General features: G+C 54.4%; 8 protein-coding genes across 16 annotated transcripts in view; 6 read left to right on the forward strand and 2 right to left on the reverse strand.

The window, feature by feature from the left end:
- Nucleotides 1-26270, forward strand: part of TTLL9 (tubulin tyrosine ligase like 9) — a 28815-nt gene extending 2545 nt beyond the window's left edge. For 2 of the 5 annotated variants that reach the window (XM_075900850.2, XM_075900852.2), the window contains 12 exons: nt 1604-1696; nt 3476-3587; nt 5133-5318; nt 16358-16426; nt 17258-17348; nt 18430-18470; nt 18561-18648; nt 19557-19615; nt 20686-20882; nt 22273-22386; nt 22983-23232; nt 23717-26270. In XM_075900850.2, the coding sequence (XP_075756965.2) occupies nt 1604-1696; nt 3476-3587; nt 5133-5318; nt 16358-16426; nt 17258-17348; nt 18430-18470; nt 18561-18648; nt 19557-19615; nt 20686-20882; nt 22273-22386; nt 22983-23205 (1273 nt within the window). In that variant the 3' untranslated portion in view covers nt 23206-23232; nt 23717-26270. Of the gene's footprint in view, nt 1-1603; nt 1729-1749; nt 2767-3475; nt 3588-5132; nt 5319-16357; nt 16427-17257; nt 17349-18429; nt 18471-18560; nt 18649-19556; nt 19616-20685; nt 20883-22272; nt 22387-22982; nt 23233-23716 lie in introns of those variants that run through there. The other 3 variants (XM_075900851.2, XM_075900853.2, XM_025188152.3) reach the window with 3 other exon arrangements.
- Nucleotides 26150-31137, reverse strand: PDRG1 (p53 and DNA damage regulated 1). Its single transcript, XM_075900856.2, has 5 exons — nt 30997-31137; nt 30836-30911; nt 29357-29431; nt 27156-27236; nt 26150-26557 (listed from the first exon to the last, which is right to left on the reverse strand). The coding sequence occupies exons 1-5, from the start codon at nt 31078-31080 to the stop codon at nt 26469-26471; spliced, it is 405 nt and encodes a 134-aa protein (XP_075756971.1). The 5' UTR covers nt 31081-31137; the 3' UTR covers nt 26150-26468.
- Nucleotides 31138-56564: 25427 nt separating this feature from the next.
- XKR7 (XK related 7) lies at nt 56565-90842 on the forward strand. The gene is made up of 3 exons (XM_075900842.2): nt 56565-57067; nt 84743-84942; nt 85394-90842. The coding sequence occupies exons 1-3, from the start codon at nt 56565-56567 to the stop codon at nt 86344-86346; spliced, it is 1656 nt and encodes a 551-aa protein (XP_075756957.2). The 3' UTR covers nt 86347-90842.
- A 6359-nt stretch (nt 90843-97201) lies between these two features.
- Nucleotides 97202-111152, forward strand: CCM2L (CCM2 like scaffold protein). Of its 2 annotated transcripts, XM_075900839.2 has the most exons (10): nt 97689-97978; nt 99207-99374; nt 100739-100822; nt 101101-101284; nt 102757-103262; nt 103344-103479; nt 103812-103875; nt 105666-105813; nt 105965-106103; nt 107689-111152. In XM_075900839.2, the coding sequence occupies exons 1-10, from the start codon at nt 97949-97951 to the stop codon at nt 107967-107969; spliced, it is 1740 nt and encodes a 579-aa protein (XP_075756954.2). In that variant the 5' UTR covers nt 97689-97948; the 3' UTR covers nt 107970-111152. The 2 variants fall into 2 exon arrangements, with proteins under 2 accessions (XP_089625891.1, XP_075756954.2); XM_089769765.1 differs by having other exon boundaries at nt 97202-97978; nt 102757-103479.
- Nucleotides 111153-115920: 4768 nt separating this feature from the next.
- Nucleotides 115921-153100, forward strand: HCK (HCK proto-oncogene, Src family tyrosine kinase). Of its 2 annotated transcripts, none has more exons than XM_075900845.2 (14): nt 115921-116259; nt 126459-126515; nt 132764-132887; nt 134150-134189; nt 135424-135523; nt 135813-135908; nt 136455-136558; nt 137505-137654; nt 139110-139262; nt 141971-142153; nt 142728-142804; nt 147703-147856; nt 148180-148311; nt 151477-153100. In XM_075900845.2, the coding sequence occupies exons 3-14, from the start codon at nt 132771-132773 to the stop codon at nt 151677-151679; spliced, it is 1509 nt and encodes a 502-aa protein (XP_075756960.1). In that variant the 5' UTR covers nt 115921-116259; nt 126459-126515; nt 132764-132770; the 3' UTR covers nt 151680-153100. The 2 variants fall into 2 exon arrangements, with proteins under 2 accessions (XP_075756960.1, XP_075756959.1); XM_075900844.2 differs by lacking the exon at nt 115921-116259 and adding an exon at nt 124648-124804.
- Nucleotides 153101-153879: 779 nt separating this feature from the next.
- Nucleotides 153880-185574, forward strand: TM9SF4 (transmembrane 9 superfamily member 4). The gene is made up of 18 exons (XM_075900836.2): nt 153880-154037; nt 166423-166533; nt 169261-169360; nt 170050-170218; nt 170792-170921; nt 172007-172130; nt 174355-174473; nt 174660-174771; nt 175349-175419; nt 175891-176023; nt 177179-177260; nt 177346-177421; nt 178140-178223; nt 179950-180125; nt 180839-180902; nt 181749-181868; nt 182454-182543; nt 183487-185574. Exons 1-18 carry the CDS (start codon nt 154017-154019, stop codon nt 183634-183636), a joined length of 1932 nt encoding a protein of 643 aa, XP_075756951.1. The 5' UTR covers nt 153880-154016; the 3' UTR covers nt 183637-185574.
- A 2122-nt stretch (nt 185575-187696) lies between these two features.
- PLAGL2 (PLAG1 like zinc finger 2) lies at nt 187697-202389 on the reverse strand. 3 transcript variants are annotated; one of them, XM_075900847.2, is made up of 4 exons: nt 202251-202389; nt 197799-197880; nt 197493-197715; nt 187697-196351 (listed from the first exon to the last, which is right to left on the reverse strand). In XM_075900847.2, the coding sequence occupies exons 3-4, from the start codon at nt 197690-197692 to the stop codon at nt 195133-195135; spliced, it is 1419 nt and encodes a 472-aa protein (XP_075756962.2). In that variant the 5' UTR covers nt 197693-197715; nt 197799-197880; nt 202251-202389; the 3' UTR covers nt 187697-195132. The 3 variants fall into 3 exon arrangements, with proteins under 3 accessions (XP_075756962.2, XP_075756963.2, XP_075756961.2); XM_075900848.2 differs by lacking the exon at nt 197493-197715; XM_075900846.2 differs by having other exon boundaries at nt 197493-197880.
- POFUT1 (protein O-fucosyltransferase 1) lies at nt 202279-218796 on the forward strand. Its single transcript, XM_075900849.2, has 7 exons — nt 202279-202562; nt 203794-203915; nt 205045-205227; nt 211600-211712; nt 213022-213214; nt 214226-214468; nt 216590-218796. Exons 1-7 carry the CDS (start codon nt 202370-202372, stop codon nt 216776-216778), a joined length of 1236 nt encoding a protein of 411 aa, XP_075756964.2. The 5' UTR covers nt 202279-202369; the 3' UTR covers nt 216779-218796.
- The last annotated feature ends 1365 nt before the right edge of the window (nt 218797-220161 follow it).

The raw sequence follows: 220161 nt of genomic DNA on the forward strand, positions 1-220161 counted from the left end.
TTATGCTAAATTATTATCAGTTGAATCAGCAGGTAGGTAAAATAATTACTTGAGATGGAACTTGACCATGGCACTGAAATTAGCCCCCCTGAGTTTCATGGTGTTTTTAATGACCACACGTGGTCAGTACCAGATTTTATATCTGATCTGAAAAATAGTATCTCCAGCACCATAGCACTTCATTACACAATTCAGGGCATTTATTATTTACAGACGTAAAGGAAAGAGTTAGAACCATTTTTTGCAGCACCGCCGTGTTCCTTGGAAACTCACATCCAGTATTTCATGCACTGACCAACCTTTTATTTAATCTGTAGGGTTGGATAGGATCATAATACAAGGTAGTATGACTGAAATGTAATTTAACCAGGGGTCTGCAAGTCATTTCAGGGGACCACAAGCCCCAGTGCCCTTCAAGGCAGGAAACCCTGCAGGGCAGAAACCGTGAGCCCCAGCATTTCATGGGGCTAAAGCCAGGGAGCCCAGAGCCACAAACCTTGGGAGTCCTGCAGGGCAGAAGCCCAGGAGCCCTATGGGGCTAAAGCTGGGAGCCCCTAGTCCTGGCCCTCTATGGGGCTAAAGCATCAAGACCCCCTCTTCCCATCCTGCAGGGCAGGGCTAGGGCCAGGAGCCCCTCAGGACAATAGCTCTCAGCCCCCAAACTATGTAGGACTAAAGTCCAGCATCTCATGGGGCAGAAGCCCAAGCCTCCTGCCTCAGCCTGGCAACTCCCCACTCCCCCCAGCAGGTGAAGCTCGGAACCCCAAGCCTATCTGGAGTCCACTAAACCCTAGAATTTTGATCACATGTTGGGGGGCTTCAGAAGGAAAAGGATTGAGAACCCCTAGATTAGAGGGTAACTTGACAGTCCGAATTACTGAAGTATAAAGGGGAGTGAGATGTTCTGCACTTCAGGACTTCATGCTGGTAAAGGCGTACATGAAAATGATTTGGGTTGTCTCAGCATAGTTAATTTTAAAATTAGGGCTGTCAATTGACCTGCATTAATGCCTGCGATTAACGCAGGGCAGGATTAATGCGTTAATTGTTTTAATGTGTTAATCGCAGGTATTAATGCTGTACTGCCCCTTTGAGGTGCCGCTCCGGCACTTCAAAGAGGCAGCGCAAGCGGAACCAGGGATTAGCTGGAGTCCCCAGCTGATCCCCAGCTCTGCTGTTGCAAAGCCCCTTTGAAGCTGGGGACTCCAGCTGATACTGGGCTTCATGCAGCGCTGCTCCATTGAAACGCTGCTGCGGCGTTTCCAAGGGGAGGGGCATGCAATTAATTGCGTGATTAATCGCGATTGCATTTTTTAATCACTTGACAGCCCTATTTACAAATTTTTTATAGTCTTCTCCCTGATGCTCATCACCATAGTATTTAAAAACTTTGCCTATGTTAATGAATTTATCTTCATGCCACTGCTGTGAGATAAGGAAGTATTATTAACATTATTGTGCAGATAGGGAGCCTGCAGCACAAGAGATTAAATGAGTTTCCTAAAGTCACACCAAGAGCCTGTGGCTGAGCAAAGTACAGAATCCAGATGTGCATCTCAGGCAGACTTCACAGAGTGTACAGTATCTTTTTTCTTCCCCACAGAGAACCAAGAGCTTGTATCCGCTTCAAATGTGCGCTCACAAATACCATCTTAGATATCCTGCGCCAGAGACCAGGATGGGTTGAAGTAAAAGAGTAAGCTCCAGATCCTTTCCCTTTGCAAATGGGTTAGTTTCCCCCATTCTTTCATCAGTTCAGCTTGTCTGCACTCTAATTTTCAATGTTGGCAAACATTGAAAACATTCCTCCTTGTCACTTCATGCTGAACTTTGTTATATTGTGGCTGTGGACCAGGTCATACAATGGACAAGGCATGGTCAGTCCTTTCAAAAAGGCACGGTCAACCCTTTTTAGAGTGAAAGCTGAGTGACTGGTTTGTTGAAGCTGAACGACACTGTACACGTCATCAGAACAATTGAGCTCAACGCTGCGTCAGTCGGGGAAGGAGAAACCATGTTTGACTACTGTTGTTAAATGTGGCTGAAAATTACAGTGCAGACACAGTCTCTCTTCTTCGCCAGTCTCTCATTCTTACTCTGATTTAGGATTGCAACCATTTATCCTGACCCTAGCTTTTTCTTTCCTTCACTGATTTGTTGTGTTTGAAAACTGAACTGCTGGGTATACTTTTTCAGTTTGAGTTCAGCTGCTATTGGTCTATCATCTGTTCACTGGGATCTTATAAATACAATTAAACAATGAAGTATTGACTCAGGAGGAAGACTGTCACACAGCGAATTGGAGGGAACTGACTTCAGTGGAGTTAACCTGGCGGTAGAGGATACCATTCTAAATCCAGCTTCTGATTTTCTAACTGGATGATTTCAGTTAAACTGGTAGGCAAGAATCAACACGGTAACTGTTCTGTGCGTGTGGTCAGCAGTCAACCATGAGGTGCCCTGACTACTAACTTGCTTTGTCTATTGAAGATAATCATTTGGCTGCATGGATGTACTCCCCTCTGTGTCGCACTTGCTCTGCGCAGGTAGCCAGCATCGCAGACTTTGAGAGGGCCCCCAGAATACAGAATCAGATGAGGCATGAAGGCGCCCGGCCAGGTTTATTATAAATGACACACTGTCCTAGCTTCCCTGGATCGGGTGTCTACAATCAGGCTAACACATGTCTGCTTGTTACAGTGGACTCAGATCAAGCAGAGGGCTTTCCGACTGTCACCTAGGCTGGACAAGGACAACCCCTTTAGAGTACATTTTTATACATCGGTGCAAACAAATTACACATCACTCCCAAAGTGTCATGTTGCCACTCCTCTGACATTACTAGATACCACTGCTTAATTCGCATATGGTGGTTCGATCAAAACATTTCTATCTGTCATGCTGTCATTTTAGACCCTGCCCTGAATCTGGGTCGGTATGTCCCTGTTATCTGTGGGGAATGTGTTTGGTACCAAGATGTTTCCTAGCAAGGTTTTCTGTTACCATCCCTCTGGAATGTGTTTATGCCCTGTGTCTAGTACCAATTAAGTCTAAGTGTTTCTGCAATATCAGCCCTGTTCGTGCCAAGTTCTGTGAGCAGATCCTGTCTTTTGCTCACAGTTTAACTTTGCTTTCTATTAGCAGTTTGGACCATTGGTGCCTAGGTCTCAGGCCTCATACCAGGCCAGCGGTTCATGTTTTAGACTATCGTCTTACTTCTTCCCTAATACATTGGTAAATTCAGACTAAAACAGACTTGGTTACAATGGGGATCATTAAGAGCCTAAAATTTTAAAGAACAAACATTTTAAAAAAATAATTTAATCATGCGTACCATGGCTTTGTATTAGACTATAAAAACTGCAAGGAGAGAAGGAAGCAGTGGTGATGATGATAGCTGGTGGCTGTCAAAAAGGTTGGGTGTGGTGATGACCTACAACTCAATGCTTGCCTTATTGATTGTCTCTCCCTATAGGGATGGTGAGTGGGATTTTTACTGGTGTGATGTCAGCTGGCTTCGGGAAAATTTTGACCATACCTACATGGATGAACATGTTCGCATCTCCCACTTTCGGAACCACTATGAAGTAAGAAACCACTATGGGGCGGGGTGAAACATATGGGTCAGGATGATTTGGGGAAATAGTTTTAAACTGTTCGTAAACTTCCATGGGGAAAGCTTATTGATTAAAGTGCCTTGTAATATTCCCTCCCAGGAGACCTAATCCCCTCCTGACTGCTGGGTAACCCCTCTTCAGAATCTATCAACCTCTGCCACTCCAGGAAACAGAAGAATGACTTTGCCAGGAACACTGCCCTAGACTTAACTGTATTCCATGTCTGCTAAATCTCATGAAAACTGAGCTGGACTGTCTCAGAAATCCAGGACCAACTATACACTGTGTTGTAGCAGTTTTCCTTGGTACAGTTATAGGGTACGTCTAGACTACATCCCTCTGGCGCCAGAGGGATGTAAATTAGACATATCAACATTGCAAACGAAGCAGGGATTTAAATCTCCTGCGCTTCAATTGAATAAAAATGGCCGCCGTGTTTTGCCAAGTCAGCAGTTTGTCGGCAAAAAGCGGCTGTCAAGATGGGGATCGGGCAACAAAGAAAGCCTTTGTCGGCCAATCCCTTATGCCTCGTAAAATGAGATTTACAGGATCGGGCGACAAAGGCTTTCTTTGTTGCCCTATTCCCGTCTTGACAGCCGCTTTTTGCTGAGAAACTGCTGACTCAGCAAAATGTGGTGGCCATTTTTATTCAAATGAAGCGGGAGAGATTTAAATCCCTGCTTCATTTAAATCCCTGCCGGTGACAGAGGATGTAGTCTAGACATACCCATAGTGTAGTTCTAGAATGCAGCATGTCCAAGGCTTTAGCAGAAGCAGAAACCCAATACGGTCCCATGTGCACTACAAAATAGAACTCTGTTTAAATATATCTGAAGACAATTGCGTTGCAACCAGGTCATCTGTGAAATGGTTGTATTTCCAGTATAGACAAGCCCAAACATTTGGTGGTCACCCTGGAAATCAGCATAGCAGCTGTATCTAAGGGTGCATCTACACTGCACCCTTAGCTCGAAATAAGATATGCAATTTGCATAGCATATTTTATTTTGATTCTGTTTCAAAATAGTCTATTTTGAAATTTGGTGCATCTACTTTTCAAAATTTCAAAATAACACATCCCTTATTTCTCATGGAACAAGGTTTACAGGGATGTTGAAATAGCAGGTCCGCTATATTTTGCAATAGTGGAAGTGTTCAAAAGACGTGGGATACCCAAAATAGCCTTGCATTGTAGACATACCCTGAGAGTTTTACACCAGGAAAATGCGCTGTGGATTGCTACAGCTTCCTCTTGCTCCTCCAGAGAGAAAAGAAAAACAAACCAAAAACAAAACCCAGGCACTTGCCACTGTGAAGACTCCACTATAAAGAAGGAAAGAATCTCCAACTTTGTCCATTGTTTTTCTCAGTTAACCCGTGGCATCACTGCCAAGATCCATTACCAGATGTCACCAGAAACATTTTATCTTCTGGGCAATTTGAGTGAAAGAAGAGTGACAATTAATTTGTTTTAACATTTGCAGAGTCTGCTCTTGTATTTCTCTTTCCACTTAGCTGACTCGGAAGAACTACATAGTGAAGAACCTGAAGAGGTTTCGGAAGCAGATAGAGAGAGAGTTGGGAAAGCTGGAGGCAACAAAATGTGACTTTTTCCCCAAGACCTTTGAGATGCCCTCAGAGTACCACCTCTTTGTGGAAGAATTTCGCAAGAATCCTGGCATCACCTGGATTATGAAACCCGTAAGTATTGCCCTGTCCAAGGAAGGGGACATGGCTCACCTGGGTGTTCCGGGGGTGAGGAGTATGCACAAATCCGTAGTAGGCATTGCTCTTAGCCAGGCGAGCAAAGTAGAAACAGCACTTTTGGACCAATCTTCTGGTTGATGTTTCTTCTTTTATAACAACTTCTTTCAAAAATTGAAAAATAACCTCATTCATCTACAGTGACAAAGTAAAATGAGAAAACACAATGGCTATGTCTACACTGGCGGGTTCTTGCGCAAGAATGGCTGTCCTTTTATAGAGCATCCACACTACCCGCCCGCTCTTGTGTAAGAAGATTTACAGTAAAGTGTGATAAGAGAGGGCTTCTTGCACAAGAGCTATGCTTTTTTCTAACAAGTGTAAGCTGTCTTGCGCAAGAGAGCAGTGTGGACGTGCGGCAGGGATTTCTTGCTCAAGAAAGCCCTATGGCTAAAATGGACCAACCCGGCAGCACCCCAGCTGCTCTGCCCCAGGCGTCTGGATTCAGCCTGCTGGTGAAACTGACGCTGCTGGTCAGTTTCAGCAGCGGCTGAATCCCGACGCCTGGGGCAAAGCAGCTGGGGTGCTGCCGGGTTGGTCCCGTAGCACCGCCCCTCTGCGCTGCGGGACCAACCCGGCAGGACCCCCCAGCTGCTTCCCCAGGGGTCCACAAGTCAGCCGCTGCTGAAACAGATCAGCGGCTGATTCCAGGAAGCCCGGGGCAGAGCAGCGGGCTTCCTGGAATCAGCCGCTGATCTGTTTCAGCAGCGGCTGAATCGGGGACCCCTGGTGCAGAGCAGCTGGGGTCCTGCTGGGTTGGTCCCCCAGCGCTGTCCTTTGGCGCTGCGGGAGCAACCCGGCAGCACTCCAGCTGCTCTGCCCCAGGCGTCCCCAAGAGCAGCTGGGGTGCTGCCGGGTTGCTCCCGCAGCCCCGAGGGGCAGCGCTACGAGACCAACCCGGCAGCACCCCAGTTGCTCTGCTCCCGGCTTCCCCGATTCAGCTGCTAGTCAGTTGCAGCAGCAGCTGAATGGGGGAAGCCTGTCCGGCTGCCCCAGCACTTCCGGGTTCCTGATGGTACCGGACCATCAGGAGTCCCAGAGCATTGGATGCCGGACTAATGGAGTTTTACTGTATATATGACAAATTAAGTTGTGCTGGTGGGGGAGTGGCATTGTATACAAAAGAAAGCATAAAGGCAAATGCAGTAAAAACCTTAAATGAATCAAACGGTATCTCTATGGATAGAAATTCCATGCTTGACTAGTAAGAATATAGCATAAGAATATGCTGCTGACTACCTAACTTGACAACAATGGCTGTAACATGATCAAGTAGAATAGAGAGGCTACAAAAATAGAAAGCCTAATAATAATGGGAAATTTTAGCTCTCCCCATGTTGACTGGGAACATATCACCTCAGGCTGGGATGCAGAAATAAAGTTCCTAGATGCCATTAATGACGACTACTTGGAGCAGCTAGTCCTGGAACCCATAAGGGAGGAGACAATTCTTGATTTAGTCCTAATACCACAGTCGCATTTAACTTCAAAAAGGAGAACTCCACACAACCAAGAAGGCTAGTTAAGCAGAAATTAAAAGGAACAGTGAGAAGAGTGAAATGTCTGCAAGCTGCACGGAAACTTTGTAATGACACAATAATGGAGGCTCAAACTACATGCATCCCCCCCAAATTAAAAAAAACAAACCAAAAACCAGAGGAACAAAAACACCACTGGGGCTAGTGAACAGGAAAAGAGGTGGTTAGAGACAAAAAGACATCTTTTAAAAACTGGAAGCCAAATCCTATTGTGGAGAAAAAAGGAGCATAAACTTGGACAAGTGTAAAAAGTCTAATGAGCCAGTCCAAAAACGAATTGGAAGAGCAACTAGCAAAAGACACACAAACTAACAGCAAACTTTTGTTTAAGTACCTCAGAAGCAGGAAGCTTACCAAAATATCAGAGGAGCCTCTGGACAATCGAGATGCTAAAGGAGCACTTAGGACATCAAGGCCTGTGCAGAGAAGCTAAATTAATCCTTTGCATTGGTCTTCACTACAGCAGAGATGAGATTCCCACATTTGAGTCATGTTTTTTAGGTGGCAAATCTGTCACCTAAACTGTCCTAGGTGGACACATCAATAGAGGAGATTTTGAAATAAACTGACAAATTAAACAGCAGTAAGTCACCAGGACCGCATGGTATTCACCCAAGAGTCCTGAAGGAACTAGAGTATGTAATTGCCAAACTACTAATTGTAGTACTTAACTTACTGCTTAAATCATTCTCTATACCACTGTTTCTCAACCAGTGGTACAAGTACCCTTAGGAGTACTCGAGAGACGTCTGAGGGGTACATTAACACAACTGAAATTTGAAGAAAACTGATTTTTTGTTTGAGTTTTACAGTGCTTTATTACTTTTGTACTTTTTACACCCAAAAATGTCATCACCTGCCCAGGTACGATTAAGTTGTTTAAACAAATGTGTTGCAGTGGTAGAAAAAAATTTTGTGTGTCTGAAAACTGTAGATACGGGGGGGTGCTTATAATTTTTTTTTTAAAGGGGGCACTTTATAAAAGAAGGTTGAGAAACACTGCTCTGTACCAGACTGGTGGTTAGCTAATCATAGAATCATCGAATGCTAGAACTGGCAGGGACCTCAAGAGGTTGACTCCCATCTCCTGCACTCCCAGAAGAATCAAGAACCATTTAGATCATCCCTGATAGATGCCTATCTCATCTGCTCTTAAATATCTCCAGTGATGGAGATTCTAGTACCCTTCTAGGCAATTTATTCCAGTGCTTAACCACCCTACAGGAAGTTTTTCCTAATGTCCAACCTAAACCTCCTTGCTGCAATTTAAGCCCATTGCTTCTTGTCCTATCATCAGAGGGACAATTTTTCCCTTCCTCCTTGTAATACCTTTTAGGTACTTGAAAGCTGCTATCCCCTTCTCAGTCTTCTCTTTTCCAAACTAAACAAACCCAGCTCTTTCAGTCTACCCTCGTAGCTCATGTTTTCTAGATCTTTAATTATTTGTTGTTCTTCTCTGGACCTTCTCCAATCTCTCCACATCTTTCCTGAAATGTGGTGTCCAGAATTGGACACAATACTCAGTTGAGGCATAAATGGCACAGAGTAGAGCAGAAGAATTACTTCTTGTATCTTGCTTACATCACTCCCTTTAATGCATCCAAGAAGGATGTTTCCTTTTTTTGCAATAGTGTCACACTCTTGACTCATATTTAGCTTTGTGGTCCACTATGACCAGATCGCTGTCTGCAGTACTCCTTCCTCAAATCCTTATTTTGTATGTGTGAAACTGACTGATCCTTCGTAAGTCATGTACTTTGCATTTGTCCTTATTGAACTTCATCCTGTGTACCTCAGACCGTTTCTCCGGTTTGTCCAGATCATTTTGAATTATGACCCTATCCTCCAAAGCACTCGCAGCTCCTCTCAGCTTGGTATCAAATACTTTATAAGCGTATTTTCTATGCTATTATCTAAATCGTTGATAAGGATCTTAAACAGAACTGGTCCCAAAACAGACCCCTAAGGTTCCCCGGCTCCTAATGTTGCTGCTCTTTTGAAGCGCCGAACCGGTGCTTCAAAGGGGCAACACAGCATTAATGCCTGCGATTAATGCATTAAAAAAATTAACGTATTAATCCTGCCCTGCGTTAATCGCAGGCATTAATGCAGATCAATTGGCAGCCCTATTTTGTATACAGACAACTAAGGGTACGTCTAGACTACATGCCTCTGTCATCAGAGGCATGTAGATTAGGCTACCAGACATAGGAAAATGAAGCGGCGATTTAAATAATCGCCGCTTCATTTAAATGTACATGGCTGCCGCGCTGAGCCGACAAACAGCTGATAAGCTGTTTGTCGGCTCAGTGCTGTAGTCTGGACGCGCGGGTGTCGACATCAAAGGTATTTGTCGACCACCCAGGTAAACCTCATCTCAGGAGGCTTACCTGGGTGGTTGACAAATACCTTTGATGTCGACACCCGCGCGTCCAGACTATCGCGCTGAGCCGACAAACAGCTGATCAGCTGTTTGTCGGCTCAGCGCGGCAGCCATGTAAATTTAAATGAAGCGGCGATTATTTAAATCGCCGCTTCATTTTCCTATGTCTGGTAGCCTAATCTATATGCCTCTGGCGACAGAGGCATGTAGTCTAGACGTACCCTAAGATACTGATTTAGTTTTGCCCCTCAGTTCTGCCTTTCTCTTCTTTATCCCTGCGATTACAGCCCATGCTCTCTTCCCAATTTCTGACCCATCTCCCAGGTCTCCATGTTTCTCACTTACCTGTGGGCTTTGGTCACCTGCCCCCCTCAAACCTATTTGAAAGCCCTCTTCAGGTTAGCCAGACTGTATCCAAATACTCTCTTCCCCTTTCTAGATAGGTGCACCTCATCTCTGCTTAGCAGTCCTTCTTCCTAGAACAGCATTACAATGTCAAGGAAACCAAAGCCCGCCCAGAGACACCATCTTCACAGCCATACATTCACCTCCAAGATGCATCTGTTATGCCAGTTTTTAAAATAGCTCCAGCAGCAAACCTGGCAACTAGAGGCCAGTAAGCCTAACTTCAAGTATTAGACAAACTGATTAAAACTGTAGTAAAGAACAGTTGTCAGACACACAGATGAATATGATATATTGGAGAAGAATCAATACGACTTTTGTTAAGGAAAATTAGACCTCACTAATCTATTAAAATTATTTGAGGATGTCAAGGAACATGGCTGAGTGATACAGTTGATATAGTGTACTTGGACTTTCAGAAAGCCTTTGGCAAAGTCCCTCACCAAAGCCTCTTAAGGCAGACTCTCGTGGGATCAGAGGAGAAACTTGAAAAACAACAAATATTTCTGCAACATCTTAGAGACTAACAAAAAATGTAGATGGTATCATGAGCTTTCGTGGGCACAACTCACCTCTTCAGATAAATGGAGTATAAGGGGTCGGTCCAATTTTCAAATAAATAGCACTGAGAGGGGGATGCGGGGGTAGAGGAGGAAAAATAAGGAAAAAAAGGGAAATAAATTGTCAATTCGTGTCCATGCTAAATGAGGCAGATAAAAATACTTAGTGCCCTTTTGTTAGTTTTTTTTATGTCATTAGGATGTGGAATGTAGCAGGCCATCCAGCCAATAACTTTGTTTAGACTTCTCTTGTAGGTATCAAACTTGTAAATAAAATTAAGTTGTGTAGCTTCCCTGTGGAGCCGGCTTTTGAAATAATACGGTGACGCTTAGATCCATTACTAAGTGCCCAGGCAAGTTAAAATGTTCCCCAACAGGTTTCTGTGTGTTGCCTTTTCAGATATCTGAGTTGTGTCCATTAATTCTTTCTCATAGAGACTGTCCAGTTTGGCCAATATACATGGCAGAGTTACATTGCTGGCATTGATCACATTGGTGGATGAGTTGTATGAGCCTCTGATGTGGTGGTTTATGTGGTTAAGTCCTGTGATGAAATCACCTGTGTAGATGTGCGGACAGAGTTGGCATTGGGGTTGATTGCAGGGGTGGGTTCCTGGGTGAGTATGATGAGGGGGTGTTGTGTGGTTGCTGGAAAGAATTTGTTTGAGGTTAGGGAGTTGTCTGTAGGTGAGGATTGCCCTGTCCCCCAAGGCCTCTGAGAGAGAGGGGCATTTTCCAGGCTAGGTTGTAGAGTGTTGCTATCGCGCTGGAGGGGTTTAAGTTGGGGGCTGTAGGTGATGATCAGAGGGAAAGTCCTCTCTTAAACAGGCTGGGGGCTGCCTGTTGAGTAGCTCTGGTCTAGATAATACTTAGTTGTGCTTAGGGAAGTTAAATTGAGGTTATTTTAGCAATCAAGTAGTCGATAGAAATTTTTATTGACTACTTGATAGGGGAAGCAGCCCCACTCAGTCCCGCCTTGCACCGGGACCTAATGCCACTGTGATTCTGCAATTTAAAAGGCAGTAGGAGTTGGGTAGCCTTCTCCACACGCGCACACGCACACACGCACACGCACACACACGCACACGCGCACACACACACACACACACACACGGCTCCTACCGCATTTTAAATTGCAGAACCACAGTGAGGTTTGGTCCCTGACCCAGCGTGAGCAGGGACTAAGCTAGGTTGCCTGCCCACCTGGCTCCTAAAGTTAGTTTAAATTGCAGAGCCGCAGCGAAGTTTAGTCCCGGTACAAGCCAGGACTGAGCGGGGCTGTCTGCCTAGCCTGTAGCAGCCCCTGTCTGGAGGGGAGTCCCAGCTCCCTGCTGGGACCCCACAGGCAGGGGCTGCTTTGCAGGCAGCAGCCCTTGGCCACAGGCGATCCCAGCAGGTAGTTGGGATCCCCCTGGACAGGGGCTGCTACCGGAGCTGCCTCCCCTGCTCCCCTCTCCCTGCTGCCTCTGATAGAGGCAGTGGTGGGGGGAGAGCAGAGACAGTGCTGGGAGGAACTGGCTTTTAAGCTCCTGCTCCTCCCTCCCCCCTCCCCTCTGCCTCTGATATAGAGGAGGGGTGTGTGTGTGAATGCAAGTAGTCAACGTGACTACCCGATAAGTTTAAGCTTATCAACTAATCGACTAGTCTCTTACAACCCTAGTCTTGCCTCCGTGCAGGGGACAGAAGTAGATGACCTGTCAGGGTCCCTTCCAATGCTACATTTCTGTGATTCTATGACTGAGCAACAAAAATGGCAGCTGAAATTCAGTGTTGATTAAAACAAAGTAATGCATGCTGGAAAACATCCCAACTATACATGTAAAATGATGCCATCTAAATTAGCTGTTACCACTCAAGAAAGAGATCTTGGCACCATTGTGGCTAGTTCTCTGGGAACATTTGCTCAATGTGTCATGGCCAAAAAAGCTATAAAGTGTTAGGAACTGTTAGGAAAGGGATAAACAAGAAAATGTCAGAACGCCACAATATAAATCTATGGTACACCTATTCCTTGAGTACTGCATGCAGATCTGGTCTCCTCTTCTCCAAAAAGGTGTATTGGAATTTGGAAAAAGTACAGAGAAGGACCAAAAAATATGAGGGCTATAGCACATACAAAGAGAGATTAAAAATACTGTTCAACTTAGAAAATAGACAACTAAGGGGGTTCAGGTCTGAGAGAGGTCTGTCAAATCATGAAGAAGGGAGAGTGACTAAGGAAGTATTAGTTCCCCCTTCACATAACACCAGGATCCGGAGTCATTGAATGAAATTAATAGGCAGCAGGCTTAAAACAAACATCAAGTAGGACTAATTCACATAACATACAGTCAACCTGTGGAACTTGTTGCTAGGGGATATTGTGAAGGCCCAAATTATAACTGGGTTAAAAATAATTACATACGTTAATAGAGGATAAGTCCATAAATGGGTATTAGTTGAGATGGTCAGGAATGCAGTCCCATGATACCTCTGATTGCCAGAAGCTGGGACTGGAAGACAGGAGATGGGTCACTCAATAAATTGCCAGGTTTTGATCATTCTCTAAAGCATCTGGCACCGGCCACTGTTGGAAGACAGGGTAGTGGGTTAGGTCTGACACAGTTACCATTCTTAGGGAAAAAAAACTTCAAAAACAGACTGCAAGGGGTACTACTGAGCTGGAATTCATATGCAAATTGGAGGAATGGCTCCCACATTTCCCCTTCAGGTCCTCTCCCCTTCTCAGTACTGTTGAAGGTGAGCCACATACACCCTGGTTTAATTAGCACTAGGGTTACACTCCCCTCTCTGTATCCCTGCCTTTCTTTCACTTCAGGCATCTGAGGAAGGGACTTGTATCTCATGAAAGCTTACGCCCTAATGCCCTAATTTTGTTAGTCTTTAAGGTGTCACCAGAGTCCTTGTTGGTTTTGCTGAAACAGATTAACACAGCTACCTCTCTGAAACCTGGACGAGGTCTGGCACAGTATGGCCATTCTTTGGTTCTTGGGGCAGTCATTTTGCTCTGCAGGTCTGGCAGGAGGGGACGAGATAGGCCTGATCTGCAGCGACAAACTATGAGTAGTGAATGGGAGGCAATTATGCAAACTAACAATTTAATTACAGCCAGGAGGATAACAGCTAGTGATTATCCCAGTCTACAGATGTTAATTTGGGTTAATCAGCAACAAGAAACATTCTATTAAGCTTACATTTTGTGCCCACATCCTCAATTATCACTGGAAACAACCAGAATACAATAAATGAGAACATATTAAAAGATGGTCGTCACAAATTATACCAGCAACTGGAATGAAGTAGTTTGTGGTTGACCTCAACACTTGCAGGTAAAAATAAACTTCATGTTGCTTCTCATGTTACTCTGTGCTCCTGAAAGGCCCTAGATTTTGCAATCGCAGCCACTGCATGTGTTGTGATTGTGTTTAGAGGGATATACACAACTCTGGTCCCAGAGCTGAACTCGTGTGAGGCCAGGGACAGATCTTTCTTAGTGGACAATCCATGGGATTTCCATCCTCAGATGCTTCACCAGTGTCTGGCCACTTTTACTGTGCAAGGCAAACTTGGTGGTCTTTAAGCTCATACTGCTCTCGTGCTGCTTTTTGTAGCTCTCTAGCATCTCTCTCGACTGTTGCTTTAACCACATTCTCGTTGCTACTGTAATACAACCAGACTCCAAACAGAGCTTAAATCAGAAACGTGTTGTATTACTTTATTTCCGTAACCATGTGATTTACTTCTTGTATTTGGTCCCTTGGAACAGCCTTACCTGAATTCTGCCTACTAAGCTATCTCCACTTGGCTTACGTCTAACATCTGAGCTACTCTGATAAAAGAAAAGAGCAGGGAAGTCTCTGCCGTTTTACTTCTTTTCCCAGAAATGTACAGTAGGGAAAATGGAGCCTAAACTTAGAGGCTACAGCTACACTGCTGGTTTTGGAATCCCAGCTCTCCAGTGTGATAAAAACAAGTGTTTCTAGCTTCAAACTACCAGGACAGTAGATCATCCCTCTGGCTACGCCTACACTGCCGGTTTTGCCAGCAGTGAGTATGCAAATGAGGCACAGATTAGCATATTGCCACACCTCATTTGCATAATGTACGCAAGGCATTTTTGCGGGGGGGGGCGGGGGAAGTGGTGTGGATGTTTTCTTTTTGAGCAAAAACCCCTTTTCCCGCCAGATCAGTAAACCTCTTTTTTGGGGGGATAAGGAACTGGCAGGAAAAGGGGTTTTTGCACAAAAAGAAAACGTCCATGCTACTTTTTTCCCCTGCAAAAACGCCTTGCATAAATTATGCAAATGAGGCATGGCAATATGTGAATCTGTGCCTCATTTGCATACTCACTGCTGGCAAAACCGGCAGTGTAGGCGTAGCCAGAGGGATGATCTACTGTCCTGGTAGTTTGAAGCTAGAAACACTTGTTTTTATCACACTGGAGAGCTGGGATTCCAGAATTTCCTGGGGTAAAGCTTGTTTCTATCCTTGGCCTGTCTTCCTAACATCATGTCACCCTGAATTTACAGAAAATAGCTGAATTTTGGGAACTTTTTTTAATTGAATTTTACATTCACTCCAAGGCTGGTAGTTAGTAATTAAGGCAACGTGGCTTTGCTCACAGACGGAGGTGAAAAATAGTCCCCATAAAAACTTCTTACAAAATCTGAAAACTCATGGCACCCCACTCATGTGTAATGTCGGTGTGACGGCGCGTTGAGGGTCCCCCGTCTCCTGCACCCCCGAAATGGCACGAACAGACTCCACCAGCCAGTAGAATAGAGGTGGTTTATTGCTTCCCCAGTATACAGCACAGCACAGATGTCATCAGGTTACAGGGCAGGCCTAGGATGCCTCAGCCCCCCTTGATATGGGTCTGGGGTCTCGGCTTCTAAACCCCCCAGCCTTTGCTGAGGCTGCTTCCTCCATGCTCCCAGACAGAAAACTAACTCACTCTCCTCCAGCCCTGCCCCCCAGCCAGGGTAACATCCACCTTCCTTTGTTCCTCTCCATGGGGGATGGCTGGTCAGACAGGTTGAGACACCCTTTGCATAATGACTCATCCTGTTTTGCTGGGCTGTGGTACCAACTGCAGCCAGTGGGGGTTACCCCAGAGCCAGCAGCATAGAAACCAGCCAGGTACCCCCACTACGTCACAGTCGGCATCCCAATAAAACATTTATATCACCAACACCATCAAGTATTTGCTTTTTATGGCTCTGTGTAAATTGCATCTTCTGCCTTTTAAACAGAGTATGGAAAAGCACTGACATATTCATCTGTACTGGAACTGTGCGGGGTTTTGGCCGACTTTTGTATAATTAATATTATAGCTCCCTTCATCCCAGGAGCTCAAAGTGTTTTACAAAACATTGTCTCACAATATGCCTGCATAGATACACCGGTTCACCCACCGCTCAAACAGCAGCATAAAAGATCCTGATTCTGAGCTTCTTGACCTCTCAGGTCCAAGCAGCACAACGCAACAGTTCAGGACAGGAAGTGAAGTAGGACACAATTGCCTATGAGGAAGTGCAGGGAGAGCTTAGGGAAGCCAAATGTTGTTACCTGAGTAGGAATGTGGCAAATACTCCAGTTGACACTCTTATTCTTTCTTAAGTTTTAAATGGTGTTAAGTGTCCAGCAGCTGGTTTTGTCTCTTCCCACAGGTCAGCCCTCAGATAGGTCCATGACTCAGACTTCTAGGTGTTAAGGTATCACACGTTAGTGATAGCAAATGCTGTACCAGCATCACAGTCTGGAGCTGCTGGCCAGTGATGCCTGTTGAGTCTCCTGTTTCTAATTTTTTGTACAGCACCCAGAATGCCAAATGGGTGTTTAAGATATAAATGATGAATCGGTGCGCGCACCAGGTGGTCCATAATCATCGCTTAGAGGACTGCCAGTGCTCCTGAAAGGAATGCAAACTGCTGTCTGTGACTGTTGCCAACTGTAAAAGGGGCAGGAACCTGCATTTTCTGCCACAGTGCCCAGAAATAGATTCCTTTCCGGAGTCACTGGCTCCCAGCTGGAGGCGAGTGAGAAAACTCAAGAACAAAGCGACTAATACATCCCTTCTTTATGCCACAGGTTGCCAGGTCTCAAGGGAAGGGCATTTTTCTGTTCCGAAAACTCAAGGATGTCATTGACTGGAGGAAGGTGAGACATGTACTTTCTCTTCTCACACCACCAGAGGTTTTTTGGGAAGGTCCACTAGAGCAGAGGTCACCAAAGTGGGGGTGCAGTACTCTAAGGAGGTGTGGAGGACCATCCAGGGGGGCATGGCAGGGCCCAGCCAGCCCTTACGGGGGTGGGGAGGGAGTACAACCAGTCTCTTCCTGCCCCCAGCTCTGCTTCACTCCAGCCCCTAACCATATTTCCTCCCTCTCCCCCCCCCCCCCCCAACGTGTGCATGGCCCCAGCTTCTACTGCAGCTCAGTTCCTGGCCCAGGGCTGAAACTGGGGGCAAGAAGACCCAGAGTGGAGCTGCACCTGTTCACTGATGTGGGTGCCAGCCACCACTGCAGCCCAGCTGTGGCTCCACTCCTGCCCCCACCCCAGACCCACCTCCAGCTGTGGCCTCAGCCTTGGGCCCTTTACCCCTGTTCACAGACCTCTCCCCCCACCCCAGCCATGGTACTACTCCCAGCCCAAGCTCAAGGGAAGTGGGGGGCATGGACAGGGAGAAGGGGGCACAACCCTCAAAAGTTTGGGGGCCACTGACCTAGAGCTTTGGTCTTCCAACTGTATCGTCAAGCTTTTGGTAGTCACTGGTCCCATCTATAGCTGTTTATGTAACACTTATCACCAGACCCCAGGATTACAGCAGATTTCCTTACTGTCCAATAAACCAAAAGGTGGGATGTTTTGTCATTAATCTAAAATCTAAAACTGAGTCCGACTGACTGGAGACTCATGCGAGTGCTCGTGATTTGATTTTCTCCTTATCCAGTCTGGTCCATGGAGAAGAAATAACTTTTTATTTTGCAGGATGGGATCCGTACAGATGATCAGAGAGATGAAACTCAAGTAGAGAATTATGTAGCTCAGTGCTATATTGAAAACCCATATTTAATAGGAGGTAAGGCGCTAGTTTCAGTCTGTATCCTCCTGACATTTGGAGGGAAACACTCCACCTCTGATGTTCCTGTCACACAGGGTGGGAGTCCTAGATAGCTCTTTCTGGTGAAGGTTAAGACTTTCTCTCGTTAGTTCGTGCCTGAAATTAGCTGGATTTAAATGTGAATCTTAGAATGCTGCTCATAGTCAGCGCTGCTGATGCGGTAGGTTAGTGGTCCTACCCAAAAAGACTTTGAGAATACAGAGGTGATCAGATGAACAAAAATGAGATCTAAGACAAGCCACAGATATTAAAAGATATTGTCATATAATAGCAGGTTCCTCTCTAAGAGCTTGGTCTTCCTACAGCCAGGTACCAAAATTACTAAATGGGTTTTAGCGCAGATCTTTCGTTATTTTGATGCAAGTCTGTGTTTGGCCACTTATTTTAGATCAAGAGCATCCTAGGGTATGTTTACACTGCCACCCTAGTTCGAACTAGGGTGGCTAATGTAGGCTATCGAAGTTGCAAATGAAGCCCGGGATTTAAATATCCCGGGCTTCATTTGCATCTTGCCGGGCGCCGCCATTTTTAAATCCCCCTTAGTGCGGACTCCATGCCCGCGGCTACACGCAGCACGGAGTAGGTAGTTCGAATTAGGCTCTCTAATTCCACGAGGTGTACTGGTAGTTCGAATTAGAGAGCCTAATTCAAACTACCTACTCCGTGCCGCGTGTAGCTGCGGGCACGGAGTCCGCACTAAGGGGGATTTAAAAATGGCGGCGCCCAGCAAGATGCAAATGAAGCCCGGGATATTTAAATCCCGGGCTTCGTTTGCAACTTCGATTGCCTACATTAGCCACCCTAGTTCGAACTAGGGTGGCAGTGTAGACATACCCCCAGTGGTTTAAAGTGTCAGCAGGACACTCTTAATCTGAAATTCACGTCCACACACAGATTGGCACCAAACAACAAAAGGTGTGATTTAAGTCCTATCTCGTTATTTTGATGCACAGCTCTAACTTAGGTATTTTTAACAGTTGGTATGCAGAGCACTAACTTTGCTATGTTACGTTACTGAGTATTTCTCTTTGATTCACAGGTCGAAAGTTTGACTTGAGAGTTTATGTTCTAGTGATGTCTGTAAGTGCCAACATCCGTTGTATTTTTAGTAGTGACTGGGTTGGATTTTCTTGCTATTCACCGTCAGTTTCTCTCTCCCTTTTCTCTCAGTACATTCCCCTGAAGGCCTGGCTATACCGGGATGGCTTTGCTCGCTTTTCCAACACACGCTTCACGCTGAGTAGCATAGATGATCATTGTATCCTGCCTGTCCTTGTGTGTTACAGGGCAGCTGCAAAGGAATGGAATGTATCATTTTAGTATTTCGGGGGAAGGAGATGGAGGGGGAAAGAAGGGATCTAGAAGAACAAGAACCCTTATCTCTTGACTCCTGGATACTTACAGAATTCTCACCCTCTGCTCTAGTTTCTCACTGGCTGTTCTGCTGTTGCCTTGTTTTGCTCGCATCATCTGTCATTGGAATTCTGATATCAGTGAATCTCCAGAAACATCAGCCAGCTAGGACCAAACCTGAGTGATCAGTCCAGGTGCACTTATTGCTGCCTGCTTTTTTCATGGATTCTTGGTGTTTAAAGCCAGAAGAGTCATCTAGTCTGGCCTCCCACCGTCCATTAAGTTTCAGCCAGTTACCTCAGCCCAATAACTTGTGTTTAACAAAAACATAATTTGAATATGGCTACAGTTAAGCATATTCTTTGAGAGGCGCATCCGGTCTTGACACCGGGAGAGAGAATCCACCACTTTCCTTACTCAAATATTTAGCAACCCGCTTATTCTTGTTCAGTCTGATTAAAAGGGGGGTTGTTTTACTGAGGCAGAGCAGGTCTCCATGCCAGGCTCTTGGGCACCAGTGCTCTGCACAAAGGTTAGGCTGTATTCCCAGAAGAAGAGCCAATGAGGGCTAATACTTGCTATGGGATTTGCTACTAGTTTCTCCAGATTTCTATTTTTCGCTGTATTTATTTTCCCTGAATTTTTCACCAAGATGTCTCCCTGCAGTGTGGGTATAAGCACCCCCATTACGGAAGGGAGGAGAGATTCATTGGCAAAAGGGGCAGAGGAGGTTGGTTTGGGACCCAAATTGAATTTCTGTTGGTTTAAATGTCATTTTTTGTCTCCATGATCCTTAACTCCTCCTCCTGTCAGATGTGCATCTCACCAATGTAGCAGTGCAGAAGACTGCACCTGACTACGATCCAGAGAAGGTAAGTGAAAACTTCCTGACTACTGCAGTTGGCCCAGCCTGAGTCCAAGAGCACATACTATGCTGGGTAGTTCAGGGAATGCAGGCACGTACCTGCTCTGGCCTCATCGTTCCAGCGTCTGTCCAGTGTACATGGCAGCTTGGGAGTCTTTGAGGATGTACTCTATGGATGCTCTGCTTAGCTGTCCTCGGCTAGCCCATGAATCTGTGCATTGATGGCTGAGTCAGGAGATCCAGTGAGCCAGAGCTCTGCTCTCATTGTTCCATTACAACTGTGCTCTACTTAGTGGCATTGACTGTTCTGACTCCAAAGCAATTCATTCTGGGGTAATGCTTCTCAGAGACTCAGCCTAGTGGTCCCGAGCATTCACTGCTATACCCACAGCTGTAAAATGAGCTTAGCATCTTCAGAGGTCATCTCAGATTGCTACCCTCCCCCCTTTTCTGGGGGGCCTGCAGTTGGAACAAAGAGAAAAGCTTAAACAAAGGAGATCAGCATTAGACAGTCTTTGTGAATCTGAGAGTTTAAAAGTTCATAGAAACAAAGGTTTGCATTGAACTTTCCATTTTATATGTTTTTCATCCTCTAAATCTCTAGTCCTGTGGTGTCCAACACGCTAGCCACATGTGGCTGTTTGGCCACTTGAGTGTGGCTAGTTCGCTATAGCAGTAACTACCCTATCATGGCTACTGCTTCAGAACTGGTAGGAAACCATGGCTCTAGCCTAATATTTCAAGGTCCCTTGGAAAGGGAAATCTTAGATGTGCATCTTGAGAAACTCTGATGGAAAGAGAAAGTGGGATGGTGATCACTGTTAGAATCTCACTCCTGGTCTTGGGGGAAAGTTTTGGTTTTACTCCACTTTCCAAGCAGAGACTGCAGTTTCTCTCTAGACTATGGTTCAATTATTCCTTTCCAAGATGCACCAAGAGGAGTAATATCTGATTCTGGGTGTTTGACTTCTTATGCAGAATTATCTCTTGACTGCAGAGAACACTGAATGATTGTTTCATGTAGGGGTGGTCACCTACGTAGGAAGAGCTTGTCACAGTTATCTTTGTACGCATTAGGGCTGCAAGTGGACGCTTCAGCGGTTCCGACAGTACCTGACTGCCAAGCACGGGGCAGAAGGGGTGGAGATTCTCTTTGCAGAGATGGACAACATTTTCATCAAGAGCCTACAGAGTGTTCAGAAAGTGATCATCAGCGACAAACACTGTTTTGAACTGTATGGATACGACATCCTCATAGACCAGGATCTGAAGCCGTAAGGATGTTAGTGCGCAGACAGGTGGCATGCAGTGCATGGAAGGCTGCCGAAACAGCTGAGCAATGGCCAAGGAAGGGAGGCTCATGGGAAACCCCTGCCAACTCCAATAACACGTAGTACAGTAACACTCCCAGGAACATTGAGATTCAGCCAAGTGCCACTATTGAACTGATAGGACTAGACATTAAGTACACTTGCCATAACCTCAAAAGTAATCGTGTGAAGTGTTGGTGAATAGGCAGCCCTTGTTACAGAGTTTTAGACCTCAGGGGGGGTATTTCTGTTAAAGACTATGGGAGGAAACAGACTCCCCAGAAATCTTAGAGATTGTAACAAATCAAATTTGGTTCAACTTTGATTTTTATAAAAACCAACTTTCACAGTGGTCTTACTAGAAACAATTCAATTGTTTTTTAAATATGCATCAATTAAAATGCGCTTTTAAATATATAAGCTGCCTTCTGCAATGTTTGCAACCCAAATATTTCAGTACTGCAAACCTGAAATTAGAGCACACTTTCTCTGCAAAAGTAAGCAAAGAGCAGCAAAGGCAACAAGATTAGATTTGTACGGTTTTTGGTTTTAATTACAAATTAATTAAAACTGCTCTTTGTAACACTGATAAGGAAATGTGTATAACACATGGTTCAAACTGACAGTGCCCCTCTGAGCATCCTTATGTTTCTTCTTCCTCCCTCTAATGACGTGTGGGTAGCCAGTGTTCCAGTTACAACCCTCTATGGCTTGTCAGCATCAGTCTGATGCCTGTGCAGTGCCACTGGGGACAGCTTCATTTCAAGTGAGCTAATAAACGCTGCTCAGCTGTGGTCTTGGGTAACCCAATTTTGTACAGGCTAGTGTGCTGCAGTCATGACTTCAAACCAAGCTACTGCTTCCGTAGTGACACTCTGCTCCGAAAGAGCTTGTGTAACTTCCAGTGCTCAAGAAGCAAGTCAAGGTGAGGTGAACTGGAAGGAATCACTGATGTAACTATAATACCAGGGTTTGCTGCTGTCAACTGAGCAACTTAGTGGGAACTTCCAGAGCCACATAATCAGACTGCCTTTTTTTTTTTTTTTAAGGAAACTACTTCCAAAATCCCTCCACATTTCCACACTGCGGAAAGGGTTAAAATTAACCTGATTGAAGAGGATGGCAGGAGAGAGTGTTTCATCTAGCCTGTAGTTTTATTGGTATACTTTTTAGATGCTGGAGGGGCTCTCTCTTTATTACAGTCGAGCTGAATGATGTTTGCGATTAGATTGCCTATCACTTCACGCCCTCTCTCCAGCAGTGCAATGAGGTTTCTATAGATAGGCATTTCTGTTAGGTGGACTGATGATTTAGCTGTCCGCTTCCCTTTAATTCACTGTTCTTCTCTCTCCAGCTGGCTTCTTGAGGTTAATGCTTCCCCCTCCCTCACGGCCAGCAGTCAGGAGGACTATGAGCTCAAGTGTCGCCTGCTCAAGGACACCTTGCATATTGTGGACATGGAGGGCAGGTGGGTGAGGCAAACAAGTTTACTGCTCCCCATGTCTCTCACCAAAGTGTGTGAGATGTGTCCCAGCAAGTCCTTTGGCTTCTGTGGGCGAAAAGATCGTCGTCGGGGCTGTAGGTTTGACATGGTGGCATTTGCCTCCACCACCACTTGGTGCCTGTCACTGCCCTGCGATCCATTGGTGAGTCAGGATCCACTGCTTGGAAAACAGGTTCACACACATTTGTTTTACACGTCAGGAAATTGAGCCACCAAGAGCGCTCTCCCAGCGGCCCTTCCTCAGGGCCACAGAGGAAGGTGATGTCAAAGCTGGGTCTTGAACTGGAATTTCTGGTTCCCAGTCTGTTGCTCTGACCTCACTTCTCACCTCTCGCACCTTACGTATCCAGTCTCCTGTCCCAGGAAGCTTACACCTTGCATCACTTTATAATGGACTGTACAGTGTGGCTAACCCAAGATGTTCATAGTAAATATCAGCCCATTGCAGCTCTCATTTGGTTTTCTTCCTGATGATCTGCACCGATTTCCAGGCAGTGTGCAAACAGTGAATCTGAGAGCCGTTACTCCTGCACATTAACCCCTTGCATGTGATCTTGCAGGCTGACCGGGAAGGAAAAGCGTGTTGGGGGCTTTGACCTGATGTGGAACGACGGCCCTGTCAGTAGAGCAGATGGGAATGTGGATACACCAGTCAATGGAAGCTTCGTGGCAAACACACATTTAGGTACCTCACTCCTACGCAGCTGGCAGGCACCCCACTCGAGGTCCTTCACGGTTTGGACATCACCAAAAGTGCAAAACATTCTTTTCCCGCAAGAGTAAAGGGACTGGGGGTGAATTATCACACAGGTTAGTGCTAGCTGGGCGTAGTAACCATGTGAGGTTCCGTGGGAAGGTGTGAACATTTCTCCATTGGGGGCGTAAGTGATCAAAGTTAGCACTCCTATAAAGCTGATGTGGGGGCAGCAGTTAAGATTTTTGGAATTCCTTACCTCCTGAGCACCCACAAGTATTCTTCACCTGCCAGTTCCTTTAAAAACTATTCCCAAAGGTCCATACCACAATCGTGACAGCTGTTTATTGTGCACATTTCTACGGTGGGTTGCATGTTTGTTTGGTAGCAAATCATGAGACTCTTAACCTCCCCAGTTCAGTCTGGCAGAAAGTGGCTAGTGCAGGGTTTCACATGGCATACATTGCTCCCATTTTTTTCTCTGGCTGCAGCTTCATGCTGATTGGAGCGCAGCTTTGTCTGAAGGTAGGCGGTTATCTCTGCTCTTCACCCTTTGGAGGGACTAAGTCATCCGTCCCTCCGTTGATGCTTTCGTTTCAGGCTACAACAATGACAGGAAAAAACAGCTGAAGCAGCTCTTCAAACCTCTCCCTACGCAGCAGAAAGTTTAATGCTGATCCAGAGCACCAGGCAAGAGAAGTTGCAGAGGATCGAGCTCTTTCACTCCCTCTTCCTCATATTGCACAGCAGCAGTTCTCATTTGTCTTGGACAGTTTTGCTACCTCAGCATAGGATGACCGGCTATTTCTTGGCTCTTGTGTGGGAATCTTAAACAACAAGTGAACTCTGTTCTGAAGCCAGAGCAACACTAGGAGCGGGTTGGCTTTTAACTCTGACGTGATGCAGGCAGGTGTTTTGATTGTGTCCCGGTGTGGTTGACCAGTTCTTCAGTAAAGAATGAATTTGTTTTGTTCCACTGTGCAGGCTGTAGCAAGGCTGTCAGCGGGGGGGGGGTCCTAGCATGAAGGGAACATTATCTTGTGTCTACTGCATATGGCTCTAGATCAGCTGTACACACCATGTTGCAGCCAAAAAGCACTCCTAGCCATCACTTCGCCTCTGCATGCTGAATAAAATAGATAATGCCTTTGTGCTGTAAGAAATCCAGACGTGCAGCTTCACTGGTCCTCCATTTGAGGTTATTGACATGACTAGATTTCCTTTAAAGTGTAAACTATAACAGAGGCTATACAGACTGCTCAGTAAAATGGAAGCTTTTAAGAGAGGTGGGCATTTGAGCCTCCTGCTGCTATGATTACAGAAACCTGTCAGATCATAAAACCTGTTGCCATGATACTGTAGCAGTAACCATACCGTTATGTTTTATGAAGGCACTGAGAGTGGCTCCACTCTTCTGGTTGTGTTAAAAGGGCTCTTGTAACGAAGAGATTTAGTACCTCTGAGATAAGGAAAGTCCCTTGGCTGCCTTTGCTACAGCAGAGATGTCATTTTCTGGAAAGCTACAGGAGGGGCTATTCACTAATGGGAATTATTTTTAACTTCTGCAGCTGGAATGTAAGCTTACAGTGCACAGCTTTGCTTTCGGCCTTTGGAAGCTTAGGTGGACGTCACTCTGAACAATCTTCGACATTAGCTAGCTAAATACAGCCCCCTTCAAAACCAAAGCAGTCAAGCAAAGCTGATAGATTTATCAAACCAGCCCTGGCTTTAAGGAGAGTGGAACAGGCCTATTCTGGTGCAAACCCACTCCTCCTGAGCTCCACTTATATGTGCAAAACTGAACAAGGCAGTGGATGGTGGGGTGGAAGACCGGCTCAGGAGCAAATCATTACAGTTGTTCTGTTTAAACACCTGGTGCTCACCAGCTGTTCATCCAATCCAGCAAGAGGGGGAGTGCTAGACAAAGATAAAGGGTCAGCTACAGTTCTCTGCTGTGTCTACAGCATTTATCAAAGCAGATGCAGTTCTTTCATTGGCTTGCTAGCTATTCCTACTGCACTAAAATTCCCCACCCACAATCAATTTCCTGCAGTGCAAACACTTAAAATGAAAAAGAATGAAAATGATTCTGCTAGGCCCCTTATTCTCTTTGCTGTTTTCCGAGGAGCTCAACCTTGAGTTTGTCAAAATTAAATAGTAATAAGATATAATGCACCTATTACTGCACTATCCTCTATTGAAGCGATGAAATATGAAGGAGAGCTGCTCATGGTGGACTTGCCTTAACTCTTTTCCTGTGGTTTTTGCATTAACAATTAACTATACTTTATCTAGAAACCTTCACGTCTAGAGGGAGAACAGCAGGTTTTTCTTGCCACTGTATGTTCCTCTTCCCCAAGCCTGTGCACAACCGTAAGCAGTCACATTTGCCGTTTCATTAGAGGAGCTAGGAACAGAGGAATGAGCAGACATGGGATTTAGCTAGTCACTATACTGTTGCCAGCAGAGGCTGCTTCCAACAGCTTCTCAGAAAGGTTCAAGAAAACCTCCTTTAGGTAGTTATTGAATAATCTACCCCCCCAAGCAGTTTCCTCTGAATTCCCCAGCATGCCCACACTCCTCTTTCTCCACTCCAAATCGTTAACGTTTGTCTGAAACCCTGAAGCCTCAGGGTGTATTTTAAAAACACTATTATAGCTCTGCCAAGTCTTATTTGCCAGTGTGCAATCCTGTTTTGAATCTTGCTGTTAGCCTCCCTGTAGCTAACTGTGTAAAGAAAGTATTTCCTCCATTTTATCAGTTCTGAATTAATCACCTAGCAATTGCTTGTTCTTGTGTCGAGGCAGGATGAGACACCTCATCTCTCTTCTCTAAAAGATTCGCTGGTTTGCATACTCGTGTCCTTTCCCTAATGTAAACCATCCCACTTCTTCCAGATCTTCTTTCAAGTTTAATCACAAGATCCTAGCTCATAGGCATGCCCCTTCAGATTAACAGGCACTCTTGTATCTCTTGAACATGTATGAAAATTCCTGAATTTTTTTAAGTGCACAGTTTAATTCACAAGCAAGCTTTACAACGCAAAGTGTCTATTTATTCTTTGAAGATGCTGTGGATTCTTTCCCCTTTCCTGCCAAAAGAACACACTAGCTGGGAGATAAATTACAGGGGCTCATATATATATATATATATAAAAGAAGATGCAGTTAAGAATGCCCTGTTCTTCTGATTCTAATAATCCCAATGCCACCCCAGTGATGGCAGGCAGTCAAATAATGAAAAGGGATGGTGTTCTAACACTTGTCTCTGCAGCGTCCAATCCACAACTAACACTGAACCCTGATGACTGAGTGACAGTCGGAAGTAAAGCTGAAGTCCCCAGGATGAAGGTCTAATTTCGTCCTTCCAGTATCTGGTGGATTGCTTTCATTTCCTCGGGGGTCATGGGGTTCAAGTTAAACCCCCTCAGCTCAGGCTTACCTGAGGAAAACAAGCAGAAAACACAGATATGGTTAAAAAGCATGCGTACACTGGTCCCTGCTGAAAGAGTTTAAACTGCCAGTAGAAGTAGTCTGGAAAAACACTGCTGTATCAGCCTGTCTCCATGGCCATCACTGACTCAACTGCTGTCTATTGGAAACAACTGATAACGTGGTAGTGCTGGGCCGAGGGGTCTGCGACAGGACTCATGCCCAGGAAACTGGGCAAACATGGGGCTTTTGCTGTCAACAGAAGAGAGAGGGTTGTTAAAAAGCAGGTAATTGGATAACTGTACTGGCTCCCGCCCTGCTCCCAGGGAACTAGGTGCCGCCTCATGCTGCAGGCTCTGATATACAGCCAGCAGTGCGGGGTGACAGCTGGCTCCCTGAAAGTGGGCCCAGAGTCTGTGTGTCACCGTTCACACTAACCAATAAGCCCAGACTTATTTGGTAACCGTGTAAACGCTTAACCTGTTACATCCCTAGAAGAGAGGAGAGTTATTCTCGGACTCTGTTTCAAGGATTTTTTAATATCTTCCCTCCACCCCTCCTCTGATTTGTGCCTCCCACCAAATGTTCCCTGAACCTTTCACAAATACCTTGAGCTTCATAGAGACGGTTGACTTTTACTCTCAGCTCTTTCCGAAGTTGGTTTATTTCCTCATCCAACTGCTCCTGATCTGAGAAGACAGGGATGATGGTGATAATGAAGCATCCAGGAGTACAGTGAGTTAAGGAAACACAAACAGCAAGCTCTCGACTGCTCCTTATGTTGTATTCAGATTTTAACCACAAGTGCAGGGGAACTCTTCCCTACTGCCTATTCTTCAGATTCTCGTGCTCGTTGAAGTGGCTGCATTTTTTTGGTCATATAGAAATACAGCAATGTTCCCTCTAATGTTTTCCATCAATGGATGGAATAAGTTTTATGTGCACCAAGGCATGTGTGGATGTGCACCACAAGTAGAAACATGCTGCAGGCCGTGGGCTCTCTGCTAATCAACTAGGTGGCATTTTAATGTCTCCTGGGTGGCTGCCCAAGCGCTCAGTTTATAGGAAACACTGGGAACTTATACAGTTCTCTTTCCATAGCCTATGTTCCTGCCAGATAGTCCCGTCCAGCTGAGTACAATGAACTGAATGGTAAAAGGTACAAAGTTTGTGGAGCCCATGCAACCTATCAGAAAAGATATGCCACGTCAGTGCTTCTAGCCAAATAGGCAGTTTTTAAAATGGAACCATAAGCTGTCTGGAGCAAGCACTGTCTTTTATTGGGGGGAGAGGGATGTAAGTAACTAACCATCAGGGCCTGTGGGCACTACCACAATACAGGTAACACTTGTAAACCTGCCCACTTTCACAGATTTTAAGGACGGAAGGGCTGACCTGCATAGCACCAGCCAGAAAATGTCACCCGCTTACCCTTGTATTGAGTGCAGCTTTAAAATGTGCCTCCTTTCAATTTCATTGAATGTCCTTTGCCCTTTGCATTAGAGGCAAGTTGAATACACCTTCCCCACCTACCTTCGCCTGCCCCCCCCTTTTGTTTAATACCTTTATCACATCCCCTCATAACAGAGATTTTTTTGTCACTCATCTCCAAAGCCCCTCGAATTCTGTTGTGCCTCCTTTGATATGGGGGCCCAATGCTGCATATAGTATTAAAAAGACAGTGCCCTATTGATTTATAGACTGGTACAGCCGGTCCCTGAGTTACGACCGTTCGCATTTACGACCAAAGCTCCCATGGAGCGGTCATAAAGGCGGTCCCCGAGTTACGACCGTTCGCATTTACGACCAAAGCTCCCATGGAGCGGTCGTAAAGGCGGTCCCCGAGTTACGAACAGCGCAGTCACTATGTAACTCAATGGGGTCCGAGTTGCGAACAGATCGAGTTACGGCCAAGTGTTTGGTCCGTAACTTGTTCGTAACTCAGGGAGAGGCTGTATTCAGATATTTTCCATAGCATTCCCCAGCCTATTGTACCCTAACACAGTTTGCTTTAATGCACATCTCAGTGAAATGTATGAGGGGTTCAAATTATTCCCTCTAATATCTATTTGTCCCCACTGAATTCCATCTGCCACTTTGTTGTTCATTTACCTACCTTGCCTGGGCCCCTCCGAAATTCCTCCTCAGCTCTGCTCCCTTAATTCTTTGACCTAATTTGTCCCTGTACAGTTTATACTTAAGTGTTAAAATATGCACATAGTGTAGCTTTATGCATTTAGTCTCCTAGTTTCTTGGGAAAGAGTAAAGTCTCAGTTATGTGCACAATATGGACAGAAACCATCTTATTTCCCAGCTGAGTTAAGTGCCTCTTCCTCTGATCTGCCTCAAGAATGCTGTGCCACGCTTTGAAAAGGAAACACAGGGTACATGGTTCACAATGCAGGTTGGCACATGGGATAAAACAATAACCTGCATGTTAGGAAACTTGAGTTCTACTCCTTATTCTGCCACTGCTCTGTGTGTGGCAAGCTACTCCTCTGTGCTTCAATCTCCCTATCTGTAAAATATAAATACTCGTAATTAAGCCTTCTCTGTAAAGCACTTTGAGGCCTAGGGATGAGAAGTGCTAGGTAGGAGCCAAGCTTCTACATGGCAGCAAGAATAAAAGCCCCGCGTGCAAAAGCTCTAAGTCGGTAAAGAGAGTAACTCAGCAACTAAATTAGCACAAGTACCACACATCTGACAACTCCTGTGTCTGTGTCCACAGTATGCAAAAAAAAAACCTTGTTCAATACTGGCTGACGCTTGAGTTTTCAAACAGACTTTAGAAATCTGACATCTGTCTTACCTTTCTGAATCATTTCTTTAGTCTTTGATTTTGGAAGCTGAATAAACATGTTTCCAAAGCAAACCATTGCTGTTTCTGAAAAGAGAAAGCAAGCCTATGTAGATATTTTCACAATGCGCTTCTCTGCTTCCTACTGGGTACAAAATAAATGTAAAATCTAACCAGCAGGCTAGCCTTTGTAAATCCCCCTATAGTCTACTCTACAGAATCGTTTAGGTGTGTTTCTAAGAGAAATTAAGCAAGATGCAGTCTCGTGGATTTCAATATTTTGTACTGGCATCTGTATCCACAAAAACGAGGTACAGATACCTGCATCCATAGCCGCAGATATAAAGTGGATATCCACAAATGTGCAGGGTTCTAGATGCAAAATTTGTATCCGCATCCACAAAAATGAGATATGGATATAAAGCAGAAATCACGGAACCTATGCAAGAGTGAGTTAAGTCACCACAAACAATTCTACCCTTTCAGAGCAGAAAGACACACACTTGGTTTCCCAAAACCCTTATTTAGTTTCTGAAACTATTCAATATTTACTACAGAGATCAAGTAAATTTTTAAATGCAGCTCTGTTTTAAGAAGTGACTTTAAAGATGGCATCCCTCTATTTTTGTCTGTAACTTTCTAATTCAATCTCCTCAATTTTTAAATTATAAACGTTTCTTCCAACGACCAGCTCTTCAAAACTAACTTGGGATGTCTGTGCCCAAGCTGGGTTCTTTCACCATCCCAGTGAAGAGTCTGCCATTGGGTCTTAGTTAATAAATCTGTTGCTAAAAACGCAGAGCAGAATATCATGTTCTCATATACAGAGTGGCTGTGTCTAGACTGGCATGATTTTCTGGAAATGCTTTTAACGGAAAAGTTTTCTGTTAAAAGCATTTTCGGAAAAGAGCGTCTAGATTGGCCCGGACACTTTTCTGCAAAAGCACTTTTTGCGGAAAAGTGTCCGTGCCAATCTAGATGCGCTTTTCTGCAAAAAAGCCCCGATCGCCATTTTTGCAATTGGGGCTTTTTTGCGGAAAACGAATCTGAGCTGTCTACACTGGCCCCTTGGCGCAAAAGGGACTTTTGCCTGAACGGGAGCAGCACAGTATTTCTGCAAGAAGCCCTGATTTCAGACAGTAGGAAGTCAGTGCCTTTGCGGAAATTCAAGCGGCCAGTGTAGACAGCTGGCAAGTTTTTCCGGGAAAGTGGCTGATTTTCCGGGAAAACTGGCCAGTCTGGACGCAGCCCGATTCCAAGGGCCAGTGAGGGGTTGCAATGACACCCGCCCACACCGTAGGCAGGCAGTGGAGCTGTAGCTGCCTGGCCTGGCTGCAACACAAGGCGGGCCCGTGCAGACTGGCAGGGCGGCTCGGCCAATGGGGGAGCCGGACGCTGCAGGCGGGCCCGGGCGGACACTCGCGCGCAGCACGCGGGCCCCTCTGCAGCGGGAGGGGGGGCCGCCCGGCGCATGCGCGCTGGCTCCCTCACCGGCAGGCTCCGGGTCCGTCCGCAGCGCCCTGAGCGCCTCCCGGTTCTGGTTCCGCTTCGCGTCCAGCTCCGCGATCTGCCGGAGAGAGGGGGGGTCAGAGCCCGGGGGGAGGAACGGGCGGGGGGGGGGTCGCGGGGGTCCCCCCCCCCGCTCCCGGTACCTGCCGCCGCCCGGCCAGCGCCTCCTCCGCCAGCGCCTCCAGCTCGGCCAGGTAGCGCAGCACGAGCTCGGGCTCCCGCGCCATGGCCCGGCCTGTGCAACGCCGGCCCGCCCGCCCGGCAACCGCCGCCGCGCGCCCCGTTCCGCCCCGCCCCGCCCCGCGCCCGGCCCCTCCCCGAGTCCCCCCCCCGCTCTGGTGTTGGGTCCCCCCCCGCCTCCTCCCCGAGTCCCCCCCCCGCTCTGGTGTTGGGCCCCCCCGCCTCCTCCCCGAGTCCCCCCCCGCTCTGGTGTTGGGTCCCCCCCCGCCTCCTCCCCGAGTCCCCCCCCGCTCTGGTGTTGGGCCCCCCCCCCGCCTCCTCCCCGAGTCCCCCCCCGCTCTGGTGTTGGGCCCCCCCGCCTCCTCCCCGAGCCCCCCCCCTCCTCCCCGAGCCCCCCCCGCTCTGGTGTTGGGCCCCCCCGCCTCCTCCCCGAGTCCCCCCCCGCTCTGGTGTTGGGCCCCCCCGCCTCCTCCCCGAGCCCCCCCCGCTCTGGTGTTGGGTCCCCCCCGCCTCCTCCCCGCGCCCCCCCCCCGCCTCCTCCCCGAGCCCCCCCCGCTCTGGTGTTGGGTCCCCCCCGCCTCCTCCCCGCGCCCCCCCCGCCTCCTCCCCGAGTCCCCCCCCCGCTCTGGTGTTGGGCCCCCCCGCCTCCTCCCCGAGCCCCCCCCGCTCTGGTGTTGGGCCCCCCCGCCTCCTCCCCGAGCCCCCCCCCCCGCCTCCTCCCCGAGCCCCCCCCGCTCTGGTGTTGGGTCCCCCCCGCCTCCTCCCCGAGCCCCCCCGCTCTGGTGTTGGGTCCCCCCCGCCTCCTCCCCGAGTCCCCCCCCCGCTCTGGTGTTGGGCCCCCCCGCCTCCTCCCCGAGCCCCCCCCGCTCTGGTGTTGGGTCCCCCCCGCCTCCTCCCCGAGCCCCCCCGCTCTGGTGTTGGGTCCCCCCCGCCTCCTCCCCGCGCCCCCCCCCCCGCTCTGGTGTTGGGTCCCCCCCGCCTCCTCCCCGAGCCCCCCCCCCGCCTCCTCCCCGCGCCCCCCCCGCTCTGGTGTTGGGTCCCCCCCGCCTCCTCCCCGAGCCCCCCCCCCGCATCCTCCCCGAGCCCCCCCCGCTCTGGTGTTGGGCCCCCCCGCCTCCTCCCCGCGCCCCCCCCCGCTCTGGTGTTGGGCCCCCCCGCCTCCTCCCCGCGCCCCCCCCCGCTCTGGTGTTGGGTCCCCCCCGCCTCCTCCCCGAGCCCCCCCCCGCCTCCTCCCCGAGCCCCCCCCCGCTCTGGTGTTGGGCCCCCCCGCCTCCTCCCCGCGCCCCCCCCGCCTCCGCCCCGAGCCCCCCCCGCTCTGGTGTTGGGCCCCCCCGCCTCCTCCCCGCGCCCCCCCCGCTCTGATGTTGGGCCCCCCCCCGCCTCCTCCCCGAGTCCCCCCCCCGCTCTGGTGTTGGGCCCCCCCGCCTCCTCCCCGAGCCCCCCCCGCTCTGGTGTTGGGTCCCCCCCGCCTCCTCCCCGAGCCCCCCCCTCTGGTGTTGGGCCCCCCCGCCTCCTCCCCGAGCCCCCCCCGCTCTGGTGTTGGGTCCCCCCCGCCTCCTCCCCGAGCCCCCCCGCTCTGGTGTTGGGTCCCCCCCGCCTCCTCCCCGAGCCCCCCCGCTCTGGTGTTGGGTCCCCCCCGCCTCCTCCCCGCGCCCCCCCGCTCTGGTGTTGGGTCCCCCCCGCCTCCTCCCCGAGCCCCCCCCCCGCCTCCTCCCCGAGCCCCCCCCCCGCCTCCTCCCCGCGCCCCCCCGCTCTGGTGTTGGGTCCCCCCCGCCTCCTCCCCGAGCCCCCCCCCCGCCTCCTCCCCGCGCCCCCCCCCGCCTCCGCTCCGAGCCCCCCCCGCTCTGGTGTTGGGCCCCCCCGCCTCCTCCCCGCGCCCCCCCCGCTCTGATGTTGGGCCCCCCCCCGCCTCCTCCCCGAGTCCCCCCCCCCCGCTCTGGTGTTGGGCCCCCCCGCCTCCTCCCCGCGCCCCCCCCGCTCTGGTGTTGGGCCCCCCCGCCTCCTCCCCGCGCCCCCCCCGCCTCCTCCCCGAGTCCCCCCCCCGCTCTGGTGTTGGGCCCCCCCGCCTCCTCCCCGAGCCCCCCCCGCTCTGGTGTTGGGTCCCCCCCGCCTCCTCCCCGAGCCCCCCCCTCTGGTGTTGGGCCCCCCCGCCTCCTCCCCGAGCCCCCCCCGCTCTGGTGTTGGGTCCCCCCCGCCTCCTCCCCGAGCCCCCCCGCTCTGGTGTTGGGTCCCCCCCGCCTCCTCCCCGAGCCCCCCCGCTCTGGTGTTGGGTCCCCCCCGCCTCCTCCCCGCGCCCCCCCCGCTCTGGTGTTGGGTCCCCCCCGCCTCCTCCCCGAGCCCCCCCGCTCTGGTGTTGGGTCCCCCCCGCCTCCTCCCCGAGCCCCCCCCCCGCCTCCTCCCCGAGCCCCCCCCCCGCTCTGGTGTTGGGCCCCCCCGCCTCCTCCCCGCGCCCCCCCCCGCTCTGGTGTTGGGCCCCCCCGCCTCCTCCCCGCGCCCCCCCCCGCTCTGGTGTTGGGTCCCCCCCGCCTCCTCCCCGAGCCCCCCCCGCCTCCTCCCCGAGCCCCCCCCCCGCTCTGGTGTTGGGCCCCCCCGCCTCCTCCCCGCGCCCCCCCCGCCTCCGCCCCGAGCCCCCCCCGCTCTGGTGTTGGGCCCCCCCCGCCTCCTCCCCGCGCCCCCCCCGCTCTGATGTTGGGCCCCCTCCCGCCTCCTCCCCGAGTCCCCCCCCCCGCTCTGGTGTTGGGCCCCCCCGCCTCCTCCCCGCGCCCCCCCCCGCTCTGGTGTTGGGTCCCCCCCGCCTCCTCCCCGAGCCCCCCCCCGCCTCCTCCCCGAGCCCCCCCCCGCTCTGGTGTTGGGCCCCCCCCGCCTCCTCCCCGCGCCCCCCCCGCCTCCGCCCCGAGCCCCGAGCCCCCCCCGCTCTGGTGTTGGGCCCCCCCGCCTCCTCCCCGCGCCCCCCCCGCTCTGATGTTGGGCCCCCCCCCGCCTCCTCCCCGAGTCCCCCCCCGCTCTGGTGTTGGGCCCCCCCGCCTCCTCCCCGAGTCCCCCCCCCCCCCGCTCTGGTGTTGGGTCCCCCCCGCCTCCTCCCCGAGCCCCCCCCGCTCTGGTGTTGGGTCCCCCCCGCCTCCTCCCCGAGCCCCCCCCCCCGCTCTGGTGTTGGGTCCCCCCCGCCTCCTCCCCGAGCCCCCCCCGCTCTGGTGTTGGGTCCCCCCCGCCTCCTCCCCGAGCCCCCCCCGCTCTGGTGTTGGGTCCCCCCCGCCTCCTCCCCGAGCCCCCCCCGCTCTGGTGTTGGGTCCCCCCCGCCTCCTCCCCGAGCCCCCCCCCGCTCTGGTGTTGGGTCCCCCCCGCCTCCTCCCCGAGCCCCCCCCGCTCTGGTGTTGGGTCCCCCCCGCCTCCTCCCCGAGTCGTCCCCCCCCCGCTCTGGTGTTGGGTCCCCCCCGCCTCCTCCCCGAGTCCCCCCCCCCCCCCCGCTCTGGTGTTGGGTCCCCCCCGCCTCCTCCCCGAGCCCCCCCCGCTCTGGTGTTGGGCCCCCCCCTGCCTCCTCCCCGAGCCCCCCCCGCTCTGGTGTTGGGCCCCCCCGCCTCCTCCCCGAGCCCCCCCCGCTCTGGTGTTGGGCCCCCCCCGCCTCCTCCCTGAGTCCCCCCCCGCTCTGGTGTTGGGTCCCCCCGCCTCCTCCCTGAGTCCCCCCCGCTCTGGTGTTGGGTCCCCCCGCCTCCTCCCTGAGTGTCCCCCCCCGCTCTGGTGTTGGGCCCCCCCGCCTCCTCCCCAAGCCCCCCCCGCTCTGGTGTTGGGTCCCCCCCCCAACTCCTCCCTGAGTCTCCCCTCTCCCGCTCCCTCCCTGACTCCTCCCTGAGTCTCCCCCCCCTGCTCTGTTGTTGGGTGTCCCCCTCCGGACTCCACCTCTAGGGCTAGCCCCCACATTCCTCTCTGGGAGGCCCCCTCTGCTGCTGGCCCCTCCCCCCACTCTCCTCCCAGGGGGTTCCCTCCTCCGTGGCTGGGGCTCACCTGGTCATCCCCCCCCTCCCCTTGGTCCTCTGTTGCAGAGGACTCCTCCTCCTCCATGCCCCCCCCCCCATTGCGGGGCTCTGTTGCCAAGCCCTCCCCTCCCCATGGGTCTCTCTTGTGGGAAGTGCCCTTGGGGTCTGTCATTCCCTGTCACTCATCGCAAAGCCTGTTGCCAGCCACCTCCTGTCCCAGAAGGACCATTTCACCCTTCTCCACAGTGCATCGGCCTCCGGGCTGGGATGTAGCAATTGTTTAAAAGCCACCAGTAACACTGCATACCAGTTTAGGGCAAGGACTGGCAAAAAATTCTGTTACCTGGACCTTGCAGGGGAATCCAGGTGGGTAGAACACAGTTACCCACATTGTAATTGACCTGGGGCATTGGGGTTAACAACACAAAACTTAAACGTGGTTGGCCCTGCTGTGAGGGCAGGGGATTGGATTTGATACCCTTTCAGTTCTGGTATTCTGTGATTCTCTGCCATGGGATTGCTAATGATCACCAAGTCAGCATGGGTGACACATGTCCTGCTTCCTAAGTCCAATTCTTGAGACCAGTGACGCACCTGATCTAAACAGACACTTAGGTCTGTCGATTATGGATACTCATAGAGGTTGCTCAGTTGCATAATTCTTCCTTCGAATTCCGGCTACAGCAATATCCCAGATAACTTCAGCTTTCAGCTGAGATGTGTGAACTGGCTTTACATTTTGTCCTTCTCACAATAATTGAATGTTTCTCTGTGGAGAATGGAGATATTCCGTGTCCATTTGTAGGGGATGTTTGTGCGTATGTGTGCGAGAAAGAAGGGGGATCTTAGCTGAAGATGAAGTTGTCTTTATATGGCAAACATCATTTGAAATTAACAACATATTTTAGAGAATTCCCTGTCAGAGAGAAGAGGGCTTAGGCAAATAGCCACTCCATTTGAAGTAACTGTGAGGCAGGGCAAAGGTGCTGTTTGCGGTATAAGAGCAAAGCGTGATGTCCAGTCCTTGGTGAAGAATAAGGACAGGACTTGGCAGCATCCCCTTCCATGCCTCTTCTGTTTGATCACTGCCTGGACACCCCTTTGTTGCCAAAACGCTCTGCTGCAGAAATGACAGCTGAATATTTAGCAACTCAGGATGGGGAGATGATTCTGTGGAAGTGAGTCAGCACCATTTTTAATGAAGCAAGCAACTCTGCTGCATGAAAGAGTAAATTACATGCATGTAATTAAATGGAGGCTCTCAGAGAGGCATCTGTTTAATGCACAAAAGCAATACAGGCAAAAGATCAGAGCTTCTCCAAGGCTGGTCCCTGCCAAGTCACTGAACCGTTGTCATGACAGTATTGAAGGCTCTTCGTGGCATTAAGAACCACTTCAGCTGCAGAAGTCCTTGGAATAATGCAGCAGCGCGTAACTTTGGCATCCTGTTCTGGATTGCACGAGGGACAAGATTTGGCCAAGGAAATGCACAAGGAAACCTCACAGAATTTGTATCAATGATTGCTTTGCATAAAGGTGGGGGGGTTGCTGTGCTTAGAAATCACTTAGAATATTAAGACCCACTCTTGTAGTGCCAAGTGTCTGCAAGGATGGGAAATCAAGTGCGATGAAAAGGCACAACGCAGGCAAACAATGGTACCCATGTGTCTGCAAGCCCTTAGAACATCAAGGAGTGGGTAGGGGAATTAAAGGGGATGAAGCAGTTGGAGAGAAGGTAAATCAGCAACCTTCCTAAAGCAGATGAGAAGGAAATCCCTATTTCAGGAAATCAGAGAATGGCAGGAACAGAGCAAGACGGCTCTGAGGAAGAGATTACAGAACAGCTCAAGTAACTTGAATGCAGGCAGCTCCTGGAACCAGATGGCATTGACACGAGATCGGAAGGAACGAAAATATGAGGCTGCGGTATGGGCAGGGATCTGGGACTGGTCCCAAACCAGCTACTGAACCTGAAGAATGGAAATTCACCACTGCGGTTATCTTCTTCCACAGAGGATCCAGGGTGACAATGAGAATTATGAACATGCCTCATGGCCGCACTGGGAAAACTGACTGGCTGTGTCTAGACTGGCAAGTTTTTCCACAAAAGCAGCTGCTTTTGCGGAAAAACTTGCCAGCTGTCTACACTGGCCGCTTGAATTTCTGCAAGAACACTGACGATCTCATGTAAGAAATCAGTGCTTCTTGCGGAAATGCTATGCTGCTCCCGTTCGGGCAAAAGTCCTTTTACGCAAAAGGGCCAGTGTAGACAGCTCAGATTTGTTTTGCGCAAAAAAACCCCGATCGCGAAAATGGCGATCGGGGCTTTTTTGCGCAAAAGCACGTCTAGATTGGCACGGACGCTTTTCCACAAAAAGTGCTTTTGCAGAAAGCGTCTGTGCCAATCTAGACGCTCTTTTCCACAAATGCTTTTAATGGAAAACTTTTCCATTAAAAGCATTTGCGGAAAATCATGCCAGTCTAGACGTAGCCACTGAGTATAATCCCCAGATAATGCACCATGTAGAAAAGTGTAAATGAATACAGTCAAACTAGCACAGGTTTTGGAAGAATAAATATTGCTGCTCTGACCTCCTAGAAATTGACCAAGCCCTGGCTGGGATGATTGAGTTGGGATTGGTCCTGCTATGGGCAGGGGGCTGGACTCGATGACCTCCGAAGATCTCTTCCAGCCCTGGGATTCTAGGATTCCATGAAATCTTTGGCAGAACTATTAAAATACCAGAGGAGGGGGTATTGTGCAGATAAGCTTTTCTTGGATTTTCAAAAGCATTTACCGAGGTTTTTCCAAGATGCTATTAAAGAAAATAAATAGCCATGGAGTAAAGGGGCAACCTCCTCTAGGGATTTTAAAAGTAGCTAAGTGATAGGAATTAGTGTCATAATTAACGGCTGCTTTTCATAGAGGGAAGGTGCTTAATAGTGGGAAACCATGGTGATCAGTGTTGGAATTAGTCTTAAATGTTATGAAAAATGTGGTGGAAGGGGGGAAATGAGCGATCTTTTCTGATGACTGAAATCTATGTAGGTGATTAACACTTATCAAAGATTGTCAGAGTCGTCCGAAGGAGGAACATTGGGGTCTGAGCATCACAGGGACATGGGACATTCACTCACCTCTCCCTCCCCCTCTCGTCAATTCACACAAAGGAAGGGCTTAATTGAGGTGTATGAAATACCAAAAGGGCTATTGAAAGCCTTCTCATTTCTGGGCAGGTAACACACTGGATGTGAGGGAACAGTGGCACTACAGCTGAAAGGCAGGACATCTAAAATGATGGCATAGGTGGGGGTGCTGCAGCACCTCCGGGCTCTCAGCCTAGCACCAAGAGTCCAGGTTGCTGCCTTACGCTCCCAGGGCTCTGCTGCCAAACCTGTGCCCAGGGTCCCGGCTGCTGCCCCATGTGCACATCACTCTGCTGCTGGCCCTGCATGCCAGGGGCTCTGCAGCTGGCTCTGGGCCTAGGATTCCAGATGTTGAACCCACACCCTGGGGGCTCTGCTGCCAGCCCTGGGTCTCAGCTGCTGCCCTGCATGCTAGGGCTTTGCTCCAAGTCTCAGCTGCGGGGAAGGGGGGAGGGAGGACAGCGGTAATGGGGGGAGATGTCAGCACTCCACTTTTTAAAATGTTCCCGTGCCACTGAATGGTGGCATTTTTTTTTCTTCTAAACACATTGTGCAATCAACCTGTGGAACTCCTTGCCGCAAGAAGTTAGTTACACCTAGTGAGAAGTGGTGGAAAGAATAAACTAATTTCCCTGGAGAATGTCAATGAATCCATCACAGACTGAGTCTGACTAAAGAGAATGAATGAATGAATGAATGAATGAATGGTGTCTCACATCTGGGAGCATTTAGCAAGAGAATGGCTTTGTGCATATTTTGGAGAGTCTAGGAAGCAATTCTTGCCTGGGCTTTGAGTAACAGAGTTGAAATGACTGTGCATGAACAGATGTAGTAGCAGTCATGGGCCAGATTCTGCTGTTGGTCATGTTGGGATAAACGCGGAGTAATTCCACAGAAATCAGTAGATGTAGGCCACATCAGTACTGCTATCATAGAGCATCACCCGGCCTAAGACGAGTCTAAACAGAATGGTAGTGAGGTCAGAACTGAGTGCCAACGAAAGGAGGACATTTCATTTCAGTAGGACACATTCGGAGACTCCATTCAGATTTGGGCAAAATTGAGAAGAAAAAGCAATGGAGGAAAGGGACACACAGGAAAATGGAACGAGTTTGAAGGCAAATTACTGTATCCCCGAGAGTCTGTGCACCATAGAGCTCAATGAATACCTCAGGAGCAGAAAAAGGCCAATGGGAACGAACAGGGAAGCACAGAAAGTAATCAGGAGAGAGAGCGAATTGCCCTCAAGACCTAAACCAGTGTTTCTCAACTTTTCTTATAAAGTACTCCCTTTAAAAAAAAATAAGTTCCCCCCGTACCTACAATTTTCAGATGCACAATTTTTTTCTACCATTGCAACACATTTGTTTAAACACCTTAATCGTAGCCAGGCGGGAGATGAAATGTTTGGGTGTAAAAAGTACAAAAGTAATAAAGCGCTGTAAAACTTAAAACAAAAATTCAGTTTTCTCCAAATTTCCATTGTGTGGACGTATTCCCCAGACTTCTCTCGAGTACCCCTGAGGGTCCTCGTCCCACTGGTTGAGAAACACTGGCCTGAACCATCGAACGGAGAAGGGCAGGAGAGTCTTCAGTGCAAAGCTAAGAGTCGATCCGTGGCAGGAAAAGTGGCAGTGAGGACCAATGGGAAAGCTGCAGCATTCAGACAGAGTATTTATGGTAGAAGGTAGCGGTTACCGAAAAGGCGGAAATGACTCCGTGGTTGTCGATTTGACAAGACAGGGTGAGGAGGGAGCATTTCTGCCGTGTCTGTTTCCCATCCAGGATGCGGCGGTGCTGATACTGAAAGTAAAAGGGGATCGGAGACGTGGGGAGGGGGGGACAAGCGGCTGGTGTAAGAGCCCTGTCCTGCCTCCGCATGAGGAATCCTCCTGAGGGCAATGCCACTGCTCACATGGGAAGGTGGGTTTGCAGATTCCGACGCCTGCCTTGGAGCACAGCTACGTGGCCCTGCCAAGGCTGCCTCAGGCTTCCTAAACCCAGAGCTGGGCAAGCGAATTGAACACAACCAGAGCCAAAAGGCTCGGGCTTGCTCACATCAGAGCCAGATTTTTCTCTTTATTTTTGGGAATAAGACTTTTCCCTCCCAGCGGAGGCTACAGATCTAAAATAATTAGACAGGCAGGACGAACCGTGTAAGTAAGAGGCAGGGAGCTGGGGCAGGTGAATGCACCCTAGGAAGGGGTACGCCTGAAGTGAGAGGGAATTTCTGTGACTAGTCGATGTATGGAGATATTTACCAGGAAGAACAACTTCTGTATTTCAAACAAAACGACATGAGGGTGGGGGGGGAAGGGGCAGCTTGCTTCCTCAAGACACGAGTACATACTGAGATGGAATTTCTAGCATCCTATGCCACACGTGTGGCAGGACAATCACATCATGGAAATCCCCTGTAGTCTGGACAGAAACCTGCCCTCACCATTAACCAGGTACCTCCACTGAAGTCATGGGAGTGTGCAAATTTGATCCACGATTCTGAACCCGAGGAAGATCGCGCTAGGACCTTAGCAGGAAGATCCTGTTGCTCCAGCATTCAGATTCACGGCGCAAAAGAAAACAACCAGGACTCTTCCGGTGGCACCTTGAGGTCTATTTGGGCCTCAGCTTTCATGGGCCGGAACACGCTTTGTCAGAAGCATCAGGTGGAGTGGGCTGCAGCCCCCTGTCGTGTGGTTCGATTGATTTTAGATCCAAGGGAAACCAGAGAGACTTAACCACCTTCTTATTTACTGCAAGCTTTAAGCAGTTAATAGTTATTTAAGTTTTACAAGCCTTAAAAACAATTACTACACTATTTAAAGATTAAATACTATAAATTCTAAAGCAATAAATACAGTGCAAAGCAATTAATAGAAGATCTACTATAATACAATAATCAAGCCTAGCTCACTTACACTTCACCCATATGCTACCTGCAGTACCAGGGAGGAGGTGGTGGTCCCTTTGATTCCCACCCATCGGGATGCCAGGCACTGGGGTCGCCAGTGTGAAGGGCGGTTTCCTTCTAGTTACAACAAGCAGGACCTGAGGGTCAATCTTGCTCACTCCCTGCCATTGATTCTTCTTACTGAGCCATTTATAGCAAAGCGAGACTCGGTCGTTCTACTAATATTTACCAGTTGATGACGTATTGTGTACGATATCTAAAATGCCCAATGCCCTGTCTGGGGTCCGTCCTGATCAGGATGTTGCAAACACTCTGGCTATGTCTACACTGGTGGGTTGTTGCGCCAAAAGTATGCATATGAGGCTACGCGTGGAATATTGTTGAGCCTCATTTGCATAGCTAATGAGCCGCCATTTTGCGGAAGAGGCTCTTGCACCAGAAGGAGCTGTCTACACTGCCCTTTCTTGCGCAAGAAAAACCCTCTTGCGCAATGCTGTTATTCCTGAAAATAATCAGTGTAACGGCATTGCGCAAGAGGGTTTTTCTTGTGCAAGAAGGGGTAGTGTAGACAGCTCCTTCTGGCGCAAGAGTCTCTTCTGCAAAAATGGCGGTTCATTAGATATGCAAATGAGGCTCAGTGATATTCCACGCTTAGCCTCATTTGCATACTTCTGGCGCAACAACCCTCCAGTGTAGACATAGCCTATGTGTGTAGTTGGCAGTTTTATGGCTGCATCTGTAATTTTTGCTTATCAAAAACAGACGTACCAGTACAAGGTTGCTTGTCGTGTGTTCTTGACGTGGTCTCGCTGTACCCGTTAATCTGCATTGTTATGCAAAACATTCCTGCCTCTCCCAGCCCCCGCCAGGGCCTGGCCTGCGTGCTGACCTGCACCAGACCTGAGACAGGCCTGGGTTTTGCTTTTTAGGGATCCGAACTGTGGTCAAGGTAGACATCGCCATTCACTGTCAAGGCAGGGCTGCCTGGGCTCCCCTAACAACCACGAAAGCTGATGCCCAAATAAACGTGTCAGTCTTTAAGGTGCCACAGGACTCCTGGTTGGTTTTGCTGAAACACACTAACCCGGCTCCCCGTCAGAAATGGTGCCAACTAGGAATGTTAAACATAGGTTAATTGAATAGTCGATTAACCTCATGAATTCTTATTGGTTGCTCAACTATTGGATAGTCTCTGGGGGTGTGGCTGGCAGCCAGTGTGTGCCTCCCGAGGAGCCCCTGCCACTTCGTGCTGCTGCCTCTGTATTAGAGGCAGCAGCGTGGGATGCCAGGCAGGAGCTGGTCCACGAGGAGAACCAGTTTAAAAACCAGCTCCCTTTGTGGACTGGCTGCCTGTCACCCTTGCAGCAGTGTGGGATGGCAGAAGCCCCTGTCTGGTGGCGGGTCTGAGCGCCCAGACCCAGCGCGAGTGGGAACTGAGCCAGGCTGCCTGCCCGCCCAACTCCTAATACACTAAATGCAGAACTGCAGCAGGGGGAGCTCCCAAACCCAGCACAAGATGGGACTGAGCCAGGCTGCTGGCCTCCCTGCTAAAAATTTGCTGGGCGGGGAGAAGGAAATGCGTGTAATCTATTGCATTAACTATAAGCTTTGCTTGTCAGTAAATCGACTACACGATTACATGCCTAGTGCCAGCAAGAGTAGGAGCTTGCCTTTAACGCCCCCTTTTCTGAACTCGGGCAGGAGGACAGGCGGCTCTGTCCGGAGGTGGACCGATCTGTTGTGTTGTCACCTCTGCCATGGAACGGTTATCGGAGGCAAGGCGCTCCAGTCACTGGCTGACCCCTGAGGACGTGGCGAGGAGGGCGTGATCCAGGATCACGGTTTGCCCCTGCTTCCCCCACGGGAGGCCTTACTCCTGCTCGCACACAGAAAGGATCTTCTGAGATGAAAGCCGATGGCGTCTCCACATTGCTGCCGCTGTAAATAATTTATCCTTTGTCATAAACAATCCCCCAGCCCAGCCTCCCGAGCGGTGCTCACTGGGGTTTGCGTTTTCTCGCTGCTTTCTAACAATACGCCCGTGTCAGGCAGATGGTCTCATTAATAGCAGAGGGTTGGCAGCGGCTGCGGCTGTGTTTTTTTAACAATGCGTAATAAAGAGCATTAGGAGACACAGCCGATGAGATCACATTTCACTCCCTGCAGCTTGGCTGCTCTTTCGGCGCTCAGCTGGTTATCCGCTCCTGACAGGTCCCCGGGGGAAGGGGATCGCGCTGCGGATCGGGGCAGCACCCAGCGATTAATGGAAGACGCCGTGATCTGCACTCAGAGCTGGGCATCATTCATCGTAAAACCTGCCCGATTACCCACATCTGGTGAGGCAGCAGCAACAAATCCATCAATGGAGTTCAAAGTCAGAGGGTGGGTGCCAACCACGGCCCCTGGGGACCACACTGGCAACTTGCCAGGACTTTGAGGCTGGCCGATAGGCTGTGCATTTCAACCTTCAGACGGTTTAAAGGAGAACTACACTCCCCCTGCTCCTCTCTACTGGTGCTATTGCGAAATAGCACGTCTACACTGCAGGGAAGCCTCAAAATGAGTCAGAGGCAGGCTCCCCTAATGCAGATGGGCTATCTCAATGTAGAGCCCCAATAGGCACGGGGGAGGAATAACTTAGAATGGCCGTGGTGAGGGGTTATTTCGAACCAGCAGCAGTGGAGCGTCTACACACGCCTTATTTCGAATGACGCTCGTTATCTCGAAATAACAGTGCAATGTAGATGCACCCTGAGTGTCCAGCAGGAGGCGCTGCAGTGCTGAGTTACACACCATGCTACAAGCAACAGCAGGGGCCGTTTCTCATGACTGACTGCGAATGCCAACAACGGACCCTCCGGATTCCACGTAGGACACGTTCCTACTTGCTTCCTCCCCTGCGGCAGGGATGGGGGGCGCTCCCAAACCACAGGCGCGGGTTCGCTTGATGTAAAATGCCAACGCTGGCTGGAAAGGGTCCCATTTCTGAGTGCCCAGGATTCCAAATGTTTTCTGCCAAACCAACCTCACCGATCAACAGCAGCTGGGATGCGCCTTGCTTGATGGCTCATTTCCGGTACTCATCAGACCAAAGAGGACGGCTGATTGGCGAGTGTTTTCTTGGAATGCACCTGTTATCCTCTTGGCTTCTCCCCAATCCTCGGCAAGCTGGGGAAAGGCGGGGGGGGGGGCCGCAATGGGATGCCTGTAATCAAGAGACACTGAGCCGGAATCGCAAGGGGAGGGGTAGTGGCCGGAACGTTTTTATGACTCATACGGCGCTTTTTGAATTTTAAAATGTGCTTGAAGAATTGCACAGCAGCCAGTGAACAGAGGGGGGCTGGGAGGCTGAGGGGAGATTGGCCCAGTCTACCCTTGCCGGTGAGCTGATGATGGGTGTGTGACGTAGTGGGGGTACTTGCTGGCTGTGGTGACCTCTGCTGTCTGAAGCAAGACCCATCAGGGAAAACCTTATTATGCAAAGGTACCATACCGGTTGAACCAGCCTACCTCCCATGGGGAGAAACAAAGGGAGGTGGAATGCTGCCCTGGCTGGGGGCAGGGCTGGGAGAGGTAGAGTTAGTTCCTGTCTGGAAAACAGGGGAGAAGGAGCTGGGGAGGGGGGCTGGGAACCCCCCATCTCAAGGGGAGCACTGAGACCTCTTAGCCCCAGTTCCTGTAACCAGATTACATCTGTGCTATGCTGTATCCTGGAGGAGCAATAGACCACCCTCAATTCCACTGGCTGGTGGAGTCTGTTTGTGCCATTTTGGGGTGCAGGAGACGGGGGACCCCCAACGCGCCATCACAGGGTGTGAACAGGGTTGCTCGCCCGGAGTCTGGGACAGATAGCTACATAGCTCCAGCTATCGCTACAGTGCCTTGAGCCCCACACACCTTCCAACCCCCTAAACGTGAGTTAGAGACCTGAGCAGCTCCGGGTACATCCACTAGTCTCTCTGTCTCTAGGTAGGTGGATTTAGAGAGTTTGTGCATCAGTCTGTCCGTGAGTCCGTTTGTCTGTGAGTCTGTTTGGACAAGAACTCCGCCTAAATGGTAAGAGCTAGAAACCCCACATTCGGTAGGCAGTTCCCTCTGATCCTAACTTAAAGCAAGGTCAGGGTTTGGTTGTGCCAGGACAATGGGATGTGCCTGGAATCTGACTGTTTTCCATCGCATGGAAAGGGAGGAGGCTGATAGGAGGGACAATTATACTGCAGAGTGACCGCTGGGGCATGGGGGACCATGGCCAGCTGGAGCCAGGGCTCTCCATGTTGCTGGCTATAGGCCCTGGTAAGTGGCCTGTCTCCCCAAACCCTTCCCCCCAGCCCTTGGCTGCAGCACCAGACGGTGGAGGGAGGGAGCCCTGCTGACCAGCAGTCCCACTGCCCTGGAAGCATAGACTGGGGGTAAGCAATGGAGTCCTGGCCTCCACCAGAAAAGCTGGGGGCTCGGGCCAAGCAGCAGAGCCTCACCCCCCTGTCTCCCCATGGACAGGCAGGAGCCAGGGCTGGCCTGCAGAACCCTGCCCCCCCCCCAGACAAGCTGGAGGCCGGGGGCGAGGGGGGCAGCAGGAGGCTGGAGCCAGCCCACAGAGCCCCATCCTCTGACAGACAGGAAGCCAGGGCAGGCCTGTGGAGCCCCAACCCCACCTCCAGTGAGGAGCCGCTGCGGGGCCTAGATAACCCATCCCCCGCCCCAAGAGGAGCTGCCAGCTGGGGGTCCAGACAGCTTCACCCCCACAAGTATCTGCCTGCCAGAGGGGCCAGGCCGTGCCACTCTCGCAACCACAGGCAACCCCAGTAAGCCTCTCCCAACCTCCCAGCCCCCCCGATCTGAACCCCCCCCCGCCCAGACTTCTGCACCCCTCACACCCACAGCCCCGTGCCCTGACAGATCGAGCAAGGGCAGGTAAATCTTCTAGTTAGGTATAAAGTAAACCCAGTGGAGTGCAAGACAGGAGATGGGAAAAGGCAACCTGCTGACGGGCCCGCCAGGAAGCACCAGACTTTTGTTTGCAGATAATCTCTTCCGAAAGATTACGCAGGGCTGGGACGATTACTGATCTTAATCACATAAGGCCATTTGTTCTCGTTAACTTGAGATGTGTTTCTGGCCCACAGCAGCGCGTGCAACAGCAGGGATGTTTCCAGCGAGCACGGCGTTAATTAAATCGAGCCCTTGTCCACCGCGAGTTTGGCCACCACAGGGCTAAATTGGACGTCTGAGATTTTGTGAACACTGGCTAAAAAGGCACTGGAAGACAGAAATGAAATCTCCTTCTTAATTCCAGCCAGGAGAGACCCACTCTATAGCCACTGCTTTCTACCCCGGGTTTCCCTGGCTCTCCTCTTGTTCTCCTGGGAACTCCGGCATCAAGTGCTTCCTGGACAGACGTCCCTTCAGCTTCTTGGCCCACGGCCCACTGTGCTCAGTGCAAACTTTTGCACGAACCACCAACCACCCAGGCACACACCAGTGCCGGACCAAGTCATAGTTGCGTCCCGGGCAACTTCACGCATGGTGCCCCTTACCACTTCAATCAGGCACCCCCATAGGTTGGCGCCCCGGGTAGCTGCCCGGCTAGCCCCCCCCCCACCCCTTAATCTGGCCCTGCCACCCACCCATGATAACAACATTGGTGCAGAAGCGGGTTGAGGGTGAGGGTCTCAGCACAATGGGGGTGTGTGAGGGAGATGGGGTGTAGGGTCTGAGCATGAGGAGGTTTGGGGGGCATTTACCTTCCTTGTGCCCCCTGTTGCTCCTAGGCACCGCCCCCCACTGCTCCCATTGGCTGAGATTCCAGCCAATGGGAGCAGTGAGGAAAGCCTCCAGGCAAACACTTTCCCAGCTGGGGGTAGAGAGAGCAGCAGTGGATGGAGCTGCTTCCTGCCCCCGTGAGCTGGATCCTTCCCTCCAACAACGCAGGCTTGGGGCTCCCCCTCCAACAACGCAGGGGAGGCACAGGGCTGGAGCACCAGTGGGCTCCCCAGTGGGGGGGGTGAGCTCCGAGCCTGCAGCCCACCTGCTGGATGTTCGCAGTTCACTAGTGGCCCACGGAGCACACTTTGAGAAGCACTGCGCTAGCCCCTTCTCTCTGGCCCTGCTGACCTTGGACCCCGCCCCCCCGGACGACGTCATTCCACATACGGTCCAGCAGTGGCTCCCGACTCACCGCCCTGACACATCTCCAGGGGCGCTCTGGTCCCCCGAGTCTGCTCCACACAGGAGCGCTGGCCTGACCGTCCTTTTGGGTCATTGTCCCTTCAGTAACACGGGCAGCTGTTTATCAGAAATCACTCGGCTCCTCTTGTGCCCGGCCCTTCTCTGCTGAGCCCTCCACTTGCCACCAGCCAGCCCCGGGGGTGCGAAAAGCAGGAGCCTCGTTGGGGTGCCGGCTCCCCGGGTTGCTCTCAGTCTGTCGTGCTTCCACTCAAGTGCCCCCCATTGGCTTCAGTGTTTCCTCGTTCTGAGATGGGCGTGTTTTAGTTCCCTGTTCCAGGAACCAGTTCTCCAGCCCAGAACTTCCTCTCCAGCTTGGAAAGAAATACGAGGGAAAGGCTTCTGCTTGGTCTGAGGTGAGTGGCTGAAATCCAGACTCTGAATGGGCCTTGAGGGTTCCCCACTGGGACACTGGCTCTGACCCCATGAGCATTACTCTGGCATAACAGCGGTGCAAGCAGAGTGGAGAATCGGGCCCCAGAGCCTGTCCCATGCCACTGCACAGGGTAAGGCCTGGAAGCAGTTGCACTGTTGAAGCCTGAGATCAGGGCCCCAATGGGGCGGGCAAAGGGGGCAGTGACCCAGGGCCCGGCGCGTGCTCCATGTGGCTCTGAGGGCTGGAGGGGGGACATGCTCCGGGAGGCAGAGAGGGCTGGCTGCCCTGGCCATGCCCCTTTCACCCACAACCCCGCCCTTTGAGAACATGGAGCCAGGAGCCTGCGGAGGCTGTCGGCTCCCCTGCCATGATAAACATGACCTCAGTGCAGCTGTCATTGTGGTCCTACTTCCAGTTGATCCTGATTGCTTTGAGGGGCGCAGAAGATAGAACCCTTCACTAGAAAAATACACAGGAGGGTCAGTATCAGTCTTGGAATCTAGACGGAGCTTTGCTTCACAAGGACACCAACTGTTAACTTCATTTCCAATGACAAAAGGCCTTATGGGCAATTATCTTTTCCATCCGTGTGCGGAATACATTTTGTTATGTGTGCTGAGGCACGTGCACGTGTGTGTGGGTGGGTGGGTGCTCGGCGGGGAGGCATCTGACTGTCTCATGAGCACCCGGCTTCGAGGGACACTGCCGCTGGCAATAAAACCCGTGGATGTCCGACCCTTTCCAACACGTGAGCCGAGAGCTCGAAAGAGCCTTTTGGGAGAAGGGTTCAGCCATGGAGAGGAGGGAATCCCGCCGGCAGCTGTACTCTGGATGGCCTTGGATCCGAGAACACAGGGCCCTCCTGGCTCTCCTAGTCCCGCCTGCCTCTGCTAAGCAGGCTCCCTTTGAAGACCTCTGAGGTTGGGGGTCGGTGACTCCCCTTCTCAAACGGCCCCATGGCCTAATGGCCACAAGTCTTTCCCCCACGTCCACTTTCCCCGTCCTTTTCTCCGCTGGGAAGCCACGACCAGCCCACAAGATCCATGCTACCTCCTTCGCCTCCCTTTGTCCTCGTGTCCCAGCGCGGCCGGGGGCCCCCGACGCTGCACCCCCACCCGCAGCCAGATGTGACTCTCAGCGGGCAGGTGGAACCGAAGGTGTTATTGGTCTCCAGGGACACCGTGTAGCAGGAGATCGATGTTAGCACAGACCCCGAGAGCAGGCAGCTTTATTCTTCTGGGGGAAAGAGGGCTCCTGACCCCTCTCACCGGCCCTACCCCCCAGCCTGGGGCAGCCCCCCCTCTCCTTTGTGTCTCTTCCCGGGCAGGAGTGAATTCCTACGTTGCCCCCAGGAGTCTGGGCCCAGTGGGTCATGCTCAGCCTCACCCCCCCCCCAATACAGCAGAGCGATGTAACAGCCCCCCACTGGGTCTCACCTCGCTTCTCTGAGCAGCCCCTATTAGCCCCCCGAGCGCTGCCGTCTGGACTGGAGCTGGAAGAGTCGTGGGGGGTTCCCCTAGACACAGTCCCACTGGCGCTGAGCGTTGCCCTGCGCACAGGGGCTGCATTCCCGCCGCCCATTGGAACAGCCGCTCTCCGCCAAGCGCCTGGCGGGGCAGCCAGACCTCGGCCAGCGGGAGGGCGCTCGAGAGCCAGGCTGGGGCCTGTGCGGTGCGTCCCGGCCGGCAGGTTTGGAGCGGGGGGGGGGTTGCCCAGTTCTCCGCGCAGCCAGAGCTGGCAGCGTTCGCCCGAGGCCTGCCCGGCCTCGCCCAGGGAGCGCGCAGCCGGCGGGGGCTGGCTGCGCGCACCGCCCAGGTGCGCCTCCGCCCGTCTGGCGGGCTGCCCGGGCAGCGCGTCCCCCCACAGCGCACGGAGAGCCGCGGCCGGCGGGGCCCTTTCTCGGGAGGAGCCCGGAGCAGCGGGGGGAGGCGCTTTCCTCCGGCCCAGGAAGGGTTCCCAGCCCGAGCGAGGCCCCTCCCCCAGCGGGCCGGAGCTGTCGGGGGCGCTCGAGGTTAGGGATGGGAGTCACGTCGTCCGAGCTTCCGCCGCAGCGCGCCCAGCTCACCCGGGGCCGGGCGCCCCCAGCCGCGAGTTACCCCACAAAGGGCTTCACCGAGTTCGGGGCAGGGGCGGGGAACCGGCCCCCGGCTTGCCTGGATCCGGCCCCCGAGGCTTGCTGCTCCCCCCCCCCCGCATTAGCTCCAGCCCTGCGCCCCCTCCCCACCCAAACCGTGCACCTGCACTCCGCTCCTGCGCCCTCCCTCCCCGCAGCCCCTTCCCACCCACCGAGCTCCGCATTTTGGGCCCCACCCCAGCGTGTAGGGGGGGCCACAACATCGACTCGCTCCCGCCCCCCAGGCGCTGGTCTGCAAGTGGAAGGGGGGGGGAGGTTGCTTCTCTCTTTTGCGCGACTGATTTTTCTGTGGCTCCCTGGCCCCCTCCCCCCAAAGAAGGTGCCCGCCCCTGTGTCGGGGGCAGGAGTCCGAGCCGGGGCTCTTTCGACTGGGCTCATTCTGCGGAGCGGTGCGAGGAAGAGTTTTCAAAGTTGCCAGCAAGTTTGGCCGCCCCCAGCCCCCACCCCCCACCCGCTCGGGGCCGGCCGGCGTCTGGCCCGTGAGCGTCTCAGACAGGCCCCAGGACAAAGCTCCAAGGGAAATGGGGGCGAGGACGGTGCATGGCTGCTGCGAGGGGGTGGGGGTGGCCCGGGGAGCTCTGTGCGGCACAGATCAGCGCGGCCTAAAACCCGCGCCAGGGAGCAGCAGCTGGTTATGTAGGTGCCTGGACCATGCGCTGCCCGGTGGGATGGGGGTGATGGTGGAATTCTTCCTCTGCGCCCCTCCTCCTGCATGTGGCTTCTTCATGGGCGCAAAGCCCTGTTGCTAGGGGCTTCGTGCTACTGCCCCCCTGGTGGCTATTCCCTCACATGGATGGCACAGGCACAGCCGGGGCATTTGCACCCCTTTGGAATACACCTGCCCCTCCATTTGCACCCCTGGTCAGAGACCTAACCAACTCCCTGCACATCCAGGGGCCGCTCCATGCATGCCAGTGCTGGGCCTGGACCTCTGACTCTCCCAGCAATGTGGCACGAGACCGAGCCCTGCGTTCCGAAGGGTCCCACAGGAGCAAACGACATGCCTGGGGTCATTCTCATGCCCCGGAAATGCAGCCGCCCACAGGATGGCAGGGGGCAGCTAGTCTGCATGAGAACCACTGGGTACCAGCTCGAATGGAGGGGAGCCGGGACCGGTTCTGTGGGAGCTGGTTCACACCTGGCACGCAGCACGGGCCTGCTGTGCCGACCCCAAAATTCCCTCCGTCTGCTCGCCAGCTCCTGCCGTTGAGTCCGCGGCTTGGCACGGCGACTCCCGGGACCCAGGCCTCTCCAGCTGGTTAAGTTCTCCCGGGGTCGTGCCCTCTGGAAGAGGGCGGCTGCGGTGGCGTCTCTGCCCGAAGCTTGAAGGAGCGGCCAGCCGTGGCTAAGGCGTGACGTTGGCATGGGAAGCCATGTCACCGGTATGCAGCACGTGGGATGTGAGGGGTCTGCGTGGCCGGCGTGGAACATGTGGCCTGAGGTGTGGAGGGCTCGCATGGCTCCTGAGAGCAATGGGCACGCCGGGCGCCAGCCCTGTGCCTGCTGTCAGGCCTGGTGCCAAGCTGAGGATTTACAAAGAAACCCACCCCGGGCAAAGGCTCTGGATGGGGGACCCCCTGAGTAAGGGACAAGAGTTTGTAGCTGGGTGAGAGAAGAGGAAACGACACGGTTTATCCCCTATGGAGGAGACTCTGCTAGCCTGGTTCTCATGACCAGCACCTGCCCATCCCATATTCCTTGTAGGCTGGGGGCTTGGGAGGTCACTCAGGAGAGATTCCAGTGCCACCCAGTGGATGAGCAGGGTGCCCACAGCTGGGCTTTTTGTTTCTATGGGTGGTGCACATTGCACATGCCTTGTGCACATGAAAAAATTATTCTGCCTGTGGATGGAAAAAATCTGCCCATGGATGGTTAAGACAAGAGGGAATATTGGTCCTGCCCATAGGATGAATCAGTGGCCATCCCAGGACCTGCATTTTTGGGGGTGCCCTGTGGCAGCCGCTGCAACTGTCCTATAGACGGGAGGGATTACAGGGGCCTGGCGCAGGGCAACAGCAGGGGACCCCCCCCACCACACTAACCACTGGGCAGTGGGAGCTGGAGCCGCCTGGCAGCCTGCCCCACCCTGCCACGCTGCCCTCTCAGCCTGCTGTGCTCTGCTTCTCCTCGGCAGCTGGAAGCAGAGCGCCCCGGCTGCAGGGCACTCTGCTTCCCATCACTGTGGGGGAGAGGGCGGTGTGGCAGGGCAGAGCAGAGGCGAGACTTAGTGGAAGGGGGGGCGTATGGCGGGGGGAAGGGGTTGCCCCTGCCCCCACTCCGCTCTCAGGGTGGCCCCGTTCATGGCAGGCTGATCCCAGCTTTCTGGCCTGGAGAAGAACACGTTGGCTGAGAAATACTCTCTTAGACAGGGAAGCAACATCAATCTAGGCTCCAGGTTGCGTTTTGTGTTTTCCTTTACTCCGGGCCTGATGTTTCCGAGCTTACACTGGCTTTTCTTTGAAAATCGGTCTCCAGTTCTGCTAACTAGACTGCCAGCCGGTATTACTGGAGCCAGGTCTGGGCGCCTGGCAGCAAGGCGAGTGGGGAAGTGAGGGGGACCAGCAAACCCGATGGGTGTGCATTGCAGGGGGCCAGGGGAGAGGGGACTGGGTGTAACCAAGTGTGTGGGGAGTGTAAATTCCTAGCCTGCACTGGGAATGAGCAAGCCCTATGGAACCCAGGAAAGCATTTGTCTTGCCACCAGCCAGTAGATGGATAGGGCTCCCCCAGGGGTGAGGGGGGGGGCAGGCATGGCTGTCTTTGTAAGCCAGTGGTGGTGATTCACCCTGGACGCCTTGTGGATTGGATTCACTCTGCTTGCTTTGTTATGTTGCATGTGATTTCTACTGTCCTGTAGTAACCCCATGTGTGTGCCTCAGTTTCCCTGGGCACTGCACCAATAGCTAGATGGGGATGGGAATTCTGCAGTGAGTGTCTCCCACAGGCACACGATGGCTGATGCCTTCTGTAACCTGAGCCTGGGGGAGGGGAGGGTGACCAGAAGGCTTGAGGCCAGGTGGGCTGCTGGGGATGTGAGTGAGTCTCGCTGGCTTGGGGTACAGGGCGGGGGGCTGGGCCCTTGGCTCTGGGCCCCCTCTCCCCAGGATGGATGGTGCTGACTGTTCCTGGTTCTCCTGCTGACAAGTCTGTTCTACTGGGAACTAATAAACCTTCTGCTTTCCCTGTTGGCTGAGAGTCACCTGTAGGGTTTAGGCTGCCATGGGGCGGGGGTGGCTGAAGGGTGCAGGGGTTCAGGGGCAAGAGGGACACCATGTCCCTGGGGGCCAGGGAAGCCAAAATCCAAGTTCGCCAGGTGCCATTTGCCCTAGGGCCGGTCCCACTGATGGGTATTTCCATTAAAACCCACCAGGCCCCTCCTGCTTCCGCCTCCCCAACTTTCCCCACGAATGACCCAACGGCTCAGTTACAAACTACCGGGCACCGGGCCCCCAATGGCCCCTGTCGCCTGCTTTCCCCTGCGCCCCGCAAAGGCACCGGCTGGGCTCCAGCCAGGCCCCTTCCCCAGCGCTGGGGGGTCACACGGTCGGGGGCTGAGACTCTGCCGGGAGGGGTTCGCCGCAGGACCCGCCTTGCTTCCCAGAGCCGAGGCGCGGGCTGAGCCCGGAGCCCAGCGCAGCGCGCACCGCCCCGGCTGCGGGGAGCCGCCCAGGAGCGCGGAGCAGCCGCTGCCGGCCGGGCCCCGAGGGGCCCCTCGCAGCGCCCGGGATGGAGGGCGCGGCCCGCGATCGATCGGGGCTGGCGGGGGCGCGCCCGTGCGAATGCGGCGCCCTCGGGGGAGGCTGAAAAGCCAGGACAGCCGGGCCGGACGGCGCGTCGCAGCCGGGTGGGTGGGGGTGGGGCCTGCCCCCGAGCCCCTCTTCGCTGGGGGGCAAGCCCCCCCCCCCGGCAGCGGCCGGCGGGGGAAGGAGCGAACGGGAGGGGCTGGGGAGGGCAGGAGGAATGAAAGAGTAACCCCCCCCCCCAGCGCCTCCGCCGGCTGCCCCATCCGGGCAGGCTCCGGCTCCTGCTGCCTCCGGGGGAGGGGGGCGTTCAAAGAGGGGAGCGGGGTTTGGAGAGGGGCATCCAGCAGGGGCCCTTCTTCCTGCCCCCTCCCTCCAGCCCCTCCCGACCCCTCCTCTTCCCTTCAGCCCCTCCCCCAGCCCTCCCCTCCTGCACCCCTCGCCTCCATCCCTTTTCTCCTGCCCCCTGCCCTCCATCCCGATCTCCTCCCTTCCCCCCTCCCCTCCTGCATCCCTCTGCTCTTCCCTCCAGCCCCTCCCCAGCTGCACCCCTTCCCATCCCCCCTCCCCCTCCATCCCTCTGCCCTTCCCTCCAGCCCCTCCCCAGCTGCACCCCTTCCCATCCCCCTCCCCCTCCATCCCTCTGCCCTTCCCTCCAGCCCCTCCCCAGCTGCACCCCTTCCCATCCCCCCTCCCCCTCCATCCCTCTGCCCTTCCCTCCAGCCCTCCCCAGCTGCACCCCTTCCCATCCCCCTCCCCCTCCATCCCTCTGCCCTCTCCCTCCAGCCCCTCCCGACCCCTCCTCTTCCCTTCAGCCCCTCCCCCAGCCCTCCCCTCCTGCACCCCTCGCCTCCATCCCTTTTCTCCTGCCCCCTGCCCTCCATCCCGATCTCCTCCCTTCCCACCCTCCCCTCCTCCATCCCTCTGCTCTTCCCTCCAGCCCCTCCCCAGCTGCACCCCTTCCCATCCCCCTCCCCCTCCATCCCTCTGCCCTTCCCTCCAGCCCCTCCCCAGCTGCACCCCTTCCCATCCCCCCTCCCCCTCCATCCCTCTGCCCTTCCCTCCAGCCCCTCCCCAGCTGCACCCCTTCCCATCCCCCTCCCCCTCCATCCCTCTGCCCTTCCCTCCAGCCCCTCCCCAGCTGCACCCCTTCCCATCCCCCTCCCCCTCCATCCCTCTGCCCTTCCCTCCAGCCCCTCCCCAGCTGCACCCCTTCCCATCCCCCTCCCCCTCCATCCCTCTGCCCTTCCCTCCAGCCCCTCCCCAGCTGCACCCCTTCCCATCCCCCCTCCCCCTCCATCCCTCTGCCCTTCCCTCCAGCCCCTCCCCAGCTGCACCCCTTCCCATCCCCCCTCCCCCTCCATCCCTCTGCCCTTCCCTCCAGCCCCTTCCCAGCTGCACCCCTTCCCATCCCCCTCCCCCTCCATCCCTCTGCCCTCTCCCTCCAGCCCCTCCCGACCCCTCCTCTTCCCTTCAGCCCCTCCCCCAGCCCTCCCCACCTGCACCCCTCGCCTCCATCCCTTTTCTCCTGCCCCCTGCCCTCCATCCCGATCTCCTCCCTTCCCACCCTCCCCTCCTCCATCCCTCTGCTCTTCCCTCCAGCCCCTCCCCAGCTGCACCCCTTCCCATCCCCCCTCCCCCTCCATCCCTCTGCCCTTCCCTCCAGCCCCTCCCCAGCTGCACCCCTTCCCATCCCCCCTCCCCCTCCATCCCTCTGCCCTCTCCCTCCAGCCCCTCCCGACCCCTCCTCTTCCCTTCAGCCCCTCCCCCAGCCCTCCCCTCCTGCACCCCTCGCCTCCATCCCTTTTCTCCTGCCCCCTGCCCTCCATCCCGATCTCCTCCCTTCCCACCCTCCCCTCCTCCATCCCTCTGCCCTTCCCTCCAGCCCCTCCCCAGCTGCACCCCTTCCCATCCCCCTCCCCCTCCATCCCTCTGCCCTTCCCTCCAGCCCCTCCCCAGCTGCACCCCTTCCCATCCCCCCTCCCCCTCCATCCCTCTGCCCTTCCCTCCAGCCCCTCCCCAGCTGCACCCCTTCCCATCCCCCCTCCCCCTCCATCCCTCTGCCCTTCCCTCCAGCCCCTCCCCAGCTGCACCCCTTCCCATCCCCCTCCCCCTCCATCCCTCTGCCCTCTCCCTCCAGCCCCTCCCGACCCCTCCTCTTCCCTTCAGCCCCTCCCCCAGCCCTCCCCACCTGCACCCCTCGCCTCCATCCCTTTTCTCCTGCCCCCTGCCCTCCATCCCGATCTCCTCCCTTCCCACCCTCCCCTCCTCCATCCCTCTGCTCTTCCCTCCAGCCCCTCCCCAGCTGCACCCCTTCCCATCCCCCCTCCCCCTCCATCCCTCTGCCCTTCCCTCCAGCCCCTCCCCAGCTGCACCCCTTCCCATCCCCCTCCCCCTCCATCCCTCTGCCCTCTCCCTCCAGCCCCTCCCGACCCCTCCTCTTCCCTTCAGCCCCTCCCCCAGCCCTCCCCTCCTGCACCCCTCGCCTCCATCCCTTTTCTCCTGCCCCCTGCCCTCCATCCCGATCTCCTCCCTTCCCACCCTCCCCTCCTCCATCCCTCTGCCCTTCCCTCCAGCCCCTCCCCAGCTGCACCCCTTCCCATCCCCCTCCCCCTCCATCCCTCTGCCCTTCCCTCCAGCCCCTCCCCAGCTGCACCCCTTCCCATCCCCCCTCCCCCTCCATCCCTCTGCCCTTCCCTCCAGCCCCTCCCCAGCTGCACCCCTTCCCATCCCCCTCCCCCTCCATCCCTCTGCCCTTCCCTCCAGCCCCTCCCCAGCTGCACCCCTTCCCATCCCCCTCCCCCTCCATCCCTCTGCCCTTCCCTCCAGCCCCTTCCCATCCTCCCCTCCCCCTCCATCCCTCTGCCCTTCCCTCCAGCCCCTCCCCACCTCTTCACCCCTCCCCTCCAACATCCCTCCATCCTCCTCCCCTGCACCCCTCCCACTCCCCTTCCCCCAGCCCTCCTCTCCCGCCCCCCTCCCCGCCCCCCTCCGGAAGTCTCTCCCTCCTCTCTCCTCCTCTCCGCCAACATGGCCGCGAAGTCGGATGGAGCGGGAGCCGGGGCCGGGGCCGGGGCCGCCGTGCGCCTGGAGGGCGCGGAGGACGCGGGGGGCGGCGGGGCGCGGCGGGGCGGGGGCGCGGGGCCCGGGCCGGGCCGGCGCTACAGCCTGCGGGACGGCTGCTGGCTGCTGGGCGCGCTGCTGGTCTTCTTCTCGGACGGGGCCAGCGACCTGTGGCTGGCGGCCCATTACTACCTGCGGCGCCAGCGCTGGTGCTTCGGCCTCACGCTGCTCTTCGCGCTGCTGCCCTCGCTCGTGGTGCAGCTGCTCAGCTTCCGCTGGTTCGTCTACGACTTCGCCGCGCCGCGCCCGCCCGCCGGCACCAAGGACAGCGGCTGCAGCAAGGGCAGCGCCCGCCCCGGCCCCGGCCCCGGCCCCGGCCCCGCGCCCGCCCGCGCCCGCGGCTGCTGCCGCCTCTGCATCTGGATCCTGCAGTCCCTCATCCACCTCCTGCAGCTGGGGCAGGTCTGGAGGTAGGGCGGGCCGGGGGGCGCGGCGGGGGCAGGGCGGCGGGTGGGGCGGGCCGGGGGGCGCGGCGGGGGCAGGGCGGCGGGTGGGGCGGGCCGGGGGGGGGCGCGGCGGGGGCAGGGCGGCGGGTGGGGCGGGCCGGGGGGCGCGTAGGGAGAGGGCTGGAGGGTGGGGCGGGCCGGGGGGGCGGTAGGGAGAGGGCGGCGGGTGGGGCGGGCCGGGGGTCGCAGCGAGGGCAGGGCTGGAGGTGGTGCGGGCCGGGGGGCGCGGCAGGTGGAACGGGCCGGGGGGCGCAGCGAGGACAGGGCTGCAGGTCGGGCGAGCTGGGGGGCGCGGTAGGGGCAGGGCTGCAGGTGGGGCTAGCGGGGGGGCGCGGTAGGGGCAGGGCTGCAGGTGGGGCGAGCGGGGGGGCGCGGTAGGGGCAGGGCTGCAGGTCGGGCGAGCGGGGGGGCGCGGTAGGGGCAGGGCTGCAGGTGGGGCGAGCGGGGGGGCGCGGTAGGGGCAGGGCTGCAGGTGGGGCGAGCGGGGGGGCGCGGTAGGGGCAGGGCTGCAGGTGGGGCGAGCGGGGGGGCGCGGTAAGGGCAGGGCTGCAGGTGGGGCGAGCGGGGGGGCGCGGTAAGGGCAGGGCTGCAGGTGGGGCGAGCGGGGGGGCGCGGTAAGGGCAGGGCTGCAGGTCGGGCGAGCGGGGGGGCGCGGTAGGGGCAGGGCTGCAGGTCGGGCGAGCGGGGGGGCGCGGTAGGGGCAGGGCTGCAGGTCGGGCGAGCGGGGGGGCGCGGTAAGGGCAGGGCTGCAGGTGGGGCGAGCGGGGGGGCGCGGTAGGGGCAGGGCTGCAGGTCGGGCGAGCGGGGGGGGCGCGGTAAGGGCAGGGCTGCAGGTGGGGCGAGCGGGGGGGGGCGCGGTAGGGGCAGTGCGCGAGGTAGGGCGGGTCGGGGGGCGCAGCCGGGGCGGGGCTGGAGATGGGGCGAGTCCAGGTCCTGGACCCTGGGGACCCGGCGGGGGAGCTCAGCTGGAGCGGGTCCGGAGGTGGGGCGGTTCTGGCCCCGCTGCCTGGCCTGGCGGAGGTTGGGGGGGTGAAGGGAGGCTCAGCTTGGGCAGGGCTGGAAGCCACGTGCTGGGGATTTTCGGGGGTGCAAGGGGGGGGCAGGGCAGGAGGCCTAGGCTGGGGGGGGGGGTTGGGGTTCCTGCCCCTCTTTCAGGGGTAGCTGGGGCCGGGCCCTAGCCTCCCCTGGAGTGCGGGAGCTGTATGGCTCTGCCCCTCCCCACACCAGGCTCTTCAACCCAGGCCAGGGGCTTCTGCCAGGCTCATGCCCCCCCTGCCGCTGCCAGTGGAGGAGTTTGAGGAAGGGGGTGGGGGACAAAGGACCCTGCCCTGCCCGGAGAAGTCGGCTGCCAGGCGGGGGGTAGGGGCCCTCGAGGGGCCGGGAGCTGGTTGTAGCCGAATGCCCCTGGCGGGGGGGGGGGAGCAGGGGGCCCATCTCTGGGTTTTGCCCACGAAAGCTGATGCCAAGTGAATCTGTTGATCTGTGATGCCACCGGCCTCCTTGACCCTGAGGATGGGCCAGTGGCTCTGTCCCTGCCCCCTCCCGCCCAGCTGCTCTGTCCCCTGCCTCTGGATTCCTCCTCTGAACCGTTCCGCAGACCTCAGTGAGCAGGTGGGGCCAGGGGCTCAGCCTGCCCCCCAGGCCCAGAGGCCCATCGCCCGCTACCCCCTGGAACTTGCCACTCCAAGCCCCTCTCCCCCAGCTCTCAGGCTCCTCACTCCTAAGCCCTGTGCTCAGCTGCCCCCACCCCAGGGTGGGGGTGAGGGGGATGGACATGGCCCCAGCTGCTTGCCTGGCACAGCTGGGCGAGTGCAGGAAAGAGTCTGGCCTGTAATCAGATCCGAAGCTCAACAGCTCGTTCGGGGGGGGCCGCTCCCCTGGGGTGGGAGCATCCGGCCAGCATGGGGGGAGGACGGTGGCGGAGACCTGGGCTGCTTCTCCTTTGGCGTGTGTCTGGACATTGTGATACAAACTCCCTCCTGTGAGTCAGAAGAGCGTAGAGTCCTGGCCAAGCCAGAGTCTGGGGGATGGGGGCAGCTCTGGGTCGAGCCAGGCTTTGAGTGCTGAATGTAACTGATGTGCCATGGGGCGGCTTTACCGAAACGCCGGCAATGGGGAGGGGGAAGGGGCCCCTGGACCGGGGGCTGTTTTGAAATGAGATGTGGAGAAACTGGAGACGGGCCAGAGAAGAGCAACAAGAATGATGAAAGGTCGAGAGAACAGGAGCTGAGGGAAGACTGAAGGAATTGGGCTTGTTTAGTGTGGAAAGGAGAAGACTGAGAGGGGACCTGACAGCGGTTTTCAGGGATCTAAAAGGGTGTCACAAGGAGGAAGGAGAAAAATTGTTCTTCCTGGCCTCTGAGGACAGAGCAAAAAGCAATGGGCAGCAGGGGAGGTTTAGGTTGGACATTAGGAAAAAATTCCTACCTGTCAGGGTCTTCAAACACTGGAATAAATTGCCTGGGGAGGTTGTGGAATCCCCGTCTCTGGAGATATTCAAGAGCAGGGTAGATAAATGTCTAGCAGGGATGGTCTAGACAGTGCTGGGTCCTGCCATGAGAGCAGGGGACTGGACTCAATGACTCTCGAGGGCCCTTCCAGTCCGAGTGTTCTGTGACTCTATGACATTTGTGGAGCATTGTCCTAGCAGGCAGATGTAGGCACCAGGCAGATGACAGGATCAGCCTGCCCAGCCAATACCCCCCAGTTTATAATGCACGTGTGTGGATGCCAGCCAAGCTGCCAGCCTCTCAGGAAGGGGTGAACAGGGGCCCTGGGCCAAGGTCCTCAGCCACTCACCTGCTCAGCCTGGGTTCCCTGCAGGGCCTGATCCTGGGAGGGGCTGAGTGCATCGGCTGGGGTGCTGGATGCCTCTGGCTCAGCACAGGCTCCTATTCTGCGCTCAGCCCCATGGAAGCCAGTGGTGCCCCACAGGATGGGCAGGGGTGGGGGAGGGCCGTTGGTTCAGAGCTGGGAGCAGAGACGGTCCACGTGAGCGGGCGAGAGGGCACGGGCAGGCGCCGGGCACAGGTCCGCTCTGCAGCTGGCTCTCCGGACAGCCCAGCGGATCATTTCCTGGCGGGTGCGGTTCCCAGAGCCAGGCTACTGAGTTTCCCTTCTCCGCCACGGACAGAGTCCCCGAGCTACACCCAGCACCGGGAGAAGGAGCTCAGCTCTGCCCTGGAACTGATTGCCAGACAAATCGATGCTGAGAAAGAAAGGGGAGACTGCAGCAAATTGCTTAAAAAAAAAATACAACTAGCAAGTGAGGCTTTGAGCTCCTGTCCTGGCGCTAGTCCCTCCCTGGATTTCTGTGTTCTGGGGCCTCGCTTGGAACATCAGAGCGGCCAGACTGGGTCAGACCAACGGTCCATCCAGCCCTGTGTCCTGTCTGCCCACAGTGGCCAATACCAAGTGTCCCAGAGGGAGTGATTACAACAGGTAATCTCACATGTTCCCTCCCCTGTCACCCATTCCCAGACAAACAGGCTGCGTCTAGACTGGCATGATTTTGCGCAAAATCTTGCCGCCTGTCTACACTGGCCACGAGTATTTGTGCAAGAACACTGACTATGTAATGTACAAAATCAGTGGTTCTTGCGCAAATACTCTGATGCTCCCGCTCAGGGATAAGCCCTCTTGTGCGAGTATTCTTGCACAAGAGGGCCAGTGTCGACAGCAACGTTAATTTCTTGCGCAAGAAAGCCCGATGGCTAAAATGGCCATCAGAGCTTCCTTGCACAAGAGCGCGTCTAAACTGGCACGGATGCTTTTGCGCAAAAGCACATCTTTTGTGCAAAGGCACATGCCAGTATAGACGCTCTCTTGCGCAAATACTTTTAACGGAAAAACTTTTCCGTTAAAAGTATTTGCGCAAAATCATGCCAGTGTAGACACAGCCACAGAGGCTAGGGACACCATTCCTACCCACTCTGGCTAATAGCCATTGGTGGACCTAACCTCCAAGAATCTATCTAGCTCTTTTTTGAACTCTGTTAAAGTTCTAGCCTTCACCGCATCCTCTGGCAAGGAGTTCCGCGGGTTGGCTGTGGGCTGAGTGAAAAACTTCCTTTTGTTTGTTTTAAACCTGCTGCCTATTCATTTCATTTGGTGACCCCCTAGTTCTTTTCCTTATTTACTTTTTCCACACCAGTCATGATTTTATAGACCTCTATCCTATCCCCCCCCTCAGTCTCCTCTTTCCTAAGCTGAAAATTCCCAGTCTTTTTAATCTCTCTTCACATGGGACCCGTTTAAAAAGACTTGGACTTTGTCTTGTCTCAGCTTGTCTGTGGGGAGGCTTCGCTTCCCAAGCTCAGGTAGCAAAAGTCCCCAAACTTTGTCACGATCTAGAGTGCGTCTTACTGGTGAGATTGCCTGTCCCCTCTCCTTCACGGCTGCCTAGACCGCCACCCTGGCCCTTCCTGGTCCCATAACAGCTCTGGGGCATCTGTAGCAAATGCTCACGTGGAAAAGGTTTGGTAGGGAAATGGGTTGGGTAACACCTGTCTTTAATGTGCAGTAGCAGCTGGAAACAGTGGGGCAAGGCAGCGGGCTACAGACTGTTCCCAAGTGGTCCAGGGCCCATGGGCTTCGTGGGCCATCGATTTGAGACTAGCTCAGCCAGTTACACTGTAGTCATTTGTTCGTTTATTTCTTTGCACCGGGCTCTCTAAAGAATCTGGCCCCCTGACCTGCTACAGGGCGGTTGGGCGTTGAGCCGGTTCACGTGGTACCTCTCAGGACTGATCGCCTGGCAGGTCTGACTCAAAGCGCAGTCAAAACTCTTTCTAATCTTGGGATTGGTGGCTTGCGCCGGTGGCCAGTTACATGCAGCTTGCTCGGCTCATTGGCGAGGCTGGATTGGGTGTGGGGGGCGTGGCTGTTTCTAACCGCTGGCGTACGGCTTATAAACGATGCGTGCGAAGAGGAGACTTTTCCCCCGAGCTCCTTTTTCCGTGTGGACCTGGCCGGGTTGCACTGGGGCCTTTGGTGCATCACAGCTTATGGTCAGTCAGTGCCTTGGCTGGGTGGAATCGCCCTTCGCTTTCCGGAGCACCATTTGCCCCCGTGGAATTTGCCCCGGGCATTTTTCTTTCTGCCCCTGCAGAATGATTGGCAGCTCAAGGGTCCGCCGGATGATCGGAGCTGCGAGTATTCCACCTTGCCCTGCAGCTGAACTGAATCATAGAATCATAGAACCATAGAACTGGAAGAGACCTCAGAAGGTCAAGTTCAGCCCCCTGCTCTAGGCAGGACCAATCCCAACTAAATCAACCCGGCCAGGGCCAAGCCGAGACTTAAACACCTCTAGGGATGGAGACTCCACTACTTCCCTAGGGAACCCATCCCAGTGCTTCCCCACCCGCCTAGGGAAATCGTTTTTCCTAATATCCAACCTGGACCTCCTGGACCAACTGTAGGCACAACAGTGAAGGTGCACGTTTTGGGGGTGCAAACGGAGTCTGCTGAGGAGTCTGATGATAGGTCTTTGCTGTAGGAAGCTGGTGCGTAGCTGGGGGAAAGCGATGGCAGGAGTCCATTACAGCCTGTTGTAACCCGCCCATCCACAATAAACATGCGAAGTCAGCCTTGTGGGTGTGCCGGGGAGACATGGGGGTGAACCTGCGGAGTCTATTCAGGGTCCCCGCAGGCGAGCGTACCAGTGCTGGGAAATCCTTCGCACTGGACCCCTTCTGGGCCCCCGGAGCGTGGTGGAGGGACAGTTCCTCGCATGCAGATTTGCAGCCCTGTCTTAAATGCCCTTCCTAAGCAGTGAAGCACAGGCCTGCTCAGAGTGGGGGCAGGTGGAGACCCTCTGAACCCATTAGCAGCCCTGATCACTGGGTGTCTCATGCTGACCAGCGGTTCCCAAACTTTTCGGCATCACGCCCCCTTTTTGATTTTTGAGAAACCCTCATGCCCCCCCCCCCGCGAGCAGCAAAACTGGGTCCGAAAAACAAAAATTGCAGCAAAACTTTTTTTGGGGGGGGGATTAAAGAAGGGAGGGGCTAGGTTGTCTCATGCCCCCCCTGGAATATTTTCACGCCCCCCCAGTTTGGGAACCCATGGTTTAGAGATTCCTACCCCCTTTGTGCGAGAGGCCAACACTATCCCCGCAGCCTGGGGAAATAGCCAAGGGAAGAAAGTCCTTCTGCAGCTCTTCTCCCCTGGACGTGCATGCCTGACCCCCAGAAGTGTCAGTAGGAGCCTGTGCACCCAGCAAGGGGGCAGCCTCTCTCCCGTCTGTGCGCATCACGCAGAGTATTTGCATTTGGCCTTCATTGCTCTCGGCTCGTAATGCCTTCGCTCAGAAAAACCTCGGCGTGGGGGGGGGGGCGTCTGGTTTCCCACTCGTGTTCTGCTTCCGCCTGGCTTCACGCCTACTCTGGTCCAGGCGCGGCGCGGCCCCCTGATTTTGCAGCAGTCTCTTGCTGGCTCTGCCTGGTTGGCGTTTCTCTCTCTGCCGTCCGAGGATCTCAATGTGCTTCGCCGATTTCCTTAGGCCTCTGCGTGCGGCCGAGCCCTCCCATTTCAGCGGGGGGCTCGCCAGGAGAAACGTCCTGCCTGGGATGGTGCAGAAAAGCCAGTCTGTTTGCCAGGGCTGTAACCCAGGGGAGGTCTAGGCTGGAGATTAGGAAAAACGATTTCCCTAGGACGGTGGGGAAGCACTGGGATGGGTTCCCGAGGGAGGGGTGGAATCTCCAGCCCTAGGGGTGTTTCAGTCTCGGCTTGACACAGCCCTGGCTGGGTTGATTTAGTTGAAATTGGTCCTGCCTTGGGCAGGGGTTGGACTTGGTGACCTTCTGAGGTCTCGTCCAGCTCTCTGGTTCTATACTCTCAGGCCTGGGAGTCGTCTGGATCCAGCCCCGAGGCTCAGCCCCCCACCAGTATTGGGGAGCCCTCACTGGCACTCCAGCCCCCCATGGCCTCCCCGTGGGGCCGGAGCCCACAAAATCGACTCTCCTGGGCCCACCTAGGCTCTGGTGTGCGAGGGGAGTAGAGCGCATCTTTCTCCTTCTCTGTCATTTATTTTTTCGTTTCTTCTCACTCGTGTGCGGCCCTTGGCTGACTTTTCGGGGGGTCAGCAGCCCCTGAGCCAAAAAAGATTCCTCACCCCTGAACCTCTCAAACGAGCAGGGATTCCTTCGCGTCCCCATTTACACCGTTTTCTGGGCTCCAAACTTGGGCCATTGAAGAGTGACTTGTATTGAAAGCAGCAGTCCTGCTGTCTCGTCGGGGCACCTCCCGCATCTCCTTGCTGCGTGCTGGGCTTTTCAGAGCATGAGCTAAGAAGCGGCTGTCAGGTCTCCCCGGGGGCTTGCAGAAGTCAAGGGGGCGGGTGGGAAAGGAAGGACTTACGGCCTTTACGCCGAGCCTTGGTGTGACATCACTCATCCGGTGCCACGTGGCGCTGGTTCTAATGATTTCACTTTGCAAGAGGTATAATGGATTAAAGTGGCTGCAACTGAAAAGCAATTTTCTCCTTGTTTAAATAAAGGATTAGGGAATCATATCCCAACCGACCTGTTCGGAGAATTGGACTCTGCGTCACTCACTTTCAGATCAGTGGGTCTCTCTTGTTTTTTCAGCCCAGGACAATGATTCATGAATTCCGGTGCTGCTGGGGCTACGTGCCTCTTTGTAGTTTTTTTTATTTCGACACTTAAAAATCGGAGTCGGTAATTGGAACACGTGAAGGACCGAGCTGGCTGGCAAAGGACGGGGGGAGAGGCTGGTATTGTTTGGGGTTATTTGTGTCACACTCGACAAGGTTAATAATGAGGCTCTTTAGCAGGCCACTTGCTTGGCGGCTTGTCTCTGGGTGACCCTTGCCAGTGAGACGGTGCATTTCAACAGGTTTATTCCGGAGGCGCGAGGTTTAGCAGCACACACCAGCCACCGAAGGGCTAACGGTGCTTGTGCTAACCCTTCCGACGCTCTTCAGAGGAGAGCGGCTACTCAAACCCTTCATTTTAATTTTTACGCTCGTGTTCCTTGGATTTGGTTTTTTTTTTTTACTGTGAAGAAGGTTGTAATTAGCCCTCGTGCCCTTCTCTGTAGATTTCTGCTTGATCATCAGGGTTTTTTTTTGAAAATCAAACGTGGTTTGTTTTTTTTATTGTCATTGATTTCTTATTTCGCAAGCAGCTGCCGCTGCGTTTGCGTCGTAAAACAATCTCGCCCCGGCCTGTCAGTGCCCGCCAGACTCTTTCTCTGAGTTGAAACACAAACTGCTTGATCAAATGCATAACAAATAAGAATCAGCGTTTCATTGTGGCGAGGGGCTGGGAGATGAAGCCTTGTTTTAATGAGCTCCATGGCAGTGACGGGAAGCCGGGGGAGTCGTTGTGCCCTGCAATGAACACGCCGGGCGGGGGACAGACGGAGGGAGGCCGGGTCACTTGTTGAATCTGGGGAGCGTTGGGGACTGCATTAGCAGAGGGGCATATTTAGCGGGGCCTTAGCCCTCCCCGTTCCCTTTGTTCCCGTAATGAACTGTGCACAGCAGCTGCTGGCGGCACCGCGGGGAAGGCATCGCCATAGCCATGGGGGAGGGACAGCGGGATCATTCCAATGACAAGCCCAATTAGCGACTTTGATGATGTCAAGAGGAGAAGGTCACTGGTGTGTGGGCTCCCGGGCACAGACTGGGCGGGGAAGGGGGGGCCTCCCTGTGGATCCGGACGGCCCTGGGCACCAAGAGAGCAGAGAGCTGGGGCATGCTTCAGCTGAGCGGGCGGCGGGGTGCCGCTCCAGAGGAGGGGGCTCTGCTTTGTCCAGCCCTGCACAGCTTTGACAGCTGCCTCTCCTTCCGGCGGGGATCCTTCCACTCGAGGGCTCGGCCCCCCGTGCAAGGGGTTATCACGTGACTGTGTTGGTGCAGCGCCGAGCACAGAGGCCCGGGGCGCTGGCTAACTGGGGCTGCCGGGCACGACAGTCGTCCCGCGCCCCCTACCACCCGCTCACGTCTCTTCCCTCCGCTCCCCTCGCCTCCGGGAGTGGGCCTCCCTAGCCCTGCTCGCTCCGCGCAGGCCAGCTCAGAGGCTGTCTGTGTGTCCGTCCATCCCAACCACTCCTCGCACTCCCGAGTGTGCGGTGACTGCAGACAAATGGCTCTGCCCCTGCCCAAGGAGCTGGGTCTGTCTGGGGAGCACAGAGCGCACGTCTGTGGGGGGTGCCCTGCTAGTCCCTTTCATCGCTAGTGCCTGTCATGCTGGGAGACTGGGGCTAACTAGGCCTGCTCCATGCTCCGTGGGTCACCTTCCAGCAATGTGCTTGGGGCTGTCTCTGCAGCGTGTCTGCCGCTGACCCAAGCTTGCCAGCAGGGCCGTGCAGTAAACCCGCCTCCCTGAACCATGCAAGTGTGGACCAGGGATGTGAAAGTGTCACCGTGCACATTCACGGATACACGCAGGCTCCCGGTATGTGCAAGGAGCCGGCTTAAAAGCCAGCTCCCTGTGCACACCGGCTCCCGGGGAGCCGGCTCTGGCCTTGCGCGTAGCTGTCACCGCTGAAATTTCCCACAATTACACAGTCACTTAATTACATGCATTTTAACATCACTAGTGACACTGCTTGACTTGTGCTGGCCTAACAGTCCTTCAGCAGCTGGACCACAATGCAACAGTGGCCGCTCTGGTCACTCTTGTGAACTCCGCTGCCTGGGGGCCACAGAAACTAGACACCACTCCCCAGAGCCCTCTCAAGTATTTTTGAAATGCCTTTTCCTGATTGTCCAGCTTGGCGAACGCCCTTGGCAGCTCTCCCTGCTGCCCGCAGCTGCCCCGCTACCCAGGCCAGAAGGAGCAGCTGTGCAAGCCCAGCTATGGACCAGCTGCAAAACCGTGGACTTCTAGGAATACATTGCTCCGCCCCCAGCAGCTCAGGCCGAAGGGGTCCCACAGGGGTTAGCCACAGGGCTGCATAGAAGCCAAGGAGCCACCACAGGGCCAGGGAGGCCCACAGCCACGTGAGGCTGAGCCACGGAACAGCCACGTGTACAGCAGGCTGCATGCATGTCATACTTGGCAGGGACGTCCCCCTCCCCGGCACCTGGCAGGCCTTGGGGACACTGCCAGGGCCAGCAAGGAGCAGGAGGAGGGAGACGTGGTTGGAGGCGCTAGTAATGCCAGCAGCTGTTCCAGTCTGTCCCGGTCTCCAGCCAGCCTGAGCGCCGGGATCGATGCAGGGAAGGGCCCATGGGAAAGGGCTGGGGGCGTTTTCCCTCACAGGGGTGACGTGTAAAGATGGGGCCTGGTCCGCTCCCCAGACGACACCAGAATCAGCTTCTGGCGCTTTTACTCCTGTGAGGAGAGGCAGCAGCGCAGCCAGGAGCTGGCCTGAGCTTTCTGTTCCCCGGCTGGGCTGGGGGGCACAGGGAGCAGTTTGTTTACGCGCCCAAGGCCCTGGGAGCCTCTTGGTGATCGTCTGCAGCCGCCTCAGGAAGGTTTCGAGGGGCAGCGGCTTTATTTCTTCCTCTGCGGCGGGACACTTGGGGTCAGGGCTACGTTTGGCTGGCACGGTGGCAGGAAACAGGCCGTGGCCTAGAGAGCCGGGCAGCTCCGGACGCTAGTCGCAACTGAGGAGAGGCTGAGGGATTTGAGGTTATTTTGCCTGCAGAAGAGACGCGTGAGGGGGGAGTTGAGAGCAGCCTGCAACTCCCTGAAGGGGGTTTCCAGAGAGGCTGGCGAGAGGCTGTTCTCAGTGGGGGCAGAACAAGGAGCAATGGGCTCAAGTTGCAGTGGGGGAGGTCTAGGTTGGAGATTAGGAAAAACGATTTCCCTAGGCGGGTGGGAAGCCCTGGGCTGGGTCCCTAGGGAGGGGGTGGAATCTCCATCCCTAGAGGTGTTTAAGTCCCGGCTTGACCAGGCCCTGGCTGGGTTGATTGAGTCGGGGCTGGTCCTGCTTTGGGCAGGGGGCTGGACTTGATGCCTCCTGAAGTCTCTGCCCGCCCTGGGGCTCTCTGGGTCTTTGTGCCCCTCCAGAGTGAAATATGGGCGAAGTCCCCCCGCCTGTGGCAAACAGCGCCACGCGTCGGTACTGTGGCCTGGGCTCCTACCCGTGGGATAGGGGCTGGAGTTTTGCTCCATGCACCCCACGTTCCTTTCCTGCCCCACAGCAATAAGCCTGCAAACTCGTCTGGGTGTCGGGAGGGTTTGGGACGTCGCTTTCCCCAGCCGTCGCGACTGCAAAGCTAGTGATGCCGCCGTCGGTTTGGATCAGCCGCCGCAGGCCTACGGGGCGGCCTCGCACCCGCAGCCTGCCTGGCCCTGGGAGCAAGAAACGGGGTCAGTGAGACCCTGCAAACCAGGGCTGCCTCCGGCTGCAGAGGGTCTGGCCGGCCACCGTGGCAGACGTCCTGGGGAAGGGGCAGAGCAGAGAGGAGCGGGGCCCAGGAATCCCAGCAGACACAGGAGAGGCAGATGCACGAGGACGTGGCTGGTCTTCTCGGGCAGCAAACCCAAACGCTGAAGGCCCTGCCTGGCCTACAGGTCCAGCAGTCCTGCCTCCTCACCCTTTGCAGCCTTCGGGAACTCCTGGGTAGCAGCCCCGTCCCCCCCTCCCCCCAAGCCTCTGACTTCCCGCATGGCATCACACGGCAGCCGCATTTCAACTGGCCGGCCGCGAGGAAACCCCCGTGTCACATCCCCGGCCTGTGGGAACTGGTGGGCGTCTGCGTGAGCGCAGCCCACCACAGTGGGGCAGTGAGCCGGACCGAAACGCGTTTGCTGCCTTTCCCGGTGCAAAATGCCAGCCCCTGTCTACAGGCCAGGTTTCTAGTGCCGCCGCTGCGGGGTTGGGCCTCGGGGCCGTTGTGGGGCTTTTTTGGGTAACGGGGGTGGGACACGAGCGACGCAAACAGAAACCAGCGGAATCTGGCAACGCTGGGTGTGGGCTGCGGGAGAAAATGCCTCGGGGCCAGCCCTAGATCCCCGAGGGGCTGCCTGCGGCCCGTGGGCCGTGCCTGGTCCGCCGCGGCTCTACAAGTGTGAACGTCTGTCTCCGGTGCAGGCAACGGGGGGTTTGCCGTGGAGCGTCGCCGACTCAGGGATTCTCCCCAGGTTCATTGGCCCAAAAGCGGCAGCCGACGCCCTCGCAGCCGTCCACGGCGCAGTCACCGGGCACCACCAAGTTCAGTTCAGCCCCCAGCAGCCTGAGGCTGTCTGGCTGGTTGCCCGTGGCCAGGCCATGCGGTCGGGGTAACGTCGGAGAGCGACCTCCTTTGCTGGCCGTTTATGGGGGGACAGCAGGGCCCAGCTTGGACCCTGGAGGCCCCGTGTGCAGCAGATCTGGGGGGGAGGGGGCGCTGCTGCCCGCTGGGCTAAGAAGGAGGAGATCACCACCACCGAGCAGGGAGGGAGGACTCGCCCAGCACCATGTCAGCCGTTCCTCCAGCCCCCACCCCCATGCAAGCCCCGTGGCGCGCGGCTCCCAGTAGTGACAAATGGCAGCCACGGGAGGGGTGTGGTTGATGCATCCAGGCATGGGCAGCTGGTGAAAGTAAGGCTGGGGGAGGCAAGCCCCCAACCCCGCCCCTTCTGCCAAGGCCCCGCCCCCTTCACCGGGAGGGAGGCGGGGGCGTGGCCTGGCCTCCTGGGCTGCAGGTTGGCTGCTCTGCCCGGTGCTGGGAGGAGGGGCTTTTAAAAGGTGCATTTGGGCCCCCAGAACCTGGTTCTGGAGATCACGTCCCTGGCTCCTCCAGGCTTCCTTGCCCTGGCCTCTGTCACCAGCGCGCGGCTCAAGGCTGGATGCAGGCCCAGGCAGACGTGTGGGCACAAGGGGAGAGAATGTCGGGGAGCTGGGCCGTAGACTGGCTCTCCCGGCTGCTGCTTGGACGCTGGCGTCGCTCCCTTGCTGACAGCTAGTGCCCAGCACCCAGGCCAGGGGCAGACGGGGGAGGAGGAGTCTGCCCCGGAGGCTGGCGCTAAAGGTGCGGCACGGTGCCCAGGTGGCCTTCGCGTGGCGGTGGGCGGTGTGGATTGGAACAGGCGGGATCCTGCTCCCTGTCCTTGCCACAGCCCAGAGCCTAGGACATGCTCCCTGGCTCTGCCTGGCTTTCCTTTCACCCTCGCTTCACGCCGGAGAGCAGCGGGGCTTCCCCGGGCTGAGCCTCAAATGCTGAAGCAGCAGCTTGCACAGTAGGCGGGAGGTGCCCGCTGACCCAGGAACTCCCGGCACTGTCTCCCTCCGGGTTCGGAGCCGTGCCTCAGTTTCCCCAGGTGCAAGCCGGGGTAATGGTGCCTCGGGGGAGGGGTTGTAAAGCACGATGAAGGGGGGGAATGCGAAACGGCATTATAGTTGGCTTGATTGTTATTTTATTTGCGTTTTCTGGCTAACACCTCCCAGTTCTCCGTCAGGACAGGCAGGTCCGGGGGTTTCGGAAGCCTGCAGCCGACACACGTGGCTTGGAAGGGGCTCTGGCTTTTCCCCGGAGGGAAAGCCGCAGTTGTGGTTAGGCTGCTAACGCCCCTGTGGTGAACTCGGACTCCGGTGCTGCAGGGACTTTGCCTTGTTTGCTCCCTGGCCCGGCGTACCCCGGGCCCTGAGCGTCCCAGACTTGCTCAGCTGTTGGTGCCCAGCGGCGGGGAGCCAGGCTGGGGCCCGGCGGAGGAAGTGCGACCCGTCGGGGAGGGCGCGGCGTGGTGGGCCGCACAAAACGCTACAATGAGCTGCTCCTTCGGCGCTGCCTATTAAACCCTCCTTTCTTCCGCTAATGCAAACAAAGCAGCTGGAGCCGGGGAGCCTGGCGGCAGGGTCCCAGGCCGGCCCGCCGCAGTAATTGGCACATAATGAAACTGGAATTGAACTATTAAAATCCCATTATTTGCTGACACGAATGTTTTGTTCGGTTGCCAGCGCTCGGAAGGGCCTTGTGTGACGCGCGGCAGGAGAGACGCCGCGCTCTCTCTCCCTCCCGGGGGGCAGGGCGGGAATAAGAAAACGAGGCCATTAAAGCAGCTCCTAAGGGCTCTGTCCCGAGCGACCGCGTGAGAACGATACCGCGCCGGAAACCCGCCTTTCGTCCCCGCCGTTTGGCGAGAGGCGCCCTGGCGGCGGCGCGGCTGAGAGCTCCCCCCCAGCCCGGCGCTTGGAGCCCCCCATGCCGGCGCGCCAGCCCGCATGTTTGGTGTCTTTTCAGGGCTCGGCGTGGCCTGTCTCGCACGAGGATTCTGTGACGTGGGGGGGGCCCGGGGTTCCCCGCGCTGGGCCGTGCGATTCCCACTGACTCCCCCCACGTGTGGATTGGCCCAGACACCCAGCCTGAGCGGATAACAAGGAGCTTCCCAGGGCGAGAGACAAAGGGAGGGAGGCGGAGACGCCTGGCTGGGGGCAAGGCCTGGGAGCTGGGCAGGTTTTGGCTGGGATGACATGAAGAGAGGAGACTTAGCCAAGTGCTGGGGGCTCAGGGGGGAGATGCATCTGCCCCAAGGGTCTAGGGCTGCCAGCCCCTGACTCCTGTAGCCACATCACGTCTAGGCTGGGCTGTGTCCTGGAGAAGCGATAACCCCCCTGTTCTACTGGCGGGCGGAGTCTCAGTCTCATCGTGTGGCAGACAGGGTGCAGGATCGGGGGCCGCGGATTCACCCTTTCGCGCCGGCAGAGGCTCCGAATTGTTCCTCTCCCCGGCTGAGGCTCAAGCTTCCCCCCCCCCACCTCAGGGCCGCCTCCTGCCCGACGGGGGTGTGCTGGGGGCCGGATGACTTCCCGCAGAGCTGAGCTCCTTCGGCCCGCATGGCGACGCAGCCTTCCTGCTGCTCCTTGGCCCCTGGCCCAGGAATGTGGCTGCCCCTTTGAGGGGGGTGGCTAGCCCCGCTGGGGCCCTAATTAATTCGATGCTTCCCAGCCTGGGGGGTGGGCTAACGGGGGCTTTACTAGACCCTTGGCTCTTACCAGAAGGCTGAGGGGGGTTCAGGGTGGGTGGAGTCGGGGGAAGCGGGAGCAGGCTGGCGAGCCGAGGCCCGGGTAAACCCGCAGCGCAAGAGCTCAGTAGCAGAGCTGGGAAAAGACTGCGGGGCCGGAGGAAAAGGCAGAAGGGTTTGCTTGCTGGAGACTTGTTCCCCGGGCGGCGGTTACCTGGCTTTGCTGGAGGCCAAGCCCCGTGTCCAGCGCCGACCGGGCTGGATGGAGCTCTGCTATCTGGGCTGCCGGAGAAGGAAACTGAGTCAGGGCTGCAGAGCCCCGCCCCCGGGCAGCCAGGTGGGACATGGCTGCCCCGGTTCTCCCACACGCAGACTGGGCTGCTGGGGCTGGCCTGGGAGGCCCGGCGCTGATGAAATCGCTGCGGGATAGCGGCCTGCGCAGCTCCAGGCCGTTCAGAGCGCCCCCGAGACGAGCCCGTGACCTCGAGCTCACGTCGGCCAGCCCTGCACCTCCCTACCCACCTCCTGTACCTCAGCGGCTTCCTCCTCAGCGCTGCAGGCCCACGGCCCCCTCCCTGCTGCGGCCCTTTGTCTCTGAGCCCACCTCCCTAGCCCCCGAGCCGGGGGAGGAAGGCCCCTGTCCGGAGGTCCCGGCCACTCTCCCCGTGTCTCGTTTTTGCTGCATTTCCCCAGCTCTGGGCAAGGCTCCTGCAGGCGAAGAGCAAGGGGCCAGGGGATCTCTGCAGGTGGGAAGGCCATGGGATAACCCCCCGCCCGCTCCTCTGCTTTTGCTGCTGGCTGCAGACCCGCCTCCCCTGCAGCCCCAGGGGGACTCTGACTCCGGGGGCGCGGTCGGGGAGCTAGCGAAGAGGGTTGGCAAGGAGGCTGCCCAGCGACCAGTCTTCCCCCTGCAAGAGGCAAGTGAATCCCAGTGGAGGCGGCAGGCCGTGTGTGTCCGGCCGGGGCTGGTCAGACCTTGGGCTCCTGTGTGGCCGTGGGAGACGCCGCCTCCCTCCAGTTCCCCATCTGTGGAATGGACGCAGGGCACCTGGCTTCCTCAGGGGGTGCTGAGGCTCGATTCCTCTCTCTTGGGTGCTCAGAGAAGGGGAAGGTGCTGGCGCAGAGCTAATGGCGTGACTGGGCTGACTGCTGCTGTCCCCTGACTCACGTCCCATTGTACCCAGGTCCTTCTTCCGGCGTAGCCTCCCGACTGCCATGAGAGCTGGGCCAAGTCTCACCTCAGTGAAGGGCTCAGGCAAATGGCTGGTTCCTGCGAGCCTGGGGCTTGGCGTGGGGCCGCGGCGCTGGGATACGGGGCACGCACTCTCCTGCGTATCACCAGCAGCTCCCATTGCTTCGTAACTGGCTGGGCACGGTGTCAGAACCTATTTCTTCACGCTGCGCACTGTCAACCTGTGGAACTCCTTGCCAGAGGATGTTGTGAAGGCCAGGACTTTAACAGGCTTCAAAAAAGAACTAGGTACATTCATGGAGGTCAGGTCCATCAATACTAATTAGCCAGGATGGGCAGGGATGGTGTCGGGAAGAATCACGTGAGGATTCCCTGTTCTGTTCATTCCTTCACTGTGGGCAGACAGGACCCTGGGCGGGATGGACCTTTGGTCTGACCCAGGCTGGCCGCTCGGATGTTCTTACCTGTGCAGAGCCGAGCCGAGTTACGTGGCAGCGCCTGGGTTGCCCTGGCACAGAGCGGTCCCAGAGAGCGGGGAGGACTCCGCCCGACAGGCTCCGGCGCCTGGCTCGGGGTGTCTGTGTGTCCCTCCACAGGACCTGCAGAGGACTTGGGGAGTAAGAGCCACTGCCCGGCCTCCTGGCCCCTCCGAGTGGCTGGAAACTCGTCAGGAGCCCAGAGACTCCCCCTTGCTGCTGAGTAGCGCGAGCAGGAATCGGGATGAGCGCTCGCTGCCACAGGCCCGTGTCCTTGGCAACGCGGCCGGCCCGGGAGCTGTCAGCCGTGACAGCAGAAAGGCTGCACAGATACACCCCCAGGCCTGCCTTTCCTCTCCCCGCCGGGCCCCGCTCTGCCTCCTTCCTCCCGGGCCCTGGGGCACTGTCTGCCGCAGGCGGTTTGGCTTCCCCTCTGCTCCCGCCCCCTTTTCCTTTCGCCCCCCTCTCTCCCTGCTGTCTGCCACCCCACAGACCAGCTGTCGGGGGGCTGCGGAGGGGCCTTCCCCCCCAGCACCAGTTCTGCAGGGCTCCAGTATTGCTGGGCAGGTGTCTGTGCAGTAGGGCTGTGAGTGGGTAACTGGTTACCTGGTTACCATCATGCTCACCAGGCAATGCAACCGGGTAATGGTTAACCGGTGCCTGGGAGTAGCCCCCCCGCCCACAGCTTGCCATGGCTCCAGCCCTGCCGAGCTAGGCCTGGGTGGGAGGTGGAGCCCCTTGTGGGAGCCCTACGAGGGGCTAGGCTGGGAGCCTCCAGAGGGAGGGGGAGAGGAGATTTAAAGGTGCAAGTTTTTTTTTTTTTTTTTTTATTTGCTCAACCAATTTTTTCCTGCCATGTTCGGTATTTTTTGTGACAGTATCTGGCAACCCTACAGGCCGCAGTCAGCGGTAGTGGCCCCACCTCCATCACACTGGGATCCCCGGTGGGTCTCTGGGCAGGGAGGGGCCAGGTCTCCGTCTCTTGCAGCCTCTGGGGCTGGTTTACTCCCCGGCGTGCATGCTGCACACACAGGCCCAGGGCCCTGCGGCTGTCCAGGGCAGCCCTGTTGGTTTCAGGCCCCGTCTCTTCTCTCTGGGCCCAGCTGCCACCCAGCCTTGGGGGCACATTGTCCCTCTCTTGTGTCTCTAGGGGAGTCTCCCCTTCCTCTGCGGCTCCAGGGCCCATGCACCCCGCCACAGGGCCCCACGTTCCGCCTGCGCCTTCTCTTCTTCCCTGGACCTCTCAGGCTCCAGGAGTCCGGCAGCCCTGCAAACCTGCAAACCTGTCTCCCTGTTGTCCTGTGCTAGTGAGAGCAGCCTTCAGGCCGGACTCCCTTTCCTTGCCTTCGCCAGGCAGCGAAAATCTCCTCCACACGAGGCCGAGAGGGCCACGGCTCCGGTCCTGAGGGACAGCGCAGCCGCAAGGGCGGCCCAGAGGCTAGGCCAGGCTTGCAGCAGCCGCGCTTCTCTAAAGAGAAAGTGGTTTCTGGGGCACATGGGGCACGTTGCACGGACAAAGGGCTGTTCCCTTTTGTAAGCGGGGGAATGGTCCCGCTATTGTGGGGAACTTTCCTGGCTTCTATACACCCCGGTGAAATGGACCAGCGAAAGGATCTGAGTCCCCGCTCCCACTTCCTTTACCCCACGGCTCCCTGATCCTGAGGGCTCCCCCTCCACTCTCCTGAGTAGCAGAGCCCTCGAAACCCCAACAAGGCTGGGCCCAGGTTTCCTGGGGCTTAATCCCTGACCTTGTAGTCACTAGGGGCAGGAGTTAGGGTGTCCCTGCTCCGAGGTGCTCTCTTTACACTGCAGGCCTTCTTGGCCCAGTGATCACTTCACAAGGTTCAAAGCAAATACAATTTATTAAACATCAACTGATTAAAGAGAATAGAATAAGAAAAAATGAGAATGGTTAAATGAGAACACACAGCCCTGCTCTGTAGCACAGGGACATCAACACAGCAGTCTGCAGAGTGTAAGGACAGTTCACAGTCTCTTCCTTAGAAGCCCTGGATGTGCTGCAAGGGGCTGCAGGCTGGACACGCTTGCACTGGCAGTGACCACACAGCCTCAGTCTCTAAGTGGCCAGACCCCTCTCCCAGTCCAGAGCCGTTCCCCACACTTTGCAGGTCCCAGTAGCTCACCACATCCAGCTGCAGGCTGTGCTGCTTGGCCAGTTCCAGCTCCTTGTGTTGCTTCTCTGTTCCTTTTGGCTTTCTGTGCACTGCCAGTCTGCTGCTCAACACAGGGTCTGCACTGCTTGGCCTGTCTGTGTCTGGTTCTGTCGCTGCAGGACTTCTTCTTGTACTCCTCTTTCAGCTCTCTGTCTTTGCAGGACCTCTCCTGCACACAGCTGGCTCTGCTCTTTCAGCTCCCTGTTTGCTCAGAGAGAGCCAGAACAATCCCCACTTACAACCTGTCAGTCAGGCTGAGCTGGAGTGTTGACTGCTTTCCATTGTCTCTGGGGTCTGTCAGTCTCATGGACCCTTCCCCTTCTGAAGCTGGTAAACCAAAAAACTCCCACAGAGTTTTAGTAAGGGGTAACAGTCCCCTTACACTTTGTTTGCTGCTCCAGGCTGAGCCTCTCTAGTCCGGCGCCCTAGGACCTGGCCGGTGCCGAACCAGAGAATTGCCGGCCCACGGGAGGTAGCATTGTCTAGCAGCAGGACCGGCGTTCCCACCGCTTGCGGGGCTCCGAGAAGACATTGTGGGGTAAGTTAGAGCTAAAGAACAGCACAGAGCACAGAGCCAGGACTGGGGGCTGCAACAAACTTCATGGGGCTGCAGGAAACTTGGCCGCACCCATGAGACGTGGACACCTGATTAGCTCTCATCCTGCCGGACCACAGATGTTGCCGGGCCAGAGCGTGCCGGACTGGAGGGGCTCTGCCTGTACTGGGCTGCGAGAGAGACACAGAAAGATCCAAGTGTCCCCTGTGCCCCCATCCCACCTCCCCGCATCGTCCCACTCCCTGGGCTCCTCTCATTTTCCTGCTGCGGTATAGAAATGACGGCCCCTCCTCGAGCTCTTTCCTGTGCATAGAGCAGCCTGCTGCAGTCCCTGCTCCCAGGGCGGGATCGAATATCTTCTGCCTGCCCCAGACTTCCTGCTGCTTCCTGGGGGAGGTCTGCGAAGGAGCCGTCTTTCAGCGCCCAGTGGCCCTGCCCTGCCCCCAGACACCACCTGCTGTGTGCTCTCATCTGCTCGTCTTCCCATACTGGGTCTTGCTTGTTCCCCCAGCCCGGGGTCTCCCCCCCGGCCGTGCTGTGGGACCGGTGGGGCTCCACAGATGGCTGCATGCCTGGGGGGGTCCCAGGCCTAGCCTGCAAGGCGTTCTAGGCCAGCAGCGGGGCTCAAACTTTTTTTTCTCCTGACCCAGTTGAAGAAAATGGTCGATGCCGCGACCCGACGTCATGTGACTGGAGTGGGGGCTCCGGGGTGGGGCTGAGGATGGGGTGCAGGAAGGGGCTCCGGCTGGGTCAGGAGGGGCTTATCTCCAGCGGCTCCCGGTCAGTGGTGTGGAGGGGGCGGGGCGGGGCGAAGGCAGCTCTCCTGGCCCCGCAGACCAGGCTGCCCCCAGATGCCACCAGCAGCAGGTTTCCAGCCAATGGGCGTGCGGGGCTTGTGCTCGGGGCAGGGGCAGTGTGGGGAGCCCTGTGCGCTCCTCCCCCACCTAGGAGCTGGGCCTGCTGCCGGCTGCTTCTGGGGCGCGGCTCAGTCTGTGGGGCCAGGCCAGGCAGGGAGCTGCCTTAGCCCCCCCACTGCTCACCTGATCCCCCTGCAGCCACAAACCCCAGTGCCCGACATCCCACCCACCAGTGCTGGGGTGCAGCCCGTCATTTGAAAGCCGCTGCTCCAGGGGAGGCCCGGTCTCTTGGTCTGGGCGAGGGTGTGGAGTCCCCCCGGCTGGGGGTGCTGCTGCGATGTTCTCTGGCACAGCCCAGTGGGGAACTAAGCTGCAGCTTTGGGGGGGCGGTGACAGCTGGTGGGGTCGGAAGGCGGAGCTCTGTCCAGGCCTGAGTGTGGGGGGACCCCTGAGGGAGGCGGTGGCAGTGACGCCTTTCTCTGTGCACACTGGGAACATTGCTTCTCTGTGAGCCGGTCGCCGAGGGGCCACAGGCCACGTCCCGGGCTGGCATAATCAGGCAAATCATCACCGAGACCAGTGGTGAGGTTTGCACCAGGCCTGACTGTGGCCCAATATGAGGAGCAGTTCCCCCCAGAGTGTGCGCCCTGGTGCAGATGGGTGTGCGCCCTGGTGCAGATGGGTGTTGTCCCGGTGCGGATGGGTGTTGCCCTGGTGCGGATGGGCATGCACCCCAATGCGGTTTGGTGTTGCCCTGATGCGGATGGGTGTGCGCACACTCGTGCCTATTGCACAAGGGTGGGAGTTGCTCTCTTGATCCAGACGAGTTGTCCATCTGTCCTCCTAGCTGCAGCTTTGCGTCTTGCGCTCTCCCCTGCGTCCCCCGGGGAGCAGTGCTGTCCTGTGGGTGGTGTTTGGCCTCAGTCAGACACACTCTGGCTACCCCACACTCTGAGGTACCTGTCCCCAGCTGCCTGTCACCGCTGGCCGACTTGCAGCCTGTCTCGGATACAAGCCTAACCCTAAGGTTACTCCGAGCATGTCAGTGAGCACTCGCTGGCTCTCACTGTTAAATCCACCCTGCCTTGTTCACTCACACAGCCCCCCCTGCCCCGTTCGTAGGAGTGTAAAAAGTATCCAGAAAAGTGACTTGAGTAAAAGTACTGCAACTTTGGAATAAATGTAACCAAGTAAAAGTCAAAGTACCCTTCTGAAAAATGACTTGAGTAAAAGTACAAAAGTATCGCATCTTAATTGTACTTAAGTATCCAGAAGTAAAAAGTAGCCGTCCTATGGAAATCTATGGTTAACCACCCGAGTTTTTGTAGGGCACCATTATTTTTCACACACACAATGTGCATGTATCTATATACTTATATGTGTGCGTACGTATGTATATATATGTATGTGTGTGTATATATCACCCTCCCTACCCCTTTAGTCATTTATTTTCTAAGCTGAAAAGTCCCAGTCCTGCTAATCTCTCCCCATGAGAAAGCTGTTCCTTACCCCTCCTCCTTTCTGCCGCCATTTCTGTACCTTTTCCAAATCCAATTTATCTTTTTTTAGATGGGGTGACCAGATCTGCATACGGTATTCAAGATGTGGGCGTTCCATGACTTTATATACAGGCAATATGATATTTTCTGTCTTATCTAGTCCTTTCCTAATGCTTCCCAATATTCTGTTGGCCTTTTAGTTTTTAAACTGCACTGCACACTGAGCAGATGTTTTTGGGGAGCTATCCGCAAGGATTCCAAGATCTCTTTCTTGAGTGCTAACAGCGATTTTAGATCCCGTCATTTTTGTGTGCATAGTTGGGATTATAGTTTTCCATGCGCGATACTTTGCATTTATCAGCACTGAATTCCATCTGCTATTACGTTGCCCAATCACCCAGTTTGGTGAGATCCCTTTGCAGCTCTGTGCAGTCAGCTTTGGACTTAACTATTTTGAGTAATTTTGTATCATCTGCAAATTTTGCCATCTCTCTATTTCCCCCCCTTGTAAGAACATTTAAAAGTTTAACAGTACTAGTCCAAATGCAAATCCCAGCAGCACAACACTAATTGCTACTCTTCCCCTTCACCCCCCAGCTTTTAAGTACCTGGCAATGTTTTCATGATGATCTACGCCCGTGTTTCTCAACCTTTTTAAATAAAGGACCCTTTAAAAAAATTATAAGTACCCCCACTACCTTCAGTTTTCAGACACACAATTTTTTTTCTATCGTTGCAACACATTTGTTTAAACAACTTAATTGTAGCGGGGCAGGCGATGAAATTTTTGGGTGTAAAAAGTACAAAAACAATAAAGCGCTGTAAAACTTAAAAGAAAAACTCAGTTTTCTCCAAATTTCAGTTGTGTTGACAAACCCCCCAGATTTCTCTCAAGTACTCCTAAGTGTACTTGTCCCACAGGTTGAGAAACACTGATCTTAGGGCCCCTTAATTACTTACATCACCAGCCTTAATCACCTACCTCCTTTTTTTTATAACAAACTCCCTACCCCAAAGGCAAAGCTGCAAGGGCTCAAACTCTGTTGCATTTAAGAGCTGCCTCTGGAGCCAGGGCAGGCAGCTTTCAGCAGATCTCAAGTGTGAAATCCAGGGGTTCAAACTTGGTACCTAGCCCCCTCTAAATGTCACCCATGCGCATGTGGCAGTGTTTTAGCAGGTCAGACTGCTGGCTCGCACAAGTGTCAGTGGGGTGATAAAAGTAGCGAGTAACTGAGGGTATGTCTACACTACCCCCCTAGTTCGAACTAGGGGGGTAATGTATGCATACCGAACTTGCTAATGAAGCCCGGGATTTGAATTTCCCGGGCTTCATTAGCATAAAGCCGGCGCCGCCATTTTTAAAAGCCGGCTAGTGCGAACCCCGTGCCGCGCGGCTACACGCGGCACGGACTAGATAGTTCGGATTAGGCTTCCATGAGGCATACAGATAGTTCGGATTAGAAGCCTAATCCGAACTATCTAGTCCGTGCCGCGTGTAGCCGCGCGGCACGGGGTTCGCACTAGCCGGCTTTTAAAAATGGCGGCGCCGGCTTTATGCTAATGAAGCCCGGGAAATTCAAATCCCGGGCTTCATTAGCAAGTTCGGTATGCATACATTACCCCCCTAGTTCGAACTAGGGGGGTAGTGTAGACATACCCTAAGCGCTTCTGGAAATTGTAGTGGGGTAAAAAGTACAATAGTTAAAAAAACCTACTTAAGTAAAAGTCAAAGTATCACAAAAATACGTTACTTGAGTGAAGTACAAATACCGAAAAGATGTACCTGAGTAGTGTAATGATGTATTTCTACTTAAACTTTAAAAACAATAGTCTGGTAGCACTTTAAAGACTAACAAAACATGTAAATGGTAAATGGTATCATGAGCTTTCGTGGGCTATGCCCAGGAAAGCTCACGATTCCGTCTACATGTTTCGTTAGTCTTTAAAGTGCTACGAGACTATTTGTTGGTTTTTAAGTTTCTCCTATACAGACTAACTCGGCTACCCCCTGAAACTTTTATGTCTACTTGGTTACTTTCCACCTCTGCCCGTTAGGGGCTCTCTCTCTTCGTGCCTTCTGAGCAGACCCAGGCGAGAATTTTTTGGCACCTTTGCCGAGCAACACACGTTTCTGGACCCCGGCACTGTCCGTGAATGCTGATGCCCTTTGGCAAATGCCTCTTGCTGACAAAGCACCTGGCAACCAAGCAGTTGAAAACCTTGAAGCATTTTGCTTTGAAAAACAATCGGAACAGCCCGTTTTTGAAATGTCGGGTTTGAGGCGACATTGGGAACGTTCCATGTCGACCTCCGTGTCGTGTCTTTTGTTCCACCAACATCGCCCCCCCCCCCCCGAAAAGTCAGTTTGGGTTGAAGCAAACCAATGGGTTTTTCGGGGGGTTCTCAGGTCATCTCCAAACAGACAAGTGCTGGGTGCTCAGTTCCGGCCCTGAGGATCAGCGCAAGGCCACGGAAATGGAAACACTGATCCCCACTCGCTGACGTGCCAGCAGACTTGGGTATCTGAAAGCTGCCTTGTGGCTGGGCACAGCCAGGGACTCGGAAAGAATTTAGCAGGAAAGAAAGGCAGCACCGTGCGCCAGCTACACCCTGATTTCTGACTTGGCCAAGTTGGTCTTTGTCTAGCCCTGGTGCCCCAGCCCTTTGAGAGCCGTTGCTGGGCAGCTTGGATGGCCATGATGCAGGCAAGGAAAGGCACAGCCTTCCCAAAATTGCCTAGGTGCCCCGGCCACCTGGGAAGACTGGGGCCGCGGTGCGGCACCTCTGCTCCCTGGCTCCCAGGAAAGGCTGGGGCCATAGCATGGCAGTCCCGGCCCTCACAGTGGCCAGGAAGGATCGGGCAGGAGAATGGGCGGGGCTTGGCTCCAGGGGCGGGGCCGGGCAGAAGAGGCGGGGCTGGGGCTTGCCTTCCCCAACTGGGCCATCACCCGCTGCCCATGCCGGACAGCTCTTCACTTTTGGCCACACAGCCCCCCCAAAGTCCCAACCCGAGTAATGGGAGCGCCTAGCACAGGGCAGCCAGAAGGCGCGGGGGCCTAGTATGAGACACTGTTATGGAAAAGGACTCCAGACCCATCCGGGGCCATCCTGCCCCTGCCCCGCATTGCTGCTGCAGCAAGGTCTTCCTTCCTCCCTCTGCCCGAAGATCGGGGGGGCTTGCACCGGGTGGGAGGTGGCCCTGCTTGGGGATGCCTGCCCCTGCTGCATGACGTCCCCGGGGCCTTGCTCGGAGCCTGCATTATTCCAGGGAAATGGCACCCACAGACTCCAGCTGCATGTCCCACGGGGTTGGGGGAGACCCCCCTTCCCTTCCCCACGCCTGGAAATCTTGGGGGAGACCCGCCCCGGATGGACTGGGCCAGCGCTTCCTGCACGACGCTGGGGGGGAGGAGAGCGCTGACCCCGATGCACGCTCGGCCGGAACAGACGGCGACCACAGCGGAGGGCTCGCGGGGGCTGCGCTCGCGGGGCCTTGCGCTTCGGGAAGGACGTGTGAGGTCGCAGGGGCCAGTCGTTTGGACGCCCGCTCGAGCCAGCCCGGCCCCCGCGCGCCCTTCGATCGCCCGGCCCCCGGCCAGGAGCCCAGTCGCTGACTGCGACTAGGAACAGGAACGCTGCAGGAGCTGCTGCACTGCCGGGGCACGCCAGGCCTGGGTGTCTGCCGGCAGCCAGCGGGGGCCCAGCCCTTTGCAGGACAGTTTGACTAGGCTGGGAGGGCGCTTCGGAGTCCCGCTTCTTCCGGCTCAGCCCACCTGCTTTCCCGGCCACTTGCCTCTTGCCTTCCAACACCGACACGAGGGGCTTTGGGAGCGGGAGGCACAAGCCAGGCCCCAGCCAGGCCCTCCCGAGACACCTGTCCCCAGGGACCCAGCTCCCCGGCTGGCCCAGGGTTCGTCCAGTGCATTCAATGGCTAGTCAATAATTCAGAGGGGGTCATTGACCGTGAGCGCCAAGGCTGTTTGTGCCCAGCGGCCGGGAGAGGGCACAGAGTGAATAGCCGGTCCGGGAGGCAGGTCGGGCAGGAGCTCAGCACCAAATCCAGCTGCAGTGCAGTTCCGGCCACTTGCAGCCAATTTTCCTTCAGCACCTGTGACTGGGGTGATGAACAGCGGGGCCGAGGCTACAGGGTACTGCTACAGGGAAGCTCACATCCCTGGGCCCTTCTGGCCCAGGCCAGGCAGGGTACTGCTGTAGGACAGCTCAGATCTCTGGGCCCATCTGGCCCGGGTCAGGCAGGGCACTGCTGCAGGGAAGCTCACATCTCGGGGTCCTTGTGCCCCGGGTCAGGCAGGGCACTGCTGCAGGGAAGCTCACATCTCGGGGTCCTTGTGCCCTGGGTCAGGCAGGGCACTGCTGCAGGGAAGCTCACATCTCGGGGTCCTTGTGCCCCGGGTCAGGCAGGGCACTGCTGCAGGGAAGCTCACATCTCGGGGTCTTTGTGCCCCAGGTCAGGCAGGGCACTGCTGCAGGGAAGCTCACATCTCGGGGTCCTTGTGCCCCGGGTCAGGCAGGGCACTGCTGCAGGGAAGCTCACATCTCGGGGTCCTTGTGCCCTGGGTCAGGCAGGGCACTGCTGCAGGGAAGCTCACGCTGAGGGCAAGGCTAGAAACCCGAAGGAACTTTGAACCTTGCCCCCTTGAGGGCTCGGTCTGCCCTGCCGTGGGAGGTGTGGCCGCAGCCTGGCTCCGCTCTACCCAAGCGTAGGGATGCCTCACTGCAATAGGCACAGGCAGGGCTGCATCTTCTGGCAGGGGGGAAGGGGGTGTAGTTGGGGGCCAGCGTCGCTGTGCTGTTGAGGGCTCTGGCTAGTGGAAACCGGCATGGGTGCCAGCCACACCTCAGGTGGTCATGTAGGCAGGATTCCTGTGGCCCACGGGCTGCATTGGCGCTGCGTCTCCCTGGGCCTCCAGCAATGGCCCACCTTGACCCCGGGCAGCTGATCCGCCCTGGCTTGTTGCTGGGTGGGGGGGGGGGGTCCCTGGTTGCAAGGGAAAGATGGCCTGTAGCCCACAAACCCTTCCGCGGACCCCACGCTGGCTGCCAGATGGCAGGCACGCGCCACGGGAGGGCAGCAGCCCGAGCCAGGCAAAGCTCCGTCATCAGAACCTCCTGGTCTCAGAGCAGCTGTTCCCTCCATCCTGTCTGAGCAGCAGGGCCGGGAGGAGAGGCTGGCTTCAGCCGGGGCGGGGGAGGCAGATCTCTGTTCCGCAAGCCGGCACGCAGCCTTCTCCAGCCGAGCTCCAGGCCTGTGAACAGACGGGCCGGCCTGGGGATCTCCCAGGGGCACCCGCCTAACCCCAGCCCCTGCCCCTGCCCCTGCCCCTGCCCCTGTCCAGCAGGCCCGGTCTCGCCTTGGTCCCTGGGAAGGCGGGTTATTCTCTGGCTGATTGGCAGGCAGGCTGACCACTTTTCTTCCTGTCCCACTGCTCCCCCCCCCCCCCCCAGCCACGTAATCCACCTGGCCAGCCCAGGGTGGGGGTTCTTGTACATTTCAAAAGCAGGGAGCGCGGGGCCAGTAGGGGGCAGCGCGGGGCCAGTAGGGGGCAGCGTGGGGCCAGTAGGGGGCTACTCAAGTCCCTGCTGGCCCCATGTTCCCTGCGGCGCTTCCACCTTGGAAATGTAGCAAGAGCCAGCAAAGGCAGAGCCGCCCTTATCGACTAATCGGAATTGAACACCCTGCCCCCAGCAGGTCAGAGGGGAGCAAAGCCAGCTGGCCTGCTAGCTGGCCAGGGGGGGAAATACTCGTCTTCCCGCCCCTGGTTCCTGCGACCAGCCAGTCATGTGCACGGGGTAAATCGGAAACACTTGGAAGGGGCCTGGAGCCTCCCAAAGGGCTGGGCCAGCCCCGGCCCCCGTGTTACAGGGTTCTGCTGCCTGGGTCCGCGGGGACCAGCTGCTCCCGGCCTACCCCGGGCCTAGACCGTGTGGCTGTGCCGGGCGCTAAGGGGGGGCACGGGCTCGCTCAGGTCTCACCCGCTGTCCTCCCCGCCCTGCGCACAGGTACCTGCGAACCCTGTACCTGGGCCTGCAGAGCCGCTGGCAGACGGAGCGGCGCCAGCGCCACTTCTACTGGCGGATGATGTTCGAGAGCGCGGACATCAGCATGCTGCGGCTGCTGGAGACCTTCCTGAAGAGCGCCCCCCAGCTCGTGCTGCAGCTGAGCATCATGGTGCAGCAGAACAACATCGAGCCCTTGCAGGGTAAGGGTCGCCCCTCGCCTGCCCGGCCCCCGGCCACCTGCCTGCGTCTGTCCCATCCCGGCCCTCCTCCTGCCTTCCTCCCACCTCTCGTCCCCTCTCGCGGCTGGGGGCAAATTCAGAACGGGGGGAGGGGAAGAGTTTCTCACATAATGCAGGAAGGGCCTGTGGAACTCTCTGCCGCAGGAAGTTGTGGAGGCCAAGAATTTCATAAGAATGAAACAGGGATTGGACGCTGGTACCAGAACCATCCAGAGTTGTCAGTAGTTCATGATCACATTCTGGAAGGGATTGAAACCCTGCTTCAGGCTAGACAGGGCTGGGATCTGGTCCAGCCGTGCCATGCCCATGTTCCAGCTTCTGTCTTCCCTTCCTCCTCCTCTGGTCTCTTCCCCTCCCCCCGTTTCTCTCCTTCCTCTCCCCTCCCACTCCCGGCCTCCCTCTGTCTCCACAGGTCTCTCGGCCTCAGCCTCCCTGGTGTCCCTGGCGTGGGTGATTGCCTCCTACCAGAAGGTGCTGCGGGACTCGCGGGAGGACAAGATGCCCATGTCCTACAAGGGGGCGGTGGTGCAGATCCTCTGGCACCTCTTCACCATCGCGGCCCGCGCCATCGCCTTCGCCCTCTTCGCCTCCGTGTTCCAGCTCTACTTCGGCATCTTCATCGTCACGCACTGGTGCATCATGACCTTCTGGATCATCCAGGGCGAGACGGACTTCTGCATGTCCAAGTGGGAGGAGATCATCTACAACATGGTGGTGGGCATCATCTACATCTTCTGCTGGTTCAACGTCAAGGAGGGCCGGAGCCGCTGTCGCATGGCCATCTACTACGTCATCACGCTGGCGGAGAACGCAGCCCTCACGGGGCTCTGGTACGTCTACTACGACCGCCAGGCCACCTCCGACTTCGAGGCCTTAATCATCGTCTGCGTGGTCTCCTCCAGCTTCGCCCTGGGCATCTTCTTCATGTTCATCTACTACTGCCTCCTGCACCCCAACGGGCCGGTGTTCGGCCCCCAGGCCACAGGCTGCGCTTGCAAGAAGGCGCCGGCCACGAGCGGGGGTCCCCCGCAGGACGTCATCACCAGCCCCCCGCGCTCTCTGCCGCGGACTACAGGGGGGGAGCGGGAGGGGGTGCCGGGGGACAGGGACAGCTGCGGGCCTGTGTTTCAGGTCAGGCCGAGCGTCCCCCTGACCCCTGTGGCCCGGGCCCCCCGGACAGAAGGGCCCGTCATCCGCATAGATCTGCCCAGGAAGAAATACCCAGCCTGGGACGCCCATTTTATTGACAGGCGGCTCCGGAAGACCATCCTGGCGCTGGAGTATTCGTCGCCGGCGACCCCGCGCCTGCAGTACCGCAGCCTGGGGAGCTCGCAGGAGGTGCTGGAGTATGAGACCACGGTGTAGGCCGCCGCGGGAGCCGTGGGACGGCCGCGCGCACCCCCTCGCCGTGGGGCTGCCCCGCGGGTGCATTTCCGGAGCCCAAGGGGGGCCTCTGGTCGGAGCCACCTGGCCGCTGCCCTGGAGCGTGGCGGTCCCCTCCCAGCGTTTGCCTTTTGTGTTCATTAGCATTGATGGGGCCCCCCTCCCCGCGCTGCCCCCCATCCCCAGGGGTCGGCGGGGTCAGCTGGTGCTACCCTCCTGCTCGGCCTTGCCTGGCTCTAGGCGGGGCCCTGGCCGTTTGCCTCCCTGGGCGCCCCACTGGCATCCAGGCCGCCCCCACAGCTGGGCTCCGAGGAATCCGTCCTCCTGGCCCGGTGGGAGGCTTTCTTGGTGCTGAAATCCCCCAAGCAGCTGCCGTCCCTGGACCTGCCCCTGGGGCGGCCTCTCCCCCCGCCCGGCGAAGGGGCAGGGCAGCCGGGGGCGGCACAGAGCCCGGCTGGAGGGGGTGGGGAGCGGCTTCTCTGTGGCCGTGGGGCCAGGCCGGCGCAGGGGAGGAATCGGGGCAGGCTCAGTGCGGCGGATACAGAATGCACCGTGAGCCTCCGCTGCTTTGGGCCCAGAGGGGCCTGGGAAGTGGGGCTGAGGCGTGTGGGGCTCTGGGGGGAGGCTGGGACCCAGGCCGGGGGCTGGGGCCCACCGAGGGTGCTGGGTCAGGCGGAACGTGGCAGTGATCAACCAGCACAGCCCTTCATTCGCCCTGTCTGGAGCCTGTTCCCGCCATGCTTGGGGCCTTGGAATTGGGGGACTGACCCCCCACGTACCCTGAGACGCCTGCCACGGCGGTGCCTGTCCACGGGGGCACTGACACTTGAGCCGGTGAGTCCAGGGGACCGAGGGAGGTTAAGAAACCCCCGTCCATGGGGTAGGCATGGGAGGGGGATTCTCTCTAGAGCGTGGGGGTCAGGACAGAGAGAGCCTGGGGGGTCCCAAGGAGCAGCCTAGCCAAGCTGGGCCGGCAGGAGCTGGAGAGCACGGGGAAAGGCAGGGGAAGAATGGAGGTTTGCTGGTGGCCAGGCCAAGGCAGTTTCAGCAGCCCAGGCAGGATAAATGCCAAATGGGTACCAGTGCCCGTCGGTGTTCCCTGTATGCTGAGTGCTTGGGTGGCTGCCCAGGAGAGAGATTCAGATGCCGCCCAGCTGATTAGCAGAGTGCCCGCCACCAGCAGCAGGTGTTTCTACTGGTGGTGCACGTCTGCATGCGCCTTGGTGACAGAACAAAATTTATTCCACACACAGCTGGGGAAAAAATAGAAACAAGGTGCCCTGTTGCTGAACAGGGGGGCCGATGAGAGGAGGCAGCTGGATCCCACAGTGCCCCCCGGGCTGGTCCCAAGAGCCCCTCGGTGTCACCCACAGAGCTCCAGCGCCTCATGCCAGGGCTGCTGGGGGCATTTGCATCACGGGGGTGCTCAGAGCCAGCAAACTGACCGGTAAGCCCTGGGTATAGTGGAAACCACATCCAGCCAGGGGGCACCCCCCACCCCTCTACTCCTGGCACCGTGAGCCCCGGCAATTCTAAAGGGGGGCTGCCACTGCAGGAAGGGGGAGGGTGCCCTGAGAGCGAGAGAACCCCCAGTCTGGCTGCAGCACCGCAAGAGTGACATGACACGGAGAGAGAAGGCGAGAGAAGGGTGCATCAGGGCAAAGGCAAAGCCCCTTGCCTCCTGTTATGCCCAGGGCAGGGACCCGGGGGGGGGTGCTCCCCCCCTCACAGGCTGCTCACACTCCTGTGATCCAAGATCCACTAGGGTCAGCCCCAGGGCTCCCCTCTCCGCCCGGCTGGGGCTGGGCTGGGCGAAGGGGGGCAGCTCCCCATGGCCTGAGTTGGGCACCTTAGGGGAAGGTCTGAACTATCCCATGTCCTGTGTCCTTTTGCCCTCCCCCCAGCATCTGCTCATCCCATCTGCCCCATGCCCCCCATCCCTGCATGCTAATGTGTGCGCAGCGCCTGACACAGCATAGGCTGTGTAGCCCCTATCGGCACTGCCTGCTGGGCACGCTGACCCGAATCTGCACAAAGCGCCTGTGGTCTGGTTGTACCACGACAGGCCCAGATTACAGTGTCGGTTCAGTGGCACAGACCCAGAGTAATGCCACCATCAGTGGAATCACTCTGGATCTCCATCCAGGAGTGCAGATGCTGAAATGTTCCCTCTAATTCGTTCCTTCCATGTGTGGAATAAATTTTATGTGCACCCAGGAAGTGCAGATGTGCACCACCCATCGGCACACAAGCTGCTGGCACTCTGCAACCAGCTGGGCGGCATTGGAATCCCTCTGGGGTGGCCGCCCAAGCGCTCAGCTTCCAGGGAACCCTGACGCCGAGAGAAGGCCATCCCCTCTGCCCCGTCACAGCCTGCCCCTGCTGCTGCTTCGTTCTGACGCCCACCCTGTGCTGTCCCACCCGGCGCAGTCTGCAGCATTGTTAGCGCCAGCAGCTGGCTTGGAACCGGGGCCCTTGGAGCATCCCCGGTGGCAAGCCGGTTGGCAGGGGGAGGCGGACCCCCGGAGGCGGGTCTGAAATAGACCAACGAGCGACGGGTGGGGGGAACGGACCCAGCTGGACAGATGTGTCTCAGCACAGCCTGCGAGGCGCTGCTGCAGGGGTTCCTTAGCATCAGAGTCATTCCCACCCGATGGAGACGCGCCCGAGGAACAGGTAGTCCAAGAGCCAGGGCAGAGGCAGCCAGCGAGCGCGTCACGGCTCTCACCGGGACTTTAGACCCCCCGTGCTTCCCCTTGCCAGCAGTCGGGAAGCAGCCTGCTGACAAAAAGCCCTTTGGCTTTCCCTGGTGTTTCTCCAGCGCCCGCCAGTCCCGAGAGCCGTAGGGCACAAGCTGCCGGGGGCTTGCCTAGGGCCGCAGTATCGAGGGGTCGGCCTGGTGTTCCGGGGGCACCCCACCGCTGCCGTGTCCAGGGACCCGTCTAGGCATGGCTGGGGTGTGGTTCTGCGCAGAGCGCCCAAGCTGACGCAATGCGTTTTTTGCAGTCCGAAGGGCTGGGTGAAAGCTGTTGGCTGGGGCGTTTCTCTATCCTTCTGCTCTCAAGGGCAGCCTCAGAAATCCTGCCTGGGTGCACTCCTGGGTGGGCCGGGTTACGGCTGGCACCCAGAGGCACAGCGCATGTTTGTACTAGTGAACGGAGCACGTTTGCACTAGTGAATGGGCAGAGACGCTGTTTTGCTTTATCAGTTCCATTGGGAGGCATTCCGGCCCCCTCCCAGTGCGGCATTTACCTGCTGGCCTTTGGCAGAGCATCTGGGCTGTGGCTTCTGGGCCCTGAGGGACTGTGTGGGAGTCAGGTTTGGGTTCTGCTTCTCACTGGCTTTTGCCTCAGTAAGACAGTTGTGGGTCAGAAATAGCACGAGAGCGGGTCCCTGGGGGTTATGCGGACAGAGAAATGAGCGTTGTGTCATGGCCAGAGTGTGGGACAGGCAGTGAGGAGTTTGGGGTTCTGAGCATGGCTCTGATTCTGAGTGACTGTGTGTCCCTGGGCATGTTCACTTAATCTTCCTTGTGTGCCTCAGTTTCCCCTCCTGTACGACAGGGTAGTGGGCTCAGTGTTTGTAAGGGGGTTGGAGAGGCTCAGAAGAAAGAGGCCAGAGAAGTGAGAGCTGAGGCACATTATTAGTTCCACGGTGGGCCGTGCCCCACGTCACTGGTTTGGCCCTGGAAATGGCGCTGGGAGAGACGAGGCAGGTGAGGGCCCCTTTCTGCCGATGGCTGAGGCTGTGTCTACACTGCACTTGATCGACAAAACTTTTGTCGTTCTCAGGTGCTAACCCCCGACTCTCTGAACGGCCAAGTTTTGCTGCAGCCGGTTTGGGTGTGAAGGCTGCTTTGTGGGCAGGAGTGCTCTGCTGCCGAAACCTGCTCGGTGGGGAGGAGGAAAGTACCTTTCCAGCACAAGCGTCGACAAACAAGGTTCGCGCCCGCTGCCGGTTAGCGACAGGGCTGGGCCGACCCCGCCCTGGCACTACAAGCTGCCGAGGGTGGATGGACCCTGCGTCCTGCCTTCCCTGCTGTTCGGGCTCTAATTTGGCGCAAGCGGTGCGTCCCAGGCGACGGGGAGAGCCGCGGCGCACGGTTCCTCGGCCCACGGGAGGAAATCTCCTCGTAGCAAGTTGGGACGTGTCGGCTTCGTGTCCCAAGGGCGGTGGGGTTCAAACTTTTTTTCTCGTGAAAATCGTTGACATCTGCCACCCAACATCACGTGATGGAGTGGGGGCTCCGGGGTGGGGTTGAGGATGGGAGCTTTGGGGGGGGGCAGGGCTGGGGCAGGAGGGGCTTCCCTCGAGCGGTGTCCGGGCAGCAAGGGGTGGGGGAAGGAGGGGCTAAGGTGGCCCTGCAGACCACGCTGCCCCCAGAAGCAGCCCCCAGCGGGTTCCCAGCCAATGGGAGCGCGGCACGCTCCAGAGAGACTGACAGGGCGCCGTGTAGATGCAGCCACGGCGCTTTGAAGCGCACACCCGGCCCCTTACCCTCAGCGGGAACCGGCTGCAGCCGGCGCAGGTCCTAGGGCTCCAGCCGGAGGCGCGCCACATGCGCTGAGGGAGGGCGTGAGGCAGGGTCGGGGAATCGCTGCTTGGATCCGCAGGAGGCTCCGGGGCTGGGCTAGCAGCCAGGTGGCACCGTGCTACCAGAGCCGGGGCAAGAGGCCTTCTTGCGTGGCCTCCGTCTCCTGCATTCGGCTGGCCTTTGCCGGGGAGGCGGGGAGACCAGGACGTGCCCTTCAGACTACAGAGGCTTCCAGGGGCTGGTTTGCTTCTGCTTCGCCTGGCATCCAGCCCTGTCGGCCAGCGGGGGCCCGTCAGCAGTCGGAGCAAGGCCAGCCTCGCCGTCCTCCATCGACCTGCCTGGGGCAGCTCCCTCCAGGGCAGCGATGCTCTTCCAGGGCGACCCGCTGGGCTTGCCACGGGCGCAACGAATCTGCTTCTCTCCTTCCCCACTTGCTGGGGCCCTGTAGGAAGGCTTTCCGGGGGGCAGGCGGGTGCCCGGAGAGCCTTGTGCGAGGAGGAGCCCTGCCAGGGGTCTGTCCCGTACACGTGGGACAGCTCGCGTGCTCCTGGCTGTGTCCGGGTCCCCCTCGGAGGGACAGCGGTGGGGGGTGTTCCTGTGTTTTGCTGTGGGCTCTCCATGATGTGGCCTTGTCCAGCACACGTGGCCTGAGGCCTGCAGCCCGTCTTTCCAGCCCGGCACTGGGGTCAGGTGTCCGACGTGCCTCGAGGAAGCCAGCGAGCCCCCAGGCTCTTGCTGCACGGCTTGGCCACGCTCCCTGCCGGCGGGTAGGTCTCGCCCGAGGTGGCTGGCGCGTGGTGCGGAATCCCCCAATCTGTGGGCTGGGGCCTCGTCCCACCGAGCTGGCAGGTGGCTAGGACAAAGGACACAGTCCTCTGGGACGGGCTGCTGGCAGCGAGCCGGAGGTGGTCGCTGGCGCCGTGGCCCAGGGCGGGGCTGGGGGCTCTGCCGGGCGGGTTTCGCTGTGCACCGAGCCATGGGCGGGTTCCTCGGCAGGAGCCGTCTCGGAGCAAGGGCTGGGAAAGGGATAACAGGGCCAGTTTTCTATGCACTCTAGCCACGGTCTCCACGCCCTCTCCCTGCTCTGGGGAGAGGGCCGATGCGCCCGAGCCGCTGCAATAACCTCCCAGCAGCTCGGCAGCTGGACCCCTGCAGCCGCGGGGTGGGCGAGGGGCGGATGGGGAGGCGGACCCGGGAGTCTTGCTGGTGAAGGGCACTCAGGAGGGGAATCCCTGAGCCCATGAGGCTCAGCCCGCGCGATCCCTCCGGAGGGGCCTCGAGCGCCTCACTCCTGCCAGACGGTTGCCAGGAGGAACGGGGCCCGGCCCAGCCTCACTGTCTCTCAGGCAGGCAGTCCCTGGCTAGTGTCGGGGGGGGCTTGGTAGTCCGGCCCCCAAAAACAAGCCCATTCCCTGCAATTGTCATGGGACTCATAATAGGGCTGAAAAAAGGCCCCAAGGGAGCGGGAAAGCTGCCCACAGCCGCTGGGTGTTACGTTCCCCTCAGAAGGTGCCGGGCACATGCACCGCTGCGCCCCACACGCCACCCTGACCATAGCAACGCCGGAACGGGCCCTTCCCTGGGGGGGGGGGGGGGGGGGCGAGGCGGGGGCCATCTTGAAATCAGGAGCCAGAGGCGGATTTTGACCCGGCTCCCCTCAAAAACATCCCAAACCATGATTTTGGTCCAGCCAAAGGGACAAAAAAGTGAGCCCAGGGCCAGGTTCAGCGCCTGCCCCCTGCGGTAAGGACGGGGGGCTCAGCCCTAGGGCTGGGTTCTCCCTACTGCACGAGAGACGGGTGCCGGGGAAGGGGGTCAGAGCAGGGCCGCTCGCCCCCAGCACCTCGCACGGAGCTGTTGGTGTCTCCCCTCGCCCTCCCGTCCGGCAGCCGGGAGCACTTCCGTCGTGTACTGTAAATACTGCGTGTGCCACCTTCTCCTTCCTTCCCTTCCGCGGGAGGCAGGCTGGGCCGGGGCAGGGGGAACGCGACCGAGGTTCTGTACTAAGACTTTTTTGTATTCCACAAACTTTTTGTATATTTTTAATTTTGCTGCGACATGAGATAATTAAATTCCTTTCAATACACGCTGCCTGCAGGCCTCTCCTTGCTCTGCCCTCGTGCGCCACGAGGCGTGTCCCAGCCTGGGGGAGGTGGGGGGGGGTGTGTGTGAGGCAGCAGGCTTCATGGGGCTGGAGAGAACCAGCTACCAAGGGACCTTCTAGCCATACCCGCAGCTGCCTTGTGGTAGAGCAGCGGCCAGGTTACTGCCCGCCATAGCTAGGAGCTGGTCTCTGTGATGTAGTGGGGGGTGCTGTCCATTCGGGCATTCACTGGTCTCTATGCTTGGGCTGTGGGTGACCCCTACTGGCCTGCGTCTGTAAGCACTGCCCAGCGGGGGTCGCCCTGAGGACCCTCAGGTCACGTAGTCCATGGCCCAGCCGGTTCTTACCTGCCCAGGGAAGGGGTCTGAACAAAGGAAGGGTGTGGCCTGGAGAAGGGGCAGTCATGAAGAGAAGAGACTAAGCGGAGTGCTGGGGGTTCAGGGGCCTGTGGACCCCTCCCCACGGGGTCTAGGGCTGCCAGCCCCTGACTCCTTATGTCCACACCACGTCTACACTGTGCTGTGTCCTGGAGAAGCAATAAACCCTTCTCTGTTCTACTGGCTAGCGCAGTCTCATCTTGCTGCAGACAGGGTGCCGGATCGGGGGGTACCCGACGCATTGCCAGTCTCCCATGGGGCAGAGTAGTCACAGCTGGTGGCAGTCAGAGCTGAGACTTTGCCTCACTTGTTTGTGGCTGAGCTGGGGGTGGCCCATGGCCAGAGGACGGGGAGCCAGGAGTCCAGGACTTCCTGGGTTCTGTTTCCAGCTCTGCCCCTAACTTCGGGAAGCTGCCTCAGTTTCCCCAGTGGCAAAATGGAGATAATGGCTCTGCTGCCCTTCCCAAGGGGAGCCACTATGTCAGTGAGGCGGGAGACACGCTGCAGGGAGGGAGCAGCATACGAGCATGTTGGTGTGATCCCCCTCCCCCAGAGCTGGGAGAGGGCAGGACACGTGCTTCTGAAAATATCCCCTCGATGTGCAGCAGCAGGCAAAAAAGCCAACAGAATGCTGGGAATCATTCAAAAAGGGAGCAAGAATAAGACAGAGACCCGCCCATTGCCTCTGTCTGAATCCAGCGTCCGCCCCCATCTTGAATCCTGCCGTGAGACAGTGTCGGGACATCGCCGGTCGCGAGGCTTGGGCTGTGGGTGACCCCTACTGGCCTGTGTCTGTGAGCACGGCCCAGTCGGGGGTCGCCTGAGGAACCTCAGGGCACGTAGTCAGTGACCCAACCGGTTCATACCTGTCGAGGGACGGGGCTTGTGATGGCGCGTCGGGTCCCCCTGATCCTGCATCACCGTAGCAGCAAGAACAGACTTGGCCGAACCGAGGGGTTATTGCTTCTCCAGGGTACAGCACAGACGTGACGTGGCTACAGGAGTCAGGGCCAGGATGCCGCAGACCCCTTGAGATGGGTCCTTGGGCCCCTAGATCCCAGCCCCCTCCTTAGTCTGTCCCCTTCATGGTTCCAGCCAGAAACTGACCCTTCCCCCAACACTCACTTCCTTTGTTCCATCCCTTCCTAGAACTGGTCCAGTCACTGTCATGGGGGCCCTCAAGGCGCCCCCGCTGGGCCGTGCTCACAGACACAGGCCGGTAGGGGTCACCCACAGTCCACAGCCCAAGCACAGCAACCAGCAAGGTAGGGACACTACGTCACAGGGCTGAACAAAGGAAGGGGCAGGTTTGGAGAAGAGTCAGTTTGGCTGGGGCAAACATGGAGAGAAGAGACTAAGCCAAGCGCTGGGAGTCCAGGGGCCTAGGCACCCCTACCCCAAGGGGTCTGAGGCTGCCTGGCCCTGACTCCTGTAACCACATCACGTCTACGCTGTGCTGTATTCTATTCTACTGGCTGGCGGAGTCCCATCTTGTAGCAGATGGGGTGCAGGATCGGGGGGTCCCCGATATACCGGCACACCTGCGTGCAGATGTGGTCGCTCTATCTCAAAAAAGATCTCTTGGCATTGGGAAAGGTTCAGAAAAGGGCAACAAAAATGATGAGGGGTTTGGAGCAGGTGCTATATCATATGAAGAGAGATTAAACAGTCTGGGACTTTTCAGCTTGGAAAAGAGGAGACGGAGGGGGGACAGGATAGAGGTCTCTAAAAGCAGGGGTTGGGTGGAGAGGGTGCATTCAGAAAAGTTCTTCATGAGTTCCCATAAAGAAGGACTAGAGGACACCAAAGGAAAGGAATGGGTAGCAGGCTTCAAACTAGTAAGAGAAAGTTGTTCTTCACAAAGCAAATAGTTAACCTGCGGAACTCCTTGCTGCAGAAGGCTGTGAAGGCTACAACTAGAACAGAGTTTAAAGGGAAGTGAGATCAAGTCATGGAGGTTGGGTCCATGGAGTAGTCTTAGCCAGGGCGTAGGAGTGGTGTCCCTGCCCAAAGTTTGTGCAAGGCTGGAGAGGGATGGCACGAGACAAATGGCTTGGTCACTGTCTTCGGTCCATCCCCTCCAAGGTCCCTAGTGTTGGCCGCTGTCGGCAGACAGGCTACTGGGCTAGATGGACCTTTGGTCTGACCCAGGACGGCCATTGTAAGCTCAGGGCTCAGGGTCGGGGGTCTCAGTGGACCCCCTTGATTTTCATGCACACCTGCTCCTGGGTGGCCAGGTTGGCAGCTCTCCTGCCCTAGATGGCCACTTTCCTGTGCCTAGTGCGGAGATCGTGGACAAGGTCCACAATGTCCGCACTAGCCCAGGAAGGTGCCCGCCTCTTGCGGTCCAGCGCAAGCTCCCGGGAGCCGCCAGCCTGGTCCCGGCAAGAGGGGGTGGGCTGGGGGACATCGGGTGGGTGGCTCTGTGCCGTGCCAGGTGCAGGGTCTGCCGGCTGGGTGCTGGCAGGCTTGCACCTGGCACGGGCACCGTAGCCAGCCCGTGCCCCTTTAAGGGGTCCGGGGCCGGGAGGGGGGCATAGAGTTTCCCTGGTGTTGGCCAGAGTGGCCACCAGGGAAACCTGGGGAGGGCTAGCCTCCCACTAGTTCGAATTAAGGGGCTACACACCCCTTAATTCGAACTAGTAAGTTCGAACTAGGCTTAATCCTCGTAAAATGAGGTTTTCCTAGTTCGAACTAAGCGCTCCGCTAGTTCGATTCAAATTCGAACTAGCGGAGCGCTAGTGTAGCGCCTATGAATGTTAGTTCGAGCTAACATTGTAGTGTAGACATACCCTAAGGGGGGACAGGATAGAGGTCTATAAGATCAAGACATGCATGGAGAAAGTGAAGAAGGAAAAATCAGTTACTTGTTCTCATAAGAACTAGGGGGTCACTAAACGATATGAATAGCTAGCAGGTTTAAAACCAACCCAAGGAAGTTTTTCTTGACACAAGGCACAGTCAACCTGTGGAACTCCTTGCCAGAGGATGTTGTGAAGACCAGGACTTGAGCAGGGTTCAAAAAAGAGCCAGATAAATCTGTGGAGGTTAGGTCTCTCTGGCTATTAGCCAGGTTGGGTAGGGATGGTGTCCCTAGACTCTGTTTGTCAGAGGCTGGGAATGGATGACACAGGCTTGAGGGTGGGATCCCATCAAAGAATCCGGGAGGCAGGACCCCCCCGAAGGTGGTTACGAGACCCCCAGCAGATGCTGCTCAGCCCCTGTGGGAGGTTCCTGCCTGATGCCAGCCCCTTTGTGCTCCTGCCCCTCGCTGTGGGGCTGGCTATGTAGCCTCACTGGGTGGTCCTGGGTGATTCCCAGTGGGGGGAACTGCAGGACACAGCCGCCCGGGCTGGGCTTGGGAAGGATGCACGGCACATGGCACATGGCGGGGGACCGACTTTCCACTGCCGGAGGGCACCTCGCAGGAAATGGAGCCGCCCAGGGGCTGGCCAGGCTGTGGGGACGCAGGGCGTGCGTTAGCACAGGCCGAGGGGCAGGGTCGGCCCGGACAGCAACGGGCCCGCCCCAGGGAAGGGACTGGCCCCGGGAGAGCGGTGCCGACTCTGGGGAAAGCCCCTGGCTGGCATCGAGTGGCCTTCACCCGGGGGCCCGTGTGCAGGAGAAATCACGGAACGTAGCAGCCTCGTGAGGCGCCTGACGCCAGCGATGCCCCAGCTCCTGCAGCGCCTGAGGGTCTGTCCCCTTCCTGCCCACAGGCTGGCGAGGGAAGAGGACATCTCTGCAGCTGCTGGGGCAGGGGCCGGGGCACGGGGGAGGCGGGGACCGTCCCTTCTGGCCTGGTGCCTCTCTCCCGCACTCCACGGCGTGGGCCAAGCCCGCTCCGAGCTCCCCGCAGTTCAGGGGTGGCGGGTTGGGCCTCCCATCAGCGTTCCCTGCTCACCAGCTGGGGTCCCTTGTGGGTGCTGATTTGGAGCCCTGCTGGTAGTTTCTGAATCCCCCAGGGCCTTGGTGCAACCCCCACCATGGGCAGCATTTCAGCTCCCCGGCTCTCGGCTCTGCTCCGGGTCCCGCCTTGCCCGACAGTGGCAGTGCTTGGCTCCGGTTTGCTCGGGCAGGAGACCCAGGGGAGCCTTCGAAGACGGCGCTGGCAGAACCACCGCGCTCTCCCAGTTGGGTTATTAAAATTCGGTGGCCCGACCACGCAAGGAGGCCAACAGATCCCTTCCCGGGGCCGAGCGAGGGCCGGCATCTGTGTGCGATGGAGCCAGCGTGTGTGAGCAGGACAGACAGGCAGACGGCAGCAGCGCCCAGAGACACGGTGGGCTAGGGGCTGGGGCAGGTGCGAGCCCCTTAGGGGCGAGTGTTGCCCCGGGCGGGGGGGTGAGCAAGCTGGCTTTGGCAGGGCAGGCCCAGCAGCCCCTGCCCCCGTCTGTTGGCCAGCGCCCAGCTCTCCGAGCCCTGCTCCCGCCCTGGAGGGGCAGGAACTCCGCAAGGTCACGTCGGAGCCGGGGCTGGTGGAGTTTCCGACACAGGAAAAAAACAAAGGACTCGCCCGGAGCGGAAAGAGCTGCCTGGTCCGTGACAGGAGCGGAGCAGGGACAGGACATGGAGTACGAGGCCAAGAAAGGGAAGAAGGTACGTACCCGCCGAGCTGGCATTTCTCACAGGATGGCTCTGCGGGGCGGTGGGCCCTGGCGGGGCACAGTGCAGGGCACCGAGTCTTGCCCGGGGGGGAACAACGGCCCACGTGCCCCCCCTAGGCAGCGTGGAGGAGCAGGTACGTGGGAATTTTACAGAGCTGGCCGTACAGGGGAGAATGGCAGCCACTGGGGTAAGGGGAGCCCTGTGGCCAGCCGTGCTGCTGCCACTGGGATATGGGGAGCCCTGTGGCCAGCCGTGCTGCTGCTACCGGGATATGGGGAGCCCCATGGCCAACTGAGCTCCTGCCACTGGGGTATGGGGAGCCCCGTGGCCGCCGTGCTCCTGCCACCTGGATCCAGGGAGCCCCGTGGCCAGCCAAGCTCCTGCCACCGGGATATGGGGAGCCCCGTGGCCAGCCGAGCTCCTGCCACCGGGATCCAAGAAGCCCATGGCCAGCCGTGCTGCCACTGGTGTGGCCGGGGAGCTGGGAGCTGCATGCAGGACCCTGGGGGCTGAGCTGTCTCTCGTGGATGGCGAATTGCTCTGCCCTGCTCTGCCCTGCCCGGCCCATGGGATAAGATGGTGCAGATGAGGCTCTCTGGCCAGCTAAGGGCTTTCCCTTCAGGGGCTCTGTGCAGAGGGGAATACGCAGCCTGCCCCTTGGGTCTCTTACTCCCCTTTGCCCCTGCCACTGACCTGGGGCCGAGGCCTGGCCGGGTTTTTCTGCGAGGCAGCGGGCAGCCATCCAGCCTTCTGAGCTTGGCCCAGGAAGCACCCGGCTCCATCCTTGAGTCCTCCCTTCAGAGCAGCCCTGCCATTTCCTCCCTCCCCGGGGGCTGGACCTGGGGGGCTGTTCAGCCCCAGCCCACCCACAGGAAGGGCACCCCCAAGCCGCTCCCTCCAAACCCGCTGCCCCACCTGTTCTACGCTGGGCAGGCGCCTTGGGCCCAGGGCCTGGGTTCACTGGATTTGTTTCCATGGCGCCATCGGGGCCGACTCCTGAGGGAGCTCGCTCTGTCTCTTGGGAAAGATCCCCCCTCAGCATTTCCAATGGCCCCTTTACTGTACATGGGATCACCCCCGGGGGTGGGGGGGGCGGCTTCCTCTCATTGGGGTTTGCTGTCGAACCCAGCGCCTGAGAGTCATGTTTGTACACGGCCAACGCCAGCCCCTCTGGGGCTGGGGACGAGGTGCCGGCTTCTCACCCGTCCTCTGTTCTCAGGGGTTTGTGTCGCCCATCAAGCGGCTCGTTTTCCCCAAGGCGGCTCGCAGGCCGGCGATCAGGAGCAGCGTCTACCGGCGGCCTCTGCATTCGGTCCCTCTCTACCCCCCCGACTACCTCATAGACCCCCAGATCCTGCTGCATGACTACGTGGAGAAGGAGGTGAAGGTACACAGGGGCAGCCCAGCCGCTCAGGGGCCGTCCCCGACGCTCAGAGCGGGGCCCAGAGGCCTGCCAGGGGTCCCTGTTGCCATGCTCCAGGGTGGGGGCTCACCTCTGGCTGGGGCACGGGGTGCCTGGCCTGCCCCAGGTGTGTGGGAATTGCCCCCGGTGATGTGGAGTGAGGAGACAGGCCAAACTGGGCTGAGCCGTGTCTGCCACAAACACACCTGGCCCCTGGCTCTTCCCTCGGTCCCTGGCCTCTCCGGGGCTTGGCAAATGCCCAGTTCCCGGGTCACCGGGCCCGCGAACGCCCGGGGGAGGCTGCGCTGAGGGGAGCTATTTGAGCTGTGAAGTGACCAAAAGTTTCAGCTTCAGAGCCACGTGCCCGGCAGGGCCCTTTGGCAAGAGCAGGCTGGGCCCCAGGAGCTGGGAACCCTCCTGCAGCGGCCGCCCCCTCGTCTCATGGGCTCCCCTGGACACCCCCTCCCTCGGCCAGGATCAGCGCCCACCCCCTGTGCTTTTTTGAGGGGGAAGCACATGTTGCGGCCACGGGTTCCCCCTTCACTCGGAGACCCAGGGCAGGACTCAGAGAGGAGACCCCTCCCCTTGTGTCCTGCAGGGGTATAGGAATGTGCCCCATACTGGGCAGTGCACCCCACACGGACCCGCAATGGGGGCTTGAGGGGCCCTGTACGCGCTCTAGCTGCCCCTGCGGGGTGAGCAGGCAGGAGTCCCAGCTGGGGAAGCAGTTGGGGATGGGGGGCAGAGAGGGGATCCCACTAGGGAAAGACTCGGCAGACCCTCTCTGGGAAGAGAGCAGGGAGTCCCGGCGGAAAAAAGCCCCTGCAGAGAGGTGGGGAGGGGAAGAGCAGACCCCGTGACAAGAACGAGGGATCACCAAATGAAATGAATAGGTATCAGGTTTAAAACGAACAAAAGGAAGTTTTTCTTCACACGCGCACTGTCAACCTGTGGAACTCCTTGCCAGAGGATGTTGTGAAGACCAGGACTTGAACAGGGTTCAAAAAAGAACTAGATAAATTCATGGAGGTTCGGTCCATCGATGATGATTAGCCAGGATGGGCAGGGATGGTGTCCCTCGCCTCTGTTTGCCAGACCCCTGAGGAAGGGGGAGACCCCAGATGGGGGGGCTGGGTTAGGCCCAGAAGGACAATGTGGGAGCCAGACTTGGCAAAGCGCAGGAGGGGGATCTGGCAGAAGCCAGCGGGGGTGGGGGGCGTACTGGGACAGCGACTCTGCCACCGGCTGCCTTCCAGGGTGGGGAGGGGAGCCGCCCCGTCTTGTCCCGGATGCTGCGTCGACGGCGCCTGGTGTCGGGCCCCTGGCGCCTCAGGCTCGTCTCTCTTCAGTTCTTAGGCCACCTGACCTGGGTGACGTCCTCCTTGAACCCCTCCAGCCGGGATGAGCTGCTGCAGCTGCTGGACACGGCCCGGGTAAGGGAGGGAGCCGCCTCCACTCAGCCCCTGTGCTCCGAGGGCCGGCGCCACTGCCCCAGGCTGCAGGGAGCGGACGGGCAGCCTGGCTCAGGCGGCTTTGGTGTGGAGAGGGCTGGCGAAGGGCTTCATGAGGAGGGAAGGGAGGGGCGGGGGGGGGCCGCTCTCCCAGCCACGCCCTGGCACTGCCCATCCTGACTCAGGGACTCCTCGCTGCCCAGCGCCCCCCGCCAGGCCACCTCCCTCTGCCTAAGACCGGGTTCCTTCGCCCCCTGCAGCAGCTGAAGGAACTGCCCCTGCAGACCACCCCAGAGCAGGACAGCATCCTGAGCCTGTCGGCCCGCTGCCTGCTCCTCACCTGGCGGGACAACGAGGAGCTCATCCTGCGCATCCCCACCCACGAGATCGCCGCCGCCTCCTACCTGCGCGACGACGCCCTGCACCTCCTGGTGCTGAAAACAGGTGCCCAGACTCCCCGGGCCCCGGCGGGGTCCTACCCTGCACGCCCGTCTGCCCACGCTGGGTCCGCCAGCCCCATGCCCGGCTGCTTTGGCCTGCCCGTCATTGCTGGTGCCCCAGCCAGCCTGTGTCATATCCCTGGGGCCATTCGGCATCTGGCTGTGCCCAAGGACCCACTGCTCTTGCGGCCCCCAGCTGCATGCCACAGTAAAGGGGGGGGTCCTGTGTGCCTTGCTCCCTGGCAGCGGCAGGGCTGCGGCTCACGACAGCGCGTCCGTCCTGGGCAGGTACAAGAGCTGAGATCTCTCTGCCAGCCCTTGATGGAGCTGCTGGGGGGGCCCAGCGGGTACCAGCTGCTAAGCTAAAGGAAGGGGTGTGGCACCTGGCGCCCCCTAGTGGCTGTAGATTGCAATGGCGTTAGGGGTTTGGACCAGGTCCCATCGGAAGAAAGATTAAAAAGACAGGGACTGTTCAGCGCCGAAAAGAGGAGACTCAGGGCGCGTCTACACTGCACCATAACTCGAAATAAGAAGCGCCCTTTGAGCGGCGCACATTGCAGATCTTATTGCGATGCTACTTCGAAACAGCTTATTTCGTCATTTGGCGCGGTTCACCCCGCGCCAAATCTCCACATAAAGCGCTCTTCCAAAACGTCCCTTACTCCTCGTGGAATGAGGGTTACGGGAATGTCGGAATAGCGAGCCCAAAATGACAGGCTTGCTGTGGAGACACGGGATAGCTATTTCGGGATTCTGCAGTATCCCGAAATAGCGTTGCAGTGTAGACGTATCCTAAGGGTGGATAGGATAGAGGTGTATAAAATCAAGACATGTATGGAGAAAGTAAAATAAGGAAAAGTTATTGACTTGTTCCCATAACAAGAACGAGGGATCACCGAATGAAATGAATAGGTATCAGGTTTAAAACAAACAAAAGGAAGTTTTTCTTCACACGCGCACTGTCAACCTGTGGAACTCCCTGCCAGAGGATGTTGTGAAGACCAGGACTTTAACAGGGTTCAAAAAAGAACTAGATACATTCATGGAGGTTCGGTCCATCAATGGCGATTAGCCAGGATGGGCAGGGATGATGTCCCTAGTCTCTGTTTGTCAGAGGCTGGGAATGGGCGACAGGGGAGGGATCACTGGACGATTCCCTGTTCTGTTCCCTCCCTCTGGGGCACCTGGCATTGGCCACTGTGGGCAGACCGGACACTGGACTGGATGGCCCTTTGGTCTGACCGTTCCTATGTTTTTATTGCTTTAGCGTCCCTTTATGGGGGCCCAGGCTGACTTCCAGATGCCAGGGGGTGTGGGGAAGGAGGAGAGTCACCTCGTAGGTCCCAGGGTCGGATGCAAGACAGGCAGGGAACAAAGTGGGTACCAACCCGCGTCCGGTGGGGGAGGCAGCATCTCCTCATGCCACTGGGGAGGGGGAGCTTTCCGAGCACTGGGCTTGTCTCTCCTCTCTTCCAGGCCTGGGAGTGGATCCTGTTCCCGCAGGGGGGAACCTGGACGTGTACCCAGGGGGTAGCCTGGAGAAAAAGTTCCCTGGAGGGGCGTCTGAGAAGAGGCCGGCGGGGGTCTGCCTGGAGTCCAAGCATCTGGGGGGCACCATGGAGCGGCGGCACACCATCTGCAGCCTGGACTGGAAGATGGCCCGGGGCGGGCAGGAGGGCAGGCAGGGCGGGGGCGGGAGCCTGGAGAGGAAGCAGGCGGGTGGCAGCTGGGAGAAGAGGCGCAGCCGCCGGGTTGGGGGCAGCTGGGAGCGGAGACAGACCAACAGCAGCAGCTGGGAGCGGAGGCAGCTGAGCAAGGCTGGGGGCAGCTGGGAGCGGAGGCAGACCTACAGCGGCAGCTGGGAGCGGGGCAAGACCTACGGCAGCTGGGAGCGGAGGCACACGGGGAACAACCCGCTGGATCCCAAGGAGCCCAGCCCTGAGGCCTATTGCAACCTCATCATCCTGGCCGTGGCCAACAGGGTGAGTAGCCGTCCCAGGGGCGACCCACCCGTCGGGCGACCCGCCGCAGGTCACAACAGGCGTCTTCTCTCCTGGGGGCAGGATGCCGCCGAAGAATCCTGCGCCCTCATCTGCCAGGTCTTCCAGATCATCTACGGGGACCAGAGCATCGAGTGCGTGGACCGGGCTGGCTTCCACTACACCTCCACCCCCGAGCGGCCCTGGCTCTCCAGCAGGAGTGAGCGCCTGGAGGAGTGGGGTGACCGGACGGGGGGCCCCTCCCGCTGCTGGGTGGTTATCACGGAGCTCCGCGGCGGGGAGGCCCACATGCGGTGGCAGGGTGGGGCAGTCTGGCAGTGGGGGTGGGGTGCTGCCGGGGGGCAGCATTTGGGCTGGCAAAGCACGGAGGCAAGAGTTGTGGGGTGGCTGGGATTCCGCGTACGATGCCTCGTGTTCTGGCCTCGTGCCGGACCTGGCACCGTGTAGCAAACAGGAAAGGGGGGCTGGTGCCCGGGGAACACAGGGATGGGACAGTTCCCTAATCCTCCCCTACGGCCTTGCTTTTCCCAGGCGAGAGCTGCCACACTGACGGGACGTACGGATACGACGCCGATTTCAGCTGCTGCAGCTCATTGTACGTCCTGCTCCCTGGGGGCCAAATGACCCCCCCTTTATTCCTGGGCATGCTCCATGCAACCCTACGCTGCCTGTTTGCCCCTTGTGTGCGGGAGCCAGGCCCTGGGCAGGGACTCAAAGCAGCCTGAGTTAGAAACAGGGGGACACATTTATCTGCCTTTAAAGTGCTTGCATCTGTACAAAGGGCTGGGAGCTGCCAGCCAGAGTCCAGCACTGGGCACGTGAAACAAAACCTCTTTGGTCCAAAGGGAAGCCGGGAAAGTCCAGGAAAGACTCAGGAACAAGGTTATCCTAGTCCAGGAGTTTTCTTGCTCCCAAATGGTAGGCTTCACCCGCAGGGTCATAGAATCATAGAGCTGGAAGACACCTCAGGAGTCATCAAGTCCAGCCCCCTGCCCAAGGCAGGACCAGTCCCAACTAAATCAGCCAGGTAGGTTGTTTGTAATGCAGCTGGCTGGTGCCACAGAAGAAAACAGCCTACTACAGCTGCCAGCTGGTGGAGTTGCACTTTTAGTTCAAAAGCGTATTGCAACCCTGGGTGGTCCCAGGGTTCCATCCCTGCTGACCAATCGCGCAGAGGGTTATTACATGAGGAATTACCCATAATCCACCCTGCAGAGATTTCAAACTTCAACTTCCTTTAGCAAACAAATAACCAGCCAACTCGCACCCAAGGAAGCTAGCCAATCAGCTCAGCACATTATAGCGTCAAAATATCACGCTTAAAAATTCCACGTTCCTTTATTTTACTCAATTGCAAACCTGCCTGTAGCAGTTTTCAAGTGCCTAAAGGGTGTCACAAGGAGGAGGGAGAAAAAGAGTTCTCCTTGGTCTATTATGATGGGACAAGAAGCAATGGGCTTAAATTGCAGCGAGGGAGGTTTAGGTTGGACATGAGGAAAAACTTCCAAACTGTCAGGCTGCGTCTAGACGGGCAAGTTTTTCCGCAAAAGCGAACGCTTTTGCGCAAAAACTTTCCAGCTGTCTACACTGGCCGCTTGATTTTGCGCAAAAGCACTGACGTTCTACTGTCTGAAATCAGTGCTTCTTGCGCAAATGCTTTGACATTCCCGTTCAGGCAAAAGCCCTTTTCCGGAAATGTTTTTGCGCAAGAGGGCCAGTGTAGACAGCTAAAAACTGTTTTGCGCAAAAAAGCCCCGATGGCGAAAATGGTGATCGGGGCTTTCTTGTGCAAAACCGCGTCTAGACTGGCATGGATGCTTTTCCGTCAAAAGTGCTTTGGTGGAAAAGCGTCCGTGCCAATCTAGACGCTCTTTTCCGCAAATGCTTTTAACAGAAAAACTTTTCCGTTAAAAGCATTTGCGGAAAATCATGCCAGTCTAGACGTAGCCTCAGGGTGGTTAAACTCTGGGATAAATTGCCTGGGGAGGTTGTGGAATCCCCATCACTGGAGAGACTGAAGAGCAGGTTGGACAGACACCCGTCAGGGATGATCTAGATGGTGCTTGGTCCTGCCGGGAGGGCAGGGGAGTGGATGTGATGACCTCTGGAGGGCCCTTCCAGTTCTAGAGTTTGAGTCTATGAAAATGGCCACTAAGCCCCTGAACTACATTTCCCAGAATGCCGAGCATGAGGTCAGAGGTTACAGCCCCATCTCAGGTATAAAAGGCTCCAGCGGCCAGCCAGCCATCTCTCCTGCAGGGGAAGTTCCTAAGAAAAAGACTCCAGCCAGGAAGCAATCCCACTGCCTGGAAAGTGGGGTGGGGTGGGGGGTGAAGGAGGATGTCTGGAGACAGCCCCCCTGATCTCCTTCCCTTCTGCCTGCAGCGATGGCTCCCACGAGACCTTTGAAGCGTATTACAGCGGGACGTCTTCCCCGTCCTTCCGGGAGTCACGTCACAGCCTGGCCACCGCCTGCAGCGGGAGCGACCAGAGCAGCGTGGGCCTGGAGCAGCTGCAGGACTACATGGTCACGGTGCGCTCTTTGCTGCTGCCTCCTGCCCCTGTCCCCGGCATCCTTCCAGCCCCGTGTCCTGCCCCATCGTTGCCGGGGAGCCTGGGGTGAGGCAGGGCTGGATGGGGATGTCTGCAGCCACCTCTGACCTCGCTCTCGCTCTGCTCTGCAGCTGAGGAGCAAGCTTTCTCCCCTGGAGATCCAGCGCTTCGCGTTGCTGCTCAGGGAGTACCGGATGGGTCGGTCCGTCCAGGAATACTGCTCGGACCTGCTGCAGCTCTACGGGGACAAGAGGAAATTCCTCCTCCTGGGTAAATGGCTCGTTCCTGAGCCCTCTTGCCGGGGGCGCAGCCGGCTGGTGAGCGCAGCGTCTGGGGCATGAGACCTGGCGGCGCCTCGAGGAATGGATGCGGCCTGCGCAAAGACGGGCCCGTCGTTCCAGGGAGCTGAGGTTTGCATGGCCTGGCTAGAGCCGGGCCCAAAGCAAAAAGCCCAGGGCCAGAGTTTGCGCAGCCTGGTCCAGGCGCCCCTGAATGTGGGGCTCAGAGCCTGCGAACGTGGCAGTGCTTGTAATTAACCCACCTCCCTCCCCCGCCCTGCGAAAAACCAGGGGTCCAGACATGGGTCCCTGTGAGCTGTATGGCCACATGTCAGCACGGCTGCCTAGCTCGCCCTGGGCTGGGCAGGGGATGGTGTGAGCCGGGTGTCTCCCGAAGCCAACCGTGGCCTCCTCCCTTCCACTGTGGCTGGAGTGGCCCATCCCTGGACCTCCCACTCCCCCCACTGTGGCTCATCCCTGGACCTCCCACCACCACGATCTCTCCCCTTCTCCTCCCCCCCGGTCCAACCCTGGACCTCCCCCACACTCCCAGACAGAGCTCTTGCACCCTAACCCTTGGTTGCAGCCTGAGCCCCTCACCTCTGGCCCCATCCTAGGGCCTGCACCCCTAGCAGGAGCCCTCACACTCTTGCACCCCCCACCCTCTGTCCCACGTGAATGTTGTTAGGTGCACCAATATGCAGGTGATGTCGCACGCCTCCCCACCCCCATTCTGCACGTCACCACAGTGGTGCACATAAGAAAATTCATTCTGCTCAGGGCTGGGAAAAATTAGAGGGACACTAGCCAGGTGGCTCCCAATTCTGGTTTGGGTTTCTCTCTCTAAGGCAGGGATTGAAAAGAGAAGCCTTCGGCTTATAAAGGTTCTGCTCCGATAGGGGTGACCCTGCCAGCTTCAGTGGCCCTGTAGTGGGAGTTCAGAACCAGACCCAAGAATATGGCCCGGAGTGAGGGGCTGCAGGGACAGTGTGTGCAGGAGGCTGGGGGCGCAGGATGGTGCCTGTACAGGCGGGTGGATTAGGGGAGTCTCTGGGCCTCCGTTGCCCCTCTGTAGGATGGAGGGGACAGGCCTGCCCTCCCAGAGGGGTGTGAGGAGGATCTGACGAGCAGCAGGAGATGCATGGAGGGTGGGGTCCGGAGGGTACAGCGTGCCTGGGTCCCCTTTAACCAATTAAGTGGGGGGCCAGGCTAGAGCGGCCCCCGCAGAAGGCAGGGGCTGCTCCAGCCCAGCTACCCCAGGCCCTGCACAGGGGCTACCACAGCTGCCTCTGCCGGATCCCGTGTGGAGGCTGCCGGCTCCCAGCTCTCACAGGCTGGGAGCCGGCAGCCCCGTGCTGAGGGCCTGGTAGGGCTCTATCCATGGCTGGGCTGCTCCTGGATGCCAGGTAACCATTTCACCAGTCCCCGTAGTCGGGACTTGCTGCCTTTAGACACAGAGACTCAGGGGGCAGCCCCTGGGCTCCCCCGACCTCTCTGGCCCCCGGGAGCCCGAAGGCCTCGCAGGGCAGCAAGCGCCTGCCGGCTCCCGCCCCTCCTGAGTGCGCGTGTCCCTGCAGGCATGCGGCCCTTCATCCCCGACCAGGACATCGGCTACTTTGAGAGCTTCCTGGAGAGCATCGGCATCCGGGAAGGGGGCATCCTGACCGACAGCTTCGGGCGGATCAAGCGCAGCATGAGCAACACGTCGGCCTCCGCCGTGCGCAGCTACGACAGCTGGTCCCTGCACTCCGAGGCGGAGTCCTTCAACCGCCGCATCACGGACATCACCCACGACATCGAGGCCCTGGCTCGCGACGAGGAGGACGAGCAGGAGGAGGAGGAAGATAACTATCTGTGAGGGACTCCTCCCTCCCCCGGGGAGTCGCGCTGCAGGCGGGAGATTCCTGGGGGGCCCGAAACCTCCTGGCTGAACCCAACGGGGGCCAGCTCCACCCGCCTTTCGCCGCTGCCCTGCTGGCTTTGGAACTCTCCCTGCTCCCGCGCGGCCTCCTCAGCTCCTCCGGGCCTTGGACTCTGCCAGGGAGAGCTGGGGGGAGACGGAGCTGGGGCCTTGGCTGCACCCGCCCCAGAGTGGCTCTGTATGTGCCTCGCCACCCCATGGTGTGGCTGGGCTGGAGCCGCACGAAAGCCCCCAGAGGGACTGGGGCAGCAATGTACTGTTACATGCCCAGAGACTCTACTCAGCATCGGGGGGGGGGGGGGGGGGGGGAGGGATCCTGCATCCGCCCCCGGGAAGCAGAGACCCTGCGGGCCAGGTAGGGCCGTGTGTTCCGAACAGAATTAAACTGCGGGGCTGGCACTTGTGGTCTTGCTAGGCCTGCAGGTCAGAGGGGCGCCCGGGGGCAGCCTGGGAAGGGAAGGGCCGCGTCCCAAGCGAAGTAGGCCCGAGGGAGAGGGCCAGGGTGCCATGCTGGCCGCCCTCCAGGGAGAGGAGCGGGGGGCGGGTCCCCGTGTCTGAGTGCTGTGTAGAGCAAGGAGGGGACAGGCCCACTCCAGATCGGGCCTCGGAGAAGGGCGTGGGATGCTCGTGAGCGCTGGGTGGCTCCCGGTGACGTTAGGGCCACGCTGGCATCACTGGGAGGCCGGAGCGCCAGCTGTGGGCCAGGACTGCCCCCCACAGGGGCCTTTAGAGGAGGGCGGGGTTCAAAGGGGGACCTGAGGAAGGCGACACCCAACACGGCCCATGTGGAGCCCTGCTCTGGAGCTGACTGAGACCAGCTGGGATTGGTGCTGGGGACGCTCGGATGCTGGCGAGGGGGGGCTGGGCAGTGTCGAAGGGCTCTGTAAGGGGGGGGGCTGGGACCATTAAACCCACTGAGCACGAGCCCCCATCGTGGTGGGGGGAGGGAGGGAAGCATTTGCTCAGCTAGGAACTGCCTTTGCACGGCAGCCAGGGTGTGAGGCTACGGGTGAGCCCCGGACGGGACGGGATGGGAGAGCAGCATGGCCTGGCCTGGAGCATCCCCCGCCCCTTGCTCCTTTGCACTCTGCCTGCCGGGGGCACAGCCTGCTCCTTGGCTCAGTGGATGGGGCGATGCCGCTCGGGGTGGGCTGGTGGCAGGTGGCTCACTGCTCGGGCCCCAAAGGGGGGTCTTTGTCTCCCCAGTCGCTGCACTGAAGGCTTCCGGGTGAGCAGGAGAGAGCCCAGCCAAGAGGTCCGGCCTCCTGGGGCCAGCAGTACCCGCCTCCCAAGCAAACATCCCCCCCCCCCCCCGGCCGTCTGGGCAGATGGGCACGGTCTGCCCTAGGGAACGGGCACCCCCTTGCTGGGGCTTTTCTCTGCAGTGAGCCAAGAATCGGTCTGTCCCAGACGACCTCCCACCCCTGGAGAAAGTCTCCGCGGGGCGGCCGGGTGAGTCTGTAACGTTAAAAGCAACGAGTCCTGTGGCACCTCAGAGCCTAACCAAAATATGTGAACCGGGAGCTTTTGTGGGCAAACCCCACTTCCTCCGATGAGCCTGAGTGGAGGGGGAAAAGGAGGGAGTCTCAGAATAAGCGAGGAGAAGCAGGGGGGACGGGGACCTACCAATTGTCGTCCTGGTGCGAACGTTTGCACTTGGTCTGTAAAACTCCAGACCAACACGGCTACCCCTCCGAGACCTGTAACCGTGCAAGGCACCCCGTTCACCGCGTGGAGTGGAAATCCATCCACTGCACAAGGAATCTCACACTGATTCGCACGAACGTCCTCTTCCCGTGCAAGTGCAAACCTCACTAGCACTGGCATGGCAACGGCAGGTATTTTTTAACTTCTCCCTTCACGTTCCGAGGAGTCCCCCCCCCCTTTTCTCCTCCACTCAAGCTCACTGGAGGAAGTGGGCTGTGCCCACAAGAGCTCACGGTACTTCAGGTATATTTGGGAGGCTCTAAGGTGCCACAGGACTGCTCCCCCCATGGAGAGAGCCCCTGGGGCAGACTGCAGCCGGCAGACTGAAATGAGGGGTGCACTTTCTGGGCCGCCTGGAGCTTAGTTGTGGGGGGCTGTTTGCAGGGAGCCCACTGGCCAGGGCTGGGACTTGATGCTGTGCTGGCCCTTGCTGGGGGCAGCTTGCTGGGTGCTAAACGCTCTGCCCCTCTTCTCGGGGAACAGAACAGGACGGGAGCACGTGGTCAGGCATCGGGGGGGGGGGCAAGCAGCAAAGCCCAGAGCCAGGCTATGAACGGTCCCTCCCCTTCCCCAGCGCTGAGGGGGCCTGGAGCCGGGTTGTGCCTTGGCAAAGAGGGTTCTGCACCCGGCGCCCAGGCATCCGGATCCAGGAGCCGCCTTGAGCTGGTTGTGGGGAGAAATGGGGCTTGCACGGGCAATGCCCCAGCAAGGCACTAGGGGGCACTGTTCCCTCTCGGCTTGTCCGCGTGAGAACAGGGCAGGGGCCAAGCCGGCTGTGTGGGGCAGGAGTGGAGTTTTGTGCCCCAGCTACGCCTCACGAGCCAGCCTCAGTAACCCCCGATCAGCTGCCCCCCGGCATGTCCCCCAGGGCCTTTTGAACGCCGCTGGCTTCAATTAACGCCCAGTTCTAACGATCACAGAGACCAGCCCTCGGCTGCCCTGCCGGGCTCCCCGCTTTTACACGGGTGGGGGTCCTTTGGGGGCTCCCCCAGGCCAGTGAGTGACTGGCCAGGCTGCCCATGGGTTCCATGCTCAGCAGCCGCGAGCAAGGTCCGGCTGGGTGGCCTTGGGACCTAGACGTGCTCTGAGCTCCCCATGTCACTCCAGGGCACCCCCGCCGGGCAGCATCCGGTGCAAGGTGGCTGCGTGCTGGGGGGAGCCTCCGTCAAAGGGGGTGTCTGACGTGGGGCCTGTGAGAGGGTGGAACGGTTCCCCCAGGTGAGTAAGTGACTTTCCAGTGCTGGAGGCCACCTGCCAGGAATGGTGCAACCCTGGTGACTGATGGTGACACACGTGCCCCATTGCACAAGAGCACACGGGGCTGGCAGGGACGGACTGTACAAGTCTGAATGAGCTATTGGGTGGCCGGGAGGGGCGTGAGAGAGTCAGGCGTGCCCGGCTGGCGGCGGGGGGGGGGGGGGGGGGGGGGGGGGTGGCGCATCATTTCCTCTCTGGGCAGCTGATGGACTCCAGCCGAGGTCTCCCAGGCGGCGGCGAAGCGCAGCGCTCGCTCTGTCGGTGCCACCAATGTGGAGTAATTTGCATTTCACAAAAGGAAGTTCGCACCCTGCGAGTCAACTTCCTGCTCCGCGACCAGCCGGCGCTGTTACCCCCATGCAGAGTCTCGCCCCCGCCCCTGCTCCCCCGGCTTCGGCGGCAAAACCTCCTGCGGGAGCAGGGCTGGGCGCCTCCCACGCTCCTGGCCAGCGGAATTGGATGTATCTGGCGAGGCGGCGGGGTCCAGGGGTTGCTCCTGGGCCCAGCCGCCCAGCTCCGGTCAGCATTTCCTGCACAGGGTGCGCCAGGCCTGCGCCATGCAGGGCTGGACACTCCCTCCTCCCCCGTGGTTAAAACGCCCAGGGCCTCTATGCCAGCGGGTCAGCAGGGCTGCTCTGGCTCTAGTAGGCGGCCGGGACGCTCTGCCCAAGCTCTATACAGCCCCGAGCACCCCTCCGGCTGGCCCACCCGTGGGGGGGGGAGGGGGGCGCTGCTCATCCCTGTCTCTCGCCTCAGCCTCCTGCACAGGCAGGGGAAAACCAGGAGCAATTGCAATAACAAAACTGCCCTTTCAGCTTCCCCTTCTCCCCGCCCCCCCCCCCCCCGGGAATCCACCCAGCCCAGCTGTGACCCCCACGTCACGCTCCGGCCTGTGCACACATTGCACGCTCGTGCCACTGCTGCCAGGAGGGGGCTGGCGCTAGCTCTTGCCCCGGTGCCTTGAGGCCCTGCCCGGGACTGGGCCCCGCTGGGCAGGGGCTGCACAAAAAGCGAGCCCAGCTGTGAGGTGCTTCCCGTCAGCGGCTCTGGCCAGTTCCCGGCATTTGTCGGAGCACCAAGCCGGCCGGCGTCTGGGCTTCCCCGGGCCAGGGCATGGTGGGAGAGGCCTCCCCGCCTCAGCCCCTGTTTGCACCATTTCCTCCCGCCGCCCGCGGGCTTCATGCGGAGCAGTTCCCTTTTCTCAGCGTGCTGCATGTACAAAGTCCTGCCGCGGAGGAACAGGAAAACGTTTCCCGAGCAGCCCCGGTACCTGCCGCTCAGAGCACAGGGAAGTCCTCGGTGCTGACTGCGCCCGGGGCTTGAGCCTGCCTGCTCGCTTGAGACCAGCTCTGTTACCAACCCAGGCAGGAAGAGGTGGCTGGGTTAGTCTGAGGAGGCCCCCAGCTGCGGTTCACTGGCCTGCTCTGCCACCTGTGCAAACTAGGGATGTTAACGACTAGTCAACAGGAGAGTTGACTAGTTGCATCCCCACACATTGCTTCCTCTATCCGATAGAGGCAGTAAGGGGGGAGAAGAGGGGGTACTGCAAAGCAGCAGCACCACACGGAGCCCGGGACCCGGGGCTCCGCCACTTTGAAACGCCGCCGTGGCATTTCAAAGGGGCAGGCCCGCCCTATCGACTAATCGAATCACTGAGGCAAAAATGCATCGACTATTCGATGAGTCAATGAGACGCTACGTCACATCCTTCATGCAAACCCAGTAAGGCTGAAAATGTGACATCATCATGACTGCTTATGGGTTTGTCCCACACGAGACAGAGTTGAATGACAAGGCATGGGGTGGCGGGGGAGGTGGAGAAATCTAATGGAAAGCTAAAGCCAGCTCCCAGTTATCTGCCAGGAACCCCGTGAAGCAGTCTGGCTTAGCGGGAAGAGGTGCGTTGTGCCCACGAAAGCTCTTGATAGTCTCTGGTTTTGGTTAGTCTCTGAGGGCACGTCGACACTAGGAAATCATTTCGAACTAATAACTCCCGCAATAACTATTTCGAACTAGCGTGTCCACACTGCCAGGAAGTCTTGAAATGAGTCTGAGGAAGCTCCCTTAAGGTCAGTGTGCTGCGAGGCAATCTGAGGTGTGCCTCGGAAAATAACAGAGTTCAAAATGGCCACCCTTAAAGGGCCAAGTGACCTTTCTTTCTTTCTTTTTTTTTTCTCAATAACTTCCCCTCAACCTTTTTTTTTTTTAATTCCCCTCAACAAAAAGTCCTTGGTGTCCCTCATAAAAAAAAATTGTTTGGTGTTCCTCGGTCCTAAGTTTAAGAAACACTGCTCAAAGTGGACACCCTCCCTCCCCTTAGCACCTCAGGGAGCACTGGGGAGTCATTACTTTGAACGACTCTGGGGAGTCGTTATTTTGAAAGAGCAGCAGCGGTGCGTCTACATGGCCGCTCTTTTGAAATTAGCGTTCTTCCCCGTGGAAAGCAGGAGTTGTTAGTTCGAAATAGGCCCCTTATTTTGACATAGCAGGCTTGGCAGTGTGGATGCGCTGCTTATTATTTCAAAACAAGGGGAGTTGTTTTGCAATGGCTCTCTAGGGTGAAGCGGGGCGAAGGTGCTACAGGACTACTCGCTGGTTTTGTAAGCTACAGACGAGACTTCTAGCTTAGAAGGGTTTCTCTGTCCTCCCCTGCACAGCTAGACGAGCAGGTGTGTGGGGCTCCTGGTGGGTGCTAACGGCCGGCGATGTGTGTCACCCAGCCAGCCACAGGAATGTACACGGAAACGCTGGCTGGCCGTAGTTATTTATTTAAAACAACAAAGAAAGATGCAAATGAAGATGCAAATTTGGTGTCATTCTCAGGACTCCTGGGCAGCTTCCTGTAAGGCCGTCAGTGTCAAGATTTGGAGCAAGCCTGGCCCGTCTGTGTGTCCCTCCCAGACATCTGTCCTTGAGCTCATGCTTTCTCTGCTGGAGAATTGGCAAACTGTGTTACATTAGAGCTGCATCCCTCCCCTAGCCGGTGAGACACAGACCTCAACGGCTCAGGACCAGCGTTCCCTGACAGCTGATCACTTGGGCGGCCCCCCTGGGGGAGATCCCAATGCCTCCCACCTGGTTAGCATAGCGCCCCCAGCTGGCAGTGTGTATTTCTATGGGTGGTGCCCCTCTGCACATGCCTCAGTGCACAGAACAAAATGTATTCCGCACATGGATGGAAACAATGAGAGTCAACATTGCTCAGGGGCCAAAGGAGCAATCAGGCGTCTCCACAGGAGAAACAAGCGTGTGAATTCAGCGGGCTAGTTACGGTTGATAGGGATGTATTATTCTCACAGCACAAGGGCTGGCCAAGTATTTTACCAACTGCAGTTGATTAATGACAGAGCCCAAGCACCCAGATTGGGCGATAATTAGACTCGTTAACAATTAAATCAAACAGCAGTTTAAGCCCTGGGTTTTCAAATGATGGGTCGCGCCCAAGGACAGGGAGAGGGATGTCGGGCGCTGGGGTTCGTGCTGCAAGGGGATCAGGTGAGCAGTGGGGGGCTGAGGCAGCTCCCTGCCTATCCTGGCCCTGCACCCCGGGGTGGGGGGGACGCAGAGGGATCCCTGCACTGCCCCTACCCCCAGCACTAGTCCGGCACTCCCATTGGCTGGGAACCTTGGGGCTGCAGGACCAGGAAAGGCAGGAAGCTGCCTTAGTGCCCCCCCCCCCCCTGCTGACCGGAGCCGCTCAAAGTACGCCCCTCCCCCATCCCTGACCCCTCCCCAAAGCCGGAGTCCCCTCCTGGACTCCAAAGCTCCATCCTCAGCCCCACCCCGGAGCCCACACACCAGTCCCACAGCGTTGGGAAACATGGAACAACGTGCCCGTTTTTTAAAGAACGTCGGGTCGCCAGGATCAGCCCGGGACCGTCCCGGGAAAACGGGCGGGATGGGCGCTGTCGCCGGCGCGCTTGCCAGCAGCGAAGAAAACCGAACCCACTTGAGGCCCAAGCAGTCGGAGCGGGGCGCGACTCCCTCTGGCCTGCAGTTTCCTGCTCTGCTGAACTCAGCTTCCCCTTCCAGCTGTGGTCGCGCCTGCTGCTTCCTTCTAGGCTTCTGCCCCGCACTGGCCTGAAGTGCTGCCCTGTCAGGAATTCCTTTCGCCATCAAATTATGCTTCCCGGTGGACCCCCCCTCCCTGCCCCCCATGGGGTCCCTAGCAGCAAGCGCTTCCTGCTCCTGCCTCTTCTCCGTGGTTCCCACACGCAGGCCAAAGGGGCGAGCGAGGGAAACTTGCCCGGGTGGCTCAGAACGTGCTGACCGCGGTGCTATGCCTGGGAAAGAGGTGGCCAAGGCCGGGCAAACACGAAGGTGCAGGAGTTCACTGGTGGCTCCATCCAGGCGGGCGGTGCCGGAGCGGCTCCAGTCTGGCTCCGGGAACTGGTCAAGAGCCATTTGCAAACAGGAGCCATGCTGCAGGCGGAGCCAGCGGGGGTGAGCTGAAAGTGTGGCAGGAGAGCGCCCCACGGCGGCGAGGCCGGCCGAAGGTCCGGACAGTCTCCTGCCAGCCGCCTGGGGGTTACGAGGGCTGATGTGGATGGCGTTCCCCGGCCCAGCGCTTTACACCTGTCAGGACGGCAGCCCTGTGTCGGAACGTCTCTACCCACCTCCTCCCTGAGCATCACTGTGGGACCAGGGGATGCTGGGGAAGGAAGGCTTGCAGCCCCAGTGGGCCTCGTAAATATCAGCCAGAGAAGAAAACAGCCAGGACCCTCCACCCCCGGCAGCATCTGAGCTACACGGCCTAATGCAGGCGTCATGGCCTGCAGCGCAGGGAGGGGAAGTAGAGGGGCATTTCCTCTTTTCTCCTCCCCAGAGGCTGTGTGCTAGTTCGTGTTTTAGACGAGTGACCTTCCCCTGCCCCCCCCCTCCGCCCCGGTGACGAGACAGGTGCCTGCTGGGCAGGCCGGTGCAGTTAAGCAAACGCAAACTGTCTCAGGGCTGCGGCTGTGGCATCGCCGTCTATTTCAGGACGGGCGCCGCACGCCTGTTCCTTCCCCCCGACGCTGCGCTCGGGGCCGCCGGGGCATCGCCAAGGGGCCCGTGACCACATGGAAAGGAACATTTTATGCCCTTTGTGACTATCGTGCCCTGCAATCTCCGTCTGCCGGGGACCACACCCGCCTGCTGGGAGGCTGCTAAAATCTCAGAACATGGCCTAGCCGCTTGCCCTGGTCTCTGAAGGGCGCCTGGCCAGAAAACACTGGATCCTGCCTCGCTCCTGCCGGCCGAGGATCGCAGAGCGCTTTCTAAGGTGAGTGACGGCAGCATCCCCATCTTGCTGGAGCCAAGGTTCAGGGGTGAAATGGGGCTGAAGCCACATACAGCGTCACTAGCAGCACAGAGGCCGGTGTCTTGTTCCCAGGCTGTCAGGTCAGGGAGTTGATCCACCTACCCCGCCCCCCCATCAGAGGACACGGCCGCAATTAAATTCATGCCGTCTTTGATCTGAGGACAGGCCCAGACTGGCCTATAAGACTCGATCCAATGTGAGGTCCTTTCATAAGCCTGGGGTGCTTTAGACCAAGTTTACTGCCAATCAAAATGTAACCCCGGGAGCTTGTTATTCATGTTACAGTGCAGCAATTAGTGTAGGTGTGTGCCACTTGCTTCCATTGTCCAGCATCACTACAGCTCAGCTGTGTGTCATATCACCTGTAGTACCAACGGAGAGTCTTCTTGGGGCGCCGGCAGCAAAGAGTGGTGATGTTGGAGCAGAAGCAGCTGAGTTTGGCCCCCATTGTAATGACTGAGGTGTGCAGGGTGGGGACAGGCGTGACATCCTAGCTGGCCACAGTGGGAAGCGAAGTGCAGTGAGATATGGAGACTCAGCATGTGGGCGTAGACCCAGCTTTTGGGTTGGGAAAAAAAAATCGCTCCTTACACTTAGCACCTGGTGTCATTCTCCCTTTGGGGGGTCTTAATCCTCACCATCTCCTCTGCCCATTTGTCATGTACTCACCAGCCTCTCAGGAACCAGCGTCAGCTCCTGGACCCACTGGGGAGGGTGAGGCTGGCAATGTACAGATTACAGGATCCAAAGCGGCATCTTGCAGCATGGCTACTGTGCAATACATCCCTGACTCCCATTGGTGTGGCTAATTGCCAGCTGGAAATACATGGGGGAGTCTAGAAATGGCATCGGGACACCAGCCACACATGTCTGTGTAATGAAGCCCAGCAGAGCCTGTGAAATATACAGACAGTGATCGTGAAAGGGGGATGTGTGATGGTCTTCCATGGCTCAGGATGTTGGAAGGCAGCAACTGTAGTGTCTGTATTAGATCACACACACGAATTAAGGTTGCAAAGTCAAACATGCAGACTTTAGGAAATACCTGAGTTAAGGATGCCTGTGCAACCTTAATTTACCCCCTTGTGTGTGTGCACGACAATACAGCCTTTAATTATGTGATGACATATTTGTTTCCACAGGCCCCTGACCTCATTCTGTGCCTCGGCCAGACAGGGCTCACTCAATGGGCAACAATTCAACATTTTATTTTATTGTTCTTGTTTGATGTATGCCCCCAACCCTTATATACCACTCTTGCAGGGGGATGCAAAAGGCGGTTGACTGTAAGCGCCACGTGCCAGAGGGTAGGGAGCAAACTTCTTGCAGGATGGGGGCAGGGCAGGAGGAGACTTCACCCGCTCCCCTGGCCCCCAAGCCCTGATCGGCCGGGGGGATGGGGAGCAGGTCTCCTCCACACAAGGGTGTGTCTAGATGACAGGGTGTTGTCTACAAAGTGGACGTTTGTCGACAAAACTATACCTGCGTCTACACTACCACCGAGTTCTGTCGACAGTAAGTCGACAGAACGCAGCCGTTTTGCCGACGGCAGTAAACCTCATTCTACGAGGAAAAACGCCTTTTGTCGACAGAGCGCCGTCGCCAATAGGGGCTATTGCATCCACACTCTGCTTTTTCAAAAGAGAGCATCTAGACTCTGCTGAAAAAGCGGCTTGCTTTGTCGACAGAACTGGCTGTCGTCTAGACGCTATTTGTCGACAAAGCCTCTGTCGAAACAAGCCTGTAGTCTAGATGTAGCCTTAGAGTCAGCTGCCAGCTGTTCTGAACAGCTGGTGGTTCTCTCCGGGGCAAAGACTTCACGTGGTTCCCCACCCACAAACCAATCCCGGTCTACGGGCGAGGAAGCATGGAAGTGCCCTGGCCCCGCCCCTTCCACCTGAGGCCCCGCCCCTTCCACCTGAGGCCCCGCCCCTTCCACCTGAGGCCCCGCCCCTTCCAGGGCGACTTGAACTCCAGGTAAAAAAAGATTACCCACCCCTGCCCCTCGTCAAGCCCCACTCTGAAAGGGGAATTACTCATTTCCTCATAGCCCTTCTCAGTGGGGCTTCATGCTTCTCATTGCATCTCCCTCAGATGGGGAACAGAGGCACCGAGAGATTGTGAAAATCTCATTTAGGGTGCCCAAATTCAGAGGCCTCGCACCGGATTTTGCAGCGTAGGGAGCACGGCCGAGAGCTTTATCTGCAGCGGGGTCGGCTGCGAGTGCTCACCGCTTCCACAAATCAGGCAGGAGGGTCTCATGGGGGGCACCCGAAAAACGAGGAGCAGACAGTCCGTGACCACCCGGGAACCGCTCTGGCTTGAAAAAGTGCCACAGTCCCGGGGTCTCTCCAGTCCCCTCTCTGTTCCCGCAAGGCCGCCCGTATGAAGTCTCCCAGCCATTACTTGTCTTGGGCAGAGACTTGCCTCTCTCCCTCCTAGCTGATGATTTTTGCTCCCTGCCTTCCCCGTGCTATCCTCAGCAAGCCGGGCTGCCCACACCAGCCAGCGTCTGCACTTGGCTTTCTCTCTGAGGGCGAGGAATGAAGTCCCAGCTGTCCCTGCACTGCCTACCTCCACCACGGATGAGGAGCAAACTCAGCTGCTTCTGCTCCAACACCACAGATCCCTGCTACCTTAGCCACAGAAGACTCTCCACTAGCACTATAGGGGATAGGACACACCGCTCAGCTGCTGTGATGCCCTCCAAAAGAGGCAAGTGGCATTTCTACAGCCACACTAGTCTGTGCGCTGTCATTTGAATAACAGGATCACAGATTTCCATATTACAGTCCCCCAGCGCCTTCTAAGCAAGCACATTTATTCGTGAGGTAAAAGTGTTACAGAGAAGACTTATTCACACCCTGCGAGAACCTACATGTGTGCTGAAAATCTCAGCGGAGATCACCCACCAGGCTTATCCCAGTGTTTCACCACCCAGGGCAGCCAGATGTGACTCTTGGCCAGAGAACAGAAGGTTTATTAGTTCCCAGGGATTCAGTGCAGCACCGACTTGTCAGCACAGGAACAGCCAGCACCATCCGACTTGGGGAGAGGGGCTGGCTCTGGGCCCCCTCCCTGCCCCCCAAGCCAGCTAGACTCCCTGCATCCTAAGCCAGCCAAGACTAAGCCACACCCCCAGCAACAAGTCCCAGCCTTGCAGACAGCCCCGCCTCCTCCTTTGCCAGCTTCCTGGCCAAAAGGTGTCACTGGCCACCCTCCCCTTACCGAGGCTCAGGTCACGAAAGAGCCTGAGCTTTTGTGTATGTGCTGAGCAGGTGCAGCCTGGGGCAGCCTCAGAGAGAGGCACACGCAAAACTCCCATCCCCAGCCAGGCACTGGCGCAGTGCCCAGAGAAACTGAGGCACACACACACATCCCCACTGCCTCATACCCTGGCAGGCAGGAAGTTTTTCCTCATGTCCAACCTAAACCTCGCCTGCTGCAGTTTAAGCCCATTGCTTCTTGTCCTGTCCTCAGAGGCCATAATGATAATAATACAGGGCTATGCCCTTTCATAGAGATGGAAGGGACCTTGCAAGAGGTCATCAAGTCCAGTCCTCCGCCCTCACAGCAAGACCAAGCGCCATCCCTGACAGATTTGCCCCAGATCTCTAAATGCCCCCCAAGGATTGAACTCACAACTCTTGGTTTAAGCAGGCCAGCGCTCAAACCACTGAGCTATCCCTCTCGCCTGCCAAGGGGAACAATTTGTCTCCCTCCTCCTGGGGCAGGAGCGGCCCTAGACGAGCTGCCAGCAACTGGCACCCTAGGCGAAACGTGCGATTGGCGTGCGATCGGCGCCTCCAAAGCCCTCAACGTCCATTTATCTTGGTGCCCTAGGTGACCGCCTAGGCCACCTGTATTGACGGGCCGCCACCGTCCTGGGGACACCCTTTTAGGAATCTGAAGCAGCCGCTGTGTCCAGAATCACAGGGGCTCATTTCCTTAAGGACTGGATCCTCATGCAGATACGCCTGGGGGGCTGCAGCCAGGCTGTACAGGCACCCTGGAGTCTGGCATGTCCGTACTTTGGAGCGCTGCCCCGGCCACCTTCACACTGTTCATTTCACCTAATTACAGTGAGTCCGAATAGCAAAGCAAAAAGCAAAAAAACGAAAAAACCACCAACAAACCGCAAAAGCCAATAACGTCCCTCCTCCCCCCCCCCAATTCCATCGCGTAGCAACAAACCGTGCCAGCCCGGCTCATTGGGAGGGCTGGAGCGTTAGATCCACCCCCGCTAGGATCTTGGGGTCCCTTGCAGGGTCTGCCGTGGGGCGCGCTCTACTGCACTCAGACACTCCTGCCCCTTCCCCATGTGTGACCCCTTCTGCCTCTTCCATCCAGCACGCCCCTCCCTCTCTCCTTGTCTACCCCAGCTCTTCCCTCCCTGCCCCGTCTCCCCAGGTAGTCTCTCTCCCTGGTCTCCCCATCCAATGTGAGTCTCCCCCGGCCCTCCCTGGCTCTTTGCTCCAGTGTCCCCCACCCATGACTCTCCGGTCCCAGTTCTGTCCCTGGGGCCACAGCTCCTTGTCAAATCTGCCTCTCTGTCACCCACTCCCCCTGGTCCTAGGCCTCTTGTCCAGCCCCCCAGTTTCTCCCACTATCCAGCGCCTGGTCCAAGTTCCGTGGCTCCCCTCCCAGCTCACTGGCCCCCAAGTGCTCATCTTTCCCTCACTGGCTCCCGGGCCCCTTCAACCAATCTCCTGGCCCACCCTTCTTGTCCAGACAGTAGCCATCTCCTCACCCAGCTCGTCTCAATTTCTCTCCCCCTTCCAGGCCCAGTCGCCACAGACTGCACAGCTCAGTCTCCTCCAGGAGCCTGGCTTCAGTTGCCTCTGCATTTGAATCAGCATCTTCCCCTGTGGGGCCTGGGACGAGCCCCCTGCTCTGAGCTCCGGTGCTCAGCCCTACCCCAGCCTGGAGCCGGAGAGAGCAGCCATCCCAGGGGAAGGCCAGCTTCTCCCCTGGGGTGCTGGGGTCTGGGGCACACGCTCTGTGGGGATGGCGGTGCTCAGCCCTCGGAGCTGTGAGAGGACGGAGTGTGCTTGGAGGGGGGTGGACTGAACTCTTCCAAGGTTGTAGCTGCTAAAGCGGAACATGATTCTACCAATGCAATGCAGGCTGGGAAAAACAATCCCAACGATACATACAATAGGATGGGGGCTAATTTAGCTACAACTACTCAAGAGAGATCTTGGAGTCAGTGTGGACAGTTCTCTGCAAACATCCGCTCCGTGTGCAGCAGCAGTCAAAACAGCAAACCGCATGTTGGGAATCATTAAAAAAGGGATAGAGAATAAGACAGAAGATATCTTATTGCCTCTGTATAAATCCATGGTACACCCACATCTGGAATACTGCGTACAGATGTGATTGCCTCATCTAAAAAAAAAGGTATATTGGCATTGGAAAAAGTTCAGAAAAGAGCAACAAAAATGATGAGGGCTTTGCAGTGGGTCCTATATGAAGAGAGATTAAAAAGATTTGGACTTTTCAACTTAGAAAAGAGGAGACTAAAGGGGGATAGGAGAGAGGTCTATACAATCATGAGTGGTGTGGAAAAAGTGAATAAGGAAAAGTTATTGACTTATTCCCACAATATAAGAACTAGGGGAGCACCAAATGAAATGAATAGGCAGCAGGTTTAAAACAAACCAACAGAAGTTTTTTTTCACTCAGCACACAGTCAACCTGTGGAACTCCTTGCCAGAGGATGTGGTGAAGACTAGGACTTTAACAGCATTCAAAAAAGAGCTAGATAGATTCATGGAGGTTAGGTCCATCAGTGGCTATTAGCCGGGATGGGGAGGAATGGTGTCCCTAGCCTCTGTTTGTCTGGAAATGGGTGACGGGAGGGATCATGTGAGGATTCCCTGTTGTGTTCCCTTCCTCTGGGGAATCTGGCATTGGCCACCGTGGGCAGACAGGACACTGGGCTGGACAGACCGTCTGGCTGTTCTGATGTTCTTAAGCATGTCAAACTGCAATTTTCCCAAGGTGTATCGATTTACTAAGTTTGGTCAGATTTTCCTGGGCATGGGCAAAGGAACATCCCTGACACAAAACCCACCCTTGCCAAATTTAAATCTCTACTCAAATGCATGGAGGTGCCAGGGCTGTTCAAAGGAAAACTCACCCACTTCGCCAGCCTCCGTCTCAGACAGGGCTAAATGGCACTGGCAGAAATCATTTTAAGAAGGGAGCCTGCAGCCGGAATGGACAATTTCCATCTGAACAGTTAAGTTTGGCAAAGTTGTAAGCAGCTGAGAACAGGGTTTTGTAGTGGGAAGTGTCAGGCAACCTAACAGTAGGCAGTGCTTTCAGCCTGCCCTAAAGAGAGAGAGAGAGAGACGTTCAATGTTGGGGAGTGGGGGGGGTTCTAGGTTGAGAGAGATCAAGTCAGAGAGAGAGAGAGAGAGAGGGGAGGGGGGGGTTCTATGTTGAGAGAGAGCAAGACACAGAGGCTGTGTCTACATTGGCACCCTTGTCCGGAAAAGGGATGCTAATGAGACAAGTCGGAATTGCAAATGCCGCGGGGGATTTAAATATCCCCCGCGGCATTTGCATGAACATGGCTGCCGCTTTTTCTGGCTCGGGGCCTTGCCGGAGAAAAGCGCCAGTCTAGATGGGATCTTTCAGAAAATAAAGCCTTTTCCAGAAGATCCCTTATTCCTCGTAAAATCAGGAATAAGGGATCTTCTGGAAAAGGGTTTATTTTCCGAAAGATCCCGTCTACACTGGTGCTTTTCTCCGGCAAAGCCCCGAGCCGGAAAAAAGCGGCAGCCATGTTCATGCAAATGCCGCGGGGGATATTTAAATCCCCTGTGGCATTTGCAATTCCGACTTGTCTCATTAGCATCCCTTTTCCAGAAAAGGGTGCCAATGTAGACACAGCCAGAGAGAGGGAGACAGAGAGAGAGAGGGGTTCTATGTTGATAGAGACAGAGAGAGGGGTTCTATGTTGAGAGACAGACAGACAGAGAGAGGGGTTCTATGTAGAGAATTTCTCTCTTTCACAGAAGTTGATCCAATAAAAGCGATCACCTTGTCCATCCTGTCTCATAGTTAGAGTCAGAGATGGTGGGCGCAAAAGAGGGATGCTTGGGGAGAGATGCTCGGGGTCTCAAGGACACAGAATATCCCTGGCCTTTGTGTGTAAAGTGCATCCCAAGCCAGTTCCAACAACTAAAGATGGAACTCGAGATGGCTTACAACAGGTTGCTTCATTTTGCTCAGAAGAACCGATCTACCGGCAGCCGTCACGGTTCAACCTCTAGTCTAGAGGCAGCCCCGGTGCAAAGTGGCCAACCTTTGGTGGCAAGAAATCAGGTTGTTCCGTGATGGTGCGAAAGGAAGTTTTGTCCCAGTGGACCGTGGGTCAGAGTCTGATCTCTGCTGCACTGGTGTCAATCCAGAGCGACTCCACAGGCAGTGCCCGGAGTGGGGAGTCTGGCACCCCACGGCCAGAGCAGAAGGGTGACATTGCAAATCCCCTTTCACCGAGATCGGGGACAGCACAGGGAGCAAGGCAAAGCTTTGGATAAGGGTCTTGCACAAAATGAGCCCCTTTGCCCAGGACTCTGGCTGCTACTTGACTGACACCACAGTGCTGGTCTGGTGATACCCAGAGCTCGGCTTCACACGGGATTCACCTGCCGGCTTCTGCTAGGTTCTGGCCGTGTCGGTTTTTTCCTTCTGGTGTTACTAAAGTGACACGCACGTAAAGCCAGGGCCCAGGACGGGAGGGGCATGCTGATTGCACACAGCACGGACTTGTGAGAGCCCGTGAGCTCCCGCTGCAGCCAATCACAGCTCTGCTACGGCTCAATCAGCCCGGCCGGCAAATTCTAGGTACATAAATGCCAACGGGCCAACAGCCACTGCGGGCCCGGAGCAAGGGGGGGGGCAAAGGGCAGAAGGGGGGGCGAAAGGTGGAAGGACAGAGCTAAGGGTAATCAGCCCTTGGTGCCACCCAGCCGGCAGTGCCCCCCTCTGCTCTTGGAGCTGCACAGAGAGCCAGTGGCAATTCAAAAGGGCCAAGAGTTTCGGTGGCAACTGGGAGCTCCAGGCCCCCTTGAATCTCCAGGCCCTGGGGCAATTGCCTCCTGCCCCCGTCAGCAGGTCTGACGGGCAGAGTTAGCAGAGCTGCCCTGTCCCTGGAGACCGACGTGGTTGACAATCTTACAGCCACTGAGGAGAAGGGGCCAGGCCCTGCGGCACTCACTAGCCCAGGCTGCCTAGAACCATGCAGGTGCCAAGTTGCTAGTGGGGCGGGGTTAGACGTCGGTGGGCGGGGCCTCGGCCGTGTGGGCGTGGCCCGATACATGGAGTGCTGTCCCTTAGCCGGCTCAGGGCAGAGCGCGCGGCAGCCTGAGCTCCCGGGAGTCCGGGATAAGCGGCGGCCCCAGCCCTGCAGCAGCTGCACCCCGGGGCCCCGGGCAGACATGCAGCAAAGGCGGGGGGGGCTGAGCCCCGGGCGGAGCCGCGGCTGCAGGCGCCGGTGAGATCGCGGGGCAGCGGGGAGCCGGCCCCGACGGGCGGGCGGTGAGGGGGGGAGCCGGGAAGACGCAGGGGGCTGGCGGGGCTGGCCTCGGTGAGAAGGGGCCCGGCATCTCGGGAGGGTTTGTCCCGGGTCCAGAACCGCGCTCCGGAGCTGCGGTGGGACCCGCGCGGGACGCAGCCGGGCGCACCCAGCCCCGGCCGGGCTGCGAAAGGCAGCTCGCTCCGATGTGCGCTGGCCCGGGGCGCTCCTGGGGTGCGGGGCTCCGGGGGGCGCTGTCTGAGGAAGTGGGGGCACGGCGGGGTGCGGGGCTCCGGGGGGCGCTGTCTGAGGAAGTGGGGGCACGGCGGGGTGGGGTGCGGGGCTCCGGGGGGCGCTGTCTGAAGAAGTGGGGGGTGTGGCGGGGTGCGGGGTTCCAGGGGGCGCTGTCTGAGGAAGTGGGGGCACGGCGGGGTGCGGGGTTCCGGGGGGCGCTGTCTGAGGAAGTGGGGGCACGGCGGGGTGGGGTGCAGGGCTCCGGGGGGCGCTGTCTGAGGAAGTGGGGGCACGGTGGGGTGCGGGGCTCCGGGGGGGCGCTGTCTGAGGAAGTGGGGGCACGGCGGGGTGCGGGGCTCTGGCGGGCGCTGTCTGAGGAAGTGGGGGGTGTGGCGGGGTGCGGGGTTGCGGGGGGCGCTGTCTGAGGAAGTGGGGGCACGGCCGGGTGCAGGGCTCTGGGGGGCGCTGTCTGAGGAAGTGGGGGCACGGCGGGGTGCGGGGTTCCGGGGGGGCGCTGTCTGAGGAAGTGGGGGCACGGCGGGGTGCAGGGCTCCGGGGGGGCGCTGTCTGAGGAAGTGGGGGCACGGCCGGGTGCAGGGCTCTGGGGGGTGTTGTCTGAGGAAGTGGGGGCACGGCCGGGTGCAGGGCTCTGGGGGGTGCTGTCTGAGGAAGTGGGGGCACGGCCGGGTGCAGGGCTCTGGGGGGTGCTGTCTGAGGAAGTGGGGGCACGGCCGGGTGCAGGGCTCTGGGGGGTGCTGTCTGAGGAAGTGGGGGCACGGCCGGGTGCAGGGCTCTGGGGGGTGCTGTCTGAGGAAGTGGGGGCACGGCGGGGTGGGGTGCAGGGCTCTGGGGGGCGCTGTCTGAGGAAGTGGGGGCACGGCCGGGTGCAGGGCTCTGGGGGGTGCTGTCTGAGGAAGTGGGGGCACGGCGGGGTGGGGTGCAGGGCTCTGGGGGGTGCTGTCTGAGGAAGTGGGGGCACGGCGGGGTGCGGGGCTCCGGGGGGTGCTGTCTGAGGAAGTGGGGGCACGGCGGGGTGGGGTGCGGGGCTCTGGGGGGTGCTGTCTGAGGAAGTGGGGGCACGGCCGGGTGCAGGGCTCTGGGGGGCGCTGTCTGAGGAAGTGGGGGCACGGTGGGGTGCAGGGCTCCGGGGGGCGCTGTCTGAGGAAGTGGGGGCACGGCCGGGTGCAGGGCTCTGGGGGGCGCTGTCTGAGGAAGTGGGGGCACGGTGGGGTGCAGGGCTCCGGGGGGCGCTGTCTGAGGAAGTGGGGGCACGGCCGGGTGCAGGGCTCTGGGGGGTGCTGTCTGAGGAAGCGGGAGGCATGGCGGGGGGGTGGGGCTCCGGGGGGACACCGTCTGAAGAAGTGGAGGCGCTGACTTTCTCATCCGTCCCTTTTTTCAGGAACTGAAGGGCAGCGCCGGCAGCCGAGGAGGAGGAAGCGAAGTTCTCAGTTGCGAGGTACGTGGCGGGGGGGCGGTTTCCAGGGTGAGATCGGGTGAGATAAGAGCTGACCTGGTGACACTTGGGGTCAGTTCCCTTTTGCTGCTGATGTGTAACCGCCAGAGCTAGGGGCCGGCAACTCTGTCTGCATCTACCCCGCCCCCCCCAGCCTGGTCCAGGGGGCAGGCTGGAAACCACAGCTGGAGCTGGGCGTCTGTGCTCCCAAAGGCCCTGCATTGACAGCCCCCCGGGGTGGGGTGGTGCTGGCCACCACGCTGGGGAGGATTTCGTCCTTGCGGGTGTAACTACCGACCTCCGTGACGCAGCAGCTTGGCCTCTGGCGTGTCACAGGTTGCGGTGACTTTCAAAGGGGCCTATTTGCTTTCCCTCCCCTCCGTACCTTGTATCCGCGCCCTCTCAGACCCACCGCTCCCTGTGCCCGCAGGGGCCTGGGCTGAATCCAGCAACTGTAGCTGTGGTGCCTGTCCCAGCCTGGGGACTTCATTTTGTCTGGGTATTTGAAGTAGAAGTCCCAAATTTACAGCAGGGGTTCAGCCTGGCCCCTCTTATTTGGAGGTGCAATTGAACCCTGCAAGACTGTACTCCGCTCCCCTCCACCCCAGCTGGGGAGTGTTGTGTGCAGAAGTTAGCAGCTGGGTGGCTAAGTACAGGGTCTGCGGCTCCAAATATTTGTTCTCGCAATTGGAGCCTGTAGAAAGGGGAGCCTGAACTTTTGGAAATACGATGCTAACTCATAGTCCCGTGTCTAGACAGTGCTACGGAAAATGGGCATCTTTAAATACCCCCTGCCCCGTTCACTATGAAAACGGACACAAGAGAAGAGTCCCCCGGTGGTCGAAGGAAGGGAAGGAGGCTCGGAGTCTAGTTCCTCGCAGACGCGCTTTAGTACCGAACGTCCACCTCTGCAGAGACTCCCTGGCTGACCCCCCTGGGCCCTGGTGGCTGAGCAGTGTATGGGGGAAGCTTGCAGGGACTCCCTTGTCTGCTGCGCCGTTTCGATGGCAAAGGGTCTCCCCTTTCCCCGCCTTTTAATCTGGACCCTTTTGCTGGCACGAAATGCGTCCAAACAAGTTGAGGGGCGACATGAAAGAAAACCAGAAAGTAAAACTCAGCAGATTCTACCCCGGGGTTTTCGGTCTTTTTTCATTTGCCGACCCCTACCATGGTTCACATGGAGGTGCAGGACCCTTTGGAAAGTCCGTGTAGTCTGGGGACCCGCGGACAACAGGTTGAAAACGGGTGGGAATGGTTGACCGGTTACTGGGTGATGTTTCCGGTTATGGTTAACTGGTGGCCCAGCTTGGCCAGAGCATCCTTCAGCCATGGTGGGGGGACTGCTCCAGCCTGGCCTGAGCAGCCCCCTCCCACCCCCGGTTAACCGGTTAACTGACTAAACAGGAGTTTACATCCCTAGTTGAAAGCCGCTGTCCTCGGGCTGTCGGGAAAGTGTCATCCAGGCTGCTGCCGAGGGCTACAACGGCAACGTTTGGTGCTCTCTACCTGCATAAAACGTCCAGGGCCAAGCCCCCCAAAACTCCCAGTGCCTGGCTGAGGCCAGGCTGCAGGGGCTGGCCTGCGAACACCTGGCCGGAGTGAGCCCTCGAGCCCTGGGTTCAAACGCCCTCCGCTGCGGCGCCTTCGTTTTCCCTTTCTAGAGAGTGATTGCGGCTCCGGGCTTTGCTCCCTGCCCGAGGGGTCTTCGGAGAGACGGCGGCAAGGGTCCGTCAGTCTGGGGGTGAGAAAGGAGGGGCCCAGCAGCTCGCTGGAGGGGGGCTTTGCCGCCGCTTGGTCGGAGACTGTTCAAAGGTCGGAGACTGTATTGCAGTGTGGGGCGGGGGTGCTGGAACGATTTTTGGAGGGAGGGGCACATCCTCCTGGACTCAGAGGGGGGAGATCCAGGGGCGGGAGGCAGGGCCCGAGTCTCTGCTGTTTAGAGCAATGCAGTTTTACCTGTGGGCGGGCTGCCAGGCTCTTTCCAAAATGGAGAACTGCTTTCAAGTGCCTTTCAGCTGGCTGTTCTCAACCTCACCTGGGGCTCAGGTCCAGGCCTCATCCTGAGAGGCGCTCTGAGCCTGCTGGGAGCCAGGGGTGCTCCCGGCCCTGCAGGACCACGCCCAAGCTGTCTGCCTGTTCCACGGCGCCCCGGGCTTGCAGCGTGGTTCTCTTCTCTTTCCGTCCGCAGCCCTAGGCAGCTTCTCCTTTCTCGCCTGCTAAGCGAAGTCTCCCCAGGACATTAGGAAGCCGCATTTCCTGCCGGCTCTGCTTGCCGCGTGGGCCCTGCTGACACTCGAAAAGTTCGCTGACCTCTCGGGGGGGACTTTAGAAAGGCCAGCACTGAGGGAGGGCTGATAGTCGCCCAGCCTAGCTCCTCACCGCCCTCTTACGTGAGGAACCCAGGAGCCGCAGAGGGGGCGAGGGCCACGCGGGAGGCAGGTGTAACAGGCCGAGGGTTAGGGATCAGTGACGGTGAATAGCGGGAATTGCTCCTGGAGGCAGTGGAGGAGTCTGCTGAGGAAGGTGGCCGAAGCCCCATCGCTGGGGAGGTTTAGGTTCCAGGCTGCACCCCGCTCGAGAGAGCATGCAGTCAGTCTTGCTTATCAGCGTCTATTGAATTTACAGAAAACAAAGCCTTTGCCTTGTGAAGCCTTCAGTAAGGCTTCGTTTTACCGAGCGTCCTTGTTCCCGTTAGCTGTGGAGAGCTTTTCTAAGGCAATGGCCATCTGACAGCTGGTGCTCTGTTTAAAGATGGTAATAACTGTCCTTTTTTGGGGGCGGGAAAGCGAAACGAGGAGTTGAAATGGTCTGGAGCTGCTGCTATTAAAGTCCAGCCCCATTTCCTGGAAGATAAAACAAGGCAAACATGCAAGAGCCGAAAGGACAGAAAAATGTAACAGGCCACGGGACCTCACTCACCTACTCCCAAAACAGACCCATAGCCTCTGGCCGAGTGACTGCCACCCCCACATCACGGTATAAAGGCTTCTTGCTACAGACGATCCACCATCTACACTAGTTTAACCCTGCAAGTGGCCCATGCCCCCTGCTGCAGAGGAAGGTGAAAACCCCCCAGGGTCTCTGCCACGGCGCCTTCCCCAGATGTGCAGGCCTGTCAGTTACCCCACCCCCGGCCCTGCTGTGCTCCAGTGGGTTTGCGGGGAGTGGGTGTGAGTGTGAGTCACGGTGAGGGAGACCGGGGCATGGCGGTTGTTTGCTATTACAGGGGAAGGGACTCTGACCTGGGGGGAAATTCTTTCTTGCCCCCAAATCTGGTGATCAGTTAGACCTTGAGCATGGGGGCAAGACCCAGCAGCCGAGCACCTCGGGAAGAATACTGTGTACAGATGTGGTCTCCTCACCTCAAAAAAGATATTTTGGCCTTGGAAAGGGTTCAGAAAAGGGCAACTAAAAATGATTAGGGGTTTGGAACAGGTCCCCTATGAAGAGGTTAAAAGGACTGGGATTTTTCAGTTTAGTAAAGAGGAGACTGAGAGGGGATATGATAGAGGTCTATAAAATCAGGAGTGGTGTGGAGAGGGCGAATAAAGAAAAGTTATTTATTAGTTCCCATAATAAAAGAACTAGAGGACACCAAATTAAGTTAATGGGTAGCAGATTTAAAACTAATAAAGAAAGTTCTTCTGTTGTCAACCTGTGGAACTCCTTGCCAGAGGAGGCTGCGAAGGCGAGGACTATAACAGAGTTTAAAGACAAACTAGATAATTTCATGGAGCTTAGGTCCATAAAAGGCTGTTAGAGGCTGGAGAAGGATGGCAGGAGACAAATCGCTTGATCATTGTCTTCGGTCCACCCCCTGTGGGGCACCTGGTGCTGGCCGCTGTCGGCAGACAGGATACTGGGCTAGATGGACCTTTGGTCTGACCCAGTCTGGCCGTTTTTAGGTTCTTAAGAATTCTCCCACCTAGTGCCCCGTCTCCAGCTGTTGGGGGATGTGCTGCCGGCAGTCGCGAATGGCCTGCAATAGCATGTAGCCCATCTTGTGCCACCCCCCGCAATCCCATCCGGCTCTGTCTCCTCTCAAGTCCGGTTTTATGCCCCACTGCTCCCCCGTTCAGAAGGCCCCGCCTGTGACGGTCCCGGTTGTGACACTGCTGCCCCTGGGAATCCAGCCGTGTGAATGGGGGGCCATGAAACCTTCATGACACTTTCCACTGAGGTTTTATTTTGAAGCAACCCCCCACCCCAACCACTGGTTTTGATGCAAATTTTAGATACGGCCCCGTTGCGCAAATAGAGCAGCGCTGACTCCTCGCTGTGAAAGTCCCTGGCCCGCGGGGATGGGGGCTGCCTGTGAGCTCTGCGGCTCAGACCCGGGGCTATTTAAAACCCCGCTATCAGCGAGTCTACTGCCTCCAGCCTGTGACCAAAGCCACAACGTGGCAGCCCTTGGTGTGAGATGACTCAAATAGCCGGCAGGGCGATGGACACTAGCTGAGCACACAGCAGAGTCTGGAGTTATGCAGGACTGCCCCAGGGGTGGCTTGGATTGGGGGGAGGGGTAATTGTTTTTGGGGGGGGGGTCCACTCCAAGAATTTGGTAAGTAGTCAAGGGCTGTGCTCTTCCATTATATTAATGGGGGAGGTGTGGGGTTTTGGATGGAGGTTGGGTGCAGAAGAGAGCTCGGGGTAGGGAATTGGGGTACAGGAGGTTGGGTGCAGAAGAGAGCTCAGGGTAGGGAATTGGGGTGCAGGGTCTGGCAGGGGGTTGTGACCTGGGGCAAGGGATTGGGGTGCAGGATCTGGGCGAGAGTTTAGGTGAAGGAGGTGGCTGTGACCTGGGGCAGGGGATCGGGGTGCAGGAGGGGGTGCAGAGTCTGGGAGGGGGCTGTGACCTGGGGCAGGGGATCGGGATGCAGGAGGGGGTGCAGAGTCTGGGAGGGGGCTGTGACCTGGGGCAGGGGATCGGGGTGCAGGAGGGGGTGCAGAGTCTGGGAGGGGGCTGTGACCTGGGGCAGGGGATCGGGGTGCAGGAGGGGGTGCAGAGTCTGGGAGGGGGCTGTGACCTGGGGCAGGGGATCGGGGTGCAGGAGGGGGTGCAGAGTCTGGGAGGGGGTTGTGACCTGGGGCAGGGGATCGGGGTGCAGGAGGGGGTGCAGAGTCTGGGAGGGGGTTGTGACCTGGGGCAGGGGATCGGGGTGCAGGGTCCGGGAAGGGATATTGGTGCAGGGGTGGAGGTGCAGAGGATTTGGGTTGTGTCTGGGGCGGGCGCATGGCCTCCCTTCCCTCCCAGGGCAGCAGAGAAGCTATGTTTGGAGATACAGGCGTCTCTGTGGGGGCGGAAGTGTGTTGTTTTAACAAGGATTCTCGTTATCGGGCCACATCCTGCTGCCCTTGCTCCTCAATTGCAATTCGCACCGAAGCTGATGGGACGTGCACCTCGCAGGATCGGGGCCAGCGGGGGTCTTGTCTCTGTACAGGCCCTGGGTTGGGTCTGTTGTTGGCATCTCAGTCCCCAAAGGTCCTCCCAGGCAGGCAGCACGAGGGGCCGCGGCCGGGAGCAGGCTGCCAGGGCTGGGCCGTTCGAGGAGTTTTCTCTCTGCTCTGTGAACCAGAACGGTGGGGAACGGGGTGTCCTTGCTCCCCGCTTGCTCCGCTCTGCCAGAGCCGCTGACTTTGGTCTGCCGTTTGCCAGTGCCCCGAGATGGCCGGGGAGAATGTGTGTCCTCCAGGCCTGGCCCCCCTTCCTGCATGGGTCTGCACAGCCCCCATGCTCGCTCCCACCCTTCCTTTGGGCTTCTCCCTGCTGCCTCGCCCTGGGGAAGTGCCCCACCGAGACGTCCCTTTTCTCTGAATCAAGGACATTTAAACCCATCCCCTCGTTTCATCCTGATGTTCTAGCCCTTCCTCAGACCGCCGGCCATGCCCCCTCCTGCCCCTCGCCGTGCCCTGGCGAATGGTACTTTGTAAGCGCCGTGGGGTCGGGGTTCCTTCCCCTTTGGGAAGTTTTCACCGTGTCCGTGGGCACCGTGAGAAGTCGCAATGCGTCTGAATGACGCTCCTGCTGCACGGGTGAGCTCACCCCAGGCTGCCTAGACTTAGGGAGAGATTTCCCCCGGCGGATTTTTCTGCCATCACCAGGGTGGGGTTTTCCAGCGCTGGCGACCGAGCAGGCGAGGGTGTGGTGTGGTGCCGGCTCCGGAGGCGTGAGGCCGGGATCTGCTGGTGTCGAAGGGGTTTCCTTTCTGCGCGACCTGCCGCCCTGAGCGCTCTTTTTTCTCTTCTTTCAGCGGCAGGATGGGTTGCGCCAAGTCAAAGGTGGCCCAAGTCCACCACAAGGACTCGAAAACCGAGCCTGGGCCTGGGCCCGTGCAGCCGCACTATGTGAAAGACCCCACGTCCGGGATCAAGAAAGTGAGTGGGGACGTCGGCGGGGGGGCGGATGCCCCTGTGTTTGCGGATGGGTCAAGGCCCGGGGAAGAGGGAGGCGGGTCAGAAGGCAGCTGCTAGAGAGAAAAGGAGCTGCTGCCGCTCTCCCCTACCCCGCCCCACGCCAAGGTCTCTTGGTTTGGATTTGCCCTAGGCAGTGGGGCAGCCTGGCTTGGGGGCATGTGGGCCCGGGACACCCGGAGGAGACTCTTGTCCCCGGTGCCTGTGGCTGCGGGCAATGCCAGTTTATTCGGGGCTGGTACTGCAAATGTTGCAGCCGTTCCTGGGGCCGGGGAGGCGGGTACGCTGCGGGCGACGAAGACGCTAATGGAGACTGAAAAGGAAAGGGAGGGGTCAGAGAACCCTAGAATCCTGGGGCCACCGAGTCCAGCCCTCGCCCCCCCCGCCCGCCCAAAGCAGAGATGTGAAGGACGAGTCGCTCCCCCCCCCCCCCCGTGCTGCCTCTATCACAAAGAGGCAGTGGGGGGGAGAGAGAAGAGGGGGAGCATCAGCGGCCCCGCTGTGTGGAGCCTGGTGCCAGGGCTCCATGTGGTGCTGCCGCTTTGAAACGCCGCAGGGAGCACGGGGCCAGCGGGGGCTGCTTGAGTCCCCCGCTGGCCCCATGCTCCCTGCAGCGCCTTCGCCTTTCAAGTGTAGCCACAGCCCTAAGTCTGTGTCTACGCTGCAGAGGCGCTTTATCGACTAATCGAATAGTCGATGCAAAATGCACCAACTATTCAATTAGCCGATGAATCTAAATTTAACATCCCTAGCCCAAGGCAGGACCACGCCCAACTCAATCAGCCCAGCCAGGGCTTGGTCCAGCCGGGACTTAAACACCTCTAGGGATGGAGATTCCGCCCCCTCCAAAGCCCATCCCGGCGCTTCCCCGCCCGCCTAGGGACTAGTTAGGAGGAAACAGGAGGAGGAAGAGGCTGGAGAGAGAAGAGGAGGGGATGAAGGTTGTGGCTCCCCTGGAGGTCAGCAGTGAATGGGTTAAAGAGCGAAAATAAATATTGCCGGAGTCTGCCGTCCAGAATGGACAGCCCCGAGATGGGGGACGGCTTTGGCGTCCACCGGAGCACGTGCTCCGTCCCACCGTCCAGCCAGGCTTTCATGGGGAGGCTCTCGGCTCTGCTCAGCCCTCTCCCTGTGCCCCCAGTGCTGTCCGCCTCTGGTCTCCATCCCACAGGGGAGTGGTGGTGGGGACTTCCTCCTCTAACCACTCCCCTCGTCTTGCTTTGCAGAACAGTAACTCCGGCCCGACTCTGCCCCACGCAGTGGATGGTACGTCCGGACGGGGGTGCAGGCAGCTGTGCAGGGAGCTAGTGTCAGAGATGAGTGTGCTGGGGCCTTCACGTCGGGGTCAAACTCTCCCAGCGTGGGGGGCCTTTGGAGCTGGGGCTTTGGGTTGGGCCCAGGAGCAGCAGAAGCACCTTAAAAGTGTGGGGGGCACCAGGGCTGCCTCTTCCCTGAGTCCCTGCCCTCACGGCATCCCTTCCCCCAAGACCCTGCCCTCCACTTGCTCCTCTCTGCCCCGCCCCCGGTAAAAAGTGAGAGGGTCAGGCCCCCCCTGTCCTTTGCCACTAGTTGGACTCCTCCCTTATGGGAGAATCCAGGTGTTGCTGCACAGCCGGGCTCTGGAAGGGTGCGTCCGATGCAGCCTCCTTTCGCCGCCGGGAACCTGGCTGCGGATCCCACTTGCGTCTGTGCACCAGCCACCGTGAGGGTCTCTTGTGTCATGACCTCGGATGCTCAGGCATGTCCCGAGCGGCCTGCCCTGGTTCATCCTCCCATGGGACCTCCCCCGCGTGTGCAGGCCTGTCAGTCACCCCGCCCCTGCTGTGCACCAGTGGGTTTGCGGGGAGGGGACGTGTGCATGTTACTGGGAGGGAGACCAGGGCTTGGCTGCTGTTTGCTATTACAGGGGAAGGGGCTCAGCTGCCATATTGGGGTGGGCTGGGTGAATAAGGAAGGAGCCACCAGAAGGACCTGATCCTGGCCAATCAGGGTTGCAGTCCACTGGGGCAGTGTTTCTCAAGCAGTGGGACGAGAACCCTTAGGGGTACTTGAGAGAGGTCTGGGGGGGACGTCCACACAATGGAAATTTGGAGAAAACTGAATTTTTGTTGTAAGTTTTACAGCGCTTGATTATTTTTGTACTTTTTACACCCAAAAATTTCATCTCCCGCCCGGCTACGATTAAGTAGTTTAAACAAATGTGTTGCAATGGGAGAAAAAAATGGTGTGTCTGAAAACTGTAGGTCCTGCGGGTACTTATGTTATTTTTGAAAAGGGGGTACTTTATAAAAAAAAAAAAAGGTTGAGAAACACTGCACTGGGGAATACAGTGGCTACAGAAGCGGAATTCCCTGACGGATCCACGGGGATAAAGGAGGGGTCCTCGTGACTGGTGAACAGAGAGGGACTTGAGGGCATCTCGTGTTGGAGTCAGTGCTCCCCCTTTCCCAGGGGATCCCCTCTGCCATTCTCAGGGAAGGGGGTGTGCTCCGCCTTGCAGGCTCCGACGACAACATCGTGCTGGCCCTGTATGACTACGAAGCGATACACCAGGAGGACCTGAGCTTCCGGAAAGGAGATCAGCTGAAGGTGCTGCAGGAGTAAGTGCAGCCCTGATGCTTCTGTGTCTCCCGGGAGCCTGGCGCCCCCTCGCCATGCCCTGGCTCTGCGGGTCCGGGGCAGCTGGGAAGGCTGCCTGCCCAGGCTGACTTCTCTGGGCTCCCGTGCCTGTAGAGTCCCTCTGCACCAGGGCTGCACAGCCTGGGTGCAGCATCGGAGACCCATGAGAACGGCTGCCTGTGGGGCTGGGGAGGTCAGGCAGTGCCCTGGGAGGTGACCCCCCCGCAGTGGCGGGGTGATGGGAACCGGCTCGTGTCTGCCTCTCCGCAGGTCGGGAGAGTGGTGGAGAGCGAAGGCGCTGACGGGGCAGGAAGGCTACATCCCGAGTAACTACGTGGCCCGAGTTAACTCCCTGGAGTCGGAAGAGTGAGTCTGGCGTCCGCTGGGGTGGGGCAGGGGCAACCTCGCGGCTCCCTGGGCAGCCTGCGCTCTGCTGCTGTCCCTAAGCCGCGGTGCTTCACCCCCGTCCACCACCACAGAAGCACAGAGCAACAGCAACCCTCCCCAGCCCGGGCCTTTCCGGGCACCCCCTTCCCGTTGCTGTTCTGCCGCTTCACCTGGACAAGTTAACTCCTGCCGGGCCTGCCACCCGTCTCTGCTTCCCACTTCCCCACCCACTCCCCCGCCTCCTCCTTGGGAACCACCAGCTTCCCCGGCCTGGCCCCAGGCCCCTGGGGAACGAGTTGCCCTAATTCCACTGAGATCTTCGCAGCCCAGTGATGGACACTTAGGAGCCAGCCCGGCCTCGTGACCAGGGAACGACCCTGGCAAAGCAGAGCTGGGAGGCAGAACCCCCCCGGCCAGCCCAGCTGCCTGTTCCGCCCCCCTCGGCTGGGGTCCGGCCTAGGCTTGGAGGGGCAGCGTTTCAGGGCGGCGCAGGGGGCTGGGCTCAGCTCTGGTGTCGCCCGCCAGGTGGTTTTTCAAAGGTGTCAGCCGGAAAGATGCAGAGCGTCAGCTCCTGGCGCCGGGGAACATGATCGGCTCCTTCATGATCCGAGACAGCGAGACGACCAGAGGTGAGGCGGGGGCGGCCGAGGGGGGGCTGCTTCTGGCAGCCGGGGCCGGGGCAGGAGGAGGTGGAGGGAGTGGCGGGTGGCGGGCGATCCTGACCCAGACAACACAGCAGTTATCTGGCCTCCTCTGCTCCATCCCTCTTGCTGCTGGAGACTGCAGTTGTGCTAAGCCATTGCTGCCACACAGTGTTGCGAAACACCCCCCCCCCCCCCCCCCCCCCCTGCTGTGAGATAGGGGAGGGATTGCAGGAAATGGCCCTGTCTGAGGTTAGGGGGAGGAGATGTCCAGGGAGGGCTGAGTTTATCTGCTTCTCAGCTCAGCCTTACAGCGACCCAGCCCCTGGCGAACGCATCCCCGTGTGGAAGGGGCTGAGTGCCTGCCTAGAACAGAGGCGGGGAACCTAAGCCCAGGACCTGGATCTGGCCCCCCAGGCTCTGGGCTACCTCCGCATCATTGGGGAGCCCGTGATGGTGCTCCAGCCCCCTCCCTCCCCCCCACTGCCCCACGGCAGGGCTGGAGCCCACAAAGTCAACTGGCCTGGGCCCCCCTGTGTGCGAGGGGAATGTGGGGGGAGTCTTTCTCCTCAGTCGGGGGCCCACCTCAGGGAGGGCGTTTTTGTTTGTTTCTCTCGTGTGTACAGCCCCCGACTGATTTTTGTGTGGGCCAGCAGCCCCCCGCCCCAAAAAAGGTCCCCCCCAGCCTAGAAATCCCTCTGCCCAGCCGCTGGAACTCCTCGCTGGGGTCCGGGGGCACTTTGGGGGCCGGGGAAGGAGGGGTCAGGCGGGCTGAGCTCCCTGGCTGGCTGCTGAACCGGCTGCCTGAGGGGCGAGGGCTGCGCCGTGGGCAGGGGGCCGTCGTGTGGAGGAGGGGAGCGCAGCCTGGCCGGACGGGGCCCGTAGCTGCCCGCCGATACCCCTGGCGCCTCCATTTGCGTCTCTCTCGGACCAGGGAGCTACTCCTTGTCGGTGAGGGACTTTGACCCCCAGAACGGTGAGACGGTGAAGCACTATAAGATCCGGACGCTGGACAGCGGGGGCTTCTACATCTCCCCGCGGAACAGCTTTGCCACGCTCCAGGACCTGGTCAGCCACTATAAGAGTGAGTCCGCCCTCCCGCAGGCTGCCCCGCCGCCCCTGCTCACTGCCCGGCTGTGGCCGTGGCCAGGCGGTTCCCTCGGCTCCTGGCGCCTGCCGGCTCCGTCCCTCTCTGCCCACGGAGAGGCCGTTGCTGGATCCTTTCCGGGAGCGGGGGGCGGGGGGGGGGGGGGGGGGGTGGAGAAGCTGCTGCACACACAGCTGGCCACAGAAGGGCTGGATGGTTTCGGGGCCCTCGATCGGTTACAGATTCTTCCACCTCTGGGTCCCTGGTTTGAATTTTGGAGCCTGCTGGCCAGCTTGGTGCTCTAGCCCAGGGGTGGGGAACCTAAGGCCTGGGGGTCGGATTCAGCCCCCCGCCCCTCCCTGTGCTCTTCCTCCCGCCCAGACCCCACCCCCGAGCCTGCTTTCCAGCAGCCTCCTCCCGCACACTAAACCCCGCATTTTTGGCCCCACCCCAAAGTCTAGGGGGGGCCCCACAAAATCTACTAGCCTGCCCCCCCCCAGGCTCTGGTGTGGGAGGAGAATGTGGGGAGGGTCTTTCTGCTTCTCCGGGGGCCAGGTCGTCTCACTTTTGTGTGGCTCCCGACTTATTTTTCTGTGGGTCAGCAGCCCCCCAGCCTAAAAATGACACTCTCCCCCTCTGCCGCCCCCCCGCTCTAACCCAGCATTTCTTGGGGCAGCTGTCCACACCCCCAGACTACACCCCTGCCTGGAGAGCTGCACAGACCCTAACTTCCCCACACCCCAGAAGGGGCTCGTGTGCCCTGGCCCCCCAAGCTTGGGTGCATAGCTCAGCGGGGACGCTTCCTCAGCGCAACGCAGCTCCTTGGTGCACCCAGGGGACTTGGCCTCCGGGCCAGGCCTCATGAGGATGAATGTTGATCCCATTAAAGCAGGGTGAGGAAGCTAAGGCCTGGGGCTGGTTGTGGTCCCTGGCTTGCCTAGGTCCAGCCCTGAAACTCAGGGCTCCCCTCCCCCAGCATTGGGGAGCCTGCACTGGGACTCCCCCCCCCCCCCCCCCCCCCCCCCATCCTCCCTGCAGGGTTGGAGCACAGAAATCAACTAGCCTGGACCCCCTGGCTCTGCGCGAGAGGAGTGGGGAAGGAGCTTTCTCCTCAGTCGGGGGCCACGTCCGTGAGAGGCTGTGTTTTGGTTTTTTGCTTCTCACTTGTGTGCGGGCCCCATGTGGTTTTTCTGTGGGTCAGCGGCCCACAGAAGGTTCCCCGCCCTGGCCTGAAAGCGAATCCGGTCCTCGGGGCTGGCGTTGTTTCCATGGCAGCCTGCTAGGGGAGTCGTGCGAACGCTTGCCTTCCGTCTCCACTGGCCCGTACCCTCTTGCTAGGCCAAAGGGGGCTGCTCAGGTGCTGAGGAGCTGGCCCAGAGTGGAGGAACACCGCTCCCCCTGCCTGGCAGCATAGCCTGGCCCTGACCTGGAAATTGTGTTCTTCTTTCTCAGACCAAAGCGATGGGCTCTGCCAGAAGCTCACTCAGCCCTGCACTGCGCCCAAGCCGCAGAAACCCTGGGAGAAAGACGCATGGGAAATTCCCCGGGAGTCCCTGAAGCTGGACAAGAAACTGGGAGCTGGGCAGTTTGGAGAAGTCTGGATGGGTAAGAGCAACGGGGCGGCTCAGGAAGAGCAATGATTGGGCCGGAGGGGAGAGGGAAGGCAGAAGCGACAATGAGGCAGGGGCTCCGAAGGCGGGAGGGTGAGGGATGTGGTAGACGAGGAGGCAGGGGCTCCGAAGGCGCGAGGGTGAGGGATGTGGTAGACGAGGAGGCAGGGGCTCCGAAGGCGGGAGGGTGAGGGATGTGGTAGACGAGGAGGCAGGGGTTCCGAAGGCGGGAGGGTGAGGGATTCGGTAGACGAGGAGGCAGGGGCTCCGAAGGCGGGAGGGTGAGGGATGCGGTAGACGAGGAGGCAGGGGCTCCGAAGGCGCGAGGGTGAGGGATTCGGTAGACGAGGAGGCAGGGGTTCCGAAGGCGGGAGGGTGAGGGATTCGGTAGACGAGGAGGCAGGGGCTCCGAAGGCGGGAGGGTGAGGGATTCGGTAGACGAGGAGGCAGGGGCTCCGAAGGCGCGAGGGTGAGGGATTCGGTAGACGAGGAGGCAGGGGCTCCGAAGGCGGGAGGGTGAGGGATTCGGTAGACGAGGAGGCAGGGGCTCCGAAGGCGGAGGGTGAGGGATTCGGTAGACGAGGAGGCAGGGGCTCCGAAGGCGGGAGGGTGAGGGATTCAGTAGACGAGGAGGCAGGGGCTCCGAAGGCCGGAGGGTGAGGGATTCGGTAGACGAGGAGGCAGGGGTTCCGAAGGCGGGAGGGTGAGGGATGTGGTAGACGAGGAGGCAGGGGCTCCGAAGGCGGGAAGGTGAGGGATGTGGTAGACGAGGAGGCAGGGGCTCCGAAGGCGGGAGGGTGAGGGATGTGGTAGACGAGGAGGCAGGGGCTCCGAAGGCGGGAGGGTGAGGGATGTGGTAGACGAGGAGGCAGGGGCTCCGAAGGCGGGAGGGTGAGGGATTCGGTAGACGAGGAGGCAGGGGCTCCGAAGGCGGGAGGGTGAGGGATTCGGTAGACGAGGAGGCAGGGGCTCCCAAGGCGGGAGGGTGAGGGATTCGGTAGACGAGGAGGCAGGGGCTCCGAAGGCCGGAGGGTGAGGGATTCGGTAGACGAGGAGGCAGGGGCTCCGAAGGCGGGAGGGTGAGGGATTCGGTAGACGAGGAGGCAGGGGCTCCGAAGGCGGGAGGGTGAGGGATTCGGTAGACGAGGAGGCAGGGGCTCCGAAGGCGGGAGGGTGAGGGATTCGGTAGACGAGGAGGCAGGGGCTCCGAAGGCCGGAGGGTGAGGGATTCGGTAGACGAGGAGGCAGGGGCTCCGAAGGCGGGAAGGTGAGGGATGTGGTAGACGAGGAGGCAGGGGCTCCGAAGGCGGGAAGGTGAGGGATGTGGTAGACGAGGAGGCAGGGGCTCCGAAGGCGGGAGGGTGAGGGATGTGGTAGACGAGGAGGCAGGGGCTCCGAAGGCGGGAGGGTGAGGGATGTGGTAGACGAGGAGGCAGGGGCTCCCAAGGCGGGAGGGTGAGGGATGTGGTAGACGAGGAGGCAGGGGCTCCGAAGGCGGGAGGGTGAGGGATTCGGTAGACGAGGAGGCAGGGGCTCCGAAGGCGGGAGGGTGAGGGATGTGGTAGACGAGGAGGCAGGGGCTCCGAAGGCGGAGGGTGAGGGATTCGGTAGACGAGGAGGCAGGGGCTCCGAAGGCGGAGGGTGAGGGATTCGGTAGACAATGAAGGAGGGAGGCCGTTGGCAGGTAAATACATTCTCTCTCCAGAGGGAGAGAGAGGGGTATTTGAATGACGACTCCTCCCTTGCCCACAACGCTCCTGTTCATGCAGAGCCAAATTCTGCTTTGCTTTTTTCCATGGTTTCCCTCCCGGGGCTGGGCCAGGAGCAGGGGAGGGCACTGACAGCCTTGTCTAGCCACCAGCCTTCGGGTTGCACCCGTGTCCGTGCACACCAGGGTCACGCTTGTGCAATCTAACGATGTGTGCAGAGAAGCCCTGGTGCAAGCAGGGGCTGAGTCACTGGGGGTGGATGGAGGAAGAGAGATGAGAACAAGGAGCAATGGGCTCAAGTTGCAGTGGGGGGGGGTCTAGGTTGAAGATTAGGAAAAACTATTTCACTAGGCGGGTGGGGAAGCGCTGGGCTGGGTTCCCGAGGGAGGGGTGGAATCTCCATCCCTAGAGGTGATTAAGTCTCGGCTTGACAAAGCCCTGCCTGGGTTGATTTAGTTGGGTTGGTCCTGCCTTGGGCGGGGGCTGGACTCGCTGGCTCCTGAGGGCTCTTCCAGCCCTGGGATTCTGGGGTTCTGTGAGCAGCCTCAGGAGTGCCAGCACCTAGACCAGGACCAGTGTGTAGGGACAGGGCTGTGGCCACTGGAAGTGAGGCAGCCATGGCGGTGGGTGAAGGTGGGGCAGGGGGAGGCAAGCCTCCAGCCCCGCCCCTTCTGCCCAGGCCCCGCCCACCACAGGAGCCAAGCTGCCCCTCTCCCCTGCACCATGGGGAGGTGGAGTGACATGTCGCCCCATCCCCGGAGCATGGAGAGGGAGGAGGGCACAGGGCTCCAGTCTCCTTGGGCTACAGTAGGTGTTATGTGGGCGGGGCCAGGCATTGTGTGGGCGGGGCCAGGCTGGTGGTGCGGGAAGCCAATGCCTCCCCCTGCCTATGACACCCGGCGCCCCCGGAGGAAGCCCTGTGCCATGGCGATGTCTGCAGCCCCATGCGGGCTGGGACCAACCTGGACGCGCCCTCGTGTGCCCTCTCTGCCAGCCACCTACAACAAACACACCAAAGTCGCCGTGAAGACCATGAAGCCGGGCAGCATGTCGGTGGACGCTTTCCTGGCCGAGGCCAACCTGATGAAGAGCCTGCAGCACGACAAGCTGGTGAAGCTGAACGCGGTGGTGACCAAGGAGGAGCCCATCTACATCATCACGGAGTTCATGGAGAAAGGTAACACAAACCGCCCCCCACGCACACGTGCACACGCACGCACACTGATCTGCCCCAGGGCACGGGAGAAGCCCAGAGCGCACCAGGGCCGTGCGAGGACACCGGCTGTCTGGGCCCTCGCAGGGGCAGGCGGGTCCTGCCTTTTGGCAGTGCCAGGCGGGCGCTGTTTGCCATCCCCCTCCCTGGGTAAGCGAGGAGGCAGCTGGCCAGGATATGGGTCAGGGCTGGGAGTGTGTGATAAACCGTGGTGGGCAGGAAGGGGGGATGGCACATGGGAAGTGACAGGGAGAGAACGAGGCAAGAGGCGAGGGACGTGTGACACCCCAAGAGTTGAGCCCCCCCCCCCGACAAACCCCACCCGCGGGCATGCGGAAAGGGGGCAGGGCGCATCTGGGGCTCAGAGCCAGGGGGGCCCACCCCTGGGAGAACTCATGGCAGGGAGCCTGGCTCTGCAGTGGGGCCTCTCTGTTTCCCGGGGGCGCGCGCTGAGTTCGCAGGCCCTGCCCCGGGGGCTCGGTGGCAGACGGGACCCACTGGCCGCGCCCTGAACCCCTCCCCCTCCTGCCCTTCGCAGGCAGCTTGCTGGATTTCCTGAAGAGCGACGAAGGGAACAAGCAGGTTCTCCCGAAGCTGATCGACTTCTCTGCCCAGGTGAGGCGCGAGCAGGGCGGGGGCATCTGAGGGCCGAGCCACCCTGGGGCCGGGGAAGCTTCTCCTTTGGGCACGAGCCACGGAGGAGGAATGGGCTGGCGCGCCATGGCCGGCGGTAAGAGAGGCCGAAGGCTTTTGTGCTGGGCATCAAGACCCCACAGGACTGGGCCATTTAGCATCAGCAGGTCACTGAGCCCCACGGGAGCCGAAAAGGGGCCGAGCAGGAGAGCGGGGCGGTTACAGAACAGAAGGGCCCTTGTACTCAAAGGCAGCGTGGTCTGGAGTACTGAGCGTGCCGCTTCACTCCGTGCGGCCTTGGGCAAGTCACTTAACTTGTGACCTGCCTCTTCTCTTGCTGAGAGCAGTGACCTGGGCCCAGCTCCCCTGAGGGGTACTTGAGAGCGGGAGCTGTAAGAGCCAAGGGCTGGCAGGTCGAAGGGCCAGGTGGGGTCCTGGCAGGAAGTGTGTTTGGTCAGCTGATTGATCTGGCCTGGAGGTCGCTAGCTGCTGGGAGCAATGCCCCGCCTGGGATGCTCCTCTCGGTAAAGGCTGCTGAGGAGGGAGGGGTTGGAAACCAGGTAGGTGCTGTGAAGAATCCAGCTGTCCAGCATGGAACAATGGGGAGCTGTGAACGAGATTTGAATATGCAAATAAGCCTGGTTTGCCCCAGGAAAATATGCGGGAGGGACCTGGTGCTTTTTCTGCAAGGGGGAAGCGGGGGAGAGGAACTCTGGAAACAATCCAGTGAGTTTCCCTCCCCTGCTGCCTGCGTGTTCTCACTCTGCTCTTGAGACAACTGGCCGCCTGTCTGCGCTGGCCCCGGGTGCGGCTGTGCGCCACGGAGCAGCAGCAGGCGCGCGGGGAAGTTGGTTGTTCTCGGAGGGCTAACCTTGTAACGCTGGCGCTTGGCAGTGGCCGTTAGAGGCCTGGGACTGCCCGGCTGGTCAGTGTTGGGAAGCATCCTGCCAATCAGCAAGTGGGCAGCTCGCCCGGCCCAGCCTCTCCCGTCAGGAGCTGGCGGAGACCGTCTCTGCCCCGGCGCCGGCCTTTTCTGCTCTCCGGTGGCCACCGAGATTCTGGGGGCAAGTTTCCGTTTTCTTTCCGTTTTCCAGACTTGCTCTGTCCTGTCTTGGGGATACAACACTCCTGGCTGAAATCCGCTCACGGCCAAGCGGCTGGCTCCAAGGGGCAATAACTCTGTGTATTGCGTGACCTGGCTTAAAAGCCACTGGCCACCTGGCGGCTCCGCCACTGACACCTTTCTGCCGGTTCTGCAGTCCTCGGGCAGAGCCGTGCAGCTTCCCATTCTGCGCAGTCTTTACTCAGTCAAAATGGCCTGCTTTGAGCCACCGACCACTCTCTCCTTCCATTTCTCCTCCCCCCTCTGTCTTCCTTCCCCTCCCCCTGGCTCTGACCTATTTCATGTTAGGACACTGCTTTAAACACCAGACTGGTGTTGTCTTGGGCGGGGCTTCTGGGAAGAGGCGAGGAACTTTTGTGCCTGGCATGAGTGTGTTAGATGAAGCCCTGTCTCCAAGTAGCTTCCTAGCAGAGGGGAAAGCGGGTTGCAGATAAGGCCAAGGGGACTATAAAGTTTCACAGGAGTTTGCAGAACACTTCCTGAAAATAGCTCGTCAAGTTCCACTTTCAGTGTGAGATGTTTAGATAAGTTGGATGTGCAGTTGTGCATCTCATTTGCGTGGGCAGTAATCTGCTTGTGCATCCAAATGTGGTGGTGGTGTTTATCTTTCAATGGCCGCTGGAAACCCCAGGGAAAGTCCTAGGGCTGTAGGGCACAGCAGTACGCACAGGCCAAGGTTACGCTATTAAGGTTGGCCAGCATAGCTGTGAAAGTCACATTCCTTCTCCAGCGCAGCTGGAAGAGGGTGGTTCTAGCAACACAGCTTATGGGCTTCAGGGAGGTGGTGGTGTACGCTGGGAGAAGAAAAGAGTGGGCATACTAGGTCAGACCAAAGGTCCATCTAGCCCAGAGTCCTGCCAATGCCGGGTGCCCCAGAGGGAGGGAACAGAACAGGGAATCATCCAGTGATCCCTCCCCAGCCACCCATTTCCAGCCTCTGACAAACAGAGGCGAGGGACACTATCCCTGCCCATCCTGGCTAATAGCCATGGATGGACCGAACCTCCATGAATGTATCTAGTTCATTTTTGAACCCTGTTAAAGTCCTGGCCTTCACAACATCCTCTGGCAGGGAGTTCCACAGGTTGACTGTGCGTTGTGTGAAGAAAAACTTCCTTTTGTTTGTTTTAAACCTGCTGCCTATTCATTTCATTTGGTGACCTCTAAAACCTCCGGTCAGTATGCTTGATGCCTCCACTCGGAAGCTCTGCTGCAAAGATGTCAGCAAAGCCAAAGTAGCCTGCAGACTAGCCTCCCGTTATCGGTTTCTCTACACTTACAACACCACAGTGTCACACCTTCAGCGTGGCACTCGCTGTGCTGATGGGAGAGGGTTTCCTGTCAGCGTCGGGAGCCCAACTCCCTGACAGGCAGTAGCTCGGTGGAGGGAAGAATTCTTCCATTGACCTGGCGCTCTGCTCAGGTGGATGTAGGTCAGTTTACATGCATGGGGCAGAGGGTGGATTTTTCACACCTCTGGCTGGCATAGTGAAACTGACCTAATTTTCTAGTGCAGACCGGTTGTCTTGGCCCTGGAGAACTTACCCTCAAACTGAGGGTGGTAGAGGCAGAAACGTGACGCAATGTGCCCAAGCTGATGACGAAGCTGGAAATTGAACGCTGAACTCTTGAATGCCGTAGCCACAGGCTCATGCTGCCTTGGGGACAGCCTTGTGCAAGTTAGATACGCTCTTGTGCATGCTGCTTTTCTGGCTCGGAGACTTTGCAAAAGGCCCAGCTTGCTGGTTCTCAGTCTGCGGCCCAGTCAGCACACAGCTGCAGCCGGTGCTACATCCTCAGGGCCATACAGGGAGTATTGGCCCACCAGGGTTCGGAACCACTGTTGCACCTGCCTCTTTCCATCCGCGTTCCCAGAGAGAGGAGTTCCGTATGCAAACAGCGCATAGGCAGCTGTGTGAGCTCACGTTTGCACATTCAGTAAACGAGGGTGCAAATAGGACCCGGGGTGTGAAATGACTCTCTTGAGTTTGTGACGCTTGTGGTTTTGCATGGACAGCTCAGCTGCACGTATGTGAAGACTTAGGCTGCCAGATTCTCTGGGCCCGACTCTCCACAGGAGTAAGCAAGTGCAGGATGTATACTCCCCCGCCCCTCATGGGCCCTTTTCCTTCCAGCTCCATGTCCATGCTGTCCTATTCCTTGTCACCTTCTCCCTCCCACTGCTGACGAGTGCCTTTTGGGGCGTGCTTTGTGGCATTGGTCGCGGGTGCCCTCTAGTGGGCTCCTCCACTGCTGAGTGTAGTCAGATAATAAGGGAGTGTTGAGTTGTGATATGCAGTGCTACCGTGGGAATGTCAGAATTAAAATTCCCGCCTTCTAATGAAATAGCATGGGTGCCACATCCCTGGATGTCCAGGAGAGAGGTGTCTGGGGAGAGCTGTGATCGTCATATGTTTAGGTTCTTGGAGAGCTGCTCTCAGTTCTATGGAGTTTCTCCATCCTAATAGGAGAGCTGTATGCTCTCGCAGCGTAATGTCTCCCTAGGGAATTTCTTCATTCTTCTGGCCCTGCTGGGGCAGGAGGGTCAGTGGAGATGGTGCCACGGGCACCGTTACAGTGAAACCTGGGAAAAGATTCTCGCTGAGGCGGCTTAAAACCAGACATGAACCTAGCAGCGATTCCTGTAAACTGAGCACTTGGGCGGCCACCCAGGAGAGAGTCAAAGGCTGCCCATCTGATTTAGTAGAGTGCCCAGGGCTGCCAGTGTGTGTGTATACTGGTGGTGCACATCTGCATTTGCCTCAGTGCACAGAACAAAATTTATTCTGCACCTGGACAGAAAAAATTAGAGGGAACATTGGAGCCTAGTTTATTCTAGATCAGTGGTGCATCCCACTGGAGCTCCATCTGCGGCCTGCACACATCCCCGGCTGCTGCCCTCCCCCATGTGCCTCTCCTGCACTGGTACACCGGAGCCCCACACTTCCTGCTCCTCCCCCTCCCAGCTCTTTCGTGACTTTTCAAGCTCTGGAAGGGAGGTGGCAGAGCAGGGATGGAGTGTGAATCAGGCACTTTGCATGCTCCAAAAGTGCTGGAGGAGCAGTTAAGTTGGGGCTCTGTTGCCACAGTGTGTGAGAGGCACAGGGGCAGATGGGGGTCCACGGGGCTGCAGGTGGAACCCCAGTGAGCCGCGGGCTGCAGCGGCCCACTGACATGAAGGAGGGCCTCTCATGTGGCCCACTCGCTATTCGTGGCTGCCCATTACTGGCCTAGATAGTAACGTTCAGGGCCTGTGGCAGCAGATTTAGTTGTGCTCATGTGTGTTCACTAGCTTGGGTGTGTGCACTAGCAACACAAGAGGAGTGTGTTTGCGTGAGTCCATGTGTATGACTGTCGGTGAAGAGGTAAAATCCCAGCTTCTAGTTCATGGAAATGTGCAGAGGCTTGTTCTGATGTATCAACTCATCCGCCACTGTCCTCTGCCATTTCCCCACTGTGGCTTCATGTGATGCATAAGCCATGTGTTGGCCCAGCCTCTGTGGAGGGCTGCATGTCCCCCAGAATCCTGGTCTTTGCCTGTCTGGAAGCATGATGAACAGCCCTTTCCTTAGGGAATAGGGATTTTAATCTGTCACTCCTCCCTCCCCCCCCCGAGAGAGGGGGTTCCCTGAGCACTCTGATTGCCGGGGGCTTGTGAACAGTGAGTTAACTTCTTTCCTGGGGCCCACGAAGGGCTTGATTGTTCTGGCTCTCCAACGCTGAAACTTGTGTGCGTGGTGTATCCCCCTTTCTACAGATTGCAGAAGGAATGGCATTCATCGAGCAGAGAAACTACATCCACAGGGACTTGAGAGCTGCCAATATCCTGGTCTCCGCCACCCTGGTGTGCAAGATCGCCGATTTCGGACTGGCCAGGATCATTGAGGATAACGAGTACACCGCCCGGGAAGGTAAAGAGCTGCCAGGGTGAAACATACGAATGCAGCCTGCATGCCCTAGTTGGCATGACAAAATGCACGTGGCCAGCCATGGTCAGAGGGGACCTGAGATGGTGTAACTTGGTCTCCCTTAGGCCCACCTACACTCACGTACCCGGGAATTTGAGGTGGCGTGATCTGCATGTCAAACATGTGGAAGTTGGGTCTGTTGAGCAGGGGGGCTGCTGACCTTGCATCTCCGTGCGTCCCGCTGTTAGTGACTTCTCTTGTTATGTGCCTCACTTCCGGCCCCTTGGCTTGTGAATTACACTTGACAGTTTCAATCTCCTTGCCAGGTGCCAAGTTTCCCATTAAGTGGACTGCGCCAGAAGCGATCAATTTTGGATCTTTCACCATCAAATCCGACGTCTGGTCCTTTGGAATCCTCCTGATGGAGATCGTTACCTATGGGCGGACCCCGTACCCAGGTGGGAGGTTGAGCTGTCTCCAGAGGCTATTCTTGGCTTGTCCATATAATCTACTTCTAGGTGAAGTTAGCAAGGGACCAGGGAAGGGAGGGTGCATTGAAAACTGTGAGCCATTAGCCTTCTTGGCTACCAGGGCGCCCTGTAGACTCAAATCCATCTTCTCGTCTGCTGGAACCCCCAGGTCCTTTCCTGCAGAACTGCTACTTAGCTAGTCGGGCCCCAGCCTGTAACAATGCCTGGGATTCTTCCCTCCCAAGTACAGGACTCTGCACTTGGCCTTGTTGAGCCTCATCAGATTTCTTTTTGCCCAAACCTCCAATGTGTCAATCGAGTGAGAGCGTTTGCCTGTATATGGGCTTGAGTGCATCATTGCTGGTAGAGCTGGCATCAGAACTCACAAGTTCTTGACTCTGAGCCTGCGCTCGGTCCACCAAATCCCATTGCCTCTTCCTTCTCAGTTTGAATGAGCATATTTGTGTGGTGCTGGAAAGCACCCCCAGATGTTTTAGGAGGGCTAATAAAGATCTGGTGGCAGAATCAGCAACTCTTTCCATTTATACTAATCTGTCTCTCTGGTACCTCTTGTAACTGGTTGGATCACAGAAATCCCCTTGGGGTTGTCCCTTAGTGCACTGATCCAGCCACTGATACCAGCCTTCCTGCCCTCTGGGGCTCCCCACCACCCTGTCCTGCTCTGGTCTCCTCCAGCCAAGGCACAGAGTTGGGGTAACTGCCCCCCAGCAAAGTGGCACAGACCCTGAACCAGTTCAGCTTCAGAAGGGCTCAGCTCTGAGGACTCAGCACCCAGGAAATCAACCCCCAAAAGGGACCAAAACCCCAAATAAATCCATTTTACCCTGTGTAAAAGTTTTACACCGAAAATACTCATGAAGATGTTTGCTCCCTTTATCCATGAAAAAGAGAGATGCCCGGTGGATTCGCCCCCTCCCCTCCACAGTAACCATTATTTACACTGCACTTGATAATAAATAAAAGTGTTTGTATTGAGTATAAAAAGTTGGATTTAAGTGATTACAATGAAAACAGACCAATCAAAGCAAGTTACTAAATTAAAATAAACAAACTCCAGCTAGGTCTAATATGCTAAGAAATTTGTTATATGCAAATTCATACGCTAAACAGTTGATCTTATCTCGGGTAATATGCTTCAACTCCCCATTGATCTTTACTCTGGGCCTGGGTCTACAGCTGTTGTCAGGTTTTCTATGTGTGTATCCTCTGTGGGTGGGTGATGCAGTTTCAAAGGTCAGTTGAAGTCAAAGACCTGATTGCTTTCCATTCCTTAAATAGACTCCCCCTTCCCCCAGGGCAGGAACCCTTTTCTCAGTCTCACCATCCCTATGGAAAAATACTAGACTCAAGATGGATTCCAGTACTAGGTGGCATGGTTACGTGTCTTTCTAGGACCAACCACAGTTTGGGCTTACAGGACTCACAAGATCATTCACGGGTCGTTGGTTTGAGTACTGAGTCATTAAGTTCCTTAAGTAACACTAATAGCACTCATTGGTGCATTTAGAATTAAAACCAGATTCATACTTTGTATGTCTAACTTCACATTCAAGAGTTTCAGAGGGGAGCCGAGTTAGTCAGCAACTGGAAAAACTTCAACAACAACAAATCATCTTGTAGCTCAGAGACACGAACAAGAAATGTAGCTGGTATCATGAGCTTTCGTGGGCATAATCCACTGCTTCTGATGAATGGACTTAGATGTGGGTTGTGCCCACAAAAACTCATGATTCCAGCTACATTGTTTGTTAGTCTCTAAGGTGCTGCAGGATTATTTATTGTTTTTTAAGTTTTCCACATACAAGAATGATCCTTGCATGAAAATAGGATATACGGATTCGGCAGATTGTTAGTTTGAAATTGATATGTTACATGATGCATTTTGCATAGTGTATTCGAGTTATGCATATTCATAAGTCAATTTCCATAAAGCATGGGGGGGCGTGACACCTCTGAGAGATAAGAAATGATTCTGCCCAAGCAAGGTGATCTGTCCATGATTTATTCACGTAGGGACTGTATCCTAGGGCGGGGCTACTCAACATGTGGCCCACGAGCCGTATGTGGCCCGTGGCCTGTTTGTTTGCAGCCCGCAATGCAGTTTGGGTTTACACAGGGCCCACGGGTGGGAGCCAAAACAAAAAAGTCATCAATAGAATTGTCTTCTGTTGAGATGCATTTTAGTAGTTAAATTCCTGGACTGTCATTGCTCATTAAAATTGCTGTCATATGGGTGGAAATTGGGTAACTATTGCATTTTATTCATATCAGCAGAACTGACTTAATTGGGGCCTGTGTGTTGTGTAGTCTTGCCTTAATCTTTGTATTCATGTCCGTCAGTGTAAAAGAAGCTATTTGCATATATTTGCATATAGATTTGCATGTATATGCAACCACACTTAAGTTGCGGCCCTCGGCATGTGCTGAGAGCATCACTGTGGCCTCCAGGACTTCCAAAATTGAGTAGCCCTGGTCTAGGGATTGTTGGGGAAAGGGCCAATACGACTTCTCAAATTGTCCTTTCACATCAGAGCGGCCAGGCCGGGTCAGACCAAAGGTCCATCTAGCCCACTGTCCTGTCTGCCCTCTGTGGCCAGTGCCAGGTGCTCCACAGGGAATGACCAATTCTCAAGTTATCCATCCATTTTTGTCCATTCCCAGCTTCCGGCAAACAGACTAGATCATTATCCGTGGCCAATAGCCATTGAGGACCACTGATGCTCCATTCAACTTTTCTAATTCTCTTTGAACCCTGTTTCATCTTCTGGCAAGAGTTACTCAGGCAGACTGCGCGTTGTGTGCAGAAATGCTTCCTTGGGTTGGTTTTGAACCTTCCGCCTATTACCTGAAGAACATGGCCGTTATTTTGGAGTGTTTTGCAGAACTGGACTTTGTAAATAATCATTTTTTATCTCAACTTAAGAGAGATTATGTCAATACAGCTTTAAATACCATTGTCTGATGACTCCATTGTTTTGCATGTGGTGATATAAGGGCTCATCCTATCCCTCTTCCTGTGTTTCCTCCTGTCCCTCTATGTCAAGAGATCACAGTCCCTAAATGAGTTGTTAAAAATCAAAATGAAAACACTTGTCATACTCTGTTTTCCTTCTGCCTGTTGATGTGTTATAGGGATGTCTAACCCGGAAGTGATCCGTGCCCTGGAGCGTGGGTATCGAATGCCACGCACAGATAACTGCCCGGAAGAGCTGTATGATATCATGTTGAAATGTTGGAAGAACAAACCAGAAGATCGTCCTACCTTTGAATACACACAGAGTGTTCTGGAGGATTTCTATACTGCAACGGAGAGCCAGTACCAGCATCAGCCTTAATGTAGAAAATCCAATGACAAGAATGGAGAACCTAAGTTGTGTCTGCTTTAGTACCTGTAATATATACACACAGTCTGTTCTTCAGTTCCATCCCTTCCTTCATTTTCCTTTAATACATACTGTCCACTTCCATCAGCCTCTTCTTCGATACCAAAGATTCCCTGACACTGGCTCAAGTTGAGTTGGAGGCAGAATGCAGTCACATTACCTTTCAGCCTCCCTGGGTTGTGAACTTGCCGAATAAGCGAAACACCATTAGGCTTGTTAGCACGCAAGTGTGCGACTGCCATGGAAAATCCATTGCTGCAGAAAGGCAACAGCGGGTGGCTTCCTTCACTTTAAATCCAGACAGAACTATTGCCCTAGTGTAGTGCAAGGAGGTGCTTTGAGACAGAAGTTGCCATCTTTCCAATGGGATATAAAACTGTGGTCTTGGCCCTAAAGATCCCATGGCACTTGTTTGCTTTATGCAGCTCCAATTGCCACGTGCTGAAGGGGTATATTGTTAAACAGCTGCTGGATTTCACCCCAGAAGTGGTCACTTGTAAAGTGGTTTGTAAAGGGCTTCAGAACCTATGGATAAAAGGTTTCATGTAAAGCCTCTTTCAAGCCCATTTCTCTTGATTGTTTCCTGCCTGGATCTGAACATGGATGATTCTTCTGCCTCTTCTTGTGGATGAGCTATTGACAAGTGTATTGTATTGAACTGAACTAGATATCAAGTGCCTTGAAGCAGGAACCTTATCTCTTCACAAGACATGTAAAATGACTCTCATGTAAATGGTGTCAACAAATAACAGACATTGGCCTGATTGTTTTTCCCCCTTGAGTTGCTGAGTGATGACACCAGCATTTGTCACTTTGATTTTTTTTCAATTCCTTTTTCTTGAGCTGTTTCTGTGGGTTTTTATAGCGGCGCCTTTACAGCTGTCTGAGAATTATGGGGGTGTTATCTAGAAACTATATTAAGAACAGGATGCTAGAGACTGATCAATTCTCAAGCATCTTGCAGTGTGTAGTGGGTGACACTGGAAATCTGAAGAGAAGGTAATTGATGTCACTGATTCCATCCAATTTCTTTTCGCTGGGTAGGGGAGGGTAGTAAACTGCAAATTGTAATAACTTGCATTTCCACTAAGGAACCTGCATTTCTTGCACATTTATTTTGGGGGTTGTGTGGTGTTTTTGTTTTTGTATTTTTAATTTAGTATTTAAAGATAGATTATTTGGGAGAAGGGATGGAGAGATGACAGGAGGAAGGATAAAGATTGTGGACAGATTTAAATCTCTCTCTCTTTTTCCTAGTGAATTTCTGAGATAGTTGTGTGACTTTCCCAGCCAATAATAACAGGAGGGACACAATGGATGCTGTACTTCTATCTCAGCTTTGATTTTCAGTCAATAAATGTGAAAATGTCTTGCATTGTTTGTGGCTTTCTCTTGCATTGTGTATTCAGGAGCTAGGCAGGCCCTAGAATTACCTGTTTCTAGCTATGGGCCCGTACTCTTCTCACCCCGCTAGAGGAAGAGGCCTTAGGGCTTGGTTTCTTTCTCATTTTTATCTCAGCAAAGGTATCCAGTCTTGCCTGTGCCCTCTGCTGGGGATACCCCAGCCTGTTCAGCGGAGGGGGAGGGGGCAGCCATCAGCCAGGATGACAGCTGCGACCGATCGCCGTCGTTAGGGTCCAGAGTAAACGATCCATCGCCCCAGATAGGAGTATTTCACACCTGCCCCATTCTGCCCTTAGTAAAGATGGCGCCGAAACAGGAAAAATGGGCTCCCTCTTGAGAAAAGGAGCCTTGCTGCCCTCAGTAAAGATGGCTCCTAGGACCGCCCCCACCACGCCTGAGGCTGAGCTGCTGCCCTCAGTAAAGATGGCGCCGAAGCAGGAAAAATCGGCTCCCTCTTGAGAAAAGGAGCCTTGCTGCCCTCAGTAAAGATGGCTCCTAGGACCGCCCCCACCACGCCTGAGGCTGAGCTGCTGCCCTCAGTAAAGATGGCTCCGAACGTGCCCCGCCCCCCACGTGCTGCCCTGAGTCAAGATGGCGCCGAGCGCGCTCTGTGCCCGCGCCTGACCCCGCGGCCCTGAGTAAAGATGGCGCTGCCGGCAGTGCTGTGCTGGGCGCCGGGCCCGGCGGCGAGGGGGCGCGGCGCGCCGGGGGCTCTGCCTGTGCGTGGCCCGGCCCGGCCTCGCTCGCTCCGCCCCGCGGGGTCGGCCCAGAGCCCCGCTGCCCGGAACCGGCGTCCCCCGCCCGTCGCCGTCTCCATGGTGATAAACTTCCCCGGCCAATCGCGAGCTACTTCCGCCTACGTCTGGCCCGACACGTGGATCCAAGATGGCGGCATCGGGGGCGATGGTGAGTGGAGCGGCCCGGGCACAGCCCCTCCCGGGGCCCGACCCCCTCCCCCGCCCCGGGGCTTGGCCCGGCCTCTGGCTCCGGAGCCGGGCCCGCCGCGGCCCCCGGGCCCTCCCCGTCTGGGCGGGGGGCGGGCGTCGGGGTGAGTCTCTGGGGGGGGGGTTGCGCTGAGCCGGGGGGTGCTGGGGGCGATCTGGGGGGGGGGCCCGGCCCGGCTCGGTTCGGTTCGGTTCAGGCGTTGGCTTCATCCTGCAGCGTGACCCCGCCGCTTGCTGGGAGTCGCAGCTTCACCGGCCCCCGACAGCCTCTTGCCAGAGGGGCGTGAACCGGGGCGTCTGTGGGATTTGTCCCCAGAGTATCCCAGAGACCCAGAGGCTCTAGCCTAGGGGTCGCCAGCCAGTCCATCGGGATCGACTGGGAGATCGGGGCGCCTCGGACCGGCGATCCTCACTGGCTTGGCCAAGAGGCTGACAAGTGCTGCGCTTCAATTGCCCTTCCCCCCACTGATGTGCACCTTTTGCCTTGGAGCTTACCCCCCTCTCCCCCCGCATACACACACATGCTTGCTGGGCAGGGGAGAGGAGGGGGTGCCAATGTCAGGGTGCCCTCTTCCCACCCTGTAGTCTATCTCCACAGAAGGGTTTTGGGATGGAGGGAGTCTGTTGGAGTTTTTTGAGAGGGGTGCAGGGTCAGGGCAGGGGTAAGCCGGCCTTAGCCCCACAGCACCAACACCCAGGAGCCATCTGTAGTAGGCACTGGCCAGCTGGAGCCTGCATCCTGAACCCCTGCCTCAGTCATAAACCCCCTCCCTCCTGCACCTCAAGCCCCTGCCCTAGCCCTGAGCCCCCCTACACCCAAACTCCCTTACAGAGCCTGAACCCTCTCCTGCACTCCAACCCCTCTCCAGGCTCAGCTCAGAGCCCCTCTCATACTCCAGATCCCTTAACTCAAGACCAGAGTCTGCACCCCAACCCTCTGCCCCTGCCTGATGTATTGGAGAAAGGATGAGGGAAGGAGGATGGAGTGAGCAGGGGTGAGGCCCTAGAGAGGCACAAGGTGGGGGGGCAAGGATGTTTGGGTGTGAGGTTGGTCCTGGATTGCATTTAAATTTAAAAAAGTGATCTTGTGCTTAAAAAGGTTGGAGACCTCTGCTCTAGCCTGAAATAAGTGTTCTCCCTTGAATTCTGCTTCCTTTGAACTGCGTGAAATAAACGCCCTTCCCTGACTTTTAGCCCTGTGCAGATACAAACTCTGCACAGGCCAAACATTGTCTCGGGAAAGCATGCCATGCATTAAGCGTGAGTGGGTAGCAATATTTGATGTAGCCCTCTAAGCTCAGGAGTGTCCTGAGTCTAGTAGAATCACAGAGCTGTGAAATGGGACAAAGTGGTTACTTGAGTAGGAACAGTGGTTGTTTCAGATCAGCCAAGTTGGTGTGTTAGCAGAGCCCAGCCTAAGGTTGGATATTTGATTCAAAAATAATATTCAGCTATTGTCAAAAGCAGTCAAATATTTTAAATCACTAAATTATCAGAACATTAAAACAAAAATTTGAAGAGCTCCAAAAGGCTTAGTCTTAGTTAAATACTTATGCCTAATTACAAAAAAAAAGTAGTTAATGAAGTTATTTTAACTCAGAGTTGCAAAACAGTGAACTGAAGTCCTTAAAAAGTGAAGGTATGGGACTACTATAAGGTGGGTGCATAACTGGCTGGATAACCGTACTCAGAGAGTAGTTAGTAATGGTTCACCATCCTGCTGGAAAGGCATAACCAATGGGGTTCTGCAGGGGTCTGTTTTGGGACGGGCTCTGTTCAATATCTTCATCAACAATTTAGATATTGGTATAGAACGTACGCTTATTAAGTTTGCAGATGATACTAAGCTGGGAGGGGTTGCGACTAATCTGGAGGATAGGGTAATTCAAAATGATCTGGACAAATTGGAGAAATGGTCTGAGGTAAATAGTATGAAGTTTAATAAAGACAAATTCAAAGTGCCCCACTTAGGAAGGAACAATCAGTTTCACACACACAGAATGGGAAGCGACTGTCTGGGAAGGAGTACAGCAGAAAGGGATCTAGGGTTATAGTGGACCACAAGTTGAATATGAGTCAGCAGTGCGATGCTGTTGCAAAGAAAGCAAACATGATTCTGGGATGCATTAACAGGTGTGTTGTGAGCAAGACAGGAGAAGTTATTCTTGTGCTCTACTCTGTGCTGGTTAGGCCTCAATTGGAGTATTGTGTCCAGTTCTGGGCACCACATTTCAAGAAAGATGTGGAGAAATTGGAGAGGATCCAGAGAAGAGCAATGAGAATGATTAAAGGTCTAGAGAACATGAGCTATGAGGGAAGGCTGAAGGAATTGGGTTTATTTAGTTTAGAAAAGAGAAGACTGAGGGGGGACATGAGAGCAGTTTTCAGGTATCTAAAAGGGTGTCATTAGGAGGAGGGAGAAAACTTGTTCACTTGTCCTCTGAGGATAGAACAAGCAGCAATGGGCTTAAACTGCAGCAAGGGAGGTTTAGGTTGGACATTAGGAAAAAGTTCCTAACTGTCAGGGTGGTGAAACACTGGAATAAATTGCCCAGGGAGGTTGCGGAATCTCCATCTGTGGAGATACTTAAGAGTAGGTGAGATAAATATCTATCAGGGATGGTCTAGACCAGTGGTCCCCAACATGGTGCCCGTGGGTGCACATTTGTGTGCACCCGCCAAGTGCTCGGGGCCACCCCCAACCTGGGCGCATGGCGCATGCACGGTGCTGGCCCCAGGCGCATTGTGCATACGCAGCACCAGCCCCGGGCTCATGGCGCATGGAGAGCGCCAGGCCCGGGTATGCGGCGAATTGGCCGCCCCGCCCCTGGGTGTGCGGCACATGGGGAGCGCCGGTCCTGGGTGCATGATAGATTGGCCGCCCTGGCCCCAGGCATATGGCAGATTGGCCGCCCCACCCCCGGGCACGTGGCTATGGGGGGCACCGGCCCGGGGCGCATGGTGAATTGTCCTCCCACCCCCGGGTGCACAGCTATAGGGGGTGCCAGCTCTGGGCACGCAGCTATGGGGGGATGCTGGCCCTGGGCGCACGGCTCTGGAGGGCGCCAGCCCCAGACTTGCTGCGAATGGGCGGCCCCGCCTTTGGCTACGCGGCGCATGGGGTTGCTGGCCCCAGGCACGTGGCTCATGGGGTGTGGCATATGCGCGGCCCCACTCCTGGGTGTGCGAGTGTCCCCGCCCTCTGTCGCCTGATGGGCAAACGGCCCCACCCCCTGGCGCCCGGCAGCTCCAAATTGTTGGGGACCACTGGTCTAGACAGTATTTGGTCTTGCTGTGAGGGCAGGGAACTGGACTCAATGACCTCTCGAGGTCCCTTCCAGTCCTAGTATTCTATGATTCTGTGATCATGGAGCAATCAGAGGTAGAGGAAGGAACAATCAGTTTCATACATACAGAAGGGAAGAGACTGTCTAGGGAGGATACTACAGAAAGAGATCTAGGGGTCATAGTGGACCAGGAGCTAAATATGAGTCAACAGCGTGACACTGTTGCAACAAAACCAAACATGATGCTGGGATGCATTAACAGGAGTGTTGTGAGCCAGATATGAGAAGTAATTCTTCTGCTCTACTCTGTGCTGATTACGTCTCGATTGGAGTATTGTGTCCAGTTCTCGGCTCCCTGTTTCAGTTAGCATGTGGAGAAATTGGAGAAGCTCCAGAGAAGAGCACCAAAAAGGATTAAAGGTCTAGAAAATATGACTTGTGGAGGAAGACTGAAAGAATTGGGTTTGTTTACTTTGGAAAAGAGAAGACTGAGAGGGGACATGATAGCAGGTTTCAAATGCCTAAAAGGGTGTTACGAGGAGGAGGGAGAAAAATTGTTCTCCTTGGACTCTGATGATGGGACAAGAAGCAAAGGGCTTAAATTGTGACAGGGGAAGTTTCAGTTGGAATAAATTGCCTACGGGGGTTGTAGAATCTTCATCACTGGAGATATATAAGAGCAGGTTGGATAGACATCTGTCAGGCATGATCTAGGTGGTGCTTGGTCCTGTAGTGAGGGCAGGGGACTGGACTTGATGACCTCTTGAGGTCCGTTCCAGTTCTGGTATTCTAGGATAGGTTGCTGCCTGCATCAGGGCATTCGTGTTGGAACATTTGACAGTGTTTGACTCTGGTTAAATAATAGGCAGTGAGTTAACACATGACTGCTCAATTAATTGGCTTGCCAAGCCTACCTCAGCCTAAACTAATCACTTTTCCTAATCAGGACAAACTTTACACTTTGTCATCATTTCTTCCCTCCCCACGAAAGGTCTGGCCCACGAAAGCTCATCACCTAATAAACCATTTTGTTAGTCTTTAAAGCGCTACATAGTCCTGTTTTTTGTTCCTGCTTTTTGTAATCCAGTCTGAGATCTTGGTTAGGCCTTTTTTTCTGCACTTTAAAAATAAATAAACCTCTTGCTGTTTCACCGCTACCAGTAGATTTCTATAGTTGGTATGAACAATTGCAGAGCTAATGTAAGCAAGGCCCCTGTGATTCTTACCACAGGGGTGTCTGTTTGACTTTGCTCAGCGTAGATCTAGAGGGCGCAGTGGTAAAAACATTGATGCTGTGTCTACAAGCACTACCACTGACAACATTGGAATCTGTGTCTCTGTCTCTCTCTCACACCTACGTTTCTAGAGTGGTTTTTGACCAGGGTATCTTTTTTTAAAGCCCCTCTTTGTCTTTGCTGCTTTGTGTCTGTTGCGTCTTTTTGTTTTTCTGGTCGGCTTTAACATCACTTCAATAATAATCACATTTGTGGCTGATACTAACATTGGAGGTGGTAATAAATACACCGGAAAACAAATCCGCAGCATAACTTGTAGGCAACAGCAATGTGGAATTTTTGTAATTATTAGCTGTATGACTAGCTTCCTGAGGTTCCAATCAGATTAAGGTCCCATTTTATTGGGTGTTGTGCAAAATTAATATAAGTTGGTCCCTGCCCAAAAGCATTTGCTAGCTAAAGTGCTGTCCCCACAAAGAGGAAATAAACAGACCAGCAATAAAACGGGATGTGTGAGGATTGAGCCAACTAACTATACCTACCACAAAGCAAAACTATTTTCATGTCTCCTATAGGGATGTAAAATCCCGTTTGATTGGGATTGTGTAATTGGGAAACATTGTTTAACTGGTTAACTGATTAAGGTGGGAGCCAGTGGTGGGCCTGGGCTGGAGCAGCCTTCTGCCACAGGCAGGGGCTGATCTGGTGTCCTGCTCGGAGCAGCTGCCTGTAGGGAGCCCGGGCCTGCTTTGGACAGAGGTTGCACCATCAGGGACACCGGAGCAGCCCTGCCTTGTGGTGGGCCCCCCGCAGGGCTGGAGTAGCCTCCTGCTCGCAGCAGGTAGGGAGCTGCTCCAGCCTAGGGATGTTAAATATCGGTTAATTGAATTGTCGAATAACTTCATGAATTCTTATTGGTTAGTCGACTATTCTATAGACCCCGGGGGTGGGACCGGCAGCCAGTGTGCTCAGGCCTCACTCCCAAGGAGCCCCTGCCACTCTGTGCTGCTGCCTCTGTATCAGAGGCAGCAACGCAGGGTTCCAGGTGAGTGCTGGTCTGCGAGGGGAGCCAGTTTAAAAACCAGTTCCCCTTGCGGACTGGCTGCCTGTCGCCCTGTGATGTTGCCTCTGATACAGAGGCAGCAGCGCTTGGTGGCAGCAGCACCGGTGCAAGCCAGAACTGAGCCGGGCTGCCAGTACACTTTAAATACAGAGCTGCAGCGGGGGTAGGTCCCGGACATCACAGCCAGGACTGAGCCGGGCTGGCTGTTGGCCAGCTTGCTAAAAATGTACTGGCAAGGGGCGGGGAGGGAAATGCATGATGTCTGTAGCATTAACTATAAGCTTTTGCTTATCGGTTAATTGGTTAATCAACTACACTTTCCAGCCCTCACTGGTTAACCTTAACTGGTTAAACCTTCTCGTCCCTAGTCTACCATATACTCTTAATACCATTTTGTCACAGAACCAAGCATTTTAGCTGACCCAGTTCAGAGAGGGAGAGAAGTGTCCATCACACCAGGTGGCCCACAATCTGAAAAGGTTGAATTGTTGTCAGTAATGGCAGTATTGAGGGTAGGACTGTTTTTGGTAATGCACTTAGCAGAAACGTGGACTTAACCCAAACACTTAATGCCAGCTTTAAAGGGGCATTGTATTTGAGCATCAAATATTAGTGCAAATTGCAGTGATAAAACTAGATGAGTATAGCCTTCTTGGGTCCTGGAGCTCTTTGCCAGCATTAATTTGTTACACCTCACAAACCAGCCTACATCTGCAGGTTGGTTTGTGAGGTATAACAAATTAATGCTGGCGAAGAGCTCCAGGACCCAAGAAGGCTATACTCAAGTACCACGTATGTGGCAAAAGAAGCCCATGAGAGATCATGTGACTTGCTTGAGGTGTCACTCGGGGCAGTACTTTTTTCCCTCTATCTGGTAATGTTCTTTCGTGGAAGGAAACTCAGACAGGTTGGGCTAGCGTACGTGGGCTTATAGATGCTTTGTGGCTATAAGTGGTAGGGCACTGCTGTGTGAGGTGTTGTGTAAGTGGGGGGGCCAGCAAATACCACGGAGGGGGGAGTGTTTTCAAGATTCTTTGCACAGAAGAACTGGAATTTTCATTCCTTTTGCTTAAGGCATCTGTACTACTTGGTTCGCTGCGGAGTTGTTCCTTTGTCCCGTCGGAAGGCTGAGGCCGCAGGGCTTGTACATTGGAGCACTTGAGTAGAACTGAGGGTGCTCAGAGGTCTGGAAAAGGCCCCCTCCTTGGTGATGTAGGTTACACTGACCTAAGTGTCAGTGTGGATGGGGCTATGTTGGTGGGAGGGGAGCTTCTGCTGATGGAGCTGCTGCAACTCTGGGAGGTGGAGTGATTAGGCCCATCATCAGAGCGCACTGGCACTAGCAGCCCTGCAGCTGTGCCTTGGGAGCTATTCTGGTATAGACCAGTCCTTTGTGTTGTGTGGAGGTGAGAGCAGAGGGGGCTGTTAACAGCTCTCCAAGTGTAAAGGGGCCATCTGAAACCAGCGTGAATGTGCATCTGTCTCCTTGCCAAGGGCTTTCCGTAGCTCCACTGAATGCATGTGAAAGCTGGTCAGACGGGTAATAAAGATGAGCTTGTTTGCACAGTTGCCAAGACTATCTAGCAAGGCTGCCTTAAAAGCTCTGGGATGCACTAGATGGGTTTCTTGTTTCTCTTTCGCTGGCTTTTTCTTCCCAATCCGGCAGTCTGCCAGTTAAAAAGGGCCTGGCACCGCCCTAGCAGCAAGGCCAGACCTTTCCCAACCATTGCTGGTTCGGCACCCCCACCTCTCCGTTTCCACCCTCTGAGTACCTGTGCTATTGCCACCGGGTTTGCAAGTGAACATGGAAACTGTGGTCACAAGGAAGTCCCAGAGCAAGCCCTGGCCAGTGTCTGACACAATTAATGTCCCCGCCATCTAAGGGTAGCCTGGGTGAAATAAAGTCCTGACCTTGGTGCCGTCCCCAGGGATAACTCACAGGGCCTGTCCTGCGGGCTGCTCTGCTTGTTGGCAGTCTTGGCAGAGAGGCCTTTGATCTGAATTAGGGTTGTAAAAAGTCGTTTAAAAATGTAACCACTCAACCCCCTAACAGTTACGTGCACTGCGAGCTCTGCAGGATAAAGCTGACAAACTTTATACCTCAAAGCCTGCAGCGAAGCCTCCCTAGGATGCCCCTGCCAGCTCCACCCCCACCCCCAGGGAGCCAGTGTGTAACCTGCAGTGGAGGGGCCAGGTGGGCCCACCACAAACAGGGACTGCTCTGTTCGGAGCAGCCCCTGCCTGCAGCGGCCTCTGCAAGGCTGGAGCAGCCCCCTGCCGGAGGTGGACAGGGAGCTGCCGGTACCAGTTAACCGGAACTTGTAAGCCATTTACTTCCCTAATCTGACCGAGCTTTGAGATTGGCTTCCTCACTCCCCTAGAGTCAGTCCCTCCAGATGAGTTTTGAGGCACGTGGGCAAACTGGCATGGAGAAGAGCTTGCAGTGCATTTGTTCTGTGGAACTCAGACTCTTGTACTAGCATCTTCAGTGGCTGTGAATGCTCACACATTGTGTGGGTGCACTTGTAAGAATACAATAAAAACATCCAGTAAGCTCCTGTCTGGCCACGACACAGTTGGGGAGGGGCATAGCTATAAGCAAGTGTCTGTCTTGGAAATTGCTAACAGATGCACAGGGGAACTGGTGGCTCTTGTTAATGACTTTACAGATTGGCTTAGTCAGTGAAACTTCCTGCTGCAGTTGTTTGCTTGTGTTAAGTCTGGTGGTGATTATCTGTGTAGAAGGAGCTTCTAGGGGAGTTGGCCCAGGAAAGCTCATGAGACCATTTACATGTTTTATTAGTCTTTAAAATGCTACTTGTTGTTTTTTAAGTTTATGCTGTACAGACTAACTCGGCTACCACTCCGAAGTTCTAGGGGAGAGTTAGGCTGTGACTGACCCTGCTGCTTATCAGTGCTGTTTCATACACAGAGGAGTGGTGTTTGTTTGGTGGTATGATTATAATATTGGGGGGGGGGGGGTTTGTGTGTTGTGAGGTATCAGGAATTCCTGGTGGGGAAGGATTCACTTAAGCCTCACAGCAAATCAGGGAGTTCTCTCTGGTCTATCTCCATGAGATTTAACTTCCAGGCCTGCCGAAAAGCATAGAATTCCTGTGCGGCTAGAAGTAGACTTGCTTGAAAGAAAGCGCTGCTGCTTTTTCCATGATTTCCTCTCCTCCAGATTGTGCTGTATCTGCCCTTTGGGTGGGTTTATCACAGTAGTTCCTGTCTTGTTATCCAACTTCAGCGTGAATAATGCTGCTCCCGCTATTTGGTTTCTCTCTTGTTTACAGCTTAGTCATTTTTGTGTGAGTAACTAAATATTTAAACGAGATATAAGCGACTAGTCGACTATCTGATCAGCATAAGGTTATTGGATAGTCAGCTAGTCCCTCAACTAGTGGCTCCCCCCACCCTTGCTAGAAGCAGCCGGAAGGGGTGAGTGTGGAGGGGAGAGACAGCTTAAAAGCCAGTTCCCCCCTAGCGCTGTCTCTGCAGGAGGCAGGGGGTAGCAGGGACTGGGCATGAGGTATAAATCAGCTGATTCCTGGTTTGTGCCCAGTCCCAGGACACTGCGCTTCTGCTTTTTAAATGTATTAAGAACCCGGTGCAAAGCACGGGAGACACAATGCGAGCCAGGACTGCTGATTCCCAGCTTGCACTGGGTCCCCCACTGCACTTCAACCTTGTTAACGTATGAAGAGCCTGCCAGCTCTTCATACTTCTAAAAGGCAGAGCCGCAGCAGGGTTAGCTCCTGGGGCTGGGAGCTGACCCCACTGCAGCTCCCCTGCTTAGCGACTAATCAGCTAGTTGCTTAGACTAAATGTAACGTCCCTAATTTAAACTTAGTCCGTTATGATTCCCATGTGCCTAAAGGTTTTCAGGTGGGATCTGAACTTGTGTAATTCCCTGGTACCACTTGCTGCCACGTGGTGCAGCTCCCCCGTACATCGGTGGGGTTTTCCATCACTAGAGTGATTGACTGTGTTGGTGGTGACCACGGTTCCATTGACCCGTTGTTCCACGTGGTTGTATCGATCAGAATGTCATGCAGATTTGTTAAGGTTCCTTTACACGGCCCGAAGTAGTGTGGCCTTGTAAATGGATGATTGTAAGTGATCAGAACTGGTCTGAATTTTTGGACTTAAAAAAAAAATCCTATCCAGTCGCTTTCTGGAGATGTTTATTTGCCAGAGTAAATTGTGAGCTGGTTCCCAGCCCTGACTTGCTCTTTATTTGCCTGCGAGGTAACACTGAGCAGCTGGCTGCATAGATTTGTTGACTAATAACTAGAAATAAACGGTCAAACTTAGTTACATTGCTCTAGGCAAGGGGGCTTGGGGATTTCCTCCAATGCTCCCTACACCCATTCTCCATCCACTGTATCCTAGTTTAAATAAATTACCAAAATGATTGAAACCAGAGTGATTATAGGGTGGTGTTTTGGCAAAATATGCAGAATTTTAAAATTTGTGCAGAATTTTTCATTTTTTGCAGGACACAGTCCTTCAACCTTTTAACTCCTTCGGCTCCTGTAGCAACCTAAAGGAGCTTCCTGTGTGCAGGAACTGCTGGGCTAGGCCATGGAGTTGTGCAGACTGTTTGGCACACATCCATATTGCTGCAGCAAAAGTTTCTTTTTTTGTCTTGAAAGAAGGAAGGAAGCAAACCTACAAATGTGAAAGCGAAGGTTCTGAAACCAGCATTAACGCCTTCCATTGTGCGTGTTGCATGGTGTTGCACATCAGACAGCTATGCCAAGAATTTAAATTGGGGAGTTCCCGCAAACCCTACCTATCCTCCTCCTCCTCTGTCTGCTTGATTTCACCTTCAAGTCTTTGCACAATCTCATCTCTGCTTGCTCTGTATCTTTGCTTTTGTTCCCTCCTCCCAATCCTCTGTCCGTGCGATTTTCTGTATCTGCACCTCAGTTTCACACCACCTTGCTGGCCGGCTCTTGCACCGCAACCATCGTCTTCTGTCCAACGTCCACTGAAGACACGATACTTCTTCAAATCCTTCTTACGAAGCGTATAGGTCTGCTCGTTTCCCGAGCCCATCATTTTAGCCAATTGTATTGTAAGTTCCTCAGGACACGTATTGTGCCTTACTGTTTTGAAACGTGCAGGGGATGTTTCTGACAGTGCAGTGGCTGTGGCAGGAAGCCGGCAGCTGTGGGGAAGGTGTGTGATGCAGAGCAAGGATGGTTTCTCCTCTTAATGTGTTCTCCACCTGGAAGACCTTTTTCCTCTTAATGGGCTCAAACTAGGATTTGTGCAGAGGCTTATGTTTAAAGCGCCTATTCTCTGTCAGATTATTGGACTTGGTGACTAGTAGTAAAGCTGTAATTTTGTGTTGAATGACTGTGGGAAATCAGAGAGCACCTCTGGATTTATTGGATATTGTAACAGGTATCCAGTGCTTGGCTGTGCATCGCTGGTCAACTTCCTTTCTGCGGACTCGTGCTGTCAACCATCCCAGGTGGGGTGTCTTGGCTCTGAGGTTACGGAAGGCAGAGGCAAAATAGGGTCTAGTACAGAGGGGCTCTGTAGGCGAAACGCATCTGAGTAGCTTGTCTCAGGAGGAAGCTGAGCTGAGGTTTGTTGTTCAACGAGAGCTCGGGGAAGGGGTCAGCGTGGGCCTTACCGAGTGTGTGCCAACAGATACTGTAGTGCTTTGTCATAGCCTCGGGTTGGGACAGGTGTCTCGCTCGCCCTCCTTGTTGTGAGGCTGTGTTGGGTAGTGGTTGGTGGGCAGGTGTGAATCTCCAGAGGTCAGCATCTACTCCTGACTGCTCTGCATAGTGTCTGTTGCCTCTGGCCACACAGGCCTGATTTATGTTAGGTCCCTGAGCCTGCCAATGCAGCCTTTGTTGGAGAGAGGCAGTACATACCTCTGCCGGGGGCTCCATCCTCAGAAGCAGGAATGTGGAGCCTTCACGCTGCTCCCACATGCTGCTGACCAAGCAGCTAAGCTCTGTCACCAGCGCAGCTTCCTTCCCTCTTCCTCCTCCAGCCCTGCGTCATCTGGTCAGTCTGTTCCCTCTCTTCTGTTTTCTCAGCTCCTTCCCTGTTCTCTCCCGTACTTCCTTTCACCAAGGCCCCCAGCCCCATGGCTGCTGCCTAGCGACATGGGGACACTGGACTTTGCTGCTTCCAGGGGGAAACTTCACGGGAACGTATTGACTAAGGGTTTGTTTTCAGTGCACTGTTCGCTTGTGGTGCAATGTTAGTGTTGCCCCAAACCTGGCCCTGCCCATACACAGATCTCTAGCTTGAGTTAAGCGAATACCTGCTCTGGAGTGAAACCGGGAGTTACCAGGTTGAAGGATAATGTGTATTGTATGTGAAAATAGGAGAGTCATGGTGAATATTACAGCTGCTTCCAAGCTCTTGTTTCCCTAGATCTGCAACACTTTGCGGTTCTGATCAGTAGGATATTCCACCTAAAAACTTTGATGTGCTTAGCAAATATTAACTGAGTTTCACCACACACGTGTGAGGTAAGCAGGCAAATATTATCCCATTTTAAAGATGGAGAAGCGGAAGTGGGAAATGACTTGCCGAGAGTCACCAAGTCCAGAACAGAACCCACATCTGCCGAGCCAGTTGTACTTGAATTGCTAGACCATGCAGCCTCTATAAATGTCGTTAGCTGAGTGGAGAATTTCTCATCCACCATGTCATCTCTCTCGTTGGGTCTTGCTCTGATGCGTGCCCTCCAGGCAGTGCAGCTGTGATCTCTCTCTTCCTTTGCAGGAAAGGCTGATGTGTTTGCTGCTGCTCACACTCTTTCATGAAACAAGCTCCTTCTATGTACCAGGCGTAGCTCCTATCAACTTCCACCAGAAGGACCCCGTAGAAATCAAGGTAGGATGCATGTCACAAGAACACAAAAGAGCTGGCCTAAGAACTTTCCAAAGGTGGCGACAACAATAACACCAAACCGTTTTCACAAACTTGTGACCTGGCTGGAGGAAGGCTTCTAGCATGTTTATAGCATGGTAGCCAAGAGGGGCTATCAACATCAATCATTAGGATCCTGCCTCTAAAATTCAGTGTTTTTATAACCTGTCAATAAAAGGGCCTTCCGGACCAGACCATCCTTCTCCTCCTCCCTCAAAGTCCCAACTTTATTGTTTGGTTCTCTTTTTGGCCACCCATTTCTTCTCTGAAGTATATCTTTGAACTTGGCAAACAGCTGCACCAGAATCCCTATAGGCCTCTCTCAGCTTGGCACAAGAGGTTTCCTAGCAGCACTGGTTACAAAATGAAAGTAACCAGAAGGTCTCTGTTTCCAGTACTGTGAGTGATACATGCATGACGTAACTGAATGCAATTGTCAGCCGGGCAGTACTTGGGGGCCCCGGCAAAGCAAGAAGTGACATTGTCCTGCAGGCGATCAGATAAAGCCAAGGATAGAAAGTCATTAGCTCAAGTCAGTTCCCATGAGCTGTCTCCCCAAAACAGGAATAAACTGAAATCCATCGTATGCCCTGTCGTCATCCTCTAGAATACGCCATGGAGATGGCAAAGGCTGCCACAAGCCATTCATTATCATTTACACCTGACTCTGGAACAGCTTCTGTCCTGCTTGGGGGGGCGGGGGGAGTGCGTGCGCGCACGCGCGTAGACTTTGTCTCCAGACATTAGCATACTTAAAGCTGTCTCTTTATTCTAAAGCTGTAGGCTTAATTTCTGACTGGGCAGCCAGGAAAGTAGATGTCTGTGGAAATGCTGGAATTGGCTAGTCCGGCACTAAGCACATGGCAACTTGCTTTCTGGCTACAAACCCCCTGACGGAAGCTATTTTTAAGCAAACAAAACGAGCCTTGGAGTACAGTAAAATCACAAAGTAGCCATAGGAGGTATTGGATTAGAACAGTAACTCTCAAAAGGAATTTCAAAAGCCACGTGTCCTCCAGCAATGAGACCGGTTGGCAAATCTTCCTGTATGTTGGCAGTAAGTGAGATTGGCTTCCGTTCTAAACAGCTCCAGTTTGCCAGAACAGCTGTGTCTTTTCTATTGAATCTTTGCACCTCAATGGTGCCCTACATCTTCGTGGGTACCCTCCAGCAATATTCAGTTTTGTCACGATCGGTTATCTTCAGAAACAACTTCTGCTTGACACTTCATGTAGGACTGAGATGTGACCAGGGCCAATCTAGACTACAAACTTTTGTCAGCAGAGCTGTGTTGGTTGGGTGCACAGAGAGCGATCTCTGACCAGAGCTGGGAGTAAAAGCCCCGACTGCAGATGCAGGTATTCCCACAAAAGTGCAGCTTTGCTTGGATGAGCTTCTTCCACACAGGGAGTGCCCTGCCAGGTAGAGCAGTTGTGCAGAGCTGGCCTAAGAACTTTCCAAAGGTGGCGACAACAATAACACCAAACCGTTTTCACAAACTTGTGACCTGTTCATGTGCTTCAAAAAACAGGCACGGGAGAGGTTCGAGGGGACTGTAGCTACAGGTAGGGATGTGAACGACTAATTGACTCTCCCATAAGCAAATGCTTATCGGATAGTTGACTAGTCGCTCTCCCCCTCCACCCCCCGCTGCCTTTATCAGAAAGAGACAGCAAGGGGGGAGGAAAGAAGAGGGGTGCTTCAAAGAGGCAGCGCCGTGTGGAGCCTGGGACCAGACCCTGGGCTCCACGCTGCGCTATGGCTTTGGAATGCCATGTGCAGCCCGGGGCCAGCTGGGGACTCCTCTGCTGACTTCATGTTCCATGTGGTGCTGCTGCTTTGAAACGCCACATGGAGCCTGACGTCCGGCTATCTGTGGTGTTTCAAAGCGGCGGCAGCACCACTGGGGACTCAGAGTCCCCAGCTGACCCCGGGCTCCCTGCAGCACTTTCGCCTTTGAAGTGTAGCAGCAGCCCTGGGGCTGTTGCTACACTTCAAAGGCAGAGGCGCCCTTATCGACTAATCGAATAGTCGATGCAAATTGCACCGACTATTCAATTAGCCAGTTCATTGAAATTTTACATCCCTAGTTACAGGGGAGTGATGCTCCAGCTGTATTGGCCACGTCTGCTTCAGGCATCTCCCTGCTACTTAAAGATGGGGCTGCTACAGCAGGTGTGGCACATAGAACTATGAATAGGCTGCAGAGGGGAAGAAATTTGGACTTTATGGCAACTCCCATGTCCCCTTTCCTGGATCAGGGCTGCAGATAAAGACATGGACCTAAGGTATCGGGTGGTGGAGACAGTGACATGGTAAAACCTGAGCGCGACACAGAACTCCCTTCTGGCATTCCAGCGCCCTAGTTAACTTTGCTGGAGCCGGGCTCGCTGTGAGAGCTCTTGTGCTGTAGAGAATGGCCCCATGAAGCCTGGCGGAGGTGGCAGGCTACCGATGGCAGTTACTGAGGTACTGTGGGTGGCAAGAGGGTTGCCTGTGGTTTTGGTGGGTGAGGATGGAGAGGGCCGTTCAGATGGTCTAGGTGGGGAGCCAAGTTTACAGGTTTTTTTCCCCTTTGAAATTAGTCTCCTGAATGAGACTTCAACTTCTAGCTGCTGTAGGGCGAATTGGCAGTGGTCTGAGTGTTCAGCAGGTTGCAGAGGGGAGGATAACAGCTGCTTCTCTCTTCAGGCGGTGAAGCTCACCAGTTCGCGTACCCAGCTGCCATACGAGTACTACTCACTGCCCTTCTGCCAGCCCAAGAAGATAACGTACAAGGCTGAGAATCTGGGTAGGTTCCCACCCCCCAGCGTGCCCCTCGTAGGTATGTGTGGTGCTGGTTTGGCCTGTGCTGTGTCCTTGGCTGAGCAATAGCAGCACCTGTCCTTGGAACACAGCAGTACGTGCATGGCATGGGTGGGAGCGGCTCCAATGAGCGCATGGCGAAATGATTGCGAAAGTAGCCTGTGATGGCTTGTGTCATCAGCGGGGAGGTTTTCTCCAGTGTCCCATGCTCTTCTTGCAAGCTGATCGGAAGCAGCAGCAAGTGGTGGAATCGCCATCCCCAGAGGTGTTTAAGTCCCGGCTTGACCAAGCCCTGGCTGGGATAGTTTAGTTGGGTTGGTCCTGCTTTGGGCAGGGGGTTGGACTCTGACTCCTGAGGGCTCTGCCAGCCATGGGGTTCTATGAAGCGGGAATTCCCAGTTAGCCAAGAAGTGATGGGGAAGCAGTACTTTGGAGAGCTACTATTTCTGTAGTTCTATCAATGTACTTGGTGCTTCACACAAGATCTTTGCTTCAAATTGTCCTTTCCCACGTCTTTCTGTACAGTCAGCATGTGCTACAGCCTCTGCAGCTTCCTTAAGGCTCTGTTGTCCAGCTTTTACTCACTCCATGATATGGAGTGTGCTAGAAACCCTGCGGCAGAATCATTGTTGCTTGATAATGGGGTGTCTCACCCTCCAATTGTCTGTTTCTTAGGTGAGGTTCTGCGAGGGGACCGGATAGTAAACACTCCATTCCAGGTGTTCATGAACATCGAGAAGAAATGTGAGGTTCTATGTGACTTGCCCAACAAGCCAGTCGTCTTGACAGTGGAACAGAGCAAGCTGATTGCTGAGCGGATCCAGGAGGATTACTATATCCATCTGTGAGTTGCCACCAGAATTTCGGAGTAGCCGGGATGGGGGTTGGCTTGGCTGTGCTGTAGGGATGTTAAAATTAGATTAATCAACTAATCGAATAGTTGATGGAATTTCCATCGACTATTCAATTAGTCGATAAGGGCACTTCCGCTTGGAAATGTAGCAAAAGCCTGCCCCGCTGTTGCTACATTTCAAAGGTGGAAGCTGCAGAATGAGCAGAAAGATTGAAACTCCACATGAGGCCTGGAGCCAGGGCGCTTCTGCTTTGAAATGTACAAGAGCCCCAGTGGGGACTCTTGTACATTTCAAAGTTGGAACGTTGCCACTGCGCCCCTGCCCCTCCCATGGAGCTGCAGGGAACCGGCTTTTAAGCCGGCTCCCCCCAGCATCTGCGTGTCTTCCCCCAACACCTTGCTGCCTCTTTCTGATAGAGGCAGCAAGGCAGAGGGTGACTAGTCGACTAGTGTGTCGGCTACCTAGTAAGCTTTTGCTTATCGGACAGTCAGCAAGTCGATTAGTCACTTACATGCCATCTGTGCTGTGGGCTGGATTCATTTGAAGGCATGGTGTGCTTTCAGGATTGCTGATAACTTGCCTGTGGCCACACGGCTGGAGTTCTACTCGAATCGTGAGGAGGAGGAGAAGAAGAGGGAGAAAGATGTGCAGTTTGAGCATGGATACAGGCTGGGTTTTATGGACAGTAATAAGGTAACTTTGTCTTGAAACTTCCTGTGTAAAGCCTGTTCGGGACTCCGTACGAAGGGCACCTTGTGGCCTCCATAAAAGAAGTATTGAATTGCATCATGGTGTTAGAAGCTGCAGCAGGTGAAAGGTTGTGCAGGGTGAAATATGGTATTTTAGCTCCTCTGCCCGAGGTTATGTCTGCACTTACACTCCAGCAGATAGCAGCTGTAGTAGTTTATCAGAGTGGACATTCCAGTGATGGGAGGGTTTCTCTTGTCACTGTAGTTAATCCCCCTCCCCACCCCCCATTGAAAGGCGATAGCTAGGTCAATAGATAAATTGTTCTTTCAACCTAGCACTTCTACACGGCGGGCGAGGCTGCTTAAAGTGTGTCACCCAGGGTATGTCTACACTACCCTCCTAGTTCGAACTAGGAGGGTAATGTAGGCATACCGCACTTGCAAATGAAGCCCGGGATTTGAATTTCCCGGGCTTCATTTGCATAAGCGGGGCGCTGCCATTTTTAAAACCCCGCTCGTTCGAACCCCGTGCAGCGCGGCTACACGGGGCACGAACTAGGTAGTTTGAACTAGGCTTCCTAGTTCGAACTACCGTTACTCCTCATTCCACGATCACTGGGGGACCTCCGCTCTTATGGACTAGGGAAGCTGATGTACTTGCGTGGAGCTGCTGTGCCTTGCCCAGGTGTGACGGGATACAGTTGCCCCAGAGAAGCCGTGACTAGCCTGTGACAGCCAGGATCCCCTGCAGTAATTGTCTGGTGTCCTACTGATATGTTGTGGAGCAGTAAGTTCAAAGGAGCACCCGCTGCTAGTGGAGTTGTTGAACAGTTGGCTGGGTTCTGTCCCTGTATATCTGGGGTCATCTGGTCTGAAATCAAGTGCAACAGTGTCATTCCTGTTTAGACCCAAAGCCTGAGTCTGTTACTGAGAAGAGGAGCCCCGTTCCTTGTCTCGCTCTGAGAGCTCAGAGATTGCAGCCCAGATGGATCGAGGCCTTGCCCTTCTGGGGAAGGTGCAGCTGTTGCCCCAGCTGTTGTCTATTTCTATTGAGCTGCTAACACTTTTTCTAATGTCCGTCTGTTCTAGTTCTACCTGCACAACCACCTCTCCTTCATCCTGTACTACCACAGAGAGGAGGTGGAAGAGAACCAGGAGCCCACCTACAGGGTCGTGCGCTTTGAAGTGGTTCCTCAGAGCATTAAACTTGAAGGTAAATTACATAGTCTGCTCTGGCCTGTGAGGGTGGCAGTAGAGCTCCCTACAGTCTCTGCCATCTACATTGCAGCTCCAAAGTAGAACCTAAATCCCAGCTGGCAAGTTTCAGGTGCAAAGCAGACTTGGACATTGGAACGAGAGATTTTGAAACAGGCCCCTATAAATCATAGAATCATAGAACACTAGGACTGGAAGGGACCTCGAGAGGTCATCGAGTCCAGTCCCCCACCCTCATGGCAGGACCAAATACTGTCTAGACCATCCCTGATAGACATTTATCTAACCTGCTCTTAAATATCTCCAGAGATGGGGATTCTACAACCTCCTTGGCCAATTTACTCCAGTGTTTGACCACCCTGACAGTTAGGAACTTTTTCCAAATGTCCAACCTAAACCTCCCCTGCTGCAGTTTAAGCCCCTTGTGTCTTGTTCTATCCTCAGAGGTCAAGATAAACAAGTTTTCTCCCTCCTCCTTATGACACCCTTTTAGATACCTGAAAACGGCTCTCATGTCCCCCCTCAGTCTTCTCTTTTCTAAACTAAACAAACCCACTTCTATCAGCCTTCCTTCATAGGTCATGTTCTCTAGATCTAAATAAAAGCTCCTCTGAAACCAGACCAGTGGGATGCATGCTGGAAACTGAAATGCACCACGTGAAAGGTCTTTTTGCATTATTAACCTGTGGAACTCATTGCCTCTAGCTTTAACAGAGGCTGATGGGGCTCAAAAAAGACAGCAGGCAGAACCATCAATGTGGATAAGGAGAACATCCACTGCTATGCTGGATGGAATTTTTAAAAAAAATTCTTAGATGGGCTACGTGTCCACCTGTCTCAGGGTACGAGCAAACCGCTTGCTGTTGAGGTTTGGAATGAGACTCCCTCAGCTCTGTTAGACTGTCATATGCCGGACTAGGGATGTCAAATTTAGATTAATTAATTAGTTGAATAGTCGATGGGATTTCCAGCCACTATTTGATTCGTCTATAAGGGCGCCTCTGCCTTTGGACTGTAGCAAGACCCCTGCTGGTATCTTGCTACAATTCAAAAGCGGAAGCCCCGCAGGGAGTGTGGGCTCCCTGCGGCACCTGAGCCTCTGAAATGTACAAGAGACCCAGCTCGCGCTGTTTCCTGCCGTGCCTCTACTTCCCCTACCTCCCGTGGAGCTGCTACTGGGGGGACCAGCTCCTGCTCCTCCCCCTTGCTGCCTCTCTCTCATAAAGCCAGCAAGGTAGGGAAAGTGACTAGTCCCATCACTGGTCACTTATATCCCTGTGCAGGACCCTGTTGGACACAGGGGATGGCAGGCGATGGACCCTGGTCTGATCCCATATGGTAATGTGATCCTGCCACTGCACTGGCTATGGGAGGAGCTGGGGGAAGAAAGAGGTTGATGGGTTTTCAGTATTTCTGATGATGCTGAGGATCCACCTGGTTGTTTCTCTTCAAACCTCTATCTTAAGTAGGGGTGTTACATTTTCACTAATCAGCTAATTGAGTAGTTGATGGAATTTCCATCGACTACTCGGTTAGTCGATAAGGGGGGTGGGGCGCTTGCTATCCCGCTGCCTCTCTCCCTTTGAAATGTATAAGAGCGGCCCACGGCTTCTATACACTTCAAAGGGAGAGACGCAATGGCTTTCCCTCTGTGCCTCTTCCTTTGAAATGAGGAAGGTGGCTCTTGTACGTTTCCAAGGAGAGGAGCAGCGACAGGTGCGATCAGGACTGAAACAGTCCTGAAAAGCTGGTTCCCCCAGCGCTTTCTCCATGTGAGCGGGGATTGAAACAGTCCTGCTTGCGCCCCTTTCCCGCTGCCACCCGCAGAGACAGTGCTGGGGGAACCGGCTTCCCCCTCCACTGGCTCCTGCTCCCCCACCTTGCTGCCTCTTTCTGATCGTCAGCAAGTGGGGGAAGCGACTGTCCCTAGTCTTAGAGGCTCGATCGCTGTAGCCTCCATCTTTCCAGCTCAGGAGGGGCTTGACCAGGACACCCTGCAAGCAGTGTTAATGCTGATCCTTTATTGGCTGAAAGAACAGCGCTTGAACAACACAGGGCTGCTCAGCCAGCAAGGCAGGGGACTCGCTGTCCCCACAGGGCACACTGCTCTCTCCAGTGAGTAAGACTGTGCCATAGCTCTCCAGGGGAAACTTGCTTGCTCCTCCCTGTGTGGTGGAGAGAAATATTTGGTGCATATAACATGTGGGTATTTTCTCCGGTAGATCTGAAGGCAGATGAGAAGGGCACGTGTATGCTGCCTGAAGCTGCAGGCTCAGCCCCTCAGGAGATAGATCCCACTAAGAAGAACCAGCTGCTCTTCACCTACTCTGTCCATTGGGAGGTGAGGGCGTCGGGGGGACTTGGCTGACCTGTACCCTGGGTGGGGAGGAGCATGCACATGGCACCAGATGAAGAAGAGTGCCTGATTGTCTGTGACAAATGGGGTAGTGGGTGTGTGGGTAATGAGCCGGCAGCGGGGGCTGGCTTTTGGGGCATCGGATCAGTTTCTGCTGTTCTTTTCCTCCAGGAGAGTGACATTAAATGGGCTTCTCGCTGGGACACCTACCTGACCATGAGTGACGTGCAGATCCACTGGTTTTCCATCATTAACTCCGTCGTGGTGGTTTTTTTCCTTTCCGGTGAGTGAGGTCCTAGGAGGGGGGTTAATCTCCCCATTGCTGGCCACTGAGGGTCAGGAACTTGCTTTAAATGCCAGCGGCAGGTGGGCGTGTCTGAATTCCCAGACAGGTGCCGTACGCAGAAGGTCTTGCCAAAAGTCAGTGTGTGTGAGACTCTCACTCCAGGCAGCACCTTTTGGAGTCGGCCGTTGGCTTGTTTCTTGTATGATCCAGTTGCATGGAGGAGTCCTCTTCTGCCATGCACCATGCTCTCAAGTGTTGGTGTGCGGCTGCCTCCGCCCCTTAGTGTTCTACTCGCTGGGGTGGGGGGAGGAAACAAACCTGAATAGACAACGTGGCTTTGCACATAAGGACTCCTCTGTGCACGCCGGAGGCAATGGCAAAGCTCCTGTCGACAGCGGTGCTGCGGGAACAGGCTCTGGGCAAGCAGCTGAGCTGCTTCAGTTGTGTAGCCTGAGCCCAAGCGCTGCAGGGATGAGAACTGACCAAGGGACGATGAGTCTGGGCGAGCAGGGGTGGCAGGCTCACCCGGGAGCCTGGTAACAAGTCTCATTCTCTCCGGGTTTGTGTGTTCTAGGTATCCTCAGCATGATCATTATCCGCACCCTCAGGAAGGACATCGCCAACTACAACAAGGAAGATGACATTGTACGAAACGTATCTCTTCTGCGGGGCGCGGTGTAAAACCAGAACGTGCGGGAAGGGCCCTTCTGGCCACGCGGTTCATTTCCCCACCCCCACTTCGTTAGAAGCACCCTGGCAGCGGGGGGCAGCTGTGTAATGAGCGGAAGGGGAGGATGATAGGATGATGAGCCGAGCCGCTGGTACGTTCAGCAGCCCAGCTGCCGGGAGCTCATTACAGCTGACTTGATTAAATCCTGCCAGACTTACTGAGTAAGTCGCTAGTTCCTTGATACACGCACGTCCTGGTATGCGAGCCAGATTGAAAGCTCGGCTTAGATGCCTTCGGTTTCACATCCCAGAAGAAAGCAGAGTCTCTTGTCAGAATGGAGGGATCCCTGACGTGGCACGGGTGCGGGGAGGGACACCTCTTGAAGGAGCCCGTGTTTCCATTTGGGTGATGAAATTGTAACCCCTCCTTTTCTGGTTTTGCGACAGGAAGATACAATGGAGGAGTCTGGTTGGAAGCTTGTGCATGGAGATGTCTTCAGGCCTCCACAATATCCCATGATTCTCAGCTCCCTACTGGGCTCTGGAATCCAGCTCTTTTGCATGATCCTGATAGTTATCTGTGAGTATCTCCCTGGGCTTGAGGATCCTTACCAGGAAGGGAAAGAGTGAACTGGATAGGCCTGACCATGAGCAGAACTTCAGCAGCAGGGGATCCTCGCCTCGGGATGAGCCTCGAGTGTTCTATGAAAGTAGAACGGGAAGGGACCTTGAGAGGCATCGAGTCCAGTCCCCGGCCCTCATGGCAGGATCCAGCACCATTGAGCCATCCCTGCCAGGTGTCTGTCCAACCTGCTCTTCAATATCTCCAGTGATGGAGATTCCACAACCTCCCCAGGCAATTTATCCCAGTGTTTAACCACCCGGACAGGCAGGAAGTTTTTCCTAATGTCCAACCTAAACTTCCCTTGCTGCAGTTTAAGCCCGTTGCTGGCTTTGCCCTCTTTCAGAGCTGATTCAGACTACAGAGCTATCCTCGGAAGTTCCAGTTTAGGGGCTGTTCCCAAGAAAGAGAATCTGTATGTTGGGGGGGGCGTCAGCTGGTTTTGGGTGCTGGGGTCCACCAGTGATCTGAGAGCTCTGTGTTGGGATGGCTGTTGGGGCTGTGGGAAGAGTTAACGGTAGAGCACACGGTGTATTCCTTAGCTGCACCTGGGACAGTAGTTGTCAACACTAAGAGGTTTGCAGTGTGTTGCTCCTTGGGTCTTGCCTCTTGAGCCCAGCATGGATACAAATGTCCAGCTGCAGATGGACATTGGTATCCACTGAACTGCAGAACTCTGCTCCCAGGAGAAGCTGTGGCCAAAGGAGAGGAAAGGGGCCAGTGTCCGCTGGGGTAGATTCTCCCAGCTGTGTCTTGTCTGGGGTCGGTGCAGCCCACAGCTGGGAGGCGTTGCAGGCGTGAGGTGCTGGCCTGTCCTTTGGCCGCAGCATCTCCTAGGAGTAGAGCCCTGCGGTTCGGCAGATACTGAGGTCTGTCTGCGGATATCAACATCCACGTGCATCTATGCGGGGTTGTACTTCTCTCCGTCCTTGTCTCTGTTCGCGGGGGGCTGTTGGTCTCAGCTATGACTGAGGAAATGAGTTGTGGTGGGGAGGTGAAGCATTCCAAGGCTGCTGGGTTCTGCTGCAGACAGTGAGACGAGGGCCCCTCGAGTGAGAGTTTGCTAGCACACGTCCATCTGTGGCCACCTTCTTCCTGTGTTTTGCTTTGCAGTTGTCGCCATGCTGGGGATGCTGTCGCCATCTAGCCGGGGCGCCCTGATGACCACCGCCTGCTTTCTCTTCATGTTCATGGGGTAAGCATGGCTCCTGCCATTAGGCCCTGCTGCTGCCTGTCCGATCTCTGGAGATAACCTGGCTCCTTCCTGTCCTCCATCCTAGGGTTTTTGGTGGGTTCTCTGCTGGCCGTTTGTATCGGACTCTGAAAGGCCACAGATGGAAGAAAGGGGCCTTCTGTGTAAGTGACTCTGCGCTCCTTTGCTAAGGCAGAATACGCTTGCTGTGTTTGGCAGCAGTTCAGCATCCTGTTGTGGCTGGACAAGTGGGCATGGCCCTGCTGTACTGTATAGCGAGAGGCTGCGTATGGGGTTGGGGTCCTGGCAGCAATGTGGGGGAGGAGAAATCCTGGCGAGAGGGGTGTGTTGAGTCTGGATCACAACAAAGCAGAAGGGCCTGGGGGCAGGATCACAGGCATGCATGAAACAGAGGGGTGGATAGCAGTGTTCCTTATAAGCTGGGTGTTGTGTGGCCACTCCGGAGAGATTCAAATGCCACCCAGCTGATTAGCAGAGGGCCCACAGCTGGGTTTGTATTTCTACTGGTGGTGCACATGCATTGGTGCACATAACAAAGTTATTCCAGACATGGACTAAATTTGCACATGATTGGAAAAGATTAGAGGGAACATAGGTGCAGAAAACACAACTATCCCCCAAATTTACCCCAGTGATGGGCCCATTAAGAATACCTGGGGCAGTAATTCCAAATCTTTTCCTCTCATGCCCTCCCCTTACTAGTAAAGGAATGTGTTTGCTTCCTCCTGGGAGTTGTGGTGTGGCCGGAGGTTGCTGGTGGCATCTGGGGAGCAAGGTTCCAGGGTGTACCTCCCAGTTGGGAGATCAGTGACCTGGATGATAGGAAACTCCCACTGGTTTAACATGTGTTCTTTCCCACAGACGGCAACCCTGTACCCTGGCGTAGTCTTTGGTATCTGCTTTGTCCTGAACTGTTTCATCTGGGGGAAGCATTCCTCTGGAGCGGTGCGTACCCACCTGTAGCAAACCAAGCTGGGTGGGGTGGTGGTAGAGTTCTTGGGAGGTCGCTTAATCTCTGGGCTCTGCTAGTTTATGGAGGTGTCTGCAGCCAAGAGCTGGCCCTGTCATGGGGCATGTCACAAAGCGCGTTTAAGCTGCTGGGGTCTGGAACACTGTTGAAGAGAAGCGATCCAGCTGCAGATGCCCTGGAGAAGGAAGTTCCCTGGGCTGTGCCCTTTGGGAGGGCCGCAGTCTGACATGCTAACTCCCAAAGACGGGAACTGCCTAGAAGGGCAAATCGGTCGGCGTTGAAAAGGCCCTGCCCGCGCTCCCGGCAGCGTTTGATGTCCCTGGACACAAGTGGGATGTGAGCAGGGTTCCAGACAGCGTTCCCTATGGGCTGGCACTTGGGCAAGAGACGTTGAGATGATGCCCAGCTGATGGGCGGAGTGCCCAAAGCCAGGCTTTGTGTGTCTCTTGGTGGTGCACACACACTAAGCTCCGCACAGGGACGGGCCAGATTAGCAGGAACGTGGGCTACAGCTGGCCTGGGCAAAATCCGGCCCGCCGAGGCAGTGGAGAGCCCCAGGCAGGCTCCCCTGCTTGCCCCACAGACTGTGCAGAAATGTGGCTGCAGGGCTCCATTTCTGTGTTAAAACTGGAGGGGAGAGGGGGAAATTTTAGGAGCTACCCCGCCCCCAGCACATTCCCATTGGCCGGTTTCTGGTTAGAAACCGGCCAATGGGAGCTGCTTGTTAGAATAACAGGCAGCTAAGAAGAATCACACCCCCTCTCCTGGGCTCAGTGGCTGGCCAGGCAGGCTGGGATGTTTTAAGCTCTGCAGCAGGCAGGCTGGCAGCTGGCAAGTCTCTTGGCCACAGCCTGCTTCTGGCCCCCCAGCCCTTTCCTTCCCCAACTCTCTGCCCCCCCCCACTCAACATACTCAAACCCTCTATCCCTCTCACACCCCCACCCAGATCTGGCACCCAATCTCCTGCCCCAGATCACGGTCCCCTCCTACCCTAGGTCACATCCCCAACCCCTGCACTCCAGTCCCCTGCCCTAGGTCACAGCCGCCTGCCTCATCCCAACTCCCTCCTACACTCCAGTCCCTTACCCCAAGCTCCCTTCTGCACCCAACCTCCATCCCAGACCCTGCATCTCCATTCATATCGTGGAAGAGTGCGGCTCTCGACCACTTTCCAAAATCTTGGAGTGGCCCCCACGGGCTACAGGGAGAGGTAAAGGGATGCCTGAAGGCCAGGCAGGGTTGAGCCCAGGCCAGCTGCATTTCCAGCTGTGATTCAAATGCTGCAGGGGAGATGTTAACCTGTGGGGACCACAAGAGAATGAGAGACTAGATAAAACGTATGGGATGCAGCCTCTTAGGTTCAGGTTCTGTTTGCTCTGTCCTGTATGGTCACTACTGAGTCTCTGTCTTGAAACTGGCCATAGCCTGAGTTCCTCCACCATTCAGAGGGACTAGGGGTTTCAAGATCTTCAGGTTTGGAAGCATCTATACTCCCAGAAACAGCTAATATTAAAGTCTGTGTGAATGGTAGAACCTAAAGGATTCCCATGGTGTGATGACAAGCCACCTCTGGTCCCTCCCTGAAATCTGACGGCTGGCTGGTGAGCCAGACTTTGAAAAGCCTGGTCTGATTGTTGACATTGGTGGATTTGGTGGGTAGACTTGGGAGGACACTAGCGGTGACACTTGGTGTGGTTCCAGGTTCCCTTCCCCACCATGGTGGCCCTGCTGTGCATGTGGTTCGGTATCTCCTTGCCCTTGGTCTACCTGGGATACTACTTCGGATTTCGCAAACAGCCCTATGATAATCCTGTGCGGACCAATCAGATTCCAAGGCAGATCCCGGAGCAGAGGTGGTACATGAACAGATTTGTTGGGTGAGCGGCAAGTATTTAGTAAATCTGATGGTTTGGAAGACTCCCCCAAATCTCTCTGCCCACGCTACAATTCGGCCATCGGGTGGTCTCTGGATATGACAAGTGAATTGCAGGTGTGTGGGTGACCCCTCCCACTTAGTTTCTCAAAAAATACCAAACATGGCGGGGGAAAAACTGGTTGAGCAAAAACTTTGGGCGACCAAAGTTGTTGACCCAAACACAAAACCCCCCAATCGCGCGCACAAAAAAAAGTCACGGCGCCTTTAAATCCCCACAGTCCCCCCCATCCGATGCGGCAGGGGAAGAATGACCCAAGCGGCCTTCTGTCCAAGAAACAGAAAATACTGGACATTTTACATGTCCAGTATTATCTGTTTTTTTTTTACCGGAGAGAAGCCGCAAATACCCCACTGTCCGGATCAATACCGGACACCTGGCAACTCTACTCCCACTGCACCTCACTTTATTCATTGTAATACTGGGCTGCTCAGAGGCATAGTAAATGTACCCTGGTCTGTAGCTTAGTACCTCCGAACTGCCTACCTACTTAGATTTAAGTGCCAAAAAAGCAGGACTTGCTCTCTTAATTGAGAGACTTATTCCAGCTATATTCTTTGATCCCAAATGTGTCTTATCTGGGTGGTGGTTTTTCTAATCTTTGCGTGAAGACAGTCATGTTTTTGCTGGTAACAGAATTTCTCCCTCACTTGTAGGATTCTGATGGCTGGCATTCTCCCTTTCGGAGCCATGTTCATTGAACTCTTCTTCATCTTCAGTGTAAGCATCAAATCTGCCCCTTTGAAATAGGAATTCTATTCCTGCTGCATTGTACCTTTGAGAGGGAGAGGGCTTATCCACCTGGAATGGAGTATCTTGGTGTGTGCGTGCAGGAAGTGGGTAATGGCTTTGCTCACACATGCATGCACGCTCACACTCAGTGGAAAGTCCTGGCCACAGGTATTCCAGACTGGTTTCTTGCTGGGGTCTTGTGAAGATTCTGTGGGTTAGCTTTGATCTGACAATCTTCTTGAGTTGTTCTTCGCAAAGGACAGCCAGGTGAAGGGGTGCCCCATGTTTGCTACGAAGCACAGAAACCACAGGTGTCAGGCTTTTCAGAGGAGACAAATGTATTTCCTTCCCATTTTCACCTTCACATAGCATGGGACTGGAAGAACTTACAGGGGTCTTGTTACTGCGGAGAACACAGTCTCAGAGAGGGAACTGTGAGAGTCTGCAACTTGAAAAACAATGAGTAGTCCTATGGCACCCTAGAGACTATGTATATATAGTATCCGCTCCATGAGCAAGGATTCTTGGGAAGGAAGGCAGTACCATGGTGGCTCTTCCCACTCATACTATCCCTCTGAGATTGCTTGGCCCCTTTCCCTTAGATGTTCAGAATCCAGGCAGCTATTTCTTGCTTGGTTGTGTGAACTCGCTCCTCCAGTCTCTTTCAAGGCTTACTGTGACGTATACCAGGTTTCATGTGTCTGCTAGATCCACCCTAGCAGTGACCTATCACTTGGGTCAACAGTTCTGAAAAGTTAAATGAATGTTTACTGATTTACACCAGTGTCTTCCGGTGCTGTGTTGTGCGAGGAACTTATGCCGCCTTTGTTCCAGGCGATCTGGGAGAACCAGTTCTACTACCTCTTCGGCTTTCTCTTCCTGGTTTTTATAATCCTGGTGGTATCCTGCTCCCAAATCAGCATAGTCATGGTGTACTTCCAGCTCTGTGCTGAGGTGAGACAATACCCCGTTGCAGTTTCAGTAGCGCTCTGTGAATGGCCCTTGTGTCTTTCCAGAAATGTTTACTCGATTGTTACATCACTGTAGAAGCCTAGTCTGCTGATGTGAAGCCCAAATGTAGAAGGTGCTGAATGCCCTCAACTCCCACAGACTTCAAGGGATGTGGGCTGCTGTCTGAAAGGGAGCTGCAAAGGGAGAGGTGCAGGAAGATTAGTTTCAAATATAATCCGTTCCTGGAGAAACACCTCTAGTCTGCAGCCAGCTGAAGGAGAGCTGTGCCTTGTTTCTCATGGCATATGCCACAGCAGCGACCTGGCAAGGGGCTGGCTTTCTGTTTCAATAGTTGTCCGATCTACTTCATTTAGAAACTATTTATGGTAGTTTCTTCTTTAGAAGATGAATGAATCCCTAAGTGGGAATTTTGTTTGTTTTTGTTGTATAAAGAAAGGCAGTAACCTGCCTGGTGTGGGGATAATTCATATTCCACGTGGGCCAAAGAGGCAATATGGGTCATATCTACCTAGGAGCCCCAGAGGAAAATGAACTTGCAATAATGCAGTCTCTCTTCTATCTTGTCAGGATTATCGCTGGTGGTGGAGGACCTTCTTGGTGTCTGGAGGATCTGCCTTCTACGTATTGATTTATGCCATCTTTTACTTTGTGAATAAGGTATTGTCCATCCCCACTGTGTAAAAGTTCTACCTGTCCTGAGAGTGTAGTAGAATTTGAAGAGTTAAGGCCTACTGGGTCATTTTGGTTCTAGTCCATCCACTTGTCAGTACAGTAGACTTCCGATAATCCAGAACCTATGGGATTTAGGTGGTGCCAGATTATCAAATATGCCGGACTATCAGGAGGTACTATAAGCAGCTTATATATATACTGTATATATTATATACAGTATATAAAGTGTTCTTAACCCTTTTTATTGTACATACTGTATACAGTATACTGTAATGTTTAGATTTTTTTAAGCCTTTTTTTACCCTTTTTGCTTAGTTCAGCTGCTGCCGCTGTTAACTTGTGACTCTTTTTTTTTTTTTTTTTTTTTTTTTTTGCCGAAGCTCACTCACTAGGCTCTTGCCATTTTGATGCCGGACTATCAGGAGTGCCGGACTATTGGAGTTTTACTGTACATGGCTATTTTCGACAGTATCTCTCTCCCTCACTCTCCCCCCCCCCCCCCCAATTGTTGAGTGCACTTTTGTGTCCCTAGAAACAATTCTATTAATTACCTGAACCTTCTTGCACTTGAATGGTGTATTTGGAGACTCCAGTCTGGCCTGCATTCATCTATGGGGAGTAATCTAATATTTGCCTAATGTTCTCAAATCCTACCTTGGCGGGATCATCACCAGGTGGGGTGAAATTAATTCGGGTTGGCTTACCTGTTCTCTTTCTTCTGGTGGATCCCAGCTGTGACTTGAAAGGAGCGCTGTATTCTAGGGGAAGAGGAATTTAGCTCCTATGTTCAACTCCTCGTGCTTTCCTTTTTCACTCTGCTTCCCCTGACGCTCGCTTGTGGAAGAGTAGGCCATTGACTGAGCTAGGGAGTTGACTCTTAGCATCACTTTGTACTTAGCCTCACTTTGCTTTTTCTCATCTATTTTAGCTGGATATCGTTGAGTTCATTCCCTCCCTACTCTATTTTGGCTACACTACTCTCATGGTCCTGTCTTTCTGGCTCCTCACTGGCACCATTGGCTTCTACGCAGCCTACATGTTTGTCCGTAAGATCTACGCTGCTGTGAAAATAGACTGAAGATTCATAGACTCAGCACAAAGCAGATACCTCTGTGTGCATTTCCTCCTGGAAAGGAAAGGAAGAGCGGGGAGGATCCTTTTCCAGTTCTTTTAAGGAAACAAAACCCAATGGTGGCGTGATGAGAGAAATAATAACTCCTCATTTTGGAATGTAATTTTTGGCACAGCGTACATGGATTCTGGGACTACTTCTGGGGGGTGGGGTATGTAGATTTTAACTTCATTATTCCAGAGTCCCTTTTTTGCTAATTCATTTTTTTTATGTTGAATAATGAATGAATTTGAAACAGCAATGGAAACAGTTGTGAAACACTTTTTTCAGCTCTTACGGCACTTGAGTTCAGGGAGCGTTTTCAGACCTATACCACACAGGGTTTGTCTCCTGCCTTTGAAGAGGTGGAGCGTGCTTCAGACCACAGTGAGAGAGGAGGATCTTGAAGGCTTCTCCTGCATGAGTGAATCTGGCATGCTTTTGACTATAGCAATTTCAGTTCCAATTGGTTTACAGTTCCATGGAGGTGCCATTGAGAACCTGGCAAGTGCAATTTTGCTCTGAGAGGGCTTGAGAACCATAAGCCTCTGCATTGTTTCTCCCTCCCCCTACTTTTGGACAGCATATGCCATCCCAGATGCATAAACTGGAGGGGCTGAGACGGGCAGAAGTGATTCTCTTCTGGAAGAGCTGAGTCGCCTTTAGTGGCAGCATGATGAATCAGAACATGGCATACGACAGGCGGCGTGAACACATGTTGGTTCTAGAGCACAAGACCCTGTGCCCTGGAGAACATTTGAGGGACACATGGTTTTGTTCCACTAGTTGCTTTGACTGGCCATATGAGGAAGCAGAACAGCCCCGCTTCTTGGGAGAGGGCTCGGAGGCTGGGTAAAGCCCTGTGTAGAGAAACTCGTTACAGTGTTGCGTTAGTGCCATGAAATCTCTGCTTCCATGTGGGGACACGTCTACTACAAATCGCATGTAGGCCATATGGAAACAGCCGGAGGAGTTGGAGTGAGTGGTTCTTGAGGATTTCCTCCCTCTTCTGTTTCTTAAAGGGGAGGTGTGCGTCCCACACGCTCTGTCTCTTGGCTGGTCCTGCTCTCAATTGCTGTCTTCTGTTCTTAGACACTTTGCCTCCAGGGAGCAGGAAAGAGTCACACCTGAGTGACCTGTATTCCGCTCTTTGCTGAAAAATGGGATGATCCCTCTGGAATAATTCCTGATATTCTATAGGGGATTCCTCATTTCCCATGGCTGGAGGCCTGGCTGTGGCCATGGGAGGCATGTTTTAAAATACATTTGAACGATTGAGTAATTGAAAACAAAGCTATGGCTACTAGCAAATCTAGTCCCCAAATGCAGTGAAGCCTCCCTCCATCCCCATATCTATGGGGTGACTTTAGTCAGGGCTATAAGAATTTTTTATTTTTTAATATGACAGAAATCCCCAAATATTCTGCTCTGTCACAGGCACCATTCAAAGACTCTTAACAAAACCCCTCTGTGTTGCTAACAGTTAGTCAAGTATATTTGAGGCTTTCTATCACCTTAGCAGTCCCCATTGAGGCTGTCTAAATGGTTCTGACTTTCAATGGTGACCCTTTGTTCCCCAAGCAAGAAGAATGGAGAACTAGAATCCCAAATCATTCAATTTCTCTGCATTACATCTCACCTAATAATCCTCAATTACCCAGCCAAGAATCAAGGATGGAAAGGGGGCTTGGGATACACTATTACCTGTGGTGTGGGATCCTTAGTAATCTCTGGTTTTGAAATATTTTTCTCTGAGATTCTGGTTGATTTCCTAGTGGAGAGTTTCAGCTAGCATGAATTTCTCTCCCTCCCTCCATACTGTTTTATCTGTATTCTATTCTTTGTATTTTTAATTAATGTATGTATTCTGTGTCCGACTGTAAATAAATATGCCATTGTCCTGTTGTCCTAGTGTCCTGTGTGAGCAGCCTTTCATGGTCTCCTCTCCCATAACACCTGTTTTGATACAATCTCTTGTTATTTAAAAGACAATAAAGCTCGAAGTGGAATTGCAGTAGGAAGTACAATGTGGCTTTGCTTAGGGAGAACATCTAACTTAATTACTCCTGCAAAAGTCACTGTAAAGTTAGGCTCTTCCCAGTGCAGCATGTTCCTCATACTGAGGCACAATTTTGTGTGGCCAGAACAGAGATCTGGAAGTTGGGGTTTTGTTCCTGGCTATGATACTGACTTCCAGTTTGATGTAAGACAAATCACTATGGTTATGTCTAGACCACAACTTTTTTTTTTTTTTTTTTTTTTTTTTGGACAAAAGTACGCAAAATGCACTCCCTTCCTCCCCTCCCCACTGGGCCAAATTTCAGGAAAAAAACCTCTTTTGGAAGATTCCTTCCTCATGGAACGAGGAAGACAGGGCTTCCAAAAAAGCATGTCTGCTCTTCTGCCAAAAAAAAAAAAAAAAAAAAAGTTGAAGAGCAAACACATTCCCTGGATGCAGCAGAGTTTTTTCGGGATACCAGTGGTATCCCGCAACCCCCCCCCCTCCCCCCCGCGCAGTCTAGACGTATCCTTAGTCTCTCTTTGTCAGGTCTGTCACCAGTAAAATGGGGATACTTCTCTGCCTCCTGTTCTTTTCTCCCTGCAAAGTTCTGTAAGCTAAGAAAATTAGATCTGGACCTGCCTTCTTGCATAGATCAATTAATGGTTTGCATCACATGGTAGAGTTGCTGTTTTCCAGACTGAACAATGTTGCAGAAGCCCCAACGGAAGTTATGTGGTTGCTTCTATTGGAGTTCCCGTTGCACTCTTTAGACTGGAAAACAGCAATTGGAAGTGTACTAAGTGACTAACCCAGGTTTCAGACTCTTTCAGAAAGAGAAATTTCTGATAGGATGCACGGTGCCTCCCTCCATGCCCAGTTATTTTTGTCTGGGCACAATTGTTGGGCTAGTGAAGCTTTTAAGAAATGCAGGCGGCTTTATAGTCTCTGAACAGGGAAGATGCTGGATTCTTCACTTACAGGGAAATCATGGGTCAGTTGTAGAGCTGTTAGCTTTTTCTGAGAGAGGACTGCATATGGGTTAAAGCAAGACTAGTTTCAGGCTTGTAGGTTCTATTTCTGGCTCTGCGAATGAGTTGCTGGGTGTGGAACCAGTGACCCAGGGAAGCTATGTAAAATAGAGATGACACCCATGTAATAGGTACCATGAAACTTTAGTTTTGCAGTGCTTTTAGTTGTCTTACGCACAGTGCTGTTTGAGACGGTGGTAGTTTAATGTCCCAAGTAGGTTCCCAATTGGAATCAGTTACACAGGACACACCTTGGTGCTTCCAGGCTTCTCCATGGTAACTTCTGATTCCTGATTTAAAAGCTTCAGCAGAACCTATTGAGAAGATGTCATACCAGTTTTTGACATTACCAACAAACTGACTAGCCCCAATCTTGTTCTGAACATTTAATGGGTTTTGTTTTGTGATGTTGTATAAGTTTTGTCTAAACTACAAATTCAAGCAGGCCTCGGATAGTAATGTGAAAACACCCTGCTATGGTTTGGTGTGACAGTGTGGATGTCAGATCTAAGTACATTTTAATCTCATTCAATGCTTGAGTACAATTCCAGGCTACGCTACATGTTGATACTGCATTGATAACTGTTAAACAGATTCCCCACTATGACTTTGTACGATATAGCCGGGGGATTTAGCTAGTATGCATCCTCGAAAGTAAACAAGAGTTTTGTTCACTCTGGTCAGGAAAATGGTGTTAGAGCCTTAGTAGCAACAGTCTTGTTTCAGCACTGCTGGTAGCTATAGCTTTAATCAGGGTGTTTAAATGTAAGCCTATGAAATGCTGTGTTCTTGTCACTTCGTTGGCACAAGATAAACCGAACCAGCCCCCAAAAGAACAGAGGCACACGTGAGAGAACTGTGTTTTCACCCATTTGCTCAGACGTGCTCCATATATGTGAAAGCAGAAATTAAAAGCACAACCACATCCATGAAGGGAATTGGAGCTTTGCGATCTACCCTGTGCTCCAGCCTCCAGAAAAAGTGCAAGCTCAAGGCAGACAGTTCAAACATTTTTAATAAACAACTTCATTATAAAAAAACCCTTTCATCTTGGACTTAATTCTGTAAGACAATGGAAAAGCTAATTTTAACAGATGAGCTGTACATTTCCTAATGGCACTTGATATGTTACAATTCAAAACCTTGTTTTATATAAAGCCCAAAAATACTCTGATAAAGAGGTTATTCACTGTGTAGAAAAGTGCTAGAAAGTTTCCTTTACAAATAATCCAGCTTTAAGGAGGGGAAGCTGCTGGCCTTGGCAGCTGTGGCTGTAGGAATGGCAGCATGGACAAGGTGGCTGTGTCCCTGGTAAAAGGAGTTAGTGGCTCACTCCCTTCCACCTCAGCGACAGTGGCTGAGAAATTCCAAGTTGCTGCTTTTCATGCTCCCAGCCTTTGGACCAAATACTGCCCTCAGAGGCCCCACTCCTGCGTACTGGGACCTGAAGGCAGAATTTGTTCACTGGTGACAGAGTTCAGCCTGACTTTACCATGGCTGTGAAGGCCACTGTAGCTTCTCCTCCAGCAGCAGGTTCAGAGCTTGACTACTTCAAGGGGTGAATCTGGGTGGTTTCCAGAAGTTCCCTGCACTGTCCCTCTTATCACCACCCAGTTTTTGAACCTACACTAAGGCAAATCTTTTTTTAGTTAAATATCCTTGTTAAAGTAAAATATTGATACAAACATTACAAACTTTCTAAAACAGCTCCTAGATATTAGGGAAAACTACAAAAAAAATCAAGAACTTAATGATGCACTAAAAAAAAGGGGTGGGGAAAACTCATAAGCTCAAGACATGAGGCTTTCAGCACAAGTAATCAAATCTGCCATGCAGACTTCAGCACTCAAAGAACCTGAATGTCATTTCTTTCCCCGAAATTGCCAAAAGCTGCATCTCTGAGCAGGATGTGCGGGTGAATTCCACAAGGGGAAACCTTAATGGTACATTACTTTGAAAAGGAACAACAAAAAGCAGAAGAAAATTCTGTTTTGCTGGTGCAAATGCCAAATGTGAACTGGTCTTTTCAGATGGATACTTAATTCAGCTAGGACCCATTCTCTGAATGATGTGTTGTGGTTATTCCTGTACTGCAGAAATTGCTTCACATGGAGCTTTCCCTTTATCATCTCAGCATATTCTATGCAACAGACCTGTTTGTTCTGATTTTTGTTAACACTTTCAGGGTGCAGTACCTGTGTTAATCACTAAGAATACAGTGGAGAGGGAAAATTGTTAATACACTTATCTTACAAAATAAGTTCAGATGCTTTGACTTTGGATTGTGCAACTGCCCTATTTAATAAATGAAAATAAAATCCCACATTCTCTTTATTTTCTTCTGTTGGGCTTTAAAGCTTCCTGGTCACTCACGCCAAGCCTACCACTAGTGAATAAATTCAAATTAAGATACGCAACCCCAGCTATGTTAATTGCATAGCTGGTGTCAATTTACCTTAAAGTTTGGTGCAGTCCCCACAGCGGGAGGTCGATGGGAGAAATGTTCCTGTTGACTTTCCATATTCCTCACAAGGAGTAGGAGTACCTGCAGGGGTGCCCTTAGTGTTTGATTTAGCGGGTACTTATTAGATCCACTAAATCCAACGCCAGAAGTTCCATCTCCAGTGTCAATCCACAGGTAAGTAGATGTGGCCTTATGCTGGTTTCTCTAGTGACGTGTTGTGAGAACATAATCTGAAATGATTTCCTTGTTTTCCAAGCTTTGAGTTCACTTTGTGATCGAGGCTGGTGGGATGCAAGATTGCAGGGAGGGGCAAGGAACAGCCTACAAAAGAACTGAGGCACCTGGTTTCATATAGGAGGAAAAACAACTCATTTCTTTTCTTCTTCTAAAACACTATATATAGTTTCAAGTAACCTATTACTAACATAAGAAGCAAAATGTATTTTCAATGGGAAAGCTAAAAAAAAAAACTAAAGTGATGAGTTCTTGTATGCTCTCCATTATGAGGGTCTAGTATTCCTGGTGACTATAAAGGTTTAGTAAAATCCTTCAAGTTAGAGTCTTTATAGAGAGGAAGAAGTGTACAGTGAGCTGCCGTCTAGGAAAGCGTGGGAAGAAGATGGTATTTATACTGAATGGATGTACATTAACAAACTACCTTGGTAGGTAACAGATCTTGCCTTTGCTGTCACCAATAAAATAAGAATGTCAAATCAGCATGGTTCAGAGTACAGTAAGATTCTAAAAGAAGGTTCTAGTTTGTAATCTTCTGCCATGCTTAGAGAACACAGCCTAGAACAGGAAGATGAAATGGAAGTCACTCTACATATTTAAGGTAGACAAACACAAACTAATAAGTGGCAGTATAGTGAGAACCTGGGACAGGTCTGTGAACATTGGAAACACTGGTCCGGGACTGGAAACAAGGCAGTCCTGTGAAAGAAAGGAATGCTTAGGTTCTTAACACCTCTCTTACCTACTGCTTCTCAATCAAAAGGATTTTATAAAGAAGGGAAGTATCACCCCCATTTTACAGATAAGGAAATTGAGAAAGAGAGGGGAGGTGACTTTCTTGTGAACAACCAGCAGGCCAGTGGTGGATCTGCAATCAGAACTCAGGTTGCCAAAGTCCTGATCCAGTGTGCTGTCCACTAGGCAACACTGACTATAAATAGCAAACGAACCATATTTAGAATCCCAGGTATCAACTTTACTGCTGACACATCACAGAGGATGAAAATCATACAAGTGGCTGTAGTAGCAGAGATGAAGAAATATTGACCAGCTAGATGGCAAGACCTAGATGAGGCTTTTGATCAACAGTCCTATACAAACTATTTCACTAAAAGCAGGCTCTACTCTGATTTGTAGAAGTGCATTTATAGTTTTAGGGAAACTAAATCAATTTGTACAATAATCTGTTCCCAGCATACAACGTTCTGGATACGAGTTGTCCAAATGGTGCAGGATTTGTGTATGCAAGGCCAATAAGTCTAAACTATTGTTATTTAAAAGGACTTCTGCTGTTCCTATCAGTGGTGAAGATGTTGGATTATGGGCATAATTACTGAGTCAGATCATTACAAAGAAAACAACTTCCTGCCTGGATCAACTGGAAAATATTATTAAAATCTGGTTAAGGGGGAACCAGAAAAGCAATTAACTACAAAGAGGGAGTCCATGAGAGAATCAGTCTGGGAGGGAGTAAAAGGGATGACCAGTATGTAGGAAAACTGGGAAAGCATCTTAAATGATTTTTGCACCAGTCTTTATCATAGAAAACAATGGGAATTGCCTATGGCAGGATTTTTTTTTCCAGGCAGTGAAGGTGAAGAAGCAATGTCAGAAAAGGAGTAATGGGGAAACTCAACATGAATTACAAGTTAGTCATCTAGAAAGCTGCTGTTCACCTGTCAGTACTGAAGGAATTAAAGAACGAAGAGCCAAGTTTCCAAACAAAAGTAATCTAATCTACCATCTATTTAACCTGGAAAAGAAGATGAACAAGGTGATTCCCTCCCCCCCCACATTATTCAGATTAAAGAGCGAGCCTATTATGAGGCACTCGAGAAGAATCTAGCAAAACCAGATAAGTGGCTAACATGGTGGCAGATGAAATTTAGCATAAACAAATGCAAAATAATGGACATAGTTTCTTCCTGTTTAAGCTACCTGCACACAGAAGGATTATTGAACCAGCTGTAACCCTCAGGAAAAAGATCTAGGTGAGTTGTATTCTCCTAGTTTTAGAAATCTGAAATTGGGAAGGCCCAAGAAGCCTATCTCCTTGGCACTGCAGGATTATTCCTTACAGTATGTTTGATAAGATTCCGCTCAGACTAGCTCAATTTTATCTTCCATTGGGTGACTATCACAGGCCCTGTGACATGTCCTTCCTGCTATTCAACCTAAACTTTCCTTTTTATTAATTTAATCCCCTTGTACTACCCTCAGTAATTCCTCTCCTGGGTCTTCACATTCTGAAGGTCATTACAAAGTGTCTATTTCAAGATGAGCCCCTCAAGCCACTTAACCATTTTAATTGCTTTCCTCTGAAACTTCGTCTATGCACTTCTGGTACAGCAGTGTCTGTAAACATACAGTACTCTAGGGCACAGCATGGTCAAGCACAATGCAGGGCTAGAGTAAGGAAGTCGATTGATGGGTTCTACCTCTCAGCAAGCCAAATATTGTAGATTCTTAGCACTTCTCAGGTTTTGATGTCGACTTTGGATTTCTCTGCCTCATCCCTATTTTTTACTTATTCAATTGAGTGGTAGAAGACTAGGGATGTAAACTCTGCCCCCCCCCCCTCTCATATATATATATATATATATATATATATATATATATATATATATATATGTGTGTGTGTGTATATGTGTGTGTGTATATATATATATATATATGTATAAAAATATGTATAAATAAAATTATTACAGAGGAGGTTCTTATCAGTTATAGAAATGTATTCCTCTGATGAACTGATGCTTTGCTTTATCCAGTCTAATTATTCCACAGGGCTTTTATCATTTCATTGTAAACATACATCTAACTTGCTGTCCTCTAACAGCTTTAGTTTTTTTGCGATAGCGCTTTCCAAATGTCTCCCCTTTAATATTTCCCCCCCAAGATGTTTTAACTTGCACGTCCCACATGAATCTTATTTCCCAGCTCTTTAGCTCTTTCACATTATTTCTATGTCCACAATGGTATTTGCAACGCTTGACATTTTACTCTACTATCTGCAAACTTAGTGTCTGATCCAATATCCACTGAAGTCAATAGAACCTACTACGGGTCAGGATGAATCTTTGCATCAAGTTCCCAGTGCAAACAGTTGGTTTGAATTCCTGGCTTGGTTTCCATTAATATATTCCCTGATGTTGGTTCATTTTCTATATGAACTTGCTTGCTAAAATAGCCATGGAAAGCAAACCAAGTGATGCAAAAAACTAGCAAAATGAATTCCACTGATTCTTTGAGAAAATATTTGTAGAAAACTGATACATTTGCTGCTCTCTAGACTTGGCTATTACTGAAGATATTTCAGTGAAGACCTCTTGTCAAAGCACAATAAAAGCAAAAAATAAAATAAAAATCAGATGTTTGAAATAGAAAGACAAGGAAAACTTATTATGGTACTACATAAATCTAATGTTTTCAGTTTTGATCAAGTTTTTTTCCTGTTTTTGCTTTCTTTACTTTTTTTAAAGCCAAGAATCACATAAAGAGGAAATTGTGAAACTAATTTGGAAAGAGAACAGGAGCCGTGACTGAGGTATTTAAAAATGAGTGGTTAAGAGAAGACCAGCTGAGATCATCTTTTCCAAATTAAAAGAAGGCACTTGCTGAAACTTGAAAGGCAACATTTAAAAATGGATAAAAGGAAGTACTACTTTTAATCCACAGAATTCATTGTCACAGTGTATTGCCGAGGTAAATATTTCGTAACACTTACGCTATATGAAAGTAGTATTTGCAGTTTTACTAGCTAAGCTTCAAGGTTTATCACTACTTATGTTTCAAGGTACAGTTGCGGTTAGGAAGACATTACGCAAGGATTTATTGTAACTTTTTAGTAAAGTGTAGGAACGGCAAGGCCTATGAGCAAATAAACAGAAGCAATTGCACGCAGTAGGGTTGAGACAAATAGATGAAGACAGAGGCAAATAATGTGTCATTTGAAGATGGAAATGGACACGTTCTTGGGAAAGAGAATGTTATGGGGACAGTAACTGACTTCATTTACCGAGTTAAAATAACAGGATAGAGGTAGATCTGTATTTTGAGGGTTTGTAAAGAATTCTGTCAAACTCCCTGGATTATCTTTACCTCGGATGCTTCTGCATGCTGAGGTATGAAAAACTGCATGTCTGTGTTTGTAGATGTGCATTCAAACAGCTGTATTGAACATATCCAAGATTGAGCTACTGAGCACACTATGGACAGGAGACAATGCAGTGCTAATCAGACTGAGTCCACTGCCCCTTGAAAGTTTAACCTTTTTGCTATCAGGTGGAGGTTCCACAAAGGCAAACTCGAGGGCTGCAGATGACAGAGAACAAGGGAAGTGGCACCCACGGGTTCAGGAGGTATGGCAGGAGAAAGGAGAAATAAAAAAGGCCCACAACTCCAGGTTGGAGGAGAGGAAGGGAGACTGTAATCCCAGAGACTTCAGCTATAGTTAGGACAATTAGTGTTGGGGAAACAGTTCAAATACAGTGACTATATGTAAACAAAACTAGGGCCAGTTTTGTTTTCTCCTGACTCTTGCTATTACTCCACTACGAAGGTTAAAAGGTCTCGACACTGCTTTATGGCTCAGCCAGGAGGGCACTGACCCTGGCTAACTGGTGGGAATGTCGGCTCCTACCCTTTCCTTCATCTCCCAAAACTGGGTCTCCTGTATGACAGACAACACTTGATGCTACTGGCGCTAAACCTTGCTTTTTCACATGCTTTGGTTTCCAAGATAGAGGCAGGATTTGTGTGGTTGTGGTGTTTTTTCTTTTTTAAAAAGAGCTCACTTCATACACCACAAAAGCGAGCCACCTGTCTAAGTTTTGCTCCATCCCTCTTTGACACACATGAAAGTCAAAGGGAATGTGCAAAGAACTACCATTTAAAATGGCAGAGACTGAAGTAGTCCAAGTCAGTTTATTTTCCCCATGGGGGAAAAATGTGACCAGTGAAGAGGAGAAATCAGTGCAATCTGACTTCATTGTGTAAACAGTATTCTAGCTACACCAGATACAAAACCAATGTACATCGGTGCCTCTTATTTTTGCAATGACAGAAAGACTCGCGTTGTGTTTAAAAAAATTCACTGTAATGAGTCTAAGCTGATGGCTCTTCAAAAAGAAATGAGGTGATCTGAATCCATCGTATTGATGCTATCATTATTGCTTAACACTGCTGCAAAGTTGCATAAGCGGTACAAGTGACGGTATGAGGGTAGAGGGAAAGGACAGCTCTTTCCCTGTCTGCTCCCTCAGGGATACATCTTTGAACTTGCCCCTCCTCCAGATTCACCGGCAGGTACTAGCTTTAATATCAGAACTGCAATGTGTTTAAATAAAATGGAAGTTGGACTCTTCAAAAGGTTAGTCCAAGTATGCCCAAGCTAAAACAGTCCCAGCTCCTTGGATTCAATCCCCTTCCCAAAAAGGAACAAGGCTCCAAAGCCTCAGGGAAGGTCAGTGCTAAGTGTGGCTCCCGATTCACAGATTAAAAATTTTTTAAAAAAAAAGACAGCTGAAACCTTTTCACAAAACAGGACTGGGACATGCACAGGGATAGCTGCTCTTCCAGTCTACAAGTGCTCCCTCCAGACACCAGAATCATCCCGTCTGAAACAAGCTTTCAAAAGCTTTCACATCCCAGTGGGGAAGTATCAGAGTTGTGCATTTTCAAGGCTCTCCAAGCAAGGACGAGGGGACGATCTGCTCGCCACTGCCACAGTCATCTTATTGGAATGCCTGGTGGAAACGTGGCAGGGTGGTCGTGCTCAAGCTCGAGGTGAAGACCGGGGGTAATGAATGAAGAGGACCAAAGTTCAGGGAGCCTCCAGATCCAGGAGATTCTTGAGGTTGAGGTTGCAAAGTGGTGAGCAATGGCTGGTTTTCCCCTTGTGAGTAGCCCATGACCAGCCCTCCTGATGACACAGGTGGACTACATGGAGGAAGATTCAGGGGGAGGAAGCCCAGAAGATGAGAAAAGTCCATGTTAGCAGCACAGAGAGCCTCTGAAAGATTAGCAGGGCTCTTGGAAAGCAGAGTCTCATCCAGAGTTACTGACTGAGGCGAGGACGACTGAGGCTCACCAGATGAGAGAGAGAGACTGCCAGGCAGCTCTGACAGAAAGCTCTCCACCTCTGCTTTGGGTAGTTTCTCAGGTAAATATGAGGTAGATCCAAGCTGGTACTTCGGAGGAGGTTGTGGTGGGGAGGAGATAGGAGAAGATTCCAGAGGATAACTCATTCCCATTGGAAGAGAGGTGGGGACCAAAGAATGGGGCATCCCTGAGCTTGGCATAGCTTGGAGGTGTGTACTGTACATGCCCATAGGTAGCATGCCAGGAAAGCTCTTACCACTCATCATGTCTCTGGATGCCATACATAAAACTGGACTCAACTCTTCTTTCACTGTTACAGTGGAGCTGCAGCTTAGGAGACCCAACATGTCAACTGGCTCTGTCTTGATCTTCAGCAGTTCTTGGGAGTGGCTCTTCTTCATGTGCCTGGTCAGATGGTCCTTCCGCCCAAACCTCTGCGCACAATACTGGCACAGGAAGTCCTTCCGCCCTGTGTGCACCACCAGGTGTCTCCGCACATCTTTACGTGTGTAGAAACGTCTGTCACAGTGATCGCAAGGGTGCTTCTTTTCCTTCGCTCCACCAGACACCCTCCTGGAATGAGCCTTGAGGTGTTCCAGGAGAACCTGAGTGCTCTCAAATGTCTGCAAGCACACTTTGCAGCTCAGATCACCACTGGCAGCTGCATGCATAGCCAAATGTCGCCTGAAGCCTAGTTTGGTGTTGTAGTTCTTGCCACACTCAGGGCAGTGAAGAGCTTCCTTGTTGGGGTCATGCGTCTGCAGGTGATTACGGAGATGGTCCTTCCGGTGGAACATTTTCTCACAGTACATACACTGGTGAGGCTTCTGAGCAGAGTGTGTGGCCATGTGCCTTGTGTGAGGAAAATGGAGAAGGACAATTAGGACAATGTTCAACACAGCACAGTAAGTGCTGTTTTTGCAAGCTCTCCCAATGTTCCCTCAAAGCCTTTTTTTGTTTACAATCTTGTGTGAAATTTGTTTTTAAAGGGGTTTTATTGAAAGCTTTAGAACCACCAATCCTCCATCCACAAAAGCAGTAAAGGATCATGAGTAGTGGCCTTTCAAACTTCCCTGACAATACCCTTTCTAAGTTGCTTCAGTCCTGAAAGAAGAGTATACTGTAGTCTTTCAGTCAGTTCTTGCCTTCTCAACTGAGCCTACCAACCAGGGTAAATAGCTAGTGCCAACTATGGTAGTTTTTGTGTTGGATACTTGTCTCCTGGGGATTGGAGTGAGACCAGTAGTGCATTTCATCAGCAGCCAGAGGGTAGTAAGCATCTGTCAATACCAGTTCAGGCTGAGTTCTAACCTGAAACCTACAGATGGAATTTTCTTTAGCCTCTCTCAAACCTTAATCAATCCAGCCTTTCTTCATAATGACCTCATTTAGCAAATTTAATGATCCCATCCTATTCTTCAGCATTTAAATTTGGTGTTTGGTGGCTGGTTACTCAGAATGGTAGCCAGGGACTTATGATTAAAGCACAGGAGGAAGATTTTTAATACCGTGGCCTTCTACTGTTTGCTTTGTAAGATTAACTTGTGTGACTCAAAGTCCTCCTCAATCAAACAGAGCAGCGGTTCTCAAACTTTTTGGGCTCCGGAGCCCTTTACATGCGTAAAAATTTATGTGGAGCCCCAGAGGTCCACTGATTGTATGTGTTGTACCTATCGATGTTTCCAGTTAGTTAACCTCGCGTTGCCCGTGGAGATGTCTCGCAGAGCCCTGGGGCTCTACAGAGCACAGTTTCAGAAACACAAACAGAGAATACTTATCCTGGGCCTAAAATTTTTAACTAAAGTGAGGTCTTCAGGTGGAAGGGGCTAAAGAAATTCCAAATATGGTAACACCTGGAACTTAACTACTTGCAAAATAGCAAGGGTTTTCCCTCCTCCACCCTGCCAATAGATATGTCATAACCCCAGCGTAGTGGGGTTCTCCCTGTCCTACGATGGGAGAGAATTGACAGATACTCAGCGTAGTCACCTACCTATAGAGTTTGTACTTGGATGCAAAGGCCTTCCCACAGTGCAGCTGAGGACAGTTGTAAGGTCTCTGCTCCGTATGAGCAAACGTGTGACTTCTCAGCTTGTCCACGTTGGTAAAGGAGGTCCCAGAAATTTCACACTGGCATTTCCCTTGACTTTCAGCCTCTCGACCCCTTTGCCTGGAGACTAATTTCCAGCCCATCTCCTCCTCCTCCTGCTTTGCATCTTGAATCCAAGTAGGAACACTGGTAAAAAATGCAGTCATGGCAGGCCTAGTAGAACAGGGCCATGTTAAGCAGAACTCATACCTGTGGATGACTTGATGTTACAATGTCCCAGTACAGCTGGAACCTTTACAATTATATGGCTTTAACAGCAAGAAATCTTCATCTGAAACAACAGAACAAGTGGGGTGAGTATACTGCACGGTTTCAGCTGTGCACCCAAACAGGTACACATATACCTCTGTATAAAGCCACTCATATTTATGCTGGCCCACTGACTTAAGAAATTCTCCTGTTTCCATTGATTACACAACACAACATAACATGGCTTGATACAATGATTTGGTTTAAGAATGCTTCCATTCTGGTAAGATCTGGATGTGAGGTTAACCATGCTACCCAATCAAGCACCCCATGAGAAGAAATCTTACTAACAGGCTGGAACATTCTTAGCACAGAGTGCTGCCAATGAGAGAGAGAGAGAGAGAGTTATTCTCAAACCCCAGGTCACCTTCCTACCAGTCCTCTTCCTCCCTTAATCTCAGTCAGGGGGTTCTAAAGGCACTTGAATTAATTCTGTATTAATACAATGAGAGGAGGGTTAGACCTTTCCACCACAATAACCCTTATCTGATCATATAACTACTGTATTACAAATCATTGTGGGCTGGTGTATACATTTCCTCTAAACATATTGGCTGGCCATGCCTCTACTCCTCTAAGCTTGTCACCTTTTTCTCACTGCTTCTTCACACTAACAGCCACTCCTTATCCTAGTCCCTTTCTTTATATATGTCTCTCTTATTTACTCTGGATGGTGGGTCAACTGGGCTTCCTGTCCTGCATCACCTATCTCAGAAATTCTACAATTCTCATTTAATGTTTTTTGTTTGTATTTTACAGCTGTCTAGCAGTTTGGTCAGTTGCCAAGGGCAGTTCCCATAGAGCAAATGAGTGTTCCACCAGGGCCTAAGACGAGCACATATGATCCACTGAGGGAGGCTAATGTAACCTGCCTCTGTTTCAGAGTTTGATTAGTCTTAGAATTTTCTTTCCACCACATGTGGAATTGTTCCTGACTATCTGGCTCTACAAGCTTGCTATAATGACAGACAACTCCCCTCTTACCCTCTGACCCGACCTTTTACATCATCATGGGTAGTTTAAATATTTGCTCTTCAGCAAAACTAAACATTTGGCAGTATCCTTATAGTTCTATGGATTTCCTGGTTCCTCTTGGATGGTTTCTGCTAGTAAATTAAAACTCATATTGATTTGTCACTGCAAGCTCTAGTAGGAGGCTCCTGAGATTTGACTGCAGTCTGGCCACTTTTTTCACTTCAGTTTCCTGTACATCTCCATAACCTATTGTGGTAGGGGAAGGGTTAACCTGAATAGCTATTTTCACCAAAGTCACAGTGGAGTATATCTTCTTCCTTTAAATTTAGCTGCATGAGAAACTCTTCTTAAAATAGCATCAAACTCTCTAACCTCTTCTCCATGAATGCATATGAGGGAGGAACTCTGTACCCACATATCAACAGCAATGCCAGATGTGGGCCAGATCTGCAGCCAGGAAGGGAAAGAACCAATCCTTCTGCTAAGACAGAGCCCCAGTGAATGTTGTAAATACGTGAGACAGCAGTTGCACCTGGCTACATGATCAAACTGCAAATGGTTTCTCCAGACAAGATGGAAAATAGTGGGGATGGGAGGACTTCAGGAGAATTAGTATCTAAAAAGCATGATGTTTTGAAGTCATACTAAGAGAAAAATCTTATTTATATAACTTGAAAAATGTATCAGACACCTATTACAGAACAAGAAACAAACTACGGCATTGGTCCCCAACGCGGTGCCCGCTGGGGCATTTATGTCTGCCCACCTAGTGACCAGGGCCGGCCTGAGCCATTCTTGCGCTCCGGGCACCCAGCGCATGTGTGGCCCCCACCTGGGGCACCCGGCACATGCGCAGTGCCACCCCGGGCTCACAGCGCATGCACAGCCCCCGCCCTGGGTGTGCGGCGCATGCACGGTGACGCCCCGGGCGCGCGACACATGCGCGGCCCCACCCCCGGGCACCTGGCAGCCCCAAAAGGTTGGGGACCACTGAACTATGGTATCCCATCTCTAAAACCCAGTAGCAATGGGCTGGTGCCCTCTCCTCTCTCCCCTGGTTAGAGTCTTACCAAATTTATGGTGCATTTTGGTCAAATTTCAAGGTCATTGTATTTTTAAAATTGTTAATGTCCCTATTTCAACTATTTAAATTTGAAATGTCAGTGTTGTAATTGTAGGGGTCCTGACCTAAAAGGGAGTTGGGGGGGGGGGGGTTTGTCACGGTACTGCCACGGTGTTGGTTTTGCCTTCAGAGCTGGGTAGCTGGAGCACAGTGATTGCTGGTGGGGAGCCCTGCTCTGCAAGGACCAGCACCAGTTCAGAAGGATGACATAGAATGGTATTGTCATCACTGTGCCCTGTAAGCTGTGTGCTTGGGTGACAGGCCAAGAGAGATTCAAATATCCATCTAATTAACAGATCTACCATAGCCAGTAACATGTGTTTCTATTGATGATGCATATCCACACATGCCTTGGTGTACATACAAAAATTTATTCCGCACAAGGGTGGAAAAATTAGAGGGAACATTGATTGCCACCTTACTTCTGTGCTGCTGCCTTCAGAGATGGGTGCCCTGCCAACAGCTGCAACTCTCTAGCTGTGAAGGCAGTGCAGAAGGGAAGCAATACTGCAACCCTTCTCCTCCCGCCCCATAACTTTATATTCCCCTGCAACTCCCTTCTGAGAAATGGCGGCATACCCATATCATCTGTACAGTATAGGGTAAAAGCACACAAAAAACAGATTTCGTGGTCTGTGACATGTTTTTATAGCCATGAATTTGGTAGGGCCCTACCCATGGTGTTCAGGAATCCCAAATTTCATGTAAGCAGGTGCCCCATTATCTTCTTATGAAGGCACTTATACACTATCATCACCTCAACCTTTTTGACAAGCTAAATCTTTAAATCCCTCACAAAGGCATTTTTTTCCAGCTCTTGAATCATTTTGTACTCTTCTGCATCCTAATTCTTCACCATTGTTTTTAAAAAGTGCATACCAGAATTGTCTGCGGTATTCTAGTATGTGTCTCACTAATACTGTATACAGAGGTAAAATAGCTTTTCCTTGCTCCTATTCATTATACTTTTGTTTATACATCAAAGGAATTAATACGTTAGCCTTTTTGCCACAGTATCACAGCAGGGGCTTATGTTGTTTGCTTGTCTGCTATCATCCCTAAATCCTTTCTAGGGCACAGTTCCCTCCCCCACCATTCTGTAGGTATGACTTGCATTCCTTGTTCCTAATCTATATAACTTTACTCTGTATTAAAAACAGTGTATTGGAATGGGCAGAGTTTACCAACCAATCCAGACTGTGTTGTGCATGATGGCCTTGTCATCCTCCTGATTTACCACTGCAACCATTGGTGTCGCTAAAGAATTTTATCAGGAGCGATTTAGTATTTACTTCCATATCACAGAGGAACATGCTAAATGGTGCGGGCCCCAGGACCAATTGCTACAGCATCCCCTTACCAGCCCTATCAGAGGAGGATTCCTCTTTTACAACTACTACAGATCTGAATTTAATCCATTTAGCATGTACTTTATGGATAGGGGATAGTGGTTTTGTTTTGTTTTTTAAATCGAAACGCCAAGCAGCAATAAGCCTTCCCCACCCTGTGGCTGCGTCTAGACTGGTACTTTTTTTTTTTTTTTTTTGCTTTTGCGGAAAAACTTGCCAGCTGTCTACACCGGCCACTTGACTTTCCGCAAGAACACTGCCGATCTCATGTAAGAAATCAGTGCTTCTTGCGGAAATACGGAGCTGCTCCCGTTCGGGCAGAAGTCCTTTTGCGCAAAAGGGCCAGGGTAGGCAGCTCAGATTTGTTTTGCGCAAAAAAGCCCCGCTGGCGAAAATGGGGATCGGGACTTTTTTGCGGAAAAGCACGTCTAGATTGGCCACGGGCGCTTTTCCGCAGAAAGTGCTTTTGTGCGAAAGCGCCGGTGCCGATCTCACGCGCTGTTCCGCCAACGCTTGGAAGGGGAAGACTTTTCCGTTCAGAGCATTTCCGGAGCATCACGCCAGTGTAGACGCTGCCCGGCTCGCCCCGGGCCAGGCCGCTCTCCCGGCAGGCCCCGCGGGACGGGGCTGACAGCGAATCCCACGGGCCCCCCCCCCCGCTCCGTTGGGGCAGGCGCTCGCCGCGGGGGGGGGGCTCCAGGGCCGCTGCGGCGGGGCACGTGCCTGCGGCTGGCTGGGCCCTGAGGCGAGCTCGGGGGCGGGGCTCAGGGCTCGCGCCTCTGCCCGCGCGGCCCCCTCAGGCTCGAGCCGGCGGCTCCCTGGCCACGCAAAGGGGGGGGGGGCGGCTCCTCGCGCGGGGCCCCCCCCCGCACCGGCCCGCGCGGGGGGGCGTGGCTTGTCAGGCCCCTCCCCCGCCCCGGGGCGCGCCCCCGGCCCCGCACTCACCCCGTTGCCCCCGGGCCCCGCCAGGCGCGGCTCCGGCTCAGGCCCTGGCGGCCCCATTGTGCGGGGCATTGTGGGAGTGACGCCGCGCCCGCCCGCCCGCTCGCGCTCCTTCCGCCTCGATGGTGCCCGCGCCTGCTAGAGCGCCCCTGCCGGGCCGGAGCCCGGGGCATGCCGGGATAGGCCGCCCGCCGGCCGCTTCCCCCGCGAGCATGGGGGCCCCCGCGCTCCGGCTCCTGCTGCTGCTCGCGGCGAGCGGCTCGGCGGCGCCTGCCTGGGACCCGGCCGGGTACCTGCTCTACTGCCCCTGCATGGGTGAGGCCGGGCCCCTCCGACCCCTACCGCTCCCGGCCCCCCCGCACCGCCTCCCCGCTGGGCCCCCCCGCGACCCCCCTCCCCGCTGGGCCCCCCCGTCAGCCCCCCCGCGTCCCCCTCCCCGCCGGGCCCCCCGTCAGCCCCCCCGCGTCCCCCCTCCCCGCCGGGCCCCCCCGCGTCCCCCTCCCCGCCGGGCCCCCCGCACCCCCCTCCCCGCCGGGCCCCCCCGCACCCCCCTCCCCGCCGGGCCCCCCGTCGGCCCCCCCAGCGTCCCCCCTCCCCGCTGGGCCCCCCGTCGGCCCCCCCAGCGTCCCCCCTCCCCGCTGGGCCCCCCGTCGGCCCCCAGCGTCCCCCCTCCCCGCTGGGCCCCCCGTCGGCCCCCCGCGTCCCCCCTCCCCGCTGGGCCCCCCGTCGGCCCCCCCGCGTCCCCCCTCCCCGCTGGGCCCCCCGTCGGCCCCCCGCGTCCCCCCTCCCCGCCGGGCCCCCCTGTCAGCCCCCCCGCGTCCCCCCTCCCCGCTGGGCCCCCCGCGTCCCCCCTCCCCGCTGGGCCCCCCCGTCGCCCCCCCGGCCCCCCCCCCGCTGGGCCCCCCCGTCCCCCCTCCCCCCTCCCCGCTGGGACCCCCCGTCGGCCCCCCCAGCATCCCCCCTCCCCGTCGGCCCCCCCCATCCCCACCGGGCCCCCTCCCCTGTCAGAGCCCCCCCCAGCATCCCCTCTCCCCCCACCGGGCCCCCCAGCATCCCCCTCCCCCGCTTGGCCCCCCCATCTCCACCGAGCCCTCCAGCATTCTCCTCCCCCGCTGGGCCCCCCAGCATCCCCCCATCCCCGCTGGGTCCCCCCGTCAGAGCCCCCCCAGCATCTTCCCATCCCTGCTGGGCCCCCCCCATCAGAGCCCCCCAGCATCCTCCCTCCCCCCACCGGGCCCCCCCCAGCATCCCCGCTGGGCCCCCTATAAGAGCCCCCCAGCATCCCCTGCCCTCCCCCCGGGCCCCCCAGCATCTTCCCATTCCCACTGGGCCCCCCAGCATCTCCCCATCCCCGCTGGGCCCTCCCGTCAGAGCCCCCCAGCATCCCCCGGTCCCCCAGCATCTTCCCATCCCCGCTGGGCCCCCCCCCCATGGCTTTTTGTGATGACACAGAAATGGGGGAGAGTATGGGATTGTAATGAGTCTGTGTGGCAACATAGGCATTCCTGATTAAGCCAATAAATCCAGTGCTTGTCACTCTTTTTAGGGAGATTTGGGAACCAGGCGGATCATTTCCTGGGCTCCTTGGCATTTGCCAAGATGCTGAATCGTACTCTGGCTGTTCCTCCCTGGATTGAATACCGACACCACAAGCCTCCCTATACCAATGTGAGTCCTGTTCAGCCCATTGATATTTTCATGTTGGGTTCTCTACAAACGAACTCATGTTCCACTCGCTACCTGTCAGGTGCATGTACATTTGTAATGCTACGTACACGTTCCTGATTAATACATTCAGCACAGCTTAATATAACAAGTGGGCCCAGACAGGCTAAATGTTCTACATGCATAAAGGAAAAAAACAGTCTCTGCTCCAAGCACTTTGCAATCTAATAGTCTAGGGAGACAAGCGTCCGTATGGCCGGTTGTATATTAACATAACTCAGGTTATTGGCTTTGAAATGTGGAAACCAGTTGGGTTTTGTCTTTTCAGCATTATTATTGATGTTTATTAAGAACTGACAGTGTACTCCATGATGTACAAGACACAAAATAGAGAGAGCCTCTGCTGCAGAGAGCTTGCATTTTGGAAGAGAGGATGTGCTGATACACAATATATAAAGAGACTCCTGAGTTTGACAATCTCAGAGTAGTTGCTATTGGACAGATGTTGCCAACAGCACTAAGTGGTCCCATTATTGGTGGTTACAACAAAGACTTCAAGGTCTGAATGGATTGTGGGGACTGAATTTCCATTGTGCCTGTAGAAATGGTCCCTCCAACTAAAACACATTGCTGCGGCATTTGGGGATTCTTGTCCTGCTGTTTGCATGCACTGAATCTCTTCCGTGGACATCTAGAGGATTTGAGTCTTTAGGGCAGCTCTTGTACGTTTCAAAGGGAGACACGCAGCGGGTTAGCGGGCACCCTCCTTATCGACTAATTGAGTAGTGGATGGAAATTCCATCGACTACTTGATTAGCTAATTAATTGAAATTTAACATCCCTAGCGGGAAAACATTATTACTGAGTGGTTTGCATCAGCTGCTGTTCAAACAATTCTTGTCTAGTCCTCTTATCCCTGAACTTTACCACCTTTTGTAATGGGCCAGTGTTACTTTTATAAAAAGTGTCAACCTGTTGAAAGTGGGGTATAAAAGTTCCAGAGATAGCTGTTGTTCACTGGGGTGCCTCTCATAGGCTGATCTGGATGCTAGTGGTGCATTTGATGACTCATTAGGTGATGTTTGGACTGACTTCCATTTGCAGTAAGCAGATCTCATTCTCTCATTCACAGTTGCATGTTTCCTACAAGGAATACTTCAAGATGGAGCCTCTCTTAGAATATCACCGTGTTATCAGCTTGGAGGACTTTATGAAGAGCTTAGCACCCATTCACTGGCCTCCTGGCAAGCGAGTGGCTTACTGCTTTGAAGCAGCAGCTCAGAGAAGCAGTGACAAAAAGACTTGTCCCATGAAGGTAAGTGTCTCGCTCCTGTTCTGCTAGTTTAAGTAAGAGCAGGGGTGAGCAATAACTTTTGACAGGGAGCCACTCCCAGATTTTGGAAAGTAGTCGAGGGCCGCACTCTTCCATGATATTAATGGAGGCCATGCGGGGTCTGAGATGGAGGTTGGGTGCAGAGGAGAGCTTGGGGTAAGGAACTGGGGTGCAGGAGGGAGAATGGTGTCTGGGAGGGAGTTTGGGTGAAGGAGATGGTTGTGACCTAGTGCAGAGGTTTGGGATGTGACCTAGAGTAGAAGAGGATTGTGGTCTGGGGCAGCAGATTGGCGTATCAGATCTGGGAGGGGGAATGGGTGCAAGAGAGGGGGGCAGAGAGTCTGGGTATGTTGTTTGGGGGCAGAGGGTGGGGCAGGGAGGGGCTGGGTTGCCAGATGCAGGCTCTGGTCAGGAGACTTATCAACCAGCAGATAAACCAGTCTGCCAGCCTGCAGAGCTAAGGCTTGCAGAGCTTAAAACCTTTCCCAGCCAGCCTGCCTGCCCAGCCACATGCTTGTGTGAATAACTGAGGGGAGGAGAGAGGACATGAATCTTCTTGGCTGCCTGTTATTCAAACAGGCAGCTCCCATTGGCCAGTTTCTGGCCAGAAACTGGCCAATGGGATTGTGCTAGGGGCAGGAGCAGCTCCTGAAGCTTTCCCTTCTCCCCTCTAATTTTGAAACAGAAATGGGGCCCGGCAGCTGCGTTTCTGAGTGGCATGTGGGGCTGCGGGGCAAGCAGGCAAGCCTGCCTGGAGCTCCCTGGTGCCTCTGCAGGCCACATTTGGTGGCTTGGCGGGCTGAATTCAGCCTGCAGGCCATATTTTACCCAGGCCTGAGTAAGAGGAATGATTGGGTCTGAGACTGGTATTTATTTACTATTTTGGGACCTTCCTAAGGCCTGGTATCTTAGACCACTGTACAGTGCAGTTCTTCCCGTGCTTATTGTAGATATTCACTCTGCAGGGCATTTCAGGCAATCTATCCATGTACAATCCTTGCACTAGAACCCATCTCTGGGGTACTTACATTCAGGTTTGATGGGGACAGTGGAGGGCCAGGAGTCAATAGAGTGGTATGTTTGAGTGAATTTATCATATTCAAAGTAACAGTACCTTAAGGTGAAAACAAGACCTTAATGGAAAAGCAGGCATTCTCTGGCCTTTTACCCAGATATCAGACCCATACGACAATTATTCCCAACTGGTTTTAAAAGCCCAGCTCCTTCAGGACAAATGGTCACTGGACATCAGACCCCTGTAACTTGATATATTTTTAGGACACCTTTTGGAATAGTCTTTTATTTTAATATAAGGACCCTCCTTATTTTATCTCTTTCTTCCCAACAAAGTTGTTCGGTGGTGAATAGGGATGTGAATGATTAACCAGTGAGCCTCACCCTTAACAGGTGACCTGAAGAGTTAGACTTATCAGTTCTAGTTAACTGATAGGGGCTGGAGCAGCTCCCCACCTGCCCCGGGTAGGAGGCTGCGCCAGTCCTGCAGGACCCAGAGCAGTCCTTATCCATGGCAGGTCTGGCCACCCCCGCTGCAGGCAGGGGCTGTTTTGACCAACTGCCTGGGGCCACTGGGCTGGAACACCTCCCCCCTCCCCTCCGCTAGTCTTCCCCTTTAATTGCTTAACCGGTTAAATATAATGTGTACCCTCCTTAGGGGAGGGTCTATTAATCGAGATTCTCTATGTTCTAGTCAGGATGAGAGGATGGAAGATGATAAAGTATGGATAAGGTCAGATGAGAAACAATCACATGGGAGAGAGTCTAACACACCATGAAATGGCAGACAGATAAATAGTGACACATTTTTAAAGTGCTTATATACAAACGCTAGAAGCCTCAATAATCAGATGGGTAACTAGAGTGCCCCATATTAAAGGAGGATATTGATATAATAGGCGTCACAGAAACTTGGTGGAATGAGGACAAACAATGGGACACAGTCATACCAGGGTTCAAAAGGACAGAACAGGTCGTGCTGGTGGGGGAGGGGCACTATACCTGAGAGAATGTGTAGAATCTAATGAAGTAAAAATCTTAAATGAACTAAACTGTTCCATAGAATCTCTGTGGGCAGTAATTCCATGCTCTAATAATAAGAATATAGCAGTAGGGATATATTATCGACCACTTGACCAGGACCGTGATAGTGGCTATGAAATACTAAGTCATTTTGCCGCTCTACTCTGCACTAGTTAGGCCTCAGCTGGAGTACTGTGTCCAGTTCTGGGCGCCACATTTCAAGAAAGATGTGGAGAAATTGGAAAGGGTACAGAGAAGAGTGACAAGAATGATTAAAGGTTTAGAGAACATGACCTATGAAGCCAGGCTTCATGAACTGGGCTTGTTTAGTTTGGAAAAAAGAAGATTAAGGGGGGACATGATAGCGGTTTTCAAATATCTAAAAGGGTGTCACAAGGAGGAAGGAGAAAATTTGTTCCTCTTGGTTTCTGAGGACAGGACAAGGAGTAATGGGCTTAAAGTGCAGCAGGGGAGGTTTAGATTGGACATTAGGAAAAAATTCCTAACTGTCAGGGTGGTCAAATATTGGAATAAATTGCCAAGGGAGGTGGTGGAATCTCCCTCTCTGGAGATATTTAAGAACAGGTTAGATAGACATCTGTCAGGGATGGTGTAGACAGAGCTTGGTCCTGCCTTGAGGGCGGGGGGCTGGACTCGATGACCTCTCGAGGTCCCTTCCAGTCCTATTATTCTATGATTCTATGATTAGAGAGGCTATCAAAATAAAAAACTCAATAATAGTGGGGGATTTCAACTATCCCCATATTGACTCGGTACGCGTCACCTCAGGATGGGATGCAGAGATAAAATTTCTTGATACCTTAAATGACTGCTTCTTGGAGCAGCTGGTTCTGGAACCCACAAGGGGACAGGCAATTAGTCCTAACTGGAGCGCAGGATCTGGTATAAGGATGTTAAATTTCAGTTACCTAGATAATTGTATAGTTGATACAATTTGTATTGACTGTACGATTAGTTGCAGAGCCACAGCAGGGGTGGCTCCAGGAGCCGGCTCAAGTTGGGACTGAGCAGTCCCAACTCGTGCCAGCTCCCAGAGCCACCAGTGCTACGGCTCTGCATTTTAAATGTGGTGAGAGCCTGGCAACTCTTACTACATTTAAAATGGAGAGCCTCAGCATCACAGACCAGCTCGAGCCGGGACTGAGCAGCCCCGGCTCTCGCTGAGTCCAGTAGCCTCTGTCTGCCATGGACAGCCTCTCTTTGTGGTGGCGCTCTTGCTCCATTTCAAAGGCTGAAGCACCACAGTGGGAACCACGGTTCTCTGCTATGCCTTTGCCTCTCCTGTCCTCTGTGGAGACAGTGCTGGGGAGCCGGCTTTTAAGCTGGCTCCCCCAGCACCGGCTTTTGCTCCCCACCCTCCCCTGCTGCCTCTTTCTAATAGAGGCAGCAAGGGGGAGGAGAAGTTACTGGTCGAATCACTACTTGACTTCCGATAAGTTTATGCTTATCGGATAGTTGACTAGTCACTTACGCCCCTAATCTGGTCCAAGAGGTAAATATAACTGGACCACTTGGAAATAGCAACCATAATGTAATAACATTTAACTTCCCTGTGGTGGGGAAACACTGTGGCATTGAATTTCAGAAAGGGAAACTACACAAAAATGAGGAGGTTAGTTAAATAGAAATTAAAAGGTACAATGACAAAAGTAAAATCCCTGCAAGCTGCGTGGAAACTTTTCAGATACACTATAATAGAGGCCCAAGTTAAATGTATACCCCAAATTAAAAAATACACTAAGAAAACCAAAAAAGTGCCACCATGACTTGACTTAACCAAATAAAAACAGCAGAGAGAGATAAAAAGGCATCGTTTAAAAAGTGGAAGTTAAATCCTATTGAGGAAAATAGTAAGAAGCATAAACTCTGTCAAATTAAGTGTAAAAATATAATAAGAAAAGCCAAAAAGGAGTTTGAAGAACAGCCAGCCAAAAACTCAAAAAGTAATAGCAAAATGTTTAAGTACATCAGAAGCAGGAAGCTGGCTTAAACAACCAGTGGGGCCACTGGATGATTGAGATGCTAAAGTAGCACTCAAAGACAATAAAATCATTGCAGAGAAACTAAGGGTATGTCTACACTTGCACCCTCTTTCGAGAGAGGGATGCAAATGAAGACATTTGAAATTGCAAGTGAAGCTGAGATTTAAATATCCGCGCTTCATTTGCATTTTCGTGTTATGGTGCTATTTCGAAATAAGAGACTCTGTTAAGACGTGGTTATATTTTGAGAGAGAACCCTTCACTCGAAATAACCCTTATTCCTCATACTATGAGGTTTACCAGTTATTTTGAGAAAAGGGTTTTCTCTTGAAATAACTGTCTTAACAATATCTGTTATTTCGAAATACTGTCATACTGCAAATATGCAAATGAAGCACGGGATATTTAAATCCCGGCTTCATTTGCAATTTCAAATGTCTTCATTTGCATCCCTCTCTCGAAAGAGGGTGCAAGTGTAGACATACCTTTAATGAATTCTTTGCTACAGTCTTCATGGCTGAGGATGTTAGGGAGATTGACAAACCTGAGCCTTTGTTAGGAGACACATCTGAGGAATTGACCCAGACTGGGGTGTCGTTAGTGGAGGTTTCAGAACATATTGATAAACTTAACAGTAGGGATGTTAAATTGAATTCTTCTCAGTTACTCAACTATTCTGTAGTCCCTGGGGGTGGGGCTGGCACTCCAGTCCTACTCCTGAGGAGCCCCCTGCCCTGCTGCCTCTGTATCAGAGGCAGCAGCAAGCTGTGTGAGGCAAGAGCTGTTCTGTGAGGGGAGCCAGTTTAAAAACCAGCTCCCCTCGTGGACCAACTGCCTGTCTCACCGCGCTGCTGCCTCTTGATACAGAGGCAGCAGTGCGGCGTGGCAGCAGCCCCTGTCTAGGGTGGGTTGTGAGCTCCCAGACCCAGCATGAGCCAGAAATGAGATGGGCTGCCTGCCCTCCTGGCTCCTAATACACTTTAAATGCAGAGCTGCAGCAGGGGTAAGTCCTAGACCAGGCGCAAGCCAGGACTGCACTGAGCTACTGGCCAGCCTGCTAAAAAATTTAGTGGTCGGGGGGGGGGAGGAAATGTGTGTTGCCTATAACATTAACCGATAAGCTTTTGCTTATCGGTTAATTGACTACACTGTTACATCCCTTCAAATAGATCTCACCAAACTAAGTGATTGGGCAACAAAATGGCAAATGAAATTTAATGTTGGTAAATGTAAAGTAATGCACATTGGAAAAAATAATCCCAACAATACATACAATATGATGGGGACTAGTTTAGCTATAACTACTCAAGAGAGAGATCTTGGAGTCATTATGGATAGTTCTCTGAAAACATCCACTCTGTGCAGTGGCAATCAAAAAAGCAAACTGAATGTTGGGAATCATTTAAAAAGACACAGAGAACCTCTTATTGCCTCTATATAAAACAATGGTATGCCCAAATCTTGAATACTGCGTACAGATGTGGTTGTCTCATCTCAGAAAAGATATATTGGCATTGGAAAAGGTTCAGAAAAGGGCAAGAAAAATGATGAGGGGTTTGGAATGGGTCCCATATGAAGTGAGATTAAAAACACTGGGACTTTTCAGTTTAGAAAAGAGGACATTAAGGGGGGGATAGGATAGAGGTCTATAAAATCATGAGTGGCACAGAAAAAGTGAACAAGGAAAAGTTATTTACTTGTTCCCATAATATAAGAACTAGGAGTCTCCAAACGAAATTCATAGGTAGCAGGTTTAAAAGGAAGGGTTTTTTTTGTCATTCAGCGCACAGTCAACCTGTGGAACTCCTTGGCAGGGGATGTTGTGAAGACCAGGACTTTAACAGGGTTCAAAAAAGACTAGATAAATTCATGGAGGTTAGGTTCATCAATGGCTATTAGCCAGGATGAATAGGAATAGTGTCCCTGGCCTCTGTTTGTTAGAGGCTGGGATTGGGTGACAGGTGAGGGATCACTTGATGATTCTCTGTTGTGTTCGCTCCCTCTGGGGGACACCTGGCATTGGCCACAGCTGGAAGACAGGACACTGGGCTAGATGGACCTCTGGTCTGACCCAGTATGACTGTTCTTATGAACTGGTTAACCAATTAAATGGGATTTTTACATCCCCAGTGGTGAGCATACCAGACTGCAGTCAACCCCTCAGTAAGCATGTCTCTCTGTAGCAGAATTCTGACTGCAGACCTCTGTGTCCTCCACTTTTTTGGACTCTAGCTCTAAAACCAGGGATCCTGCTAATTGCACACAGCCAGGTTCCATATGCTGTGTTGAATGAGTAGTTACCTTTGTTTTACAGGATGGAAATCCCTTTGGTCCATTTTGGGATCAATTCAACGTGGACTTCAATAAGTCTGAGCTCTTCGGAGGCATTTCCTTCAGTGTCTCTTACAAGGACCAGTGGCTCCAAAGGTAACGAGCTTGGGGAAGCTGTGCATGTGAACTTCAGAGAGAAATCTTGCATCTGTTTCCGTTTTGCATTGGCCCAAACTTATTTCCCATGGACAGTATTAGAAGTGTAGTATGTAGGGATGAGCGACTTGCCAGCCAATAAGTGATTGATAATATTTAATTACCATGTTTATTGGCTGAGTCTTCAAGTGCTTTTTGGAAGTAAATCAGAAATAATTCAGATCTCAGCTGGTGAATAAAGGTCACACTACACTACACTTGTTCATTATCCACGTCTTGTTCTCAGAGCCACAAGTGGCCTAATATTTATTTCTACAGTTGGCCTGTTCATCAAAACTACTTTGTCCTGAGGTGAAAAATATCAGTACCCTTCAGTTAAGTAATTAATCCTCTACCATGGGTGTCAAAGCTATTTTTGTCATTGTTCAGTCCCTCAGATTGCAGTAATTCACTTCTCATTTGCTGTTGAGTCGGAGGTAAAAAACAGTGTCTTGTTACGAGTTGTGTATAATTCATAAGCTGAAATGGTGAAGAGCCATTTTATTTGACAGCAGGAGTGATAGACACTGTTATAATTCAGTTTGTATAATGGTTTCCATTCTAACTCACTGTTTTCAGTACTTTTTACACAAGGTTTTTCACGAAGCTCATAAATTTCACAGCTCAGCTTGGCTGCATCGTGCATGTAGGGACTAGCTAGCTATGCCCTGAAACTTGTAGTGCAGGAGTGAAGACCAGAGTTCAGTGCCTACATCTCTCATATGGTTGTTCTAAGGTGGACACAAGCTAGACTTCTCCTTGGACTTCCCACGTGATGGGGAGAGCAGGAATTTCTCCGTCCCTTAGGACGTAGGTTTGTAGGGGCAATAGATGGAGATGAGGGACTCAAGGACACGTGAGAGAACTGTAAGGATGGTGGTGGAGAAGAAGACGTTTAGTTTGTTCTTGAAAGTGTCTGTGATCGTGTAATAAACACTGAATCCTAATGCATGTACCTAAAGGGATGGATTTAAAATCATTCAGGTAGCTCTAATTTTGGCAATTCTTGGTTTTGACTGGCTAGCCATATCATCTCTTCGTAGGTGTAATTCTAGATTAAAATCTACTGCTTGAGCTGCTTCTTTGCTGGTTGGTTCACTAGACTTCTGTAGTGCAGGACTGCTTTGTTCTTTCCACTCCATGGAGTAACTGGCTTTTCTCATTTATCCAGGCAAGCTAACAAGGCCAAAAGGTTTCCTGCACACCTGTTTTCTTTCTTTCCCAGAGATGTTGAATATACACGGATCTCCTCTCTTATTTCTACTTCCAGGTTTCCTCCAACAGAGCACCCTGTTCTTGCTCTACCTGGAGCTCCAGCTCAGTTTCCAGTCTTAGAGGAGCATCGGCCTCTGCACAAGTATGTGGTGTGGTCTGATGAGATGGTGCAGAAGGGAGAGGCCTATATTCATTCTTTCCTGGTTAGACCCTATGTAGGAATTCATCTGAGGATCGGCTCAGACTGGGTATGGCTCTTATGTCAATTTTGGTGGGTCTAGTGCATGCAGTCAGTGTCATCACTACGCCACTGGCCTAGCGATCATTGTCCCTATAGAACAGTGTTTCTCAACCTTTTTTTTTTTTTAATCAAGTATCCCTTTTTAAAACTATATGGCTGCGTCAAGACTGGCAAGATTTTGCACAAATACTTTTAACGGAAAAGTTTTTCCGTTAAAAGTATTTGTGCAAGAGAGCGTCTACACTGGCCCGGATGCTTTTGCGCAAAAGACATCTTTTGCGTAAAAGCATCCGTGACAGTGTAGACGCTCTCTTGCGCAAGAAAGCTCCGATGCCCATTTTAGCCATCGGGCTTTCTTGCGCAATAAATTAACTTGGCTGTCTACACTGGCCCTCTTGCACAAGAATACTCACACAAGAGGGCTTATCCCTGAGCGGGAGCGTCGGAGTATTTGCGCAAGAACCACTGATTTTTGTACAGTACAAAGTCAGTGTTCTTGCGCAAATACTCGCGGCCAATGTAGACAGGTGGCAAGATTTTGCACAAAATCTTGCCAGTCTAGATGAAGCCTATAAGTACCCCCAGAACCTACAGTTTTCAGACACAATTTTTTTTTCTACCATTGCAACACATTTGTTTAAACAACTTAATCGTAGCCAGGCGGGCAATTAAATGTTTGGGTGTAAAAAGTACAAAAATAATAAAGTGCTGTAAAACTTAAAACAAAAATTCAGTTTTCTCCGCATGTCAGTTCTGTTGACGCACCCCCCAGACTTCTCTCAAGTACCCCTAAGTGTCCTCGTCCCACTGATTGAGAAATGCTGCTATAGAAAGAATACCAAAAGAGAAACAGCGAGTAGCACAGATTCAATCAGTCGTTCTGGGATGAGAGTCTAAACCGAGTTTGCACTCAATAACCAGCTGTGTTTGGATACTAGAAATGCTGGCTGTGTTGGAGTCAGTTATTTTTTCATAGCTAGAGCCATTCATGTAGGGTCGTTCTTTTTTCTCCTAATAGAAAAATGCATGTAATATGCTGAAGGATGGGACGGCTGGATCTCACTTCATGGCTTCGCCACAGTGTGTAGGCTATGACCGAAACAACGCTGCGCCTCTCACAATGGACATGTGCCTGCCAGACCTGACGGAGATCAAGCGTGCACTCAAGCTCTGGGTGAAGCAGGTGGAAGCTAAGTCAGTCTACATTGCCACTGATTCTGAGGCCTACACTATGGAAATACAGCGGCTTTTCAAAGGAAAGGTGAGTCTTTCAGGCTTTCAGACTTACAGGACTAATCTCATCATGTCTTTCCCCTGCTAGTGCTGCTGCGTGCTCTGGACATCTGATTGTGTTGTGTGTTTAAGACTGACTAACCAGTAGATGGCAGGAAGTACTCTTTGTGCCCTAGTGCTGGATTAACATTGGGGTAGATAATTTAGTGAGTGTCAAAGGATTGAATGTTTATTAGCTTGATCCTCTGAGGTTCTGAGTGTCCTAAGATTTGGGGAACATAAGGATGGCCACACTGGGTCTGACCAATGGTCTGTCTAGCTCAGTATCCTCTCTTCTGACAGTGGCCAATACCAGAATGCCCCAGAGGGAGTGAACAGAACAGGTGATCATCAAGTAATCCCTCTCCTCACCCATTTCCAGCTTCTGACAGACAGAGGCTAGGGACACCATTCCTACCCATCCTGGCTAATACGTATTGATGGACCTGACCTCTGTGAATTTATCTAGTTCTTTTTTTAACCCTATTTAAGTCCTGATCTTCACAACATCCTCAGGCAAGGAGTTCCACAGGTTGACTCTGCTCTGCATGAAGAAAAACTCTTTTTTTAAACCTGCCACCTATTAATTTCATTTGGTGATCCCTAGTTCTTATGGGAACAGGTAAATAACTTTTCCTTTTTCACTTTCTCCTTACCTGTCATGATTTGATAGAGCTCTATCATGTAGAGACCTCCCCCGTCTCTTTTCTAAGCTGAACAGTCTTTGTGTGGGACCCGTTCCAAACCCTTAATCATTTTTGTGAGCCTTTTCCAACGCCAATATATTTTTTTTGAGATGAGGCGACCACATCTGTATGCAGTATTCAAGATGTGGGCATACCATGGATTTATATAGAGGCAATAAGATATTCTTTGTCTTATTCTCTATCCCTTTTTTAAAGATTCCTAACATTCTGTTTGCTTTTTGACTGCCGCTGCACACTGAGTGGATGTTTTCAGAGAATCCTCTATAATGACTCCAAGATCTCTCTTTTGAGTGGGTATAGCTAAATTAGTCCCCATCATTTTGTTTATATAGTTGGGATTATTTTTTCCAGTGCGCATTACTTGGTAAATGAATTTTAATGTTGACAAATGCAATTTTACTGCCCAGTCACCTAGTTTTGTAAAATCCTCCTGAAGCTCTTCACAATCTGCTTTGGTCTTAACTATCTTGAGCAGTTTAGTGTCATCTACAAATTTTGCCTCCTCACTGTTTATCCCTTTCTCCAGATCATTTATAAATATGTTAAATAGGATTGATCCCAGGACGGACCCTTGGGGAATCCCACTAGTTACCTCTCTCCATTCAGAAAACTTACCATATATTCCTACCCTTTGTTTTCTGTCTTAACCAGTTATCAATCCATGAGAGGACCTTCTCTATTATCCCATGACAACTTTACTTAAGAGCTTTTGATGAGGGACCTTTTCAGAGACTTTCTGGAAATCTAGGTACAATCTAAGCACTCAGAACCTTGCAGATTGGGTCCTAGATAAATAACCGTAACCTCTTAAGAATCCCTGCACTCTCCCCTTTCCCATCAGTTGGCATGGGATATGTCGCTTTTCACCCAGGCATTGACCCTGGGCAGTGGAGCCCCAGTCCCCATGCCAGTGTAGTGGGAAAAATTGACAAGAGAAATTAGAAAAAAGAAGTTTGGAGAAAAATAGAAAATATGGTAGCACCGCTATTTACCACCCTCACTAGTAGGTTTATTACTTGGGCTAACAAGTGTCGGGTAGCATTTCTAAGTCCTCCCAGTGTAGATCCATGTGAACTTCAGGGTCAGCTTACCTTCCTCTTTGGAAAGTAATGCATGGAATGAGAAGTGACTTTATCCATAGCAACACGACTAAGGCACTAAGGATCCTTTGAAGATTTCAGCTTCCTCCAGAAGCAAAATATCCTGCGTTGGCAAGGACGTGGGCTGAGTTGAGATGCCAATGTCATAGCATTACTTGCTGGAAGTCTTTGAAAGGGAAAGTTTAGACTGATTCCAGTTTGTATCCATTTGCTATGTTATGGCCGGGACATGCCTACCCTGGGACCATCTGTTCTGTACAGGGGATGGCTGGATTAACTTGTTCCTTTCCTTTCACTTTGCAGATCAAAGTGGTGAATTTACAGCCTGAAGTGGCCCAGATAGACTTGTATATCCTTGGCCAATCTGACCATTTTATTGGGAACTGTGTCTCTTCATTTACTGCCTTTGTGAAACGAGAACGTGATGTGCATGGGAGGCCCTCCTCATTTTTTGGCATGGACTATCCTCCGAGGCTGCGGGATGAATTCTGAGCGGGAGAGGAAGAGGCAGATTTTGATTGTTCTCATAGCTCTAAACACCAATACACTGTCAGAAAATACACTATGATAAAAATGTCATTTCACTTCCACTATGACAGACCTGTGCCCAAACCTTCATCTTGATCTCACGTTACTCTTTGGATTTTTTCTGATCATCTTCTCAGTAATTCCATGATACCAGCATAAGATAAGAAATGGAAAGTGAATTTTTAACTCTGGGGTTGACCTCTGGAAACCTTCCGTTCTCATTATTTGGGATTTATCAGCCATCCCAATCAGATAGCAGCTCAGATTTCCCTCTCTCCATTTCCTCTATCTTACTGTTTCTTCTGCAAGTGCTGGGAAGCATTTTCAGATGCACCTGGGATGACAGGTGCTTAAGTGCACACTAGTTTTATAAAGGGGCATGATCCATGAAAGGGAATATTGCCTAAAGCTTACCACTGAGTATCAGAAGATCTGAGTTTTATTTCAAGCACAGCTGCTGTCTGACTTTGGGCAACTCACCTCTGTGCCTCCGTTTCCCACCTGTAAAATGGATTTAATACTTCTACCTCACAAGAGTGATGGGACTAAACTTAAAATATTTTGAAATGTCAAAAGTATGGTGTAGATGGTGATAGTACAGGCTGAAACTCTCAATTCTGGCACCCGGGGAACTGACTGGTATCGAACAAGAGAATTTGTCAAGCCACGAAAGGTCAATATTTTCTAGCAGCATTGCCAACATTGCCACTGTTTCTGGGCTCTTAGAAGACATTTAGGGATAAATTGAAGCTAATAACAGCACAGAACGCTGAGAGCCAGGACTGGTGGCTGTAAGCAAACCTTATGGGACCACAGGAAACTTAGTCACGCCCATGATAAGTGCACATCTGGCTAACTAAGATCATGCCAGACCATGGATGTTGCTGGAATAGAGAGGTTCAACCTGTATATCATCATCATGACGTGGCTGTCTGTTCAGTCTGTTTTAGTGCCTGCACTGAGCAGGGCACACAGGACACTAATGGGGCAATCTCGTTCAGTTTGTCAGGGCTAGTGTTTTGTGATTTCATTGCTGATGTCTCTTTCTCTGTGATGAGGATTATATTTGGTCCCAGGGATCTGTGAAAAATCAGTAAACCTTAACAATATTTTAAAATGAAACAAACTTTTAAAATAATCTCAACAGAGCATTCGGAGGACGTATGCTGGGCTTTTACCATGGGTAGGTTTCTGCATATTGTAACAAATGGCCCTCTCTGCTGACAGCAAAACCTGGGCCACAATGATGGTTCCCATTCAACTGGTTAGGGACATTGTCCCTTTACAGTGAGATGCTAACAAACTCGGATTAAGACTTTTGACCAGTACAGTTTAATTTTGCACGGGCAACTCGATAGCCATGAAAAGATAACGATGTGGATCAACTCTTGATTGGACAACACCGGGCATCTTCTTGTTCCTGTGGCTATTTGTAAATGAGTGAGTTTTGACAGACGCTCCTTTTTTATACGGATTAGTTGTACAGGTAGGGCATTTTCTCCTGATGTGGAACACTCTCAGATCTGAGCATCACTCTTTGGTTTAATTCTCAGTGTCTCCTTATTTGTGTTCCTGTGGTTTGTAGTGAATGTCAGAGGAGTTGAGGCCCAAGTTAAATTGGAAGCTAACTGTGGTGCTGCTTCAATATACACTAGCCTAGTGCTTTTCAATGCTAACTTTCAAAAATGTATCTGATTTGGTCGTTTCAGTAGGGCTAACTGTGAGCAGGTTTTCAGCTAGCTAGGGATACATGTAACTATGGAAGCCCATAAACCTAAGCAGTCCAGATCCATCAGTATTTGCTTCCAATTTGTGGTGGTACTGAAAGATACACTCAAAAGACTGCATTGATTAAGAATGGTGAATGATTGAACAATTACTGAGATTTGCAAAATATCATGGTTTAGAAGGTGTATTTTGATTTAAGCATTGAAAAAATATTTTTGTACTTCTTTTTTCATAATAAAACACAGTTAAATATATCTTTGTCTTGAGTGTACCGAAGCTTACTGATTTCCCTTTTCCCTCAATTTGGATTGACATATTTGGTGATCGTTCTGCCTAAAGCAATGTACTTTAAGGTTGCCACATCTTAAAAAAAAAAAATCCCATTACAAAGGTAAATCAGTGCTGTCATTTCATTTTACTTAGGAATATTCAAGAATATAAGAACAGCCTAACTGGGTCAGACCAGGGTCCATCTTGCCCAGTAACCTTTCTCCTACAATGCCCCATACCTGAGCATCGGGGAACGTACAGAACAAGGCAATTCTGGATGATCTACCTCATCTACTCCTGGCTTCTGACATTCAAAGGTTTAAGGTCACCCCAAACACTCGGTTGCGTTCCTGACCCTCTTGGCTAATAATCATCCATGGGCCTATCTTCCATGAATGTATCTAATTCTTCTCTGAACCTAGTTAACTCTTTTCACCATCGTAACATCCTGTGGCACTGAGTTCCATGGGATTGTGCTTTGCATACTTTTTGTGTGTATTAAACCTAATGCCTATTCATTTCATCAGGTGACACTTGGTTTTTGTAATGTATGACTGCGTAAATAACACTTCTCATTGGCTTCTTCCTCCCTCTCCCCAATTTTATAAACCCTTTATCATGATCTTCCTTATTCCTTTATTTTCTAAAATGATCCCTAATCTTTTTAATCTCTCATATCTGCAACTAAATCTGTGGATGTAACTATCCCCAGATCAGATGCAGACACAAATTTTGTATCTGCACAGGGCTCTACTTGTATGGGAACCATTCCATAATCTTGATGATCTTTGTTGCCCTTCTCTGAACTATTTCCAGTTCCGCTATATCCTTTTTGAGATGTTCAACCAGAAGTGAATACAGTATTAAAGCTACAGGCACACTGGATTTTATGTAGTGGCATGATGATATTTTGTCTTATTTTGTATCCCTTTCCTAATAATTCCTAGCATACTATTAGACTTTTTTGACTACTACTGGGCATTTGTAGGAATCTTTCAGAGAGCTATGCACAGTGATTCCAAGATCTATTTTAGGTGGTAACGGCTAATCTAGAACCCATCATTGTGTATGGATAGCTGGGATGATTTTGCCAGTGTATGTTACTTTGCACTTATCAGTATTGTATTTCATATACCATTTTGTTGCCCAGATACTCAGTTTTGTGAACTTCTGCTGTAACTTCTTCTGCTATATTCTTATTCAATATGGAATTTCTATCCATAGAGATTCTGTGATACACTTTGATGCAATTGCAGTTTTAACTTTTTTTTGACACTGCTGCTTTTAGCATAGTGCCACTGCCCCACCAGCATGACCTACTTCGTCATTCCTATTTCTTTTGTACGCTG

The sequence above is a fragment of the Pelodiscus sinensis genome, chromosome 17, assembly GCF_052426305.1.
Source record: "Pelodiscus sinensis isolate ZL-2025 chromosome 17, ASM5242630v1, whole genome shotgun sequence".
NCBI lineage: Eukaryota > Metazoa > Chordata > Testudines > Trionychidae > Pelodiscus > Pelodiscus sinensis.

What these genes read in the sequence shown, in the direction of transcription:
- PDRG1 (XM_075900856.2), bottom strand. Translation starts at nt 31,080, where the DNA reads ATGGCGCGGGAGCCCGAGCTCGTGCTGCGCTACCTGGCCGAGCTGGAG. An exon ending in CGCTGGCCGGGCGGCGGCAG is followed by an intron (nt 30,912 to 30,996) that starts GTACCGGGAGCG and finishes TCTCTCCGGCAG; the next exon opens with ATCGCGGAGCTGGACGCGAA. An exon ending in CCGTCTCTATGAAGCTCAAG is followed by an intron (nt 26,558 to 27,155) that starts GTATTTGTGAAA and finishes TGTTTTCCTCAG; the next exon opens with GTAAGCCTGAGCTGAGGGGG.
- XKR7 (XM_075900842.2), top strand. Translation starts at nt 56,565, where the DNA reads ATGGCCGCGAAGTCGGATGGAGCGGGAGCCGGGGCCGGGGCCGGGGCC. An exon ending in CAGCTGGGGCAGGTCTGGAG is followed by an intron (nt 57,068 to 84,742) that starts GTAGGGCGGGCC and finishes CCCTGCGCACAG; the next exon opens with GTACCTGCGAACCCTGTACC. An exon ending in CAACATCGAGCCCTTGCAGG is followed by an intron (nt 84,943 to 85,393) that starts GTAAGGGTCGCC and finishes CTGTCTCCACAG; the next exon opens with GTCTCTCGGCCTCAGCCTCC.
- CCM2L (XM_089769765.1), top strand. Translation starts at nt 97,949, where the DNA reads ATGGAGTACGAGGCCAAGAAAGGGAAGAAG. An exon ending in AGGCCAAGAAAGGGAAGAAG is followed by an intron (nt 97,979 to 99,206) that starts GTACGTACCCGC and finishes CTCTGTTCTCAG; the next exon opens with GGGTTTGTGTCGCCCATCAA. An exon ending in TGCAGGACTACATGGTCACG is followed by an intron (nt 105,814 to 105,964) that starts GTGCGCTCTTTG and finishes TCTGCTCTGCAG; the next exon opens with CTGAGGAGCAAGCTTTCTCC.
- HCK (XM_075900845.2), top strand. Translation starts at nt 132,771, where the DNA reads ATGGGTTGCGCCAAGTCAAAGGTGGCCCAAGTCCACCACAAGGACTCG. An exon ending in CAGCTGAAGGTGCTGCAGGA is followed by an intron (nt 135,524 to 135,812) that starts GTAAGTGCAGCC and finishes GCCTCTCCGCAG; the next exon opens with GTCGGGAGAGTGGTGGAGAG. An exon ending in AGACAGCGAGACGACCAGAG is followed by an intron (nt 136,559 to 137,504) that starts GTGAGGCGGGGG and finishes CTCTCGGACCAG; the next exon opens with GGAGCTACTCCTTGTCGGTG.
- TM9SF4 (XM_075900836.2), top strand. Translation starts at nt 154,017, where the DNA reads ATGGCGGCATCGGGGGCGATG. An exon ending in GAGGATTACTATATCCATCT is followed by an intron (nt 170,219 to 170,791) that starts GTGAGTTGCCAC and finishes GTGTGCTTTCAG; the next exon opens with GATTGCTGATAACTTGCCTG. An exon ending in GGAAGAAAGGGGCCTTCTGT is followed by an intron (nt 177,422 to 178,139) that starts GTAAGTGACTCT and finishes TCTTTCCCACAG; the next exon opens with ACGGCAACCCTGTACCCTGG.
- PLAGL2 (XM_075900846.2), bottom strand. Translation starts at nt 197,755, where the DNA reads ATGACTGCATTTTTTACCAGTGTTCCTACTTGGATTCAAGATGCAAAG. An exon ending in TCCAAGTACAAACTCTATAG is followed by an intron (nt 196,352 to 197,492) that starts GTAGGTGACTAC and finishes TCCTCACACAAG; the next exon opens with GCACATGGCCACACACTCTG.
- POFUT1 (XM_075900849.2), top strand. Translation starts at nt 202,370, where the DNA reads ATGGTGCCCGCGCCTGCTAGAGCGCCCCTGCCGGGCCGGAGCCCGGGG. An exon ending in GCTCTACTGCCCCTGCATGG is followed by an intron (nt 202,563 to 203,793) that starts GTGAGGCCGGGC and finishes CACTCTTTTTAG; the next exon opens with GGAGATTTGGGAACCAGGCG. An exon ending in AAGGACCAGTGGCTCCAAAG is followed by an intron (nt 211,713 to 213,021) that starts GTAACGAGCTTG and finishes TTCTACTTCCAG; the next exon opens with GTTTCCTCCAACAGAGCACC.